General features: G+C 42.9%; 2 protein-coding genes and 4 non-coding genes across 7 annotated transcripts in view; 1 reads left to right on the top strand and 5 right to left on the bottom strand.

Moving 5' to 3' along the window:
- Trim55 (tripartite motif containing 55) overlaps positions 1-13,839 on the bottom strand; it is a 43,869-nt gene extending 30,030 nt beyond the window's left edge. Inside the window, exons 1-4 of one of the 2 annotated variants that reach the window (XM_051139643.1) lie at positions 13,409-13,839; positions 12,734-12,906; positions 5,648-5,813; positions 3,282-3,377 (exon numbers count right to left, since the gene is read on the bottom strand). In XM_051139643.1, the coding sequence (XP_050995600.1) occupies positions 3,282-3,377; positions 5,648-5,813; positions 12,734-12,906; positions 13,409-13,576 (603 nt within the window). In that variant the 5' untranslated portion in view covers positions 13,577-13,839. The remainder of the gene's footprint in view (positions 1-3,281; positions 3,378-5,647; positions 5,814-12,733; positions 12,907-13,408) is intronic. The other variant, XM_051139642.1, reaches the window with a different exon arrangement.
- A 9,643-nt stretch (positions 13,840-23,482) lies between these two features.
- On the bottom strand, positions 23,483-23,555 carry Trnaa-agc (transfer RNA alanine (anticodon AGC)). Its single transcript has one exon. It is a non-coding gene; the product is annotated as a tRNA-Ala (tRNA).
- Positions 23,556-23,679: 124 nt separating this feature from the next.
- Trnay-gua (transfer RNA tyrosine (anticodon GUA)) lies at positions 23,680-23,768 on the bottom strand. The gene is given in 2 exon segments: positions 23,680-23,715; positions 23,732-23,768. It is a non-coding gene; the product is annotated as a tRNA-Tyr (tRNA).
- A 291-nt stretch (positions 23,769-24,059) lies between these two features.
- Trnay-gua (transfer RNA tyrosine (anticodon GUA)) lies at positions 24,060-24,157 on the bottom strand. Its single transcript has 2 exons — positions 24,121-24,157; positions 24,060-24,095 (listed from the first exon to the last, which is right to left on the bottom strand). It is a non-coding gene; the product is annotated as a tRNA-Tyr (tRNA).
- Positions 24,158-24,501: 344 nt separating this feature from the next.
- Trnar-acg (transfer RNA arginine (anticodon ACG)) lies at positions 24,502-24,574 on the top strand. The gene has a single exon. It is a non-coding gene; the product is annotated as a tRNA-Arg (tRNA).
- An 18,599-nt stretch (positions 24,575-43,173) lies between these two features.
- On the bottom strand, positions 43,174-216,478 carry Dnajc5b (DnaJ heat shock protein family (Hsp40) member C5 beta). The gene is made up of 7 exons (XM_051172972.1): positions 216,317-216,478; positions 164,110-164,214; positions 93,906-94,021; positions 82,928-83,054; positions 54,888-55,101; positions 52,265-52,436; positions 43,174-43,615 (listed from the first exon to the last, which is right to left on the bottom strand). Exons 4-7 carry the CDS (start codon positions 83,044-83,046, stop codon positions 43,521-43,523), a joined length of 600 nt encoding a protein of 199 aa, XP_051028929.1. The 5' UTR covers positions 83,047-83,054; positions 93,906-94,021; positions 164,110-164,214; positions 216,317-216,478; the 3' UTR covers positions 43,174-43,520.
- Between the last annotated feature and the right edge of the window lie 37,756 nt (positions 216,479-254,234).

The following is a 254,234-nucleotide window of genomic DNA, read 5'->3' as shown; positions in this document are numbered from 1 at the left end:
GCTAATCTTACACCATGTGTGGCAGGCTCCACTAAGTGAGCTGATATCTCATGTGTATCATCCAGACAAGTCTACATGGCCCATCATGGTACAAGAAGGCATGATGTAACGCCAGCTCCTTGAATGTGTCTCTTTCCCCAGTTTTATCACCACGACAATGTGAAACAATATTATCACCCCTCTGTAAAGCTGGGGAAGTTGAAGGACAAAGAACTTGAGTTGTTCCATCTCCCACCACCCCATGGGGTCACAGGTACATATAGTATTTGCTTGCCTGAGCCCAGGCCTTCTAAAACAGAGCATAGGAATCATAGTTAGCAGCCCCCCACATCTCCACAGGAAATACTAAACTGATGGGAAAGAGCCATGCTTATCCACACACCTGCTCATCCATACCTACCACTACTAGTATTAAAAATATCAGATTCACTTTACAAAGGTGGGGATACAGGAATACATGACTAAGTCATTTAAGTCCCAGACATGATGGTTTATGTCTCCTGTCCGGTATTCAGGAGATGAGAAATGACATTGCCATGAGTTCAAGGCCAACCTGAGCTGCAGAGTGAAAACCTGTCACAAACAAATGAACAAGAAACAAAACCCCCAACCCCATCCTGCTATTTAAAGGTCTTAGCCCTTTAGTATTTTCCTCCTGACCTTTCCTCTCATGAAAGTCCTGGTTAGAAATGAATGCAGACATTCAAAGTGGCCATGTATGAATCTACATGTCCTACACAATATGAATAATCCTATTCCTGTGGCCTGTGATACTTCTTTTTAAAATCATATTTCCTTAAGAAGTCCAACATCTGAAATAAACATGTGAATGTGGGTAGAATTTTATTTTTCTTCAAAGCACTGGGGGTTGGACTAGGTATGTTTGTGTACTAGAAACCCGCTCTTTATCCTTTGCCTGTCTTTTATTTTTGTTTTATTTTTATACAGGCTAGTCCAGGACTCCTAATCACCCTGCCTCACTTTGCTGAGTAGCTGGAAATATAGATGTGCACCACCACGCCTGCTGTGGAAATGAACACTTTAAAAACCACCAATGTCTTCATGACTTGGAAGCAGTGATAACATTCCTTCTCTAGCAATCAGTGGGAATATGTACAAAAGTCTGCTGCGTTGGACAGAGTCGTTTCCAGTAAGAATGGGCATGATGATCCTGACCTTGGCTGCTTTCCGCACTGTCCCCAACTAAACCCCTTGTGCTGAACTAGCTTTAAACCTGTACTTTCTTGGCTTGTTCTCAAGTGTGATTAAAGACAGCTGCTTCCTGCTGAGACTCTGGCTAGCCTCCATGAAGGACGCCTGTTGCCCTTCGTAAACACAGCTAGAATCCAGTTGTTTCCCTTGCCCAAGACTTGAGTGGCCCACAAGACTTTTCACACATCTTCTGATGTCATTATCCCAGACAGGAAGCCAACTTCTCCGCAGAGTCTCAGGAGGTGGCTAGAGATTGCCTCGCTCAACACAAGCAACAGGCTATTTATACACATCAGACTCAACCCAGTCCATCTGAGAGTGCTGATTCATGGCTAGTGACTGACTGGTCTGCACTGTAACTAAGTAGAGGTTATAGCATCCCTTTCTTAATCTTATAGGCGCTTCACCAAGGGAAAATATTTCTTCTGTGAGTGAATCTCCGTGCACCAAAGATCTTTTCAGTAATATGAGTACGGAGAATAAAGGAAGTTGATTTTGAAGACGTGTGAATCTAAGATAAGATAATTATAACTAATTGACGTCTTGGAGCCATCTTCTAGGAAATGGCCTTGGGCTTGTAATAGACTTCGCCTTGGCAATAGAAGAGTAATAAGACCACACGCTTCATGCCAGGTACTGTGCTGGGCATCCAGGCATGCCTATAAGCAATACAGGATAAGTGTGATTGTCCCCTTTTCACAGAAGAGGAAACCAGGGCACTGGATGCGCTATATACTAACATGAATGGATCCTAAAAACATAATACTAAATTCAAAACACAAAGAAGCTACAATGAAATAGCATTTGTAAAAATTAAAAAACATGAATACTGTGCTGGTTTGAATGAGACTGGTCCACATAGGCTCGTATATTTGAATGCTTGGTCTCTAGTTGGTGGAATTGTTTTGGGAAGAATCGGGGATGTATGGCCTTATTGGAGGAAGAGTATCATTGAGGGTAGGCTTTGAAGTTTCAAAAGCCCACACCAGACTCCCTCCCCCCTGCCCACCCCTGCCTAGTCTCCAACTTGAAGATAAGATGTAGTGCCATGCCTGCCTGTTGCCATTCTCCTTACAATAATTGTCATGGACTCAACCTCTGAAACAGTTAAGCAAGCCTCAGGTAAATGCTTTCTTTCATCAGTTGCCTTGGTCATGGTGTCTCTTCATAGCAATAGAAAAGTGACTAAGACACATACATACAAAACAATATATAGTTTATGAGAATGCAGATAGAGAGACAATCCAGTGTGTTAGAACTGTTATCTTAGGGAAGGAAAGGAAGACAGAGGGAAATAATAGGTAATAAGAGAGGCCTTTACTCAAGGAGAAGAGTGTACCGAACGCTGAGTGGTTAACGTCTCAGCATGCTAGCCACAAATGGGGGGAGCTTTCTCCTCCTCACAGTCTTCATGATGACAGCCAGGAGAGCACAGGTGTGTAGCTTAGACCTTCACGAGACTTCCTGAAGCACCAATCAGCACTTCTGAAGACTGTTAGCTCTCCACCAAGAAACCTTGTTAAATAACAGCAACTGTTCTTCTCCATTTCTGTCAACTGATTTGTCTGGTTGCTAATCTTTCAAAAGAAACTGACCAAGACAGGTGGTGGTGGCGCACACCTTTAATCCCAGCACTTGGGAGGCAGAGGCAGGCAGATCGCTGTGAGTTCGAGGTCAGCCTGGTCTACAAAGCGAGTCCAGGATAGCCAAGGCTACACAGGGAAACCTTGTCTCATAAAAACAAAACCAAACAACAACAAAAAAAGAAATTGGCAAGGAAGAGCACGCAAGCACGCGCGAATACACGCAAGCACGTGCGAACACACGCAAGCACGCGCGCACACACACACAAACTGCCTGAGCAACTGTGGTAAAAATATGCCTCACCAAGCTGTGAGGTAAGTTCTCTTAAGTGCCAGGAAGTGTTTCAGAGACACATCAGGAAGGAGGCCATTCTATAGGGAAAGAATGGAACACTGCTCTGGCATATCTACCACATTACTGAGATGAGCGCTAGCCCCTAGGAGTTTCAAGTGTGGTGTTGGTTCCCAGTGAGCCAGCTGACCTACCTCAATAGTTTTACAGGTGTCCTCCAGCTGGCTGATCATGCCCTGGACCCGGTCGTTGCTCCCCACAAGTACAGCGATGCCATCACTAAGCTCCGACTGAGGATGAGAAAACAGGACTCAAAATCTTAGGAGTTTCCTAAACATGGATGACCAGGAACCGGTCTCAGCTTGGCCCTGGGGGCAGGGGCGTGGTTATCCCCTAAGGAGCAAACAAGGCGAACAAGCTCCAAGCTCATGGATTTCTCCTGAGACATAGTCTTACTGTGGGTGAGGAAGAGGAAGCTGCTTATGAGCTGCATCTCCAGTTTAGGCTGCTGGGGTTGCTCAGCACTGCCCCTCCAGCCTCTACCCCGAGAAAACAAGGCTGAGGATGAAGTTAGCCCAGGAAAGCCAGAATTTTCTGTCATTATTAATTAAGATGTTAATTACATACATGTAAGAGGTATATGTGGGGTGGGCCTCCTTATTAAAAAAAAATCTATGAAATGTAATTAATCCATCTAAGGACTGAGGCCGGTGCCTCATTGGATACCTGTGAGCCTCCTGATACTACAAGCAAATCTTAGCTTCTGCTTGGCTTTGTGTAGGACGAAGTTCCATAATTTTCACTATGTAATTGCTGGAGACCTCATTCTTCTAAAAACACCAGGAAGACCCAATTACCAGGCATCAATAATAGTATATTGAAGCTGGAGAATTCTAAACACAGTTCATAAGTGTGTGACAGACTCGAATATATGACCCTGGAGACTCCAAGTGAATTTTCTGTGTAGTGCAGCTCAGGACTAATGTTACTTGAGCAATAAGTGAAGCAAATGTTCACCTACCAGGCATATGTATAATACAGCTTACTATGCTAATATAGCGCAGACACATGTGAGTGTTCACTAGACTGCCACACCAACTTAGAACTGTAACATGTTGCTGCACTTCACAGAGACATTACAACTTTAAAATTCCTCTGTTCTTTTGGCCCAAGAAGTATTCTTCTGTCCCTATGTACCCTCCTCCCAAAGTGGACTTGGAACCCCAACGAGTGCTCAATGGAGACTCTTGAGAAATCTACCTCCTGTCTCCCTTTAGCCTGAATTTCTCCAGACTGTTGAGCAAGACACATAACCAGTTTGAACCTGTCTTTTCTCATATTTAAATGGGAGAGGTCGAGGCCAAAGCCTAGTAAACCTGGTTGTAAAGCATCGGAAAACTCATCTCCACATGTAGAGGTAAACATGGAAACCTACTAGAAAACCTGAGGCTATTCTGACCAAAGAAGAACGGGGTGGGAGCCCTACTTCCTGTCCCTCCACCCATCCTGCCCATCGAGGACTCTGAGAGTAGTCAAAAGCAGACAGCATACTGCTCTACCATGCTAGGCCTTGGGGATAGGGTGGGGCAAAAAGAAATAAATAAAAAGTAAGTTGAAAAATAACAACAGCAAATGCAAATCATGGTTCCTGGTTGTGACAGGTGTTGCTTCCAAATAGGTTTGGAATCAGTGCCTCTGAGTGGAAGAAACTGAGATGTGGCTGACTTCCGGGCACATGCATCGCCTTTATTCTCTTAGAAACATACATTCTGAGCTGCTGCTCCATGACGCAGGGCTGGGGAGCTGCGATAGCGGCTGTACTGAGTTAGAATAAAGAGACTCAAATCCAGTCCCTGGGGTAAGGCCCATGCACCGCATTCCAAGGGTGCCTTTTAGCGTCTGGCCTAGGCGACTTGAAGGCAGCGGGAGACACAGACTTCAAGCTGTGCTGCAGCTGTGTGACATGACTATGACTCTCACACACAGGAGTGGGTCAGAAAAGTCTTTGAAGAAGGCAAGAGAACATTTTACTGATTAAACAATAAAAATTATTTCTAGGACTGGAAGGGGAAAGTGAAAGACCATCCAATTCTTGTCTGTAGTTTATTTTGTTTTTGTTTTTGTTTTGTTTTTCAAGACAGGGTTTCTCTGTGTAGCCTTGGCTGTCCTGGACTCACTTTATAGACCAGGCTGGCCTTGAACTCACAGAGATCTGCCTGCCTCTGCCGCCCAAGTGCTGGGATTAAAGGCGTGTGCCACCACCACCCGGCTTGTCTGTACTTTAACTCCAAGTCACCTTTAGCAGCTGGCACTCTTAACACCAGCCCCTTAACACCATGTATCTTCCTCAGCCTCCCAAGGTCACAGAGAGTGAGCCAGCCCTTCTGTGCCTTTTTCTGAACCATAGCGTCCTCTCCCTTTCTGGCCAACCCCATGACTTTGAAAGGGACTGAATATGAGACAAACTGTAAGGCTACTTCCTGTGGGGGCCTTCCACGTACACCCTCCCTTCTGCTGTGCTCCCCTCTTTGGCGAGGAGGGGGAGAAATGAAGTTCCTACCTTCTGCCTCTGGAACACATGGGTCAGGGGAGCCACCTGGCAGTCCTTATGAGCACCGAAGACCTTGCACAGGGAGCAGGTGGGCACCTCGCAGTTCAGACAGTAGATATTGATGCGTTCATCTTCATGTTCCTCACACATGGGCTGGTCTGACTTTTTCTCCGGCCTGGGGAGGTAAAAAGATAAATACCCATTGTTATCTACCAGGACAGAGCTGGGAGGGGGATGGGGGGGTTGGCAAGCTCTGCAAATCCCACTGAGCCCTGACCTGCCAGCCCTCCCCAGAGGACCCACAGAGCCCATTCATGTCCTATTTGGTGCTAAGTGCTAACCAGTCTCTTGTCTGCTTGAGCTGGGACTTGGGACCAAAGACACTGACCTATAACATCTGTCAACTTGCGTTTGTCAAAATTTTATAAGTGTGTTTACCTCACTTCAAAATTTAAAACCTACCCCGCGTAAGTTCAACCAGTCCCTGGTCAGCCATTTCAAATCTCACTCCAGCTCTGTGCCCACAGGTGAGCTTACTGGGATTCTCATGAAATCTTACTATGGGTGAGGAAGAGGAAGCTGCATCTCCAGGTTAGGCTGGTGGGGTTGCCCAGTGCTGCCTCTCCAGCCTCTGCCCCCACCCCCAAACCATTTCCTACCTACAAATCTGAGAACTGAAGCTCTCAGGGGAAATAGAACTAGATACGTGTGGGTGTAGCCTCCTTACATAAACTCCAGAAAGTTTGATGCATCCCATATAAACACTGAACCTGACCCCAGCAAGACGGCTCCGTGGGTAAGAACACTTGCCACTGAGCCTGATGGTCTGAGTTCAGTGCCAGGGTCTACAATGGTGGAAGGAGAGAACTGATTCCTGTGAGCTGTGTTCTCCATGAACACCGGACCACCCGCGCCCCCCCACACACTATAAATAAATACATACAAATGTTTAGGCTCAGATTGTTAGAAATCCAAATTCAAAAGTTTCCTCATATTCCCAAACGCAGTTATTTATTTGACTTTTCAGCCATTATTTTTTGTTCAGTTGCTGTTGAAATCCATTTCTTAAAAAAACCACAGGATTGGATGGACAATGAGTCCATTTAGCTAGTAATAGACTATTTCTAAAAAGTATTAAGTAGAGCAGCCAAAGTGTGAATTACCCATAGTAAGAATTATAAGTACTAATATGTAACATATAAGTGTAACGTGGATTACATATGTACATGTGTAAATATACATATGTGAAACCAAATGTATATTTTATGTTGTTCAGATGTGTAAAGCTGTGTTGCATATAAAAACCATACTCTCTACTGAGGGTCATGAATCCAAGTGTTTGAATACGCTGGTGTTGGTGAGAGGGTTTATGTAGCTGCAGGGCTGGTCTCAGAAGGCAGAGGACATAATAGCATATCTCTACTCTACTACCTAGTGCTTGACACTGGCAGAAATAAGGGCTGGGCAAGCTCCAGGTCTGACAAAGAAGTTTCGAGAGGTTCCCTGTCCAAGATTTCGCAAGAGTAACTTTTGTCTTTTTCTGTAGCTGCACACATTCCTGAAATCTACAGCCTCCCGATTCACCCACGTGTCTGGGACTCAAGCAAGTAAGCACAGCCATGAATGGGACCCCTGTGCCTAGCGCGGGCCTCACAGCGAAGAGTGCTGCTGAAATATTTGCTGAACAGATGAGTGATAAAATAAAATGAAGATGAAAGTTGGAAATTCAAGATTGGTTGGGACTTTAGGTTATTGGGAGAGTGGGATTCACAAATTGGCCTCTGTCTGGGTCAAAGCCATCTGTACGTTAGGTTTGCTTAGGTTTTGCTGGAGTCCAGAGCATATCTGCTGGAAAAAAACGCGCACGGATATTGAACGTGTGGAAACAGCCAGAATGGTATATTTTTGTTAGTGACTCAATTTACTTGTTTTTTTTCATAATACATTGAGAATTGTTTCCTTAATTTATTAGTATTTTTTTTTTGTTAGTTTTGTTTTGTTTTATTTGGGTTTTTGTTTGTTTGTTTGTTTGTTTTTCCTCTCTGTTTAGGGGCAACCTGGGCTAGAGGCAGCAATCTCTTCTAAGTAAGTATGTAAAAACAACCTGTGTGTAGCTTATACCAAATAACAGGTCTGAGACAAAGTAAGCTAGAGAACTGAGGATGTGACACTTTCTATGAGGTGGAAGTGATGGAGCACACAGCTGTGGTTCAGGGCTCAATGCTGAATGCTGGGAGTGGCCTCTCACTGTTCAGTACTGTGGGGACCTATCATTTGTCCTCTCTGGTCTTTTAGGTCGCTGGGGTTATTGTAGTGTTTACTCTGGAGTGAGCAAGAAATTCTGGTGAGGAAGTTCAATTAGTCCCTTTGTAGTTAAAGTGATCTGAAAGTTTAAATCCTGCTCAGTTTCAGCATGGGCTACTGTTTGGCCTTGAATACATTGCTAAACCTCTGACATCAGTTTTCACTCATCTGGAAATAAGACTTAGAGTCTTCTAATTAAATGTGGCAGAATGGGCCGAGGCAGTTATTATGTCTCCTGTGGGAACCTCCCTAAAGACAGCAAGGAAGTAAAAATATATGAAGCAATAAACACCAAAGGTAAGATGAGAACAAATAGGAGATGCCTAGCAACTGCTGAAAACTGGGTACATCTAGATTAAAAGGAAGTGGCCTCATTCAGTTGCCTTCTGCAAACTGCCTGCTAGGCAGATGCCTATGGTCTGCGAGTCCTAGGAAGTTTCCAGAACTGCATCAGAATCTTCAGCAGGACCTCTGTGGGATACTGTGGAGGCAGAGGTATGAGGGGTGTGAGGGGTGTGAGGGGTGTGAGGGGTGTGAAGGGTGTGAGGGGTGTGAGGGGTGTGAGGGCAGCTATAACGAGGAGGACTTGGGGGACACTTTAAGAGGTTACATGTGGAAGGCAGTCCCTGAAAGCAGAGCTGTAGCCAACAGAGGAAGACAGGGGTCCAAGGGACTTAACCCAAGGGGGACTAAAAGGATCCCAAGTAGAGATGGAATCCAGCACTGAAAAGTCTCAGTGTGCAGCAGAAAGCCAATAACCAGTGACTAACATAGAAAAGCAAAAACAGGAAATTGGAGAGTAACAGTAACATGGGCATGGGGTGGGAGAGCTGGCTCAGTGGTTAAAATCGCACATTGTTCTTGCCGAGGACCAGAGTTGGGTTCTCGTGGCCATGAACAACTCTAGTTCTAGGGGACCCAGCACACACATGCACGCAGGCAAAACATTCACACAGGTAAAATAAAGTAAATAAGTCTAAAAACTTTGTAACAAAAGAACCAAACTAGCAGCACAATTAGCATCGGGGTATTAAAAGAGAAACAAAAGGTTTGTATTTGGGAAGTGAGAGCGTGAAAGAGAAAGACAGAAGCAACTCTTCTCACTGGAGGCCTCGTAGTCTTCTTTAAGATTCTTACAATTAAAATAGCTATGTATTTCACTCCCATTGGAGCATTTGAAAGGGCTTGGGAAATGTCTTAGTAAAGTACTTGCAGTGCAAGCATTGGGACCTGAATTTAAGCCTAAGCATTCTTAAAAGCAAACAAACAGTGTGGTCCTGTGTGCCTGTGGTCCTAACGCTGGAGATGCTGAGGAGAATCCCTGGAGCTGGCTGGCCAGCTGTGCTGTTTCAGTGGCAGATTCCGTCTTTAAAAAAACAAAAAAACCAAAAAACAATAAAGTGGAGAGCAACAGAGAAAGACATCTAGTCAACCACTGGCCTCCCACACATATGTGCACATACACTGGCCCACACATGAACATGCACACATGCATATAATACACACACATACACCACACACACACACCACACATCACAAACACACACACACACACCACACACACACACCACACCACACACACACACACACCACACACACACACCACACCACACACACACACACACCACACACCACACACACACACCACACATCACACACACAAGCACACAATTAAAAAACACTACACACAGACACACACCACACACTACAGACACACCACACACACACAACACCACACACACACACACACACAACACACACACACACACACCACACACTACACACATACACACACCACACACACACACCACACACTACACACATACACACACCACACACACACACCACACACACACACCACACCACACACACACACACACCACACACACCACACACACACACCACACATCACACACACACACACACACCACACACTACACACATACACACACACCACACACACACACCACACCACACACACACACACACCACACACCACACATACACAACACACATCACACACACACACACCACACACACCACACATACACACCACACACACACCACACATACACAACACACATCACACACACACACACCACACACACCACACATACACACCACACACACACCACACACACACACCACACATCACACACACACACACCACACACACCACACATACACACCACACACACACACACACACACACACACACAGAAAATTTGGTAGGGTGATAGTAGAGCTCACCTCAGAGACTCTTGGGAAAATCAAAGAAAAAGCTCTGAACAGAGTCTAACACGTAACACAGACTCATTTTGTTTACTATATTAACAAACTAATCACTATGTTCAATAATAATACTAACTAACTTAGTGCCTTCTCTTGCTCAAACTGTGGAGAGCGCATTGCTGTGCAGAACACTAGACAAAGCCAGGGTTTGTCCAGACTGCAGCTGTTCTATAAGAGGCCAGAGTTGAACAACACTTTGAAAGTCCATCACAGCTGCATTTTCCCTTTCTACTGACACGGCTAAAGTCTAGAGCTGGGGTGAGTTTCTTCTGTATGCCCAGGCTTATTCTAAGATCACCTAATATAGCCAAAGGCCTGGGGCTCGCGTTGGTCATGACTTCCCAATTTCAGGAGCAGCTTGAGTTTAATAAACAATGTAAAAATTTTTATAATCACAACACGATCCCTATTTCATTTGGCTCTTGCTTTAGTGATGGAGATTTGACTCACTGTTTTTGTACAATTTGTCCCAATCGGGCTGACTTCATGGTTAAGGAAGTTTTTCTAACACAGCAAGTTACTTGTGAGTATCATTAGCTATTGTTCTATTCATTTCATCCAGATGCTGTTATGCTCACGTTTGAAGATCTCACTAGGTGAGTGGTGAGACAGAAAAAAACATCACAATAAATAGAACACAGAAGCCTGTGGTGTGCTGGTCTGTGCTGCTAATGAACTGTATTGTGGAGCCCCTGCTCTGTGAAATGCACTGTGTATCATACTGACACCATTGGAACACAAATGCCTTTTAGTAAATGCCTGGCTATTAGTTGCCAGGGTAATCTCTTAAGGAGACAACGTGAAGTTGAGTGTTTCGAGGTTATAATATAATTATACCATTTCTCACTCCTCTTTCTGCCCAAACCCTCCCATCTATCCCTCTTGCTCTCTTTGGAATTCATGGGCTTTTTTTTTTCAATTGGCATTACATACATATATGTATATACATACATATTTCTACATAAGACCTGCTCAGTCTACCTAGTGTTACTCTAAGTGTGTTCTCAGAGATTACTGTTTGGTACTGGGTCACCCTCTGGTGCGCTCCTCCCTGGGGAAGACTGTTGCTTCCTTTCTTGGCATGTCATAGCTGCCTGCACATCTTTGTGGCTTGAAACCTCGTGGTCTTTCCCCATCCGCGTTGGCATGTCTGTTGTTGTTTTCCTTGTTCAGCTCACGTTTAGGAAGGCATGTCATGGGGGGTATAGCTTCTGAAACCAATAGGAGACAGAGTCTCACAGAAAACTTCCTGATCTGGTAGCTCTTGGGGTCCCTAACTACCCCACCACCACCACCACCACCACCACACAGTGTTCTGCAATGTTCCCTGAGCTTTAAGTGTGAGAGTTTTTGTAGATATATTCTCCGGGATGCCTACATTGAATTTTAGCACAATGAAGCACAAGGCAATCGTATCTGTACCTGGTAACGCTTTCCTTCTTGTTGAGAGATTGGAAAGCAAGGGGAACAGGTGGCCGCACTGTGTCACCAGCAGTTCCTCCCCAGTTCCATCTATAGCCTGGTGCTATCTAATTTAGTTCTGAGTCTTGAGCAGAAGCTAATGGCCATAATAATCACAATAATTACATGTTAGATTAATTGAACAACTTTCCCTGCAAAGAGCGCAAGGCGTTTATAGCCCTGCAGATGTTCTGTAAGCACAGTCACCTCGTAATAAGGATCACGATGGGTCCCTTCCTACACAATCTCCATATGGCTACCAAGGATTTAGACTCAGGTAACCTGTGTGTGTATAACTGAGGTAGGGGTCATCACACCACGCCTTCTAGGTATAAACTCTGTAGCTTTGTCTCTAGGGATGGAGCGTGTGGCTTTTGTGCTGTGACAAACAAGAAGACTTTAAAAGTGCTGTAATGAATGAATGCATATGGCACAGCCATCAATCTGCAAGTGAGTATGAGTGTATGGACAGGGAAATAGCTTGAAATGCATCTCCCCTCCCGTGTCTGTAAATGAGGTCTCTGGAGACCAGCATTATACCTTGCCTCGAACCTTACGTAGAGTCAACACGACAAATGATGATGTCAGAACGTTCTTTAACATATAAACGTTACTATTGTAGATGACTTTAAGGCAGGATAGCTAGGACCTGGGGTATTTTTGAAAGGTGATGTGTCTTAACCTCTGTACATGTCTGTCTGTACTAGAGCCCTTCTGCATCAAAGGATCTGGAGTTAACGAGGAACCAGCAACGTATCAGCGTGTCTAGAATGACCCTAACAAAAGGCCGTGAGAGTGGCCTCGCACCTCTTTCAGCATGACTCTCTTTAAATGGCACGGAAGCACGGGCACCGGCTCCCTTCTCTCCTCCACAAGCAGCTCTTTCTCAATGGGAAGAATAGACTTGGAAAAGCCTTTTAAGGAACAATTAATCTCTGACTGGTGACAAACATGCAGTGAGTACACCAGCCCGTTCATAAGATGGAAACAGAGAGCGCAGCCGGCAGGTCTGGCTTGGCTGGTCAGAGCCGCTCTCACCTGGTGGATTCCTGTTTGTAGATGTCGATGATGTTTTCCACAAGTAGGTTCCTCTGCAGTCCGTAGACCCCGTGTCTGTCCAACACCACCTCGTGTCTGCAGGAGGGACAGCGGAAACGGCCCCCTGATGCCACGGAGGTGCCTCCTCTTGTGGGTAAGTACGGGTTAGAGGCCTGTTCTTGCCAAGCAAGGGGGGAAAAAAGGAACTAAGTGATCCCATGGGGAGCTTTTTGGAGACTTACTTTCACTCTCTGACACTGCACAATGCGGATTCCTCAGGGCTTACTCCAAGCGGTCCTAAAATGCAGGGCCCTCGCTGGGCTACAGCCATCTGCAGTACCCCCTGGTCTGCAAGAGGCATTTTTTCTATCCTGTGTTTTCAGAACTCGGTTTCAGCCGGAAGCTCCCATGTGCATACCCTGGCCAGTAACTCATTTTCAATTTTTATCCAGATCCAGTGAATCCGTTTTTTTGTTTGTTTGTTTTACTAAAGACAAATGTGGCTCTTAGAATTAAAACACAATGGGGTTTGTAAGCGAGGAGGAGGTTGACGAACGAACCCAGGGAAACGGCTCACACATGCTGTTAACAGCCCTGGACCGCTCTCTAAAGGAACTGACTTTGATTTCAAACACTTGTTACAGCACAGAGCCTCTGAATTCCAAGCCAGCCTACCTGGAAGATGTCACTGGCGCATTTCCTGCACAGGTTGTGCTGGCAAGGGAGGATGACCACAGGCTTTGTGAACATCTCCAGGCAGATGGGGCAGATCAGTTGCTTTTCCAAGTTATCCATGGTCTGCTGCTCCTTGGAGAAAGACTTGTAGTTCAGAGAAGCGCTCATTTCCTGGCCGTCCCTGAGTGTCCAGCCGGGGAAGGGTGCTCCCAAACGGCTTCCGAAAGTGTTTCCTGGAAACAACTCCAAGGACTGTACGATCAAATGTCCTTTAGGTTTCTCTCTATGGAGGACATTGTTTCAGGCCCTGGCTCAGAGTGGATGATGGAGCTGTTTTTAGCAACCCAAGGTCACGTGACCCTGGACTGACTTGTCCATATAAGCCAGTGACAGGAGGATGGATTCTGACAGGTGACAGAGAGCAGGAGTCGACATTCTTGCCCTAGGGAGTAAGAGAGTGGGTAGGAAGGGGATTACAAGTCCATTTTAGCAGGGGTTACGAAGGGAGGGCGGCCTGAAGCCCAGAGCTGTCAACAACAAATGCAAATGTGCATGCCTGGTCTCTGAGCCACGCCCTGCGTGAGCACTTGGGAAGAACTTCGTGACAGGCTCCTCAGAACACAGCCCTGTAGTCTAACTGTATAAGAAGCATTGTTTCTTCAGACTTCATGAAGGAAACAAACCACCTGAAGTAATACGATAGCAACTGCTTAGGTGCAAAGCAAGCAAACTTGTTCTGCAGATCTCTATCCTGGTCCCAAAAGGCAATCGTTTAAAAAGCCATGCATGATATTAAGTATTTCATCTTTGCCAAGACTGCAGTATAGGGAAATTTTCAACTTAAAAGCTGAATTCAATATCCATTCACTGTAAACATACATTTAAAGGCCTTTTAGTCTTATGCGTATTTATATGTACGTATGTATGTTTACATATGTGTGGGTGAACATGTTGTACACATGCATGGATGACGGGGCAGGTGGCTGGCATCAGGAGTCTTCCTCCATCACTCTCTGTCTTACACACAGAGCAGGATCTCTCAATGGAAGCCAATGTTGGCTGGTAAGACCAGGGTGGCCAGCCATCTCACTTAGGGGATTCCTCTGTTTTCCCTGGGTTGACAGGTGGGCAGCCACACTCAGCCGGCATTTACATGAGTTCTGAGATCTGAACTGGAGTCCTCACCACACTGCTGTAGCAAATGCTTTATCCACTGAGCCATCTCCCAGGCCTCTGTTGAAAGAAAGAAAGAAAGAAAGAAAGAAAGAAAGAAAGAAAGAAAGAAAGAAAGAAAGAAAGAAAGAAACCAAGCTGTTGAGTGTGTTTCTCTCCTTCCCACAAAGCCATCTTTGAACCTGTACCTCCCACCCCACACACACCCTAAAACACAAAGAAAACGTGTGACAGTCCGTTAAAAATGAAGCTTACTTTTCAACAGCAGTACTCAACGGGATAGCAGCTGGCATGGGAATGAGCGCATGCGCTAGTTGCCTCTTGCCCCGTGTTGGAGGAAGATGCCTTCATAGACAGTGTGAAGAAAGAGCCCCTGCCACCTGCCCAATCTGCTTCTAAGACATCTGCTCATTCCACTCTTCTTCCAAGGTCATTTTAAAAATGAGATTATCCCAAGTAATCTCTGGTATTCTTGGTCTGCTCTTGTATCATAAACACAGATTCTGACATTTGCCAAAAATCTGTAAAATTTTTAATCAATATGTATTGCACTGTAAAACTTTCAATAAGAGAAAAAGAAAAGGGAAACTAATGTCAGTTTCTTTTTTAAAGATTTATTTATTATGTTTACAGTGCTATGCCTGCATGTACACCTGCACACCAGAAGAGGGCACCATATTTCATTACAGATGGCTGTGAGTCACCATGTGGTTGCTAGAATTGAACTCAGGGCCTTTGGAAGAGCAGCCAGTGCTCTTAACCTCTGAGCCATCTCTTCAGCCCCTTATGTGAAAAGTTTTTTACCTTATTTCTTTATGATTTCAAAAATCCCAAACAAAACACAGAAATCTCCAGTGGGCAGTTAATTACAGTAAATTATTGTGATCATTGTGATCAGGATGTGATCATTGTAACTGGTTGTGGAGTCTTGTTCTGTATGCATGGAAAGCTTATCTGCAGTCTCTACGCCCTGTTATCTAGTAATAAGTTACATGAATTCACGAGGGGAAATTTTTAGAGGATTCTCTTAAAGTTTTCAATATTTATTTAGCAACTGTAGTGAAGAAGGGAATTCATGCCACTTTCCTCATAAATTACACCCTGTCACCCCATGTTAGCAGTTAGATCTGTTCATAATTACTTTGGCTATAGAGGTCTGAGCTCAATATATCAGATAATTTCCAGGGGAGTTTCTACTGCAGAAGCAAAAGACATAGCAATCTAACGAAGAGCACTTACGGGGATAGGAGAGATGGCTCAGAGGTTAAGAGCACTGACTGCTCTTCCAGAAGTCCTGAGTTCAATTCCCAGCAACCACATGGTGGCTCACAACCATCTATAATGTGATCTAATGTGCACTGTATACATAATTAAAAAAAGAAGAAGAAGAAGAAGAGCACTTACTATTAACCCAGGGTTCCCCAGAGAAGTAGACTCCATATGTGTGTGTGTGTGTAATAACTATATATAGCTATAATATTTATAAAATAAGTATGTATACTTATATATGCATACATAATAAGGACTGGTGGTGGTAGCAGTAATAGTAGAAGAAGAAGGGTTGACCAGATTGGATCACATAACGAAAGGCTGTGTAGTCCCACAATGGCCTTCTGAAGACATCTGCAGAAACCAACAGCTTCTAAATGCAATAAGCTGTCTCTCAGAACAGGAGAGGCCAATGATGTAGTCTCCATCCAAGGCAGAAGGCCAGGAAGACCCTGACAAGCCACCAAAACAGCTCCATGTGCAAATGCTGAAGAATCTCAAGTTTGACGCCTGGGGAGGACAGCCGCAGCAAACACCAGACTACCCTAAACCTGTGAACAAATGTGGATGCACTCTTCCTTTGGTTCCTTGGCTCCAACTGCCCGTGGTTCCAACTACGTCCTGCCTATCAGTTTGAAGACTAACATGCAAATTGGCTCACAGCACACCCAGAAAGGTACTTCACAGTTTTCTAGGTCTCTTTAATCAAGTTAAAAGCCCAGATTAGCCACTGTGGTCATTAAGCTAAGAGCGCAGACATGACTCTTTCCTCAACATGGCTCCATGCTGAGAACTGCAGCCTTAGGCAAGTCTCTCAGCTTGAGACCAGCAGGCTGGAGTTGCACTAACCTAGCTGGCGTAGGTAACTATGAGCTGTAAGCAGGCGTGTTCCCGAGTCAGTGAAACACTGATATAAAGGATGGAAAGACCGGAAATGGCTCTCAGTGGGCAGTGAGTTGGTGTGAAGCCTGGGACCGGAATGCAGACTGCCGTCGCCTGCAGCAGAGCTGTGCACGGGCTGTTCGAGGTAAATGAATGAATAGATAAAGTTGCTTCCTCAAAAATCATTTGGAATTAGCTTTTTATACTCTTCTTCGCGGGTGGTTTATTTTTATTTTATGTGAATGGGCATTTTTGCATACATGTATCACTGCGAATCATGTGCATGAAATACCCTCGGAGGCCAGATGAACATGTCTGATTCCCTGGCCCTGGAGTTCAGATGGCTGTTTGCCACCACGTGGTTGCTGGGAATCAAAGCTGGATCCCATGGAAGAGCAGTCAGTGCTCTTAACTGTTGATCACCTCTCCAATTCTTACTATAACTGTTTACCTTGTAAACTTTTAATTTTGTACTTTTGCATGATAAGCATTTATTAAACCCAGCCATATGGCTGTGAGCTATTTCCTTCACACTGTCATTAGGTCAGCCTCTTCTGCGTTTATCTTTGAACCTTTTATTGAAAATTAAGACACACATACGCCACATTGGTCTAGAGTCCTCTCCACTGGCATCACAACAAACAGGTCCACAATGCACTATGCATGGCACTATGGCCACAGGGACGTCACCAAGAAGTACAATATGATGAGGCCACCAGTGGATATGCCACTGCCCCACGCACGGCTGACTGAAAAGCTGTCATTCCGTACATGAATGCACACTAAGGCAGAGCTTCTGGTGGAAACAATTCATTCCTTCTAAAAGAATTCCCTGAGCACTTACCATGTGATCCTATTGTACAGAGCTCCACAATTCCAAGACTAGAAAGAGCAGGTTACTTCCCGCAAGGAGCTCACTGTGACGGAGAGAGCACATCCACCTGAAAGAACCACAGTGAGAAAGAGCTAATGGGTTGGGCAGCTTCCATTTGCAGAGACGTGGAGGCACAGGCATACCGGGAGCCTCAGAACACTTGGTAGTTTGGCCTAGAGTGAAGAATACTCTATTGATGCGTTGGCATCCCATAAATACCAAAAGGTGGCTTCTTAAGTATTTACTGAAACCAGGGATCAGGAAGTCCTTAAAAAATTCTCATGAGAATGTTTTCCAGAGTTCATTTGTGTGGGTGTAGTAACCTTCCTGACACTGTGGCGACAGATGACAGTGCAGGTAACCTACTGAAGGCAAGGGTGGAAACTTCCAATAGTCCAGGTAAGAGGTCAGAAGGCCCTTGTGTCAGGCAGTAGCCCTGGGAAGGGCAGTAGGAAACGAGCTGCACAGAGATGACTCAGATACCTAGCATGAGGCACAGGATGCGGCTGAGTCAGCAGGCAGGCTCTCTGGGCTCTGCAGCTGCCTGCCTACCTTGGGGTCTTGGGAAAGTGCCCTCACCTCCACTGGATTTAGAGTCCATCATCTACAACTGACTGGGGTTTCATCAATAGTCTAGCAGGGTTCGTAGGAAGGAAAATACCTCAGAAACAGTGCTGCTAATTTGATTTGAAAACCTCACTTCCATTATTTGATGTATAGTCCATTCGCAGCCTTCTCCCTTCCTAGCCTCTTTTTTTTTTTTTTTTTTTTTTTTTTTTTTTTTCCCCTAGAGCTGTACCTGTAGACCATGTGGGAATCCAGCTAGAACCCTATAGGAATACAACCAAGTGTTGAGTTATCTTCAATTTGTCTTCATCCTCTTTTTGTTTCCCAATCTCTTGGTCCTGCCGTCTTTCAAAGATCAGCCATCTATGTGGCCGGTTTGTGTGCTGGGAGGGAAACACAGGGGCCGCGCTCTAGGGAGGAACTGGAACACTCAGCCCTCTCCTAAAGTTCTTCAAAGCTCAGGAGACAGAGACCACTCTGGCACTACACATATAAGGCCTTCATGGAGTTGTGAACACAGCGCAGTGGCCTGGAGGGCTCCTGGACTACGTGTGCGGTGGTCATCGCTTCCTCCTCTTCTCCCCACAGTCCCATCACACGCATTCGCAGAGCTTGAAATCCCTCAGAACAGTTACCCAGGAAAATGTGGTGGTGGGAGCCCTGGTCCTCGTCCCGCACCCATCAAGCTGGGGGGGAGGGGGTGGTTATATACTTAGAAAGCCCGAGAAGCTAAAGTAAGTCAGGGGAAATGACGACCTAAAAGCCTGGTTAAGCACCTCAAAGTGTATTTGATATTAGGAGATATCAGATACCAGGCAACAGAAAAGAATATGACATTTTTCGACCTCTAGCTGCCAGGTCAAATGGAAGCCGGCCTCAGGGGCTAGGGCAAGGCAGTTTTGACAGAAACCACCTAACGCTGAGCCCAGCTTCACAAATGAAGGGCACAGGGCCACCTTGCTGTCCTCACCTCAGAATCTATCAGCAAACTGGGTTCCAAGGTCCCTGTACATCGGACCCGCTAGCCATTGTGCTCAAGAATTCTCACTCCATCTTCAGCTTGACAAACTGCTAAAGACGCGTAACTCAGAGGAGCATTGTGGTTACGTCCTAGCTCACTGCAGATTGAACCTGAAAGGTACCGCCCGCCCCGACCGATGCCCCGACTCCGCGTCCATCCATGTGTTGGACCACTCGGCTCCTGGCTGGTGGTGAGTCTTTGGAAAGTCGCAAAACCGATAAGTCTAAGAGATGGAACCTCACTGGAGGCAGTGGGTCACAGGTTGCAGGCCCAGCTCCAGCCCCACTTCCTGTTTGTTCTTCGCTTCCTGTTCCACCAACAGTAAGTCCCGGCTGCACACCCCTGCCACGCGGAAGCTGTTGACGCGTCTCAGCCTCCACGACAAACGGTGCCTTTTGCAACAGTGAGCTTTGTCAGGAGTCCTGTCATAGCAATGAGAAAAGAGACTAATCTAAGTGTGTGTATATGTTTATTATACTATACAATTATAATATATAGTTGTATACATTATCCTTAATTTTTTTTAAGAGAAGAGAAGGGAAAGATGAAAATTAAGACCAACCTGAAGATATGTAAGGAAGGACGTGGGTGATGGTCCCCAAATGTGAACTTGCACATCCTCTCCAAGTAGAGTCAGGATGCAACACCCTGCTGGCACATAGATGCAAGACCATATATACAGACAACTGTTCTCCAAGGATGCTCACCCATGCTTCTGAGAACAGGTCTGTCACATTTGATTGTTGGTCATGTGACTCTCCGTAGTCCTGCTTCGCTCCTCAGAGGATCAGAGTGGGAGGATACAAGGGATGGGATAACCATTGAGATGTAACAAGAATAAATTAATAAAAAATTTTTAAAAATTTTTAAAAAGCTTAAGTTTTTGTGATAGAAAGCCTTTCTATTCATCCACGGTGTTCCTGGGTGTTTTGGGGGTGTATTTTGTGCTCTTTAAATACTTCTGATTTATTTGTGAACAGCCTGGTGTGTTCCTTGTCAGGCAGTTGCTCGGAGCTTAGAGAGTTTTGTCATTAATAAAGAAGGAATTGGGCTTGTTCCAGAAAGGGCTGGAGAGGGCTCTCTCTGGAAGTCCTGCCTCCCCGTGAGGCAGCAGACGCTGCAGCATCAGGAGGCCCAAGCTGGACCTGATGTGCATCTCCCTCGTGACAGTGAGTGACAAGATCCTATGAAGAATCTAGAAGCCTGTGAGGCCATAGACCAAAGCTCATTGCCCAGGATGGTCTTGTCTTTCAGCCTCGGCTGAGGGGAGCCACCTCATCTTTTCTTGTAAGTCAGTGTGCAAAGGTAACAGATTCGCCCATCGTTATGTCTTCACACATGCTTTGCTTTGGCTGGCCCTCCCCAACTCCTTTTCCTCATCGCCCGTCTATCTCCTCTTCTTCCCAAGAATTCATCTCTCCACTTTCATGTCACGTGTGTTTTATTACCTCCTGCCTCCTTCCTCGAATCCCTGTTTTCTCTCTCCCCTTGTAGGCCTGACTTCTAGTTTCATGACCAACACACACGTGTGACTAGTAGAAGCTAAGACCCACATGTGTGAGAGAACATGTGGTTTTGCCTGAACTTTGGTTATCTCACTTAATAGGCTTTCCAGTTCTATCTTACTACAAAGTCCTGTTCCTCATCCTTTTAAGGAGGGACACTCAGGGAGACTGGCTAACATTGGAAGAGGAAGCTTGTGGCCAGTCCTTCCTCACTAGTCCTTGGACCAGAGGAAGGCTTTGTCATCCCACTGAGCCTCACCTGGGGAGGGCTTTATCACTCCATGTATCTGAGGCTCTGGGGTCTTTGACTTGGACTCCGTTGTAACTATGTGCAGTCAATAGGGACTCAATCTGCTCCCCACAAAGCTCTGTATATCAGTTTCCCCAGGTATACAGGCTCTTACTTTGGTTTCCTATAGCTGAAGATACAGGGTTTTTTTGTTTGTTTGGTTGGTTTGGTTTGGTTTGGTTTTGGATTTTTGAGACAGGGTTTCTCTGTGTAGCCTTGGCTGTCCTGGACTCCCTTTGTAGACCAGGCTGGCCTTGAACTCACAGCGACCCCCTGCCTCTGCCTGGGATTAAAGGCATGCCCCATCACACCCATCATACCCACCCATCACACCGGGCTCTAAAAGGGACTTCCCAGAAAGCCACTAATGATTTGCAAATGCCTGTTTTCCCAACACTTGGAGGTGGAGCCCAAGGCCATATTCCATACATTGATTGAAAGCCAATCTGAGCTACACAAAACCACCGTCAACAATGGAAGCAGGACCCCAATCATTATTTGTCATAAGAATTTGCCTTTGTAGCCAGGTGGGAGGGAGAGGCAGGTGGATCTTTGTGAGTTCGAGGCCAGCCTGGTGTAAAAAAGGGAGTCCAGGACAGCCAAGGCTACACAGAGAAAATCTGTATCAGAGAGAGAGAGAGAGAGAGAGAGAGAGAGAGAGAGAGAGAATTTGCCTTCATATAAGAACCTTAACAGTTACTAAAAAATAAAGTCCAGCCTCTAGCTCTCCTTTCTGTAATAGGATTCCTGTTGTCGCCTACACTCAGGACCTGCCTCAGGAAATCTGCAGAACACTTGCCATTTGGCCTTTTACAGTATTTCTTGCTACCTCTAAAATGTACAATAAGGAGTTCAAACACATAATTTTTAATGTGAAATAGCATTTCATGAGAAAACTAAAATCACAAGGAAGTGACTAATTTAAACAACACTTGAACACTGCGAAATTTCTTTTATTAAGTCGATCGCAAACTCATTGGAAGCTGCGTTTTATCTTGATAATTGCTCCAGCTTCAACACTGTTCCTTATAAATTTCACTTCATCCTAAAGATCTCTGAGGAAATGTGTAAAAACTAACATAGTGTACTTTCTTCCGAACATTTCTTGGCTTGACTTATGTGCAAGAAATAACCAGTGACAGTCCAGCAGGTGGTACCCACCTGAAACTGTCACCAGAGTCCCACCAGGTCATCCCTACCACCACCCTAAGCAGACACTCCTGCCTCCGTGTCCAGGCTACGCCTGTGCGATCACAGGACAGTGCCATGCTGCGTTTGAGCTGTATTCTCACTCTTGCTCACTTCCCTCGTTCAGAGAGCCAAGCACCCCTTGGTTGCATCTGTTTATACAACACACATATGAATATTCCAAGTAAGCCCTCAGGACACCCTGCAGCTATGGGATGTTTGTCAGCCCTCTAGGTGTTGAAATCTGCCCCAGCAGGATGCCAGGCAATATGTATGGCCCTCCTTCTCCACCCACTCCCCCTTTTCCTTTCCTCCCATTTTCTCTTCCCCTCCCCTCCTCTGTCCTTTCTTAGTGATAACAGCAGTGTATCTGCTGTGCCCCAGGTTTCAGGTTTCAGTGTCATGATATTCACCCTGATCCACGCCACCGTGAGTTTCTGTGATGTCCCTGTCTGGGCTGTTGACCTCAGGAGGCGACCTGATTCTGGCCCAGATGCAGTCCTTCCTGTGTGATTTGCCCACTCCTCTCTCTTTTCCTCACACACAGCCAGAAGGGTTATTGTTACAGAGCATTGTGGGAAGAGGCCTGCTGGATGTGGTGGCCGCCCCTCTGTTACAGCACTTGGGAGGCAAAGGCAGCTCAAGGCCAGCCTGGGCTACTGAAGCCTTGTCTCAACACTAAAAATAAATAAATACTATAATTTATATGTAGGGGTATATTTAAATGACTCAAAGTTTCAATTAAAAACTTTATTGACAATAACTAAATGAGATTAAAAATGGAATAAATCGGAGCAGGTTGTGTTCACTGGAAACAAAAGCACACACATTGCCCAGGACTCTAAAATATACAAAAGAATTACGATTTATTCTAACCTTCAAAAGGGTAATGATTCTGCCCTTGCCTGGAAAATGAGTGTTCTATGCTGTAAGAACTAACAAGAAGGCTTCTGGCGTCTGTAACTTTCTTGTGACTCTAGCCTAGAAAACAGGAGACAGATAACCAATTTCCAAAAGATCTTGGAATGTTACATTGATGTCTAGATGTGTGTCACACTACGGTGTGTGTGAAATTGAACTCTTTGTTTTGCCGGGTTTTGTTTTGCTTTTTTAACTTTCAGTTTTCTCTCTGTGCGGTTCTACTCGACGCTCCCCAGCTTGTGCCAAGAGGGTACCAGCACCCCAAAGTCGTGCTGAGGACTCCCGCACAGCCCAGGAGCCTCAGCCGAGTTTTGCCAACCAATCTTTCTGCTGTACTTGAGGTAGCGATCAAAACAAACCGAAATACAGAGACCAGGAAAAAAAGTGGAGGATGCGGGCATCGATCCCGCTACCTCTCGCATGCTAAGCGAGCGCTCTACCATTTGAGCTAATCCCCCATCGGTGCTGCAAATGCTTTATCTGTTCCCCTAGAGGAGGGTAAGAGCAGTGCCAGGCGGAAAAAGTTTTATTTTGAATCTGCCACACAGATGAGGCTCAAAAAGAGCCAAAACTTGAACTCTTTCCTTCGAGCCGGAATCGAACCAGCGACCTAAGGATGCCCGCAAACACGTACCTACAGTCCTCCGCTCTACCAGCTGAGCTATCGAAGGGAGCGGAAGGGAAGTCCGCGGACGGACCCTATAACGCAGCGTCACGACGCCGCGCGGCACTCTCCATGGGACGGGCTTGCCGGGAAAGCGTCGCCCGGTGCATGGGAACCCACGGCGCAGCGGCTCTCCGGGACCTGCCTGAGCGCGCTCGCATTGGGGTTGGGGGTGCAGGAGGGGACGGGGGAGTCGCAAAAGGTTCGGCGAGCGAGACCGAAAGTCCTAGGCCTGCCCGGGAGAGCGGAGAGGGGACGCCCTGCAGTCATGGGAACCCAGGAAGGCTTTAAAAATGTCTCCTTCGAGCCGGAGTCGAACCAGCGACCTAAGGATGTCTCCTAGCCGGGGAGTTAGTTAGCTACAGTCCTCCGCTCTACCAACTGAGCTATCGAAGGGACATGGAGGATGGTTACGCCCACTGACCCTGAACACGCCCTTGGTAGGGGCGCTTAGGAACTGGGCATGCGCATTTCTCGAGATGCGGCTTTGCCACCCCCCCCCCCCAACCCCCAATCCCCCCCCCCGTCTGTGTACGCATGCGCGCAGCCAGCGTTCGGCCCCTAGTGCGCCTGGCCCGAGTAGAAGGGACCCTGGCTCGGCCCGGGAGGCGTAGGCCCGGGTTCTCCTTCGTCGCCCGACCTGCCTGTGGCACTGTTTCCTTTCCCACCCTTGTCCCGGTGACTGTGGAGGACTAACTCCTGTCGTCATCCTCAACGTCCTTGCTCTCTTCTTTATTCGCGGGCCAGTGGCGCAATGGATAACGCGTCTGACTACGGATCAGAAGATTGTAGGTTCGACTCCTGCCTGGCTCGTTGGTTTTTGTCGCCCCTGCTTTTAAAGCCAAGCATTCCTGAATAAAACCCAGTGCCAAGGAACAGGGAAACCCCAGAGACAACTATGGAGTTTGCGTTTCCAACCATTCCTGAATAAAACCCATAGCCAAGGAACACAAAAAACCCTAGAGACAACTATGGAGTTTGCACTTCTGTCCTGTGCTGTGTCATCACTAATATAATCTGTACTTGACCAGGCTGGCACTGGTTTTATGGTGAAGTCGCTGGAAACTGAACTTCCCTGTCCCTTCCCTCCACACACACTGTGCAGGAAAACTCACCAAGAGTACTAAGATTGTCCTTTTTGATATGGTTTCTAAGTTTTCAGCAAAACATTTCCTCCCAAATGAACCATTTCTTAAAACACCAAGAGAGCTTGTAAACTGTTAGGTGCTTGCCGTTTTCAATGCTACTGTGTCCCTTCTGTGGTTAAAGGTCGTTTTGGTTTGGTTTGGTTTTTAAGCCACCCAGCGATTTGGGTGTTTTCCCCAAGCAGGATGTTTGAACAAAATTAGCTATGTGGACATGACGTAGCCAAGGAGCTATGAGACAGCAGCGGGCTAAAGTCTGGTCTTAAAATCTGAAGTTAGAACAAAGAGAGAGGCCTGTTAGGTGTCGAACCAGGGACAATAGCTAAGGTGCTCATTAACATATGTCAGCGAACTCTTGGCTACCCCAGGCTTTTGCCTCTTGGTCTCTTGGTCTCTTGGCCTGTGCCCTAGGTCCCAGCTCTCCTGGCCTCTTGGCTGCTGGTTCTCCCGTCTCACCTTCCAACTCTCCTCACATGCATGGCCAGATTCAGTTTGCCAGTCATGTTCACGCATATATGATACATAACCGTGTATATGTGTGTGTATGTGTGTGTGTCTATATATACACATACGATCCCAACCCCTTAGGAGCAATCATGTCCTTATTTTATTTTATTTTTCATTCCGAACTAGTTATTTAAATTTTTTTAAATGGAAATGCAGCAGCTTGGTTAAAGGTGGCTAAAAGAACGTAAGATTTAAGAAGGTAGGCAAACATAGCCATATTTGAAAATTATGAGTTTTTCTTGTTTCCTCCTGAAGAAATTTGTCAGTTTTTACATGCAAAGGGCTGGTATACTGGTTATATAGTATTTCTCAGCGTTTAAAAATCAAAACAAAACAAAACTTAAGTTCATAGACAAACTAAATCATTTAAGAGCAAAGAGCCTCTATCTTGTTCTTTTTGTATTTTCTTAATTTGCAAGGGTGCCAAACGAGGTAATTACTTGCAGGTCATTGTCATGGCCACCAGTACAGTTTGACAGAAACCATCACCCCTAAGCAGCTTAAAGGAAGCATGGCGGATCAGAGAATGTGTGATTTCTGGTTCTTGTGACAAAATGTCATGTGAGCTACAAGCCGCAAAACCCAGGAGAGCCTTCAGAAACTGTTGCACCAAGTTTCCCCCCAACTGTTGTGGAGAGAATGGACTGCCTCTGACATGAATTCTGGTGTCCTCCCCCACCCCCAGCCCCCATTTTATCACTTCCCCTTGATAAGGAGGCCCTGTGGGCACACAGAAGAAAGGGAAGCAGGCTATGTGGATGAGACCTGATAGGTTGTGATCATATGGTGGGCGAGGAGGTCCCTTTCTGTCAGAGGTCTAGGGGAGGGGAATAGGGTGAAAGAGGGAGGGAGGGTGGAAATGGGAAAATACAAACAAGAGGATAACAATCTGGATGTAATCTGAATAAATTAAAATAAAAAATAAAGAATGTTATTTCCATTTAAAAAATTGGAGGGCATCTCTAGAAAACAAAGGACAAAGTGTCTTGAAAGTTCCTCTCTCAGTGCCCTCAGCTCCTGTTTTGCTAGTGCCATAGTGCTCCCCTAAAAGTCCCCAGCCGTATGGATACCCCAGTCTATCACATAGTGCTCCCCTAAAAGTCCCCAGCCGTATGGATACCCCAGTCTATCACATAGTGCTCCCCTAAAAGTCCCCAGCCTTATGGATACCCCAGTCTATCACATAGTGCTCCCCTAAAAGCCTGAGTCCCCCAGCCTTATGGATACCCCAGTCTATCACCGAGAGACACCATTCCTTTCTCAGGCTGATTGCAAAGTTCTCCCTTTTTCTGGCTTTTTTTTTTTTTTTTCATATGTCAGAGAACATGTATGGTTGTGCATACAGAGGTGCTTTTCCTCATAACTCATTGAAAAAATAATAAAGACACATAGCAAGAAGGACAGAAGTGGCAGGAGGAGCAGGAGGAAGAGAAAGACAGAACTGTCACCACATCAAAGCTGCAGGAGAGGAAAGGAGCCATCCATGAAGACCAGATAAAAATAGCCAAGCTCAGGCTCTATCTGTTGAAATTTAAAACCCATAGAGGCAGTCACAGATGAGGGCCCCACAGAACAAAAGACAGCAGCTCTGAAAAGGAGTAAGACTTGGATTCTGGCAGAGCTCAGCATGTTAGACAACAGCAGGGAGTGGCCTCCGAAAAAACAGTCGCCTGTGAAGGCAGAAAGCCCATTGCCTGCAAAGGCTCTGTATGCGTTTGATCCACAGTTGGTGGAAAGTTTAGGAGGTGTGGTCTTATTGGAGGAAGTGTGTCCCTGGGGGTTGGCTTTGAGGTTTCAAAAGTCCTCACCATCCCAGTTGGATCTCTTTCTCTCTCTTCTCTGTCTGTCTATCTGTCTGTCTGTTTCTCTCTTTGTGTGTGTGTGTGTGTGTCTCTGTGTATCTCTTCTCTCTCTCTCGCTCTCTCTCTCTCTCTCTCTCTCTGTCTCTCTCTCTCTCTCTCCCCTCTGTCTGTCTGTCTCTCTCTGTCTCTCTCTCTGTCTCTCTCTGTGTGTGTCTCTCTCTGCCCCCCCCCCCCCCCCCCCCCCGCATCTTTCTGTCTCTCTGCTTCTCTCTCATGGAACACTCACCCCTCCAATTAGTGGTTTACAATTCTGCTCTAATTATGCCTGACCTTGGGGTCACTGAAATGGACTAAATAATATAAGAACAAGGAGCTAGGACTCTGTAAATGTGGCTGTGGGGTATCCCTAATGCCTGCTCTGTATATGTGGCTGTGGGGTATCCCTAATGCCTGCTCCGTATATGTGGCTGTGGGGTATCCCTAATGCCTGCTCCATATATGTGGCTGTGGGGTATCCCTAATGCCTGCTCTGTATATGTGGCTGTGGGGTATCCCTAATGCCTGCTCCATATATGTGGCTGTGGGGTATCCCTAATGCCTGCTCTGTATATGTGTCTGTGTGGTATCCCTAATGCCTGCTCCGTATATGTGGCTGTGGGGTATCCCTAATGCCTGCTCCATATATGTGGCTGTGGGGTATCCCTAATGCCTGCTCTGTATATGTGGCTGTGGGGTATCCCTAACTCCTGCTCCATATATGTGGCTGTGGGGTATCCCTGACGCCTGCTCCATAAAGGCTTTCCAGGTGTGGTCTTTTGGGAAAGGAGTACCCACATCCTTGTAAGCAACCCTTCACCTATGCTCTATAAGGAAGCCCAGTACATTAATTGTTCCTCTACAGTGAATTTTAACAGAGCTGCACCCCAGTTTCTTGCTAGGACCTTAGGACAAGGGGTGGGCCATGGTTACATCTCCCCTGGAAAGAAACCCATGCTATTTGGGTTTTCAACCACTGAAACTCGGAGTCAAATCAACCTCTTTATAAAGTTACCCTGTCTCCAGAATTTCATTACAGTGGCAGAATTCTAGCTAATGTGTGTGCTATGGCAGGGGAAAAGTAAATTAGGACAGAGGTCAGGGACGAGCCAGAGGGCTCCAGGAAGAGTCACCTTTCAAGAAAGCAGATATTTTTATAATAGTAGTGTGACTAAAAATCTAGAAATATGATGCTACTTATCTTAAAAAGTAAAACAAAGATACTTAAGAATTCTAGAAAATAAAAAAGGCTTTGTAAAAAAAAAAAAAATGTGGCCCAAATATAAAACAAACTGAAATGTGGCACAATGTGATGAATTGATGTGTTATGAACTGAATTCGTCACTTTCCCACAAGCTCATCTACTGAAGACTTAGCTTCCAGAATGTGACAGTATTTACGGACAGACCTTTAAAGAGGTGTTTAAGTTAAATGTGGGCATTAGGAGTGGGTCTTAATCTGAGTGGAATCTTTACTGGACATTAGAAGATAGAGACACCCAGAGAGCAGTGTGTGAGAACGCGAACATAGCCATCCACAAGACAAGGAAAAAGAAAGGAGGATTGCTATATCTTATTCCAGGGCTTTGGGCCTCCACAAGGAAAACATCTCTGTTGTTTAAGCCATCCATTTCAGATATTATAATGGCAGTCCTTGGAAACTTCCACAGAGGTCGTGAGGAGAAATCTGCTTTTCATTCTTTGATATTGTTACACTTTTGTCTTAACACCTGCAAATTATTTTATGACATATATGGAGCAGAAATGTCCACAATTATCATTCCATAGCGAAATGAAGCACCTAGTGTGTAAAGATGTGCAATGTCATGATGTTTCCTGAGACGGGAGAGTTGACTAGCAGCACACGGGATCTTAGTAGCAAAGTGTTACATTTGTTAACAGGATGCCATTACAACCTTGAAAAACCAAGTGGCAAATGACTCAGATTTGTCAACAATGGTTCCCTAAGGAGATAAGATTCCATAAGTACCCGGGTGAGGCGAGGAGGTTCTTACATACACGAGCAGACCTTATGCACACTCAGGAGCAGCTTTTCAGTTCTTTCGGTTGAGGAAGCGATTCTACGTATTAGAAAGGCTGGGTGATTTGTCCAGGATGTTTATCCAAGCAGAGAAGCAGGACTGAGCTCAGGTTTGGACGTTCCTCATTTGTGGCTGTTCCTATATATGCACTGTCTCCAGGAAGACATTAATGGGAAACTGCGGAGATATGTCTCTAAGACCAGGAGGGAAAGTTTGGTGGGGCACTCTGGGAGCTGCCCAGCCACTTCTAATTCTTGGCGTGTAGGAAGTCACTGGGAAGGGTGAGTCACTGAGAGACACCAGCAAGGTTCTCGGTTCGCTTTTCATCAACTGATAACACAAAAACTGTTTCTTGTGTTTCTGTCAAGGGACACCTGTGGGCTGGTGACCTGGTGACACTGTAAGCATTGCCTGAGGACATTTATCTGGCATGCATGCTTACTTTCTGTGGCCTCTTATACCAAAGCGTCATATATGCATTAGACAGTACTTCTTGCAGAACATTTTAAGTGGCAAAATGAACAAATAGCACAAAACCACAAAATCCATATAGCACTCACTAGAATGCAAAGGATAGCTGTTTCCACTTGGAGAACTTGGCGTCGCCTTGCTCAGTGTCACTGCTGGCCCGCCATGTTGCTTACCAATCTGCAGATCTGCTAATGGCTGGGGTCGTGCTGTACTGCTTTCAGCTTTACAAGTAATGTTTATCATGTTGGTGAAAGAGTTGAGAAGGCGCTACCTTGACACACTGTTTGTCCTGAGCATAAAACACCTGAGAAAGTAAGGTCAGGAAAAAAGCTCTGCTTAAAAGCAAGTATAATTTCCTTAGAGAAAGGAGCGCTCATTGTACCAGGAAGAAGACAGCCTTAACACTGGAGACTTGGAGTTGACATCAGAATAAACCTATGAAAATAACTCTTACTTATCATTAGTTCCAGGTATCTTCAAGCCACTATCACACAGCTAGCCCAAGCCTCTGTAGTATGTGACATGTCCACACTCTATCAGTTTTATTTAAAGAAGTATGGAAGACTTTGGACCTAATGGCTTTTTCAGGTCTTTTTCTTCCGCAGACACGCGTGTGCACGAAGCATTAGATAAAACTTCCCTACTGCTGTGGACCAACTCCGAGATCTAGCCACGGAGCCTCAAGTTTTTCCTCTGATGTAGCCAATGTGTAAGGAAGTTGTCTCCATGAATGTGAAATCTGGCTAATGAGGATTAGCTGCATTATTATGACAAACTGAATTCTGAATTCTGTGTAAATTCTGTGTAACGTCATGACACCAAAAGATCCCAATGACAACAACTCCCAGCTCCCACGAGATTAACAAGAGTTGGACTAGCCCTGTCCGGTTCCCAGGGCCACACAGAGCCCACGTGTCCACGTGTAGTCATTAGTCAGGAAAGGTGAGGCTTTTGCCTCTGTTTCCCTCCCTCTGCATCTTCCTCAGTCAGCCTTGTGAGGAAGCTGCTGCAGCAGTCTTTTCTTCAGGGACACCTTCTCCATGTACTTATTCGACAGCCACTGGGCTATTCCAGAACAATGGGCAGGGCGACACAAATCACTCACCTGAAGGAGCAGGCTCTGGAGGGGCAGATAAACAATGGCATGCATAGTGCACTCAGCAAGCTGCGTGCCAGAAGACAGAGAGAGATAAAGCCGGCCTGTGGCAAGGGATGTGCTTATCACAATGGCATGTAAGCACAGGGGCCCAGAGGCGAAGGCAGTTGCTGTGAAATGCACACACAGAGACTCATGTGCATTCCTTCCTCTAAAGGGCAGAAACAAGCACTAAAGTTTAAAAAAAAAAATAGTAATAAAGTAAAAGTTTGCCAAGCTCCATTCCCATGGTATTATGAAAAACTAATAAAAGATTACTAACCTGGAAGTTTGACAGGAGGATGATATATTTTTTACTAATGGAAATTTCACAATTTGTACCTTATTTTGTACAATGGAGAAATTGGGTATAATTTCAGTTTTATTGTGGTTAGCATTATAGTCCTGAAAAGATTTTGCATCTCATTGTATTGGTGGCACTGTAATGTCTTGTTTTTAGATGTCACAGCAGTGTTCTCATCCCGGTTTTATGGACTCAGAATAATGGAACAGAGCACAATACACTAGGTCTATAGACCCATGGCAATCACTTCACGCTGGGGAGGTGGGAGTCAGGATGCACTGAATACAAGTTGGGTCTGCTTTGTAGGCTTCACTACCAGGGAACGTTGTAACTTATCAGATAGATCTCAATGCCTAATTACCTTAGTCCAAGTGCTGGCTTTCCTGTTACTACTATTGCTGTCTCTCTGATCCACAATTTTTTTCATCTGTGGAATGGTAACTAATTCTACTACTGAGCTCAGAAACTTGCCATAAGAATTGCATGAGTCAATTTACACAAGACCCTTACAGTAATGACTGACAGAAAGTGTGTGTGCTTGATGCTTGAAAATGTTCACAGTCTTCTCTCCACCTTCTAAACATTATGGCAAATTGTAGAAGAAAATCGATACATTAGAATTTTTTAAATAATTTGTTTCCTTTTGGTACTAGGGATGGGACCAGGACACTGTGTATGCCAGGCATACACCGAACCACACTCCCAACACCATATTTCTATATAACCAACCCCTCCAAAGTCTTCTGTTTTGAGATAGGGTCGCACTACGCTGTCTTATCTGACTTGGATGTATGTAGACCAGGCTGACTACAAACTCATACACATCTGCCTGCTTGTACGTCTTGAATGCTGGAACTAAAGGTGTGTACCACCATGGCAAGCCCCATAAATTGCTTCTGAAATAAAAATCAAACCATTTCACTCATAGATTGTTATAGCTTTTGGTTGATCAAATGGAGACTGTGACAAAGACCTAGCTATTTGGGGCCACAAAAAAGGAGTGGGAGAAAGGAGGAGGAAATAGGATAGGGGAAGTCCTCAGACCGCCTCTTAAAGAAGACACAGAAAATAAAAGTAAGAGGGATCCTAAAATGAGAGCTTCAGGGGGCAGTTGACAGTGGCAGGAAAACAGGACACCCTGGGGAGGAGTGGCCATGAGGGTAGAGTTAGTTTTCAAGGAGGGCCAATATGACTGCAGATATGAGCATCCCGGGAGAACATGTTAACATGGCAGGTAATATTGTGGCCAGGGCAGCCAGTTTTCTCCAACCCATATTATCTGGATGGGGCCAAGTTTCCTAACATTTCTGTGCTTAGTGTGAAAGGAAAAAGAGCAATGGTGGTGACAGTATCTCATCCCACAGTTTTTTGAGAGTATTGAGTTAAATCCATTAAAAATGTCAATGTCAAGTACCGAAGCTATTAGCTATTACACAGAGGATTTAATTTTTTAATATATGAATCAGTTACACTGGGATGGCTAGTCCTGGTTGTCAACTTGACTACATCTGGAATTAACTAAAAAGCCAAGCAGCTGGGCACACCTGTGATGGACTGGACCATCTGAAGTGGGAAGATCCACCCTAAATGAGGGCCTCACTGCCTACAGCCTAGACAAAGAAGGCGGAAGAAAGGCTTTTGCTTTCTGCCTGCTTGCTCACCTTCTCAGAGGTCAGTTCACATTCCTGCTGCTGAGGCACAGCATTGGAGCCTATTCTGACATGGACTGGAGACCAGCTGAGACCTCCAGCCCCATAGACTGAACAACTAAATAATCATTTGATCAGTTCTGTTCCCTCTAGAAAGCCCAAATACAGAATCATCCTTTTAAAATACAAAACAAATGCACCTATGATCCCAGAGCCAGCATTTTCAAATCCCATTTAAACGTTTTATCACATTTTATTTACTATATGGGAGAGAAGAAAGGAGAGGAGGGAAAAGAGAGACTGAGGGAGGGAGGGAGGGAGGGAGGGAGGGAGGGAGGGAGGGAGGGAGCATATGTATGCCATAACACCTGTGTAGAGGTCAGAGGTCATGCAGAAGTTAGTTCTCACAACCACATAGGTTTGGGGATCAAACTCAGGTAGTTAGTCCTGCATCTTTACCCACTGAATCACCTTGTTGCCCCCCTCCCCAATTCTCTGCTTTTTAAATGTGAAGTTAATAAATTAATCAGTATATTTTCCCCCATTGTCTGGTATCTTTTATGTATTACTTTTAAACTTAGGTTAGCTTCAAGGGCTTGCTTCTAAAATAATATTCCACATACCCAAGAAGATCACTTTTTAATCTAAGAAAATGTTACAATTTCATCCTGGGAATGAAAATTTGCATTAAGAAAAACCAATAATTACTCTTCACCAACCCAAAATGTGCTGATTAAACAAACAGCAAATGAAGTGGAGCATCCAGACACTTTTGGTGTGAAGATGCGGCATCCAAGCAGACAACCCAACAGAGGAAGGAAAGACCTTGCTAGCTTGGACCCTCTTTCTGGCCTGGGAATAAACCTGTGCCTCGTGTGTCTGAGGCCCTGGAGCAGCTGAAAGGAAGATTTTTGGCTAGTCGGGAGCTCTGCCGGCAGGCAGTGGTGAGCAGAATGTGTTAACACCCACCTTACAACTGCTGGCTTCATCCTCAGAAATGCAATTTGCCTTCTTGGGTACAGCCCTGGGCCAGCATGACAGTTCTAGAAAGTCATACCATGCTTCCCTTTTCACTTAACACCATCCTATTTAAGTCTCCTTTTAGAGAAAGGGTTTTCTCAGGAATGGCATACGCTGAGAGAAATAACCAACAGGCAAGAGTGGCTTAGGTTCCCATTGATATAGACTCTGATTTAGGATTCAGTACTACAAGTTATAGGTAGTTTAAGTCAGGTGCAATTTGACAATAACCAGGATTAGCAGATGCTAGTTATCCAGGACTATAGGTGGCATCTATAGTTGAGAACTGTAAATGTTATTTCCTCAGAAGAAGGAGTGAGATGAGAGCCATTCCTAAGCCTTTCCAGCTCTTTCTGAACTCTCTGTAGCTGGTTCAACCATGATGCTCTGACCCAAACTCTTCTCCAAGCTGGTTGACTCAAACCAGCTTCTCTTAGATTCTGACTGACTTGTTCTGCCTGGCCTCAAACTAATTCTGGCAATATGTTGTAATCTTTGGCTCCTTCTCATTCTCTGGCTTGTTCTATCTTCATTTGTTTTCAGTTTGCTCTCTTTGAAACCAGTCTCTGTAAAACTGCCCCAGTAAAAAACTCTCAATAGGGGGCTGTAGAGATGTCTCAGCAGCTAAGAGCACTGGCCATTCTTCCAGAGGACCCAGGTTCTATTCCCAGCACCTACATGGCAGCTCACAACTATCTGTGATTGTGACACCCTCACATAGACAAACATGCAGTCAAAACACCAATATGAATAAAACATTTTTAAACTTGGTTTAAAAAAAAACTTTCTTCTCTCTCCCTTGTTTCTCTTAAGTAGCCTCTCTTCCCTGTCCCTCGTTGTTCTTAAGTAGCCTCTCTTCCCTGTCCTGTTCTCATGCTGCTTTGGTGTGTCCTATCTCTGACTCACTCTGACAACATTTCTCTGATTTGTCACCTTGTCTGCCTCTCAATTATATGTCACATCCAATATGGCTGCCTCCTTCTATAAACTAAATCACCCTCATTGATTGGGATTAAAAGTGTGTATTAAGGTGTGTCTATACTTCAGCTACATCATACTGTAAAGCAGGGTGTGTCTGCACTCCAGATCAATCCCACAGACCTAGGTCGTCTTTGGATGTGATCCCTCGCCAGAGCAGCCATGCTGATGGGTTAAAACCCTCCACAGAGAACTGAATGAAGATGAATATTTTTGTTTCATTGGTTTGGGCTTTGTTTTATTTGTTTGTTTTTTGGTGCTCAGATCTCTGTACAACCTGGAAGGAAGGCTTCTGGACGGGAGAATTTGGTTCGCTCATTGGTTCTTCTCTGCCTGAAGAACGGAGTTCTTGGTGCAGATATAGCTCTTAGTACAAATGAGAAAAGAACAAAGACCTACTGCTCAAGTGTTTAAAGACATAACTCTACAAACAGATGACAAGGAATTCAGTGACTGGATATTTCTATCCTGTTTCACTTCAGAAAACTACCACAAAACATTAATATCACAAAAAAATAGCATGCGAACCTTCCCTAAGAGCCAAAGGCTACAGCAACCTTTTATTTCTGGTAGACAGATAATTCTCCATTCTTGCAATACAAGTTCAATCCCCATTTCACAAATATTCCCTGACTAGCTACTATGTGTCAGGTGTTAAAACAGACATAGTGTCCTATCTTCAAATGAGATGCTAAGGCGAAAAACAGGGGGGAGCCCCAACAATAATGTCTGAGAATGGCTTGGAGAAAAGACATTTGAGAAAAGGCCTAGAACAGTGGTTCTCAATCTGTGGGTAGTGATCTTGAATCTTTTACAGGGGTCCCGTAAGACCATCAGAAAACATATTTACATTACAACTCATAACAGTAGCAAAAGTAGAGTTGTAAAGTAGCAACAAAAAGTATTTTTACGGTTGGGGTCACCACCTCATGTGGAACTGAATTAAAGAGTCATAGCTTTAGGAATGCTGAGGACCACTGGTCAAGAAAGTTCGTCTTCATCTTCCAAACCCATCCGTGAAATGCTCTGAATCTAACTCCAGCTCACAGCAGGAGCCTAAGTGATCAGCATGACTTCACTCGGGGAAGCTCCAAGGTCTTCCTGCTAAGGTATAAGGTTGATCTGCAGAGGTTCATATCTTGGCCCTCTGGTGGCTTTACAGTCCTTTGTGTTGCTCCAGCCTGGTTACTTCTGGGGACTCAGTGTCTAAGCCTGTCTGATTCTATGAGGGTCTTTTGGCAGGACTATGGATCTGTGACTTAATCTTGCCACGCAGGCATCCAAGAGCCATCTGAACACTGGGCCTGTTTCCTGTAGGGCCACAAGTCTGGGCTACTCCTAGGAACTCCTTCCAAATACCTCAAACCACATGGAGTTTTAAGGACCCTAATGATCCAGGGCCTCCTCAAACTTCACCAGCCAGTTCCTAACATCTCAGGCTCCTAAACAGAAGCCTGGGTGGTACAGGCTGCATGTGACTGAAAACAGGCAGGCACAGGTCAGACACCACAAGGCATCTGCAGTAGGGTTGTTGGAGTTCTTTGCCAAGTATGCATGAAACCTTGGGTTCCACAATCCCTAGAGCTGTGGTATGTGTGCATACCCATAATTTAAACACTTGGGAACTAGAGGCAGGGGAGCGAGGTCAAACTAAGGAGTTCAAGGTTATTCTTGGCTAAATATTCCACTGTGGGGTTAACTGGTGTTAATTCACAACAATTCGATGTATTGGGGTAACTAGGAAGTGTGTAGGTACAGAATGAACGATGAGGGCCAGATGAAAATAAAGAGGGAAGGAAGTGGGAGGGAGGAAGACAGGCCAAGAGCTGAAATGAGAGATGGAAAAGGACGAGCGAGAAGATGAAGTTTGATACCAGGGATTGAAACGGGAGGAAATGCAGAAGGACAATGAAGAAACAAGTGCGTCGCACCAGCCGTGTTAAAGTTATACTCTATGCATGAGAGCAAAAGTGTAGTCCAGGTCCAAGTTAGATCTGTTAGATCCAGGTGGGTCTCCAGGTATTTGTCTTTGAGGGGGTCTCGCCAGGCCTCCCCCTGCAATCTCTCTTGGTTCTTGGTTCAGACGCAATGAACTGACAAGTTTCCCGTGGCTGTTAGAACACTCAGGTCTCAAGTAGGCCAGGGAATGGGAGCCCAATTTTGGGCTGCAGTTTCCTAGCTCAGCCTGATGAAACTCAAATTACAGTCTTACTCCTTAGTCTGGTACCCCAAACACCCCTTAGTATGTATAGGCCGTGCATTGTCTTCAAGTCCTTTACCCTGTAAGTACAAGAGGTATCTTTGGCCCATGGGCTGCCACTCTGCTGCTGTGGTCAGCCATTCAAAGACCCTGTACTGCAAACCTGTCTGAGTGCCCATGAAACCTACAGAAATCTCCAGCTTTTATATAACAGTGTTTCTCTCTGGGGTCTCCAAGGCACAACCAGTTTTCTTGAGCCTTTCCGATTCTGGAACTGTTTTTTTCTTTCTTTTTTTTTTTTTCTTTCCCCCATCTTCAAAGCATGCCTTTGATCACTCTGAGAGACCGTCCCCTCCCTCCACTGTATCTTTCAGAGCATTCTTCCTCAGTTTAAGGATCTCTGTCATTATTCTGGATTTGTCTAGAAAATACACATCACGACTGCCTGGACCTTTTGTTATAAAATGTCCTATGTTCACAAATGCCAGGAATCAGGATACACAGGAGGGTGGAGTGGCTTATACATATCATAGCGATCACATGCCCTTAATTGGAACCCTCTCTGTAAATAGGGGCCCAAGCAGAGCCCTTTCAGGTACATGGATTTCTAGGCTAGTCACCCCAAATGGATTTCAGCCTACATACATACTATTTGTAATGAAGACACAATACATCAATTACTCTAAGCAACGAGATATATTTTTGTAAACATGAATGTACATGTTGTGGTGCTGGTTTCGCGAGACTCCCGAAAGACCAATAGGAGACAAAACCGATGCAAGCACAAGAGGATTTTTATTTTCGCCTTGAGCTAGGATCCAACTGTCACCAACTCAGTGGTATCCGGAGAACCCTGAACTCTAAGCTGGAAGGTAATTTACAGGTTCCTTTCCCTCCCCTCCCGGAGCACCCAAAACAGGGAAGTTCCAGCCTGGCAAACGCCTATTGGTTGGGATACGAAAGGGGGATATTTTGCTTTAAAATGATTGGTTGTGAGAGGATGCAGAAATCACAAACAGTTCTGCTTTGGTTTCCTAGCAACCCTATCTGCTGCAGTGGGAAAGGAATGCAGCCAGACTGGTTCTCCTCTGAAAGCTGGCCAGATATGCCTTATCATACCTGGTCTCTCCTGCAGGCCTATTTCTTTTCTTTTCTTTTTCTTTTTGTTTCTTTCTTTTTTCTTTTCTTTTCTTTTCTTTTTTTTTTTCTTTGAAGGGATTGCTTTTCATGTAAGATTTTATTTTAATTTTTTAAAATATATTTTATTAATTTATTCATATTACATCTCAGTTGTTAAACCATCCCTTATATCCTCCCATTCCTCTCACTCCCATTTTCCCCTTACTCCCCTCCCATATGACTGTGACTGAGGGGGACCTCCTCCCCCTCTATATGCTCATAGGGTGTCAAGTCTCTTCTTGGTGGCCTGCTATCCTTCCTCTGAGTGCCACCAGGTCTCCCCATCCAGGGGACGTGGTCAAATATGGGGCACCAGAGTCCGTGTGAAAGTCAGACCCCACTCTCCACTCAACTGTGAAGGCCTATTTCTTAACCTTTGCTGTGGTGACCCTGAAATCCAATCTTAGTTCTTCTGCTCTCTTAATATATGAACGTACATATAGGTTCTACTCAATAAAAAGCTGACATCCACAAATAAGAGAAAGGATGCAGTGCTGGTCTTTCTGGGTCTGGGATGCACAACTCTGGATGATCTTTTCTACATTCCATGCTCCTTAGCTGACTAATATTCCACTATGTAGATGGACCACATTGTCATTATCTGTTCCTCAGTTAACAGGCATCTGTGCTGCTTCTAATCTCTGGCTACTATCAATAGAGCAGCAGTGATCGTGGATGAACAAGTACCAGGCCCCATGCTCAGGAGTAGCTGGCCAGCACAAACCAGACTCCACTGTTTTACTGTGACTTAGACTTGGTTTTGTTTTTCTTTTAAAAGACAGAAAGAATGTAAAGTCAGCCAGGATAGTATAGGGAAGGATCATGAGAAGCTGGAAAAAGATGATCAAAGCATGTTGTACATAACTTTCAAACAATAAATAGTTTAAAGAGTATATTCTTCTATAAAATGGAAATACGGGCTATGAAATCCCCCACTCTGGTAGCATGGCGCCAGGACTAGGCAGACGCCAATGAAAAAAGGCTGCTTCTCTGAATGACCATAGCAAAAGCTGATGGCTAGCATCTCCCTTTTCTTGGACAGCTCCCTCACAGGTGAAGAGCCATCTTTGTTTCTCTGTTGCTGAGGCACATTCTCAAGAACTCATTTCCTCCTTCAGACCCATGTGTCTCCTATCTCTACAGCCAGAAACAATCTGGGTTGAGAATATTGGCCAGAAGTCTTCTGAGAATTTGATTCTGCCCTTTGATTCTGTTCCAAATCACGCCTGGCTCTTACCTTTAGCACCTTTGGATCAAATGCCTGAGCAAACTGGAAATAGAAGTTAAAAAATCCATGTCAGAAAGGAAAAGGAGATCCAGAATACGCTTGGCCTCCCTGTAGCCAGAACACAGGAAGGAAACGTCAAGCCCAAATTATCCACAGATTGGGCTATTTAGCCTTTTGTTTCCTCCAAATGCAAAGTACTATTTATTTGTTGGCCACAGAGTTCCCAGCACTTGCCGGTTATTGAAGCTATTAATACTGGCTATCTTCGTGGGTCTTGTTGGGTGAGAGAGTTTATATGCATAAGAAGCCATATTGCATTTGCCTGTTTTGGCAATCATAGTTTGCACAAGACCAGCTCACATTTGTTCAATGCTTGACAGCTCAGAAGCTGCTTCATGACAGGAGCTTCATCTGGTCCCCAGCAATGTAGAGGAGACATGAAGTCAGAGACAGTTTCATCCCCTTGTTCTCATCTCTCTTGGTCCCAGGTGAGGCAGGATAGAAAGACAGGAAATTGTCATGTGGGGAGAAAAGGCTAGAAAAGGTAAGAGGCTCTGGCCCTGAGACTCCAACTGCTTTTGCTAGCATCTCAGGTAGGAACCCTCCTGATTCAGAGGACACTGGTAGAGGTGTCAAGTGGTCCACCAGGAAAGACGTGCATGTTCTCCAAAGAGTGTCTTATAACAAAGGCAACAAAGTAGAGCCAGGTGACACAGTCTCAAATACTCTCAATTGTCACGGTGTGTGTGTGTGTGTGTGTGTGTGTGTCCTATATATGTGTATATATGGGATTTATGAGAATGAATTACAGTCTGGGGTCATGCTAACCCAACAATGGCTGGCTGTGAATGCAAAGTCCAAGAATCTAAGAATCCAGTCGTAGCTTACCCTGCACAGGCTGGATGTCTCAACTGGTCTTCAGTATATGCTGAACCCCAAAGAAGTAGGCTCTGATGCCAGTGAAGGAACAGATGTGCTAGCGAGGTAAGGGCAAGCCGGCAAAGAACAAAAGCTCCCTTCTTCTCTGTCCTCATATATACTTCCAACAGATGGTGCAGCCCAGATATGAGGGAACACAGAGATCAGCTTTTGTATTACACATTAACTTTATGCCTATAGAAACCACCAAAACCGGAAAGCTAGTGAAGATGTAATTGAACAAGGAGGCTGTGTTGCAGCCCCAGCAAGCAGCAGAGCTTGGCAGCTTTAGCCACATAGTCTGGATTTAGAGTCAAGGATAGAAGAGAGGGGTTACAGAACCTCCCTCTCTGACCAAGGGAAGGCACTGAGGCCTGGCATGTGTTGGAAGTGTCCCTGCATGGAGGCCCAGAGAGGCTATTGTGTAAAGCTATAAAAATAAGACTTGGATTGACTTGGAGACACCAAGATGTTGGAGACAGCAGAGCTGTGGGACACCTGCCAAAGAAAGCTGCTGACAGGAAGTGGAACCAGCCCAAGAGGAGAGATGTGTGCTGTGGTGAACACAGCTGAAAACAGTTGGAGATCTGAAGAGCACTTTGACATCGGACATGGAGATGAAGAGTTTGGAGTTTGCCCAGCAGGTTTTTGGTCTTGTGTAGGTTTCCTCACTATGCCCCGTTTCCTTCCTTTTGGAATAGTAATGTATATCCTGTGCCACTGTATGGTAGAAGCATGTAATCTGCTTTTTAATTTTGACTTTACAGGGGTTACAGTTAAGAGATTGCCATGAGTCTTCCACGGGGTTGAGCCTGACAAATTATGGAGACTTCCGAAGGTGGACTGGATCTGCTTCTGCATTGTGATATGGGGTCCAGAGAGTGAAATGTGCTGATTTGAATGAAAATCCCCCCCCCCCCCCGCAGGCTCATATGGAGTAGCACTATTAGGAAGTATGACTTTTTTGGAGTAGGTGTGGCCTTCTTGGATGAAGTGTGTCACTGGGTTTTGAGGTTTCAGATACTCAAGCCAGGCCCAATGTCCCTCTCTCTTCCTGCAGCCTGCTGACCCAGATATAGAACTCTCAGCTCCTTCTCCAACAGCATGCTTGCTTGCGTGCTGCCATGCTTCTCACCATGGTAGTAATGGACTAACCTCTGAACCAGCAAGCCATGCCCAATTAAATGTTTTCCTTTATAAGAGCTGCAATGGTTGTGGTCTCTCTTCACAGCAACAGAAACTCTAGACAGAGATTTAAAAACAAAAACAAAAAAAACTTTAACTTTTAACCTTGTTACAAATTAGAGTCTTTATCCAATGTTAGAAAGAGAGGGAGTTGTTTCTTAGCAAACTTTAGAGATGTAATTTGAGAGCCACCCAAATCCCATATAAAGAAAAAAAAAACCCATTGTAAAGAAAAATCCCATATAGAGCAAATAGAGCAAAAGGCCCATTGTAAAGAAACCTAATTGCAGCTCTCCCCTAGAGAAGTCCAAGGTTTGAGCTGGGCGTGGTGGCACACACCTTTAATCCTAGCACTTGGGAGGCAGAGTCAGGCAGATCCCTGTGAGTTCGAGACCAGCCTAATCTACAAAGGGAGTCCAGGACAGCCAATGCTACACAAGGAAACCCTGTCTTGAAAAACCAAAAAAAAAAAAAAAGAAGAAGAAGAAGAAGAAGAAGAAGAAGAAGAAGAAGAAGAAGAAGAAGAAGAAGAAGCCCAAGGTGTCTCCGTTGGCAAGCCTGACTCTTTCCCAGAAGACCTTACTGGTCCAGTCAGTTTGACCAGCTTCACCCTGGCCCACCCTGAAATCCACTGTCCAATCACTGGTGCTATTTTGTCTGGTTGGAGGTTTCTGGGAAGAACTCTTCAGGAAGTTGTGAGTGGGGTGTGGATCTGTGTCCCTACTGCCAGTGACACAAGGACCAGTTACAACATAGGTTAGATTGAGGTTTCTTAACTTCCAAATCAAGTCTCTTTGTGCTTCAGTGTGTAGGGGGAGAGATTCCAGTTCCTGCACAGTTTGAGCCGTTTTAGAGACTCTGAAACTGTCAGAGATGTAACACTAGTTTTCACTTACAATATATATTTAGCAGCAATTGACTATAATTTGGTTGGGGTGCAGAAAAGAAATAAAAGAACAAGAAGATGGCATTGTACGAAATGTTATACAAAAATATAACAAGGACTCAAAAATGAAATATTACATAAGGCACTAAGAAAGGCTCAGGAGAAAGCAACAGGTCGCCTTGCTGTCACACCATTTTTAAAACTAGGGTGTGAGCCCTTCGGCATGGTGAGGTAAGGGACAAGTCAAGGCAGAGGTGACTCGGGGACTCAAGGTGCCCAGCATGCAGAGCTGTTCCACAGTGGTTTGCACCACAATGGGTGCCCTGCTTCCCAGTGTACTGCTCTAGACTGCAGAGCTGCACTCCCTACTTCCTGGGTCTGTCTTTCTCATCTGACTCACCAGGGCAGGTTACACAGACCACTTTACCAAGAAAACGCGGGTACTCTTTGGGCTGGATCAAGCTCAGGCTTAGTACCTGGCTCAGTTCTGAGAATTAACTAATGTTGAATATTTTTCTGTCATTTTAGACGCCAGCCTAAAAGCATGCACTAAACCTATCTGTTGCTGGTTTTACTCGTTGGTTTTCAGTAAATGCCATTTCTCTTCTGGATCATATGTCTGTAACCATTTTAAACACCAACCAAGAGCTCCACAAACACAAATTCCTTCTCGACTCCTTTGCATGCTCTGTGTGTGACATGCGTGGCAAGCAAGATGACTGTGGGAGATCAGTGTCCTCTCCTCTGAAATAGTACAACGTTAGTGTGTGGAGAATAGCACCTGGCTCACCTGAGGGTCAGACTCATGGCACCTGTCCGCTGCCTCCGCCTTACCTCACGAGAGAAGCATAAAACAACTCTTCAGGCCTTTATTCATCAAACTGAATACTTTTCATTGGGAATTCTACTCAAAGAGAAAGTGAGAAAATTATGTAGCAATCACCCTCCCCTTAACCTAAAAATAAAATACAAACGTGAATATGTTCACAGCGTTTCATGTTGCCACCTCCCCTGCGACCACCCAGAGACATGGCTGAACCAAGCAGAGGCGCTGCGAACCCTCCGTGGCTGAACATCAAGAGTCTGTGCAGTAGCTTCGAGATCCCTCTCTGATGAGCTGTGTCTTCTCATTTGCATTTGTAGGCTGGAGAACAACTGGAAAGTCCATTTCTGGGGGTGGGAGGGGGAGGAAACACAGAGAAGCAATAATCAAACCTATTTTCAGTAAGATCCCTTGGTAATGGGGCAAATGGTAGGTGTTTTGTTTTGTTGGAATAACAAGCATGTTCACAAACCATTGCCTGAATTCTTCAGGTTCTGTGAGTTACAGGAGTATAACTAAACGCAAGTTGGACACTGCACATTCCAGATTCCGTTTTTCATGAAAACTACATGTATGAAAAATACCGTGTATTTGGAGGATGAGCTCTGGAGCTTTGTAGTCCATAACTGCACGCACGGCTCTCATTGGAGCAGGGTTTAAATGTTCAGGGCTTGTGCTGGTGGGAAACCTAAGGGGAAGCTTAACGCAGAGCCATGATTGCTCTTACGCCCACATAAACCTTCCGCTGCTGCTGGACGAGCTGGCAAGCTGGCAGCATGTGTCTTTTCGGTCTTCTAGGAGATGCACAGATAATCATTGACCAGAAAGTTGTTCAGTGCAAGGTGTACTCTCAGGAACCTAGCAGAAACGAGTGGCTTCACATTCAACCCAGCACTAAGAAGTCCCTATACAACTGCAAGAAACTTGAGCTCATACTAAACACACACACACACACACACACACACACACACACACACACAGTAAAAGAGAGATACATACAAATAATGTGCACTGAGTGAAAGCTTATCGTAACAAAATAATGCAAAATAAGATTCAGAGATGCATCAAGTTTTACATTTATCAAACAGAATATAAAAGAATTATGTTCATAAAGTTATCAGATTTTCAAATTAATTAAAATTCTAGTGATTAGGGGGCTGGAGAGAGGGCTGAATGGTTAAGAGCACTGGCTGCTCCTCCAGAGGACCTAGGTTCAATTCCCAGCACTCACATGACAGCTCACACCTGTCTGTAACTCCAGGCAAAATACCAATGAACATAAAAAAATAAACTTAAAAATCTAGTTTAAAATATCTGAAATACACTTTAAAAAACTAAAAAACTTTAAAAATCTAAAAAGGGAACTCATGAAGTAGTAGACCTATCTGGACAAATTATTGAGAATGTAACACAGACACAAAAAGAAAATGTGATTAAACAATTAAAAACTATGAAGGACAGAGTACTAAGACTTAGCCTACGTGTAATAATATGAGGTGCAGGAAGAAATAAAGTGGGAAAGTAATATTTGAATCCCTAGGTTCAAAAACTAACTAGATTCTGTTACAAACTCATATCTCTCCCTTCTTTTGCTTGCTTCTGTCTCTCTTTGGTGTTTTTGCGCATCTGTGCGCCCCGGTGTCTGCGTGATCCTGTGGACAAGTACATGTGAAGACCAGAAGACAACCTTCGGTGCTGTTCCTCAGGAGCCGCTTACCTAAGGTCAAGCTTTGGCCTCCACACATGAGCGCATACGCATGTACTGGACCTACATACACATGTACACACACCACACATGCACACAAGTGTTCAACCTTCATAGTGAATGAAGAGGTAGAAATTAGAGCCACGGCACTATGCCATATTCCCCAAACTGGACTGACACATATTTCCAGTTGGTGTCAAGTGTTAGCAAAAACGTGTTTCTGTACTTGCATTAGCTCTTAGTAGGGATACAAATGAACTCCTTAGTTCTGCAGAATTCCATTTCTATGTACAGACACAACCGCCCCTTTAGCACTCATGCACCAAGATTTAAGTACCAGATCATCCCTATCAGCTGTTGGCAATCACAAATAACATGGAGTCTACTCAATATTCAGCCACAGGAGGATGGGTACTAAATTATGAGAGACTTTCTCAGAATATAACCATGAGAATAAATAAATGAAGTCCACAAAACGAAATCCAGACAAAACAGGACCTGTGGCTCAGACAATGAATTTTAGGGTGATCCAAATGTACAGCAAAGGGAGACTGATTGAAAATAAAAAATGTGCTTCTGGAAAGAGGAGTCAATCAGACCCACAAAGTAGATCGTAGCAATATAACTCTGAGTGGAACAAAGCAAATTACAGAAAATGTTATTGTATAAAAAAAGGCCATCCAATTAAAATTCAAAGATGTGCAAAACTCTGGTTAGGAATATAAATATAATGGTGGTACCAAAACTAACAGTAGGAAATGGCCAACAATCCAAGGCAATTCTTTCTGAAAGGAGAAAAGTGCACAGGGAACACCAAGGATAAAGGTAATGTTATTTTCTCTGACAGGAAGAGTTGGGCCATAATGTTTGCTTGTCTCTCTTTAGTAAAAACAGCAACAATTAGAAGGTCTAAGAAGTGAATTTAAAAACCCAACCACGCTTCACTGAATTGGGGCTGAGACTGACCACACACCCTCCTGCCTCAGCAGCCAGCGGTGTACCATTCCCAATTAGCCAACGAAAGGCTGGCCTAACTTTCCCATATGCCACACTTACTGCTTATTTGCCCTGCCTAGGCCTGTTGTCAGTCAATGGATGCACACATCACCATGTCTAACCAGCTGCCAAATGAGACCCTGGACCAAAAGGGGAGGCAGTGGAGCTGCCACTTGCTTACCCTTTGCCCTGGATCCTGGTGACCACCAACCTGTTTTTTCCTCCACGAACTCAACTGCCCTAAATGTTTCCACCTGACTGGAATAATTGTCCTTGTCTATGCCTAGCTTCTTTCACTTAGCATCACACCCTCACGTGTTCTCCTGCTTCTGTCTGAGGCTCTGTGGTTCTCTCTCCACTCCCTTCCCTCCCTCCTCGCTGTTCCGCTGCTCAGGCGCCCTTGCTCTTCTCAGGCAGACTGTCAAGGCATGTTGTTGCTCCTACTGTGCATATTTCTTATTTATGGGCTGAAGCCTTCCTTGGGGAGGAACACCTTAGTTCCAGGCTCTTTGGAAATCCCGCCTTCACAAAGCTGCTTCTCTAACTCAGCAATCAAACTGTTCCCCTGGAAGCCTTGCCTGCTTTATAGAACACCATTCACTATCTTAATCTGCAGGACTTACAGAAAGACCATACCAAATGTTCCATCAAGACTCAGCCCTTCTGCATTAAATGTCACTTCTGCTGGGGACGCTGTAAGGGTCTGAATTCACATCCCTTACTGTTGACTTCCACAGCCTCTGTGTTTCTCTTCTGCTAAGTCTATTGTGCCTGCAAATTGGCTAGCTCTCTGTGTGTTTCTATGTTAATATTTGCCTTTAAATCTTACTTGCTAGAATACAATGCTTAAGACTCCAGAAATCATGTCTGCTAACATACTGTCAGACAGATACCTAGTGCTCAATAAATATTTAATATAGTTAGAAACATAGTCTCCATAAACACACACACACACACACACACACTGGGACAGGCACATATTGAAGGTGCACTTTGCGCAGCCTTGCTGGGGAGTAGCTCTGGGCCGGCTCACTGGTCTCACTGCCCTGGCCTAGCGCCTTAGTGCTTGATGATGTCTTTCTAGTCACATTCTAGTGTTATATCCCTTCCATTGCTCTTAGACATTGGTGCCTCAGTGCACGGACAGGGAGACTAAGGAAGGGTACAGAAAGAGGGAGGATGAGTTTCCGTCTCCCTTGCTGCCCTTTTCCTGCAGTGCCAGACGTGATGAATGCTGCTGAGCAGCAAGTGTGATACATGTCCCTAGACCTTGGCAGAGACCACAAGCCATATGGCTGATTCTGCTTGGTAGCTGCGGATTTATACGCGTTCTGTCCAGGTGAGCGGCAATAACAATGAAGCAATCAACATGTTTCTGTGCTCTGAATCATATTTTCCAGATCCAAGGTCAGTACTACGAGGTCTGCTCTCCTTCAGATACGCGACTCACCTCTTTCCATGAAAAGGAAGCAATTGATGCACAAGAAATTTTTAGTTTTTACCTGAATAGCTTTGTTTGGTTAATTCAACCAGAAGTGCATTTTTCTAGTTAACTCCTTTTTCTGTTCCTCTTTGGCAGGGTTTCTTTCTTTCTTTCTTTTTTCTGTTTGAGACTTTCATACATGCATATAACGTGTCTTGATCAAACCCACCATTTCCTCTCTCTCACTCCCAACTTCATGTGTGCTCGCCTTTCTCTCAACACATGGAGTGAACTCAGCACTCCCACATGTACATGGAGGTAAGTGCATCGGCTAGAGCAGGGGTTTTCAACCTGTGGGGCGTGGCCTCTGGGTGCCAAATGACCCTTCCACAGGGGATGCCTAAGACCGTCCAGGAAACACAGATGTTCACATTATGATTCGTAACAGTAGCAAAGGTGCATATCTGAAGTAGCAATGGAAACAATGTTGAGGCTGGGGAGGGACTATAAGGGTCACAGCTTTAGGAAGGTGGAGAAGCGCTGTGCTGGAGCCCAGCCCCACTGCCTCAAGGCTCATGGACCATTGCTAGAGAGAGGCTGGAAAGATTCTAACAGCCAGAAGTAGGGAAGCCTTTGCAGGGAAGCGGTACTTCCGGACACGATGGAGCCATGGACTCACAGAGCCTGTGGCTGTATCCGTAAGACCTGTTCAAGATGAAGCCAACCATGGCCAACAGGGAAGGATCATAAAGTCCCAATTCTACCTAATTCCTGGTCTTGTTGTTGTTGTTGTTGTTGTTGTTGGTTTAGCAAGGTATAAAAGGAGAAAGTTCAGCAATTTGTAATTTTTGTTCTGAAGGGAGAATGGCCCCATATTAATTTTATTATATTTCATATTTCAGCATTTCTGAATGAAAAAATAACAGGAGAAAGAAATGCTGCCTTTGATTAAAATCAGCATTCATACACACACAAAAATAAATTTCCAGGTATAAAATATTCATTTGTGGATCAAATCTCTAAGCACAGGATAACCAGATGTATACACTTAGACGAACTACTAATATAAACCCTGGTTCACCTATTAATCTACATACTATTCTATTCATGCCAATTAGCTCCCTCTTCTTTCCCCTTCCTAAGGAAATATGTTTAGTACCACCATTCAGACCAGACCAAAACATAGCCCTCAGACACAGTCTGGTTTTCCCCTCCTTACCAGTCTTAATTTGCATTAAAATCGCCAGTAAGCTAAATATGTCTCCAAATTAGTGGATGTAAATCTGGACCTAACCATCTCCACTGACCACAATGAGTCACAGCTTCTCACAGCCAGGGGTTGTGAGAGCGATGGTAGACTTGGTGCACAGTTACTGAGCCTTCAGCCACAGAGACTCTTACCAGGACAGACATTTCTAGGAGTCCACTTGCATAGACTACAATCAAAAGCCATTATTTATGAAAACTAGGCAAAGCACTGTCTCTTTCTACTTTAAACTTTTCTCATGGCATCTCTTTTGACAATGGATACAAAAGATCAATTTAGAGATTTGGTCAAAGGGAAACAGAGTTACAGATAAGTTTCACTTAAGTTTAGTGGGATTTGATTTTGTGGTTTGCAACAGGTCTGGGAATATCTGGTTACTGTTAGCTATGTAGATGTAAGAATGGTTTAAAGAATGCTCCTGCAGCTTAGCATGCCAATCCATGTGCTGGGAGGACATTCAAACCCACACCAGAGACTGGGACACATCATAGGAATGTGTCCTCCGAGCTCTGCCCCACAGGAGGATTAGGTGTTATAATGCCAACACAGTGTGAGCTGTACAGAGTAAAATAGCTCTCTGAGAAAAGTCTCCCAAATCTTACATTTGTTAAGTAAACTACATAGGCTTCCCAAATTTGATGATAATCTCTAGTCTTATACAACCCTGTCAATATGAGCTGTAAAGCTAGAATAAGCTATTCTGATTCATTAACAACAACAACAACAACAATAATATATTTTGGTCAAATACAGTAGAGGAAATAGAGAGTTAATTTTTATACTATTGTATAGAAAATGATATAGCAAATTTATGTTACATGAATATACAGTCAAATAAAATGCAGCCATAGGAAAATATCACACATATGAGCTAGATCGTTAAATAACTAACTGGGTTTCCTTTTGATTTTATGAGATACATGGAATTTTCCATTTTTAAGTTCCTTAATTTGTTGTTATTACTTTCATTTTAAGCAAATACTCATGTTCCTAACTTTGCATTATTTTCTTAAACAGGCCTGTCAGCTTGCATAAATTTCAGGAACCTGGGTCTCCGAGCATAAGAAATCTCAGATATTTATAAGTAAGAGAAAGCTGTTCCTCTATGTTAAGATTCTTTAAGGTTTATATAGTGGGAGTACAGAAATTGTAGGACAGGATTACGGATCTGACCTCGGTGTGGAGCTGCTAGCTCTGGAGTGTCCGAACAGCCAGAGGAGCACAGACCCATCACCAATCACCCAGCGGGGAGGAGCCCTGGGGAGAAGCTGGCACCTCGTCTAAGTTTCTGTTCCAGAAAAGACATCTTCCACCAAGGTCTGCAGAGATGACCTCTGGATCTTTTATCCAACATAACAGAGGAAGGACAGTGAGGCTTTTCAGGTTAAGTGTGGAGATCTGGGTTCAATTCACCCAGGGTTAGGCTTTCCTACTACACATGAGAAGCTAAGGGAGAATTGGAAGTGCCACAGTGGAACTCTTTACTTTGCATTCTGACTTAAACATTATAAAGATGATGCAAGCTAGAACAAAAAATAAAGATGAAAAAGTTAAGACAAAGTCAGCAGAGTGGGACTGTCTCTCCCTGCGCTCCTTCAGTGGCTGAGCATCGGGCTAACTGATGATGTAACAGGAAGATCATGTGCTCAGCGTAGACAATCGTGCCTGACACGACATTGTGCATGCTGCACCCACAGAAACTGAATACAATACACTACACCCCACAGACTACCCCTGCACCCCGCCTCTCCCCTTGCAGGAACTGTCACTTCAGTTTCATTAAAGATTAGTTTCCTGGTTTTCCTGTTAAGTTACACCCAGAGAAAATGAACTGTAGCCTCAGAGTGAAGAGTGGCATTTTCTTCCTTTTTGTTAAACACCTGCTTCACAAGATCATATGCACCCTGTGTCTGGCCATTGTCACTCATGAGCAAGTTGTGACACAGACCCCACCTTTGCCTAATGAGAAGGCCTTTCTGTGTAACTAGCATTACTTAATTAATTTGTTAGTGATCCTGTGTGCTGTTTGTTCAGTTTCCCCTTATTTTAAAAATTAGTATTTGTTGCTTTCTATTCAACATAATGCAAAGTAAAAATACAATAACTATTTCACCGTCAGCCCACAGTTTGGTTCCAATATCAGTAACAAGAAATGGGCAGAATACTCATAGCTGCTGGCTAACCATGCCCACAGCAAGGCATTACAGTTGGCAGAAAGAGAAAAAACCAACACATAAAAACAAAACAAAGCAAAACAAAACCCTCAGCCCTCTCTGGGCTCCCAACTCCGAGTGCCTGGGACTTAGCACTATTCACATGATTAAAGACGTCATAGTGCTGGAGTCTGAGTGGTCCATTTGCACAGGATGTTACTTAGCACTCCACCCAATGGGACTAGAGAGCACATGGGAGCCTTTAGCTGGTCTCTGGTGCTGCTTCACTGTGACAGGAGAGACAAGGCAGTGCGCCATCCTGGTTCCAGCTGTTCTGAGAACTGTGCCTCTTTCAACTATCAAGTAATTCCTTCAGCTGTTTGTTGGGGCCTTGAGAGTGAGACTTAGTGATAAAGTCTGAAACCCATGATAATACTGTGCTGCACAGGAGAAAATGACAGTGAGAATTGTTTCAAGACAGCAGTACAGTGGCAGGTCTGATCCTCGTTTGCTTAAACAAAGATACTGCCCAAAGACCATAAACTATCTCTGGTATTTTGATGTTGTTTCTTGTTTGGTTGGATTTTTGTTTGTTTGGTTGGTTTGGTTTGGTTTGGTTTGGTTTGGTTTGGTTTTTTGGTTTTCTTGAGACAGGGTTTCTCTGTGTTATTTTGGCTGTCTTGGATTTGTTTGTAATCCAGGCTGGCCTCAAACTCATATCCATTCACCTGCCTCTGCCTCCCAACTGCTGAGATTAAAGGTATGCACCACCAAGCCCAGCTATCTGGTATTTTGAATTCTGTGAGGGTTTTTTTGTTTTTGATTTTTTATTTTCCCTTTCTACTTTCTGGATAGAATGAACTTAAAGAACGAAGCAATGCATTACAGGGATACAGGCACACGGACAGCAGACGTGCCTGAGCAGAGCTCAAGCTCCATGCTGCCTTAAGGCTATCTGTGCGTCCAAGTGGGCAAGAAGCTACATTCCAGAGGGCTACGAGGAGTCTAACTCTTGTTCCTCTTGCTCCTCTCCCAGAGCCACAGCCGTGTCTTGCCCTTCTGTTTCAATGGAGATCCTAAAGACTGAAGTGTATCTTGTGTGAGAAGTTTCTTCCTTAGCTCTCTGGCCCTGGGCACTCTTACCCTGACTTCTCTGAAGCCAGAACCCGTTCCTCTTACAGGGAGATGGTCAACCATACCTGTTTTATATCATCATGGGCATTTCATGATTTCCCTCTGATAATGCTAAATCTAGCCTTTCTCTCTGCCCGGTCAAGACAAATGCTCTTCACCTCCTCCCAGATGCCCACCGATGCTGGCGGATGGTGGGGGGGTGTGACTGGCGGGCAGGGAGGTGGCAACTCTGTGGTTGTTGCATCTCTTACTTTAGCAACAGCTGGTACCTAGTCAGAGGCAGTGATGCCCATGATTGCTTCTCTCATCTCACTTTACCGTTCTCCATGTCGGTCCTGATCTGCTCCTCAAGGTCCTCTGGTGACACATAGAAGTCCTCTTCTGGTGTGGATGACTTGGGCCGACAATGTCCACAACAACAGTTGCAGCAGCAGCAAAGGCAGCAGCAGAAATAGCAGCCTGTCAGGAGGCCGATGATGATGAACAGGGTCTGGGGGAAACAGAGGCCGAGTGAAGCCTGCGTCAGTGGTGGGGAGGGGAAGAGGACCCCAGACACAGCTGTGTATCTCAGAGGCTCAAAGACTCCCCGGTCTACCCTGCACGCCACACACTCATCCTATCCTTCACCTGAAATCACTCCATGACACAAACATTTGTACAAATGAGACCTAAAGGAAATTACTTTCAGCCAGAGTAATAAAGGCCAGAGCTTTTCCTGTTTTTTCCTAGGCTAAGTGAGTACTAAGAGCAAGTAAAGCAAAACAGAAAGCAGATGGGCACTGGACAGAACACTCACTGGTCAGGGGAGCTCTGCAAGCTCACTTGGTCAGTGAGAGTAAATTCTCAGCACACAGAAGAGCACTGCCTTCCCTGCCACAGGCGTGAGCTGTGAGTAACAGGACCCTGCACAGTCGACCCCTCCATCCTCCCTCTCTTCTCTGTTTGGGTCAGAGGGCTCTGCAGATCCTGGACACTTCAGTGGCCTATCGCCGGTCTCCCTCTACTCTTGCTTCCTTTCCCTCTGGCCCACTCAGGGTGGCTGGAGAGAACTCTCCTGCCAACTCTCCCAGCCCTAGCACAACCCTGTTCCTGGGACACAGCTCCACTCTCTGTGCGGATTTGCTTGTCTAGACATCCCTGCCCATTCATTTCCTACCCACCTGTTGGCTAATGTTGCCTCAAAAATCACCTTTCTGGTCCCTTTCCCATCCCAAAACAACCACTGTCTGTCCTTAGTATCCCAACTGTATGCCATACCGACTCAGATCTCTAATTCCTTCTTGCTGACGGTTTAGAACAGATTGGCTGACAGGAATGTCTTACAGGCTACAACCATAAGTCATCCTCCAGCCCCGTGTGCCAGGTGGATTAGCACCTGACATGCTGCAGACACTTAGTTCCTACTGAATTAATGAGTATACAAAACAATAGGCAAACAAATGATTTGTTTCTTCCAGGGAACAAGCACAAATAACTTGCTCATTAAAGAGCTACGCCTATAATTGCTCTATGTCACGTCTCTTTGCTACCGCATGACCAAGGCTTGTCTATAGGAATTTTGATGGGTTTCTTCAGCTTCGTGGACAAGACAATCTATTCTCACCTTTAGAAAGACAAAGCACAGTACCCGGTAACTGTGTGTGGTTAGCTGGACTGTAGGTCTTTCCTTCCATGACAGTAGCATCATATCTGGAAGTAAGGTTCCCAGGCAACTCCACAAAAGCCCATTTTGTTATACCAATGCTAGCCCACCCTCATCAATGACAGTGTCAGAATGGCTCTTCTCACTCTATATTCCAAGTTCAACACCGTCTTTCTCCAGAGTCCCCCACACAGAAGGGTCAGTGGGATCTGGGATAGTCATCAGAATGCAAGTGGGACTTTGTGGTACAGACCGTCTCTCAGTGCTTACCTATAAAAAACATATTTTCTTGCCTATGCAATTCTTTTTTTTCTTTTCTTCTCTGTGTAGCCCTGGCTGTCCTGGACTCCCTTCGTAGACCAGGCTGGCCTCGAACTCACAGAGACCTACATGCCTCTGCCTCCCCAAGAGTGGGGATCACAGGTGTGTGCCACCACATCTGGCTGCTCACCAGATTCTTAAGTGGAAAGAAACAGCAACCAAAATTCTACTCAATGTGAATCCTGCCTTTTCTGGAGAGCAGGATTTTCTAAATTAGTATTTACCACACTTACATGATTGTCAACTGCCCACAACATACACTAATGGAACATACATGTGTTCTACATAAAAAGCTATTGCTTTTATCAAAAAAGAATATTAAAATTCATAAAAATACAAAACCATCACCAAATGTACATATTTTATGGCTTCCTGGGAAAGGAAATAAAATTGGTACTAAAATTCTGATTGTACTGAGTCTTACAACATATTGTCGTTTTCTTTACCAGGTACCCATCAGTCTCTTGTCATCTACTACTTAGTCCTCACCTTTCCCCTCGTTTTTTTCTCCTACCTCAAGGCAGGCTGCAGCTGAGCCTGTGACATAACTACCACTCATTCTCCAAGGTATTGTCTTTGGTGATGTAGCCTATGCTATAGATAGTAGCGCACATGGCTAAATTTGTCTTATAATAATTTATTAAACAGTTGTCACACTAATAAATTATTTTTGGTTTTGAGAAATGAGTCAGTTCTTAATTAGTCACCAGGGGGGAAAGAGGGGAGCAGTCAGAATTAACCTGAAGCTCCAAACTCAAATATAATTAATGTCTAGAAGTCTGTTAAGTCATGTTGAATTTCATAATTAATTGATGGACTAAAGAAAAATGGTCTCCAAATAACAGCTCTCAGTGGAAATGATGTCTCATTTTATTTACAAGAGTTTAATAGAAGGAAGGTTGGCATTTCTTTGAGGTAGGGTCCAAAAAAAGTGATCTTCCAGGAAATTGTTTTTGAAGGGGGAAAAAAGTGATTTACCTTTGCCCACCAGCTTGACAGCATGAAGTATGTGTTAACGTTTTCATCTCCAAATTGCTCGGCCACATAGAGTCCCAGCGATCCATACTTGTCATATATATTTCTCTTTGATGTGTCTGTGAGGATTGTGTGGGCGTTGTTTATTTCCTTAAACTTCTCAGAGGCAGATGGGTCATCTGGATTCTTGTCTGGATGGTGTTTCAGGGCTAATTTTCTTTTAAAATTAAAAGCAAGGAGAAAAAGCATTGGCTCTTTATAAAAAAAATTACAACAACGTTTTATAATGGCAATGTTCATTTGTACATCCTTTATATGTACACATACCATGGGATGCTAAGTTTCCTAAATAATAATAATAATAATAATAATAATAATAATAATAATAATAATAATAATAATAGTCAATTCTCATTAAACGAGGTCATTTGGTCCCAGTATGTAGAAACAAGCACATTGTTTCTCCCTCCACGCCCTCAAAGGAATTCTCACTAGGGGAATAAAAACCGTGCCTGAGACACCTTACTACTGGCAAATGAAGGTGACTGTAGTTCACCCAGCACTTGGAGGTCTTTATGAATTCTGCCTTACACTAAAATTCCACTTAGAAACTGTAGAGCTACCTAGAATGGATAGAAAAATTTCATGTTACATATTCTCAAAGTTAAAATATAAAATAAAAACTCAAATTTATATTACCACAAACATACATTAGAGTCCCTTCATAGGTCTCCTATATGTCTTTATTAGATTTTATGTTTCTAAACAAACTCCTGGTTTCTCCTTTCCAACTACATATTTGATTTCTTTCCACTTCCAACAATCTGGGCATATAGAGTTGTGGGTACCAGATTACTCCTCCTCCCCATGGGGATTATGAAGGGGACCCTGCAGGGCCTGTCTGTGTCTGGGTTGGGCTCTTGGGTATACTCAGCAACCCGTATAATGGATTATTGAGTCAGCTATACAACCTTCTAGCCCGTAGCCCGTTGCCATTTCTCTCACTTCCCTCAAGAAATAATTCAAATGATTAAAGCCATATGCAAAATTGAGCCTTCACTTTCTTTTTCCACTAAAAAATCAACTGTATGACCATCAGTTAAAATTTCACATGACCATTCTCCCTCATGTGCTCATCCTGGGTGCACACAGGTACCAAACACTGCGGTGTGCTGTGTTGATTCAGACGGAACGTTTCACTTTAGTGCTGCAATAAAAGCTCATGTGCAGAACATAAAAGCATCACATATTGCAAAAAACAACCTGTAACTTAAACTGTAAAATCACACCTATTAAAGTACTCAATAAAATAATCTCAAACCAAATCCAAGAACACATCAAAAAAGATCATCCACCATGAATAGGCTTCATCCCAGAGATGCAGAAATGGTTCAACATATGAAAATCTGTCAATATAATCCAGCATATAAACAAATTGAAAGAAAAATAACATGATTATCTCATTAGATGCTGACTGAAAAAGCCTTTGACAAAATCCAACTCCCCTACGTGATAAAAAAAATTGGAGAGATCAGAGATATACCTAAACATAGTAAAAGTAATATACAGCAAGCTCATAACTAGCATAAAATTAAATGAAGAGAAACTTACAGCAATTCCACTAAAATCAGGGACAAGACAAGGCTGTCCACTCTCTCTGTATCTCTTCAATATGGTAGTTGAAGTTCTAGCTAGAGCAAAAAGACAGCTAAAGAAGATCACGGGGATACAAATTGGAAAGGAAAAGTCAAAGTTTCGTTATTTGTAGATGATATGATAGTATACACAGGGGAACCCTAAAATTCTACCAGGGAATTACTATAGCTGAAAACACCTTCACTAATGTGGCTGGACACAAAAGTAACTCAAAGAAACCAGTAGCCTTCCTTTATACAAATGATAAATGGGCTGAGAAAGCAATCGGGGACACAACACCCTTCACAATAGCCACAAATAATATAAAATATATTGGTGTAACTCTAACCAAGCAGGTAAAAGACCTGTATGACAAGAACTTCAAGTCTTTGAAAAAAAGAAATGAGAGAAGATAGCAGAAGATGGAAAGATCTCCCACACTCCCATCACATATCAGCAGGATCAACATAGTAAAAACAGCCATCTTACACAAAGCAATCTATTTCTGACACGATTCTTTACAGGCCTTGAAAGAACAATATTCAACCTCATATATAGAAAAAACAAATATACTCAGGAGAGCTAAAACAATCCTGATACATCTGGAGGTATCACCATGCCTCTGAGACATACTGCCGAATAAAAACACCCTTTGTCGGTTCTTTCCAAACTCTGGCTGGTTCAAGTTAGCTGTTCTGGCTCAAAACTCCTCTCCAACCTGACTGATTCAAAGTGGCTTCTCTCAGCTGGTGACTGAATTGCTCTGCTTGGCCTAATACTAACTTCAGCAATATATTCTAATCTTCTGTTTTCTCATTCTTTGGCTCACTCAGTCTTCGCCTATGTCTAGCTTGTTTTCTCTCTCTGCAACCCGTCTCTGTGCCATTCTCCAGGTAAAAGCGTTTCCTCACTCTTTCCCTGTGTGCTATTCCCTCTTAAGCTGCCTCTCTTTGCCCTCTCTTCTCATGAGAGCTAGGCATTTCCTATTTTGTCAAATCTTTTTTCGGATTCATCACTTTGTCTGCCACTAAATTAAACATCACTTTCAAACATGGGTGCTTCCTTCTACAAACTAACTTTACACTACATTGTTTGGGATTAAAGGGGTGTACTTAAGGGCATGTCTGCATTGCAGCTGGATCACACAGACCTAGAAGGTCTTTAGATGTGATCAGGGCAGCCATGTTGCTGGATTAAAATTCCTCTCCAAATGACTGGTGCAGCTTGAGACCCATGCCAGGAGAGGGAGCCTACTCCTAATACTGCTTGGAGGCCCTGGACTCAGAGGCTGAATAGCCCAGAGACCTAGGATAGAACCAAACAGGACTGGAAAAAAGTTAATGAAATGATCCCTAATGATATCCTGCTATAATCATAGATTGGTGCCTAGCCCAAGTGCCATCAGAGAGGCTTCACCCAGCAACAGACAGAAATAGATGCAGAGACCCACAGCAAAACATTAGATGGAGCTCGGGGAATCCTGCAGAGGATGGTAAGAGCCAGAGGGATCAAGGACAACAGAAGAAAACCCACAGACTCAATTAATGTGGACTCAGGGTGTCAACCATGGAGCCTGCATACGACAAACCTTGGCCCTTTGCATATATGTTATGTTATGCATGTTTGAACCTGCTTAAAGTTTTTTTTATATAACTATAGCTCCTCCAATCTTAGCATAACTGTAGCTCCTCTCTTAACACCTAATTTCATCTTTAGCATAACAGTAGCCGTTTTGTCTCTAAATCTCCATTTTGATCACAAGGTAAGATAAAGTTCAAGTTCTCAAGCTCTACCTACCTGACACAAGGACACCCTTTACTTACAACTCAGTAATTCGCACTTGCTGCTTAGAATAAAACAAAAGATGGTAAATTCATGTTCTGCTTGAATTACAGATAAATGTAACTTCTGTTTGAGTTAAACTGCAACACCCTGCTCTGTTCCTTTCTCCCAGAAAGCTGAAAAGCCCCCACCAGCTCCCCTATCCTAAATCCTAGCCAATTAGCTTAAAAGGCTTTGTCTACTTACCTAGATAAAATGAACTTAAACCGAAAATTAATTCTTCTTGGCTAGTTGGACACAATGTACCTGGAGTAGAAATGATTTTTTTCTGCTCGGTTGTGATTTTTCAATTAAAAAAAAAAAAAACTCACTTTGAAAATGTTTCAGAGCCACAGTCTGGCTCCTGAACATAAACTGTGTCCCTGACAGGTCAGTCTTTGTTCAGCATTCAATAAACTTCTGTCAAGCTGAGTCTGGGGTTCAAGTATCATGTAGTTTGGTCTTGTTGTGGGGCCCCTAACGGGATGGGCAGGCACTGTCTTTGACTTTGTTGCCTGCGTTTGGGACCCTTTCCTCCTATGGTATCTTTGTTCAGCCTTAGTCCTTCTACAACTTGGTAAGGCATGGCTGGTTGATATCCATGGGAGGCCTGCCCTTTTCGGAAGAGAAAGGGAGGGGGAGAGGATGAGGCAGGGGTGCAGGTGGAGGGGAGGCACTGGGAGGAGAGAAATCCTCCCCTTAGCACTAAAGAACATGCCTTTTGCTTTTAGCCCTGTAAAACCCACTTCCGTCTTCTGACCTACAAAACTGAGGATTGAACCCAGGGCCTTGTGCATGCTGATTTTTTTTTTTCCACACCAATTTAGTATGTGCACATGTGAGGGTCAGAGGACAACTTGTCAGAGTGGAGTTCTCTCTCCATTATGTGGATCCCAAGGAGGGAGCTTAGGTTATTAGGTTTGGTGGCTAATGCTTATACTTGCTAACACAACTTGCTGACCCCAGGTATGTTATTTTAGCCATGATTGTGGTAATTTGTTATACCAGAGATGGGAAATTGATACAAAGTTTTTTTTTTAATTAAAGCTGTATGTAAATTGTATTCTGGAAATTGTTGTCAACCACCTATCCTCATCCACTGTTCCCTTTGAATTCTATATAGTAAATGTTTTGTTTTTAAAAAGCACACATATTTTAGGCATTAAATTTTTCTGATTAAAAGTGGACAGATATCTACTTGAAGCTAAGTATCCAGGATGCTTAGGAAGTACCAAGATGCTTGAAATGTAAATCCAGACATAAAATCCATCCCCACACTCAACTCAGAAGAAACAGAGAACAGAATAACCAGAGTTGATGAGTTTAAATTTGGTTGACCAGAACATTTGTTTCGTTTTGTTTTGTTTTTTGCTTTCAGAGATGTGTGGAGAACCTTTAAGTTCTTACAGAGCTACTGGTGTCATGGTTTTGAAAGCAGAACTGGTCAGGATGCCTTTGCTCCTGGCCCTAAATGCTACTTTGTCATTTATTAACCTTTTCAGCGTTTGCTTCGTATCATCACTTGTGATACTGGTATAAATATTCCCACAACAAGAACGAGAAGGGAACTATAGTCCCTTTTGTTATCATCCCATTTCCCATATGAGAACATATAGATGCTGGAACGCTAAGCATCTTGCTCAGAATCACCCAGCAAAAAGTCACATCTAGGCCTGAAGCACGGGCAATTTGACTCTTAGGCCATATGCTCCTACATGCTGCTGTGTTGGTTTGACTCTTAGGCCATGTGTTCCTAAGATTAACATTTCTAGCTTTAGTCTGTGTGAAATTAGAGACCACCAGAGTATTCTGACATCATCGGTATACCCAGCTTCATTTTCAGGATGGCCAAGGCAAAAGTGGGCAATGCTTCCAGGGCCTCTTGTGGTGATACAGGCAGAAGTTCACGTGGTAGAGGAACACAGAATGAAGAGATTCTGGGTACATTGTGAGAGATGATGATTTGTATTGGGGGGGGGGGGGTAGAAGAAAGAAAGAAGAGAATAACAGCAAAGTTTAGGCCTGAGTAAACAGAGTTGGGAATTACTGTTTCATGAGACAGAAAGGGCCCTTTTGGCCCTGAGAAAGTTTTAATGGGGTCTAAAAGTTCTATTTGGAATACTCTGAGATGCCTGTTAAAATCTGAAGTGGATCCAGAGAGCTGTGAGTCCAGAGTTCAGAAAGAAGATACTATAAGAAATACACATTTGGACGTTCTTAGAGGTGACTGATATTTAAATCATGAAACTGCAAGAGAGTCCAAAGAAAGTGGTCCAAGAAGTCCAGAGACTGGGCTCTGGGACAGGATTTAAGAAAACCAGCCAAGCAGGGTGGACACACCTACAGTTCCAGCACACAAGAGGTCAGGGTAGGAGGGTGTTGAATTCAAAGCCAAAGCAAGCATCAGTGGAACAGAAGGAAAAATTTAGACAGTGCACAGACTTAGGATCCAAGAGAAGGCATTTGAAAAAGGAGCAATGCCTGAGAAGGCTGATACAGGGAAGCTGTGATGCTAAGGACTCAGAGCTGAGCACCTGATTTAGTGCCCTAGAAATCATTATCACCTGCATGTACGCGCACACGTGTGCGGACACGGACACACACACACACACACACCCCACTCTAAAAGAGGGAAAGTAAAAGTAAAGGCTTAAAACTGTAGAAAAGCAATAGGAAATAGAAAAATGAAAAGTAATAACCAAAATTAAGTGTTTATGGCTGCATAACAAGGTCATAGGCAATTCTTTTCTTTATTTTAAATTTCTTTATTATAAATATATGTATATATTACTTATATGTTTTGGTCGAAGCATCCTGAAGCTCCCGTGACAACATCTGTTCTCTTGGAACACATGGAAATTCAGGTTTTGTTGAATTATAACGACCCATTCCGGAGCCAGAGGAGGTTTTGGAAAAAAAACAAAAGAGACATCCTCGGAATATGTACAGTGCTCATTATGGTGTCATCTCCCTGAAATTCTCACCTTGTGCTACAGATCTCCCCCGATACCATGTCTTATCCAGTCAAATGGAAGGGTTATGACCTCTACACAGAAGAGGAAAATTCCCCGGAAAATGATTCTCACATGCTCTGCCTTGTTCCCAGGCTCCGGTAGAACACTGATTAACCCCCCCCCCCCGCCCCTCGCCCCTCCCCAGACTGCACCCAAAGCCTGGCTTCCTGTCATTTTTTACTCTGTTGGCTCTTTGTCAGCTCACAAGGGCAGATGCGCTCAGGCCATTCATCACATTCCTCTAACAATGGTGCTGGCTGATTTGGAGGGCTGGAACACCTCCATTTGTAGCAAATCCAAGCCCCGGTTGTCAGCAGTGTTTTGACTCCTCTTGGCAGACGCTCTTGGCTCTGAGTTTCCTTGGCACAGATGGCGAGGCAGGGGCAGCTGCCAAAATTACACAACTGCTCGAGCAGGTGAGCTCACTGAGCGTCCCACCTTCATGGGGGTTATCTACAGAGCAAGCGAGCATGTCGGGGACTCGAGTTGAGGAAGGGCTGGGACTACATTTAAATAGAACAATCACCTGTTAGTCTTAAAGGTGTTTCTCACCATTTCTAATTTTACATGTAAATGTGGCATGGTATTCAACTAGGTTGTGAGCCTTCAACTCCAAACCTCTCTGTGCTTTCCAAGAGTGGAGATGATCAGGAGGTGATAGCTAACACTTGCAGAGACACCTGCTCCCTGCCCTGCACCAGCCTCTGAGCCACCCAGGGCAGGTTCTGACCAGTTCACCCAGCTCTTCCTCCATGGGCTGGGGTGTCAGAGGAAAGCTTTTGGGGTGTACTCAGCCACATTCCACTGAGGCACGGCTGTCTCTCTAGCTGCCTTCCTTTTGCTCAAGACATTTCTGCCTCTTAACTCGGCTTCTTTCCATTGCTTACTATTCTGAACCTATCTCCATTTCTTTCTGACTTCCTTATTCAGCCAGGAAACTTGTGCCCTCTCCAGCTTCTCAGCAGACATCGACCTGCAGCTGCTGAAGAGAAGACAGAGCAGCCACCAACTTATTCCTGTATTCTAGAACCCAGTGGTAGAGTCCAGACTAACTGGGCTTCTTGCTTCGTTTGACTTCTTTTTTTTAATCTTATTGAATATTTTGTTTGCTGTGATTGTTTTTGTATTGGGGGGGCGTTGTTTATTTGGTTTTTGAGAGAAAGCATTGAATGCTGTGAGGGTAGAACACAAGCATGCAGTTAGGTGGGGAAGGAGGGGAGAATTAGGAGAGAAAACTGGGAGAAAAACTGACCAAACCAAAGTGTATGTAAACATTTTCATTAGAAAAATATAGTCATGGGTTATAATAAGAAGAGCAAAACCTGGGATCATATTGGAAATAGACCTTTTTCAAGGGGAGATTGCCCTTGATGACAATGAGACTGGTGGCGGACTCGAAGATGAACTGCCATAACCAGAGCTTGTAAAATTAGAAACCTACCAACAGTGTGACCATGGAACGTCTAAAGCTACATGTGACAGTGGAGAATCAAGACCACTATGTCCCCTTGGACCTCGGTGAGGACCAAGTGAATATGCAAGAAGTAACATCTGGAATGAACGAGCATCTTAATGTTGGTCAGTCGAACTCTGTATATGCCTATATAAACTAGTCTCTATCTATATATGTGTATGTTTTATATGTATACACATATATTCATATGTATGTAATATGATTTGTAATAAGGCTAATTATATACTATATATAATTATATAGAAAGACTTTTGGAAATAGTATGTTTCTGTTTTTTACAACTTTTAGTTTGGCCTTTAAAATTAATTTGCAGGAGCTAAGAAAATATTCTACATGTGCTGCATATGAATCTTTCATTGGTTATTTATACAAATACAACTCCCTTTATTGCACTGTTATTTGATGTTATCTTTTGGGGGACACTACATGTTATTTCAAAGTCTTTCCTCTGGATTGCTAGAATCCATTATATTCCATTGGTCACCTTAGTCGTCTCTCTGCACCTTAAGGTGTAAGTTCTTTCATGTATTTCCTTTTTTTTTTTTCAAGACATGGTTTCTCTATGTATCCTTGAGTATCCTGGACTTGCTCTGTAGACCAGGCGGGCCTCGAACTCACAGCAATCCGCCTGCCTCTGCCTCCCAAGTGCTGGGATTAAAGGCGTGCGCCACCACACCCGACTTTCATGTACTTCTTTAAAAGTGCTGATCTCTTGGGTGGCAGGGTAACTATACGTAAGCCTCAGTTCCTTAGTCAGTATCCAACACAGGGAACAGAGACTTCTGGGTAATATGTGATAGAATTAGCTTGTCAATTTATAAACGTGCATATTCACATGTAACTTGTTGGGATTTTCTGTGCAAGTTCTCAATCTTGCCTTTGATCTTTTTAATGATACTTGTTTGAATGTCCATATCTGGTAATTCTAACATCTCAAATTTCCATCGTTCTATTACCTCACTTCTAACTCTACTGTCTTGGCTTTCACTATCTCTCCATGATTAATACTGTGTTTTAAAACTTTCCCAGAAGCATCCAGGCCTGGTGGCACATGCGTGTAATCTCAGCACTTAGAGAGGCAGAGGCAGGCAGACCTCTGTGAGTTCGAGGCCAGCCTGGTCTACAAAGTGAGTCCAGGACACTAAGGCTACTCAGAGAACCCCTGTCTCAAAAAACCACCAACCAAACCAAACCAAACCAACCAAAACCTTTCCCAGAAGCAATATGAAGAAGAAGACATATCTTTACAACACAAAACATTTTGATGTCTGGGGAACCATCTTAACCCAATATAATGAACCAAGATTTTCTTCATTACCCAGAAAACTGCAAGTTTGATGGTGGCCCATAGGTGAATGACGCTTCAATCACCCACCTCTAACAGCCTACAAGAGTCTAATATTCTCAAAGCAATAGCGTTTTGTTTATTTACTTGCAATACTACAGTCAAATAAGGTCAGGCAGAAACAGCTTTTCTCAGCCGTGTTCAGTTAAGTACTCAGCTTTTCCTCCATGTGATTTCCCCCACACGACTAAAGAGAAGTCAGATTTCTTAACCAGTGTTAATTCAAACCAGCTTGCAAAGCAGAAGCAAGCAGGCAGGCCATTTCGAGATGTGAAATAGCATTATATATTATTTATTTTTAGATAGGCTGCCCTAGCCCAGGCTCACCTTGCACCCAGTAGCTTCAAGGTCAAGGCTGGCTTTGAACTCCTGATCCTCCTGCTTCTATCTCCCCAGTTCTGGGATTACAAACCTGTACCGCCACCGATTATGACACCTGAGTGCCAAAAGCTCAGAACCCAAGCCCTGGTTTGAGAAACCACCAGAAGGCCAGCTTTATTGCGGCCCACCCATGGCGTTTTCAACCACAGATGGTTTGCTTCCAGTGCTTTTGGTCCTGACTTGTGGCACTCCAGAGTCTCACCAAAATTTCAGAATTCCCATCTTTGGGCCGTTTTATAAGGTTACCCCCTACCCCCCGTGGAGTGGTTTGAAGCCTGTTCAGCCGTGCAGCCTCCTGCCTCACAGATCACGGTGCTCTTCGCCTGGAGACACTCACTTCCTGTCAGCTCTTCCTGTTTCTCACTAGCAGGGAGAACTAGTTGGAAGGATTTAGCCAGGAACTTCCAGATTCTCTTCTTTCAACTCTAAGCTAATCTCGCGGAGCTTCCCTAGCCTGTGAGACAAATGAGCCTGCCTGTTGGCCCCCAGGTTCAACCTTCACTGCAGCTGAGGCCCATTAGCTCAAAGCCTGCCAGAGCCAAAGGCAAATTTGTCCACACCCAATTATTTTAAAAATAGCACAAACAAGCAGTTTAGCCATTTGAAGCCTTCCTGTTTTACACATCCTGCAAGAACTCGGCATGCGCTGGCCATCGACACAAACCACCGCTCCTGAGCTGCAAGACCTGCAGCTTTTCCAACCAGAGACTCAGCTGCTGGCCGGGCAAGTGGCTCTCTTCCTGACCCTCTCTGCCCTTAGGGTTCCCGAGAGCCCTTGTCCTTCAGTATGGTGCCCCCTAGCTGTCAGCCTGTAGACTTCATGCAACCCTGTCCAGGTACCAAGCTGTTAACCGCTATTAATGCCTTCCCTTGCTTGGTCCTCAAACTCCCAGAAGTCACCACAACCACATCATATGCGAGGCCCAGGACAGCAACCCCCCACACAAGAAGATTTAATGCTGTGGGCTGCTGAGCCGAGGCTGGAATGAGAACAGTACTAAGTCTACCATAAGGACAAGATAGAAAAGGCCAGGACACTGTTTAGCCTCACATTGCAGATACAGATGCCAAACCCACCCCTGCTGTGTGATGGTCTTTGGAGCTCCTGCTACCGTAATGCGTGACTCGAGTGCTTTGACCGCCAAGATGCCACAGGAAAAGGCTCTAAGGCCACATCACACAGGCCCCGTGACTTCCTCACTTTTGCAGACATTATAGCTGAGCAGCTCGCCCACTACGGTTAAAGGAGTCATCCTAGTTCAGTGGGATGCACAGTCACATTTGCGATTCACCCTTTGTGGTGTGAGACAAGGACAGGAAGGAACCAAGACCATCTGCCTCCAACACTGGTCTCTTCTTGCCTGCAGAACTGCATCAAGAGTCAAGTGCTGCCCTCTAGTGACAGGTGATGCTCTGAACCGGGGATGTTCACTAATTTGACTTTTTAAAATACTTTGATTGTTTTTAAGGATAAGAGTGTTAAAAATACACCAATACTCAGGCTTTCCGAAATTCCAAATGCCTATTGGTGGCGCTGTGCTCCGGAGTTGTAGGCTCAATTTTCTTAACCAATATATTTTATTAACAACTTAGTGACCGAGCCTATGTCACTTATAACCTGACTAACCAAAACAATAGGAAATGAGGCGTAATGGACACAATAACAAAACCTTAAGGATATTAGTTTTGAAGAATGATTCTCCGGGCATGAGCTGCAGGATTTCTTCTGCTGGAACCTGGGGTAACCAGAACCCAGAACCTCAGCAGGAGCAAGAGCCCTGAAGCCTCCCCTCAAGTGGTTCTCTCTAGGAGCATCTCGAACTGCAGTGATGAACAGCCAAATCTATCCCAAGTCTCCAAAAGCCCTGCCTCCAGTTCTGGGCTCATTTATATATCTCCTCCCAGAGTCTGTTCACAGGATCTTTCCAGCAGGCAACAATTAAGCTCCTGCACGAGGTGGTAGGTCTTCTAGTGGATTAATCTCACCTGTTCTCTCACGAGACCATTCCTATTCCATACTTGGAATCCGAAAAAAACAGATTTATCTCTCCTTCAGGAGTTCTGTTTGCTACCATGTTCTTGTATGGCTCTCAGACCTAGGTCTTTACTTTCCCTGATGAAGAATACACTGCACCAGCATACTAGGTAAATGTGAGCCCAATTCCGTAAGCTTCTTTCTATGCTAGCTGTAAAACTGCTAGTCAGAGCAAGAAGTCAACACCTGAAGTTCTGAGGCCCCCTAGCTCAGTTTGTTCAGGGTCTGATGGCAGCTTAGGGTTATCCACCTCTGCATATGGAACAAGCCCCCAACAACAGTTTCTGGAGAGAAACAGTTTCATTGTTTTCCGGAGGGAAAATTCTTTTCTCAGGCCAGCAGCCTCTACTGAATTGTGACTGTCAAGGGACAGGAACACTAAGATGGAGAACTGGCCTGTCATACCTCCTCCCCAGCTTGAGAGTCCCACCACTGGTCCTGGTGAATGCTTGCAGCAGGCCAGGACGGCTGCACCCTCCTGTGTCAAGCTGCCGTGACACTGAACTGCACAGAGCTCCCCGCAGGTCCTAGTAATGCCTGCGGCTGGCCCAGCCTGCAGCCCTAGAAAACTCTCAATCGCAGCACTCAGGAAGCAGAGGCAAGTGGATCACTGTAAGTTCGAGGCCAGCCTGGTCTACAAAGCTACAGAGCGAGTACAGGACAGCCAAGGCTACACAGAAAAACCCTGTCTCGAAAAACCAAAAGAGAGAGAGAGAGAGAGAGAGAGAGAGAGAGAGAGAGAGAGAGAACTCTCAGTCTCTCCTCTTCAAGGCTGTTCCTATCATACATCTGCAGTCAAGCTCTTACTTAAAACCTTTTCCCCATAAACTCAATTTTAAAGCCTAATGGGACCTTTTCACACAGACTGGAGGTCTTGCTGATTTAATTTACTTCAAATTCAGCATGCACTTGAACCACCCTCAGGGCCCACCAGATTCCTCAGATGATTTCCTGTCACACCTGCAGGAGGATGGCTGTGGCCACCACTCCTGTCTCCAGGTTTGGCATCATCTTTGGACAAGATCTTACAAGGCTGTGAAAAATAAGCAATTTAAATAGGCAGATCTCCCCCTTCAGTGGTTTGCTGTGAGGATTGCCTGTCTCTGCTCAACCTTGGTAAACTCCTCTTTCTGTCCCCGAAGGAAGATTTCCAAAGCTCTGTCCACTCTGGATTGCTGTTCCCAATTACCTCACCTTCTCTCAACAGACATCGCCACATCTGACTCAGAAAGGATAAAACAATTATCAGAAAGAAACAACTCACACTCTCCCGCCCCTATACATCTGAATAATGACACCACCATCTCCCTCCCCTCTCATCTGCGTCCCTCTATCTACTCACCTGAGTGGACGCTGACGTACTATCAACCCCCACTCCCAACTCGAGTATTTTCTGTAATGTTTCAACCAGTCCCCTCTCCTCAGTAACCAAACTGGCCTAGGCCCCTGTTTTAAGTTCTAAGCAAGTGCGTATTGCTAAGCTGCACCCAAGAGTTGCCCTTTCATTTTTTTATTTTGAGATATGGTCTCATGAAGTTACTCTAGCTAGCCTTGAACTCGCTTTGTATCCCAGGCTAGCCTTGAACTCGCTTTGTATCTTAGGCTAGCCTTGAACTCCCTTTGTATCTTAGGCTAGCCTTGAACTCACTTTGTATCCCAGGCTAGCCTTGAACTCATTTTGTATGCTAGGCTAGCCTTGAACTCATGGTCTTGTTGCCTCAGCTTTCCAAGTAACTGTAATTGCAGAGCCATGCCACGAGGCCTGGTTTATTCACTGTTCTCTTTGTTTATAAATATTTTTTCTTCCCCTTCACTGCAACACTTCTTCAAAGAGCAGTCTGCACCAAAAGGCCATTCTCCAATGCCCATGCCCTTTTTAGCCCACGTGGCCTGACTTCTATTTTCAGTTCTCTCATGAACTTACTCTCCCTTCTATGACACTCTGGATGAAAACCCACAAGCTTATTTTTATCCCTCTTATAGGTGACCTTTTTGTAATATTTGATGACTGCTCCTTTCTCCCCTAGGCATCCTGAATGTCTTTTCAGTTCCTTTCAGGCCTTGGCTTGAACGCCTAGAACAAGCAAGGCAGGCACAAGATGTATGAGGGGCTGTTGCAGCCAAGTTTGGCAAAGACAGTGTGTTTCACGCCAAGTGGCCAGCGCGCTGCAAATGAGTGAGGCAGGAAATAGAATGGACTGTCAAAACTTCCCCGATTCCAAGAATCGTGACTGGAGAGTGGACATACCCAAAACATCTGCACTCCTTACCCTTAGCCCAGGAGAGAGCCATCTCTCACGAGGGACCAAGAAAGGACTGGCAGTCTTTGTGCCTCTCATTTCTCCTTGGTCCTGGTAGTTTTCAACATCTACTGCTAAGAGCCGAGGATGAATGCGTGCTGTGTACCAGACTCACACGTGCTGGCCCTCATGTTAAGAGTTTCTGTTTCTGCAGGCCTGGAGGTTCTCTGCGGAGGCAGACATGGCACGGCTGATTCAGCTATGCACCGACGTCAGAGAATCATTGGCTTTGTACTTTTGAAAATTTGGTTTATTGTATACAGTTTATCTTACGATTTATATATGTCACAGCTCTCCTGTGTCACAGGTCTCCTCCTGTGTCACAGCTCTCCTGTGTCACAGGTCTCCTTGTGTGTCACAGCTCTCCTCCTGTGTCACAGCTCTCCTGTGTTGGAGCTCTCCTCCTATGTCACAGCTCTCCTCTGTCACAGCTCTCCTCCTGTGTCACAGCTCTCCTCCTATGTCACAGCTCTCCTGTGTCGCAGCTCTCCTGTGTCACAGCTCTCCTCCTATGTCACAGCTCTCCTGCCACAGCTCTCCTCCCGTGTCACAGCTCTCCTGCCACAGCTCTCCTCCTGTGTCACAGCTCTCCTGCCACAGCTCTCCTCCTGTGTCACAGCTCTCCTATGTCACAGTTCTCCTCCTGTGTCACAGTTCTCCTCCTGTGTCACAGCTCTCCTGTGTCACAGCTCTCCTATGTCACAGCTCTCCTGTGTCACAGCTCTCCTGTGTCACAGGTCGCCTGTCACAGCTCTCTTGTGTCACAGCTCTCCTGTGTCACAGCTCTCCTGTGTCACAGCTCTCCTACCTACCCTCAGGATGAGTTTTCCCCTATGTACAAGCCATACTTTCTTATTTACAGCCTTATTATTTATTTTGAAAGCTGGACATTTCAAATGATATTTATAGCAACTCAACAAACCAGACTCTCTTCTTCCCTGTGAATTTTGTTGTTACTGTTGTTGATTAAGGCCACTTTTCTGACCTAATTTTAAAGTTTGCATGCACAGGCTTAATAGTCAGGTAAAAGATATGGAATTTTTTAATATACATGCTACCAGAAATTTCACAGGCCTTGCAAATGGCCTTGTGTGTGTTAGGCACACCTTTGACACTCGTCTAGGCAGTTCATGTCTCTGCCTGTCCTGCTTGCTTAGGGCTTGGAAACAGTTGCAGTAACAGCTGTTCTAGGCGTGAGCACAACACTAGGTGTGGGAATGGCTTCTGGTTACTGAGGACTAGGGCATGACATGGCTTTCCAAAGTCTCTTCCCTGACCATCTCATCCTTTACCTTCCCTCCCATGAGCCTCAGTGGACCCACCCACCTTTGGTTCCAGCTGCCCTCGTTCCTCATATACAGTAACATATCAGTTGCCTAAAATGCTTCCACAGTGCTCCAGCTTGGTAACCGCTTATCCAGATCTGGTAGGTTCTAATAAGTCCTTCAGTCACTCGACAAAGCAGCCAAGAATCCTTCTTTGAAAACAAGATTTTTTTTTCCTGATCATTCTGGTACCAAAACTGAAAGTAGGAATTGGAATGGTGTGGCGTGTTTCAAGGCTGCTGCTGACCTCAGGAGAAAGTATGGGGGAGAGGACAAGAGAAATGCTATGAAGTATATGCCACACTTATATATATATATATATTTTTTTTTTAATCCACTGCTGGGGTGGTAGCTCTGTTGGCAAAATGCTTCCTTTGCACAAGAACCTAGGTTTGCCTCCAGAACCAACACAAAACCAAACCAAAGCCTGGGTCTGGTTGAAGCCTACTTCTAATCCTAGCCCTGAGGCAGGAACAGAGAAACCCTGGAGCTGCCTCATTAGCTTACGTACCAAGTGCTAGATCAGTGAGAGACTAACCCATAAAATAAGGGACACTCAAGGCTGTCCTCTGGCCTCCTTATCCTCTACTTTGTCTCATCTCTCAGTCTGTGGTCTTCAGAACCCTAGGGAATCATGGGAGCTATGCTAAAGTCAGAGAGCACAGCAGTTGAAGACAAGCACCAGAGAGACAGGTTTGTGAGTAGCTGCGCTTGCTATGTAAGCATGAAGACATGGCTGTGGACCACCAGCACTCACATAAAAAGCTGAGGATGCCTGTCAGAGCCTCGGCTCATGTGGACTCGAGACACGAGGCTTGCTGTGGCATGACGGCCACCAGCGTTGCTCCCGTCTCAGTGATAGACTCTATCTCAAGGGATGAAGACAGTGGATGACAGATCAGGATACCTGGCACCCTCCTCTAACCTGCATGGGCAAGGGTATCTGCGCCCCCCACACACACGAGAGGGAGGGGGCAGGAATAACAGACTTAGAGTGAGACAACATTTATATGCCAGGACCTGCTTCCACAGCCCTTGAAACTTGACAGCTACTTAGCCTATCTTTCTTTTCTTTCTTTCTTTCCCTCCCTCCCTCCCTCCCTCCCTCCCTTCCATATTCTTTCCTTTCTTTTTGTTTGTTTTCTCAAGGCAGGGATTCTCTGTGTAGCCTTGGTTGTCGTGGACTCACTTTGTAGACCAGGCTGGCCTTGAACTCACGGCAATCCGCCTGCCTCTGCCTCCCCAGGTGCTGGGATGACCGATGTGTGCCAGTACACCTGACTCAGCCTTTCTAAGTCTCATACTGTTCACGTTAGCTTATAAGATAAGAAGACATAAGGACAAAACAGAACGTGAATAGAAGCCACGAAACACAGTGCTCAGCGTAGCGCGAGTGTTCCACAAATGTTGCTCGTTTTCATTGGTCTTGCAATTAATGACTGGTTGTGGCGGCGGGTATCTCTTCTGGCTTTTCTTTGACTACCCTCAATACAAACTGGTCTTTACTGTATTAAAATTAAGGTTGCAGTCATTTTTATAAGGAAGCTGTTTTCTACCTCTCGTGTAGATTTTTATCTTTGTTATATGCTCTCTCGCCTTTGAAGCTCTCGACTTAATACTAAACATCTACTCTTTTTTCCCATTGTTCACTTATGGTCATCAGTTATATTTCCTGTAGTTTTCTCTTTAGCATCTAGCCAAGTGTGTAGGGAAGCAATGAACTATGGGAAACACTCGGTTTTAGTTAATATGAACCCAGTTCTCTACTGATCGCCAGAGCCTCCCTTTTGTTTGCCATGGAGTATGGAGATCATCATGCTTAAAGAGCTTACTGTGCAAAAACAAACTTAGCAAGACACATTCCGTAATGAGCAAAATCAGGAGCAAAATCAGTGAGACCGTATGAGAGGGAACAACGACATAAGGAGTTCATCTCGATGGAAAGTAAACATGCCCCCAGGATGGCACACGTACGCCTGTGAGAGGGAATAAGTACTGAGACCGTGGAAATGCCACTGGAAATGCCACTGGAAATGCCACTGGCTGTAATGATCCCAGTGCTGAGCAAGGATGGTGGTGCTTCGTGAAGAGTCTAAGAAGATGAAGAAGATGGAGACAGCCGGGTGGTGTCACAGCCAGCCAGACAACACGGCCAGCATGGCCTTAATAGATCTTAGTGGAAGGTTTTAGAACCCAGGAAACAAATTAGTGCCTGATAGAGATTAATTTCAATTAATCTTGTGAGCTTGAATCATCATTCTGCCCTGTAAATATTTACAATTCTTCCATTAGCTATGCAGTCCCTTGACAGTAACACTTTATTCACAAGCAGCCTCCCTTTTTACCTGTAATTGCTAATAAAGATGGATAAAAACACCAAAGATTGAAGTTGCCACAGAAATGATTCTCTTCCTGCTCCTTGTGAAACCAGCAATTTCCTCCTTTTGGTCCACTCAGGAGACACACAACTTCAAAATCAGGATAATTTTTCCAGAATGTTCCATATGACAATCAATGAAATGAAAGCATTATCTGAAACAAAGACACTTGGTACCCTATTACCCAGAGGTTAAACTAGCCCACAAAGCAAGGGACTTAAGTGATATATGAAACCAATTTCCTTTACTTTGGCAGTCCACTGAGAGGCACAGAGAGCGAGCTAGATCTTTGTGCAATTTCTTAATCATTGAACCGATAGTTTCTTAGGCTCTTCCACTGAGCACACCATGGACACCTGGTATTTTGGATGGCTTAATCTTATTTCTGTATAATCTTAAACGTATAAATATTCATGTAAATAAAAAGTAATATTTATGGATGCAGAGGTGGCTCAGCAGTTAAGAGGACATACTGCTATTAAAGAAGACCTGGGTTGGGCTCCCAGCAGCCATATGATGGCTCACAACCACCTATAACCTGAGTTTCAAAATATCCAATGCTCTCTTCCGACCTCCATAATTTCCTGCGTGCAAACACTTACATAACCCAGGCACACATATATCCACATAAGCTATTTAAACATTTTAAATTAACATTTATGTAACATAGGATTTTGTTTCTGCTGTTTGAGACAGGCTCTAGAACTCACTGTGTACTTCAGGCTGCCCTTGAACTCACAGCACTCTTTCTACCTCCTTCTGACAAATACAGGATTGCAGGCATGAGCCACAGCACCAGCACAGGATATTTTGGACACTTACAGTCTCCACAGTTATGTGGAGAGCAGAGACTGACTCTGACATGAACTCTGGTGCCCCATAATTGACCATTTTCCCTTGGAGGGGAGGCCTGGTGGCACTCAGAGAAAGGATAAGCATGCTACCAAGATGAGACTTGATAGTCTATGACCATATAGTGGGGGAGGAGATCCCCCTCAGTCTTAGACCTAGAGGAAGGGAATAAGGTAAAAGTGGGAGGGAGGGAGGAACAGGAGGATACAAGTGAGGGGAAAACAATTGAGATGTAATATGAATAAATTAATAAAAAAAACCTTACAGTCTCTAAATTGACTCTATGCCTCTCATTCCTTGTTTACTTCTAGCTTGAAAGTCTGGAGGGACAGAGAATGTCCTGTGTCCCAAACAGAAAGACATGGCCTTGCCTTGTCCATCTGTCCACATCTGCATTTGCTGGGCTAGTAGATTACTTCTCATCCAGAAAGATGATTAAGTACATCATTTGAGAAAGGATTCTGAAGAGCTGAGACTGAAAACACAATCAGAGAGAGCAGGCAGCACCCACCACACAATCAAAATACACTTGCTGATGACTTCACTTTTTCATTCGGCAAGTGTTAGCACGGGGAGCACAGTGGGAGAGGCAGTGTCTGCCCTTAAGAATGCTGATGGAGTGGGAGATGCAGAGAAGAAAAAGCGGATCAGGTGCCTGATGGGACGGGCCAGCACGTCACGGAGCATTTAGAACGAGCTCTGATCATAGGAAAAAGGACATGCTGAGCGCCTCCTAGCCGCCTGGGAGAGGGTCAGTTTGCTGCTTTTCTCTTTCCTTTTTCTTTCTTTCTTTCTCTAGGTCCTTCATTTGAGTTCTAACTTCTTTTTTGCTTGGCAATCCCTTAAAATAAATTTGAGGAACTCATTATTTGGAGCTTAGTATTAAAAAACGAAGGTGAAGGTTAAACATGCAAAAGGATGTGATGTCCGCGACACTGTGAGCACTAGCATGCTAAAATAAAGCAGTTGTGATGCTTACTTATTCACTTACTCATTTATTTGGTTTGGTTTAGGGGGCCAAACCAGAGCCATGAACTTGGTAGGTCAGTGCTCCACCACTGAGTTGTGCCCTATCATCTAACTGTCACAATCTTTTAAAGATTTATGTGTGTGTTGTGCCTGCATGTATGTACCCGCACCGTGTGCATGCCTGGCATCCATAGAGGCCGGAAAAGTGTCAGAGACTTTGGAATTGGAGCTGTGGACCACTGGGACCCGCCGTGTGGATGGCTGAAGCCGAATATGGGGTCCTCTATAAGAGTAGCAAGTGCTCCTAGCCTCGGAACTGTCTTTTCCAGGCCCCACCCTTTTAGATGAGTCCAGGGGAGTCTAAATATCTCAAAATATAATATCACACACATGCTTCTGGCAGAGTTGCCTTACACCGAGTCTGTCCGATAAGGCTTTTTATCTGACTCTCTCTCCTCCCCCCCCACCCCCCGACTCTTTCTCAAACTTGAGCAATTGAGGCTAAGAAAAAGGGTTTGGATTCTCCTGACCACAACTTCATACTTAGAAGAATTCAGTGTGAAAATCCGTGTGGAACACTTTGAAGAGAACAGGCGATCCCCAGCTCACCCCTAATACCCCCACCTCCTGCCATGACTTGCTTTTCACCACTGTACTTACCACCTGTTGCATGGCACACTTATTATTAAGCTTCCACAGAATGCAGGCGCATGAGGCAAGCATTTGATTCACCTGGCTTACTGCTATTTTCTCAGTACCTCGACTACCGTCCAGCACACAGATGGTGCTCAGTAGGACTCACTGGACTATGAGCAAAACTTCCTCATATTCTTGTCAGAGACTGTATAGACCCACTTGTGACTTCTCAGTGCTCCATCCACCCTCCTGGCCTCTGTTATAATACGTGGCAGTGTGAGGCATGGAGCAACATTGTAGTGGCTTCAGAGCAAGGATCTCGTATGCTAATCAGTGTCAACAAGAGGCACTTCTAACCACATGTGCAATGTGCTTTGAGCAGCAGTGGATGGGAAATTTGCCCAACTCACGTTACTTCAAGGTGGCCTTACAGTAAACATCTTTGAGTCATTGTGCACATGCTTGTCACTCGCTGCTGGAAATTTGACACATCAGGGCACATTTGGAAGGTCAGTTGGCAACAGCCTTAAGAAAGGATTCTAAGCCACTACCAGGATTTCCATCAAGCGAATGCATGCAGAACCAGCAGGACGGCCTTGAAGACACCTGTCTGAGCATTGCACAGAACTGAAACCTGCTGGGAAAGAATCCACCTAAAAGAAGGAACCAGGCATGATGACTTGACCTAGGAACAAAGACTCATCTGCCAGACAGGCCTGGGATTCTGTGTGGAACATCGCTGCTAAAATTTAGCTCATCCTTGGGCATGCATATAGGTCCTATAGAAAACAGGACCCAGCCTTTAGGAGAGCTCCACAGAATGCAGGAGAATGAGGATGAGGAGGAGGGAGGCAGAGGAGGAGGAAGAGGAGGAGGAGGAGGGAATTCATCTTCATATCTCCCAGTGTCACAGCCCAGCATCAAAAAATAGTGGCTTAAGTCTCATCAAGAGATGAGACTCCTGGCCCAGAAGTAGTCAGAGGACCTGAAGACTGGAGGGGCCACTAGGGAGCATCTGCACTGCCTGTCATGCATGAGGGATGCAGAACCAATGCAGGGTAGCCGTGTCCAGGGTTGGATAAGGCAGTGACCACAGACATTGTCATTGAGACATCAGCAAAGTGGTGTCATCGACAGGGTGGAAACTTGGATTGAAGGAACCATCAATAGGGATGATCCAGTTCTTTGGTTCCACAGACTTTCTCAGGAGAGACCCCAAGAGTAACTTAGATAGTAGAACTTGCAACTCATGCTCTCGAGATAGTTGACAGGGTCAATTGAAAATCCCCGAGTCCAATCCCTCACTTAAACTCCCTGTTAGTTCCCCAACTGTCTAGGCACCCCACATGTCACTGCATCTCCCCCTACCCCTCTCTCACCAGCCTCATTGCAGGGCTTCCTACCAACTCTGCTGACACAGAGAAAATGAGTCAGGAAGACAAAACATGCTAGTGAAAAGTCAGAACAAATGAGGGGAAACAGATCAGCCCTTGATATTCTGGGGCATCAGCATCTTGATAGAGCCTCCTTCCAACAACACAGTCAGTAATGCTAAGCAGTGGAACAGCACAGAGACACTGCTCATCTTCTATAAACACTGGTAAGGATGAGCTGACTGCCCACCAGTAAGACGAGTGGATTAAATGAGCCTTGGACACTAAGGCCTTTGGAATGATAAAACTCCAGTGCTCAAGACAGTTTATTCCGCACTAAAGGGAACAGAAGAGACACCCTGAGTTCCCTTCTGTGATATGTCACTTGAAATACAGACTGAAAGTTCACCTTGTGTGAGCTGGATAAATGGTCTCTGATCAGCAGCACCAAGTGGCAGGCTAATTGTGGGTCCGAGACTGATGATGATGAGGATAGCTGATCTGTCACAATGGCACCGGGTGTCCCACTGTGCTTTTGCACAAAGGGTTTCACACACTTGGAATAAATGGTCTCATTTCTTTTTTAAAAAAATCTCAATGAGGTAAGAGCTCATGTAACTGATAGACTGACACAATAAAAGCCTTCCTATTGTCAACTTTTTCCCACTGTCCTTTGAGGTAGTAAGGAACTCCACTAGATCAGCTACTTAATGAAGTGCTGCTGATTTTCAGAAATTAAAAGGAAGGGACATTGTGATTTACCCGCAGGCACAGGAGGGACCTACGTGGTCTCTGAAGCAGCAACTTATGGTGATGCTCTAAAGAATAAAGGGACTAAAGGTGCCAACAGTTCCCCCAGTTCTGTACACCCCTCCTAGAAAACAGCTCTACTTTTCTTATCCACACGTGTCCTTGTTTATCGGCAGTGGAGGAGCTGTGGCTTCAAATCCCTGGTCAGCCACAACAGAACTGAATTAGCAAACGGTTTCTCTGGTTTATTTGGATCCTTGTTTCAGGAATTTGGGGTCAGAACACATAATAACTGAAAAAAAAAAAAGAATAAAAACCAGGATTATCTTATTTCTCACTCCTCTCCCTGACTTTCTATGGCAAATGGAGTTTCTCTCTATGAGAAGCTCAACTACTGTTTAAAAAGACAGCCTTGAGGTTAACATCTAACTAGAACCTTTTGGGGCTGGTCATTGCTGAGATATATTGCTAAAATGTAATGAATGAAATGATAGTATATGCAAATGTTTAAGAAAAGAAATATATGTATCGGCCATTGACAATATACATCTTACGTTAAGGATTTTATCTTTTTCTTATTTTCCTTCCTTTTGTTTTGTTTTGTTTCTGTTTGCTATTTCTTCTCCCAGATCCTACTTTCTGTCTTCCTGTAGGTTATCTGAGCATGCTTTTAGGATTACATGTTAGTCTATTTGTAGTGTTATTACATAGTTTTCTTAGTAGTTTTGGATGGGAGTCTTTAAATGGTCTATGGATAGATTTGTTTTAATTTTTTCTGATTTTAGTAAAGTGTGTCAATCTCACTGCCATCCAGGACCATCAAGTGCTAGGTGGTGATGTGACCTCTGGTCCAGTAGTTCATAATTTAGGACACTCATGGGGAGGGTGGTCTTATTTTACCCAGAATTCAACTGTCTCCACTGTCCACTGTTCCTTCTCCATGATGACATTCTGGAGTGGATTTAAACATGTCATTGTTTTAATCCCAATTGTGGGATGTGAAACAAACTTGTGTGAGGATTTTCGGTGTTTGCCTCTTGCAGGGGGCATGGTCTTTGCAAACTGATAAACACACACACACATATATATTCTCAGAGTCCATACGTATATGTACACACACACACGCACACACACACACACTCATTCCCAAAACAAGAGGCTGGACTTTTTGGTCTTGGCTGTTCATCACTCCACTTAGAGACGCTCCTAGAGAGAACTATTCCAGTGAACAGTTTGAGGTTCCGGCAGCTGTGGTTGCAGTCCCTCTTTGCTGAATTGCTGGTTTGGTGTTTAAAGGGTCTGCTGGAATCCTGCCAACTATGCCAGTGGAATTGCTCCCAGGAACCGAGTCTTAAAAGGTCTGATTTTCCTGCCCCCATTAACCTCATTTCTCTCCTATCTAGGATAGGTGGGTGAGGAGGAGCACTAAAGAAATAAAGTAGGTTTGAAAAAGGTCAAAGCCTACAACACTCATTCTGTTATTTCCTACATTTTGAAAAACATCTTGAAGTGATTATTTTTTGTCTTTTGTATGTGTGCTTGTTTATGTGGCATGGAGTGTGTATGTGTGTGTGTGTGTGTGTTTGTGTGTGTGTGTGTGTGTGTGTGTGTGTGAGAGAGAGAGAGAGAGAGAGAGAGAGAGAGAGAGAGAGTGTTCACATGTATATGGGCACACACAAGTTTATGCCATTTTCCTCTGGATGTCTTTTGTCTGAGCGTTTCTTAACTTCCGTAACTTCCCTGAGAGCTGAAAGACCGTTTTTACAAGACACTATATTTTCAGTTTTCCTTCGGCACTTGAAAAATGCTGTGCCTGCTTCCTTCTAGACTCTGTTGCTTCGGGTCTGTCCCTCAAGTTGCTGTTTCCCAGCTGAGATCGTAGTGGGTTTTTTTGGTTTTACTTTTTAAAAGTTTAATGATTCTGTGCTTGGGTTAGATTTCTTTTGTTAGCCTATTTGGATTCACCTGGGTCCTTATAGCTCTAGGTTGTATTTTTTGCCAAATTTGAGGAGATTTCAGGCGTCAGTTCTCCAAAGGCTCTGTCAGTCCACTCTCTCTTTTTTCCAACTAAGACTGCAGTGCTGCACAGCAATCTTCTGTTTCTGAGCTATGGGGCCCTAAAACTTGGTTGTTTTCCATTTATTTTTTTCTCTGCTGTTCATAGGGGCAACCTCTGCAGCTCCATCCTATACTCCAGAGACTGTTCTGAGTCATCCCACTGTTACTGAGCTCGGTTAATATCAGGGTGTCTGTTAAGAGTCAGCCATGTATTTATTCGGTTCCATAGCTATGAGCTTTCTTCCTGTGATTCTTACTGTCCCATTAGTTTCACAATAATTTGGAGATTGTTGTTGAGTCCTTTCCCACGCCCCATATGGTTACTTTGAGTCCTCGGCATACAGTTCCAGCATCTGTCTCCTGTCAGCATGGGAGTCAGGTGACAGTTCCAGCATCTGTCTCCTGTCAGTATGGGAGTCAGGTGACAACTCTTGTCATTCAAGTTGTGCCTTTCTTAGTTCTTTTATGATGGGTGATTTAAATCATGTCTGGGTATCTTGACCACAACTTTGGGAAATTATTATTATTTATTATTATTATCATCATTATTATTATTACAAATAGTCACCTGCTTGGGTTTAACATTTACATCTCCATTTACTTTAGCAGGTGATTCCAATGAGAGTCTGATTTTCAGAAGCTTTATGGTGCTGTTTTGCTTTACTAGTTTGTCTCCTATGAATTTTTCTTCTTTTAAACTTAAATATTTTATTTTGTGTGTGTAAGGGTGTTTTGCATGCATGTCTGTCTGTCTGTGTGTCCGATATATGCCTGGCCTGTGGGTGCTGAGGCCAGAAAAGGGCACTGGATCCCCTGGAACTAGAGTTACAGCCAGCTGTGAGCTCCCGTGTAGGTCCTGGAACTCGAGCCTGGATCTTCTGGAGGATCCGGCAGTGCCACGTGCCTTTCTGGATGCTTCGTAGATCGCTGAAGCTGAGAGGCAGGGAGGGACTGGGCGCTTTTAGCTGTGGGACAGGAACCTCCAACCTCCCCGGACGGACGAGGGCACGAGGGCTGCCGTAGAAGCCCTCTTACCTCATGGTGTCTCTCAGTGGAAGAGCGGAGTGTCACAAAGGCCTGAGAGTGCTTCCCCTGCCCTATTGTTCAGGGACTTTTAATGGACAAACTTTCCATTCTGCAGGGCTCCTGAAGGGGTATTGAGTGGTGTGTTGTTAAGATGGGAAAGATTGAGGTTCCCTGGGCTGACTCTGCTGGAAGAGCAGGGTTATTTCTGATGAGTGTGGAGTGGAAAAGTGGAAGATGCTCTGTGGCTATTATTCCTTTTGCCCTGAGGTCACTAGCCAGTTCACCCTCCCCTGGCAGTCAGAGCTCTCTTCAGTTGCCTTTCTGTCCTCCTCAAGAATTTCAACCAAGTGCATCAGGAAGCACAGATAAGTCTACCCCATCTTGTTCAGGCTAGACTTTCTGTGTGTTCACATAGGCACAAGCTTTCCTTAGAACAGTATGCAACGAATTAATGATTTTTTCCCCTGAGGATAGGGCCTGGAATGTGTATATTTTCATTTCAATCAAATGAATATATTACATAGTATCTATTCGAAAATTAAAATAAAGATAAGAGAAGAAACTTTCGAACTTGATCTTGTTTTCAAGAGAACAACCAAAGATCATAGCAGAGGTCACACAGCATATGGATCAACAGTTGATAATTCTATTACATCTCGCTGGCTTTCATCTCACTGTGTTGCCACGTTTCAGTGTAGACCTCTGGATATAGGAATAATAGCCTCAGTGGGTTTGCAGCCTGCTCCTGCATTCTGAGTACTTGCAGAATACAAATGTCTAATTTAGATAGAAGTAGATGCTCTGGGCAGCATGCTAGTACCCTAATCAGCGGAAAAATAATATTTGTATGACATTAAAACAAAATTAATGGCAAGACACTGATTACATGGAAAGATTTTATGTCGTGATTACTAAACTTGCAAGCAGCTCGGCATGATTAATGCCTTAATTAGGATATGACCTGAAAACTCAGCTTCCAAAATTAATAAAGGCAATTAAAAGTCATATTTGTAAACTGAGCTTTAAGAATGGAAAGGAAGTTTGATATGGTTTTTTTTTACCTCTCATTTTGGAGGACATTTTTGTAGTTGCTAAGCCTAAAATACAACTGCTCTGATTCCATACCCAAGGTCCTCATAACAGTAGTCTGGAGCCTTAAGGGGAGAGTTCAGTGATGTCCCAACTAGGTCACGCATCAGTTGTGGGCTGAGCCACCCTAGGCACACTTTCTGAAGCTCAGGTGCCACACAAGCAGAACAGTAAAGAGTCCTCTATCCCTAGCATGGCAAGTGAGATCTGCATTGGAAGATCTATTAGTGACCCTACTCAACCTCCACAATTTTCAGAAAAATGATCTAAACGGCAGTCCTCAGGACTGTCACTTGAATATGCCTCTCAAGGCCACATCAGCTCCCATAATTTAATCACATGGTGAAGCTCAAGTCCAAAGAAGGTCTCATTATTGGTAATACTGAAGAAGTCAATGAATATCAGTGGGCTAGTGAGCTGGCAAAATCAAGTCTGGAATCCTGCCTCATCCCTTATGCCAAAATAAACCCTGAAAGGATCAAAGATTTAATGTCAAAGCAAAAACATTAATGTATTAAAAGGAGAAAGGACTTGATATTATAATACTGTAATCAAGAGAGGCTTTTTAGCCATAAAACGTATGACAAAGACATAACAGAAATTATTAACAATTTGTCCATTTCAAAATTTTAAATTCCATATATATTTTTTAAAAAGCTTTGAGTTAAAAAAAAAATAGTTCAAGACAGAACCAAGAAGATACTAATTAAAATTATCATGTTTTGATTCATTTTGTCTTATAAAAATAGAGCTTTATTATTCTATTAGAAAACAATTGGAAATAGATACTGTGATTTATGTACAGGATGTTATGTAGAGAAACCAAAATAACGTCCATGTTAAATAATAGCCTGTAAAATGACTACATAAGCTGAGAATAATACCACAGGCTACAAGCATGAAAACAGGATGTTTAATAACACCAAGATGTTGTCATTACAGGACTTAGGCGAAAGAAAGATAGGTGGAAACTAGAGACAAACTCAATTTAATCTTCTACTGTCATATCTACACAGGAAAGGATGAGGGAAGCAAACTCACCATAAAATTTATTTTAAGGTAAAATTAAAGATGAATGTTATCTTCATTTTTGATAGTTTAAAATTAGCCAAGCATTTTATACTTGGTATGTATCCTTAAATTTTAAGTAAAAGATATTGCAGTTTTTCCGTACAGTAACTACTAGAAGTAAGTCATCTATGAGAGGAACAGAACTAAAGACGTCAGCAGCTGAGTTGACAGTTGACGCTGGTGGCCTTTCTACCAGCTTTAGTGATACACGTCACATGGGTTAGAGCTACTGATCTGCTTAGCTTTCCTTCTCCCTTCACCTTGATGGCAGCTTCTTCCCAGCCTAGAGTCCTAACCATCCTTTCCCCAGGCCACACATCACACAACGGTTCTCTCACAAACCACTGCTCTGTCTATCTATTCTGAACCCTTGAAATTACACAACAGGAATCATGGGTCGAAAATTCAGGTCGCCTGATCTTGGCAAGAAGCTTACGTCTTTAACTTGGTACTACTTCCAGAACCCATCAGTGGCAGCACAGGGACTGTCCTCACTGAACTTCCACGGTACCTGTAGGTTTTCTTAATCTCTTCACATGATGCTCCCTTGTGTAGACCAAGGATTTCATATAGCGTTTCTCCTGCTGTTGACATGGTCCGCTGTCTTTGGTTCGGTATGTTGCACGCCATTTCTCAATCTGCAAAACCAACAAGGGAAAAACAGCCATAAAGGCTATGCTTTCTGGATCCTTGCTCCCTGGAAGGGAAGAAAGTGCATTTTTAGCATCTGACAGAAGGGCAGTCAGTAGTGCCTTTGTGTTCTACATACAGTATGAGGGGAGAAAATCTCCAGAGCTAAAAGTGGTTTCTAGTCAAAGATCACAGGAGGGCACACAAATGGAACGTGGCTTTACATAGCTATTTCCGAGGTGTTCAGATTCAACTCTCATAGGCTAGAAACATAAGTGTTTTCTTTGTGTAAAATCCATGTGTCTTTTATTTCTGTATAGTTTCCAAGTTTATTTAGCCATGGAAAGAATACTCTGTGTGATTCCATTTTTACTGGCTGGTGAGATGGCTCAGAAGGGAACGGCACTTGTCACTAAGCCCAATGACCTGGGCTTGACTTGAGGGGCTCACGTGCTAAAAGAACAGAACCCATTCCAAAAAGTTGTCTGACCTCTATACATGTACATATACACGTGCTTTTGTGTGCATGCACGCACATGCACGCATGGGTGCACACACACACACACACACACACACACTAAACAAATAATGTTAAAAAGAAAGAAAACACTAGACCCTAAAACAAAGGTATGGACACTTCAGGAAGGCGGTGGTGTAACAGCTGAAAGGAGCTGAGACACAGAAGGGCAACTCATCATAAAGCGCCCGGCACACAGCTCCAGTACAGTGGCTCTGAAATGTGGAGCTGGGGAGGCAGAAACTTTACTGGAAAGGCAAACCTGGTGACTCTAATGAAAAGAGATTGGCAGCCCTACCCACAGTCAAGCCCACAACTATCACAAATTCAAAGCCAGCTGCAGTTTTCCATGAGACTGACTCCTCCAAAATACTGGGGATATGGAAAAGGTAGACGGAATACTACATTCAAATATCATATAAAATTAGCATGGCTACAAATTCCAAAATCTATGGAATATAAATAGGATTCCAAATATGCTATAGATCATGGAATAGAAGAAGCTGAAATATTTTTTAAAAACTAAAAACATAAAAAATTTAATGAAATCACAGAAAATTCCCCAAGTGTAGGGAGAGAAATGAAAAAGTGAAGTTTAAAAACAGTCATGACTGGAGAACCTTTCCATATGCCACTGAAACAAAGAAATAACATTAAAAGCTATAAAAGAAAATGCTAACTCAGTTATATAAGGAAACACATCCAAAGAACATCAGACCTCAAAAACAAAACAAAACAAAACAAAACACCTAAAGCCAGGAGATTATGAAAGTATATATTTAAAGTCCTGAAGGCCGAAAGTTTCCAACTAAGATTGCTATGCTCAGAAAAAAAATCTTTTAAAAATTGATGTAGAGACAAGAATCTTGTGCTTATGTTAAACACAAACTGAAGCATTGCAGAAAATCACAAGTGAATCCTAATCACACGAGAGGCAGAAAAAGTCTCAAGAAAGCACAGGAAAGCATACAATGGTTGTGTGGAATGTCTAAAGAGAGAAAGCTGGAAATGAATCACTTTCACACAGAAAACCAACAAAACGCCAATACAAATATGGGAGAAAGGAAAGAACAATCATTTAACCTCTTTTAACTACAAAAATTGGAATACCTCTATCAACAATAGCTTTAAGTTTGCACGGTATAAACTCTCCAATTAAAAGATGAAAACTAGCTTATTGTGTTAAAAAAAAAAAAAAAAAAAACGTATCCAGTGTCTCCCAGTAAAACACCACACTGGCAAAGATACAGATTCAGAATAAAACTATGATGAGGCAGGGGTGGTATTGGGAGGTGATGAGGGAGGGGCTGCAATCGAGATGTAAAGAATTCAAACTGCAGAACAAGCAGGTAACTTTGCTAATCCCACTACATGGGAATAGCTCTGAGACTGGCTGAGATACAAAGGTCTATGCATAGACAAGGCTTCATGTTGGTCACAAGAGTCACTTATAGAGACCATTCTTAGTATGGCATGAAGGAAGATTTGCAGATGTCTTACTTCTGTTCATACAATGATCAGAGAACCACCTTTAATTGTTCTGTGCATCCTGCACACCTCATACAATCACAATGTTAGAACTGTGTAACGCTTGTGAGAAATTATGTTTTCAGAACCAGACACTGACACCTGATCAGACCTGGCAGGATTCATTCCTCTCAGCAAGCTGGATGCTGACATCCTGCATCCTCCATGTTCCAGCCCCAGGCACCTCAGTTGCTGTTACCCATCAGAACAGGAGAGCTCCCAGGACAGTGTTGTAGAAAGCTTCTGATCCCAATTGGTCCAGCATTTCAGACTGTCCCACACAGGACTACTATTAAGCCTGGAATTTTGCAACATTTGGAAAATGGGCCACAAATGCTATCCCTGGTTTACTTAACCATTTCCCCCATATTTGGGCGGGAGGAGCCTTCAAAGGTATTATTCACCCTAAATCGGCCTGAAGAAACCTTAAGAGAATGATGTCCCATTCCCTCTAAGGGGGGTTGGGTAGGTTTCTGTTTACTCTCTTGATCTACAGATACTTATTTTTATTGTGAGGTGGTTATAAGTTATTATTGGTCTTTTACAGAGAGAAAACTAGGTTGGACTCAGGGATGTCTCTCTTTTCCTTTATCTTTCTTTCGTAGGTAAGGAGATAGGAACTGAAAAAAGAAAGGAAGGGAGCTATAGAAATATAGAGAGAGGATAGAACAAAAGGTAGATTATTTAATCTACTCCTCATCTCAAGGCCTTAATTGTTACACACAAATAAGATTATTTTTTAATTCAATGGTATTGAATTTTGTATATTGATGCAAATCATGGTAATGTCAAAAATAGTCTAATTTTATAACAAGGATATATATTCTAGGTCTAATAGATAGATATAATTCTATAGATATGTAAGGTAAAATAGTTAAATAAAGTCTTCAAACGCTTCAGAGACCTAAATAATATGGCATTTAAAGACGTTTTTTATTATTCTAAAGATTCTTTGAAAACAAGACAAGTTAACTCCTGGCCACACCCAGCCTACCTCAAAGAAGATGATGAGCATCAAAGAATTCCCTTATGGAGATGGCTTCAAATGTCGCAAACAAGCCTCTGGGCAAAATGTCCTCATTTCTGCCACAGAAAGAAATCTGCCTAAAAATAGGCAAGTTTAGATGCAAGCCAAGTCAACGGCCGAACTCTGCCAAGACAGGGTAAACAAGTCCTCAATAGTTCCTGCTTTGCATATATGTCTGTCAGATATATTGGGCCAGAAGACTGAAGATGATGCTCAGCGTTATAGAGGGTGTTGGGTGACTGTTTCAGGCAGTAAACTGTCTCAATCATTTTTTTTTTCCATTTTTGAAGCTGCTAACCTGAACTTCTGATTCACTCAGGTATTTAAGTTTTATTCCTTTTCAAGTCTCTGACAGGGTTGAAAACCAGATAGTTTAGTTTTTCAATTAAGCTTAGTAGGTTAGGGGTTAAGATGTTTTTAGATCAAGATGGATGTTTTAGGTTAAAAGTGATGAGATATGATAGATATTGATCTTCATTCAGAAATTTAGACCTGACAAGATATGAAAGATGTTTACTTCAAGTTTGTCAAATACAAATAGCCAAAACACTATGAATGTAACATTTATATAATCCTGATTGTCTCATGGTTCTTCCTGCTGTATGTAGTTTTTTTTACTCATGTGTAATAATATAAATGTATATGTTAAAAAAGAAACAATGAAAAAGAATAAAGCTGTGGAAAATAACTAACTTAAGTTAATTAATTAAGCAGATGGAAGTTCAAACCTTGCTGGCATAGGTATCTTGGTATGATAAAATGAACTCTAAACCAAAATTATCCAGAAGAGATAAAGAAAGTCCCATATTAATAAAGGAAACAATCCATGAGAAAAATATAATAAAGCCAGTTGTGGTGAGGAACTCCTGTAATCATCTGTAATTGTGATGCTTAGGAGGCAGAGACAATAGAATTGCTAGTTCAAAGCCAGCCTCAAGTAAAACATGAGTTTGAAGCCTGGGCTATATTAAACCATGTTGGAAAGAGAAAAAAAAGCAACACAAAAAAGGGAATATAACAAATGTAAGTATGTTTGCACCAAACACTGGGGCTCCCAGCTTTGAGAAACACTAAAAGGCACAGAACAACAACTGTATTCTGATACAATAGTACACAATGATTTCAACACTTTACTCTCTAATAGGTAGATCATGCCAATCATGCGCACACACATGTGTACATGTATGTTCATGCATGGGTACACACACACCACATGCATGGGGATGTCAGACGTCTATGTCAGGTTTTGTTTTTCAGAAGCCTTTGTTATCAGACAAGGTCTCTCCCTGACCCAAAGCTCACTGATGTGGCCTGATGGACTTGCCTGCTAGCCCAGGGTCCACTCGGCTCTGCTTGCCCTACACTAGGATTAAAAGTGTACGCCACCACACCTGGGGTTTTCTGTGGGTGCTAGGAACTTCAGTCCTCACTTCTGTGAGGGAATCACACTACTGACTATGTCATCTTCCCGACCCATTTATGTTCTCTTTATTAACTGTTTTCTGTGGTCAGCATTCAAAAACAGTTTCAACTTGAAGGAGGAAAAAAAATGTATTCACCATTTGTCATCTGTCTGAAAACGAGAGAGATGGCATGTGTTCTAGTCTCATTCTGCTGTGATAAAACACCACGACCAAAAGCAACTTAGGGACAAAGTGTTTATCTGGCTTATACTTCCAGGTCACTGTCTGTCATTGGATGAGTCGGGGCTGCAGCTCAAGCAGGAACTCAAAACAGAAACCATGGAGAAATCCTGCTGGCTCACTCACTCCATCTCATGCTTGGAGAGCTTTTAAAAGTTTATTTTCTATTTTTAAGATTATAATATAATTATATCATTTTCCCCTCCCCATAATCCTTGCTGCTCTCTTACAAACCCACGGTCCCTTTTTCACTAATTGTTATATTCGTGTAAGTATGCATGTGAATTTCTAAATACCTAAATACAACCTGCTCACTCTGTATGCTATTGGTATGTATGTGAGCTAATTTTTTATATAGCCCAGTACCAACTACCAAGGGAATGGTGCTCCCTGAAGTGGGCTGGACCCTCATACATCAACTAAGAATTAAGATAACCACCCACGGGCATGCTCACAGACCAATCTGCTCTAAGCAATTCCTCAGTTGAGTCTTTCTTCTCATATGACCCTAGGATGTATTGAGATACCAGAAGAACTAAAACTGGATTTCAGGGTCACCGGGGCAAAGGTTAAGAAATAGGCCTACAGGAGATAATCTGGCCAGCAGCACGGAAGAACCAGCAACCAGTGTTGTTGCCTTCTTTTTCACCCACAGGAAATAAGGTTGCTAAAAAATCAGCCTAGAGAAAGAGCAAAGAAAACCAAAACTGTTTGTGATTTTTGGTGCCCTCTCACAACTGATCATTTTAAAGCACAATACCCCTTTCATATTCAACCAATAGGCACTTGCCAGGTTGGAACTCCCCTGCTTTGGGTGCCCTGGGAGGGAAAGGAACCTATAAATTTACCCTCAGCTTTGAGTTTGGGGCTCTTTCCGGGTACCACTGTATTGGTGACCATCAGAGCCTGGCTCAAGTTTCAAATTAAAGATCCTCTTGTGCTTGCATCTGTATTGAGTCCTGGTGGTTTTTTTTTGGGGGGGGGGCGGGGGTTGCAATCTGGGCACAGCAATGTCAAGTTGACAATTAAAGCTAATTAGGATAGCATGGCTCTCATATATCAATGGGTAGTTCTAAAATACTTAAAACATACAAACAAAACAATCCACTCTCCCACTGTATAGCCCAGACTGGGTTTGAACCAGTAACTCTCTTACACCAGCCTCCTAAGCGCTGGGATTAGAAGCATGCATCATCAGCCTTGGCTTATAATATACAACTATCAAAGCCTAGAGATGATCATTTCTGACCACTGTGCTCCCTTCCCAGTTGTGAGTGCTCCCAACTTGGGTGCTCCGGTCACCAATCCAGAGCTGAGGTGAGGGGGAGGGAGAAGAATTAAAGGTTGCTGAAGATAATCCGCTAAATAGTTTACAGTAATACCGATATAAGACAATCCAATTAGTTATTCAAGCCTGCAAAATGTTTACAGCTGTTGCAGACAAAAACGGGATATGAAGTAAAAGGCGAAACATAAAACTAGTATTTCAGATTAGAGGCGTATCAGGAAGGTTCTGGAGGGGTGATCGTACTTGGGAGACCTGCTGTCTGAGACTGAGCATTACAACAAGAAAGAACATCAGGTCCTTGAGGAACATTGCCTCGGTGACTCAAGAACAAGTAAACGTCTGTGGGCATTTGCAGGACCCTTCACAGTAAAGATGACACCTGGGCTCTAACACTCCTCCCTCTCTCTATGGAACGTAAGTGAACTTACAGTCTCCCTCAAGCATCTTCTACCCTAATCACTGAAGGAGCTTTCTCAACGGAGCCCAGAGCCCATTCATACAGCTCGTGTTGTCCCTAAGCACCTTGCTCAGGAAGGCCCATCTCCACTTCCTGAGTCCTGGGATTACAGGCTGGCTGCCATGCCCACCTGGCATGTAATGGCTTCTCGAGTCACACCCTTATACACAAGTGCTTTAACTGCTAAGCCATCCCCAGAGCCCTAAAGACTCTTCTGATGATCTAGTTGGATAAGGCGTCATGAAGGAAAACGTTAGGGTTTGGAGGCTAAACTGTAGGGAGGGTCTACTTCAAAATGACACACAGCTCAGTGAAGATGACGTCTAGAACAGCAATGGTCACCAATCCCCTGCCTGACCCAAGGAAGCATTCCTGAGCCTCTATGTACAGAGAAGTTAGAAACAGAAGAGGTGTTTCCCAGGCATTTGTTAAGGATTTGAGGAGGACAAAGGTCTGGAAACCATGAGGCTACACCACAGGAAGAAGCAGCCTCAGGCAGATACAGGCTCGAGACTTACTCCAGGGGAAGCAGAGGCAGGGGTAGGCAGAACAGCAAGGCAACATTGCTGCTACCACCCTTGGGCCTGGTCAGAGGAGGGTAGGTCTCAGATGAGCAATATTCCCTCTAGAAGCATTTGTCACATCCCCAGGGATGCTGCAAATGTGTGGGAGCACTGAAAATCAGAAAGATGTAACACCTGACAGGGCAGGAAGGATGAGTGGGAGGAGCATCATGTTGCACTGCACATAATTTAGATATGACTGAGGAAAACACCAAGGCTATAAATATAAACTAGGGGCAGTGTGACAATGCTAATGGAGATGATGAGAGTGAAGACTGGACCTTGAAGCCCATCTTCAGGAAGAATTTTCAGGGGAGGATGATGGGGGCCTGTGGCTGTACAGACTAGGCTGCCCAGCAGAGGAGTTTACAAAACAGAAAGACCATGTTTATCACCACGGCTTGTACATCCAGGAGCGATGTTTACTGTGCTCACTCACGTGTCTCTCTTCACTGCTGTGCTCTGGGTCCTAAAGGTTTGCTGTCCTGGTTTGTGGACAGTTCTGACCAAGAAAGCTGTTAAGGCTTTTGGCATGAAGTGGGTGGAGAGCAAGGAACCAGCTTTTAGAAAACATCTTCTATGTGTCCGAAGGACATCTCTGCATGTGTCAGCTCTTTTACAACCCAGGGCTTAAAAACCTGGGGATCACATTTAACTGGTCACCTTTTGGAGCCTCTTGGACCCTTCTGGTTTTCTGGGAGAAGCAAGGACAACAACTCTGTGCTTTTTTTTTTTTTTTTTTTTTTTTTTTTTTTTAAGTAATTGCCTTAGTTTTTACTTTTTGTCACTGTGACAAAATACCCTGACAAAAGCAACGTAAGGGAGGAAGAGTTCATTTTGTCTTACAGTTTCAGAGGGCTACAGTCTCTCATGGCAAGGAAGACATGGCAACAGGCAGGGAAAGCATGCTGGTGGGAGCAGGAAGCTGGCTGCTTGTGCTACAATCCTCCTCAGAAAGTAGAGAGCAAGCAGGATGTAGGGCCAATCTACAAGCCCTCAAGGCCCATCACCTGTGACGCTGCGCCTCCTAAAGCTCCCACAACCTTCCTAAACAGCACTACAGGCTGGAGACCAAGAGTTAATCAGGCAGTGGAGGATGCTTTTCATCATTCAAACCACACAGACATGGACATGTCAGAGAGGCAAATGCGGAGGTGAAGACTTGCTGTACCATCCAGACACTACCGAGAGGAAGAGCCAAAGAACTCAAGGCCCATTGGCCCACATGACGATTCTCAGGCTCTGAAATATTTGGTTCAACTCACTCCTTGCTCCTCATACCTTCTGACTCGGATGTGGCTCCTCTGTTGGTCTTCTCTGAGGAAGAGAATTCACGGTAAACAAATTAGCATCCTAGTGAGGAACTCTTTCTCTGAGGTGATGACATTGATCCAGTACAACCTTACACCTGACCAGGGCCATGAGGGCCCTGCAGCGGGGTCCAGGATGAGAGGCCCCAGGAAGGGACAGCAGGACAGAGCTATTATGATAGGCTTACACCTCAGCTCATACAATGAACCTGTTTGTAGACTAAGAGGTAATTCCAGGAGGAAGATAGGGGAGGAGACGCTTAAAAGTAGAGAAATGCATGAGTCAAGCAAACATTTAGAAACTTCTGCCTGTGGGCCAGTTTGTAAGCATAACAAGTTGGAAAGAAGACTCTGTGCCAAAACTCCTTGATGCATCTCCAAATAGTCCCATGGCTGCTTTCAGGGTGCTGGCAGACACATCCCTCCCAGGCCTTCTGGTCTTTGTTAAACCTGCCTCTGCCAGTATGAAGAAGCGGTCTTCTCCTTCCATCCCAAACTCCGGAGTCTCAATGCTGACCCCTGCCACAGTTCGTGATAGGATGTGAAGTGTGTTAGATTTGGCAACAGACATCATTTTACCAGGCATACTGACATCTGCAAGCAAGGTATCCTAGTGAATAGCATTCACACATTTTATAGGGGACCCCCAAGTTCTGAGGGCTGTGTGTGTGTGTGTGTGTGTGTGTGTGTGTGTGTGTGTGTGTGTGTGTGAGAGAGAGAGAGAGAGAGAGAGAGAGAGAGAGAGAGAGAGAGAGAGAGAGAGAGAGAGAGCGCTTGCATACTGATTCAATATACTTTCCAGTGTGGGTAAGCAAGGCCAAGGATCCTGCGTTCAAAATTGTCCCTGGTGTGAAACAGGGAGATTGGGCTGTGCCTAAGCCTCCTGGAGAAAAGTCTTAGAAATGCTATCATGGGATGTTTCCCTGCCCTCACCCTGAGCATTCCCATATTCCTCTTCCTAATGGAAAAACAAAGACAGAAACACTACTCAGTTTCCAACATGGAAATCTATATCTAGGTTGGTATGGTAATCCTTCAGCTTATGTGATTTTTCAAATCACCATTTTCTTTAGAAAAATAATATAATTTAGTGTTGCTAGGTTAAATCCAGTCATGCACTGCTGCTGGACTATTGCATTAGGGTCTAGGTTGATCAATACTCACAACGGGCCGAATGGAGTTTGTGGTATTTTATGCCTTCTTTGCCTCTTTTCAAAAAGATTTCTCTTTAGACATGTAGTATCTCTCAATTAAAGTACTTTTAAAACGCCCTGGGGCATTTGCACTACAGTGAATGCAATGAAAAGCTGGCTGGTGCTGCAGGCTGAAAGGCGAAGGCAAACTACAAGCCTGCTCTATGCGTGAGCAGCGACCACACAGACTTCATCTCGCTGGGCTCAAAACCAGACTCTTCATATATTATTGATTCACATTTCATTTCATCTCAGACAGAGTAACACACAGGAACACTTATAGGAAAGCGAAGATACTATGTCCCACAAAATACCAACTAGGTAACAGTAGCCAAAATTACCTATAAAACCTCTTCCTAAACAAACAAGTAAATAATGGGCCAATAATATCATTTAACCCTGCACATAGCTTAATTTTCACAAATTGTTTTGCAATACTTTTACTTTCTTATACCTCTTTGCAAAAGTCACACTCTTAGAATTTATTCACAACCCTTCAGCTACACGCCATCCGACGGGCAACGGTTGCCTTGCAAAGGCACCAAGGAAGTGACGCTTGGTCATCCAGTACATGCTACTCAGTCTTCTGAGTACAACGGGGCTGCGTTATAATTCCCGTAGCACCATGATATCTTAGGGCATTGGCCACTGTCATCAGACTGCATGCTGCCTGCCTGCTTCTGGGTCACGGCTAAAACTGAACGAAGGTCCGGTGCTGTACTGGAGATGGGCCCTGCGTCACCATAAAAGCAACATTCTAAAAGCTCTAATTACATGCATCTAGGAGGATTTTTCCATGTTGAAATGAAATTTTCTCCTCAAAGCAGAAGCTTCCCCTATGACCAGTATGTGAATTATGAAACAAATAAAATTAAACTATGCCTTTCTTAGCAGGAATCTTTCATAACTGAAGAAATTAGTGTGGGCTGACAGATCAGCTAAACGCGGAAAACTCCTACAGTGGCTGTCACTGGGGAAGCCACCTGGCCTTGCCGTTTTGTTGTGACTTCTATTTCTTCATTTGAATTCAATTTAGTAGAGCCAAATCCTCACAACCCAAAAACACACTATGATTTTAGAATGAGCACTGTCCCTGGCTTAACCACCTAATCACTACTTGGACATAGATGCTTCTAAATAGAATTAGTATTTATATAAACAGCAACCTGAAAGTGAGGCAGTTCAGGCACGTTTTCAGTCCCTCACAGTACCTGTTCCTAGGACTCCACTCCTGTCCTGCGACGGGAAGAACTTACTGTTTTCACCACTTCTGGAAACAAATGTGGAGACAGACAGAAGGCAGAGGTAGGAGGGAAAGGAGCACTACTCCATACCTGTCCCACTGCGACAAGCTAGCGGCCTCTCTTTTCCATCCTTCCCGCTGGGTTGTGCAGGTCAGTGGATTCGGGTTACTTTTCATTTGTTACTTTATCAGCCAATGGTTATCTCTCTGGAAAACATAACAAAGGCCGAATAAAACATACATGACCACACAGTCTGCTATTACAGAGCACTGTGGCTCTGAATCGACGCAGCGGGATCTACCTTTTAGCGGGAGCGTGGCTCACCTAGCTCAACTGTGGAGCAGCCTTGTGCTGAAGCCCAGCACGATTTCTCTGCTCTCTGCACCTGCTGACTGGCTTCTTCCTGATTTCACTGACTTCCTGGTCTAAGGTTTGGCCTAAGGTCGAGTTAAAATTGCCGGGGAGTAATAAAGAGGTATCTTAATGGTTTACTGTACTGATACAACTCTCTCCACAGTGCCACAGCCTTTTGCCAAGGGGCACCCGGTTCACAGCCATTTAATCTCTAGTCCAAACAGTCTCAAATGCTCACACAAGAAAGTCCTGTGAGAAAACAGCATACTGATGACAGTCTCAGGTGGAGCAGGTGTGATCCTGAACGTGGTCCCTGAGGCTTAGGGTGGAGTGGCCTCCCTGTACCACAGCGGAGGAGACCTAAAGCCATGCGATACACTCACTGCAGAACGCTTTCCGCCTCTAGGGGGCGTTTGTATTTTAGATACCAAAGAACAGAAAAATCTTATCCTAATTTCTAGTCAGTTTAGGAGGAAACTCGTCACACAAAGAAATGGAAGTGAGGTTCCAGCATCACTTCAGCCTAAGGACAGTGTCCTTTAAAGAAATGAAAATGGTTGCTACGTGAACAAGTTATGTATATTTTAAAAAAAATTACAGCATGCGTTCCAAATTCAACTTAACAGCAAATATTTCAGTACAATTCAAAACTTTTCAAACTTCGTTATTCTTTTTAAGTCACTAATATTTTAGTATTGCTTAATTCATTAGCTTTAAAAATGTATTGTAAAACTCTCATGTGAAATTGAGCTGTAGCTATGTTTAATCAAGAAAGCATTTTTAAAAAAAGAACAACAGCAGCAAAAATAGTAGAATAAACTAGAAATCACCAGTTCTTATTGTCCTACTCTTTCATACTAGTCACAGGTCTAAGCGCTAGAAAATCACTGATTTAAAAGGAGGAGAAAGAGAAGAGCGTGGACTTTGGGGTTGTGGGGTCTCAGCATTACAGACATCCCAAAGAGACCAAAAGCAAAAGTTCAAAAGGAAGATTGTTGGATAGATGCTCCAAGGTCATCTCATGCAGTGAACAGACCTGGCACTGCTTCCCTGAACAAAGCAACGGAGTATGTCAGAGAGAAGGCACATGATGCCGTTGCTGGCAGATGCCAAACAGGTGGGTGAGAATCCAGCCGGGCCCTGGCTGCTTCCTCTGCACAAGTAGAAGCGCATCCTGATGTGTACGGGTACACTGCACATAAGATGCGATCACACACCTACACACAGAGTGCTTCTGAGCACACACCACCAAGGCTCATAGCCAGCGCCTGGTGAGACCTTCTAGGAGGACAGAATTTTGAACAGCGTTAGTAGACAGGAGAACCACTGCACAGCCCGTAAGCAACTGATCTAAGAAGCATTAAACTGAAAGCATTGTGGTGCGAACGGTTCACATTCTTAAAAGGGGGGCTTAGAAAAGACAGGGAGGAACTAAAGAGACCTTTCCTGAGGTGGCGGGAGGGGTGCGAAGTGCTAATTGCCATGGTTTGAATCCAAAATGTCCATAGATTCATGTTTGAGCACTTGCTCCCCCCCCCCCTTCCCCCCCCCCCCCCGCCCAAGCTGGTAGTGTCATTTGGGAGATTCTGGAAACTTCATTAGGTAGGGATAAGTGGTGGGAGTAGCCACTACAGACAAGCCTGTGAAAGTTAGGACCCAATGCCTGGTCCTACCCTGGTCTACCTCTTGGCCTGGCATGCTGTGAACAGGCTCTGCCATACTTTCTTGCTGCCCCACCCTCCTGAGCACAGTGAGCTGAAGCCGTTAGTCACAGTAAGCCCTTCCCCGGGCCGTCTCCGCTACGCACCCGGGTCACTGTGATACAAAGCAAGCTAATACACGGTCGTTTCTCCTAAGTTCTACAGACGGAGCCATCACTATTCCCTTAGAGGCTCATCAGAATCTTTTCTATATCATTTTCAATTAAAGCATATGGTTAGGACTATTCAAAGAAATAACTAATATGTTAACACAGAATCTTACAGTGCTGCCCATCAGACAAAGTCCTTGAATACACAACCAAAACAATTCACACGAGTATGAGGGCACACATTCTCATTTAAATTTCATTAGATTCTCATTAAGTATCTTTCATTAAAAATATCTCAGAAGAATGCTAAACATGGGACGGGCAGTGACACAGGGCTTTAACAAACACCAACCACATAAAGGCTTCTGAACAGCAGGAGCAAAGGCAATATTTCTGTCCCTGTGACCCATCTGTGTTACCTTTAAACATCACTGCTCTAGTGTGCCTATGAAATATCTCCCACAGTTCCGTGGGTTGAACCCTTCATCTCCAGGTGTTTCTGTAACTTTGAGAGGGGACCCTGCCAGAAGAAAGTGGTCACTGGAGATGTGGCTCTAGAGGCCATGAGTGATGCCTAGTGTCTTTCCCTCTCTGTGAGGTGAGCAGTCTCCTTCTCCACATAGTGCTGCTTCCACAATGTTCTGCCAAAGTACACGGAGACAGAAAACCATGGACAGACACTGCCAAGGCCATGAGCCAAAGTAAACCTTTCCCTCTTCAGGTTCTTCTGTCCGGTATGATGTCACAGAGATGACAAGTCTGATTAGCAACCCCTCTATTTATCATCATCATCATCATTATCACCGTCACAATTATCATCATGTCATCATTATCATCATATCAACATCATTATCATCATCATCATCACTATTATCATTATCATCATCATCACTATCATCATCATCATCATCACTATTATCATCATCATCATTATCATCATCATCACTATTATCATCATCATCATTATTATCATCATCATCATCATAATTATCATCATCATCATCACTATTATCATCATCATCATCACTATCATCATCATCATCACTATCATCATCATCATCACTATTATTATCATCATCATCACTATTATTATCATCATCATCACTATTATTATCATCATCATCACTATTATTATCATATCAACATCATTATCATCATATCAACATCATTATCATCATATCATCATAATTATCATCATCATCACTATTATCATCATCATCATAATTATCATCATCATCATCACTATTATCATCATCATCACTATTATCATCATCATCACTATCATCATCATCATCACTATCATCATCATCATCACTATTATTATCATCATCATCACTATTATTATCATCATCATCACTATTATCATCATGTCATCATTATCATCATCATCATCACTATTATCATCATCATCATCACTATTATCATCATCATCATCACTATTATCATCATCACTATTATCATCATCATCATCACTATTATCATCATCATCACTATTATCATCATCATCATCACTATCATCATCATCATCACTATTATCATCATCATCATCATCACTATTATCATCATTATCACCATCATTATTTTCGGTAGAACTCAAGCCACCATTGTTCTCTTTGGTTTTGCTGCTGTTCTGTTGGTTTGGAATTTGGGTTTTGTCTACAATGCCAGAATGGAACCCAGGATCTCAGATGTGCCAGGCAGATGCTTTGTCACTGGGCTACATAGCCAGCCTCAGGCCATCGCATGCAAGTTTCATAGGAATCAACAATCTGGTCAGAATTCATTACATTAAGTGAATTTGGAAAGGAAAATATTGGTCATTTATTTGATTCTGTAAGATGAGGGTGCTGTCAGTTGCCACTGTGAATGTCTCAGTCATAACTGAAGAGTGACTCTGTGGAAGACAAGTCCTACATGTCACAGGAGAGTAAACAGGTTAAAGTTCCCAGTATGCTTTGTCATTTTTATAAGTTGTATATGTTTACAAGTTTTTTAAACCTGTTTTTCCTCGTAGTGTCATCTGAAAAGCCCACCAGCGTGGTTTCCATGCTGAGGCCCCCTTTGTTTCCCACCTGGAGACCTTAAATAATATTTTAATATAATTTTAAAGTTACATGGGGGCTGAGATTTTAATTCGGCCAAATCTACAAATATGTAGAAAGTATAGAACCTTAGGAGGCTAAAGAGGAAGAGCTAGATCAGGACGCTCAAGAACGGCTGGCAACCGTCCTGAGCTGACGCCTTGGGCCACACAAGCTAATCCAATGCAAAATCCGGCAGTGTGGTTGGGCTTGGGCATTTTTTAAGAGCTCTCCAAGTGGTTCTAGGGAGCTGCCCAGTTGAGAACTGCTGTTGACCTCACATCAGAGACAGCAGACTCAGAGAGCTCTTCAGCTAAGTACTGTGGAAAACAGCCGGGTGCTCTCTGGAAGAATTTTCCACAGCTCATGTTTCCTAAGGAAACATTTGCTGATGATAATGGCATCCATGTGATTAAACACAAAGTTTGGTTTCACAGAAATTAGCTCAAGCTCCAGTAGGTGGAAAATACCTCCTCTTACACTCACACAAGCTGCTCCTTACGTGTTTCCTCTGTAAAAGAGGAACAGCACAAGGCAGTCAACTACCAAGTGCCAACAGTCACACTACAGACTTACAGCCCATTGCTTTCTTGGGTTAGTATGGGCTGTTTAAAGTGTGTGTGTGTGTGTGTGTGTGCGCGCGCGCGCGCGCACATGCTCACCTGCACATTTCTTGTGTCTTTCCCTTTTTATTCTATCTTTGTTGGTTGGTTGGTTGGTTCACTCATAAAGAAAGAAAGGCAGGATTGGAGTTGTGTGCATGAAGAAGTAGGAGGGGTGACCTGGGTGGAGCTGAGGGAGGGCAACTGTGATCAGAATATATTATATAAAAATTTCAAAAGTAATAATAACGTCAGGTGTAATGGTGCACATCTTTGATCCCAGCACTCAGGAAGCAGAGGCAGGTGGACCTCTAGCCTGGTCTAAATAGTGAGTTCCAGGGACCACCAAGGCTATGTAGAGAAATCCTGTGTGAAGAGGAGAGAGGAAGGGGAGAGGGAGGAGGAGGAGGGACAGAGAGGAAAGGGGAGGAGCAGGGACAGGAGGAAGAAGGAAGGGCGTTATTTTCCTCCCTACTCAAATCAGAACCTAGCACGTTGGAAGTGCTTTAAGAGTTCGAACATGCAACCCTGACAAATTTTGTCCCAAAGCTATAATTCATCACTAAATTGAATAATTCATACAACAAATGGAAACTACTTCCTGTTGTTTCATATGAGGCACTTTACCCAATGCTTGGTGTGTCAAAGATGGTTTGCATGAAGATGGTGGTGATGAGAAGATGGTGGTAACACTACTGCTGTCGATGGGAGTAGCTGATCCTAACGAGACTATCTTGCTTAAGTCGTAAGAATGTATAAAGTAGTAAAAGAAAATAGAGAATTTCTTATTCTAAAGCTCAGTGTTTTCTCAGTCAATCAGTGTTATTGCCTGGGTGATCATATTGGCACTCCCTCTGAACTTCCGTCAGGCCTCTCCCCTCAGAACTAGTGTGCCCTCGTAACTGGCCCACACCATAGCATTATAGGATGAGTCATGAGAACTCAGTCTGTTTATTCTTTTTATTACATTTATTTTGTTTACTTTTTAGCAGGGCAGCCATGCGATTTGGTGTGAATGTGGAGGTCAGAGGACAACTTTGGGAGTAGCTTCTCTTTTCCTCCAACCTCAAGCTGTGAGGTAGCAGGTGCATTTACCTACGGAGCCAGCCGTAAGCCTAGAAAAGACTCTCTCATCTCATTGACTAACACTTCTCAATATCTTGTCAAAGTCCCCATTCCTCACACTTGGTACCCTGAGCTACCTTCAATAAGAACACTAAAGTCTCCTTCACCAGAATCTGTCCCGTCCCTGACGTTTCCTTTCTAGTATTTTCTCATCTGCTGATCCAAACTTTGACCCTGGGCTACGAATCTTCACTGGCTCCTCTTGGACTCAGAATGGAGTCCAGTCCCATGCATGAGAATCCCTTTCCCTGTTGTAATTGTTACTGAATACAGCAAGCTTATGCTACTTTTAAAAAGAAAATATTCATTGAGCCCTTTTATATTACTATATTTTATATTATTATATTATTATCATTTTATTAAAAAGACTAAGATTAGAGCAGTTAAGAAAATGACCCAAGGTCTCCAGATAGGACACAGTGTAGCTTGGCTTTGAAAACAGGCTTGCTGGCTCTGAGACAACGTTTTAACTCGTTGAAGAATTTTGCTTCAAGATCTTATAATAATTGGAGAAGTAATTTAGGCTTGCTGTTTCCTTCCTTACCAGCCCATGATGGAGGTGGGTGGCAAATGTGTTGGAGCTCAAAAGGGCAGGAGGTAATGGCGGTAAGCACGGGACTGCTCACGGGCCCACTTCGCGATCTCATGTCAAGGACAATGTCTATTTACTTAAGTAAATCTCTAATCTGAGAGCTGCGTTACTGAGAAAATATTGACAATCTTGTCACCTGCTAGGAAACACACCATGTATTTCACGTGTGTGAAATTTAAACACCTTGTTGCTTGCTTATGATAAGAAATTGCTGCAATAAACCAAGAAGGTTTGAGTCCAACAGATGTGCTTCTTTAACAGAGTGTGTGTAAACAGAACCTTGACCGGTGACTCCACAGCGGTCCTTGTCACCTGTGCAGATTAGTCCAAGTGATTCTGTGCTAATAAACTTAAAACAAAACAAAACAAAACAAAAAACAAGTGAAGAACTACATGACCAGAGCAAAAGTCACTTTTAACAGGATTTTAATTATAAAGGACATTCTGCAAATTGTCATCTGAGTGTGGTCAACCCGCCTACAAAAGGAAGATGCACAGAAACCAAGATACAGTGTTGGTAGTGGTGTCTTCCGGGGAGTACCCTGAAGCTGTATCTTAGCCCCCTTACAAATGGAGCTAGGTAACAGGTGTGCCCTGGAAAGAGAAGGAAATGCTAAGGACAAAGCACACATATGCCACACTTGGTAATTCCCTAAATGTTTCCTCTCACAAGTCACAGGCAGCTCAGGACTCCCTATCCATTTAAGGAAGAGATCTTGTTACTTGTGGTCACGCGATATCTCCCAAGGACAACCGTCAGTATCGGAAGGCTAAGAGATGGACCTGGACCGGCAGTGCTGAGCTGTCAGACCGCACTTCTGTACTTTTGTTAAAATTCAAAGAAGAGAAACTGGGCTGGACAAGAGAGCTCTGAATGACAACACGTGTCCCTTCTTTTGGTACACATCTGCCTCCCTGTGTCCCACGGTCGCTAGCCTGGGAAGCTGAGCGGTTCTCTGTCTCCTGGCCCACTGCACTAGTCCATCAGGGCTTGCATAAATCTCTAGTGTCCCCAGTGGACCCTAAGAGCAATACATTTCCACCCGCTCATGGAAGTAGTCAGACCTTGCTGAGTTGCAAGCAGCCTACGGCCGCAGTGCTGGTATGCAGAGTTAAGTGACTCCTGTTGCTTACTTACAGCATTGTCTTATTGAATGTCAGTTGAAGGTGCCTGGTACTGTACAACCACAGCTGAATGCCAGCCTCTCCCAGGGGGTGGGAGTGGAAAAGCCCCTCTCAGAATAGGTGTGGTGGTATTTTGCAGATTCTTCCACAGTGACACCCACACCCTTGGGTTCCAAACATGCACAATCAGATGGGATCTGATGCTGGTGCTACCTCCCCCTGGTGCCCCCCTCTGCCTCCCTTACATGCGTTCTTTCTTATAGGTCTCCATCCACCGGAGGACAAACCCACTGTGCCTCAGCACCACCAAGCCACATGCTACCCATTACAGCCCTGCTCCTCCTCCTCCCGGAGTCTTAGGGAGATGTTATGAAGTTTTCTGGATTGTTCCACAGTGTAGACACAGACTGCCCGGCTGTCTCTGGCATCACAAGGCCACGGATGTAGGAGCAACAGAACATCAGTCCCTCAGCTTTTCTCCCAGGGCTACTCTTATAAGACCTTATTTTTAGATATTACATCACAGCCAAGTCAGTGTGAAGGTGTAGCCGTGGAGGTTAAACCCCGGACGCTTGGACTATTGTAGCTTTTATGTGGGGCCAGGAACTGACAAGCATGATGTCCTGGCTAGTTTTGTTCTATCTAGACACAGCTAGAGTCACGTGAAAAGACGAACCTCAATTGAGCTCCAACTGTAAAGCTATTTCTTAATTAGTGGTTATCAGGGAAGTGTCCAGCCCTTGGTGGGCGGTGCCATGCCTCTGCTGGTGGGCCTGGGATCTATAAGAAAGCAATTTGAGCAAGTCATGGAAGTAAGCCAGTAAACAGCACTCCTCCATGGTTTCTGCATCGCCTCCTGCCTCTGGAATCCTGCCCTGTTTGAGTTCCCATCCTGACTTCTTTCGATGTCAAACAGTGCTGTGTAAGTGTAAGCTTGAATAAACCCTTTCCTCCCCAAGCTGCCTTGTTCATGGTGTTTCATCACCACAGTATTTTCAAGTATTTACTAGCTGTCTCTCTGCCTTGGGCCCCTGAGGGCCCCGCTGCCTGCACATCTGTCAAAATGCCTTCTTTGTAACTTTCCTTAAAACTCAAGCAAGATATTCAAATGAATAACTCCATTCAGTCCTAACACAAAGTAGATCTGCCATTCTGTGTGGCCATGTTGCCCTCTAGTGTTAAAAAAGAGAACAAATTGTAAACAGTTATTTTCTTTCTCTTTTTCTTTTTTAACAATTTATTTTTATTTTTTTTTTTAAATGTTCACTTTACATCCCAATTGTGGCCCAGTCCCTCATCGCCTCCCAATGCCATCTGCCCTCCCTACCCCCTCCCGTAGTCCTCAGAAAGGGGGAGCTCTCCTCCCCTGATAGCTGACCTCAGCCTATCAAGGGTCATCTGGACTGCTTGCATCCTCTTCCGCTGTGGCCTGCCAAGGCCACCTCGCCAGGGAGAAGTGATCAATGAGTGGGCACCAGAGCCCATGTCAGAAGTAGCCCCCTACTCCCCATATTATGGGACCCACAAGGAGACTGTGCTGTCTATCTACTAAATCTGAGCAGAGTGTCTAGGTCCTCACCATGCATGGCCTTTGGTTGGTGCATCAGTCTCTGCAGCACCCCTCTCCTCACCTGGATTTGGTGGATCCATTAGTCTCCTTGTGGATCTGCTGTTCCCCAAAGGTCGTTCTGTCTCCCAACTCTTCCATAAGACTCCCTGCACTCCACCCCCAAGTTTAGCTGTGAGTCTCAGCATCTGTTTCAATCCCCTGCTTGGTGGAGTCTTTCAGGGGACCTCTATGGTCGACTCCCTTCCTGTTCCCTCTCTTCAACAGCTTCTGGTGTCTACTCTATTTGCTCTTCTGGCTGAGAATTGAGCGTCCTCCCTAGGGCCCTCCTTGTTATTTAGCTTCTTAGGTCTGTGGGTTGTAGTGTGGGTATCCTGTATCATGTGGCTAATATTTGCTTATAAGTGAGTGTATATCATGTGTGTTTTTCTGGTCTGGGTTGATAGCTCAGAGGTTAAGAGCACTGTCTGTTCTCCCAGAGGTCCTGAGTTCAATTCCCATCAACCACATGGTGGCTCCTAACCATCTCTAATGAGATCTGATACCCTATTCTGGTATGCAGGCACATACACAGACAGAATACTATATACATAGTAAGTAAAGTTATGTTCAACTTCAAAATATTACTCACTCCAAACCATCTGTTTCCACATCTTGCAGCCACAATGGTGACCATATGTGTACTGACTAGTTTAAATGTAATTCACATCAAATTTTAAATCTGAGTGTGTATCCATGCCTCTATATTTTCTGGGCATCCCGTCTTTCCTCTTCAGCTCTTCGAGAGACTTTGCCCTGACCCTCGGTGTCCCTGCTATGTACAGACGCTCATCCTGGCACAGCCAGCCTCGGTCTGGCTCTTCATCTCCCCAAGGTGACCTTGGAACAGAGCTCACTCTCTACATCCCATTCATCAGGCTGGGGGCCTTCCTGACCATGTGTCCCTCCCAGTCAGCACCTTCATCCTCCTTACAGCCCCTTATCCTACATGGTCCCTGATGTCTCCAGTCTCTTCAGCCTTCAGCTCAAGCCTCGCATATGCTTACCTTGACCTTCCTTGCCAGCCAACTCCCCTCTAACACGTCATTGCATTTCTAACTCATGGCCACTTTCAAGTTCCCCAAATCTGCCAGCTGTGCCCCTCTCCTCAACGACTTTACTGCTGTTCAGCTAAGATTCTCAGATCAGGTGTAGCTAACTACGCCTTTTTTAGCATCCTTAACTCTTCACACTTTATGTTACCCACAGGAAGCCATGGCTACTTGCTCTAGGAAGACCTCATACTCTTCCATTGATGCAATGGCGGCTCTCACCACTCTGCCCCACTCTCCTCACCATCCCTGCCTTGCTTCTAGCAAAAGATGCTACCTTTTATCTTGGCAGGGAAAGACTGTATTCTATTGTCAACAAAGCATTTTCATGTGGATACATTTGACCCACACAATAATTAAGACAAATTTTTCACAAGCCAACAAACCAGGCCCAGAACACTTTCATACAGAAATCACAGTTGCTAACAGAGCCTGGGTAGGAATATGCCTCCTAACTCTGAGAATCCCTGTCATGTCATGTATGAAGAGGGTTCTCCGCCCAGGGGCCCTTGGGAGACTTCAGTTGGCAGAGAGCAGGTTCTGCCCAGAGTTTTTACCAACCTCTAGGAGGTGCTGCTTCTCCACTTTGCCTCCACAGTAGGCAAAGCACCTGCACTCCATTTATTCATGTCTAAAAGAAAAAGTGGAACAGTCTTGAAAGCAAGATTCCTATCTTCCCTTCTTTGGGAAATTGTTACTACTAAGGACTGGGATTCCTTGTATGTCTGTTGGTCTGCCACTTTCAGGGGCCTTGCTGAGACCTGACTGTCCACTCTCAATAATGTGGGTCACAGCTTTGGGACCAATCCCATCAGGAAAGTCAAACCAAGCTCTCACAGTGGCATCATTCCACAGGACCAGGACACATGCGCACAGGTTGCGACGGTGCCATGGACAACTTCCTGGCTTAAGTACCATGCACATAAAAGACTAGCTGATCTATAAATGCACGATATTTGTGGAAGAATCTGGAGCCACATCTGCTGGCATTAGAGGACCTGACTGAGTCTCCTATAGAGGAGCTGACTGAGTCCCCTATAGAGGAGCTGACTGAGTCCCCATAGAGGACCTGACTGAGTCCCCTATAGAGGACCTGACTGAGTCCCCATAGAGGACCTGACTGAGTCCTCATAGAGGACCTGACTGAGTCCCCTATAGAGGAGCTGACTGAGTCCCCTATAGAGGAGCTGACTGAGTCCCCATAGAAGACCTGAGTCCCCTATAGAGGAGCTGACTGAGTTCCCATAGAGGAGCTGAATGAGTCCCCTATAGAGGAGCTGACTGAGTCCCCATAGAGGACCTGAGTCCCCTATAGAGGACCTGACCAGATCTCCTATAGAGGAGCTGACTGAGTCCCCATAGAGGACCTGACTGAGTCCCCCATCACAGTCCCTGACAGAAGTCTCAGCTCTTCCCTATGCCTTCCACTGACACATGAAGACCATAGAGCTCGCCTTCTGTCAGTAAAATGAGTCCTGCTCTGTCCCCATTTTCCTCTAATGCATCTTCCTTTTCTCTGCACCTCCTTCACTGCGCATGATGCTGACCTCCAACCCAAGGCTTCCCACAAGCGCTGTCCTACATGTGGCCTGCTCTACGATCTGTTCACATGGGGTGGGTCCAGGAGGATCCTCTCACTCCATCAGAGCTGATATCTGCAGGCTGCACCAGAAGCTTGGACAAGGAGCTCACTCTCTTCAGTCTCAGTGTTTCCCTATGTAAATACGAGGTATTTGCTGTTTTCAACAAAACAAGCCAGGCGCTGCAGCACATGCCTGGAATCCCAGGGTAATCTGCACTCAGGGAGGCAGAGGCAAGCGGATCTCTGTGAATTCGAGGCCACCCTGGTCTACAAAGTGAGTCCAGGACAGCCAAGGCTACATAGAGAAACCCTGTCTCAAAAACCCCAAACAACAACAACAGCAAAAAAACAAAAACAAGCAAAAAAAAAAAAAAAACAACTAAAACGGCATGTCAGGGACTAATTTCGTTATCATGATGAAAGAAATTCCAGGAGCATCTAGAGAGGGCTCCAAGGAAACGGACAGAGGCGTCTGTATAGAAGATGGATTTGGGGGCTTGTAGTTAAGCCTGCCACTAGACCCTGTTTTCTTGAAGGTTCGAGTGGGAGGGGCTGGACAATGGGGAGGAGCAACAGCCTATCAGCCCACAGACCAGACCCATCTCCATAGAAGAAGGCCCAACCCCTACTGAGTGAATCAGCAGGCAGCGTGTAGCCACACAACGATTGATTGATTCATGAACATTTTAAGCTGTTCAGAAAAGATTTTGGTGAGGAATGGGACAGGATTGGACTGGCCCATGGGGACAGTAGTTTGGAAGGGATGCCTCAGAATCTTACCCTATAGCTTGTGGCAGGCCTGGCATGCTGCCCCTCCATGGCAGAGTGAGTGGTGGAAGAGCACAGGGTTGGGGTAAACACTCAACAGTGGGTGTCCCAACAAAGCACAGGGGTGTGGCTCTCGGTAAATAGTAACTGTTAATGTTCCGTGGAGCTCTTTCAAAGGCAAGCAAAGTGGGACCCTTCTTGTAGCTGCACACTGCACACAGTCCAGCATGCTCACACATGAAGATAGGACACTGCTTTCCCTGAGCTTTAATAGCTAATGTCTTCTTAGGGAGGGAGGAACCCCGGGGCCCATGGGAAACTGCCCACACCCAGCTGAGGCATGTGTGAGGCTTGGGATCCCAGCTCTGCCGTTTACCAGGGAAGCTGCTTAGATAAACTTACTCAACTCTTGGAGGCTGTTTCGTCATTTCTAAACTATACAAACATGGTATGGTACGCAGTGCTGATCAGATGCAGACGGGGTGGCTTTCCACTCAGACCACTGTTACAGTTAATTGTTCTCTGGTGTAATGGCTAATTCTATGCGCCAACTTGCCTGGCTACAAGGTACCCAGATATTTGGTCCAACATTACTCTTTGTGGGTGAATGAGTTTAGGATAAGGTAAATATTTCAACCAATAAACTCCCAAAAAGCAGATGCACCTCATCTTCAGTTAGAGGCCCGAAGAGAACAAAAATTTAACCTCCCTAAGATTAAATATTCTCCCTCCCTCCCGACAGACAACTAACTATGGAGACTTTGTTTTCTCTATTCTACAGCTCACACCACAGCACCTTCTGTCCTTGGGGCTCAGGACTGCTCGTTCTGGGCCCTAGGACTTATCAAATCCAAATTATAAGAAGCAATGCCTTACTTTATAAATATATCCTATTGGCTCTGAGGAACCCTAACCAATATAGTATGTGCTTTAAATAAACGTTTTTATGATTGCTTGTTTTTATCTAAGAATCAAGGAGACAGTGAGATATCTGCAAATAAGAAGCAGGAGAAATGGCCATAGTGTTCAGTGGGCAGAGCTCATCCTCCGAACCCAAATGCACAGTGAGGACGGTGACGGGAGCCTGACTCTGAGTAAGACACTTTAGATTTCCTTTGTTAATTTCTTCCTCTTCGTATAGTTCTCTGAATCTTAAGGATAGTAGTTTTGTGCTACCATTTTTACCATTCATTTGTCATGATGAAATCACCAAAATGCGAGCCTGGTTGTGCTATGGAGTTGAAGAAACTCCTCTAGCTGACTCTTGCTGCAGTGTGGGGAGACAAGCGCAGGCCCATGGAGGCAGTCACAGGATCCCACCAGGAAGAGCATGAAGGGGAGAAGGGCAGAGGAAGGAAAGAGTAGGTGCAGACAGTCCCCACTGGCAGGGCTCATCCACCTATCAGCAGCGGCAGGGCCAGGGGTGGCAGGGAGAGGGAGAGCAAGTGCATCCTTGGTATCGGTGAGGAGATGCACTGTATCTGGAGGATACAGCTTCATCCTTCGGAAGGAAGGAAGAGAAAGATGTGCAGGACATGGCTCCAGCAGTGCTCTCTTTTCCTGGATGTCCAGGCACAACTTTGACAAAGAAAGGAAGACGTAGGGAATGGAGTGTGGACTGCCAATGCTGTTAAAGAACGCGACTGATTTCCTACGGATGGCTTTGGCTCCCACAACACAGAGCCCCTGCAAGGAGCATTAAGAAGTCTTCAAAGACCATCAGCTAACTGGGACAGTCAGAGAGTCATCTCCCAGTGAAGACTTCCAGCTGAAATCTGAGTTGGACGGGGAAGAAGATGGTCTTTTACAACTTATGTACTATCAAAGGCAACACGGACCAGCACCAACATGTCAAAGGAAAGAGCAGAAAGACTATGCAAAAACAACTTCAGATGTGCAGTCATCTATCCATCCAGGTTCATCAGATGACGGTTCTAAAAAGCAAGGTATCTCAGGAGATCCTCATCAGCAGTGCTGAAGTTTTTACCTCTAAAAAAGGAAGAAAAACCCTTCTCTGGAGTTTAATTCCTATTCACAAAGAACGAGCCATTGATTGCTAGGGCAGGCTTAGAGGAAGGGGGTGGGGGGGCTGTGACAGTTTTTAGTTTATAATCGCGCCCTTGATGTGACTGGATACATACAGACATTCTTGGCGGTTATCACATATTTGGAGATTAAAACAACAACCACCACCACCTTATTCCTTGCGTGAAGCGCCTTGATCTAGTAAGACAATTTTGCGTGGCCATGATGCGCGGATCAAGGAGGGAAGCCTGAGCTCCGGTAGCTGAAGAGACACGGCCTTTCTTGTGGCTGAAGATGAAGGTGGAAAAGGAAGAAAGAGAATCTAAGTAGCAAGAAGACAAGTGAGCGCTTCGAAGCCGTGGGCCCTCCAAGAGTTCGGATAAAGACAAGAGGACTTTTGAAAACCATACTTTGGTTACCCATTCATGCCCGAGGGAATCTGTGAAGTAAATATAGATATGTCCATTATCGACGCTAAGTGTAAATCAGACCTGTGTAAGTTAGTATAAAAACGGTTCGATACAAACATACTCATGGTTTCTAAAAAAAATAGATCATCGGGTCCTAAACACAGAAACCTGTCTAGATCAGACAGTGCCAGGTTCCAAGAGCCTTGGTAAAGGCAAGTGCCAGAAGCATCCTCAAGGACTCACTCAGAACTGGAAGGTTTGAAGGTCTTGTTCATTGAAAACGCAAACCCAGCCTTCAGGAAAAGAACAGCTGCAGAGACGGACGCACATCGATGGTACAGTGCTTGCTTCAGGGGCCACAGAACACAGCAACAAACACATTCAGAAATGTACCCCTTAAAAATACTCAGAGAAATAAAAGCACAGCCACAGCAGTTACTGTGGGAGGCACCACCCAGTCCTCAGGAAAATGTGCACAAGTCACTCAGAGTCCTAGTGCAGGGAGCCCAGATTACTACAGATGGTCTGCTGCCCTCGTTCCAGTGCAGAATTTGCCATTTTGCTGCTCACAAAATAGTCCCTTTTTGATTGCTGTTAATATCTTTATAAAAATATATTTATCTTGGGCTGGAGAGATGGCTCAGTGATTAAGAGCACCGTCTGCTCTTCCAAAGGTCCTGAGTTCAATTCCCGGCAACCACATGGTGGCTCACAACCATCAATAATGTAACCTAATGCCCTCTTCTGGCCTGCAGGTGTACAAGCACATAACACTGTATACATAATAATAAATAAATCTTAAAATATATATATTTATCTTTTTTAAGATAATATATTTTATTTTTTGAAATTATAATTATATAATTCCTCCTTCCTTTTTTCCTTCCTCGAAGCCTTTCCAAGTACCTTCCCTTGCTCTCTCTCAAATTCATGGCTTCTATTTCTTTGTCATACACACACACACACACACACACACACACACACACTGCATCTGTATAACCTGCTCAGCCCATATAAGGTTACCTGATTGTGTATCTCAGGGCTGACCACTAGTATTGGACAACCACTGGCGGCTCTTCCCTGAGGAACACTGTCTCTTCCACTCTCAAGATTTCCCAGTTGCTGTAGCTGCTTGCCTAGGGCTGAGGCTGCACAAGATTTCCCCCTCTCATATTAGTACGTCCACTACGTTCTGTGTATCTGCGCTTTGCCTGCATGTTTATATGTGCACTGTGTGCATGTGCCCGTGGAGTTCAGAAGAGGGCACTGAGTATGCTGAGGCTAAGGATGGCTGTGAACCAGCATTTGTGTGCTAGGAACTGAACAAGTGCTCATAACCAATGAACCATCTTTTAGCCTCATGCTGCCGATATCTGAATATGTAGCACTTCTGTTCCATTGTGGCATCTCAAGTTTGCTCCTCAAGTTTCTATTTTATTTCTTCTGTTTCCTCATCTTTACAGAGTAGAAAGAGAGGCTAGATACAAAAAGTCACATGCTATCATGACGTCTAATGATTTCCACACAAGGGATGTCTTCCACCAAGAAGGGACTAGAGATACACACAGCAACAAAGATTGCAAGAAATATCTTGTGTAAGGGGAAAAAGAAAGTGTAGTTTATTTTATTCATATATATGTATATATACATGGAATAAACTAAACTATACATGTATGTGAACCCACACATATATACATACATATATATTTCCCCCGTGGGTGAGAAAAAAATTAACCTAGAGAGGTTGAATGATTGATAACTACTCATAAAATCCTAGATAATCAAATAGGAGGAGACAGACCAAATTTACTGGGTGATAGAAATGTTTTATGTCTTAATTAGGGTAGCAGCTACCACAGTACACAAATTAATCAAAGCATACATTGGCGAACATCTAAAATAAGTGCCTTTTATTTTATATAAGTTGTACCTCAATAAAAAAATGAACACATAGAAGAATTAGGTTTTTTTTAAAACTAATCACATGAGAGTATATATAGTAGTTTCACATGAAAAGAAAACTGGTCCCTATGTATGTGCAGCATGTGGAGACCGCAAGCATACCTACATTATTTGTGTATGTATAGAGCATTTCTGGGGCATATGCAAAGTGTGAAGTTTCATAGAGGTGGATTGGGACGTGGGGATGGGGGATAGCTTTTCATTAGAATAATGCTGTTTTAAAAAATATGTACACATGTAGAGAGAGTATCTTCTCTATTGTATGGATGCATTGCCTGTCAATTAAAAAAAAAACAAACCTATGGCCCATAAGCAAGGGTAGAATGGAAGGTGGAACATCCAGCAGACAGAAAGGATTCTAGAATAGAACCAGGTGCAGGAGATTCAACCAGGAAGACATGAGAGAAAGAGAGAGGACAGGTGCATGGTACCTGGGCAGAGGTAGTCAGCCACGTGGCAGAACTTAGATTAGAATAAATAGGCTATTAAATTATAAGCTAATCAGAGAATGAGCCTAGCTTTTGGCCTAGGTATTTGTAAATATATTTTGAGTCTTGTGAATGATTATTCTGGGAGCTTGGGGCTGGGAGAAAAAAAAACATGCAGCATACACATAGACTTTTCAACAAAACCACATAGCTTTCTATTCCCCAATGAAAATAACTCCATAGCTGTGCTGGACCTACTGCTTTAAAAGCAGAGTATTTTCAGCAATGACTATCCCACCTCAATAGCCATGACCAGCCCCTCCAGTACCCTCCACAACACTTTCAGTGTTTTCTTTAAACATTGTAGTTTTGTAGCACAGCGTGATGGTGCAGACCTCTAATTCTGGTACTAGGACAGCTATGACTTAGAGGCCAACCTTTGCTACACAGCAAGACTGTGTCTCAAAAAAAAAAAGTTTTTTCACAAAATTTAAGTTTGCCTAATCCAAAAACAAAAACCTTGTTGATTTCTGTAACGTAACATAAAAGCCAGTGTCCACAGTGGTACTAGGTACCATGCCTTACATGCCTTTTACATGCCTTACATGCCTTTTACATACCTTGCATGCCTTTTACATGCCTTACATGCCTTACATGCCTTACATGCCTTACATGCCTTACATGTTACTAATTTCTGGTCACTTATTGGCCTCATCTTAATTTGTTCCTTACTTGATCATTTGACTAGGCCTGATCATTTCTTCCGATGGTCCCTAAGTTCATTGCCCCACACTGCCTTTCCCCCTGTCACGGCCACAGACCAGACGCTTCTCTCAGGTTCACCCTTCCAGACTCTAACTGGAGCCCTCTCCCATATTTCTCCATTGCTGTTTTAAATGTAAATATATTCTCATCACTCTGCTCACAACCCTTTAAACCTTCGCATTAAACTTAAGCAAATACCGCAGGCCCTTGGCACCACCCAGCGTTCAGGCGTGGCTCCTGCCTCCTGCCAATTTTTTCCTGTCCCCTCAGATCCTGTCAGTTCCTTAAACACAGGCTCCTGCCCATTGAATCTCAGCACATGCTGTTCCCTGTCTTCAAACATTCTTCTCTATGTTCTGTGTCTTCCAAACCACTCGGCTCAGTTGCCCACATCAAGAACATCATAAACAACGGAGGTAAAAGCAGAGAGAAGAAGTCAGAGACAGGGTATGAGTTGAGAGTTCAGCTTCAAAAATGCTGAAGAAACTATGGGGAGATCACGGAGATGAGTGCTGGGATGGCAGGAAGGTGAAAGAAGCTAGATCCATCTGGGTTTAAAAAAAATACATTTATTTTATTACACATGTATAAAACAAACTACATACAGCAGGGGAATCATGTGACAATCATGAATTCTATAAATGTTACATTCATAGTGGTTTGGCTATTTGTATTTGTCCAGATTGAAGTAAACATCTTTCCTGTCTTGTTGGGTCTAAATTTCTGAATGAAATTCAATATCTATCCTATCTCAACTCTAATAACTTAACTTCTTTACCTTGATCTAAAATGATCTTATCCCCTAACCAACTAAAGTTGATTGTAAAAACTATACTATCTTGTCTTCAATGCCCCTCAGAGACTTGAGAAGGAATAAAACTTAAAATTCCTGAGTGAACCAGCAGTGTGGTTAGCAGCTTCCAAAATGAACAAACTGACTTAGCCGGTTTACTGCCTGACCAGTCAAGAGATGGGGAGAAGAAATGAGGGACTGGGTGGCTGAACAAGGCTGGAAGGATAAAGGCCCTTGAATAGCCAGCAAATGGAACCCTTGTTTTGCAAGCATCTATTTTTAAACTGGGGGTAACAATCTCTTCGTTTTGGGAAGCAGTACCCAGTGGGTTGCAGACAAGTGCAGTAAGGGAGATGTGGCACCTTTAGAAAAAGATGACCAGAACTGGACCAGCCAGCACAGGTAGGTGTTACTGGAAATGATAAATTTGAAGATGTGGAGCTGTGAGCTTATGGGGAAGATGGGTGAAGGCAGAGAGACAAGTAGCTCTAGGTATCCAGGAATATTCCAGATACCCAGCAGGGCTTCCAGTACGGTTGCTCTACAAGGGGAGTCGTTTGATGGACGAGGAGGAGTCAGATCTGGAGCATGCTGACTTTGAGGTATTTGCTTCCAATACAGCATGCGAGATATAGTTCAGCCCTAGCTACAGTACGCAGAGCCTTACACACTGACACCTGCTCAGACTCTTTTCCTTCTTCCCTGTGTGTTTCTATAGCTCCTATTTTCTATGTCCCAATCAAGGGAGGCAAATTGTGTCCTGTGCTTGTGGAGTTGTGAAAAGGAAAGGAGAGTGAGTAGGAGTGAGTCCTGCCCTGCTTAACATTTTCATTGGAAGACAGTTTTCTTCCCCGAGCATGGGTCAATCAGTCTTATTGTTCCTCTTCCTCAAGATTCCTCCCATGGCCCAGTGCTCCCTAAACACTCCAGAGCACTTCACCTCTTCTTTCCTGAGTGCCAGGGGCACTTTGAAGTTCACAGTAAACACACTTTTCACATAGAGTTTCTCCTCTGTCTTTGAACTCTTTGCAGGTGTACAAATCATACAAACTAAATCCTTGAACTTTGAAAGTAAAACAGTATTTTGCTTTCTAATTGTCCCTGAGCTTGTTACAGTTCCAGGCACACATTAAAAAAAATGAATTGGATTAAAACTGATATTGAATTTTTTAGGATGATAATAACCACCTTGAAAGGATGTGACACAATGGGACACATTGGTTAGGACCGTAAAACATACCAGCTCCTCACACATAACCCAACAGAACAAGGAGCCTCTTAAAAATGACGTTGCACTGTTAACATTCCCCCAAAGAGGAGAATAGTTGATGTGAGGTGTAGCCCGCGATCAGCTCAGCAAGAAGTTAGTCAGCTAATTAAAAGTTCATTTCCTGGGATCGCCCTTAGTTCGTGAACAGCTCATAAAATGCAGAACTTGTCATTTACAGTAAACGATACCCAACAGCACAAATGACAAAACTTGGCATAAATAACTTCCTTTTGGTTAGAGTTCTGATGGGAATATTTGGACAACTTAAAGGAAGGGCACTCGTGACTCAGCTTGTAACACCATTCTCCGCCTGTGGTGGACAGACTATGCCTGTCAAGATGGAGGCCCTGTGAGCCCTGGCCAGCCAGCCTTTTAGCTTCTGGCCCTCTACCATTGGCGCCACTGTTTCCTACAGATTCTGCACTGGCAACATCCTTCTCTCTCTGCAGGGCACATGAGACCTCCAACACATAGCTTATAGCAGGGCACAGCTGGGATAGGAAGAGTGTGTCCAAGGTGAGTGGCTCAGGTTTTCTAGGAAGCAACTGCCGCGGACCATTTTAGTCGGGTATAGGTGTTTGGGGTCGGGAGAAATGCTTCTGGAGGTGGCAAGGCTGGGGGCTGGTGGTGGGGACGGGTGATGTGTAGCCACTAGAGCAGTTGCCTCATAGCTCTGCTGAGGGCTTGCTTTAGAGCATACCTTTCCCCTCACAAGGTTCCCAGGAGCCACAAGGTAAACAGCAGGAGAGCTCCTTGTGCCCTTGGTGGCACCAACACCCAGTCACTCTGGGTCACATTCCTTTCCACACGTCTCAGGCTTCAGGTTACAAAGGCCTTGTTGCACAATCCTTAAGGGGAGTAAGTACGATGGGGGCTGGTTTGGGTTGAAGGGCTGCGCCCTGCATGTATCAGGGATCTATGTGCGGCTAGGTACCAAGGCACCAATGTCTCAGGATCTTTGGAGTGTTATCTTTCTTTTCTTTCCCCTCCTGAGGTTTTTAAAGTCAAGCTGCAATTTTGGGGTAATTCTAAGGGAAACATTCCAGAAGTTTCCAGGCATATCTGCATTTCAGCTTACTAGAGAGAGCTGAAGTACCACATTGCAGAAGCTGAATCTAAACCCCTTTCTTCCTGTTTTCCACAGTCAGCTTCCTCCTGCCAGGAAAAACCCAAGACAAGTGTATGCAAATTACTCAATATATTACACAGATTTTGAAGTTAATATGGAAGCGGAAAGAGACCACAGCTCTGTTCAAATCCTATGTCACAATGGACTGGTTTTTCCTGAAGGAACATTCATAATTCTCTCTACCACAGAAAAGTCTGTATGGAAAGCCAAGAATATATTGAAGAATTTTTTTTTTTTTTTAGGAGTTAGAGGCTTCAATTGGCTATAAACCAATATAAATCTATAATATAAAGGATCATCTGCATTAACCAATAGCAACAAAAGTACTTATCACATATTTTCAATGATAAAGCAAATCTGACAACCATGAAAATTAGGGTTTATTTATCTTAAAAAAATTACTGGTTTCACTTCATTTCCTTTTAGAATTTATCTCTTTGGATAGACATGAATATGAATTCAGTTAGAAACTTGGAGTAGCTGTGTCCAGAGCGTGCACAGGCATAAACTTACAAACTAACTGCAGCTGTAAGACATACACAGAGCTACAGAAAAACCCAGGACAAGGCTGAAGAATCACCTAAACTACCAAGATAATTCCAAAGAAAATCTGAAGTCATAGGAATGTTCCAGAAGCCTCACTTAGCAAATATATTGGGTAATAAAGATGAGTCGCTTACCACCTGTGTATGAGATATTCTCAGCCACCATACAAAATATTTACTTATACATATACGGTATTACATATATACATTCATAATGAACACGGTGTGCCTACGCTGTAAAAGGCAAAGACACAGGAAGTGAAAGTGCTATAAATTATATAAATGCTTAATAGTGTGTATACGTGCAGTGTGTGCCTGGGTACATGATTGTGTGTGTAGGTACATTTATGTGCATGAAGATATGGAGGCCAGACGTCAAATATGATTCCCTCTATCACTCCTCCACATCATCATCATCATCATCATCATCATCATCATCCAGACAGCATCTTTTGAGGAATATAAAGACCACTGGCTAAGCTAGCTAGTAAGCACCAGAGATCCTCCTGCCTCCACATCCCCAGCTCTGTGCTTACAGGCACGTATCAACATGTCCAATTTTTCACCTGAGTGCCGGGGATCCAAACTCTGTCCTTCATGTTTGCATAGTGAGCATGTTAGGACTGAGGCATTTCCCCATCTTTTGTTTGTTTTCTTTTTAATGGGCTGTATCTAACCAGTTTTCAAGACAAGGCAGCTTGCTACCTTCCCTGTGTTTATTTTCATTATTGTCTCAACCTCTTTGATGGGCTTGGGGCGTTTTGGGACCAAGACTACAGGTCTATGAGTCTGGGGGTAGTGCAGAAAGGAGCAGGAAGATAGACAGTGGTACCTCCACAGGGCGACTGCATGTACCAACAGCCGGTGAGGGAAATGAGATATTCTCAGTTTTAGAATATTTTAAGTTGGAAATGCAAAGGGTCAATTCCAACATAAACTAGCTCAACATGAATCAAGGACAGAATGCACTAGGCCAGCCTCCTAGCTGAGAAGAGTGGAGCTGTTGTTCCAGCCAAGACACAACTTCTCTGTGCTCATCTTCTCAGGACACTTTTCTACATGATCTCCCCTACAACTCTTAAAACCCAGGCCACGGGTCAAAGTTCATAGAACATTACTGTCAGTAAATGTAAATACAGATGAATTAGGAAATTATGTTTTCTGCTTATTAGTTTAGGTAAAGCCTAAGCCTGGTTTTCCCCTGTTGATATAATGAAAGAAGTCTAAAAACTGACCAATGAAGATTTAATTTTCAGAGTCTTAAGACATTGGAGTATAATTTAATTGTGAAAAATCACAGTAACTTTCCAGATGGAAGCTGAAGGTGTGCTATCCAGCGAACAGGCAAGCGTATCTGCTTTGATGTGGGGCTTTCCTGGAGCATCACGGAACTGTTCTTAGAGCTGTGATGCACTTATTCCTGATGTCTTGGAGGCTGAGGAATGTTATAACTGTGGCCTGGGTGTGCTTGGTCTCTTTCTCCTTTTCCATTGCCCCTGGTGTGTCCTGTGGGTAAACTGATCCTCACCAGAGCCCCCGCTGCAGTGTTACAACAAGGATCTTGCAGAGCATGCTCAGAAAAGCCTGCCTGAGCAGTCCTGGGTTCTAAATGTGGGGTTGCTGTGTTAAGACGCAAGGCAGTCCAGAGACGAGCCAGGGGCTGGAGCTCCGGCCCTGTTGCTAAACAGAACAGCTATTTGCTGTCACTTGGAATCTCTCTGGGCCTCCAGGAAGAAATAAATACTTTAGAAGCTAAAACCCTAAGGCAAGGTAAAGAAAATACAACTGTTTACATGTCCAGCAACTATTTCACTGGAGGATCCCTAGACGTGGGCAGAGCCGGGTGCAGGCTCCAGCTGATCTGTAGCTCGAATGCTCTCTGTTTCACTGTTCCTCAGGGTGGCCTTTTATCTTTGACGTCTTGGGATTTCAAAACTAGACTTGGGAGTTAATCTCTTTTGTTAACCCATAATACACCTTTATTCGCCTTATATTTTTATGGCATTTAAAATGATTCTTTCACTTAAATGTTTGAAATATTTACTTTTTCCTGTCATTCTGGAAGAAGCCATTAAAAAGAAAAGCAGTTATGCAGAAGAATATCATCAAAGGAGTAAATTCCTTTAGAGTAACTATGAAATGACCACTAGAAATACCTATAATGAGAATTTTGGATTCTTAAAAAGAAAACACGGAACTATTGTATGTTTTTGTTTTAATACCAGGTGTGAAGATATGGGGTTGCTTTACAGCAAGCTAACTATGATTTGCCTCATGCTCTTGCCAGGTTGTGGTTTTTCCAGCTGCAGATTGTTTCTGCAATTGTGTTTGGAATCCTGCAGAGTTCTCAGAGGGTATATAAATGCTAGGGTCCCACGAGGTGGCATGGAGCTATTGGTTGTTGTTGGCTGCAGTATTAAGTAGTTGTGTACGAAGAAGAAATTAGATATCCTGACAGCGAAGATCAAACTTCCCCCAGGGAACTTGACGCCACAAATCAGCAGGAAGTAGCCTGACTACACTGTCGCCCTCTTTTCGCTCCCTGACTTTATTCAGTGATCTCTTTCCTTTCCTCTCTATCCCTTTTTCCTCTCTTATCTAGGGTTAGGGGGGCCGAAAGGGTGGAATAAAGGGGTGGAAAAAAAGAAAAACCCACAAAGTAGCAAAGACAAGCTACAGATACTAGTAGTGCCCTCTGCATTTTCCCGGTAACTGGGGAGAGGCCAGTGGGAGTCCGGAAACTTTGGGGTGCCTTTGTGTTGTGACTTCATGACCTCCTGGATGACTGTAGCTCTGTTTCTGCTGGGAGCCCCTCTGGATTCCCACCTCTCCTCAGAAATGGTATGGACCTTGGTTACTGCCTCTGTGGTGTACTGTTCTTCCTAAGCCCGGGGACATGGTCACCTGTGAGTGTCTCCTTTTCCTTTGGACGCAAGCAGGTTCTACGATTGGCTTAGCCAAAGTCATGTACCTTGTGCCTGAACTGGAGGCATGGCTGGCTGATCCTCCTGGGTCCTTCCAGTAGCGTTCTACCTCTACTCTGCCAGTAACTGAACCTCCGTGGCTTTTCCTTCTCAGATGCTGGGTATTGTGATGTCATAAAGTAGACCCCTCCACACACACACATGCACACATGCACACACACAGCCCAGCAGAGACCTTCCTGCCCACATTAATGACAACCTCTCAATTTCCACTTACTATCACTCTGAACCTTTCTGGAAGCCTCAGCGAAGAGACTGTGAAGACCATCCATCTCACCTGCTCTATGCATAACGACATTGAGATCTTGGATGGTGAAGTGTCTGAGCTAATTAGAGCCCAGAGGCACTCGGTGCTGACCTCTAGCCCTACTGAACACACTGCATTCACACCTGCTCTCATTGGTCACAAGAACTAAGCGGGCAGCTCAAGAGACGGCCTGTATCCACCATGACAAGAAGCCACCCAAATAAAGTACATCGCAGCAAGAGAGCAGTCTCAGCACTGGTGGAGAACACCGGCTTTTCTGACAACCTATAGGTCCCAGGAAGAGCTTGTCCCTTAACCTGGAACCCACCAAACCAAGTCCAGAGTAGCAAGTCGTGTGACTATTGAGGAATGTTTTCACAGATTTGGTGACGAATAACAAAGTAAAAGCTACTAATCATATTTACTGCAATGGCATATCAGTTTCTAGTATTGACTGGAAAATGATTATCAGTAAAGAAAAAATTTTGCTGCAGTGTAGTTCTTGTCTCCATCTTTTTGTAGCCGTTACCCCGTGATGCTAAGGGATTCTCTTCACTGCATGAGATGACTTGTACACCTGAGGTCATAGGATTGTTCTTGCAGAGTGTCTCGGGGGTGGGGAACATATATCACACTTGTGTAATAGCAACAACTAACACTTTATGTCATGCTCCAACATTTACAAGGCTTCTCACATATATCGTTTCGTGTAATCACATCTCAGTGAGGCAGTATATTATTTTTAGTACAATTTTATGGATGAGAAAATTATAGCTTAAAGTGGTTATGACTTGCACAAGATCACAAAGCTAATTAAGCACAAAGGTTAACATTAACTGTAAGCCAGATCTTCCAGGCAAGCATTCTCTCCAGCATAGCACTGCCCTGGGTCACAACTGTCATTTGGTCCCAGAAAATAGTTAAAGGAAACTGCATTAAATGACCTGCAAATAATAAAGAAGAAATCATTCCCATGGGTTAAAAGTGCTGTTTTACTAGCCTCCTAAATGCATCCATTAAAAACTCAAAGAAATGGCTGATGGATACTAATTCCAAACTTTAATCTGATATAATTACTGCCCTTCCACTCAATTCCACACCTGTGAATTCTCCTAAGGGATCCATTATGTACATGAACACTATGTCAGTGGAAGAGTTCTCTGAAGCACTGTTCATAACAAGAAAAACTAAAAGCTCCACAGTAGAAAAGTGGTAAAAAACAAATATGCTAAACTCGTAAGAATGTGATTTTGAACAAAGTTTCTTGAACTTTAGCAACTTGCTTGCCATTTTTGAAATGTTGCCAGGAGCAATGTTTACTTTATAGTTTCCTTTAATTCATATATTTCGGTAAGAAAACAATGATTGAAAATACTTTATATAACAGAACTAGAGCATCAGTGACTGGTGATGACGACTTTTTTAGAAATCCAAGTACAATGACATAAAGGGAATGTTTATTATTAATGCCTTAGTTGTGTCCTGGTACCTAACTGAAAATGTGCACCTGACTTAGCCAAATCTCAACTAATACCTTTCATTTTCATCAAAATTAACCTGTTTTAAAACAAAAACGCAGGACAACTTTCATCACTCATCTATATGAGGCTCAATGCAGAGGAAGTATGTGCCTCGTTCTATAGTTATGTTTATGCACACCTTGCACTAACTCAGCAATTCATTCAACCTTGTTTTAAGACTCATCTTACTTAGACAAGGAGTACTCATAGCCATGTGTACGACAATCAAGGCCCCTTTCCCAAATTAACCAGCTGTTACCTCTGGGTGAAAACATGATCCTCAGTTGTATCTCACCTTGACTAAGCACCTAACAAATTATACATACATACATACATACATACATACATACATACATACATACATACGTATAGATAGATAGATATCACATTTATATCATTACACACATATACAATAAACTATACCAAGAAGAACCATGAAACAATCAGAAATTATATAAATGTTACATTCATAGTGTTTTCGTTATTTGTATTTGGAAACCTTGAAGAAAACATCTTACCTATCATGGTGAGTCTAAACTTCTGAATGGAAATCCATGTCCATCATATCTCATCTCCACCAACTTAAAACATCTATCTAGACCTAAAAACATTTTAACCCCTAAACAACTATGCTTAATTGTAAGACTAAACTATCTGGTCTTCAACCCTATCAGAGACTTGAGAAGGAATAAAATTAATTACCTGAGTAGACAGACAGACTATATTCTATGAAGTGGGAATCTCACTTTCCCTCTTTAGCATGTGTCACCATAATGCAACTCAGACATCTCCTGTCTCGAACGTGGGCACAGCCTCACCCAGAACATATGTAGCCCTAAGTCCCTGTTAGCTTCCTGCCTGCCTGCCTGCCTGCCTGTCTGTCTGTCTGTCTGTCTGTCTGTCTGTCTGTCTCTCTCTCTCTCTCTCTCTCTCTCTCTCTCTCTCTCTCTCTCTCTCTCTCTCTCTCTCCCTCTCTCTCTCTCTCTCAGTAAATGAGGAATGACAGCAAAGGATTTTGCTCAACTTGAAGCAGATTTTGTGGAGAAAAATCCACTAAATTCTAATTCCAGTAAGTACTTCTCATGTTGGTATATAGACCACCAAGATGAAAACCACCTACTTTATTTGTGTGTGTGTGTATGTGTGTGTATCTGCTTGTGTGTGTGTGTGTGTGTGTGTGTGTGTGTGTGTGTGTGTGTTTTACGGGTAAATAAAGGACTATGGCCACCAAGGATTTAGGATGTTGGGAGCAGTCCCTGGCAGATGTAAAGGGTAACTGTGTACCTTGCAAAGCTCTCCAGTGAATTCTCATTACACAAATGCTTAAGAACTAGACATAGATTCCCAAGAGTTTGAGCAAAACTTAAAGAGGGCTGAAACACTTAAAAGAGGCCACCAACATGTCTGGTTTGGGAGGAAGGCAGTCCAAGACAGGACTGTGTAGTCTGTGTAGACTTGACTGTCCTGTAACTCACTGTGTAGACCAGGCTGGCCTGAAACTCACAGAGATCTGCCTGCCTCTGCCTTCTAAGCACTAGGATTAAAGTCATGTGTCCCTACACCTGGCTAAGGTCTATTTGCGTTAAATTTTTAAGTATGTGAGTGTTCCTATACATGGGGTTGGATCACACTGGAACTCTAGTTACTGACTCACAGATGTGCTGGGAATTGAACTCAGCTCTTTTCACAGGCAGTAAGTAGTGTGTTCTTAACCTCTGAGCCATCTCTTCAGCTCTAGGACATCTTTTCAATGTTTATCAAGTCCTTGAAATTTTTACAGATGTATATAATGTATTCTTCTTTTATCCATGCCACACCTTCCTCCAACTTCTCCATGGGTCCCACCAACATTCTCTCTCTAGACTTGATGACATCCTTTATGGTGGTGGTGGTGATGGTGATGATGATGACGATGACGGTAATGATTATGATGATGATTAATGCGCCCTTTAGTCCAATTATTGCTGGCCATGTGGGCATGGGTGTGGGGCTATCCACTGTGGCTTGAGCAACCCACCAGCAACCACATACCCAAAGAAAAGTAACCCTCCCTCCCCCAGTAGCTATTAAATGCCAACAGCTCCTCAGCTAAAGGGTGGGGTCTCAGAAGCCCCTTTCCAAGATGGTACATTTTTACCAAAAATGTTGGTTGGTAATATATAATCACACTTTGAACACCACTGTACTTCACCCAAGATACTAAAGGCATGTGTGGGAAACGAAATCTTTATCTACTAGAGACTTAAAAACAATTTGGTCTTTAATGAATTTTACTCTTAGTTATTTTTTTAGGTCTCATTTTCATTCTTTTTTCTTCCTCCCCCTCTCCCTCATTCTCTCCCTCCCTTCCTCTTTCTGCTCATCCTGCTCTCCCTTCTCCTACTTCTGTGGCATTAAGGACTGAACCTAGGCCTTCATATTTTAAGTAAATACTATATCACTGAGCTATATCTCCAGCCCACTCATGTTCTAATTGTTTTTTTTTTCTTGCAAATTGTTTTTATTTTCCTGATAAGATAGTAGTCTATGTCTATCCATTCAGGGTTCTCTAAAGTTAAACAGAATACTTGTCATTTGTTTTGCACTGTTTTCAGTGTTATGTAGAGACAAAAAGTGAATAAATAAATATAAAAAATTAAAACAGCAAAACCCTCACTTTCTAGCAATCAGACTCTAGTTGCTTGAAGCCTGAACAAATGACACGATGCCTAATATTGTAGAGTGATGCTTAATAAATCCTGGTGACTTACCCCAAATGGCCGTTCTCAAGGAGGCCAAGCATATGACAACCTTACTACGTCACAAGACAGTGAGTGTCCCACCTCCTACCTACACTGATAGGATTGAGAGACAAGACCAGGAAACAATTTTGAACTGCAGGAAAACTACCCATTCCTTATCAGACAGAGATTCTCTGAAAGTTTTGCCAGTGTTTCTGCCAACGCTGTGTACTCTTTACTATAACTTTCACGTCAATATTTGTCTGAAAAATGCTTTTCCTCCCATACTTTTGGCTTGTTCCGGCCTGATGTGTTTAAAACTTAATAAACAAACACAACTGGTGCCTGAGTCCTAGGTGCTTATATTAATTTTACTTCAGTGACCCACTGAAGAGTACAGCAACAGTTACCAGGGCTCAGCTTACAAAACGGGTTGTGGATAGGAACAAACTGTGTGCTTGAGATTTTAATCAAGCCTTGGTGATACTAACGCTGGATTCTCTTTTAAACCATGCTATGAAAATCCAGCATCCCAGGCCATTTTCCAAACTAAAGTACTTATGCTTAATAGAAATGTAAGCATGCTTGTACAACTCAAAACATATTGGTCAGTATGTGAGACCCACCTTATACACTCAGAAAAATCACACACTACTTCCTTAACAAAAAATACAGCATTAATACTCAGACGGAATTCAATATGTATGTATGTCGGGGGTTGGTGGTGCATATGGAGGCCAGGGGCTGCCTTATTCCCTTGAGACAGGATTTCTCAGTAAACCTTAAGCTCACCATTTCCACTAGGTTGGCTAAACCAATGAACTCCCAGAATCCACCTGTCCCTGGCCCCCCAGTGTCTGGGTTCTATTCATACCCAAAGAACCATGGATCTTTTTGTTCTTGTTTCTAACACAGGTACTAGAGATTCTTGATACCTGCACAGCCAGTGCTTTTACCCACTGATCTATCTCTTTGTCCCTAGAATTCATTTTTAACAGTGTAATGACATTATTAAGAAATAATGTCAGCTGTGCTACAATAAATATTTTGGAAACCAAAGTATTTGAGTTAAGTGTTTTTAAATTATTGTCATTGACAGGTTAAAATAGTAAGTGGTCACAGAAATACAATGTCCAGGCTATCGCTGAGAGAAAGATACTTTCTGCTAGGTTATCATTAGGGATAAATGACCCCTAGACTCTGTAACATGACTACATCAAGCCTGGCTGGTCTCTAAAGAACAGAAAGTGACATGTGCAATAAAGAACTCTAACACTACAGGAATGGAGAGAGATTACTGCTTAACTCTGTAGTGCATCTGTGACATTCCATTTGAAACAGGGTTGCACTGGTCTTTTGGAAATGCTTTAAACCAAACATGGGACATACACTGAGAAAATCTACCTTCCCCAAAACTGGGATTCATGCTGGCCTAACCCTTCCACCAAATTCTCCCAAAATCTCCTACTTCTTACCTTTGCTATAAAATAGGCAATCCTTTTTGAGGTGTTGCAATATTCATAAAATAGTCAAAGAATAAAAAATTATATTTTTAAATAAGTGTTATTGTGAAATGCTTTCAAGAGCATGTACTTGCCATTAACAACAGGCAGTGTGTGATGTGCTTCTCGGCCTGTCATCCTGTCTCTGAAGCACATGTTGTAAAGGAAGAAAAGTGGGTAATTATATTTCACATGAACATCAAATTGAGTGTTCCTTCCTGGTAGTTTTGTAAAGTAGAACTGTGGCATGCTTTTCACCAGTTAATGCCAGGAAAAGTGAAAAATAAGTGTCTTTTTACAAAAATGTCTCAGAAAAATAAGTTAAACCTGTTAAAGTGGTTTACAGTCACTGAACACAGACCGAGCCCCGTTTAAATTAACTCCACAGATAATTCTGAATCATTTTGTTATTTTGATAATTTATTCTATCATATATTTCTTAGCATGAAATTAAATATATAGTTTAAATCTAAGTAAAATAAATATCAAAGCTAGTGTTAGTTAAGCCGTTACTGGCAGATTCAAACAATTTTGCTATAAAAGCAGTTTTAACTCCATCGCTGGTTGTGTAAACAGGTCCAATCTTATTGTTCCAAAGATGAATGAGTAGGCTCATCTGTAGGCTCAATTTTCTTAACTAATATATTTTATTACGATCTTATTAACTGAGCATACATCACTGATAGCCTGGCTAACTGAAACCACAGGAAAAGAAGATTAAAGAATACAATAAGAAAACCGTAAGGATATCAGTTCCAAGGAACGATTCTCCTGGTGTTATCAGCAGGATTTCTTCTGCTGGAACCTGAAATAACCAGAACCCGGAACCTCAGCAGTAGCCCGGAGCCCTGAGGCCTTCCCTTTAGTGGTTCTCTCTAGGAGCGTCTCAAAGTGGAGCGATGAACAGCCAAAACTATCCCAAGTCTCCAAAATCCCCCGCCTCCAGTTCCGGGCTCAATTATATATCTCCTCCCAGAGTCCGTTCATGGATCCTTTCAGCTGGCAACAATCAAGCTCCCACACAAGGTGGTTGGTCTTCTAGCGGATAAATGTCACCTGTTCTCACAAGACCGTTCACCATCCCACACTTGGGATGATAACAAAAACCTCTCAACCTTGTCCAGGAAGAACGGAGACTAATCTTTGTCTCCATTGTCTACTCAGTCACTGCCTCCGAGTTTTTATCAGAAAGACACAGTTATGAGCGTGTCATTAAAACTTGCATGTTCTTCATAAATATATTTCTCTAGAACATAAAAACTTCTAAAACTTATTGCATTATATTACTGGACTTTGTCTAGGACTATAATCTCTGCCTGGGTTTAATACTAGATACCAAGTGTCATATAAAGGGTTACTTTACTAGATTCTAGTCACGGGAGTGCTATTTGAAGTACTCTAATTTTATTTTCAGATAAAGCAAATCATTATCCAGAGGACCTTCAACTTTGTCTCCTACCTGTCTGTGGGTCCACGCTCTGTTTCCTCAAGGCGTCCAGGCCCAGTTGCATACCTGGCTGGGAAGCATAGCGTGGAGCCAGAACAAGTGAGCCTGAGGGACTCCAGTCTGTGGGGCGGCAGGCGGAAGGGGGGGGGAGGGAGGCAAGGGGGGACAGAGTGAGGGGCAGAGGGGGGAGGGGGATAGGTGATGTGTGGGTAGGGGATGAAGAATACGGGGCAGGGGTGGGGGTAACTGGGTTTTAGGGTTACAGATCATTTGAGCAATAGCGCTAGGGAATGCCTGCACCTGAGCAAGGCATCAGAGGAAGCCTAGGAGCCTAGCTGGGCTGCAGTCCAAGGGTCCCAGTCTGGTGGCAAATGCTGTCCAGAGGCAGCAAGCATTCTTCAAGGCAGCTCTTCAAGTGTTACAGCCTTTGGCTTGGTGCTCTCCGAGTGAAACAGCAACTCTTAGGTGATACTCGGTGAAACAGTTTGTGCTAGTTTATTGGGGTAACAAAGGCTATAAGAACCTTGGAGGAGTTGGGAAGGGATTCCCAGGGTGAAATCATATTACTGGTTGGGGCCAGTATGCTGGTGATGTTTTATTTACATGGAGAGACATTCCAGGTGCCAGGCTACGTGACTACTTTGAGAATTGCGGGGGTTGGGGTCAAAACTACATGAACCAGGACAAACTGGCACAGAACAGGGAGGGAGCAAGCCTGACTCCTGCCAATAGGAAGATTTGAGGTTTCCTGGGTTTGAAGAGGTCTCCACCTGGCTCTGTTTCCATGCCAATTGCCTTGCTAGCACGGTCCACCTGCCCCACATCAGTCCCCTCAACTTCAGTTCCTTGAAAGCCGTTGATAGCTGTATTAATCATCTCTTGTTGTGCTAATTTTATATAATAAAGTGTCAATAGTCTGCGGTAACAGAACATTTCCCATCCTATCCACAAGCTACAGCAATGTTGCTCTGAGGTATCTTACAGGATGACAACTGTCCCATGAGTCTCTCATCTTGGGACCAGCTCTTTGGAACGTAACTGGAGTCTAATTCCCCTTAACACCAGGAGAAGGGGATCAGCAAAGGCAAAGACGTTACGTACAGTCAAGTAAACACATGTGAAGCCTCTTCTCACAGTCACTTTCTACTTCCGTGCATCACCCCATCTTCTCCATGCCTCACCCCATCTTCTCCGTGCATCAACCCATCTTCCCAAGAGGAATCACTAGCAGAAATGAAGGGACCTACCGAATGCACAGTGCCCGTGCCACAGATGGTGAGACTTGAGTCCTGTGCCCACTTATTCTTTTACATTTGTTGTACAAGAATTTTAATTTTTAAAGAAGTTACTACAAATCTCTAGAATAGTAAAAAATGAATGAATTCAAGAAATTAAGGTCAGATTATATATTTTTTAAGAATCCAAGAAACTAGAAAAAAAAACCCTACGTTTTTGGCTGATCTAGGAGCAGCTGACTTCTGGGATTCTTAAGACTTTGTAGCTGAGTTAAAACCAGAGGCATTGTTCTTGAAACAACGTAGATATCGCTCAACCAAAGAATGCATAAAGAAACTGTAGTACATTTACACAATGGAATACTACCCAGCTATTAAAAACAAGGAAATCTTGAAATTTGCAGGCAAATGGATGGAACTAGAAATGATCATCCTAAGATAGATAACCAAGAACCCAAAAGACATGCATGGTATATACACTCACTTAGAAGTGGATTTTAGCCCAACATAGATGTCTTCTCAGAGACTCCACCCAGTGGGGGATAGGAACAGTTACTAAGACTCAAAGCTAGACACTGGGCAGAGTATTGAGAGTTGTAGGGTAGCCTTCCAGGCCACAGAGGAAGAGGTTACATGTAGTACAGAGGACACTCGATAAGCTGAGGTCAGACTTTAGGGGAGGAAGGCTTCCCTTTCTAAGGACTAGGGGAGGGAGGGGAAGGAGGTGAGGGAGGGGGTGGTATCAGGAGGTGATGAGGGAGGGGGCTGCAACTGGGACGTAAATAATTCAAACTGCAGAGCAAGCAGGTAGCTAATGTTGCTAATCCCACTACATGGGAATAGCTCTAAGACTGGCTGAGATACGAATGTCTATGGATAGACAAGGCTTCATGTTGGTCACAGATTCCCTGTGACTTATTATTCAAGGCCATTCTTAGTATGACATGAAGGAAGATTTGCAGATGTTTTACTTCTGCTCATACAATGAGCAGAGAACCAGCCTTCATTGCTCTATGCATCCCGCACACTTCATACAGTTATGTTAGATCTGTGTAATGCTTGTGAGGAATTATGTTTTCAGAACAGAAGAACCAGACACTGACCCTGAATCAGACCTGGCAGGATTCGTTCCTCTCAGCAAGCTGAATGCTGACATCCTGCATCTTCCATGTTCCAGCCCTCAATCGCTATCAACCATCAGAATTGGTCAGCTTCCAGGACAGCACTGTAGAAAACATCTTATCCCAATTGGTCCAGCATTTCAGACTGTTCCACACAGGACTCCTATTAAGCCTGGAATTTCTCAAAATTTAGAAACTGGACCACAAATGCTATCCCTGGCTTACTTAACCATTTCCCCCCAATTTTTTGGAGCCATTCAAAGGTATTATTCACCCTAAAACAGCCGAAGAAACCTTAAGAGACCGACATCCCACTTCCTCTAAGGGGGGTTGAGTAGGTTTCTGTTTGCTCTCTTGGTATACGGATGCTTATTTTCATTGGGAGGTGGTTATAAGTTATCATTGGTCTTAGACAGAGAGAAAACCAGGTTGGACTCAGGGACATCTTTCTTTTCCTTTTTCTTTCTTTCATAGGTAAGGAAATAGGAGCTGAAAAGAAAGAAAGGGGGATATAGAAATATTGAGGGAGGATAGAACAAAAGGTAGATCATTGAATCTATTCCTCAACTAAAGGCCTTAATTGTTATTCACAAATAAGGTTATTTTTTTAATTCATTGGTACAGAATTTTGTATATTGATGTAAATCATGGTCATGTCAAAAACTAGTCTAATTTTATCACAAGAATATATATTCTAGGTCTAACAGATAGATACAATTCTATAGATATATAAGGTAAGATAGTTAAATAAGGTCTTCAAAAGCTTCAGAGACTCACAGAATATGGCATTTAAAGATGTTTTTATTATTCTAAAGATTCTTTGACAACAAGACAAGTTAACTCCTGGCCACACCCAGCTTACCTCAAAGAAGATGTTCAACATCAAAGAATCTCCTTATGGAGATGGCTTCGAATGTGGCAAAGAAGCCACTGGGCAAAATGTCCTTGTTTCTGCCACAGACAGAATTCTGTCTAAAAATGGGCAAGTTTAGATGCAGGTAGAGTCGACAGCCAAACTCTGCCAAGACAGAGTAAGCGAGTCCTCAGTAGTTCCTGCCTTGCAAATATGTCTGTCAGAGACATTGGGCTAGAAGGCTGATGATAATGCTCCAATGCAACAGAGAGTGTTGGGTGACTATTCTGGCAGTAAACTGTCTCAGTCATTTTTTCATTTTGGAAATTGCTAACCTGCACTTCTGGTTCACTCAGGTATTTAAATTTTATTCCTTCTCAAGTCTCTTGATGGGGTTGAAGACCAGATAGTTTAGTCTTTCAATTAAGCTTAATAGGTTAGGATTTAAGATGTTTTTAGATCAAGATAGATGTTTTAAGCTAAAAGTGATGAGATATTGATAGATATTGATCTTCATTCAGAAATTCAGACCTGACAAGATAGGAAAGATGTTTACTTCATGTTTGCCAAATACAAATAGCCAAATCACTACAAATGTAACATTTATATAACTCGTGATTATCTTGTGGTTCTTCCTGCTGTATGTAGTTTATTTTACTCATGTGTAATACTATAAATGTATAAGTTAAAAAAGAAACATAATACATTAAAATTCAAAAATTAATCAATTAATAAAAAAAAGACATTGCTCTTTAGTGCTTCTGTTTAATCCACGGCAGGAATGAGTTGAATGCTGAACATAACTGTTGTTGATGTTTCACACTCTGCGCTCGAGAGTTAAACATAATCATCATTGATGTTTCACACACTGCACATGAGGAACTGGATGTAGTCATCACTGGAGACACTGCCAGAAACAAGCTATACAAATGGTATCCACTCAATTGCTTTTTAAAAAATGGAATAAAGCTGATCAAGAAAATGAAAGACCTCTACTATGAAAACTTTAAAACTCTGAAGAAAGAAACTGAGGGAGACATTAAAAGATGGATAGTCCCCTGGATGTTCCTGGGTTGGAAGAGTTAATATTTTGAAAATGATTTTACTAACTAAGAGAAATCTATAGGGTCAATTTAATCCCCATAAAAACTCCAATGCCATTCTTCATAAAAATAGAAAAAAATCCTAAAATTCATATAAAAATAAAATACCCCTGATAGACAAAGCAAGGTGTCCATCACGATATCTGCCTTTCAAATTGTTCTACAGTGATAGTAAAAAAATCAATATGGTACTGGCACAAAACAGATGTGTAAATCGATATAAGGGAATAGGTGTAAACCCACAGGGTTCTAACCATCAGATTATTTAACAAATTGCAAAAAAAATGCACTGGAGAAAAGATAGCCTCTTCATCAAATGATGCTGGATCTCTGGATACCCACATGCATAGTAGACGAATGAACCTGGATCTCTGGATACCCACATGCATAGTAGACGAATGAACCTGGATCTCTGGATACCCACATGCATAGTAGACGAATGAACCTGGATCTCTGGATACCCACATGCATAGTAGACGAATGAACCTGGATCTCTGGATACCCACATGCATAGTAGACGAATGAACCTGGATCTCTGGATACCCACATGTATAGTAGACAAATGAACCTGGATCTCTGGATACCCACATGCATAGTAGACGAATGAACCTGGATCTCTGGATACCCACATGTATAGTAGACGAATGAACCTGGATCTCTGGATACCCACATGCATAGTAGACGAATGAACCTGGATCTCTGGATACCCACATGCATAGTAGACGAATGAACCTGGATCTCTGGATACCCACATGTATAGTAGACGAATGAACCTGGATCTCTGGATACCCACATGCATAGTAGACGAATGAACCTGGATCTCTGGATACCCACATGCATAGTAGACAAATGAACCTGGATCTCTGGATACCCACATGCATAGTAGACAAATGAACCTGGATCTCTGGATACCCACATGCATAGTAGACAAATGAACCTGGATCTCTGGATACCCACATGCATAGTAGATGAATGAACCTGGATCTCTGAATACCCACATGTATAGTAGACAAGTGAACCTGGATCTCTGGATACCCACATGCATAGTAGACGAATGAACCTGGATCTCTGGATACCCACATGCATAGTAGACAAATGAACCTGGATCTCTGGATACCCACATGCATAGTAGACGAATGAACCTGGATCTCTGGATACCCACATGCATAGTAGACAAATGAACCTGGATCTCTGGATACCCACATGCATAGTAGACAAATGAACCTGGATCTCTGGATACCCACATGCATAGTAGACAAGTGAACCTGGATCTCTGGATACCCACATGTATAGTAGACAAATGAACCTGGATCTCTGGATACCCACATGCATAGTAGACAAATGAACCTGGATCTCTGGATACCCACATGCATAGTAGACAAATGAACCTGGATCTCTGGATACCCACATGCATAGTAGACAAGTGAACCTGGATCTCTGGATACCCACATGCATAGTAGACGAATGAACCTGGATCTCTGGATACCCACATGTATAGTAGACAAGTGAACCTGGATCTCTGGATACCCACATGCATAGTAGACGAATGAACCTGGATCTCTGGATACCCACATGTATAGTAGACAAGTGAACCTGGATCTCTGGATACCCACATGTATAGTAGACAAATGAACCTGGATCTCTGGATACCCACATGCATAGTAGACGAATGAACCTGGATCTCTGGATACCCACATGCATAGTAGATGAATGAACCTGGATCTCTGGATACCCACATGTATAGTAGACAAGTGAACCTGGATCTCTGGATACCTACATGCATAGTAGACGAATGAACCTGGATCTCTGGATACCCACATGCATAGTAGACGAATGAACCTGGATCTCTGGATACCCACATGCATAGTAGACAAATGAACCTGGATCTCTGGATACCCACATGCATAGTAGACGAATGAACCTGGATCTCTGGATACCCACATGCATAGTAGACAAATGAACCTGGATCTCTGGATACCCACATGCATAGTACACAAATGAACCTGGATCTCTGGATACCCACATGCATAGTAGACAAGTGAACCTGGATCTTTGGATACCCACATGTATAGTAGACAAATGAACCTGGATCTCTGGATACCCACATGCATAGTAGACAAATGAACCTGGATCTCTGGATACCCACATGTATAGTAGACAAATGAACCTGGATCTCTGGATACCCACATGCATAGTAGACAAGTGAACCTGGATCTCTGGATACCCACATGCATAGTAGACAAATGAACCTGGATCTCTGGATACCCACATGTATAGTAGACAAGTGAACCTGGATCTCTGGATACCCACATGTATAGTAGACAAATGAACCTGGATCTCTGGATACCCACATGCATAGTAGATGAATGAACCTGGATCTCTGGATACCCACATGTATAGTAGACGAATGAACCTGGATCTCTGGATACCCACATGCATTGTAGACGAATGAACCTGGATCTCTGGATACCCACATGCATAGTAGACGAATGAACCTGGATCTCTGGATACCCACATGCATAGTAGACGAATGAACCTGGATCTCTGGATACCCACATGCATAGTAGACAATTAACCTGGATCTCTGGATACCCACATGTATAGTAGACAAATGAACCTGGATCTCCGGATACCCACATGCATAGTAGACGAATGAACCTGGATCTCCGGATACCCACATGTATAGTAGACAAATGAACCTGGATCTCTGGATACCCACATGCATAGTAGATGAATGACCTGGATCTCTGGATACCCACATGTATAGTAGACAAGTGAACCTGGATCTCTGGATACCCACATGCATAGTAGACGAATGAACCTGGATCTCTGGATACCCACTTGCATAGTAGACAAATGAACCTGCATCTCTGGATACCCACATGCATAGTAGACAAATGAACCTGGATCTCTGGATACCCACATGCATAGTAGACGAATGAACCTGGATCTCTGGATACCCACATGCATAGTAGACAAATGAACCTGGATCTCTGGATACCCACATGCATAGTAGACAAATGAACCTGGATCTCTGGATACCCACATGCATAGTAGACAAGTGAACCTGGATCTCTGGATACCCACATGTACAGTAGACAAATGAACCTGGATCTCTGGATACCCACATGCATAGTAGACAAATGAACCTGGATCTCTGGATACCCACATGTATAGTAGACAAATGAACCTGGATCTCTGGATACCCACATGCATAGTAGACAAGTGAACCTGGATCTCTGGATACCCACATGCATAGTAGACAAATGAACCTGGATCTCTGGATACCCACATGTATAGTAGACAAGTGAACCTGGATCTCTGGATACCCACATGTATAGTAGACAAATGAACCTGGATCTCTGGATACCCACATGTATAGTAGACAAATGAACCTGGATCTCTGGATACCCACATGTATAGTAGACAAATGAACCTGGATCTCTGGATACCCACATGTATAGTAGACAAATGAACCTGGATCTCTGGATACCCACATGTATAGTAGACAAATGAACCTGGATCTCTGGATACACACATGTATAGTAGACAAGTGAACCTGGATCTCTGGATATCCACATGCATAGTAGACAAATGAACCTGGATCTCTGGATACCCACATGCATAGTAGACGAATGAACCTGGATCTCTATCTCTCATCCTGCATAAAAAAATGAACTCCAAATGTGCCAGAGAGCCAAATATAAGATATGAAATTTTAGAGGGAAAAGTGGGCAAATAGTTTAAGAAATAAGCACAGGCAAGTACTTTCTATGTAGGAATGTAGTTACTCGGGTGATTATGCCAACAATTGATGAATGAGACCTCATAATATGAAAACCTCTATACCGCAAAGGAAACAGCTAATCAAGCGAGGAGACAACCAACAAAATGACAGAATATCTTTGCTAGCTATACATCTGACAGAGGACTAATTTTTACAGCATTCAAAGAACTCACAAAGCTAAATACAAAACCAAGCAGCCCCATCAAAAAATGAGATAATGAAATGAAAAGTATTCTCAAAAGAAGACACATGAATGGTCAACAAACATTTTAAAATGTTCAACCTCACAAACCATCAAAAATAAAAATTATGCCAGTTGAAATGGTACATGCCTTTAATCCAGACTGGAGAAACAGAGACAGGTGGATCTCTGTGAGTTCAAGGCCAGTCCAGACTACAAAGCAGGTTCCAGAACAAATAATGGTGCTTGCAGGAAAATAGAGGTAACCGGAAATAACAGTATTATGTGAATTAAGCCAGTCTCAAGGCAAATATGTTTTCTCTCATATATGAATCCTACATTTTATATAAATATATAAAACCATAATATGTGATATGAAAATTAAAGCTAAACTGTAAAATTCAGACAGACTAGTAGGCAGAGTAAGGGTAGAAAGTACAGAGGTGAATGATGAAAAAGTAAATAGAAATATTCTGGAAAATATGCTCAATTTTCAATACACACTTGTATAAAAATGTCCTTACGTAACATGCTAGCATATATAATGAATATATGCAATGAATTTTAATTGAAAATAAATTATTTCTCTTATAACATATTCTGAGCACTTTCACTTCCCTCATCTCTTTCCAGATCCTCCCTACCTCCCCATCCACCCAAATCCATACTTTCTTTCTCTTTAAAAAACAAATAGGCAAAAATTTTTAAAAAGCACAAGAAACACACACACACACACACACACACCAAAACACCTCCCACAAAATCTGAAACCATAGTATACAATCAAAAGAACAGCCAAATAAAAAATATTCAAACAAAGCAATATGAGACAAACAAAAATAAAAACAAAACCACTGAGTTGGTTTTTGTGTTCACTATCTACTGCTGGGGATGAGACCTGTCCTTAAGTGTGGAGAAAACTGATTTTTCCTTTGCAAGCAGTTGTCAATTAGAGATAGGTTCTGGGTTAGGGGTGGAGCACATGTCCACCTCTCTCATCCCTGTCCTGGGACCCCACTTGGCTTGAACCTATGTCAGAACATCATCCAAGAATACAGTCATGAGAATTCTGGATGCTTGTGAGAAAACCCCACGAAAACAAGAGTCCTGTGAGTTCAGTTGCTCCAGAACACAGAGTTGACCTTGGGCTGTGTTTGCATGCTCCTCCTGGGTAAAGCTGGTAGTAGGGAGTTCACTCCAGACTATTCGTTACAACTGGGTACTGTTGTTTGTTAACAGGCCTCTACAGAAAACCCCTTTTGCACTTTCCCTATGTGACTCTTTTTAACCCTCACTGTGTAGATTGTGTGGTGCTCTAAATGAAGTTGGCTGTTGCATGAGAACCTTAGTGCCCCTTGTTTCTAGACTCTTCTCTCTCAGACACACCACCTCTAGACCAGTAAACAAATCTGTGCAGACCCTGTGCATATGGTCACAATCTCCATGAGCTCGTGAGTGCATTAGTCTGGTTGTATCTGGAAGGCACTCTTTTCTTGTTGTCATCTATCCTCTCTGGCTTTTATATTTTTACTGCCTTGTCTTCCGCATAGTTCACTGAGATCCTTGATGAGGACATTCCACTCTGGAGTGAGTGTTCCACGGTCTCACTCTCTGCGTATTGTTCGGTTCTGGGTCTCTGTATTAGTTCCCATCCACTGCAGAGGAGTCTTTTCTAATACTGGCTTGATAGGACATCACTTTATGGGCACAGCAGAATATCATTGGGAGTTATTTAATTGCTGTATTCTGTTATCAGAACAATAGTATTTCATTTTTCCATAAACTCATGGTCTATCTAGTCTCAGGTTCCTGGCCACCTGAGCAGTGTCAGGCATGGGTTCCATGTAATGGAGTGGGCTTTAAGTCTAATCAGATATTGGTTGGTTACTCCCACAACATCTGTGCCACTACTGCAAAAACATAACATGCAGTCAGTCGCCCTTTTATAACTGCTGCATTTATAGCTGGGTTGGTGTCTATCTTTCTCCCCTGGTAACATGCATAGTACCTTCTAGCAACATGAATACTAATCAGTAAGGGTGAAGGCTCTAGGTGGGCACCAGCTTAGTCTCCCTGTGTTCAATGAGAGATACAGGTGTTGTCTTCAGCAATAGGGTCTTACCATCAGTTTGGGGAGAGCAACCAATAGCTTTGGCAAAAAGTACAAGTTGCTTTGGAAGTTTGTATGAGGTCCCTTTGACCAACAGCTTAACTAGACTTGTCAATGGAGTTTCCATTTTGTGGTAAGAGGTATCTAGCTGTGGCTTTGTCTCTTCCATTATTTGTTGACTCCATTTAGATTTCTTTCATATGTGTATATATATTTTAAGAAGTTTCTACTATAGTAGGCTTCCATGCAACCTCTCAAATGGCCCTCAATTTTAATCGTCCCTCCTATATTCCCTCTTCTGTCCTTCTCATCCCTCCCCATCTCTATTTAATCCTCCTCCTGTTCCCCTTTCCTTAGGGTACCATCCTCCCTCTGGTCCCTTACTCTATACCTGACTTCGGTGGTTATACGGACTTTAGCATTTCTACTGAAAGCTTAGAAGCTAAGAGCCACAGGTAAGCAAATAATACTCTATTTATCCTTTGGTGTCCGAGTTACTTTTTCTAGTTCTGTGCATTTATTTGTGAATTTCTGTTTTAAAAAATCTGTTGATGGGCATTTGGGTTGTTTCCAACTTCTGAATATTATGGACAGAGCAGCAATGAACATGGATAAATGTCTTGGTGGTGAGACATAGAGTCCTTGGGTATATTCCCTATAGTGGTATAGCTGGACCTTGAGGTAGATCTAGTACCAGCTTCTGGAGGAACTGCAACACTAATTTTTATAGTGGCTGAAATTTTTGCACACCCATCAGCCATATGTGAGTGTTCCCCTCACTCCACATCTTCGCCAGCATGAGCTGTCGTTAGTTTTATTGTTCTTGGCTCTCCTAACTGGTATAAGATGAATATCAGAGTAATTTTTGTTTGCATTGCTCCATTGACTGAGAATGTAGAACATTTCTTTATCTATTTTTGAACTCTGTTTAGATCTGCACCAAATTTTTTAATTTGATTATTTCTTTTCTTGATATCCATGGTTTTGTTGTTGATGATGATGATGTTGTTCTTTATATATTTTAGATATTAACTCTCTATTGAATATATAACTGATAAAGATCTTTCCCCCATTCTGTAGGCTGCTGTTTGTTTGAATGATGGTGTCCTTTGTTATACAGAAGCTTTTCAGTTTCATGAGATTCCATTTATTAATTGTTATTTTTGGTGCCTGTGTTTTTGGTGTTCTGTTCAGAAAGCCCTTTCCTGTGTCAATGAGTTCAAGGTTATTACTCACTTTCTGAGTTCAAGGTTATTACTCACTTTCTATTCTCTCAGGTTCAGTGTATCTGGTTTCATGTTGAGGTCTTTGATTCATTTGGAGTTGAGTTTTGTGCAGGTGATAAGTATGGATTGTTACATTTTCCATTCTTCTACATGAAGACGTCAGTTTGACCAATACCATTTGTTGAAAATGCTGCCTTTTTTCCAGTGTATATTTCTGGCTACTTTGTTAAAAATCAGGTGTCCATAGGTATATGGACTTGTGTCTGGGTCTTTAATTTGTTTCCATTAATAAAAGTGTCCATTTTTATAAAATACTATGTTGTTTTTATTACTATAGCTCTGTAGTCCATCTTTAAATTGGGGATGGTGATATCTCCAGCAGTTCCTTTATTATTTAGGATTGGTTTACCCATCCTCGGTGTGTGTGTGTGTGTGTGTGTGTGTGTGTGTGTGTGTGTGTGTGTGTGTGTTTCCATTTAAAGTTGATAACTGTCCTTTCAGTTTCTGTGAAGAATTGTGCTGGAATTTCAGTAGGAATTATCCAAGGATAATTTTGAAAAAATAACAAAAAATAAAATACACCTCTGCTTCCTCCTGCAAATGGTCTTTATTCATGAACAAATTTTAAAGTCCCTTTCACTAATAAAATTGCTATTCTCTTTTGAAACCATTTCAATAAATACCTTATGGGATTTCCCCCAAGCAATATAAATTCACCTCAAACTAATGCAAGAAAATCTCGGTGACTATAGTTAAGTTTCTAGAATATGTCACAAAAGTCAAGATCCAGAAAACAGGCTGTATGGTGAGCTTGAACCACGCATGCCAACTGTAGGACATGTACTGCCATCCGTTTTTATGTGTCTCCACCGCTCCATGACCTTGCCTAAATGTTTTTCTCATTAATTTATTTTACTTTACAGCCTCTTTGAAGCCCGCTGCTTCATCTTCTCCCAGCCCCATGCTCACACCCTCTCCCCTCATCTCCCCTTCTCCTCAGAGACAGGGAGGGCCCCAATGGATACCAATCCACCCTGGCATATCAAGTCACAGCAGAACTAAGTGGTTCTTCTCCCATTGAGGCCAGACAAGGCAGTCCAGTTATGGGAAAGGGAACTAAATGCAGACAACAGAGTCAGAGATATCCCCTGATCCAATTGTTAGTGGACCCACACAAAGAACAAGCTGCACATCTGCTACATATATGTCTAGGGGCCTGGTCCATCCCATGCATGACATTTAGTTGGTTCAGGTTCTGTGAGTCCCTGTGGACCCAGGTTAGCTTACTCTGTGGGTATTCTTGTGGTGTCCTTGACCTCAGACCTTCCTCCTACTCTTCCACATGACCCCTCATGTTCTGCCTGTGTGTCTCTGCATCTGTTTTTATCAGATGCTGATGAAGCCTCTCAGAAGACAGTTATGCTAGGCTCCTGTCTGCAAGAATAGCATAGCAGAGTATCATTACTAGTGTCAGAGGTTGGCTCTCTCCCACAGAATAGGTCTCAAGTTGGGTTAGGCATTGGTTGGCCATTCCCTCAAACTCTGCTCCATCTTTATCCTTACCCATCTTGTAGGCAGGAACAATATGGGGCCGAAGGTTTTGTGGATGGGTTGGTGTCCCCTTCCTAAATATTAATATCTTTCCTTAAGAATGAATAAAAGTAAAGTAGGCCTTATGAACAAGTAGAAAGTGGAACTGGCCCCAGTAGTAAAACTGCAGCCAAATGCATGCACAATGTGCTGGTGTACTGGTTATTTTCTTGATTCTGTGGCCAAATATTCACCCAAATCAACTTAAGGATAAGAAGGGTTTATTTTATCTAATACTTTGTGAACTGCCAAGTAGTTTCTAGGAATTAAGCTTAGGTCTTCTGGAAGAGCAGCTAGTGCTCTTAACCTCTGAGTTGTCTGTCCAGGCCCTTATCTCATATTTGAAGGGATATGGTTTATTATAGTGTGGAAAACGTAGCAGCAGGAGCACCAGGCAGCAGCACTGCAGCTACAGTCAGGAAGCTAAGAGCAGAAGGGAAGTAGAGATGAGTTACAAAACCCCAAGGCCCTTCCCCAGTGACCTACTTTCTCCAGTGAGACTCCGCCTCCACAGCCTTCCAAAACAGCTCCACCTGGGGACCAAGTGTTCAAGCAGACGGATCTGTAGTGGCCATTGAACAGTCAAACCACCACACTTGGTAGTGGTGCTTTCATGAAATTACTAATGCCATTGACCCCAGAGACCAAGTAGCTGTACTTGTCAAATTCCAGTTATATGCCATCTTTTTCATATTGAAACTGAGACTCTGTTGCATGCCACACAGGAAGCTCATGTGGAATCTGAGCTCTAAATTCGATGAAATATTTGATGGAATAAAAATGTCAATAATCATCCCATTGGAAGTCTGTGGACAAAATCATTTTGCAATTGGCTGGCAAGGCTTTCTGAATCTAGAGGATACGGCCTCTTTCCCAGTCTTACAGTGATCCTCATGAACGTTGACTTATGATTATTAGCTTCTTGTTTGGAGAGGTCTATATTTACACCTCAAACACTGCCTCTTTCAGAGTTCTGAGTTATTTTGTAAACTCTGTTTATTTGCATTCATTAGACCACAGTCTTAAGAATTTCTGGCTTGTTTGCCCATATCACCAATTATTTTTTAGACTAATTCAGTGAAATATCGTAAAGAGGCAATAAGCTATGTAAGATGAGAGAATGGTTTATATTTAAATTCTAATAAGTCTTTATTTAAAAAAAACTTCTGTCCATTAAAAGATGACTATCAATGTTGCCAAGAGCTGTTTATTAAACTGCTAAACATGAATATTATCTTTTAAAAGTCAAACTGCCTTTATCTGGTCTCAAAGGCAGCTTGTAGGATTAATCCTTCTGGTGTTTGCTTGTCACCCAAGCATAACTTACCTCTACCCACACCGCTGGCTCTTTGTTCAGCTCCAGCAAGTTTCAGTAGTGGCTCTGTCACCGGCTTTGAATGAGAAAGAACTGCCAGTGGCACTTAAACAATGCTTTTCAGAGTTGGGGCAGAAGGTTGGATTGGACTAACATTTTTTATAGCTTATAAATTTATTAATATTCAATAAATTGTGATGCCATGGAAAAACACAAACCTCTATGGTGCTGATTCAGCATAATTGTGACAGAAGCCTTGTCTTATGTATTTCCTTTCTTTTTCTTTCTTTCTTTCTTTTTTTTTTTTTTTTTTTTTTCTGGTTCATTTCCAAGCTCATGCTTAAGGAGCTCTCTCTCTCTCTCTCTCTCTCTCTCTCTCTCTCTCTCTCTCTCTCTCTCTCTCTCTCTCTCTCTCTCTCTTTTTAAGAAAATAATTATTTAGATTATATCCCGATTGTTATCCCCTCACTTGTATTTTCCCATTCCCCCGCCTCCCTCTTTCACCCTGCTCTCCTCCCGTAGACCTGTGACAGAAGGGGACCTCCTCCCCCACCATATGGTCACATGGGCTCACATTTAAATAAAACAAAATTCAGAAGTAGAAGGGTCCCAATTGCTACAGTTTTAACACCACTGAAAGCTTCAGATAAGGAAAGCTCCCCAATGTGCTGTGCGTGTGTTAGAGGGGGACGAACCTTCCTCTGTCTTCCCACAAACACTCACTGGAAGCTTGTTTTCCAGGAGGCTGTACACACACAACATGTGAGAGAGTCAGAGGCCTCTGCCTTCAGGAAATGCAGTCTAGCATGGAGTCCTCAAGTGCACTGTGGGCGGCGTCTGCAGGCACACGGATGGAAATGCAGCAACTCTCTGTGTGTGCATGTCCTTGCACTAAGCAACGACAGCGAGAACTGGGAAATGAGAGAGAATGCCTAGAATTGCCAGGCCCCAAGCGTATGCAATGGTGAAGACAGCAGCAATGTAAAGATCTCCTCGAATCCCGCTCTTGGCTCTTAGAATACATGAGGCGTGTTGGGAGTAAACTATTGACTGTCTCTTACCTCTTAAACAAGCATCCTTTGTATTTAAACTCCTGACTCTTGTATTGTGCCTTTCTGGTTATTCCAGCTCAGAATGGTTTGATTGTTTCCTTAATCCCAACTCTTGTGTTTGAACTTAATTATATTCTCTCTCATAGTAGTATCAGATTTTTCTATGTCTTCTTATGATTCCTGAGGGAAGGGACTACAGCTAATGTTTCTTTATCTGTTCCCTCGCCCGTCCTCTGGGGTAGACAGCAGCTCTATAACCACTGGCTAAATTGGCATGGTTGCTTTGCCCAGGTTAATATTAAGCTTAGTTTGTATTCTTAAGCCATAAACCACCCAGTAATTAGAGGGCCTGTTATTAAGAGCAGCCCTGCTTGTAGCAATAATGGGATAGAGCTTGTCTGCTTGCTGGAGGAAGTAGAAAAGACATAATAAAAATCTGATAAATTATATCAAAACTGGCCTAGAGGATATCAGAGTTGGAAGTTTATACAGAAGTCATTTGGTGCATAACTCCCTTGTGTAGCTAAAAGTGAGCTGGTGTTGAAGCTTGTTCTAGGTCATACTGAATTAGTAATAGAGTTGGGAGCTCCAGTTGAGAACTTCAATTATTAACGAAGTATCTGTTGGGTCAAGAGTTAAGCTTAGAAGCCAACTCGATGAAGCTTCAACCTGGTGCTTGCTAAGTCCTCATAAGAACAAACATTGGAGGTTAAAGTGTTTTCTGTGCTTCCAGCACTGAGCAAGATGGTTCCTATGTGATTTCATCTAACATTTATAATGCATAGCAGGGAAGATAAAAGATCAACCCAAGAAGCAGAACATGATACATACATATGTGTGCTGGTGTGCCTGTGTGTGCATGTGCATGTGCGTGTGTGTGTGCACGTGTGTGTACTTGCCTTCATGAGAACGCGTGCATGTATGTGCATGTGTGCATTGTGCCGTTGTTTTTAGGCAGTAGGTTCATGAGACATACAGTGCAGCTAGGAAAGTCTGAGACCTATAACCAATGTTGTTGGGAATGACAAAGGAGGATTTGGGGCACTGGTGAATCCTTTGTTCACAGATGGAATTTCTTCTTCAACCATGCTTTTAAGTCCTTTTGCCCAGATTTTATCTAGAATACCCTCTTAAAGTCAACTGGTTGAGGGAGATCCAAGATGGCTGCATATAGCACACACACTATCTGAGAACCAGGAGAAGAGAGACTGAAGACCAAACATGTAGATTGGCTGAAGACACCTAAATGCCAATGTCTGTGTTTCCTGGACAAAAAGAGGCATCCTGGGAGCTAGCGATGCACAGTCCCAGACTCCCTGTGAATAGCTCCAAGACCCAAGGGACACACAGTTAACCAGTGACTTCTGCCCATCTGAACACAACTCTCGAGTACCAGGGACGCACAACTACAGCCGCCATTCACTCCTCCTCCTTCCCAGAGGACAGCACACCCTCAGGACACCAGGGATACAGTCCTGAGCCTCTGGACCACAGTTCTACCAGCCTGTCTGTGGAGATCTGGCAGATGATAGGTGCATATAAAGTCTGGTTACAAGACAGTAGAGCTCAATGTGCTTGGAATCTGAGTACCTAACAGGAGAACAGGAACTGCAAATGAGCAAGTGGCCTTGCTGCTGACTCCAAAGCACCAGCATCCGTGTTTCCATGGAGAGAGGAGGAGATCCCAACAGCCAGACACTCATGGTTCCAAGCTAACCCCACCGCCCTAGGGCAATTCCAGATTCAAGAGAATTGTAGATCCTAGGGTTCACAGATCTACTAGCTGTCCTGAGTAGACCTGCTGGACCACAGGGATGCACAAGGGAAACATCCACACTCTAATTCGCCTGCCTATAGGAACAACTGAGACACAACCAGAAGAGGCTTCTCCCAGAGATCAATCCCTCCACCTCCACCCCACCCCGCCACCACCCGCTCTGCACACAACACAGGCAGGGCTTCTCCTGCAGTGTCAGAAAGTCTCAGCCAGGAACAACCAGCCAATGTCTGTGTAAAAAGGCTGAAGGACAGTGTAAGAACACTATCAACAATAACTAGGGCACTGTGGCTCTACCAGAACCCCCAGCAAACACTGGATATCCTAATACAACTAAAAAACAGGAAAATGACCTTAAATATATGCTTACAGAGATGTTAGAGGCCTTTAAAGAGGAAATGAATAAATCCCTCAAAGAAATACAGGAAAATAAAATCAAACAGGGGAAGGAAATGAATAAAATGGTTCAAGACTTGAAAATGGAATAGAATCAATAAAGAAAAACAAATTAAAGAAATCCTGAAGATGGAAAGATTAGGAAGAAAACAGGAACCACAGAGATAAGCATCATCAAGAGAATACAAGAGATGGAGGAGAAGATCTCAGGCACAGAAGATACAATTGAAGAATTGATACATCTGTCAAAGAAAATGTTAAAACAAAACAAAATTCCTGACTAAAAACAGTCAAGAAATCTAGGACACTATGAAAAGACAAAACCTAAGAATAATAGGACTAGAAGAAAAAGAAGATTCCCCCTCCAAGGACCAGAAAATATTTTCAATAAAATCATAGAAGAAAATTTCCCCAACCTAAAGAAAGAAATGCCTTTAAACATATATAAGGTTACAGAATAACAAGTAGATTAGACAAAAAATGAAATTCCTCCCATCACATAATAAGTAAAACCCTAAGTGTACAGAGCAAAGAAAAATATTAAAATCTGAAAGAGGAAAAGGTCAAGTAACATATAAAGGCAGACTGACCAGAATCACACCTGACTTCTCAACAGAGACTATGAGAGCCAGAAGAGGCCTGGGCAAGTGTCATGCAGACACTAACATACCACAGATGTCATCCAAGACTACTATATCCAGCAAAGCTTTCAATAACAATAGATGGAGAAAACAAGATATTCCATGACAAAACTAAATTTAAACAATATCTATGTACAAACCCATCCCTACAGAAGATACAAGAAAGAAACCCCAACCCAAGGAAGGTAACTACACTGAAGAAAACACAGGATATAAATAACTTCACTGTGACAAAACTAATAGAAGACAAGTAAACAAACACCACCATATCACCAACATTAAAATAAAAAGAACTAACAATCATTGGATATTAATATCTCTCAACATCAATGGACTCAGCTCTCCAATAAAAAGACACAGACTAACAGAATGGATGTGTAAACAGGACCCAACATTCTGTTGCATACAAGAAACACACCTTAGCAACAAAGATAGACTTTACCTCAGAGTAAAAGGCTGGAACAAGGTTTTCCAAGCAAATGGACCTGAGAAGCAAGCTGAGCATTAGATATTAGGAATAATCATCCTAATATCTAAGAAAATGGACTTCCAAACAAAATTGATAAAAAGAGACAGGGAAGGCCACTTCTTTCTCATCAAAGAAAAAATTCACCAACAGGACATACCACATCTGTAAAAGAAGCATCGTTAAAGCTTAGCTAACACATCAATCAGCATTAGCAGTGGAGACTTCAAAATCCCTCCCTCACCAATGACAGATCACTGAGACAGAAACTAAATAGAAAAATAATAAAACTAACACTGGTCAGGAACCAAATGGACCTAATAGATATCTACAGAACTTTTCACCCAAGCACAAAAGAATATATATTCTTTTCAACACCTCATTGAACCTTCTGCAAAATCAACAATATAATCAGTCATAAAGCAAGCCTCAACCAATGCAAGAAAATTGATTTAACCCATTGAATCTTATTGTATCACCAGGGATTGAGCCTGGATTTCAACAACAATATAAATAACAACAACAACAAAATAATAATAATAATAAAACCTACACACACATAGAAACTGAACAACTCCCTACTCAATGAACACTGGGTCAGGGATGGAGTGGAGAAGGAAATTGAAGACTTTCTAAAATTCAATGAAAATGAAGACACAACATACCCAAACTCATTGAACACAATGAAAGCAGTACTAAGGAGAAAGTTCACAGCACTAAGTGCCTTCATAAGGAAATTGGAGAGAGCTCATATTAGCAAATTAAAATCTCACCTGAAAGCTCTAGAAAAAAAAAGAAGCAAACACATCTGCCGAGTAGTTGGCAGGAAATAATCAAACTCAAGGCTGAGATCAATAAGCTAAAAACAAAGAGAATGATACAGAGAATCAATGAAACCAAGAGATGGTTCTTTGAGAAAATCAACAAGATAGACAAACCCTTAGCCGAACTAACTAAAAGGCAGAGAGAGAGAGAGAGAGAGAGAGTATCCAAATTAACAAAATATGAAATGAAAACAGGGACACAAGAACAGATACTGACGAAATCCAAAGAATCATTATGTCTTACTTTAAAAGCCTGTACTCCATAAAATTGGATAATCTAAATGAAATGGACAATTTTCTTGATAGATTTCACTTACCAAAGGTAAGTCAAGATCAAGTAAACAAGTCAAATAGTCCTATAACCCCTAAGGAAATAGAAGCAGTCATTAAAAATCTCCCATTCAAAAAAAGCCCAGAGCCAGACAGTTTCAGCACAAAATTCTTCCAGACTTTCAAAGAAGAGATAATTCCAACATTCCTCAAATTATTCCATAAAATAGAAACAGAAGGAACATTGCCAAACTCATTCCATGATGCCACAATCGCCCTGATAACTAAACCACACACAAAGACCCAACAAAGAAAGAAAATTTCAGTCCAATTTCCTTATAAACACTGATGCAAAAATACTCAAGGAAACAGTTGCAAACTGAATCCAAGAACACATCAAAAATATCATCCACCGTGATCAAGTAGGGTTCATTCCAGGCATGCAGGAGTGAGTGGTTCAATATATGAAAATCCATCAATTAATCCACAATATAAACAAAACGAAAGAAAAAAATATGTTCATCTCATTAGACGCTGAAAAACATTTAGCAAAAATCCAACACCTCTTCACGGTAAAAGTCTTGGAAAGATCAGGGATAAAAGGCCCATATCTAAACATAGTAAAGGCAATATAAAGCAAGCTATACCAATATCAAAATAAATACAGATAAACTTAAGCAAATTCCACTGAAATTAGGGATACAACAAGGCTTCCCACTCTCTCCATATCTCCTCAATATACCTGAAGTCCTAGCTAGAGCAGTAAAACAACAAAGGAGATCAAGAGGATACAAATCGAAAAGAAAGAAGTCAAAGTATCACTATTTGCAGATGATATGATATTATACATAAGTGACCCAAAAAATTTACAGGAGAACTCTTATAGCTGACAAACACCTTCGTCAATGTGGCTGAACACAAATTAACTAAAACAAAAGAAAACAAAACAAAAACCCAGCAGCCCTCCTGTATACAAATGACAAGTGAGCCAAGAAAGAAATTAGGGAAACAATACCCTTCACAATAGCTACAAAAAAACCATAAAATATTCTGGTGTAACTATAACCAAGCAAATGAAAGACTTGTATGACAAGAACTTCAAGTCTCTGAAGAAATAAACTGAATAAGATATCAGAAGATGGAAAGGTGTCCCATGCTCATGCATCAGCAGGATTAACATAGTAAAAATGGCCATCTTACCAAAAGCAATCTACAGATTCAATCCCCATCAAAATACCAACACATTCTTTATATACTTTGAAAGAACCATTCTCAACTTCATATAGAAAAACAAAGCAAAACAAAACAAAACAAAACAACAAACAAACAAACAAAACTGAGGCTTGCTAAAACAATCCTATACAATATAAGAACTTTCTGGAGGTATTTCCATTCCTGATTTCAAGCTGTACTAAAAAGCAATAGTGAAAAAAACTACATGATACTGGTATAGAAACACACTGGTGGATCAATGGAATTGAATTAAAGACCCAGAAATAAATCCATACACCTATGGACACTTGATTTTTTACAAAGAAGCCATACAATGGGGAGAAAAAGAAAGCATCTTCAACAAATGGGGCTGATCTAACTGGATGGCTATATGTAAAGAAACAAAAAAACAAAACAAAAACAAAAACAAAAAAACCAAATAGATCCATATTTATTACCCTGCATAATGCCCAAGTCCAAGTGGATGAAAGATCTCAACATAAAACCAGAAACATTGGGGGCTGGAGAGATGGCTCAATGGTTAAGAGCACTGAATGCTCCTCCAGAGGTCCTGAGTTCAAGTCCCAGCAACCACATGGTGGATCACAATCATCTACAATGTTATCTGATGCCCTCTTCTGGCCTGCAGGTGTACATGCAGGCAGAGCACTGTATATATAATAATAAATAAACATTTTAAAAAACAGAAACATTAAATCTATTAGAAGAAAAAGTGGGGAAGAACCTTGGACTCATTGCACAGGTGACAACTTCCTGAACAGAACACCAACAGCTCAGGCTCTAAAATCAACAATTAATAAATGGGACCTCATGAAACTGAAAAACTTCTATAAGGCCAAGGATACTGTCTATAGAACAAAACAGGAGCCTATCTATTGGAAAAAGATCTTCACCAACCCTACATTTGACAAAGGGCTAATATCCCAAATACATAAAGAACTCAATGAATTATACACCAACCAACTGAATGATCCAATTTAAAAATGTGGTACATAGCTAAACAGAGAATTCGCAACAGAGGAATCTCGAATGGCTGAGAAGCACTTAAAGAAATGCTCAACATCCACAGTCATAAGGGAAATGCAAACAAAACAACTCTGAGATTCCATCTTACACCTGTGAGAATGGCATCACACACTAGTGAGGATGTAGAGAAAGGGGAGCACTACTCCATTGATAGTGGGATTGCAAACTTGTACAACCACTTTGGAAAGCAATCTGGTGCTTCCTCAAGAGATTGGGAATAGCTCTACCTCAAGACCCACTCATGGACATAAACCCAAAAGATGCTCCATCATACAAGGACATTCGCTCAACTATATTCCTAATAGCTTTATTCATAATAGCCAGAAACTGAAAACAACCCAGATGTCCCTCAACTGAAAAATGGATAAAGAAACTGTGGTACATTTACATAATGGAATACTACTCACCTATTAAAAACAAGGAAATCATGAAATTTGGAGGCAAATGGAACTATGAAAGATCATCCTGAGTGAGGTATCCCAGAAAGACACACATGGTATACACTGACTTATAAGCAGATTTTAGCCATATAGCACAGGACAAACATACTACAATTTACAGGCCCACAGAAGATATGTAATAAGAAGGATGCCTAAATATCACTCTGAAGTGGAAACAGAACAGACAGAGGAAGCAGATAAAGAAAAGGGACACGATAAGAGAGGGAAAATGGAGAGAAATTAGGGTCTATATCAGACCTGGGGAAAGTGGGTGCGGGAGGACTGGGGGGAAGAAAAGGGAGGAGGGAAGAGAAACCTTGGGCAGGGGCTTCTGTGTGATAAGCTGGAGACCTATGACAGAGTAGGCTCCAGGGAAGAGATGAACATGACTCTACTGAGACTCCTGGTAGCAGGGATCATGGAGACTGGAGAAGACACCTTCTAACTACACAAGATTCCTAGTGGGTGGAGTGGAACGCCAGCCCTTCTAAAACGTCAACCCAAAACTTACCCTGCCTATAAGTTATGCAGGGACAAAAATAAGTAGAGATGAAGAGAATGCCCAGCCAATGCCTGGCCCCACCTGAGCCCCACCCCATGGGAGAGAGCCAGTCCCTGGCACTATTTAAAAATACTCTGCTATATTTGCAGATGGGAGCCTGGCATAGCTGTCCTCTGAGTGGCTACACACAGCAGGTGATGGAAACAGATGCAGAGACCCACAGGCAAACATTATGAGGAGTGCACGGAGTCTTGTGGAAGAGCAGGGGGAAGGATAGAAGGACTTAGAGGGGACAGGAGTTCTCCAAGACCAGCAGGATCCAGTAGGGACCAGAGGGACCTGTAGAGACTGAAGCTCCAACCAAGGACCACGAATAGGCTGAATCTATACAGACATAGCTGATGGGCAGCTCAGTCCTCAGATGGGTCTTCTACTAGGGGAAATGAGGGCTGACTCTGACATGGACTCTATTGTCTGCTTTTTGATCATTTCTCCCTGGTGGGGCTGCCTCGCCAAGTCAAAGGGGAAGAGGATGCACTCAGTCCTGATGTGACTTAATATGCTGGGGTGGGTAGGGGGGTGGCTCCCATCTTGGAGGAGTAGGGAAGGGGGGATAGGGGAAACTGGGAGGGAGGGTAGGACTAGGACAGGAGGAAGGAGGGAGTTATAACTGAGATTTAAAGTGAGTAATTTTTTTTAAAAAGTTAACTGGCTGAGGACATAATTGCATCTACAAAACATGTTTACAACACTGAAAACAGCATTCTCATTGAACTATGAACTAGGTACCACTGCTCTACAGTAGTTCTCCAAGGCTTAGGGGGGTAAACAGCAGAGCTGAACACCGAGACTGGATTGCCGCTTATTTCTGCAGCCCATGTATGAGCTACCCGGCATGATCTCTGTGTGCAAACTCGGGCATGATCTGATGTTCGTCCCGTATAAGACACCATGCTGACGTGTGAACGCAAACTAGAAAAGGTGAGCTGTTAGTTCATACTAGGAATTCAAGAAACGTTAGCTCTCTTCCCTTCCCTTTCGGGCTCCTCACACTTACAAAGTCACATAGGGGTTGTCTCGAGCACCTAGGCTCACATGTGGGCTTCCTTCTGAGATCTTACACAACCGTTGCAAGTGTAAGGGGTAGCAACCCATATTCTCTTCATAGATGCCTTCCTGTGTACCCCATAGCCCTCCGGCCTTGACACCGCCGCTGCGGCTGGAAGTGTCACTCTCCAGGAGAGAGGACAAACTGTCTCATTTAGCTCTTGTCTCTGACTCTTGCTTCTGTTGTATCTGAACTCAGATTTCCTTTCTAAGAGAAGAAGGGAAAAAGAAGAAAAGTAAAGAAACTCCTTCTGTTGTTGTACAGTATGTGAAAGAACACTGTACTGCTGTTGGCTATCCCATGAACATGTGCCAAGAACTTACTAACGTAGTACTTTTTAGGACACCAGAGGATGTGTACAAGCACAAATAGAATGGATCTGCTGAATGGTCTCATGTGTCCGTGGACTTGAGTTGGACAAAAAGTTAGCTACTCCTGACTAGTTCTCAGAACAAAAGGCATTCCAGCCTTGATCCACTAATCAAATGGTGCCATCTGTCCAATCTCAAAATCAGCAATTTTATGTCTTTGACATTAACTCCTCCCATTGAAAGCACTCATTACCGGAAAGTCATATTTGCACATTGTCCATGCTACAGATCTTTGTCTCCTAATGGGCAAATTGCTATTGTTGAGTGCCACCCCTGCTTCTGTCTGCTGTTCCCAAGTCCACCCAATGACAGCATCTCTACAGGTGATGTAGGTGAATTTCAAAGACATCAGAGTTTCAAATATGTCTCATGAATGTGGTCCCTCTGGACGATTTATGCTGCTCCCCACTAGCATTCTCTTCTGTAATTATTCCAAATGCTTTTCTGGGTCCCCCAAACGGAGCCCTGCCCAGAGAACTGGGAGGTTACCAGACAGAACCCCTCTCATTTCCCTAGGTAGTCCGTTCCTTCTTTATCAAAGCTTCCTGTGCCTGCCACTCCCTTTGTTTCTTTCACTAAGTTCTCACTGCAGGGCGAGCCTTTGTCTGTGGCCTCTCCACTCTGGATGGACTCTTCATCCTCAGATCCACTTCTAGCCCTTTACAGAGGCCTTAGTATTGTCTGTCAGGAAGCAAGGAGGGAGGAAGAAAAGAAGGGAGGAGGAGGATGAACTCCTTGCTGTTGTCTGGTGCCACTCTTCCCCCTACACAGCTTTCTTGGGAGTGTGCACCTGTGCCAACAGTTTTTCCATCTGTATTCTGTGAATACTCTGGTCAAATTTGGGCCCCACTGGTTCCACCAAAGAGTGTCAGGCCCAATGAAGTCTCTCACAGGCTTTGTTAGTATACGATGTTTGATGCTATCTCCTGTAAACATGTTCCCTAAACTCAAGGACACCACAAACTCCTCATTCTCCTTTAACTCCCCATAATTCCTGGGTTTTGCACATTTGATGTCATCTCCATTAAATGGTTTTCACATTTCTCTTCCTCAAAGCCCCTGGCTGTCTGAATATCATTTTCTTTTTTATATCTTACTTCCCCCATCTTTCTGTTGTTTTATTAAAAGACAAGCTTTGGCTGAAATATCTTTTTAAGCTTAAGTAAATTTCAAACTGAGTAAGAGCAAAAAGTGTCTTCCCAAATAGAATAAATGGAAATGTTTTCAAGTATGAGGATACCATATTAAACTTAATAGTATCGAGACAGTTTTATTGTCCATTGCATTATGTATAAATTATATTTTTTAATCACTAGGCTTTGCCTCAAGATGATGTAGCCCACAAGGGAGAGCATAACACCCAGAAAGACATCTGACTGATAACAATTGCTCAATAGGCACATTTTGAAATTACTGAATACATACTACATTAAGGAGGTAGTTAGAAGTCCAAATTTAAACTAAGAGACATAATATGGGCCAAGGTATGCAGTTACTCAACAACAACAACAAAGCAGGAATTGAAGATGGTCTATTTGTTACTATGCTCATATATAATTTTATGCTCTTTAGAAAAAATTTTTAAAATGGAAAATGCATATAATATATTCTGATCGCAGGTTCCTCTCCCCATTTCCTCTCCAACCCTCCCCACCTTCCCACCCATCTGACTCCAACCTTTTTCCTTTTCCTCTCTCTTTAAAAAACAAGCAGACAATAAAAAAAAAAAATAAACAATTTTAAATGACCCAAAAAGTACAAGAAACATGCACATACAATCAAAACCATAAAAGCACGTAATTGGAAACATAACATGCCAGCAAAAAACCAGTCAAATAAAAAATGTTCAACCAAAGCAATATGGGACAAAAAAAATCCATAAAAAACATAAACGAGTTCATTTTGTGCTGACTCTCTATTGCTGGGAATGAGCCTTGTTCTTAAGTATGGTTTGTATACCCAGTAGAGATGCTATTGGAGGAAACTAATTTTTCTTTGAATACAATTGTCAAGTAGAGACAGCTTCTGTGACAGAAGCTCATGCCCACTTTCCCCTCTCTGTGCTTGGATTCCATCTGGCTTGGGCCTGTGTGGACCCTGTGCATATGGTCACAGTCTCTGTGAGTTCCTATGTGTGGCATTCTGTTGTGTCTGGAAGACACTATATTCTTGTTGTCATCCATCCTTCTGGATCTTACGATCTTTCTGACTCTTCTTCTGCATAGTTCACTGAACCCTGAGGGGAGAGGTTTGATGATGGCATCCCATTCCGGACTGAACATTCCAAGGTCTTTCACTCTTTGCCTATTTAGTTGTGGGTCTCTGTATTAATGCCCATCCACTGCAGAGAAAAATTATCTGATGATGGCTGGGTAGGACACTGCTCTTCGGGTATAGTAGAGTGCCACTAGGAGTCATGTAATTGCTGTGTTCTTTAGCAGAACAATAGTATTTGTCTTTCCCCTGAGCCCATGGCCTACCTTGTCTCCAGTTCTTGCCCACCCAAGCAGTAGACCGTAGACTTCTATGCTGGATAGCTTTATGTTGACTTGATTCAAGCTAGAGTCAACAGAGAGGATGAAGCCTCAATTGAAAAACTGCCTCCGTAAGATTGGGCTGTAGACAACCCTGCAGTGGATGTAAACATGTTTTTGCTTTGATCCCAAATGTGGGATGTGAAACAGATTTGTGGGAGGACAGGTGGTGTCTGTCTTCCAGAAGAGAAACTGCCTCTTGTGAGGTCATGGTCTTTGCCAGCTGAGAAACATCCTGGTATGAACTCTGAGAGGTGATTTATATATGAGCCTCAAACCAGAGGCTTGGCTTCTTGGTTTTGGCATAGCTTCCTATTGTTTGGCTGTCCATCGCTTCACTTTGAGACATTCCTAGAGAGAAATTCTCGAGAGCAGGCTCTGGGGCTCCTGGTTCTGGCTTCTGTGGTTGCAGTTGCCTTTGCTGAATTGCTGGACTGCTGTTTAATGAGTCTGCTGGAATCCTGATGATGAAGAGTGGAATTTCTCCAAGGAACTGAGTCTAAGAAGGTCTACTTCTCCTATCCCCATTAATCTCTTTTCTCTCCTATCTAGGGTAGGTGTGTTGGAAGGGAGGTATAAGCATTAAAGGACCCCAAAAGAAAGTAGGTTTGTAAAGCCTACACAAACCTGTACAGCATTTTCTTAATTAGTAATCGATGGGGCAGGCCTCAGATCTTTATGCATGGTGCCATCCCTGGGTTCTACAAGAAAGCAGGCTGAGTAAGCCATGGAGAGCGAACCTGTAAGCAGTGTCCCTCCATGGCCTCTGCATCAGCATTTTCCACCTGGTTCCTGCAGTATCTGAATTCCTGTTCTGACTTCCTTTAATGGTGGACCATGATGTGAAAGAATATGCCAAATGAAATCGTTGCTCCTCTACTTGCTCTTTCTCATGTGTTTCGTCATAACAATAGTAACCCTGTCTAAGACAGAATCCTTCTCACAGAGTGGGGGCCGTAAGTCTACTCATAAAGTGGTTGGTTACTCCCACACTTGTGCCATTACTGAACCAGTGTGTCCTCAGGCAGGTCACCGCTGTAGATCACAGGGTTTGTAACAATTGGTGGCTGCTTTTGTCCTCTGCCAGCATGCAGAGTATCTTCTATGCCCTCATCAGTGGAGGCAAGAGCTTTAGTTAGGCACTGGCTTGTCTGGAGATACATAAGTGTTGTCTCCAGCAATAGAGCCTCACCATTTATTGTGAAAAGAAACCAATAAACTCCTTTTTTAAAATATTTATATTTATGTGAAAGAGAGCATGCAAGGCCACATATGTAGATGTCAGAGGAAAACTAGTCAAGTATACAAAATAAGTAAACTAATGCCTGTTGTGTTTCTGCTACGGTTATGGAGTGGTACATATGTATATGTTTTGTTATTGTTGTTTTTAAAAAAAAAAGTGCCACTTTCCTAAATGGTAACATGAACCTGTAATCTCTATAAGCAAAGAATAAAAGATGTGTTAATGACCATATATAGGGTATATTATTACATTATAAAATATGAATTTGGCTCTATCGACATTTTTTTTTCTAGCACCTAGTGGAAAGAACAAATGTACACGGTTTAACTCTGTTTTATTTACCTGTTTGGAGAGAGCCAACAACAACTCGCCTGCTGGTGGAGTTTTTATGGCAGGAAGTAATGGCGATTCTTTCAAATTTGTTCCCTAAATATCCACTAAGCACTTCTTATTTCCTCCTCTTTTCATTTTCAAGACAGTTTTTTCTGTGTGGTATGTGTCTCTTGCCTTGGCTTTCTGTGCTACCGGGACTATACTATGTGTTAAGGACCCTGAAAACAAATATGGTCTTTACCCTTAGCAAACTGACTTGGGAGCAGGAGGTCAGGTGTACAGATGTATATGAGAACCCAGTGAGGGCCACAGTGTTCACAAGCCCCGTGACCATAGAACTCACTGGACAACCAGCGGAGGGAATGAAGGAAGGCTGCACACAGGTGGCGCCTGGACGGGGTCTTGCAGACAGGTAGGAGACAAGCTAATTTGAGTCTTAAGGAAGAAGCTGTCCTGTTCTCAGTTAATGGAGCAGGAAAAAAAAGCTGTTAGGAGACTGGAAGGGCTTTAGTGCTTAGAGTAGAAACTACAGGCATGGAGAGTTGGTCTCATGCAGACCATGGTAAGATGAGACAAGGGTCTGGGCAGGTAACCAGAACAGAAGGGGTTCCCAAGATAGCCCCCTGGGTCATTTACTACTGAGAATGTGTCCAAACTACGATGGAGATCAAGGCTCCTTTCTAAGTTTGCTTTCCTCTCAACAACCCTGAGAGAACTGTTGCCTCACAGTCTACAGAGGCTGCTGCTCTCTACCCAGAGACTGAGGCATGGAAGGTTGCTCCCTCCCACCTTTGCTTAAGAACTTGTCCCCAGCCTCTTGATCCCAGATAAGAGCACCTGTTCTGAGAGTGCACACACCTCCGGCCTTTACTGTCTCTCCACCCCTCTAAGAACAGCCCTCAGAAGCAACCCAGTGTTGCCTCAAGCCGTGGAACAACAACACCTTGTACCTCTGTGTGGCTGTGTATGTACTCGGTGACCAGGGACTAGACACCCAGACTCTGACCTATAGCTCACGGTCCACCACTTTAGATATTTGCTTAGTAAACCCTCCCATACATTTTAACTTCCCCTGTGCTATTATTTTGTGATATCGGTTAGGTGCTTAATAACCATTTACAAATAATTGTTACAATGGGGTTTTATGGCCGGGGAAAGGCAAAGGCAAGAATAAACAGCACAGAGTGAGTGTTTAATGCAAGATATGGCAAGTCCACACAGTTAGTGTGTGCTTTCCCACAGCACAGACTTCACACTTCCTGTAAGCGATGAGAATTCTTTTCTTTTTCAATGGGGTTGTTCACAGGTGAGTATTTGGTATCTTTAAAAAGCATTGATTTGTTAATATAGTTTGGCTATCATGTTTTCAGAATATAATATTTTCAGAGGCTCCATGAATGCGGCCGAAAAGCTTTGTGTTTGTTACACCAGACCTGGGCACAAACTTCTGTAATTCGTTATGTGTAATGTGGAGGCAGGTGTTCTGTTTTATTTAGCCTGTGGATAAAATTATTGCTAAGTAGCTTCTCACATTTTCAAAGAGGTTAAATGAAGAACAAAATGGTGAATTTAAAACTGAGGAAAATGTGCCCTCCCCTTCTTGTGTCATGCTGTTTACAAACATAGCACTTTGTAGTAAAATGTAATAAACTTAAATACACTTGGCTCCTTCCTTTTGTGGTGTCATTATTCACCCACTAACGATGGTTGAAACAAAATCCAGGCATTTTGACAGGGTCATAGGGCAAGAGCTCCATCAGCCCATGAGTAGAAAGAGTAAAGGCTGGGATTTAACTGTAGTGTTTAGCAAAGAGTTTGAGTCTGCTCACATGTGAGGAGTTGACACTCCTAGGGGCTCATCCGATGCCCCCTGTTTCCCATCAGTGTCCTGAAGTGCAGGCTTTTTGAGCCACAGTCAGTGACATCTATGATGACATCTGCGATGACGTCTGTGATGCCAGCTGCCACTGGTACCCACCTTCTAGGCCTTTCCTCCCCAGACCCCTGAGCAAAATGCAAAGGTGTCAGAGCACAAAACAACACCATCGTCAACAAACCCAGTATCAGATAGACTTTTACATATCTCTCCACATAGAAAAGTGCCTAAAAGCTGGGAGAGGTGGTGCACACCTGTAATCCCAGCGCTTGGGGAGGCAGAAGCAGTTAGGTCACTGTGAGTTCAAGGCCAGCCTGGTCTACAAAGTAAGTCCAGGACAGCCAAAGCTACACAGAAAAACCCTGTCTAAAAAAACCAAACCCAACCACCACCACCACCACCAACACCAACAACAACAACAACAAAAAAAAAAAAAAAAAAAAAAAGGGAAGGAAAAAGAAAGAAAGGTACCTAGAAAATCCAGAAAATGTGTCCTTGAATTTTAATCTCCAATCTGGATAATTAGGACTTTAGTGTTATTGTTTTGGGGATCTACTCTCCTTAGGAGTTGTTTCCTCGACAGACACAGAAAGACATTATTCCTCACACAGATAATACGTCTTACATCATTGACTTTCCATCTCCCTCCCCTTCCTTCCTTTGTTTTTCCAGTGCTGGGATCAATACTTTGCACAGCTTTACTAGACAGTGGATCACGTACCATCCTAAAGGATCATATGCAACATACAGTAATAGACACCAACATCTGCAGAATGAAAACTATTCAAAATAGAAACAGAACAAGAGGTAAGGTCTCTGCTTGGAACATCATATGATATGTGGTGAAAGAAATCTGATCACTGGCATTCACAAAATCATTATTGTTTGACTGTGTAAAATGGAGTAGCTAGCAATGCTATGTACAGATAACACACTGAGAAGCTAAAACTGTAGGAAAGCCATTTAGAGGCTGACATCGCAAATCATACTGTTATAAGTAAGAGTGCAATAACCATGTGGGACCCCCTTACTTTTTCAATTTTTAAGGATATTTTATGAGCTCATAAGTCTTTATTGCTAAGAAAAGTTTTCTTAGCTGGGTGGCAGTGGTACACACCTTTAAATCCCAGGACTCAGAAAGCAGAAGCAAGTGGGTTTCTGTGAGTTTGAGGCAGCCTGGTCTACAGAGAAAATTTCAGGACAGCCAGGGTTACACAGAGATACGCTGTCTTAAAACAAACAAACAAACAAACAAACAAAATTTCCCTAGGTAAAAGTGTATTATATTCTATGAAGAAATGTTCATAGAAATATATATGTAGGCTCAATTTTCTTAACAAATATATTTTATTACAAACTTATTAACCAAGTGTCACTTATAACCCAGCTACTCCACCCACTTCCACACACTGGCGCTCTGACCACCTGGCCTGTAGAGCAGGGCAAGATGGCAATTGTGGGAAACACTCAGTCTCAGTCACCAGGTTTTTTCTCCTTTATCGACGGTGCCATTTGTTTTCTATTTGCTTCAACCTCTGTCTTTAAATTTTCTAGTTGTATTGCCAACTCTGCCATCTTTTCCAGAAGGATAGAATTTACTGGCCCTTCTGGTTCTTGGGTCTTATCAGTCTTTCTTCCAAACCCTTTATATAAGTAAAGGGAATGGTTATCTTACCAGGTTCCTCTACTATGTCCCAAGCTCTTAAGGCTGCAGCACGACATTGTTCGATCACTGTGTCATCATATTGGACTTGTTGTCTTAAGTCAGCACATATATGCCTTTTTTTTTCTTTTAAGATTGCGATCTCACACCCTCATGCTGGATGAACACATGTACGGAGATCACCTTAGCTTAGTCCAAGATGCACACAGCCTTGGCTCTCAGCTCTGTGGTGCAGACATGTCTGTGCTAAAGCTGACCTCGTAAACCAAGTGCAGCATCCGTGTTAGCTGGTCAGCACAGGAGAAGCCTCTTCACTGTGCTGGTTAGTTCCCGGCTAACCAGATTAGCTGTGTTTGGCAATTTGTGTGGAAGATTGTTAATCAAGGGACCTGGCAAAGAACCGCAAGGAAGGATGGGTTGTTTAGAAGAAGAACTGTATTGAGTTAACTACACATGTAACTTGGCTATGAGCAGGACGGTGACTCTGGATAGTTGGCAATGAATATGCAGGTGATTCCCAATCTCTGGTTGCTTCCATTAAGAATCTAGTGGTGCTGGGTGTGGTGGCACACGCCTTTAATCCCAGCACTTGGGAGGCAGAGGCAGGTGGATAGATGTGAGTTCAAGGCCAGCCTGGTCTACAAGTGAGTCCAGGACAGCCAAGGCTACACAGAGAAACCTTGTCTCAAAAAAAAAAATCTAGTGGCAGAGTCAGTCCCCGCTCTCCACATAACTGTGGAGAATGTCCTGTCCATTGGCTAGATCAGAGTAGGGGTTTGATGTTTACCACTTGTATTGTCCTTGGCTAGTATAATAGTTTGAGCAGACCTCCTGAGCCCTGAACCACCCGTCACGCTGTTCCTCTTGTAGGTTTCTAGGAGCCTCTGGATCCTTCTATTTCCCCTTCTCCTATGTTTGACTCTGACATGAACTCTGGTGCCCCATATTTGACCATCTCCCCTTGGTAGGGAGGCCTGGTGGCACTCAGAGAAAGGATAGCAGGCCACCAAGATGAAACTTGATAGCCTATGACCATATAGTGGGGGAGGAGGTCCCCCTCGGTCATAGACCTAGGGGAGGGGAATAGGGTGAAAGCGGGAGGGAGAGAGGAATGGGAGTATACAAGTGATGGGATAACAATTGAGTTGTAATCTGAATAAATAAAAGAAAGAAAGAAAGAAAGAAAGAAAGAAAGAAAGAAAGAAAGAAGGAAAGAAAGAAAACCTAGCGGCAACGACTGGTGTGGCTGTGCGACTGTCTCCACTGCTTCCACTCCAGCCTGGGTTCTCACCTTCTCAGGGTGAGTTACACTGCTGCGTGTTTCACCTTGCTTCCTTGGAATGGTCGTCAATCCTTGTTTAGGGGTTAGGATGAAATCCTCAATCCTCCCTTCTCCCAGTCCTCCCTTAGCGGAGGACTGTTGCACTGTCTGTGCTGAATATACGGGGAATCGCACCTGAGGAACCGCGGATCCCCTAAAGGCTCGGGGGTCCTGCACCTGCTATCTATCCATGCTGCGCATTCCTCAGCCGTCCCACTGCCTCTGCCTCTGCCTCTGCCTCTGCCTCTGCCTCTGCCTCTGCCTCTGCCTCAACGCGTAGATGCGCACAGAAAAGAGAAAGGGTAGAGGAGGATAGACTGTGATCGATGATCAGAAAACCTTCAGCTGTCTTCTTTACGTCTCCTGAGAAGTCACTGCGGCTCTGCTGAGCTCTGGGAAGCTGCCTGGTAGTTTGAGTGGAACGGCCCGGAACAAAAGCACCATAAAGGAGACATCATAAAACTCCAAACTTCCTGCTCACATGGATTTTTGTCAATCCACTTGACAGAGACGCTCTGCTGTGTCACATTTTTTTTTTCTAGAATGTGCTTAGGGAGTTACCAAGTCAAATTGTTCAACCCACGAACTATTGACTTCAGAACCCAGAATAGTAGTTATAGAAACTGTAAAGGTTGCTTAGAAAAGTCATGTGCTTAACAAAAAAGAAAGAAAGAAAGAAAGAAAGAAAGAAAGAAAGAAAGAAAGAAAGAAAGAAAGAAGAGCCACTGCCCCTCAGTCTATCTTGTGGCAGTTTTACTTCTGTCCTGAACAGCAGAGTATAAGCCCGCTTCTCAGTAAAGTGACTCTGAGCAAAGATGTTATCACACTAATGCCTGAGACAGGCCTATCAAACCCTCCCTGTAGGCAGGCAAGTGATAGCTGAGGTCTTTGCATATTTGAGCAACTTGGGTTCATTACTAGTAATTTTCTAAAAGTTCTTATAAAAACAAAATCTCCCTCCCTGGGAGATAATTAATTCTGACATTTATGAAGAAATATTGGTTTCTAAAAGAAAATATAGTCACATTTGCTTTACAGTTAGGCTTGCTAGAGCCATTCATTCACTCCTAGGTACATGCTATTAAAATCTGAAATCCAGTATTAAATAACCCAGTGAAGGTAAGAAGAGCAGCAGCCACAGTTATAGCCAACTCATAGAAAACAGGAATAGGAAGGAGAAGGCAAATGAGGGTGTTTGAGGTGGGGAGGGAGGCCATAAGAGAGTGAGTCTTCATTCATTCTATGAGTTCTTTGAATTCAAAGGCCAGCATAGCCTAGAACCAGGCACAAGTGTAGGTTTGAGTGTGTGCACGTGCGGGTACAAAGTGCCCAGAATACATGACAGTTTTGCTTTAGTATCTCATGGTCTGGTGAGGAAGGCTGGTGGCCAATAAGTTTGGTGGAAAGAAAACTTGATAAAGAGTTCTCTGATGCCATAAAGAGTCCGCAGACAGAACACTTCCTTCCCCTAGTACCAGCTGGACTCTTCTCATGGAAATGCTGAGACTGAACAGGGTCTTAAATTATTCATAGGACAGACGCAGACAGGACATTCCAGGAAAGGAGTGGTCGCTACTACTGATAAACACAATTAAGAGAATCAGTGATGAGAAGAGACACATGAGGTGTTCTGAGGGACAGCAAACTGACTGCAAGCTGAGAACACAGTTTGCATGAAGAGGAACCGTGACACAGAGGGAAAGCCAGGCACCAATAACTAACAAGAAAAGCTCCAAGCTGACATCTCCAAGGCCCCAAACTAGCTTCCAAGAGAGAAACTTGGTGCTTCTGTCTCTGGTTTCTCGTATTTAGGACACTGGATGAACACCTAGCTTGCTTACATTAGAACATATGAGATAATGAATAAGATTAAGGGAAATTAAGCACTCAGTAAGCTGCAGCATAATACTGGGCAGCCGCTTACCTCTGTGGACATGAACTGTTCATTGCTCATGATGAATTCCTTAGGGATAAGAAGGAACCAGTGGCCACAGTAACTCTGTGTGTTCCTAAGTCTAAAACGTACACATGGGCCATTAGAAACAAAGACATTATCAACAGCATTTTCTTTGAAATTATAAAAAGCCTAGTTATGAAGAGTGGAATTACTCCAAGGAACTGAGTCTAAGAAGGTCAACTTCTCCTGTCTCAGTAGCCTCTCTTCTCTCTATCTAGGGTAGGTGGGTTAGAAAGGAGGTGTAAGCATTAAAGAACCCCAAATAAAATAGCTTTGAGGAAGTTCAAAGTCTACATGCCATATCAAGGGAAAACTACAAATAAGCCACACAACCACATACATGTTAGTAAACTGGACCAGCATAGCTGACCTAGACGTATCAACTGTAGCTGGGCAATGGGTGATCATTTACTCTCTGCATTTTGGACAGTTGTAAATTGCTGTAGTAGCCCCCATCTACTGGTGGGGAAATTGGCTCTTTGGTGAGGGATAAGAGCTATCTGTATTTGTGGGTATGTGGATAAGTATTTAGAAGACAAGTGCTTTTTGCAAGGCTGGGAATATGGCTCAGCATCTCAGAGCACTAGCCCAGCATACACAATAGTTTACAACCATGTATAATGCCAGTTTCAGGACATCCGATGCCCTCTTTTGACATCCATGGGCACCAGGCATGTACCTGGTGCACACAAATACATACAGGCAAAAAAAAAAAAAAAAAAAAAAAATGCCGCATAAACTAAAATAAAACTAATTTAAATTTTTAAATACTTTTTATGAACACATGCTTGAAAATCAATACAATTTAATAACAGTTTTAATAACAAAAAATTAAAGCTATACTCTAAAAAGCCATGTAAAAAATTTAGATTTTTCAATTACATGCCCAAAACTTATATAAATTATGAGTTATCTTGTTGCAGCCAGACGGCCAGCTCTGTGAAGCAAAGAGGTTTTGCATTTAGTCAGAAACTAAAAGGGATCATCACTAAACAAAGACTTATTAAGGGTTACTATGCTTTTGGATTAAATTACCATGTATCGGACAGTCCTTACCTACCCACAACACACACCAGGAGACTGCCAACCACATCAGGAATTAGTTTCTGTTACCTGCTATGATTCAGATAAGTGTCTCCCAAAGCCCCTCCCATCCAGTAGAGCTGAGAGATGGGGGAGCCATGAAGAAGCCAGGTCTACTGGATGGTAGACAGTTAGGCTACTGGGCACATACTCTCAAAAAATAGGAACCTCCTCCCCGTCTTCCCTCTTTACTCCTGAGATGCTATGCAATGAACAGACCTCTATCTTGGTCCCTACCATGGTGCACACAACCACAGGCCCAAAGCAACAAAGCCCAGTGACCACACTCCGAAACCTAAGAATCCATGAGCCAGGTTAGATCTTTTCTCCTTTAAGTTGGTGCTCCCTGGTACTTTGTACAGTGGTATAAAGTGGATGATCACAAAGCCCAATACAGTATGTATTCATTTTTGATACTTTCAACAAATTCTCACACCTTATGGATTCTATTGTAGATAGAGTTAGGAATTCATCCCATCCCTATTGTCTGTAAGCTAGCCCAACTACACCTCCCTCTCACAGGACCCACTCCGTCATCCTAGGACATGCTTCCAATGTTATGCTTGCCTATCCATTATCTATAAGGCAGCCATAAGACAGAGGGCACACATGACTCTTATTTTCCCAGGAACCTGAATATTTTGATCTGAACTCAGAAGAAAGCCCTTCGTTGTCTGCCTGCGCTACCACTACTCTGCTGTTAGTCCTCCTTCCTCACCTACAGAGTCACCTCAGCCGTACAAGAAATAGCAAACCACCCCACCCACCAATAACAATGGCTTCTGAGTGGAAGTAAAGTCTCAGACTTAATGTTTACTAAGTGAGGCCTCTCAGCCAGATCTGATTACCTCTCATCCACATCCCAACGACAGAATGCTATAGGCTTTGTAGTTTGTAGTTGCTATTATTCATAATAATTAATCTATTTTATTTTAAAATAAAATTGTATAAAATTGAATTCCATAAGTAATTTACAGATCATTCTCAAAACTTCTGGTCCCCAAAGTACACTAGAGGAGGAAACCACTCACTTTTATTCTTCGTAGAGAGAAGGAGGAGCATCTCTGGTCCTGGTCTAGGCCCAGATTTCCACGTTCTTCAATAGGATACATTATGGATAATTATAGCCAAGGCAGAGGCAATGTGAGAAAAGGTGTATAATTGTTAGAGGCCAAAATGATGACATTTCTTCATGAATTTAATTAGTACTTACCCAGAACTTATCACAAGAAATAAAACACTTCAAGGAGTTAATGTCCTTTGGCAAGGGCCAGCTCCAGAAAGTTCTCTGTTTGCTGTCATGAGTCATTCCTCAGACCTGCCATTAAAAAAACCATTTTTCCTCATAAGAATGGGTGGGACCCTGGCCTGCCTGCTGCAGCATACTTCTTCCCCACCCACTTGCTTCCAAGGGGGAAAATGATAAGAAAAGAAAGAAGAAACTACCTCCTTTCATAGTTAGGGCAAAATTTTTCTTGGTGTGATTTAACCCATCCCAGGAAATTGGGAATTGGGTACGAGGTGTACCCAGCAATTTCTAATTTGTGCCACCCTGACCCTTTTTCTGTTTCTTCTCAATGAACAAATTCCCACCAGCAGAGAACTGTACTGTCTGAACACTCCCTTGATATGATTTCTACTGGCCATGGTGCAGCCTTGCTTGCTTGTTTGCACTTGTCTCAGGGACTTAGGTAGAGGAAATTGGACACAATAATTAATTCATATTTAATACCCAGAGGTGCGTCAAGAAACCTGAACTTGGATCTCAAGTTGCAAAAGATACAATTCAGAGAAAACATGATATCCTTTCTCTTCTGGCATTTTAATGATAGGATTACAAAACTAAATGGAAGAATACTCGCTGCTCTGTTGCATTCACTTCAAACACCTTCTGGCACAAGAAGCAGCAACACTGTAGGTAAAAAGATATTACTGATGCACTTCTGGGACTGGCAATAATACCAGCCCAGGGCTGGAGAGGTGGCTCAGCAGTTAAGAGCACTGGCTGCTCTTCCAAAGGTCCTGAGTTCAATTCCCAGCACCCACATGGTGGCTCACAACCATCTATAATGAGATCTGGTGCCCTCTCCTGGCCTGCACATAGAGTGTTTATATACATAATAAAGAAATAAATCTTTTTTTAAAAATACCAGCCCAAAAGCATTGTGAACATTCAAAATGGCCTTCCTAGAGGAAAAAAAAAAAAAAGGCTCAAACTTTTATCAGTACATTTCCATGTAGCTTGGTATGCCTGTGGGACTCCTAACAGTGGGAGTGAGGGCTGCCTCTAACTCCTTTGCCTTTTCCTCCCGCTGGTTGCTCCCTCTTATTGTAACTTAATGCTGTTTGCTGAGATCTCTGGGAGGCCTGCTCTGAAATGGAAGAGTTGTGCTTTTGGAGCATACAGTCACTCACATGTGGATGACCACTTCATGAACTTCAGGTGACATTTATTAAATCTTTGTATGGAAAAGGCTTCCAACTACAAGGTTGATAGCATCTTTTTAAAAATTATAACGTCAATGTAGTATTTAAATTTGGGGGGAAAAAAGGGAGTTTTCTGTAAAGAGTCTCTCGTTCCTTATCCCTTACATCCCGTTACTGCCCTGATGAGCACTCCCGTGGCTTGTGTGCTTATGTTGCTTCTTCTATGAAATGACCTGTAGCCACACAAGGTGCACTATGTGCTCTCCTTGTTGAAGCTCCTCCCTTGTTCTCTCCTCCCCTTTCTTCACCTGTGACCCATTTTCACGTCTGCCTGCTACTACATAAAGTGCTGTTGCTATAGCTTAACCATTGGCTACAGTAACACAGACGCTGTTTCTGTTGTTATAAACATTTTTGTAATGATTGCCTTTGCATAGAAGGACTATTTATAAGTCTTCTCTCATCATTTCTCTCCTATTTGTATCTCTTATCTTATAAGCTATATTTTTCTTCTTCCATATTATTTTTCATCTTGGTATGTCTGAACTCACTTTGTCTCACTTTATCACTCTGTCTCTGATTTGCTATATGTTTTAAGTTCACACACACACACACACACACACACACACACACACAAACAGAATTTTATGTTTTTACTGTATCTACGTTTGTATGTTTGCTCCATATTAACTTATATATCTAACCTTAAAAAACTTTCCCATAAAATTAATAAAAATACAATCCTCTTTCTTCTATATTTTCTTTTTTAAATTTATAAGTTGTCTAAAATTATTATTCATAGCAATGTATGTATCCAACTGTTATCCTCTTTGCTGATAAATAATCTTGCTGTTTTGCTGAACATCTGTAACATTACATAATATAGATATAATTGTGTAGAGACAATTGTAGGACAACAAATCATCTTACTAAGCTACCTTTTAGCTATAAAGACTTAATAATTAAAATTATTATAGCTTTGTATAACTGTAGTATAGAGGCACAATCCACATGTCTTCATAATTTACATTTATTAGAATGCCTCTTGTATTTTACCACACAAACCTCATTACATATTCTTAATTTTTTCAGTATAATTATCTTGCCATTTTTCCTATAGACAGTCTTTTATTTTCCCCGAAACTCAGTAACACACATAAAACTCACCTAAGATAAGGTATTAGTTATAAAGGATAATGAATAAGTCACAAATAGAATAAAGTTACTAGAATTTCACAATTGCCATGTGCAGCCTATTCTGAAATAAAGAACCACAACAAAATGAGTTATACCTGGCCTGCTGCATGAAAACAGTTTCTTAATTATCATATGACTTGTTTGGTTGTCATAGCACAATGACTGAACACTTTATATACTCCCTGTCTACCTGTGTGTAGGGTGTTTCTGACATGTAGGCATTTTATTGTGTCTTGGTTCCACATTAGGAAAGCTGCCTAAGTGCTGTGGGTTGACACAACAAATAGAATGCTTGACATTCTTGAACAAGGAAGAGAGCCTGGCTCCAACCTGCCATCCCAGTACCCATAAGGGGGCTTCATCCAGCCTGGCGCAGTGTAGAACACTGTCTCCAAAAAAAAAGAAGGCAAAAGCATAACAAAACCAATAAGATTAAAAAAAAATAAGGAGGAAAATGGTAGAAAATAGGATCTTAGGCAACATTTATAGCCATTAAGTCTATAAACGAAAACAAATCACCAAAGTAAAGAAGTCTGATTTTTTTTTTTTTTAACTACCTTATGGAACTGTAATTGCCCTGGCATTTTTATCCATTGTTTTAAAGTTTTATTCTTACTTTTAATTTTTCTTAGTTGGATTATTGAGAAAAAAATCGTGAGTGCGTAAAAACCACCAAACATAAACAAAATTCCCCATTTATACAAAAACATTTCTTACATAATCACAATACAACCACACAAACTGGCAAATGAAAATTCATGCCTATAGGCTTAGGACTTTTACAAACCTACTTTATTTGGGGTTCTTTAATGCCTATACCTCCCTTCCTACCCACCTACCCTAGAAGGAGAGAAGAGAAGTTAATGGGGACAAGAAAGGCAGACCTTTTTAGGCACGGTTCCTTGGAGCGATTCCATTCTTCCTTGTCAGGATGCTAGCAGACCTGTTAAACAGCAAACCAGCAATGCAGCAAAGGTGACTGCAACTGCAGCAGCTGGAATCTGGAGCCTCGAAACCTCTGAAGTGTTTCTTTCCAGGAGCGTCTCGAAGCAAGAGTGATGAACAGCCAAATGATGCAAAACCAAAAAGGCCAAGCCTCTGACCTTGGGCATATATAAATGATCTCCTCTGACCTTGGGCATATATAAATGATCTCCTCTGACCTTGGGCATATATAAATGATCTCCTCTCCGACTCCATACTAGGAATGTTTGTCAGTGGGCAGAGACCATGGCCCCGCAAGAGGCAGTTCCTCTTCCAGTGGACAAACACCACACACCCTCACATCAATCTGTTTCACATCCCACTCTTGGAATCAAAACAAAAACAGACATCCACTACACATGTCCTACTGCCAATAATCATGAACTGCCAATAATCATGGGGACACATGTCCCCATGGCCTTAAAATATTCTTTATAGAAAAAGGGATCTAGCCAGGAGTCATGTGTCACATTTTGTTATCACAGGTCCTCGGTTTGGTTCTGGCCTCTCCCCACTGTCTCTATAACCTCGACCCTTTTAAAGAATTTTCTTCAATTTGGGTTTGTTTATTTTCTAAATTTTGTTACACTTATTTATTTTTTGCGAATGTGTGTGTGTACATGTGAGTGTGTGCATGTGAGTGTGTGAGTGTGTGTGTGTGTGTGTGTGTGTGTGTGTGTGTGTGTCTTACACAACAGCTTGCATTTGGAGGTCAGAGGACAACTTACAGGATTCAGTCCTTTGGAATCCAGGGATTAAATTTGGGTTCTCAGATTTAGCAGCAAATGACTCTACCCATGGAGCTACCTTCAGGCCTTGGATTCATCTATTTTCTCATAATTGAATTTAGGATTTAAATTTACAATAGGAATGCCACAAACGTATTATATGTTATCATGGCATTTTTTTCTCACAAAGAAAAATAAGCAGTTGTCCTATTGGTTTCATTCTCAGAATTATAAAATATAAAAAATTAATAATCTTGGTCTCTACAACTAGTCAAAACAACCAATATTTCTTAATTTTGCTTTTGGTTGGCAGTAACTATTGCTGTTTAACAAACGATTTCAAAACACTAGACCAAGAACAATTTTCTAGAGCAGGACTCTCTAGGTTGGCAGTGCAGGCTGGGGCCGGCTGGGCAAGTCTTCTGGGATGGGTGGTGGCTGGTGTCAGCTGGGCTGCTCAGGCCTGTGGTCGGCTGTGGGGCCAGCAGGGATGAGTCATGTCTTCACAAACACCAGAGTCTTGAGGCGGAGGCTCAAAATGAAGACATCATCACTTCTGCTATATTCTATTGGCTGGAAGTCAAAAGGTCAGGCGGGTTCAAACTTTGTATAACTGACAGTTTCCACAGGAGAAAGGCAAGTGCTTGTGATTAAGTCATTAATTCAAAGAAATGGCTGTTCTGTACACTGCCGCTGAGCAAGAAACCAGCCCCGCCTTAGCAGCTCAAAAGAGCAGATTTCTCTCATGATTGTTTTCATATCATGAGTTGTGATGCAGAAATTAAACCCATACTTTATAATTTTATAACTACTCTACAAAATAAATGAGGTTATCGGGTAACAAATAGAAAAACAACTTAGATGTATGCACCATTATAACATTAATTTCAGATAGCATATAAAATTAAACACTTAAAAAAGAAAACCTAGAATATGGAATTGGATTTATCCCACTTATCAATGAGGAAAGTTTCTGAGCTTTCCATAAGTAGTTTTCCAGTATAAAATGACTCTTGGGGAAAAAAATTCAGCAGTCCTACCTTCCCATGTGTTTTAAAATGTTTGCATCAATTCTTTGAGAATTTTATTAAATGCATTTTGAACACATTCACCCATCTCACCTCCTGTTCTTATCACACTCTCAACTTCCCATTCCTTCCTTCATAGCTGTGATGTTTCTTCCTCCTCTCCTTTTCCTCTTCCTCTTCTTGTCCCATCAAGCCCAGTTTCCACTGCCTAGCTAGTGTTGGGACTGGGGCCTGCCTTTCCTATGGCTCACCTACCGGAGGTCATATCAGTAAAATAAACAAGCAAGCAAACAAACAAACAAACGTCCAATTCTCCTTTCTCCCAACAAATATCAAGTGCTAACAGCTCCTTGCTTAGTGATGGAATTATATGCCACCCAGCACCTTCCCCCTACCCTCCTACCCCTGCACAGCCCCTCACCCCTGCCCCACCCACTGGGATTTTTATCTGGCTAGAGCTTGCAAGGCTCTTTATAAGTGTATCTACCCTGTTGTGTCTGGAAAAGTTTCCTAAAGGTTAACCACCACCTCTGACTTATAATCTGAGCTCTGGGGTGAGGTCTATGGCGAGAATGCCTGAGTTAGTTCTGAGCATTCCCCAGGCTTGGTCACTGCACACTGACCTTGAGAGCCTCAGAGTTAACTGCCACCTACTGCCAGGAGAAGCTTCTGAGGGCTGAGCGATGACCTCACCTATGGGTATAGTTAGCAGGAAGGCACTTCCAATGTGTTATTTGAAGTTTTTTTCTTTTATTTTTGATATTACAATTGCATCATGTCTCTCTTCCTTATCCTCCTTCCAAATCTTGCCTTATATGCCTCCTTGCTCTCTTTCAAATTTATGCTATGAATTCATTCATAGCTTTTTCTGCATTAATTGTTGTTATTATATGCATATATATTGCATATATATTCCTAAAGATTATCCGCAAATCTGTATCATGTATGTTTTCAGGGCTAACCAATGTATGAGTCTGGTTTTTTAATATTAATAGGCGAAAGGCTATGGAATATTTTCCCAGACAATTTAAGACCCAAGCCTAGTGTCTTTCCCTGAGGAGTTTATTATTAGTGTGTCACTTTGCTTCTTTGATTCTGTTTTGTTTTGTATTTTTTTATAATCTGTAAACAGAGCAGGCTTTGGTACTTGTGGCTTTCAAGGTTCGCGGCTACATTTACACTGGAATCCTCCTGAAGGGCTGTGATATGAACTAAGCCATTGTCTAGAGCCAAGAAGGTCATGCCAAACCCAAGGCTTCTCTTCCAGGTTGTCTTACTAGCAGCTGTGTACAGCTACCTGAATTCTTCCAAGAAGTTCTCCAGGTCTTTCATTGCATAACTTTCAACTTTTCTTTTTATCAAATGAACAGTTTGGATTTTATTCGTCAGTTTTCAGTTAGGTGATAATCTCTGTTCAAGTACATATGATTTAGAATTAAGGAGTTTGTTATTGATCTAATCGAGATTCATTTTTGATTTACAAACCAAACACTATGTCCAGGGGTCACATGAAGGCACAGTAGGACTCCTGGTGGTCCAGAGGTAAGAAACAATACAATCCCAGAGAACATAGCTCCATAAATGTTCAGGAACCTTGGCATTTAATAAAAGTTACTCAACTGTGCCAAGGTCCACTAAGGCCTTAGCCATGGTTGCACAATCACACACATTGCATAATCAGTAACATAACATTATCGCAGTTGCCACATAACTAGCTCCCTCCACCTCAGGAACCCTGGGCTGCTAATCCACAGCTGGAAATGATGGCAAGCTATGGTAAAGGTCAGGTGCTGGGGACTGTTCTCCAATACGAGGCAAGACAATGCTGACTAACTTATGTATACGGATCTAGAGTATTACTTATAAAAATGAAATAAGGATGAGGAAAGTATATCCCATGGTCGGTATACAAATACTCCTGCGATGCTTAGGCATCTGGGCTGTATTATTAGAGCCAGACTCCACACTTCTGTGTTAATTGCCACTTGTTCATAGATTATTTGTTAAGTATCTACAAATCATTCTTTCCAGGAAGAGTTTGCCAGTATTCTTTGCAGTGGTCATTGGCTTTGCTTTCTAGAAACATTATTTAAGATACGCAGGTGGGTTGATGGTGCACATCTGCAATCCCCGTACTTGAGAAATGGAGAAAGAGGATCAGTAACTGAAGGTCATCTTCTGCTACATAGCGAGCTCTAGGCCAGCATGGCTATATGAGACCCCGTGTTTAAAAAACAAAACAAAACAGCTTGATCCTGCTTACACATCTGCAACAGCCCAGTCTGCTCAGCACACCGACATCAACCCACCAGTTGAAATCCCAACCTGTAGATCTTGCCTGAGTCACTTATTCTATGCACCAGTCCAGTTTGACGAGTTCCCTGGACCTTAAGCTGCCTGCATTGTATCCAACCTGTAGACCTAGCCCAGGAAACACATCAATGTGCCAATCCAACCTGGTGAGTTGTGGAACCTCTCCTGCCTGCCCTATTCCCAGTCCTCAAGGCCTTCCTGGCCTAGCCTGGTGAATGTTAGAAACTCTAGCCCACCCACACCATCCTCCCACTCTCAACATAGCTTGATTGGCAAAGCTTGCACCAAACCCAAGTAGGTTCAGCTATTTATCCCATTCATACACTTTGTTGTATACCACTGAATTGAGTTGCTCTTGTTCTCTGTCTGAAGGATTTACCAACTCCTATCTGATCTCAAACCAACAAAGCTTGGACAGCAATAAGAACCCTAAGCCTAAGCCTAACCCTAAGCCTAAGCCTAACCCTAAACCCTCCCTCCCCTCCCTCTCTCTGCTGCTTAGATAACAGTAAAAGTTAGCTGAGAGGAGAGTGAAGATGGGAAAGATGGAAGCGCCGATCCTGCACAGTATGGCATCAGCAGAACACCAGTGATTATAGAACAACCAACATACTGACAGACTGTGGCTGTGGACCCCAAATCTCCAGCATCTGTGTTTCCCAGGTAAGAGGAAAGCTCACGGTGAGGGAAACAGTGGGTCCAACCTCAGAACACCTGGCTAATCCTGGGAAAAGTCCCAGGTTCCACTGGAGCCCCATCGCAACCTCAGGCCATCTGCACCCACATATTCCCACTGTGAACATTTCTGGATTCCAAGGAGCAAGACTCAAACCTTGGGCCCACCGATCCCTGGGATCCACACAACAGCCCCAGCCCCTGCTACAAAGTGCAACCTGCCTCACCAAGGAAAACAATCAGACCTCTGAGCTCACAGGTTCTCCAAAATGGCTATGCCCATTGAATACAGTGTCTGAGCACAGTGTCCGGACACCTGAAGCTCATTAATCTCAAAACTAGAAAGCTGGTAGTGCTGCAGCTGGGCCTCTGGGCCTTCCCCTGGTAAGAAGAGGGCCCCCAGACTCCTGGGGAGCCCAGTCTGTCATAAGGATCATACATTAAAGGAGAGGTTAAGGCAATTCCCTGAGAGCCACCTGCCAGTCAGAGACCAGACCCTGCAATCTGAATAGGGCTCCTGCAGCAACATTCAGCTTCCTGCCCAGGGCTTTGCCTGCATTCCTGGGAACTCCAGTGGGCACCAGGAACCATCATCCAGAGCCAGAGACAACCAGATAGCTAAAAGTCATTGTAAAAACACACACTCACACACACACACACACACACACACACACACACACACACACACAAAACTATAGCAATATGGGATCACCAGAAATTGGTTTTCCACCAGCAAGCAGCCATGGATACCATAGCACAACTGAAACAGAAGAGAAGGAAGTAAAGATGTGCCCCTGAAAATGACAACGGCCTTTAAAGAGGACGCTCTTAAAGAAATGCAAAACAATACAGTCAAATTGATAAAGGCTTTAAAAGAGGAAATTATTAAATCACTCAAAGAAATATACAAAAATACAAACAAACAGGTGAAGGAAATCAGTAAAACAGTTCAAGATCTGAAGAAGAAAATGGAAACCATAAAGCACAGAGTGAGGAAACCCTGGACAGGGAGAACTTAGGGAAGAAAACAGGAACCACAGAGGTAAACATCACAAACAGAATGATGTAGGAAACCTGGCAGGATACTGATTAGGGAGAACATTCCCTTTAGGTGTACATTAGAAACGTTTGGGAGAACGAACAGAGACAGACGTTTTGTAGTAAAGAAGAGAAGAGCTTGAACATAGGGAAGTTACTTCCATTTTACCTTAGGTGCATATTTGAAACTTTTGGGGAGAGCAAAGGAGAAAAAAAGGATTGAAAATAAGGACCCTCCTTCCATTTTCACCTTTGGAAAGGCTTGAACATGAGGAACTTCCTTCCATTTTATCAGATTACTGTCAGTAATTAAAAGGTCTCATTTTGGATCTGTCCAGGTTTGGTTGTAGAAGCATGTAAGCGTAGCAGCTCTTAATGTGGCTGTAGGGATCTGGAATTTTCCAGAAGGCATCCCAGAGGCGCCTGGAGAAGCAGCAACTGGACTACTTCTCATGGGGAGAGAGTAGAAGTCAGTGACCTGTCAGGGCATCCCCTGAGCAAGGCATAACTTGACAAGATTGGTACGACTCACGCAGCAGCTCATCGGGCTGGTCGGAGGCCAAGCGAATGGCCCTAGAGGAGACATGGTACCGAGCCCTAGGGTTTCAAACATGAACAATAGGGAGGGAGACAGAGCCATGCTGACCGAGGGACATCTCACCCAAGGGAGAAGGTCCTAGATGAAGGGTTTGGAAGGAGGTTGGCAAGACCGGCAGCTTTTATGTCAACCAGAAGAGGAGACTCAGCAATCAGTCAGTGTTGGGTGTAAGAATGTAGCAGTAGGGTAATTAGGGGAGTCCCGAAACCAGGGAAAGGGGGAAGAATCCCACCCTCAGAGACAACTTAGGTTGCTGATTGGCAGTATTTATCTGGATTCCATTTGGCCTGAGATGGATTTCTTGTAGCTTACAAGAATTCTTTTTCTTTTCAACAAGAATTCTTTTAAGTTTACAAAAGGAGATAAATTTTAGACATGTTAGCATCATCATTGTTTGTAATCTGCAGTGAAACATGCATTGTAGGAAAAGCCAGTAGATATATAGCATATCATAGGCTTGGGGAAAAAATGTGTTAAAAGCATGACTACTCTTTGAGGTGAGCTTAGGAAAGGCGGAAGCCTTATGGAACTTTCTGACATGTGTGGAACATGAGACAGAAGCCTCCTGTAGAGCAGAAGTGCAGAGGCTCACTAGATCTTGATTTTCAGCATCAATGCACATCATGAAAGAGTGGTTTCTTCCCTATGTTCAGAAGACTGGATATATAATTCTAGCACAATGAGAGACATTTCAAGAAAAAGACAAACCAAAAGAAATTTAAAATCTTGAGGATCATATATGGTAGAATGCTTTACCGTCGTTAGACTAATAAATCAGAGCTCCTGTGATTAGTGTCAACACTCTGAACAGGTAATATAACAATAGCACAGCAACAGGACAGCAGCGGGAAGAAATAAAACATCCTTTTGGACATGTTGACCTTCATAACTTGCATTTACCAACCTTAAAACACCTTCTTAGACCTTCTAACATGCATAAAACACCTTCTTGGAAGCTTTTAGGCACAGGTGAAATTGCTGTGAGCATTCACTGTCCTTTAGCTAAAAGTGGTAAAAGGAAGCCGGCTAACAAAGTAGACCGTATCTACTGTATGTAATTGTAGGAATGAGACTTAAGGCCTGGTTTTCTGTGGATGAAGGGGACTGGGAAGGCATCTGGAGCCTGTTTATATTTAACATGAGGTCTGTGAGGCAAACCTGCTTGTCCTTTTAAATAAGAGATGTAGTGTCTAGTAGATTTAACTAGCTAAGGTTGACCAATGCACTAACAGGGCAGGACTCTGGGCTCAGGAGCTAATTGTCTGTTCTCTAGCTGTCAAGGTAACATCTTGGCCATTAGTGTGATCAGAGACCTGAGGAGGATAAACTGTACCTAAGTGAATCTATGTATTAACAAAATTGACAAGGATGATTGGTTAGTTATATCCTAGTAAACAGACAAGTGTCCCAGTTGTCTCCTGTGGCAGCATGACACCATGGGCAGAGACAGTCTGGCGAACACGGGAGAGACTGACCTCGCCTCGTATTCAGCAACATGAGACAATAACTCTCTGGGCATCCAGTTTGTTCACAGCTTAGGCCTGGCCCTAGCAGAGGAAAACATTGGGACCTGTTTTCCCAGTGGTCAGCATGCCCTGTGTGATGTATTTACTTAACAAAGCTCTACTCTCCACCCATCAAAGGATTAAGAATGCTATCAGATACCATCTGCTGCTCATCTGCCTGCATGTGACTTGCTTCTCTGATGTACCCACCAATGCATTTTACAATTGCCTTGATCATGATTTTCTTTGTCCTACTACAAACAACTTCTTGGGATGGCTTCCATGGAAGAATGTAGAGCCATGGTAATCAAGATCAATGTTCCTGAGCCATGGTCACTCACAATTTTTGCTCCAGAATAACTTATCTCTTATTTAAAAAAAAGAAAAAAGAAAAATGGGGCCACCCATTTATGTAACTGTATTTAATCTTAATTGCATCTTTAAAAGCCCTATGTCCAAATACCCCCACTTCCTAAGGTACTAGGTGTTAGCATTCTGCCTTAATCTGCCTAACAACTCATGACATCATTACCTACCTGGCACCGGGCATGGCCCTACCCAGGATTATAACAGGATAAACCCACCTTATCTCTTTCTCGGTCCTCTTGTTTCTCTCTTCCTCTCTTCCACTTTTCCTCTGTCTCTGTCTCTCTCGGGGCGCCCCCGCCCCCCGATTCCTTCTCTCCCAATGCTCATGTAACAAACCTCTCATATCACATCTGTTGTATGGTGCATATTTCATATTTCATACATTTCATTGGTATTTAAAATTGGTGTCCCATACGCAGAGTGTAGCGACCAGTCGCCTGGTCCAGAGGCAGGAAGCTGGTCACTGAGCAGAGGACTTCCCTGTGGGCAGGCAGGACGCAGGGATTAGGGATGGGCGCGTGCACCTCTGGCTGACCTGCTGTGGGAAACGGATGCCTTCTAGAGAATTTCAAATCCCTGCGCCCACATTAAGGGCTGCTAAGCTTACACACCTCTGCAAAGAAACCCTGGACAGATCCAAAATGAGATTTTCTTAACTACCACCAGCATTTGGGTAAAATGAAAGAAAGTGCCCCATGTTCAAGCCTCTTCTAAGGTAAAAATGAAAGGAGGCTCCTGATTTTTTTATTTAATTAATTTATCCAGATTACATCTCAATTGTCATCCCATCCCTTGTATGGGGCTCCTTATTTTTAAGCATTGCCTCTTTGCTTATCTAATTTTCAAGGATTTTCTCTTCTTTGCTCTCCCAAAAGTTTCAAATGTACATGTAAAGGGAGTTTATCCCTAACCTACTAACTTTGTCTTCTGCCCACATTTATGTTCCAGCATCCTGTCAGACTCCCTACATGCAGGACAGTACCAAAGCAGCTACCCACAGGTGCCCCAGCCCAGCCTCCCAGGTCAAGTCAGCTGGACCTGCACTGTTCATCACAGCTGGACCTGCATTGCCCCTCCCAGGCGCAGATGTTCTCAGACCCTGAACAGCAAGCATAGCAGTCTGTTCTTCCTGGACCTGGCCAACATTTCAGCCTTTTACCTGTTGCCACCCTAGTGTTAGCAGGAAGAAATCAAAGATGACTGATACCTTATTCATTTACAAAAGTCTGAGATGGTGTGCTCCAGACCCGGGACAAACAGCTCCAGATTCTCCCAGCACTCCTCAGTCCCTATCTATTTCAGGATATGGCTGACACACCCTGCCCTCTTCCCTGAATTTTCCAAGGCAGAGTTTTTCCTTCCCCTTCATCATGTAGCCCAAACATTATTTTGTTCTCTTGTCTGTATGTTTGTCCGTCTCTCTCTCTCTCTCTCTCTCTCTCTCTCTCTCTCTCTCTCTCTTTCTCTTTCTCTCTCTCTCTCTCTCTCCCTCTTTCTCTCTCTCCCTTTACATGGCAGACAATGGCTGCTTCCAGTGAACCTACATTTATATTACATGAAAAACAATCCAATGGCCTCATTATTTAATTACAGGGAAAGGGAGGGGTGCTAGCATTCTGCCTCAATCTGCTTAGCAACCTATGATGTCACTACCTAGCTGCCACTGGGTGTGCCCCTGCCCAGGAGTATATAAAGAGACAAACCTTATCTTTCCTTCTCTCTCTATCTCCTCTTTCCCTCTCTCCTCTCTCTCCTCTCTCTCTCTCTCTCTCTCTCTCTCTCTCTCTCTCTCTCTCTCTCTCTCTCTCCTCATCCTCTCTTGATGTCTCTATCTCTCTGTCTCTCCCTGGGGCGCTTCTCTCTTTTTTCTCCCCCGCCCATGCTCATATAATAAACTTTTCTATATCCTATCTGTTGCCTGGCATCTTATTTTTTAATCATTACACTAGAGGCTAGGGTTTCAATTCATGAATTTGTAGAAAAGGATATAAATCACCCACATAATACCATATAACTTTTAATATGAAAGGAAGAAAGGAAACTGAATAAGGAAGGCCGCTAAAACCAAAACCAAAAACACCAGCCGACAATCATACTGTCAAAGGAGTATTTGGATTCTAGAACAAAGGCTCTGTTCTTTTGTATCAGTTTAAGATCCTTGGAATGGAGATTACAGAGTATTTACAGTTCTTTATAATGCCATCATCAAAGGTATTTCTATGAAACCAACAAATGACACAAAAAGGAAGAAATTCTGGGTGACTGTTAGGATTTCAAAATAAAATGCCCCATAGGCTCGTGTTGTGAGCATCTGATCCCCCGGTGGTGGCACCATCTGGGGAAGTTGTAGAAGCACAGGAGGTGTGGCCTACCTGGAGGAAGGAGAAGGGTGGAGGCCGTGACTTGGCGTCATCCCGCACTCCCCGTCTACTTCCTGCCCACCAAGAGGAAGAAGCTTCTCCACACCATACATTCCCAACGGTCACAATGTTCCCCAGTCAAGTGATCGCAGACTGGGAGCTCTGAAACTGTCACCAAAGTAAATCCTTTCTCCCTTTAGTTGTTATCTTAAATATAGTTGCAACTGCCCTGCTGAAGGAATTTGGAAGAATTCAAAGATGCTGGCGAGAGAAACCATGGTATTATCTTTCTCATTTGCGGCTTAATAGAAAGCTAATAAGTCTCTGCCATACAACTGACACAGTTAGACAGCTCTATTTTCTATTGTTTTACTTTTAAAAAAGCAATTATCCTTGGAGCTGATTTTCTCCTAGTAATACTTCAGCAAGACAGACACCAGCAGCTCATACATGTTACTAAATCCTCTGACACCCAATCCTGTTTCTGAAACTGCACACACTGTGAATGCTATCTCAGTTGGGGTTTCTACTGCTGTGAAAGACACTCCATGACCACAGCAACTTTTATAAGTCAAAACATTTCATTAAGGCTGGCTTACAGTTCAGAGGTTTAGCCCACAACGTCATGGCACGAGGCACCATGTTGTGTAGGCAGACATGACGCTGGAGAGGTAGCTGAGTTCTGCATCTGGATCCCCAGGCAGTGGGAAAAGAAAGCAAACCATTAGGCCTGGTTTGAGCTCCTGAAACCGCAAAGTCTACTTCCTCCAGCAAGGCCACACCTCCAATAACACCATTCCCTGTGAGTCTATTCGGCCATTTTTATTTAGACCACCACAAATACCTTGTAAATTTTCCAAAGAAAAGTAAGAGATTTACCAAGTGTTTTGTCACTACATAAAGTGCATTGTTATCCTTCCAGTTGCTAAAAATGTCTTTGTTAACCTCTTTTATTTTTTTGACACAGGGTTTCTCTGTGTAGCCTTGGCTGTCCTGGACTTGCTTTGTAGACCAGGCCAGCATTGAACTCACAGCGATCCACCTGCCTCCACCTTCTGAGTGCTGGAATTAAAGGCATGCACCACTACCACCCAGCTAATTAACGTCTTGCTTGGGCTCTGAGATAGGACAATTTGAGTATCTTTTATCCAAAGTGCTCAGGAATGGAGTACATCAGATTTTAGAGGGTTTTACTGTTGTTCACTTCTTTGTCTTTGGAATATGGAAACACTTGTGTATGTTTCAATTATTAATCACCTTTAATCTAAAATTCTGAAATCTGAAGTATACCAAACCAGGCTTTAAGCTTCAGATTTCAAGATGGATGTTCAACTTACCCCACACATTTCAGCTTAGTGTTAGATCAACAGTTAACCTTCCACTAATATTTCATCTATTAGTTAAATTACACTGCTACAAGACAAGCCCAAAGTCAGTTGACAGCCAACTTCAAACTCACTTTGTACAGCCAATGGCGGTCTGTGTGGTCTTTGCTCAAAGTTGCTCTCTCTGGAAATCCTGGTGGAAATGAGTTCTGTCTGTGCTTAACAACCTAGAACACACATAAGTTCCAGCCTAGATTGTATTACAGAGCAAGGGCCCATCTTGAACTTTTTTTTTTTTTTGAGGCAGAGTCTCTCTACATATCCCTGGCTGTTCTGGAACTCATTACGTAGACCAGGCTGGCCTCAAATTCAGAGTCCTGCTTGCTTCTGCCTTCTAAGTGTTGGGACTAATGGTGTGTACTCCCACACCCAGCTAAAAAAGTTTTTTTTTAAGCCAAAACAAACTACAAGAAAATATAAAGGCACAGTGACATGTGCCCACTATCCCAGTACTCAAGAAGCTGAGGTGGGGATTGTGAATTTGGGGTCAATCTTTGCTACATATTAAGATTCTGTCTCAAAGCCAATTATTTAAATGCAGTATGTAGTATAAAAACTACTTGCCCTACATTTAACTGTGTTAGGTACTTAAAGTCCTCTGGAGATGATTAAATATATGGGAGGGTAGCTTGGCATATGTATATGTGAACACTATGCCACAGTTACATGAGGGACTTGGACATTTGCAGATTTTATGCCATGGTCTTTCTGGAACTAGCTATCAATGAGCATCAAAGGCAACTGTAGTCATTAGCCATATACACCTACTGAGACCAGAATGTGGCTCATCTGGCCAGAGAAACAATTGTGAAATGCATTAAATCTCATATTTAACATGAAAAAGTAAAATGTATTGAATAACTTAATTTCCTGTTGCATGATTGTTTCTTTTTACTTAATTAGGTTAAATTAATTTTGTCTTTTGCTTTTGGACTGTAACTATTGAAATGGTTAGATTTTTGGTGGATGGCCCTAGCCATGAAAGGAAAGAGAAAGTATGCCAAAATATGCAGTGATTCTTCAAGTCTCCACTCACTGCTAACAATATCACTAAAGTTTGTTTCTTTGTCCAAAACAGGTCACATGACCATGGGTAACTTTTTAGAGATAGGAAGTATTCTTGAACCATATATACCCAAGAGACCCAGCCAAAATGTCACAAAATATATAAAAACGTATGAGGAAGTAGAACTACATCAACTGAGCACCAGAAGCAGCCAAACCAGAAGAAACGGTTTATGCATAAACACATCACACCGCAGCAGAAGGTCTGTGGGGGGTGGGGCTCAGCGTACAGACAGGCAGGGCAGCGCCCAGAGCACACAGCGAGCCCTGAGGGTTGTGCTGCACAGGAGGTCTACTGTCTCAGCCTGCTCAAACCGCTCATGCACAGGGGCAAAGCTGTGGATTTTCTAGCAATGTAGCGTGTCACCTTAGGGAAAGTCACAGGCAGATTAAAAGCAAAAATAACTTAGGCGCTGTAGAAAGAGGCTAAAAAAGGGGCCTCACACTGCACCAGAAGAGGCGGGATAAATGAACCAGAAGAAGAGATGCACAAGATTGCAGAGCCCTGATGAGACCTCTGTGTTGGGGGTAACCTACAGCCATGGTGAAGATCCTTCCTGTTCACTCCTCTCTGCAGCAGGATGTGACTCCTGGCTTAGTCAGGGGGCTATGGGTCGGAGAGGTATGAGGATGAGTCTGCCGGAACTGCTTACCATAAGGAAAAGCAGATACAGTTTTTGAGTCTCATGGACCACACCAACGGAGACCTGATGTTGCAAGGCGCACCTCGACCTCACAACCCATTGTCAGTGGAGCATTCACTGGTCGAGAAGTCACTGTATCGGACCCAGAACCAGGCAGTTCTCTTGTTTCTGCCTTCCGCAGACTATGCCACACACTGACTGGCAAGAGTTAGCAAAGGAGGCTTGGCGCATGAGTCATTGCAACACTCACTAGTCAGGAAAGACAATTAGTCTCCCAAGTCATGGTCAGAAGGGTAGTTTTTCTGAATGTTCACACTATTGTTGTGTTTTGTTGATATTAACTTGGGGTCAATGCTTGAAGTTTACTCCTTCCTTTTATCTTACAGATAATGTGTTGACCTTACATGGGGGAAGGAAAGCTCATCAGAAAGAAGAGGGAGGCACGGGAAACCAGCTTTGTTGTTTTGCTTGTTTTGTTTTAGGGTGCCTGGTTTTGCTTTGGTTTTGAGACAAGGGCTCACTATGTGGCTCTGGCTCACCTGGAGCTCACTTTGTAGACCAGGCTAGCCTCAAACCCTCAAAGATCCACCTCCATCTGCCTCCTGAGTTCTGAGGTTAGAAGCATGCACCACCACACCTGTCTTGAGCCCAGCTTTCTAATAGGAAGGAGGCAGAGCTGAGTCACCTGCTCAGGGTCACTAGGCTCCTATGTCAAAGAGAAGCAGAAAAAAATGTGTATTTTTTCACATGAGGCCTTAAGAAAGGAGGGGGGGTGGGGGAAGGCAGGGGGCCGCTTAAGGAAAAGGCTGAAGGAAAAGAGCTGGGGTGAAGGGCCTCTGACCTTCCTTTCCTCTCCCACACTCCCTAAAAGTAATGCTACTCATTCCATGGATTTATTGTCTTTCTTCTTTTGTGTGTGTGGTGTGTATACATGTATATTCACAGGTGCATGCACATATGTGTGCACATGTCAGGAATCCTCCTCCATCACTGTTCCACCTCATTATGTGAAGTGGGCTCTCTCAGTCAGGTCAGAGCTCTTCCTTGTTAGCCTGCTCAGTCCTGAAATCTCCTGGCCCTGCTCTCTGAGGCTGGAGTGACTGGTTGCCTGCTATGTCTACCAAGAATTCACATGGTTCTCGAGATCTGTGTTGGAGGTTGGTCTGATGTATTTTGATGCTAATTCGTGCTTGCTGTCTCGGTGACCCACCTTGCCTAGAGCCTAACCTATTTAACCAATAAAAGGCCATTGCTGCTGGGCAGGGCAAATGAGATAGGCAAGGCTAGGCTTCCAGGCCTGGAAAGAGAGAGAGAATCTGGGGAAGAGAGAGACTGGAGGAGAGGAGAGGAAGAAGGAAGGCTGCCACGGATTAGCTGGAGGAGAAGCACATGGCCAGCATGGATGGAGATTTAATCCAGATGCAGAACATTAGCAAGTATTTGGGACTATGGATGGGAGGCAGCTTGATAGAAATTATTAGCACCAGATGGCATGGGATTGGGGCAGAATCTGCCCCACTATGGGAAGTAGTTTAGAGGATTAATATCTGCCCTTCCCCAGGTTAACTAAGGCTATTTTAAAATATAACAGGTGTCTGTGTTTGATTGATTGCTAGTGGGTTAGAAAATACTGCTGTAATAATATAGTCCTAATAATAAACATTATTAGGCCATACTGGTAATTTAGCCGCAAGAGATCCAAAATCTGGTCCTTTAGTGTGCAAGGCAAGTGGTTTGACTCCTGAGACTTCTCTCAGCCCCGATTCCATCACCTTAAATGTCATTCTTACGTTTATCCTTATCCTGAATGCCTCAGGTCTGGACCTCCCCTCCAGCTTCCCACTGGATGTCTCTCCAGATGGCTGCCTTACAAATATCTGAAAGGAAGTTCCCAACTAAACAGATTTTTACTCATGCTGACATATATTCTCCCTCTCAGACTCACTTAGTGGAATGCCGTAGCCCAGCCTCTCAAGCCAGAAAACTGAGTCTTACTTGCTTCCTCTGTTTCTTACCTGTCACGTGGGTTCTAATAAGAAATCCAAATGAATCACCCTCCAGGTGAATGGAAGACCACGTCAATCCTTCTGCACCAGGGCTACCCTCAGCCACATCTTGTGAACGACTTCAGCAACCCCCTCTCTGTACTCTTAGAAGTAGAAGTGACATAAGGATTTCACATTTTTCCTGTAGTTCTCTGGCCTCAATGGCTTCATCTGCCACATGGATTTACACCCAAACTCTCCAAGGTCTCAGCTCTCATGCCCTCATTGCTTCTACCTCAAGCTCCACTGGTTTTCTTTTTATTTCCATGGCGTGCCTTAGAGATTCTTCACAAATGGATCTTGGTTTGTTGTTGTTATTGTTGTTGTTGTTGTGTTAGCCATTGCTCTTTGAGGTTTCCTTCCTATTCCCTGGCCAGAGGCTTGCCTACAGAAGACACTTTATTATCTCCTGAGTGTCAATACACAATTTATTGTTTGGTCTACCAGAATTCTACCATCTAGTTGTCTAAAGTTAAATGGCTGCCTAAGAAGCTTCTCAGCTGTAGACTGGGGGGGGGGGGGGGTGTGTGGCTTCTGCAGGAGGCACCATACAGGTCTAGAAATGGCTCAGGTGACTGGAGCTAACTTGTCAAACAGAAGTTGCCTCATTGCATGAGCAGGAATCTATTTCGGCTTGTGTTTCATGGCCTAACCCAGATGCTGGTCACTCATTCTCCTCAGCAGGAGTCCCTTTGGTGGCTTTAGATCACAACTAAGGGTGTTCTTCTGAGAACAGGGCAGGACAGACAGCCTCTAGAGCACAGGTTCTAGTGCTCTAGTTCCTAGTACTGAGACCCTTTAATACACATCCTCATGTTGTGCTGACCTCAGCCATAAAATTATTTCATTACTACTTCGTAACTGTAAGTTTGCCTCTGTTATGAGTCATACTGAAAATATCTGCTATGTAGGATATCTGATGTGACCCCCGTGAAAGAGTCATTTGACCCTCTCCTAAAAGGGACATTACCCACACTAACCACTGCTCTAGAGGTTTGCTGGAGACCTGGCAGGAAGGGCAAAGAGCTTCCACTGTTTCCTCAGTGCTGACCAGCACACACTAGGACCCCATGGATCACATCAGAATAAACAACTATTTTACAATACAGTCATGCACCACATAGAAACACTGCAGTCAGGGACACCATCGATTATAAAGGAGGGGGAAATTGTTATCCCCTAGTGATATTACAGCCATCTTGACTACCTGTCACAGTGCACTGCTTACTTACTTGTGGTGATGCAGAATAATCAAACACACTGTGCTGCCCGTTACATAACGTACAGCATAGGGGCCCTTACTGTGCAAAGCACAGGGACCAGAGTTTGGATCCCAGCACTCATGAAAAGGCCAGGCATGATCTTCTGAGGCCCCCATTACTCCAGAGCTGCAGAAAGCAAAGACAAGAGAACCACTAAAGTTTGCTGGCTTCCAACCTAGCCAAAGAACTCAAGCCCCATGTTCAGCAAGAGACCTTTCCTCAAAGAAACAAGGTGGACTATGACAGAGAAGAAGAAGCAATGCCTTCCTCTGGTCTCCATGCATACACAAGTGCACACACATGCATAAACATACACAGGTCCACATATAACACATATACATATATATAAACATATAAGTGAAATAAAATAATAAAAATTGAAAAAAGCACAGTACATAGTTATGTATAGTACATAGTATTTTTATAATAAATGACTATATTATTGATGTGTATTTACTCAGCTATACTTTTTAATCATTATTTTAAGGTCTACCTCTTATATGAAAAGGTTTACTATAAACCAATAAGCACCATGTTACACACTCAAACAGCTTCCTGTGTCTTATTCCCGCACTCCCTGGATACATCAGGATGCCATATGAAGTGACTCCTACACCATCTAAGCGTGTAACAGTACACTGAGTTCTTAAGACAATCACCCAACCTCAAGGTTGCCAGAACATCTTCTACTGTACGTGCCTGAATGCCCACAAAATTTCCCTACAATGTGAAGAATCTGAGAAATTGCATCATATTGTTGGCAACACACCCAGACAGGAACACAGGTCAAGAGGCAAGGTGTGATAAGACAGGCCGGGCTGTGCCAAGGCTAGCTGAGTTGCAGGTGTAGAGTGAGTCTGCCTGTGGTGCCGGTGCCAGTAACCTGAGCCCTGGCTCCAACAAATGACTCAAGGAGCTCCTGGAGCAACGCAGGAGGTAAAAGGCTGAGTGTTCCAGGGAGCCTTTCTATATACTGTGCAGAGTGCCTGGTTTTGATATTAATGCTCATGGCACAGAGAAAGGCAAAACCAGACATTGCCTGTGGAAACAGAATATGAAACTAGCAGGAAACTGGCTCCTGGTAAGAAAAGGGCCCAGGAAGCTAGTGGAGCCAAGAAAATACAGGCTGGAACATAGAATGTGCCCACCATTGGAATCATGTTTTTGACTGGGACTTTATTCTAAAGAACTAGTAGCCTAGTGCTCAGCACATTATAGGACTTTGGAAAATATTGATAAATAAGTGAAATATGTGCAAGGCATTCTATAATGAGCAAAGGCTATATTTGTATCTATATAATGTGACATGAAATTTCACTCACACTTAATGTTTATCTTATAAATTGTCATATATTTATAGATTGCCATATCATGTTTCAATATGTATATATGCTATATGATATTCAAGTCGGGGAAGGTAGAGCTCCTCAAACAGTAACCATCTCTTTGCACTTAAAACACTCACAGCTCCGTTCCTAACTTTACTGTAATAAGCCATACATTACCATGATCTATAGTCACCTTACCATCAATTGTAATTTTATAATATAGTTATTAAAATGTTAAACCATAGAATTTATCCATACAACAATTAAACTAATAATTACACACTGCCAATACCCAGAACCCTGAATGTTTTGCTTATATTAACTCATTTAATTGTCATAATGCTAAAAGATAATGAATGGCCAGAAAGAAGTCTTTGTAAGCTCAATCCAATGCATGGACTCAGAGTGACCGCAGGCCACCAGCCTAGGCATGGACTCAGAGTGACCGCAGGCCACCAGCCTATGCATGGACTCAGAGTGACCGCAGGCCACCAGCCTATGCATGGACTCAGAGTGACCGCAGGCCACCAGCCTATGCATGGACTCAGAGTGACCGCAGGCCACCAGCCTATGCATGGACTCTGAGTGACCGCAGGCCACCAGCCTATGCATGGACTCAGAGTGACCGCAGGCCACCAGCCTAGGCATGGACTCAGAGTGACCGCAGGCCACTAGCCTAGGCATGGACTCTGAGTGACCGCAGGCCACCAGCCTAGGCATGGACTCAGAGTGACCGCAGGCCACCAGCCTATGCATGGACTCAGAGTGACCGCAGGCCACCAGCCTATGCATGGACTCAGAGTGACCGCAGGCCACCAGCCTATGCATGGACTCAGAGTGACCGCAGGCCACCAGCCTATGCATGGACTCTGAGTGACCGCAGGCCACCAGCCTATGCATGGACTCAGAGTGACCGCAGGCCACTAGCCTAGGCATGGACTCTGAGTGACCGCAGGCCACCAGCCTAGGCATGGACTCAGAGTGACCGCAGGCCACCAGCCTATGCATGGACTCAGAGTGACCGCAGGCCACCAGCCTATGCATGGACTCAGAGTGACCGCAGGCCACCAGCCTAGGCATGGACTCAGAGTGACCGCAGTCCACCAGCCTAGGCATGGACTCAGAGTGACCGCAGGCCACCAGCCTATGCAGAGGGACAAGGAATCGGAGCCAGACCTCTGTCGCCGTCGTCGAGCGGCTGCAGGCCTTATTTTCTTTTGAGACAGAGTCTCACTATGTAACTCTGGCTCTCTAAAACTCATTATGACTATTCGGTTCTTGAAGCAAACTGGTAGGACCGTGGACATGCGCTCTGCATATAAGCACAGCATTCACCCCGGCTTAGTCCAGTGTATCACTCTACACCAAAGAGTGTTTCCATACGCCCCAAGCCTCTGTGGGCACACAGCTCCCTTATTATTACTATCTGGCCACAGTGTGGTTCAGTTGTTACACTCGGTCAGACAATATTGTTAATACAAGTCTTTGTGGTGTGCATTCTGCACATCCTGATAGGTGTGTAAATATACGAGTGGGTGTCCACTAGGACACATAGCATCATGTGATATAGTTTTAGTGTATTAAGAGTTCTCTCTGTGCCACTTTCACCACCTGGCACCCACTAATCTCTGCAATGTCTCTGTAGTCTTTCCTTCCCCCAGAATGCCATACACAGGCACATCCTGTGCTTAGCCCCAGAACGGCTTCTTTCAATTAGCGACCTGCACTTAGCCTTGTGTCATACCTCCTTGTGGTTTAATAGGTCACCTCTTTGTAGTGCTGGGCAATGTTCCACTGTGTGGATCCACTCTCAGTTTATCAACTCATTTGTCACATGATGTATTGACTGCTTCTTCCATGTTTGGTCCATTCGGAACAAAGCTTCTGTAAACATCCATACACAAAGTTTTGTGTGGATATGCATTTTTAAATTCATTTTTGTAAAATATCCAAGGCTGTGATTGTTTAACAATATGTTAATATCCTCTGTAGGATTTTTTTCTTTTCCTACTTACTTACTTCAAGTTTAAAGTAGTTTACCAGAAACAAACAAAAAGGAGGCTTTTATAGACATGCTTTCAAGGGTAACGTAAGGAGAACAGCTGGTTGCTGAGGTCACCACACTCACAAAAGCCTCAGGTAATGCGCCACACCACTTTTCTTTTGGCTTACTTCTTCCTCCCAGCCCAGATACGGTTTACTAACCAAGGCTCATTTTTACAACAAATATATGGCAGTAACACACTTGATATTTTTACATATTCCAAGTTACTAGGAGAAAAGATTGTCAAGTGTGTTTGGGTTTCTCAGAGGATTAACAAATTTTGTCAAGTCCTTTACTCACAGTTTTTATCATTTATGGTTTTAAAATGAGAAGCATAAGCATCAGGTATCATCAGACAACTCGCTATGGCCACAGAGCTCACACACACTGGAACCAAGATGCAGACTCAGGCGTTTAGCCACAGAGTCCATCTAGCCATGTTATATCCCACTGCCCTTCACAGCGCCCTCCTCTAACAATGGATATACTACTGATGTAAATAGCTCCTTGGCCAATATGCCTGAAATATTAGACAGTGAGCCTGAAGCCATTAAACTAGCTGTACTGGTGATTCTATTTAAAAGGCCTGTTTCTATGCTCTGGGGGGAATTTTTCAAGGCCCTGATTAGAGTGGGAAGGTCCCTAGGACTTGTGGGAATTCTCAGGGGCTTACAGGTGGCCTCTGACTCAGGCCCCTGTGCCATGGCTTACTTTATTTCCCATAGAAACTCTTATGCAGGATTTTTACTGTCTTGCTGAATGCCACAAGGAACCAATCACTTCAAACCTTTTTTGTGACCTCTGTAAAATTTTCTGAATGTGGATGGTGTCACGGGAGAGTTATCTTGCACAGTTCCTAGTATGATACTAGACATGGCATTCACTCACGTCCCTGTCACTTTCCTCCCTCGTCACAAGAAGCATGTGATGTGGCTAAGACCCTTGCTGCATGTTTGCGTCTGAGTCTTCCTTCTGCTACAGCTGGCCAAGTGGACAGAAAGGGTGGCATCCGCTTTCCGTTTAACAGCAATTGTGTTTTCCCCATAAGCCCCAAATCTGCCATCCAGAAATCACTTTACCCTTTTGTTCCACAGTATCGCCAAATGTTCATTAAGTTTGGGTCTGAAAAGCACTTTGTTTACAATGCTTTTGCTAGTGACTGGCCAATGCTGTGGCTGGCAAAAACCAAACCAAACCGAAACAAAACACCTTAAAATGGCACATTTCTTTTCTTATCCTTCAACTAATATTTTCAGATATGTCATGAGATAAAATTTAGGTCAGATCTGAAGTTCCCTGGACTCACTGGATCTTAGTTCAATCAAGCATTCTGACTGTCTCTTATATGAGGCACCAACTGGGTAATAGAAGAGACCCCAAGGTAAGTATGATTCTGCCACTGGCACGGCGACTAGAGCCGAGACAAACAGAAGATAGTTTCACACGAGACGGGAGAAGACCCTGAGGGATAGAATTGTGAGCTTTCTGCTGCTTTGACAGCACATTCAAGTTTAAAAGAAAATGCTCTTTGGGTCATGGCCTTAGAAGTTCCAGTCCATGTTTACTTGGTATCATGGCCCTCAGCCTACGGTGAAAAGTGTGTCAGTGCAGGAAACTTGTTCATTTCATGGAAGCCTGACAGTAGAGGTAAGAATGGGGAGATGGGGCTGGCAACCCTACAAGGGCATGCTCTCCTACCACCTCCCAACAGCACAACCTTCTAGGGATCAAACCTTCCACCATAACCTTTGGGGGACATCTACTATCTAGACCATAACATGAACTGAAGAGGGAGAAGCCATTGTATCCAGCTGTGAATATTATGAGATGGCATTAGGATTTTGTCCTCGAAGACTAAATTGAACATTGATAAGCAGAGATGGTATAGAGAATATTCAACATGGGATGGCCATAAAAAAGGCAAATGAGAAAGAAAGAAGTGTAATCAGAAGTCAGCAGTGTGTTCTGCTTGGCAGAAGCGTAACATGCTAAGGTTAGGTTTTTGGTCAGGACTGTGGAGAGGGCATGTTAGAAGGATGCAGTCTCTAACCTCCTGTGGTGCAGAAAATCTACCACAAAACAGAAAAGCAAAATATAAGTTGAGGCTGGAAAACCTTCTGGTCTTAAAACTATAAGCAGCTTTACATCCTGGGACAGAGGATAGAACTCACATTTGGATCTAAATTGCTCATAAACATCATTTTAACAGGCCTTTTAATTGTGTAGGCTTAAGGGCAAAAACTTACTATTTTTCTTTTTTGCTTGTTTGTTTGTTTGTTTTCTTTTTTAATTTTTCTTTTTTACATATACATTTATATTATTACACCTATATAAAATAAACTACATACAGCAAGAAGAGCAACAGAATATTCAGGAATTACATTCATGTTACATTCATAGAGTTTTAGCTGTTTGTATTTGGCAACCTTGAAGAAAACATTTTCCTATCTTGGTGAGTCTAAAATTCTGAATGTAAATCAACATCTATCATATCTCATCTCTATTAACTTAAAACATCTATGTAGACCTAAAAACATCTTAACACCTAAACAACTAAGCTTAATTGTGAAACTAAACTATTTTGTCTCTAACCCCATCAGAGACTTGAGAAGGAGTAAAATTAATTACCTTAGTAAACATTATTTTTCTTAAAGAAAGCCAGAAGGCAATAAAGTATGCCAAATACAAATGCTTTGGATGATCTATTCAGTAGTTTAAATTGGGTACATCTTAAGCTCAATTGTGCTCCTGGAAAGCTATAATTCTTTTCCTCAATTTGTATTTAAAAATTATGTATGAAAATTACTAGTTGTTGATGAGATAGCTGTTTATAGGTTCATGCCCAAGTATATGTTTACAGATCAGGAGTAAAACCCTGTCTGTAGGAGGGTATTTAGCTTGGTTCAGTACATCCTGGCTAGATTCTTGTCTCTCACACACAGTGCCATCCACACCTGCACAGCCTAACACTAGTAAGTGTGTTCTGAGGGTAGGCGTGTGTTTAAACTCCTCAGGCATGGAAACCACATTAGTTGCAAGCAGTGGGATACCAGGCAGAGGGACGGATGGCCACCAGTCTACTCATCAAGAGAAGACAGGGAGAAGATAAAGCAGTGGCACCCACATGAAAATCCCGGACAGCAGCCAGACAGGAGAACTCAGGCTTCTCCTCCACGTCGTAACTTAGCCCTGGGTGCCTGAAGAAGCAGCCTGGAGAACTAGCCACATGAATCCAGATAAAGCGTGGAGACGAACAGGAATGTGATGAGCTTCATCACTGACACAGAAAAGGGCTGCTTCAGGGTCAAAGACACATGGGAGTAGCAAGTAGTAGAAGTGGTGACTTCTGAGTTTGAAAAGAAGTGCCACCTAGGGCACTAATTATGGAAGGAACTGGGGAAATTTGAATACAGAGTAGATGCTATTACATACATACAGTGTTTCCCACACCTGCACAGCCTAACGTTAGTAAGCATGGTCTGCAGGTGGGAGTCTGGGCTTAAATCCTACATAAAGAGGAATGTAGATTGCTACTAAAATTCTTGCATCTTACTCTTTAGTTATAGTTACATAAAAAGAATGCTTTTGCCTTTAAGAGGTGCTTAGGAAGTACGACCAGGGATTAAGGAGTGAAGGGCCAAGGTATTCACACAACGCATCCTTCAAATGCTGTGTCTGTAGAGATAATGTGAGCATGGAAATTAGAAATGGAAATTTCATTGGTAAGGAGTCAGTGCACAACAGTTTATCAACACAGTGTGATTTGAAGATGATACCACTATGAAAGCAGATATTGGCACATATCAAACAGTTTATTTTGAGAAGGCCTGGGATAGACACACCATGTGTTTTCCTACTTAATGCTGCGCTCAGGGGCATGTTTATTAGCATGCATTAATATTTCCTGTGTCTTGTGATGGTGACCTAGAGGTAAAGCTTCTGTTGTTTTAAAGGTTATGATGAGCAGCTATGCTACTTGGCATTCCCACTTCTCCTGCTCCTCTGAGAACTTACTGACTTAAGTCATTGTGTGTGTGTGTGTGTGTGTGTGTGTGTGTGTGTGTGTGTGTGTGTTCCTAACATGTAGCCGTGTAATGAAGGATCATGATAAAATAAAAGAAATGAATCAGAATATCTGTATAAAATAGTACTTAACAGGAAGGACCATCACTTTCAGAGATATGGGCTGGGCTTCACAGTATTGGAAGAGAACTGTTAGCAGCAGTCTCCTTCGGCTATGGATCCTCCATGCAGCATTATCAACAAGCCAAGCAAGCTGTGGCCACAGGGACAAGAACAGCAATGTCAGAGATCAAAGGGATACAAATTAAAAGGAAGACGTCAAAGGATCGCTTTTCACAGATGACGTGATAGTGTACATAAGTGACCCCCCAAATTCTACCAGAGAACTCCTACAGCTGATAAACACCTTCAGCAAAGTGGCTGGATACAGAATTAACTTTTTAAAAAATCAGTAGCCCTGTTTTATACAACTGATGCTCCACCATATGACATGGACATTTGCTCAAATATGTTTATAGAACATATAGCCAGAATATAATAGCCAGAAACTAGGGGGAAAAAAACAGATGCCCCTCAACTGAAGAATGGATAAAGAAAATGTGGTACATTTACACAATGGAATACTACTCAGCTATTAAAACAAGGACATATTTAAAGTTGCAGGAAAATGGATGGAACTAGAAAAAAAAAATCATCCTGAGTGAAGTAACCCAAGTCCCAAAAGACATGCATGGTATATACTCACTTATAAGTGGATATTGCCATAAAGAACAGGATAACCATGATACAATCCACAGACCCAAAGAATAGAAGTTACAAGGAGGACTCAAGGGAGGACGCTTGAATCTCACGCGGAAAGGGAATTAAAATGGGCACTGGAGGTGGATGGATAAAGGGAACTGATAGGAGAGGGGCTGGACAGGGGACCAGGAGTGGGGTTATGCGTAGGGCAAGCAGGAGAGAGAGGGCTGTGTGATAGAACGGAAATCAGAGGTGGGCATCTCTAGGATTTGCCAGAGACCTGGGATAGGGGAGGACACAGGAAGTCTATGAGAGTCACCCTAGCTGAGACTTCTAGCAGCAGAGAATTTGGAGCCTGAATTGGCAACCACCTATAGCCAGGCAGAATTTCCAGTGGAGGGATAAGGACACCAACCCATCCACAAAATCTTTGACACAAAGTTTGTCCTGCCTACAAGATATGCAGGACAAGGATGGAGCAAAGATAGAAGGAATGGCAAACCAAAGACTGGCCCTAATTGAGACCCATCCCATGGGGAAGAATGAGTCCCTGGCACTATTAATGATACTCTGCTGTGCTTGTAGACAGAAGCCTAGCATAACTCCTCTGAGAGGCTTCACATGGCAGCTGATTGAAACAGATGCAGAGGCTCACATCCAAACATCAGGCAGAGCTCAGAGAGTGCTATGAAAGAGTTAGGGAAGTGGTGTGTGTGTGTGTGTGTGTGTGTGTGTGTGTTAATACAATGTATATTTTAAAAAGAAATAATTTAAGAATTTAAAATTTTTTAAAAAGAGAGAGACATATACAAAGTACACCATTTTTTAAGGAGATTGTCCTCATAATAATAGGGCAACTTGAACGATTTCAGCTAGAATCCTCTCTTTCTAATATATTTTTAGTGCCTTCTTCAATCCAGATCTGGTCCTCTAGACCCTCACTGTGGCCAGCCTGGATCTGCTCCAGCTCGTCCCTTCCTAGCGGGCATCTAGGCAGCAGGTTCCCCTTCGGAGTTCAACCTCATTTCTTGCACCTTTTAGTGCATCAATTTTATCTAGCTGCAGTCCAGTCCTCTCCTTAGGAGCTAATAACTCAAAAGGACACCTTAGGTCAAATATCAAATCCATTTCAAATTTTCAACAAAAACTTAAGATTCTTGGCTGGAAAGAGACAATTCTAAACTATACTATCTGGGAATGTATCAAGGGAGTGTGTGTGTGTGTGTGTGTGTGTGTGTGTGTGTGTGTACTGGAAGCAAAGTAAGCAAAGAATATAATTTGTATATACTAGCCAAAGCCTAAGTAAATTATCTGTCCATTTTAAAAACTAAAATTATCTTTTTACATTTTTCTTCCATTTTTGAGGTTGCCATCGATACAACTCAAAATTCTTCGAGGATCAGGAAAGCCTTTTGGGAGGGTAGGATTGGCTTTTGCTTTTCAAGACAGTATTTCCCTGTGTTAGCCTTGGCTGTCCTGGACTCAGTTTGCAGGCCTTGAACTCACAGAGATCCACTTGCCTTTGCCTCCCCGAATGCTAGAATTACAGGCGTGAGCCACCACACCTTGTATAGGGAACCCTTTTAATTTTATTATCATCCCAGCATTTTGACATGATAAAAATTACACTTTAACTATGACTTCATGAATAAATAAACAAATGAGATCCAAGGCCAAGAAGTGCTCCATACATTATTGATTTAAATATGGCCACCACCTAAAGGAAAAGGACATGGGCAATAAGTATATTATGGAAATCATTATGGCAGTTCCTCAGAAAGATGGGAATCAATCAACCTCAAGATCCACTTATACTACTCCTGGGCATATCCCCAAAGGATGCTTTATCCTAATGCAGGGACACTTGCTCAACAATGTTCACTGCTGCTCTATTCAAAACAGGCAGGAATTGAAAACATCTTGATGCCCCTCAGAGAAAATATGGTACATTTACACATGGAGTATTACTTAGCTCTTTAAAAAAATGAAATCATGTAAAAATAAATAAATAAATAAATAAATAAAAAATAAATAAATAAAAATGAAATCATGAAATTTTCAGGCAAATGGATAGAACTAGAAAAAAATCATTCTGAGTGAGGTAACCCAGACCCAGAAAAATAAATGTGGTATGTATTTGCTTATATATCTGGCTATTGGCCATTAAATAAATGATAAGCAAGACCCAGAGAGGTCAGGGATAGAGGAAGGGACTAGGGAGAGACATGTTGATCACACTGAGAAGAAGAAATAGAACAGATTTTATGGGTAAACTGAAGGGTGGTGGGATACGAATAGGAGGAAGAAAGGAATGATAAAGACAGCTGGAACTGAAGGGCACTTGAGGGGCAGTATAGAGGGGCAGTATGGAGGGGTAGTATGGAGGGGCAGTATGGAGGGGCAGTATGGAGGGGCAGTATGGAAACCTGGTGCAGAGAAAATGTCCTGTAATATATGAAGGCAGTTGTAATAAAGGTCCTAAACAATGAGGGAGATGCAGTGCTTCATCCAAGTGAGTTGTTGGCCGAAAGGTTCCCATCTAGATCCCCAAACAACACAGGCTGTTGCCAAGACAACAGGCTGCCCTCCGCAAACTGACCCACTGCGGAAGACAACACCCACACAACTCATTGAACATGAAGAGGTTGAGCTGGTGCCTACACAGAGCCTTAACCCTCGTGTTCTGGCATCTTTGACACACAAAGGGAGTACTCAGGCTACCAGGAAAGAAATGAAAACACCAGTCCAACCACAAAATTTCTGATCTACAATCTGTCCTGACTGCAAAATATGCTAAGGCAATGGTGGTGCAAAGTTTACAGTAATAACCAACCAACATCTGATTTGACTTAACACACACTCCATGAGATGGAGCCCACACTTGACACTGCTGAGTGACCGAGAGCCACAGACTAGATAGCCCAGATACCTAGGGAAAACCCAAATATTACTGGCCTAAAAAAAAAAAAAAGGTAACAAAATGAATCCTAACGATGTTCAACTATACTCATAGATCCAGTGCCTTGCTAAACAGGCATCAGAGCCTTCCTCCTGCAGCATTTGAGACCAGAGACCTTGGAATACATAGCTCTAGACAAGATGCTGACTCAAACCCCTCCCCTCACAGTTTAGGAAACCCTGAGAAAGAGGGGGCAGCGGGAGTAGGGGAGACAGAGAAGATGAAGGTCACCAAGAGAACAAGGCCTTTTAAATCAACTGAGTAAAGATCTTATGAACTCACAGATATTGAAGCAGCAAGCACAGGGCCTACATGGGTCTGCACCGGGTCCTCTGTATATATATTATAGCATTTAGCTTAGTATTTTTAGGGGGACTCCTAAGTGTGAGAACTAGTGAATCACTGATTCTTGGTGTGTTCTTTTGTGGCTCTTTTATTTTGTTGTTGTTGGCTTGTTTTGTCCAACCTGGATATGATGTTTGATTTTTTTTGTTTTGTTTTTGTTTTTTAATCTTACAATGGTTTTTTTTTTTTTTTAATGTTTTGCTGTTATCTCGTAGAATCCTGTTCTTTTCTAATGAGAGACAGAAAAGAAGTGGATCCAGATAGGAGAAAATGTAGGAAGGAACTGGGAGGAGGAGAAAAGGGGAAAGTATTCAGATTATACTGTGTGAGAAAAAGAATCTATGTTTGATAAAAGGGAAAATGTTATATGAAATTGAAAAAAATAAAAGAACACTAACTTTCCACAAAAAAGTACTAATTTGTGTTTAAAGATTAAAATATAAGGTAAAGTCAACCAAGAAGACATCACGATTTTGAACATATATGCTCCGAATACAAGGGCTCCCACATTTGTAAAACAGTTATTAACAAAGATTGCCCCACTCATTGATACCCACACATTAATAGTGGGAGATTTCAACACCCCACTTTCACTCAAGGATAGGTCTTTGATTCAAAAACTAAGCCAGGAAATAACCTCATTAACCAATGTCATGAAGCAAATAGATCTAACAGATATCTACAGAACTTTCCACCCAAACGCTAAGGAGTATACCTTTTTCTCAGCACCCCATGGAACGTTCTCTAAAATTGATCACATACTTGGTCATGAAGCAAACCTCGACAGATTCAAGAACATTGAAATAATACCTTGTATCTTATCAGATCACCATGGTCTAAGGTTGGACTTCAACAGCAGCAGAAATAACAAAAGGCATTCTAACACGTGGAAACTAAACAACTCTCTACTTAATGACACATGGGTCACTGAAGAAATAAAGGAAAAACTAAAAGACTTTCTGAAATTCAATGAAAATGATGGAACAACATACCCAAATTTGTGGGACACATTGAAAGCAGTGCTAAGAGGAAAATTCATAGCATTAAGCGCCTTTAAAAAGAAAATGGAATCATCCCACATAAACAACTTAACAACACATCTGGAAGCTCTAGAAAAAAAAGAAGCAGAAACACCCAACAGGAGTAGATGCCTAGAAATAATCAAACTCAGGGCTGAAATCAATAAATTAGAAACAAAGAAAACAATCCAAAGAATCAACAAAACCAAGAGCTGGTTCTTTGAGAAAATTAACAAGATAGACAAACCGTTAGCCAATCTAACTAAAAGACAGAGAAACACTATCCAAATTAACAAAATCAGAAATGAAAAGGGAGACATAACAACAGACACCGAAGAAATACAAAGAATCGTAAGAACCTACTTTAAAGGCATTTATGCCACAAAATTTGAAAATTCAAGGGAAATGGACAAATTTCTCGACCGATTCCATTTGCTGAAATTGAACCAAAACCAGATAAACAAATTAAATAGCCCTATTTCGCCTATAGAAATAGAAGCAACCACCGATAGTCTCCCAACCAAAAAAAGCCCAGGGCCAGATGGTTTCAGTGAAGAATTCTACCAGACCTTCAAAGAGGAGCTAATACCGATACTATTCAAGCTATTCCAAAAGATAGAAATGGACGGAATGTTACCAAATTCCTTCTATGAGGCCACAGTCACATTGATACCTAAACCTCACAAAGATCCAACAAAAAAAAAAAGAATTTCAGACCAATTTCTCTTATGAACATTGATGCAAAAATACTCAACAAAATTCTCGCAAAGTGAATACAACAGCATATCAAAGACATCATTCACCATGACCAGGTAGGCTTCATTCCAGGCATGCAGGGATGGTTTAACATACAGAAATCCATCAATGTAATCCACCATATAAACAAACTGAAAGAGAAAAACCACATGATCATCTCTTTAGATGCAGAAAAAGCATTTGACAAAATCCAACACCCATTTATGTTCAAAGTTCTGGAGAGATCGGGAATACAAGGCACTTATCTAAACATAATTAAGGCTATATACAGCAAACCAACAGCCAACATTAAATTAAATGGAGAGATACTCAAGGAAATCCCTCTAAAATCGGGAACCAGACAAGGCTGCCCTCTGTCCCCATATCTCTTCAATATAGTTCTTGAAATTCTAGCCAGAGCAATAAGACAGCAAAAGGAGATCAAGGGGATCCAAATGGGAAAGGAAGAAATCAAATTATCTTTATTTGCAGATGATATGATAGTGTATATAAGTGACCTGCAAAATTCCACCAGAGAACTCCTACAGCTAATAAATACCTTCAGCAAATTGGCAGGATACAAAATAAACTCAAAAAAGTCGGTAGCTTTCCTGTATACAAATGACAAACAGGCAGAGGAAGAAATTAGGAAAACTACTCCCTTCACGATAGCCACAAACAATATAAAATATCTAGGAGTAACTCTAACCAAGCAAGTGAAGGACTTATTCGAAAAAAACTTCAAACCTCTGAAGAAAGAGATTGAAGATGACATGAGAAGATGGAGGGATTTACCTTGTTCTTGGATCGGGAGAATCAACATAGTAAAAATGGCCATCTTACCAAAAGCAATTTACAGATTCAATGCAATCCCTATCAAAATACCTACAAAATATTTTGAAGATATTGAAAGATCAATTCTCAAATTCATATGGAGAAATAAAAAACCCAGAATAGCAAAAACAATCCTATACAACAAAAGATCCTCTGGAGGAATCTCCATACCTGATCTCAAGCTGTACTACAGAGCAACAGTAATTAAAACAGCATGGTACTGGCAAAGCAATAGACTGGTGGATCAATGGAATCGAATTGAAGACCCAGAGATGAATCCACACACATTTGCTCACTTGATTTTTGACAAAGAAGCCAAATCTATTCAATGGAAAAAGGATAGCATCTTCATCAAATGGTGCTGGTCTAACTAGATGTCTACATGTAGAAAAATGCAAATAGACCCTTATTTGTCACCATGCACAAAACTCAAGTCCAAGTGGATTAAAGACCTCAACTTAAAACCAGAGACATTAATTCAGTTAGAGGAAAAAGTGGGGAAGAGCCTGGGACACATAGGCACAGGAAACAACTTCCTGAACAGTACACCAATAGCCCAGGCCTTAATGTCAACAAATAATAAATGGGACCTCATGAGGCTGAGAAGCTTCTGTAAGGCAGGAGACACTGCCAAGAGAACAAAGCGACAGCCTACAGAATGGGAAAAGATCTTCACCAACCCTACATCTGACAAAGGTTTAGTATCCAAAATATATAAAGAACTCAAGAAATTAAACACCACAAAACCAAACAACCCAATTGCGAAATGGGGCTTGGAACTTAACAGAATTTCAACAGAGGAATATCAAATGGCCGAGAAACACCTAAAGAAATGCTCATCCTCGTTAGTCATCAGAGAAATGCAAATCAAAACGACACTGAGATTCCATCTTACACCCATCAGAATGGCTAAGATCAAAAATTCAAATGACACCACATGTTGGCGAGGATGTGGAGAGAGAGGAACACTCCTTCATTGCTGGTGGGAATGCAAACTAGTACAACCACTTTGGAAAGCTATCTGGCGCTTTCTCAGAAAAATGGGAATAGGGCTTCCTCAAGACCCAGCCATCCCACTCCTTGGAATATACCCAGAAAATGCCCTACCACATAACAGGGACATATGCTCAACCATGTTCATAGCTGCTCTATACATAATAGCCAGAACATGGAAACAGCCTAAGTGTCGCTCAGTAGAAGAATGGACTAAGAAACTGTGGTATATCTACACGATGGAATACTACTCAGCTATTAAAAACGAGGAATTCCCAAAATTTGTGGACAAATGGATTGATCTAGAAATTATCATAATGAGTGAGTTCACCCAGAAGCAAAAAGAGACAAACGGTATATACTCACTTATATCAAAACACTAGTCCAAGGGATATGTACCATGAAAATCTTTACTTACCAAGAAAGTGGGTCAGAGGAGAGGACATCCTATTGAGACTTTAGGAAAGAGTAGCATGGAAGAAAGGGGAAATAGTAGGACCCACAGGGTCCTGGAAACCTACAAGAAGAACTTTATGACAGGCAGATCTGGATCCTGGCATCCTCCTCAAACTAAGGCACCAGCCAAGGAGAATATAGGCAGTAAGCTTCGAACCCCTACCAAGACCTAGCCGACGAACAGGATATTCTCCACCATTGAGTGGAGAGTGAGATTTGACTCTCACACGAACTCTGGTGCCCATTTTTTGACCACGTCCCCTGGATGGGGAGGCCTGGCGGCACTCAGAGGAAGGATAGCTAGTTACCAAGAAGAGACTCGATATTCTAAGAGCATATATAGGGGGAGGAGGTCTCCCTCAGTCACAGACATAGGGGAGGGGAAAAGGGGGGAAGTGGGAGGGAGGGAAGAATGGGAGGAAACAGGGAAAGGGCTAACAATCAAGATGTAATATGAATAAATTAATAAAAATTTTTTAAAAAAGATTAAAATATAGAGATCTTAAGTTTGTGTTTGGCAGTTGATAAAAGATTAATTGGTAAAAGCAAAAAGAGGGCTAATCATTTCCCATTGGGCCTTGTGTTCCTGGCCTTTGAGATAGTTATGAGATTGGAAAAGCTAAAATCGAGACTTTCCTGGAATCACATATGAGAGGGAATATTCTAAGGACCCACTGCTTCTGGAAACATTGGCATCACAGATGACTACATGTAACTGTTATGCGCAAGGAGACAGGTGTTGGGGAAAATGGTTAAAACAGTCTCCTAACCCTACAAACAGGAAAGAAGAAGGTATTGTAAATCTGCTTATTCATGAACTTGTGGAGAGCCTTCCACTGGTAGAAGACTGAGTACAGGATTTTATTACATAAAAATAAAAATAAGGCACAGTTCTTAGAGAAGGCAAGCACATATAGTAAAATCCGGGCAAGCACAAGGATGTGATTTTGTGTAAGGTTTTATCAGAGCTGACATTAGGAGCATGACTAATGGATCAGACAGGCTGAGGTGGATGCTGGCTCAGCGCCCACAGGCCACGTGGATATGGGAAGAAGAAACCATGGCCCTCATTCTCCATGTGGGAGTAAAACTGACCTTTCAGGCTAGTGGGACCACATGGAGAAGCTGGTAGCATGATTCCAGTATAGAGCAGACAACTGAAAAAAGAGCAGTGTGTGGGGTTTTACTATTAAAACATAACATAAATCCTAGACAAAATTCTAAAATTACCAAATAGTCTTTCTCTAATACCTAAAAGGAAAAGATGTGGCAGTGTATTCCAAGTGGATCCTATAATAGATTTGTCAACAAACTAGGCACAATGAACCTCCCGCTATTTTTGACATGGTTCCCTCCACATTCAGTTACTAACAGGTGAAGCACCAAGAAGAAAGTAAACGAATTGCCCACGGCTCCCTAAGGCCTGCAGGAAAGCAGCTGGCCACACGACAGACAGACAGACAGGGGGATTTGCCTCTGCTTGGGCGCTAGTGCTAAATGGTGATATAAGTCAGACATAAGGGTCATCGTTCCCTCATTCTAATTCAATAGTTCTATAAGAAAATAATCAAAGGGCACCGATGGCAATCTAAGAAAGTATGAAATCTAATTACAGAAGCTGTGATAGATTCAAGACCCAGAAGAGCCCCCTTGGAAACAGGCCTGAGTCCTTCAATGAACTCCTTTCTAAGTGTAACCTCTAAAAGAGGAATGGTTATAAAAGACTGCAAGGTCAAAATTCATAGAGTGAACAATAAAACACACATTCTACTTCAAACTAAATACAAGGAAAATGTTAAGCTGCTCATCAGATTATACACATAAAGATGTGTTGCTTTTATAGATAGTGGGACATAACATTGTAAATCATGTAGGAAGGGGCTATGCTATAGTAAGCAAGCACACAATTCAAGAATGGAACTGGTTTCCTAATGTCTTAGTTTTATACTTTTGGTCAGCATTTAAAACTATCTTTTAGTAATATAAATAAAACTTTTTTCTTTCAATTTTCAGATAAACTTCTAAATTATAAACAAATTCTGGCTTCAAAATTAAAGTAAAAGTATTTTCTCTACCTAGAATAATTGAACATTCAAACTGCAAATTTAGAATTTACTAAAGTTGGCATGGATATTTGTCTAGTGTTATTACTTAAGAGACTAACAGTTTGTGTCACAGCAGCAATAAATGCTATCTCAATGGAGAATGCGGCAAGTGTTTAGTGAAAATACATGCATTGCAAACTTTCTATTCCTGGGACTTGACAGAAGCTTTTCCAGATGTGAGAAAGTTTGAAGTTCAGATGCTGGAGAGCCAGACATGTCTGCCTATGGCTGATGCTCTCCAGGCAATGTGGACCTAAAGGGACGTGGTCATTTTTCTGCCAATGGCTTTATGAGTAAATTGTAAAAGCACTGATGACAGTCTGACAAAATACGACTTCTTGTCAAACTGCTACACGACTCACAGGAGAATGCTTCTAGAGTAGTTAGCTCTATTTGCACAGCAATGACATAGCAAGGGCAACTCCTGATGAGGCCGATAACTGGTGTCCCTGCGTCCACGGCTATTCCTGGTGCCCTTACATGGGTTGGCATATTTTTTTAGCTATTTTATTTGGGTTCTCATATCTCTACCTCCTTTCCAACCCTTATTCCATCCCAATCACTTCCAACCCCTCAACAGTATGTAGGAGAGAAAGAAAGAGCAGAAAGGGGGCGCAGACCTGTGTGGGCTACTTCCTGCTGGTTCCTTGGGGCAAGTCTAACCTTCATCACCATGAGAATATGCAGCGGCTGCTTCTCCTCAAACCACAGCAACAGCAGCAACCAGAAGAAGCAGGGGAGTAGCAGCAGCAGCAGGGGAGTAGCAGCAGCAGCAGGGGAGTAGCAGCAGCAGGGGAGTAGCAGCCTTCTTCTCTGTGGAGCATCCAGGGCCTCACTTGGGGCTCTGGCATTTATCCCCTCTGAAAAGCTCCCAGAATTTCAACCACCAACTATCCTCAGCCAGTAAAATCACAGCCCTGCTAGTGCACAAGGCAAGTCAGAATGACCTACTACGAAGCAGCCTCTTACCCCACAGCTGGGATTAAAACAAAAACATATTCTCATAACATAACTGGATTTTTAAAGAAACCAAAATTCTCGCTACATACATGAAATGTTTTCCACATAGAATACTGCCCCCAGCCCCATTCATGTCTTTCCGAAAATCTGAGAACATAACTATTTAAGGGAAAGAGTTTTTTATAGATACAGCTAGTTAAGATGAAGCCACCGAGAGCAGGAACACCTAAATCTAATCTGTCATGGGCTTCATAACAAGATGCAAAGAGAGAGACCGGCACACGGGAATGCTGTGGAGATATAAGACACAAAAAGAAGACTGTGTGATGACAAAGGAAAAGGCTGTGTGGTGCATCAGCCAGCAGGCTGTCACGAGGATCGCTGGTGCACCAGAGGCTAAGGGAAAGACACACAACAGTCTCTCTTGGAGCTGTACAGAGAACATAGTTCTCCCACCTCTGAGAGTCCTGCCTCCCTTCAGCTGCCAAGTCATCAGACAGAGCCTCTCTTCTTGTCACCTTGGGAGCCTCAGTGGCCTTTCCAACCCCTAGCTCTTGTCCTGTCACTCATTTCCATTAAACACACATTTCCCTCCACTGCCGTCAGGATGAACCCCCAACTTACTCTGTAAGTCCTTGCCCACTCATTCTAGGTTTCCGTTGGCACCTTTTCAACTGCTGGGCCTCTTGGGCCTGTGTACTGTTAGTTCCCCGTGTCTGGAACATTCTTCCTCTTCTGCTTTCCCAACACCCTTCTTGATAGTGCTGCTTGTTGTTGACTTTTCTTCCCACGACAGGTATGCACTCTGTCTGTCTGTCTGTCTGTCTGTCTGTCTGTCTGTCTCTGTCCCTGTCTCTCTGTCTCCCCAACCACCCCTGGCCCCCGGCCTCTCCTAAAAGCTCTCTGTGAACCTAATGCCTCCCCAAACATTTCTTAACACTCTGTTGCAATTGCTTGTTTATTTGTATAACATGAAGGAATTTTATCCTTCATTACTCAGGCGCAAAAAAAAAAAAAAAAAAAAAGCCACATTCCATTATTTCTAAAATTAAAACTAAATGTACTCCTCCGTCTCACCCTCTTGACTCAAAAGAATTTATCCCGTGGCCTCCTTCCTTGACTTACCTTTGTTGAGATCACCCAAAAATTCTGAACTCAGAAAGTACCAGAAATCAACAATGGCAGTATAGGTACATGCTAAAATGCTGAGTTCTAGTTATGGGGTTCAATCAGGTACCACACCACAGCACAGCAATACCCTCCACCATCAGCAGGAGACCCACAGGAACCACAGCACAGCAATACCCTCCACCATCAGCAGGAGACCCACAGGAACCACAGCACAGCAATACCCTCCACCATCAGCAGGTGACCCACAGGTACCACAGCACAGCAATACCCTCCACCATCAGCAGGAGACCCACAGGAACCACAGCACAGCAATACCCTCCACCATCAGCAGGTGACCCACAGGAACCACAGCACAGCAATACCCTCCACCATCAGCAGGTGACCCACAGGTACCACAGCACAGCAATACTCTCCACCATCAGCAGGAGACCCACAGGTACCACAGCACAGCAATACCCTCCACCATCAGTAGGTGACCCACAGGTACCACAGCAATACCCTCCACCATCAGCAGGTGACCCACAGGTACCACAGCACAGCAATACCCTCCATCATCAGCAGGTGACCCACAGGTACCACAGCGATACCCTCCACCATCAGCAGGTGACCCACAGGAACCACAGCGATACCCTCCACCATCAGCAGGTGACCCACAGGAACCACAGCGATACCCTCCACCATCAGTAGGTGACTGTAGAAACCATAACCCTTCCTTGGTAATGGTATAAGACCAGCCACTGATATAAAAGTCAGAAAGAAAAAAATAAAAAACACAAGATCAGAAATCTTTCTGATTAGAATCAAGATTAGAAACTTAGTATTATTTTCATTCTGTTACATTTATTAGCTATTAAAAACAACTTTTTCCTATTCCATGTAACAGGGAAATTATTTAAAACTTCAATTCTATTTTAAATGACAAGAGTCCTTACCATTCAATAGTGGTAATGTCACCAGAAATTCATAGTTAATTTTTTTTTCTAAAAGGTTAATTTATTATTTAAAATGAACTAAAGGGCTAAGTACATAATAGCTAGTAGTAAAGTACCTGGCTAGTATAAAAGGCCCCTGGTTTGAACCAAATAAATAAATAAACATTTAAGTTAAGTTAAAAGGAAGTAAAGGTAAGTTATATAAAGAAAATCATATCCCATCTCACGCGACACATCACAGCAAGTGACCCACAGTGACCCTGGTCTAAAGGGTTTATTTTATTTGAATTTTTTTTTCAGCTGGAATTCAGTTTAAAAGGCTGTGAATTGAATGACAAAATATTTTTTTCAGCTTCTCCACTACAACTTCAGACATTTCCACAGAGACCCTGACACAGATAGTGAATATGGGGAATTTTTAAGTATAAATTTTTAAAAAATCATAAGCATTCTAACAGAAGAGAAAAAAAGGCAGGCAGGAGAACGGAAACCTGAAACACCTTTCGATCCTTATTCTTCAGATTTCCTCTCCGAACTGCAACACAGAACCTCAGGGAGCTTTGCAAGCCTGGACCTCCCCACCCAACACCTGAGGATTCAACCATGTGATGCGTAGAACACTCAAATGGCAGCATCCCTGTTCCCCACATGGAACTGGTGCCCCAGTTGAAAGGAGAGGTGACAGAGGGGCTGGATGCCAGATTCAGGAGGGGATATAGTTGACATAATTGAGATGGGGCCTTGGGGGTTATTGTGGAATACAGCCATGCAGACTACACTCCGTGACCAGACAAGTGGCTGGCAAATAAGCCCAGTGACTGATGGCTCTAAGGACTCGGATTTTTTTTTCTTTTGGTGTTTCGAGACAGGGTTTCTCTTGTAGTCCTGGCTGTTCTAGAAGTACTTTGTGGACCAGGCTGGCCTTGAACTCACAACGGCCCGCCTGCCTCTACCTCCAATTAAAGAGGATTAAAGGTGTACGCCACTATGTCCAGCCAAGGGGTCAGATTTAAAGTCACCCCTGGATACTAATAACACTATTTTTTGTATGTTCTGTAGTCTTCCAAAGATGCCAGTTTTACTGTAAATTTTGTCACTCTCTGTCACAGAGAGATTTGGACCTGAGGTTACTTTTGAAAATGGCATGCAATATTGAATTATAATCAAGTCAGTTGAGGGATTAGGGCTCAGGATTCATCCCTTGTATCACAAAGTTCATAATGAATAAAATCAAGTTTAAAAAAAAAAGGGTAGAGGGGCTGGAGAGATGGCTCAGAGGTTAAGAGCACTGACTACTCTTCAAAAGGTCCTGAGTTCAATTCCCAGCACCCACATGGTGACTCACAACCATCCATAATGAGATCTGGTGACATCTTCTAGCCTGCAGACAGAATACTGTATATATAATAAATAGATTTTTTTAAAGGGTAGACAGATGAATCTACAGTGAAGACCACTTGCTGCTCTTCCAAAGGACCCAGGTTTGAGTCCCAGCACCCACATGGCGACCCACAGCCGTCTCTAACTCCAGTTCCAGGGGATCTGACATCTCTTCTGGCCTCAGGTGGTACATGCAGCAAGACTCCCATGCACATAAAATACAAACTTTAAAAGCAAAACTAAGTAACTAAAACCCACTGACCAAGCAAGCAGTACCTAAAGTAATTTAGGAAACTTGCATCCCGAATGGATGTGGTTTTAGGAAGGGGTGCACCGTGGCAGAGGCATCCGCAGAGCTTAGCAAAGAGCGGTCTTCTGCTAGCTGCCTCAAGGGCACATACTGAAAATCTTGAACTCACAAAACCTACTGGCTGAACTAGTAGCATCACATGGAAAACGGCTCCTCCACGCACACGCACACACACTGTAAGAATGGCATATCATTCCCCGGGCCATACATCTAGACCAGACGCATGAAAAGCAGGATGCTGTCTGTGGACAACAAACACTACAGGGCTTCGCAGGTGAGTGTTCAGCCCAGTAGCTTCAGCAGAACCACCACAAACAAAATGACACTATTCCGGACAAGGAAGGATGTCAACATTGCCTTGCAGAAAAACAGAAAACTCTCTCTTCTCAGAAGGCGTCTAAAAGCGCATCCCTGGGCTGCTCAGCAGTCAGGAATCCCGTGAGCAATGCTTCTTGGCTTCGTTGTCAGATAAGCAGCGCTGTTAGTCGGAACGCCCTCTGTCTGCCCTGACCCAGTGGCAGATTGCACTTTTTAGTTAGAAAAAAAAAAAAAAAACCAAAAACATGGTTTTAGAAAAGACTGTTATGCAAGGGACGGAGTGGGGGGAGGGCTTAGTGGAAGGCGGCTTCCAATAACCACAGCACCGCACAAGTTCTCGGAACCTGCTGCTCCCCTCGTATTTGGCACTAAGTGGCTCATTGTCCCTGTCTAGACAAGTGCTGCAGGCTGAGTAAACAGCGCGAGGCTGTACAAAGCCTCTATTCATCCAGAGTGGAAACGTGTTAATGTGCTGCCTTTTCAAGCCCCGGGGACTTGCAGAGAAAGAGCAGTTTACAGCTACATTGGTTCTAAGTTAGTATTTGCTTAATGCTGGAAATTTTAAATCTAGCATCCTCACATTTTAAGCGCAATTAATAAACAATGCTCTTATATGTAAGGTTCTAATGCAGTGTGAGTCACTAGCTACTCTCTTACTAACGGTTGGCTAATTCACACTAAGCAGACTAAATGCTTTGCAATAATCATTCCTACTTACAAACAATTAAATCCTCTCCAAGTTATTTAGTCATTTCTTCCTTTTTTTTTTTTTTTTTTTTTTTTTTTTTTTTGGTTTGGTTTTTCGAGACAGGGTTTCTCTGTGTTAGCCTTAGCTGTCCTGGACTTGCTTTGTAGACCAGGCTGGCCTCAAACTCACAGCGATCCACCTGCCTCTGCCTGCCGAGTGCTCGGATTAAAGGCATGCACCATCACACCTGGCCCAGTATTTTAAATACACTTGCAAACTTCATATATTTAACATTTTAGGATCCAAATGTTTTCAGGGTATGGTAGAGTACTTAAAAGCAAAATGATTTGATTACTGATTGATTGGATATGTAGCAAGGTACAGACTCAGATATGAGCTGTATATATATATATATAAAGCCACTCTGAGCTGTGTGACATGAGATAAAATGTGAAAACAAAAAGAAATAAAAAATTCTGAAAACAACAGCAAATCTTAAATTTCTTAACTAATGTTCAGGTTTCCTCTCCAGGTCTCTAAACACAATTAAATCAGGAAAATGTGAATACAATATAATATAATATAATATAATATAATATAATATAATAAATATAATATATATTTTACTAAATTTAGGGTCTATCACTTAGAGAAAAATGGTCTGAGTCACTATAAGTACTCAGAATTGCCAATCACCATCTTTGTAATAGTCAAGTTACATAAAAACCAGGCACATGTCAGTTCATCCCTGGAACCCCCGCACCCAGGGACAAAGACAGAGAACCATGAGTTTAGTTTGAGGCCAGGCTACGATACATAGCAAGTTCAAGACCACCCCAGGCTATCAGCCAGACAGAAACAAAGGAGCGAGCGAGAAACGGGAAGAGACAGAACTGGAGTAAACTCTCAGTAGCCCCTCGATGTTTAGAGTAGGCCAAATCTGAATCTCTGCCATTAGATCCGTAAAGACGTGCTGCCGTCTACTGAGACTACTGTCATTGCCGTGCACTGGAGCGCCTGCCGGTGCGCGCCTGAAACGCGCAAACCCTGCTGCAGCACCACTGTTCTCTGACACGGCTGCGGCTCACCAGCAAGGCGTGTCAATGAAAGCATGCTTGTGCTAAAGGCAGCAAGGCACGATCTCTCATTTAATCTTTTAAATTATACTAATAATATATACTCATTAAAGGAAACTTGTGGGCTGGCAAGATGGCTCAGGTGGTAAAGACTCTTTGCTGCCTGATGCAAGCCTGGCAACATGAGTTTGAGACCCAGAACCTATGTAAAAGTGATGGAGTTGTCCTCTTGCCTCCACGCCCACACCATGGCCCACCCCCCAAAAATCAATAAGAAAGGAAATAAATAACTGATATTTTCTAAGTTAAAAAGGAACTTTCAGAAATAAAAAAAAAAAATCAATGTTAAGACTATGTTTTCTAATCTCTCTCAATATACAAAACATGTTTATTTGAATATATATATGGAACTACATTGAAGATAATTTAAAATTTTCTTCTGTCCATTGTTACATCACAATCATTCCTCCAAACATCTAAATATTTTACAAAGCTGATGACTAATGAGGCTTCTGTTTGTAGAGCAGAAAATTGTACATCATCCCAGGGAAACAACCATATCTGGTTAAAATGAAAAGAAACAAGGTTATTTACGTTTTTGCAAATCATCCTATGTATGTTTGCATGCATGTCTGACAAATTAAGAAGCACACATGTTTTAAATCTTCTAAGTCTCCATAAGAACTGCAACGAGTCAAGTCACTAGCGTAATGATCCATGTCCTCCTTCCTTAGCCCAGCCCAGCTTGCAGAATGATGTGCGTTTCCCTTAGGTGGGTACAGACGGGAAGATGGGGCCCCTATTACTTTCCGCTCTTGTACAGGGTCCAGTCCTCAAGGGCCTTCCCGGCAGAGGCAGGCCCACCAGCGTTTCCCATCACCTCCTGCGGTGCACACAAACTCGATTCCTGAGGAGCACAGGCGTGGTTGGCTGAGGATACCGGGACCTCATTCGTCCTCATGGGAGCACGCTAATCCCCGACCCCATGCCCAACTCACAAATCAGAGGCATCATTTTGAGAGAAGTAGACCCTTTTCCTGTCCCCAAATCTAAAACAGTCATCAAAGATTTTGCCTATAGTAAAGAGAATTCTGAGATTGTCCCCAAATGTGGCAAGGTTTCTGCATAAAAGCGCTTTTGAGAAGAATGCAATTCAGTCATAAACAACTGGACAATTAAGGAGGGACCATTAGTGCAAGGAGAACCAAGTTGGGCCCTTGCCAGCTACTTAATTAGAGAAAACTAAAGCAAAAAATAAAATAAAATAAAAAATAAAGAAAACGCAAAGCTAGTTTGATGTAAAGTGCTTACCTTGCAAGCCTGAGGGTCTGACTTTGACACCCAAAACTCGTAAACATAGTAGAACTGCTTTCAAGTCTAGTGCCAGGGAGGTGGACACAGGTGGCTTGTTGTGTCAGCCACCCTAGACCAACGGATAGCCACCTGGAGCAACAGGCTCCAGGCCAAACAGAGACCATACCTCAAAAGACAAGGTAGACAGTACCTAAGAATAACACTCAAGCATCTCACACACACACACACACACACACACACACACACACACACACACACACACAAATAAGTGAACGCACACAAACAACTACCAGGTTTCAGAAGAAACCCAATAAAGTACTCCCAAAATAATGCCAATAAAGTGACTTGTATTTAAGTAAGTCCGACTATAGAGCAATTTTTCTGTGATGACATGGCCCAAAACAATAGTCAGACAGCATTTGATGATATCTAACAGATGCCACCTGAGGCAGATGGTAAGAAAGACAGATTAAGGAAGAAGAAGCCAAAGAAATCCTGTTAAGCCCACTCTTCTGGGGTGATGTGCATTTGGAGGAACAGCACCACAGCCTGTATTACAGGAATATGGGCTTCATGAACATAAACCAGCCAAGTCACTAAGCAAACAAACAAACAAACAAAAAAAAAACAATAAAACAAATCATGTGGAGAGAGAGACAACACTATTCAGAATTGTCATATTCCCTAAAATCTCCAATTCTCAGCAATTATCACAAGAAAGAGGCATGCAAAACAAAATAGGAAATTGTGACAAGTACATAGAATAGAAAAAATTATCCAGAAACTACTTATGACAATACCCTGGTGTTTTTAAATAGATAAAGAGGGTAAAAGTTCCCTTTAACCTAGACATGGTGATGTACAGCTCTCATCCCAACATTCAGGAGACAGAGATAGGTGGATCTCTTTGAGGCTGGTCTAATCTATTCAATGAGTTCCAAGCTAGCTAGAGCGACATAGTAAGATCCTATCTCAAACAAGCAAACAGAAAATCCTTACGCGCAAACCCTAAAGAACAGTTTGATTAGAGAAGGATAGCAATGTGTTATAAAGACTATCAAAGGCAAATTATTAACAAAACCAAATAAAAATTATACATTTGAAAAGAATAGCAATTGAAATTAATTAAATTCACCGAAGGAACACAGTAGAACATCTGAAATAGTAGAAGGTGGAGTCAACAAATTGGAATATAAACCAATATATATATATATATATATATATATATATATATATATATAATATAAGTAAAGAATAGATGGGGAGCTGGGCATGGTGGCACATGTCTTTAATCCCAGCATTTGGGGAGGCAGAGGCAGGTAGAGTTTTTTGAAGTGAAGGCCAGCCTGACATACAAAGTGTGTTTAGAACAGCTAAGGCTACACAGAGAAACCCTGTCTCAAAAAAGGGGGTGTAGGCAAAGAAAAACGAATGGGGGACAATAAAATAAATGAAGAGTCACAGAGATGTGGGATATAATAATACATAGCGATATAATAACCTGCACTACAGGAACACCAGGAAGAAAGGAAGTAGAGATGACAAAAAGCATTCTCAAAAAGACGGCAACCTGAATTGCTAAAGACCCTCATCTACACACACAGACACACCAGAAAACCCTCAATGAATACCATTCTTAACAAAACAGAAAGATCTATAAGTAGAAAAATCATTAAAATGCTGAAAGTAAAAAAAAAAAAAAAAAAAAAAAGAAACACTGAAAGCTAGGGCATGACGTAAAATGAACCCTAAGAGCAACAGCTGACACCTCAGAAACAACAAAGGACAGGAAGCAGTGGGAAAATATATTCAAAGATGTGACATTTTTAACAACTTGGCTAAGAATTTTATACCAAGCAAAACTAGTTTTCAGTAAAAAGAGCAAAGATAAATATTCTCAAAAAAATAATAAGTAAAAACAATTTATTAGTAGACACACTAATTAAGGAATACTAGGGAAATTATTCAGGATGAGAGCAAGTACCCCAAAACACTGAATTGTATGAACACAAGAAACAAAGAGCAGATTCTGGATGATGATTCTGTGGGTAAAGGCTACACTAGCTACCCTTGTGGGTCTCTGTAACCCGTGGTGGAAGAAGAGAACTGATCCAGCAAGTTGTCCTCAGAACTCCATACATGTGCCAGAACACACACATTCTAGTAAGCAAATAAATGTTCTTAAAAATCATAAAAATAAACATGATAAAAATTAATAAAACAAAAAAAATTGATTCTTTCAAAAGCTGTACAATATTGCCACAAGATTGACTAGAGGGCCAAGTGAAAAGATTCAAAATACGAGACTCAAAATATAAAAAAAAATACTGTAAATCTTATAGAAGTAAAAAGATTTATAAAGGAACAATATAAATTGTTCTACATAAACAAATTACCCAACTTAGATGCAATGAATGAGTAAAGACTCAAACTAGCAAGAGTGACTCAAGAAGTAAAACACCAGCTGGCATAGCCTCAGTGGTATAACCCCAGTACTTAGGAAGTCGAGGCAGGAGGACTCACAGCAGTTTGAGGCCAGCCTAGTCTGTACGGGGAGTTCCAAGTCAACCACAGCTAAAGAGTGAGCCCTGTCTAAAAAGAGAAAGGAAGTAAGAGACTGTTTGAAAGGGCCTATAACGAGTGAAGAAACTAAATCAATAGCCAAAACTACCCAGAAATAAAGCAAGAAGAACCTGGGCCTTTTCTGGCTTCATTGCTGAATTTACTAAACTCTTCACAAACTTTTACCAAAAAGAAAAATAAAAAATAAAGTAACATTTCTTAGTCCATTTTATGAGACCAGCTTTATTCTACTAGCCCAACTATAGGAAGATATCACAACAAACTATAGACAATCACGGATATAAAGATTTTCAACAAAATACTAGCAAGTAGAACTCAGAACTTATAAAAAAAATTTAAATACCTTCAGAAGTATAATTTATCCCAGGAAAGCAAGACTGGTTCAGTATGTTAAAACCACTGTATATACCAATAACATAAAACACAAAAAAACAAATAATCAAAAATCATATAATCTCACTTGGGAGAACACATTTTTCATGATAAAAAGCACTCCATAAACTACAAATAAAGGGAGATTTTTTTTAAAGCCTGATAACAGGATATTGATGAAAACTATAGAGTTATAGTCTACGAAATGGATAAGAAACAAAATAAAGATGTCCCTGAGCACTGCAGAGAGATTCTAGTCAGAACATTAAGCAAGAAAAAGAACAAGCAAAACCCAGGTGCTGAAGGAAGACATAGAACTACATTAGAAGATGACACAATGTTATGTGTCACGTAGTCTCAGCACCCCAGACTATATTAGAAGATAATACAATGTTACTTGTCATATAATCTCAGCACTCCAGAGGCTAAGGCAGGAAGACAGCAAGTTTTAGGTCAGACTGGGCAGTAAAAATTCACATAAAAAATCAAAGTGTTAGTACATAAATTCAGCAAAACTGAAAGATATTAGACCAGCATACAAAAATCTTTACTTGGTTTTCTTTGTTGCTTGTTTGTTTATTTTGGGGGACTGTTGTTGTTGTTGTTGTTTTTCAAGAGATGGTGCAGCTTTGGTTGTCTTGAAACTATCTCTGTAGACCAGGCTGGCCTGGAATTAACAGAAAGTTGCCTGTCTTTGCCTCCCTACAGGCATGGGCCAGCACTGCCCAGCAAATGCTTGTGATTCTATAAGTCTGGGACGAACAATACAGAAATGAAATGAAATGCACTTATAATTCTATCAGAACAGTAACATTTCAGGAATAAATTCAAACAAGAATAGGAACTAGAGAGGTGGCTTCATGGCTTGGAGCACCTGTTGGTTGCTCTTCCAAAGAGCCTAGGCTCAGTTCCCAGCACCCACATGGCAGCTCATATCCACCAAAACTCTAGGCCTAGAGTGCCCAACACCATCTTTGTCCTAACCAGATATCAGGCATGCACATGTGTACACAGAAATAGATCCAGGCAAAAACCCACACATATAAAATGTTTTAAATTTAAAATTCAAATGATGGTAAACTATTAACTTTATTTAAATAAAATTGGAAAGATCTAATTTTTGAACAGCAATACCTCAAAACTGACCTACGGATTCAATAGAGCTCCATATAGTTCCTTTGTGGAGACTGACAAGCTGATTCTAAAATTAATATGAAATTAGAATGGGTTAGACTAGCCAGAACAAGCTTAGTGGGATGAATGCTTCTTGAGTCTGAAAAACTCTTGTTGTGCATCAGGAGAAATAATCACAATAGTGTGGTACTGTCTCCAGGACAAACATATGAATGGAACAGAACTGAGTGCAAAAATAAACCATCTGGGGCCAACTGACTTTCAACAATTGTGTCATGAGCATCTGATGAAAGAAAAGACTGTGCAATAAATAATACTGGGACAGCAGACTATGGTTCTTCTAAGTGACAATTGGAGAAGTGCGGTCAGAGGCTCATCTATGGGTAGATCTGTCACCCATCTGCACCCGTTGTGCGGCTGAGTGGTAGAAGCCATGATACCTCAAAGGTGTCCCAGTAGAGAAATGGCTGAGGACAGTATGAGAGACAACTTAAGACACACTGCAGAAAAGAGTAGCAGTAAGGCCTTCTCATTGACCAATGGGAACTATTAATCAAAAGGACTTAGCAATGAGATCCATAAGATGATAAATCCCAGAAATGCAAGAAATTTAACAAAACGCAAACCCTTCAATCTCTCTCAAGACCTTTCAACAAACTGGCTCTAAAATCCTCACTGGCCCTACCCCCTAGCATTCACTACCCTTGTAGTGAATTCCTCTTGAAGACACACCCACATGAGATTATGAGACTGGAGTCCACTTGAGCCTCCCTTCCTGCTCAGAGACTTAATAGACAAAGGACCTTGAGTAAGCTGTTAAATATTTCTTTGCCTAAGTTTCTTCAAAGGTACTTTGAGGAACATGAGAATAATCATTCCATCTTCTATACAGACATAACGTAAAGGTTAGAAGGTCTTGTTAGCCAAGTGCAATAATGGCCATTATTATTCACCCTAACAGCCTTTTTACATCTCTGTATCTATTTAACCTGTATTGTCTCTGCCCAGAATTCCCTCCTCCTTACCCTCTCTCCCTTTCCTCCACTCTTTGGTAAGCAAATTCCAACCTAACTTTTAAGTTTCAACTAGTCTCATTCCTTACAAACCCACTTCCAGTCCCCCAAAGGTTTGCATTTCTTCTGTGCACTTCCAAATCATTAATTCATTATGTTTCCTTTTTTTCCATTGGCAAAAAGGAAAATGTGAGCTGGCAGGTGTAGTTCAGTGGCAGAGCACTGGCTTGCTATGCATGAGGCCTTGGGTTCAGAGGCTGGCAGGTGTAGTTCAATGGCAGAGCACTGGCTGGCTATGCATGAGGCCTTGGGGTTCAGAGCTCAGAACCACAAAATGAAACAAAACAAAACAGGAAGATTACGCACGGTGCAGCCATGACAAGGAGGCAGGGGCTCCATGTGTTGCTATTGGGACACTGGGGAGAGCACTAATTATGCTGACACTTAGAACTTGATACAACTGAAGAGACAGCATGGGTCTTTGTACTTTGCCATAAAAGTCCTGGCTACCTCCTTTTACAGAGTTTCTAACATTTTCATCACAGTAAGAATAAGAAAGAGAAACTTAAATCCTATCTCTTCTGAGCCCAGGAAACACCCATCTCTAACCCCAAACCACACTGCACCAGGAAGGCAGTAACGTGGAAGAGGAAGAATGTTTATAGGGCTGAGTAAGGAAGCAAGGTCAGGGCTAAGTGTCTGCAGGTACTATATGACCCAGAAGCAAACTAATTACAGCCACTGGACTCCAGGGTGGCTCAGAGCAACGGAGAGCTCAGTAGTCTGAAACAGGGGGAACAAGGTGAGTAGATGACAACCAGCAGGTGACTTGAATATCTAAGAACATAACGTAGGTCCACAGATCTTCATTTTCGCCTTTTCCAACTCGGTGACGACTTCTTCAGAAATACTTGGAGCAGAGAGCGTATAAATGAAAAGTAGAGTATATAAAAGACTACATGAAAACAAGACTTCAAAGCAAGAGTCTGTGTACTAACACCCACCTTTGTCCAGCGTGAAACAGCAGCACCCAGGCTATGTTCCTCCAGAAAGGCGCTGGAGCCTCCTTCCCTGGAGAAACTGGCCACACCCCAGAGAAATGACCTTCTACTGACTATGGCATTCTCAGCGAGAACACAAGCTGGCCACTCACCTGGGACAGGGTTTTTTCACCACAGGTGACATTCTGTCTCAGACCATTCTTTGCTGTGAGAGGCTGTTCTGTTCATCAAAATATCTTTAACAGTATCTTTTACTTCTGCCACCTAGATACCAAGAGTCTTTAGAATCAAAAATATCTCTAGTGGGTGTAGACCTGTCACATGAGTTCGAGAGTTGGAGCCCGACATTGAGGCTTATCACAAGCCACTTCCTTGGAACAGCTCTGGAGGGTTCCATCGGCCTTTTGAGCGCTCCCCAACCCAACAGACACAAGAACATACACAAGAAAACCCCGTAGCCAACAGCCAACTAGATTAGAAAAGAGGTTGTATATTGAAACACAGGCAGCATGCTACATAAAATACAAACACCGAAGAACTTGACAGTAAGAATTTCATCAAAATAAATCTGAATTCATCAGAATAATGATGGAGGACGTGACACAAATTTCAGAAAAGTGAAAGACAAGGAGGGAACACAAACCACAAGAATATTAGAACCCCAGTCCCAGAAGATGGATATCTAACTAAATCATGTTCAAGGAGGAAATGAAGTTTCTCATACATTGTACAGGGAAGTGAGAAAGAATTTTCATTTTGGGGAATAAGATGGTTGCACAACTGAAAACAACGGAAAGTCATGGATAAAGTTATAACATGTAAGAGCATTAGTGAACTGAGAAAGAAGAAAGGCGTTCTCAGGTCCAGATTTCAGCAAAGGATGGACTTCAAGCCATCACCAAAGCAGCTGGTTTTGGCTTCAGGGTTCGTTGCTGAATCTTGTGAGCTTGACATACAGTTTTCAAAGACTTCTGGGATACAGGGATTAAGAAATAAAGCCCAGGTTCTAACCAAGGTGAGTCTAACTAGCATTCCTCCTCCATAAAGTTAAGATTTCAAAACAGCATGCTCTAAAGAGAGCTTGAAGTGTAATAAATGCGGAGTCACCTTACACGCCTTCTCTCTAAGGAGGGCCCTCTGTTCTGAACGTTCACAATGAACACAGTGGGTGTAGCCCTGAGATCTCAAAAGGGAACAGCACCGCTCAGCTGGGGGCACCGAGCCAAGTTTGATGGGTGGATTTGCAAAGGAATGAGCAGGGTTTGTAGAAAGCATCAAAGGACAGGGGAAACCCTGTGCTGGCAATATTAGGCAGCTACAATCAGCTATGGTGGGGCATGATGGGCGCCAAGAAATATCTTTTTGAAGGGGCTTTCTCAAGAGCAGGGTCACTCCATGGTCATTTTTAAAGAGAAAGGCCAGGAGCTGAGTCTGCCCTGCTCTTTCTCTGTCTAACCCTGAGCCGCCCTCATTGAGCACTTCCAAACTTGAGGAAGTGAATCCCCAAGCTCAGTGCCATCTGTATTCCCAGAAGGCCACATACAGCAGCCTCTTCCTGGGCCCAGAACTACATAGGTGCTTGTTTTAACTCCAATGTTATGCTAGCTTCTGGGAAACTTCTGTCTGATGCCAGATTCCGGCAGGCAGTTCTCTCCAGCAGCTGAGGTCAGTGGGATCTTAAAACAAAAAGCCCTGGTTGCAGGCTTGTCTTCCCACTATGAACTTCCCTGGCGACAGGGAAGGGACTTCCTCCATCACCTGCCACCCAGCAAAGATCTGCTTACAAATGTCTGCTGGCTATAATCACTATAACTTTAGTAAAGAAATGCAAAGTTCCACAAAGACAGTTGAACAATAGACATTTTCCCAGGAAAGGAAAAGTAGAGTCATTTCCTCCAAGATTTACCTGTATTCTATCTGTTGCTTCATTTCCCTTGCATGACCTCTCTATCTGAAAGCTGAATGGCTTAACACTAAAAGAAAATCCTCCACAAACAAGTAAACACATTAAGGCAAATATAAATACAAATGTATGGATGCATGGATGTACTTAGATCACTAACATACACCACACACACACACACACACACACACACATACACACACACACACACCCATGTGTGTACACAATGACCTAATTGACTAAAGTTATTTTAAAACTTATTTGTTCTAATGGGTGGTGGTGGCACATGCCTTTAATTCCAGCACTTGGGAGGCAGAGGCAGGCAGATCTCTATAAGTTCAAGGCCAGCTTGGTCTACACAGTGAGTTCTAGGGCAGCTATGGCTACACGGAGAAACCCTGTCTTGAAAAAACCAAACCAAACAAACAAATAAACAAAAAAACTGACTTGTTTGTTGTGAGGCAAGTTTTCACTATGTAGCACAGTCTGACAAGTACAGATGCCACCACAATGGCTCCTGGCTACAAAATAACTGTATAAGCCTCAAATGACAGAGGAATTCTTGAATGAAGGAGGAAAAAACAGAATCCAGGTACCATGCAAATGTTAGCCACTCGGCATTATTGGCAAGGAACTTGGAACTGTAACATTTTAGGGGCCTATGGCATATTAAATGGACAGTACGAGCTGGAGAAGAGACAGCTCAGCAGCTAAGAGGACTGACTGCTCTTTCTGAGGACCAGGGTTCAATTCACTCACGTGACAGCTCACAACTGTCTATAACTCCAAGATCTGACACTCTCACATGGACATACATGAAGGCAAAACACCAATGCACATAAAATAAAAATAAATTCTTTTTTAAATGAATAATAATAATACCACCTTTAATTTTAAAAAATGTATCCAAGCCAGGTACAGTGGTACACATTTGTAATCCCAGCACTCTGGGAGGCAGAGGCAGGTGGATCTCTCAGTTTGAGACCAGCCTGGTCTACAAAGTGAGTCCAAGACAGCCAAGGCCACACAGAGAAACCCTGTCTTGAAAAACCAAACCAAGCAAAGAAACAAACAAAACATGTCCAAATATATATCACCTTTTCAGCTCTAATAAGACTGAGATTCTGTGTAATTATCTATTAAAGCATAACTCAATTTATATTATAAGACTGTAAAGTAATCTCTACCTAGTGAACTTGGAAGTTGCAAAAGTATTTAAATTTTAAAGCAATTAAAAATAATATATTTTGGGGAGGACATGGGAGTTTAATAAGACTGGTAGCATATGGGGACAAAATGGGTCTTGATTTGGTTCAGGGCCGCTGACCTTCCAAATGTACTGCTGCCAACAGCCAGCTGCACTTGGTCCTCACCGTGTTCCTATTTGCAGGTGTCACTCACAATGCTATACAAACAGGGAACAGAGGGCATCTATAGTACAACACAACACGATGTGTGGGGATGAGAGTCCAGGTGCAGATCAGATCTAACGGTATTGTGTAGTGTAAAAACCTTTGAAGGACTGGAGAGTCAAGCAGACCATCCCATGCTAGCCTGAAGCGCCAATAGCAATCAATCAGGTTGGTGTAGCTATGATTGGCAAGGAGACATCCGTAAGGAAGGGGGGAAGCAGTCACCTCAGATCCATTTTGAGACTTTACGAGTGTGCTAGGAGTCCCTAGTCGATCAACACTGTGTGCAGTGGTCAGGACCGTTGGAGGAGCCACAGGAGCCTCTGACGCTTCGCTCGCCCGTCTCTGCAGGCCTCTGAAAGGCTTATCTCCACACTCCCCACAATAGTACAGTATAGAAAGGCATTTTCAGATATGGAACTTAAATCTTCTTCCAAAACAGCATTCTTTTTCCTCTCAGGGTAAACTGACTCACATTGTACAATTTCCTGCAACATCCATACTCAGGAAAAGACAGTAAAGTCCAAATAAAATAATCGTCATTTTCTCCATCCCGGTACAATTTCCCCCTAATAATTTTCTATGGAAGCTACATCAGATTTTATGACATTCTCCTGCCAATGATCTTAATGGCTCCTTATAAAAGCCATTTATCAAGATCTGTAACTGACAGCACCAACTAGTCACACTTTGGCTTTTAATCGCCACATTCACATTGGTGTCACCTCCCCAGTCATTCTGCAGGAAGAAAGAAAAAATGGGGATGAATGAACAAAGGCTAGCGTGTCAGTAATCCTCCTGTAAACACAGCAGCTAAAGAGACGCTTCAGGAGGCGGCGCACACTTTAATCCCAGCACTCGGGAGGCAGAGGCAGGAGGATTGCTGTGAGTTCGAGGCCAGCCTGGTCTACAGAGTGAGTCTAGGACAGACAAGGCTACACAGAGAGACCCTGTCTCGAAAACAAAAACAAAAACAAACAAACAAACAGAAAAGAGAGTTCACAGCCCTGAAAGAGTCAGTGGTGTGTCCTCTCCACTTAGACTTCATATATATAAGCGGCTGCTTGAGATTTTGGATGTATGATATCACACTGAAGATTCCCTATCTGTGCTTGTCTTGGAGTGTGCTTCATGCGGAACTGCAATTAACTTTTTTTCCCCTGTAATTGCCTCTTTTGTGATGAATTTCCTAAGGAGCTCTCATTTATTTCTGTCTCCCTAGAAGTAACATGTTTCTAATTCCTAATGATTTAGTACATGTTTTTTTAGGTAACTGATTTACATACTCATGTTAAAATTTATATAGAAATTATTTATATGTAATTAATTGGCATCAAATAAAATATTGCCATTTACAGTATATTTCAAGGCCACTAACTCCATCTTTAGAAATCCTATTTTCAGTGTATTATAGCTGTCTTTTTTAAATATTAAAATTATGACAGAGGCAGGTAGATCTCTGTGAGTTCAAGGTCAGCCAGGACTACAAAGTGAGACCAGACAGCTACATAGAGAAATCCTAGCTTGGAAAACAACAACAGGAAGCAAAAAAACAAAACAACAACAACAACAACAAAAACCCTGTGTGTGTGTGTGTGTGTGTGTGTGTGTGTCTGTCTGTCTGTCTGTCTGTTCTTGGAATTCAGGATTCATAGCAAATATGTTACCCATTGAATCTTTTCAATAGTCCCAATATCATAACTTATTTCATTTGGATTTTTCATCATTTCCATCAGCATACTGATTTTTTTCTTTTTTAATTTTTTAATTTATTATAATTTATTCACATTACATACTGAGTGTTATTCCCCTCCCACCACCGTCTGTCCACAGCCTATCAGGTCTCATCAATATAGCTTGCATCACCCCCTTCCGCTGTGTGCCCTAAAGACTCCCCAACCCCACCCAACCCATCCCACCCCAACCTCCCCGCCAAGAGGAAGTGATCCAATCTCAGGCACCAGAGTTCCTGTCAGAGGCAGTCCCCCCACCTCCACCCCCGGCTACATCTGAGCAGGCATCAAGGTTCTCTGCATGCATTGTCCTTGGCTGGTGCATCAGTTTTTGCAGGCACCCTTGGGTCGATCCACCAGCCTTGATGGTCTCCCCAGGAGCTACCTCCTTACCCTTTCCGGTCTTTCCTGTCCTCCCATCATGCTCTTCCTTCCATATAACTCTTAGCACTCTACCCAGAGTCCAGCTGGGAGTCCTAGCATCTGTCCCAATGCCCCGCTGGATGGAGTCTCTCGGAGGACTCTATGTTGGGCTAATATCCACTTATAATTGTATATATACTATGTGTGTCTTTCTGGGTCTGGGTTACCTCGCTCAGGATGATTTTCTTTTTAGTTCCATCCATTTGCCTGAAAGTTTCAAGCTTTCCTTGTTTTTAATAACTAAGAAGTATTCCATTGTATAAATGTGCCACAGTTTTTTTTATCCATTCTTCAGTTGAGGGACATCTAGGTTGTTTCTAGATTCTAGCTATTACAAATAAAGCTGTTATGATCATAGCTGAGCAAATGTCCTTTTTGCATGGTGGAGTAGATTTCGGGTATATGCCCAGGAGTGGTATGGCTGGGTTTTGCCATAGCACAATTCCCCATTTTCTGAGAAAGCATCAGATTGATTTCCAAAGGGGTTACACAGGTTTGCATTGCTACCAGCAATGGAGAAGTGTCCCCCTTCTCCACGTCCTTGCTAGTATGTGCTGTCACTTGCGTTTTTTTATCTTAACCATTATGATAGGATAGGTGTAAGGTGGAATCTCAGAGTCATTTGGATTTGCATTTCCGTGATAACTAAGGACTTCCTGTCTCAATGAGCTTCCCTACAGGAAGGACTGTTTCGATCTTAGAAGGAACTGCTGCATAACACACACCAATCACGAATCAAGAAAATGCTCCCCATCCCCCGCCACTTGCCTCCAAGGCAACCTGTTAGGGGCATTTTCTCAACTGAGATTCTGTCCTCTTAGACGACTCAATCTTGGGTCAAATTGACCAAAAAAAAAAAAAAAAAAAAAAAAAAAAAAAAAACCCTAACTAATAATGCAGCAACTACACCTGCAATTGTCCTGCTCTACCGACATAGGACTCCAGATTCTTTGCCTTCCGATGAGAACTCTCCAGGCAGTTACAGGCCTTCCATGTGGGACTGGGACCACTAAGACACTCAACTCTGTGGGCTGAGAGAGCACTGTGTTCCCTGTTTCTCCAGCATACAGATGGCCAATGTTGGGATATTCACCCCTATCATGTAAGCTGTGCTTTTAAGCCAATATTATAAAGACATCGGTTCTATTACTCTAGAGCCCTGCCTAACACATCCGGGGAAGGTGGATTTAAGTAGACTTTGACGAACATGCACGAGGATGGATCAATTTGCTGTGTCTAAATACATACACTCCCATCCAAAAACAGAACCACCCATGCAGAAGTGGTACTCGAAGACCAGGTGGACGTTGTGACTCTTACCTGTCCCAGTGCTTGCACAAGTACTACACGCAGTGGAATTCTGGCAGCACAGTTGGATGCTGTACATGGGGCTCAGTATGGCCGACCCAGCTGCTCCTACCACAGACACAACAGGGCCCACATCTACACTCACAGTATAGTACTCCTTGAAAGAGCAACTACTATCTGAAATCAATGGATTACATTAGATCTTCTCAATGCTGAAGGAGTATAGTCACTGCATTTACCGTAAATAAACTGCAACTACCCAAGAGCTTATAACATGTGCTTTACCAACATGGACTCCTCAGAACAAAGAAACTACTGTAAAGCAAAGCAGTATGCGACAACAGACATATGCCCATGAAATTCTCCACTCTTCCCACATGCTATGCTCCTGAAAGCACCAACATGGCTGGACCTGAGCAAGGTGCTTTTGAGTTGACACTCTGTGGGTTTGCTACTCAGGATTTTGTACTTGCCTTCCACAACATATGGAACACAGTGCCTCTTCCTGATAAGTGCACTGCACAGGCAAAGGAAGAGGGCAGAGATAAAATAGCTTCTTTTCAGTGACTCCCATGAGTCCCGTGCCCAACTTAGATATCCAAGCCCTGCAGTTCCAAGATATAAGTATCTGGGTCGGATGCTTCGGCTCTCAGCGGGGAAGAATACTCTCCCCAGGGACATAGTAATGCGTCACTGAACCCAGAACAACCAACGCTGGGTCATACTAGACTCAAGTTCGTTAGCGACAAGTGGAGAATGTTACTCTGTTGGAGGATGCTTGACTCTGATTGAAATAAGTGCTGAGGTTGGTGCTGTTTTCTGGGTCAGATAAGGAAATGCAGCTTGAAGAACTCACTGTAGCAGCCCTTGGTGCTTCCATTCCCACCGAAGAACAGCCAACAGGTGAAGGGAGTAACTAGGACCTGGTGGTGCAAAGCCAGTGTCCAGATAATTCTTGGCTGAAGTACCCACAGGAATGTTAACCCAGCAACATGGCCGCACTGGCAAGGGATCAGATCTGAAGACCTAGGTCTGTGCACAGGTCTGTGCAGACATGCCACATACTTTTAATCCCTCTGGCCGGAATAGAGACACACCCTTAGCACACACCTGTGAGCCAAAAAAATGTAGGTAGGGTTAGTTTGGAGAAGAAAGCTCCCATGTTTGAAAGTGATGTCTAATTGAGATGCAGACAAAGTGACAAATCAGAGAAAGATTTGACAGAATAGGATATGCCCAACTCTCACGAGAAAAGAGAAGAAGCAGAAGTGACTTAAGGGGGAGCAGCACAGACAATGAGAAGGAACCAGAAGATCAGAACATACTGCCAAAGTTAGTGTGAGGCCAAGCAGAGCAATTCAGTCAGAAGCTGAGAGGAGCCAGTTTGAAGCAGTCAGCTTGGAGAGAAGTTTGAGCCAGAACAGCTGAGTTGAACTAGCTAGCCAGAGTCCAGAAAGCGCTGGAAACTGTGAGCTTATTCAGCAGTAAGTCTCAGAGGCTGAAAGCATTCTAGGCCTACTTTAGATTGTAGGGAGGCTAGAAGCTTCCAGGACTAGGCCTAGGTTAGCAAACAGAGGCAGTGAGCCTCCAAGATGACAATTGCATTAGGTGAATAAGTTACATTTACAAGCAGCACGAAGATGAAAAATATCTTTAGAACAGCCGGAAAAAGGGAGAAAGGAAGACAGGGGGACTGTGGTTTGTTCTTCTTCCCTTAGAGATTATGTCTCCATGCTTATCCATAATTAAACAGTTTGGGGCCCCTTAAGTATTTTGGGTATTGTTTTTTAAGAATAATACCTCAGGCTGGAGAGATGGCTCAGAGGTTAAGAGCACTGTCTATTCTTCCAAAGGTCCTGAGTTCCATTCCCAGCAACCACATGGTGGCTCACAACAGTCATCTATAATGAGATCTGGTGCCCTCTTCTGGTGTGCAGGTGTACACGCAAGCAGAACACTGTATAAATAATAAATACGTCTTTAAAATAAAAAGAAAAAATATTTTTAAAAAAGAATAATACCTCTACAAACATTCTTGTAAAATGTTTTGTATGGGTATATGTTTCCAAATCTCTTGAAATAGAAATTCTGATTTAGTGCTGAAAAGTATTTTTAGATATGTGCCTATGTGTTGATTATTTCTTTGTTTGAGACAGGGTCTCACTATGTAGTCCAGTCTGGTCTTAAATTTTTAATGACCTGTATGCTTTAGTCTCTCTAGTGTAGGGATTCCTAGCATCCATTGCCACACCTGGATTTTCTATGTTCACTCTGTTTAGCAATTACTAGACATTTCCCAAAGTGGATTAACTACTTTACATTCCCACAGGCATCATACATGATCCCTTTTCATGTCTTTGCCAACACTTGCTATTGTGTGACTATTATTAGCACTACAGTAGACATGGAGTGGTGCCTCATGCTCTTTTGACTTCACCTAGTATCTGACAGTCATTGAGCATCTTCTCTGGCACTGATTGGCTATCTGAATAACTTTAGAGGAAACACTAGTTATTGCATGTGGTGTAAGGGTCTAGTCCTGATGTTGCTCTTTTCTATTGCTGCTATAATAAGTTATACCACCACGTTGGTAGCTCAAAACAGCACAAATGTACTCCATGATATGTGTCAGAAGACATGCATTGGTATCACTAGGCCATCAAGGTGTTCTTTCCGATATATCCTCAGTAGGATTTGTTTCATTTCCTGTTCCAGATTCTAAAGGGCATCTACATTCCACTGCTCCTTGGACCCCTTTAATCGCCCTGAACCTGCCAAGGAAGTCCTCACCTCTGTCTCTCTGACATCACCACCTTGCCTACTCCCAGTGTTAAAGAAGCCCTGTCATCACATTGTATCTATTCAGATAGTCTAAAAATAGATGACCAGCAACCTTAGCACAAACCTGATTTTCTTTACCATATAATGTAGCATATTAGCAGGTTCCAGGGATTGCACTCAGAACACTTTGGGGATCTGATGTCATTTAGATAAAAATATATGATTCAACTGGGGAAACGTGCTTCCAGAGTGAACTGGGCAGAGATGATAGACATCTTGTCATGGACAAGACATTCTTCACTGCAAAGAAGCACCTGCTCCAAATGTCAGCACTGCTTTTCTTGAGAACCTTATCTTTTAAAAATCCAAGTTTGCAGAAGATAAGTTTCCTTGACCACAGTCCCAGCCCATAAGTTCAAGGCCCATGGTCTATATGAGGATGGACTGTTTACCCCTCTACTTGGTGGTATGCACCTGGGAGAACAGGGACTAAAATGAGGTGAAATAAAGTCTCATGTAATAGCCAAATTTATTCAGAGCATCCAACAATTTACACTCTGAGGGCCAACAAGATTCGCCTGAGTAAAGTGTACAAACACAAGGACAAGCCACATGTGCCAAAACATGTTTTTCCATAGACGCATCAAAATAACAACAGCTGTAATCACAGCACTCAGGAGGCAGAGGCAGGTGGATCACTGTGAGTTCGAGGCCAGCCTCGTCAACAAAGCAAGTCTAGGACAGCAAGGGCTACACAGAGAAACCCAGTCTCGAAAAACCAACCAATCAAACAAACCAAAAAAAAAAAAAAAAAATTCACCACAGAAGTCTGGGGAAAAAAAAAAAACAAAAAACAAACAAAAAAACCAAGAGCTGAAAGAGTTGCCCCTCAGTTGAAGAATGGATAAAGAAACTGTGGAGCCGGGCGTGGTTGCACACGCCTTTAATCCCAGCACTCGGGATGCAGAGGCAGGCGGATCACTGTGAGTTCGAGGCCATCCTGGTCTACAAAGTGAGTCCAGGATGGCCAAGGCTACACAGAGAAACCCTGTCTCGAAAAGCCAAAAAAAAAAAAAAAAAAAAGAAAGAAAGAAAGAAAGAAAGAAACTGTGGTACATTTACACTATGGAATACTACTCACCTATTAAAAACAAGGAAATCCCGAAATTTGTGGACAAATGGATGGGACTAGAGATGATCATACTGAGTCAGTTAACCCAGAAGCAGAAAGATTCATGTGGTATATACTCACTTATAATTGGGCACAAAAGGCATGGCCCACGAAAGTCTTCACTTACCAGGAGATTGAGACAGATGTGAGGACATCCTACTGAGACTCTAAGTAAGAGAAGTATAGGAGATGGGGAAATAGAAGGACGCAGAGGGTCCTAGAAACCTACACAAAGAACATCATGATGGGTGGATTGGGGCCCAAGGGGCTCTGCTCAAACTATTGCACTAACCAAGGACAACACAATAGTAAACATCGAACCCCTACTCTGATCTATCCAATGGACAGGACATTCTCCACAGTTATGTGGAGAGCAGGGACTGACTTTGACATGAACTCTGGTGCTCCATATTTGACCACCTCCCCTTGGTGGGAAGGCCTGGTGGCACTCAAAGAAAGAATAAGCAGGCTACCAAGATGAGACTTGATAGCCTATGACCAGATAGTGGGGGAGGAGGTCCCCCTCGGTCATAGACCTAGGGAAGGGGAATAGAGTGAAAGCGGGGAGGAGGGAAGAATGGGAGGATACAAGTGATGGGATGGCAATTGAGTTGTAATCTGAATAAATTAATAAAATTTAAAAAATAAAATAGAATAAATAATTTTAAAAAAAAAGAAAGAAAGAGTTCAACTCCTACCTGCTACACCAAGGAGGAGCACAAAACACATTCCAAGAACAATTCTGTGTTTTCTTAGATAATGAGGTCACAAGACTCTTACCTTGCTTTCTTGGAGTTTTCTCTCAAGAACTTAGAATTCCCCTCACACGACCCCATTTTTGGACTGTGTCCCAACAATGGATTGTGGCATCTTCCAACTTGACCTCCACGCAGCACTATATATTGAATCATCCTATAGCAAGCCAAACACAAATATCCTCTGTAGTGCAGTTAAATGAGAGCCTTTTAGTTTGAAAATTAGTAGCCTAGTTCCAGGGAGCCATACCTTGGGGACTTGGCCAAAGCCATTTTGTTTGGTGGGTTAAGGAGCTGTAGTTGTTCCACAGGAGTTTTCAGAACAGCTTACTTAGCAAAAACGTGAAAGAGGCAGTGTGTAGACCAGTGCGCTCTCCCTGTGCTGCAGGTAAATGAAAGAACCCAGGAAGGTGTCACGGCATGTCTTGCTTCTGTTTACCTCCCTCCCTAGTCCTTGCTCCTCAGCTTACCAGAATGTCAGTTGTTGGAGGGGGGAGGAATCCCCCAAAGTATGTGTTATCTACAAAGGCAAATGAAGACCAGGGTCTGCCTTATAATACTCACTAAAAGCACAAGCCTCGGACACCCAGACAATTACCCAGTGGGTGGACCATGAGCCAAAACTAAACATGATACTTACCACCCAACTTGTGAAAACACATTTCTTCAGAAAAATGTAGCAAAAACGGTTCTTCCACTCACAGAACCGTTTTATGGTTTAGTTTACATTTTCAGTGACTGTATCAACAGCCCATTTTATCTGAGCATTAACACTGCCTAAATTCTTGTATCAAAATTAATGGGAAAAATCAATACAGAAGCAGTAGTAACTCCTGCAGCCATGTGTTCCCCCCAAGATCAATAAATTCAAGTCAATATAATTACAGCATCATGATTATACAGATATCAGCACGAATTTTGAAATACTTTGATGGGGGACACCCTTAGCTTTCACTGGGTGAGCAGTTAGATTCCAAGAGCAATAGCAGCAATTCACCTGATTACATATGTGTGTACGGGGTTTGCTCAGCCTGCATTATTTAATAGTTCGATACCATTTATTACCCTGTAAAGTTTCACATTTCAGACCCACCAGGCCACTAGAGTGAAAACAAGGACAACTCAGTGAGACAGGAAGTTGTGTCTCTTTTAGGAGTGGTTCCTAGCAACCTAAAGCTCCTTCAAAATCAATTACCTGCTACCTTCCTGAATTCTACTGAAGAGAAATTGAGTTTAGCAAGAAGTTCTAAGAAGATAAGGGACTCGATCAGGCTCACTAAACTAAAATCAGAACCCAAACCAAATCTCTGCTGATGCCAGGCTCCTTATGAAGAGACACTGCATCACACTTGTTCTGAGTCAAGGCTTTAACCATAAGTCTGGCTTATAGATAATATACCTCAAACTTGACTTAGTGAATTCTCTTCTCATCTTTGTGGTGTGCATGTATTTGTGGTAGATGGACATGCATGTGTGCATGAGTGTGTGCTCATGTACACACATGCACATGCGTGCACACACACACACACACACACACACACACACACACACACACACACACACACACACACACACACACACACACACAGAGGCCAGGGAAGGCCATCAGTGCCTTAATCTATTACTTCTAGTCTTACGTTGTCACAAGGTTTCTCACTGAACCTGAGACTCATGGTTTTTACTAGACTGGCCAGCCAGCAGTCTCTCAAGATCCAAATATCTACATCCTCTGATGCTGGAATAAAGGTGCACGCAGAAAGGCTGAACTTTTAGGTGTGTGCTAGGGATTTGAGCTGAAGACCTCTTGCTTTCATATCAAGCATTTTTATCCACTGAGACACCCTCCTAGACTCTCTTCTCATTTTAAAATGAGAATGGACTAAAAAAATAAAAAATAAAAAACAAAGAGAGAGAATGAATGGAAAATTAACATCTCCTGTTCATAGGACAAGAATTGTTTGAAATAATTTGCAAAAGGTTCTGAACACAGTACCTAGGCTACCATAAGTTCTCAATAAAGTAATATGATAGTTAATTACTACTACTAATAATAATAACTATTATTTTGTTAGAATGTAGGTTCTGAAAGAAGGTACTAAGTCTGTTTTATAGACTACTGTACTTAAACCAAAGTACTAGTTTAATGGCCTGGATTTTTAAATATGCTCAATTAATATGTGTTTGGTAAGAGAGCAATATACAAGCAAACTCTTCATTGATTATAAAGACAGGCTTTCTTTGCCGGTAGACTTTGACTCTATAAGTAGTATTTGATTAAATTTGCAACATGAGTTTAGATTCCCACAGCTATTTGAGATGCTCAAAACACACAAATTTAAGACTCAACACACTTCCAGTTTAAAATTATTTTTACATAATTGCAGTAAGGAAAAGTATACCCATAATATTCATTGCTGGACGGAACATCTACTAAGTACTATAAGGCGTTTACCATGAACATTCTACACATCACTGTGACAAAATAAAAAAAAAAATCATCCGATGAACTGAGAAATAGTAGCTTGATTCTGTAGTGGAAAGAGTTTTAATCAGAAGGGAAGTTATATATGATTTTAATTTAAGAAAGACTAAATAAAACTGAATACATCTTTGCCCACTCCAATGCCACTGTGTTGAATTCTACCCCTGACTTAAAGTAGCACCTTCATTTCCGCTCTTTCTCTATAGCTGAGGTCACTTCCAATTTCTGATATCTGTGGCAAGAGGTGCACACCATCTTTAAAAGACATGTATCATGTCCCCAAATCATCTGAAACTGCCTAATATAACATAAAACAGGAAAATAAAGATAAAAATGGAACACAAAAGTTTATACACACAGGTCTAGGCTGGTCTCTCCAACCTTGGTCAGAGCAGCTTGGGGTCAGCATCCAGCAGTCAGCAAACAGATGCTGAGGGTAAGTATTTCACGTCAACTTGACACAAGCTGCAGTCATCTCAGAGGAAGGATCTTTGGTTGAGACGATGCCTCCATAAGATGGGGTTGTATGCGGGCTGTATGTGCACCACAGAACACTTTCTTAATTAGGGATTGATGTGGGTAGAGGGCGCTGTGGATGGTCCTTCTCTGGGCTGGTGTTCCTAGGTTCTGAGCCATCCATGAGTGGCAAGCCAGGAGCCAGCACCCCTCCATGGCCTCTGTATCGGCTCCTACTTCCAGGTTCCTGCCCTGTGTGAGCTGTTGGCAGTGAGTGTTTGCTGGGGGAAGGAAGACGAGTCTTTATTGAGGGTGTGGCCACTGTAGGCTTCCTGTGCTGCAGTGGATGACCCCTCACCATGGTTGGGCAGCACTCACAGGACTTTTATGTCAAAAGAATTTTAAAAAGACATGAAGTGAGACTGAATATGCTGGATGGGTAAATGCAGTCATGCTTCATTATACACGAGTGCAATTTTCAAAAATAAAGGAAAATAATTTAAAACAAGAAAGGTCTAAAAGAAGATACCCAGTTTGAAGGAGCTAAAATGAAATGCAGGGTTTACAGTAGCATCTTGCTTAATGGTTCACAGACCCCTGTTGAGTTCATTCGCCTACTACAAGGTCCATAGTAGGTGGGTGCAATAATATAGGTCTTACAGTAGATAAAGCTTAGTAAATTTTTAAAGCAACAGTTAACGCTACAAGCGCTTGTGTGTGTGCATGTGTATGTGCATGCGCCTGCACGTGAACACGCACCTGAAGCATACAGGGGCAGAAAATACTGCACACACTCCTTTGTGTACATGCGAAAGATGGAGAAGGGCTGTGACTGTGCCGCTCCATCATTCTCTGCCGTATTCGATGACACAGCGTCTATCACGGCTGGCCAGCAAGCCCCAGCAATCTTCTGTCTCTCCCCTGCACAGCACTGCGGGGACAGACTTGATTGCGGGACTTTTCCCAAGGGCTCTGGGCATCCCAGCTTGGTTCTTATCCACTGAGCCATCTCTCCAGTACCATCTACACTCATGTAGATGACATTTTACATGTATATCATATACATATATGTGTATATATACATACATATATATATCATGAAATAAGGATATGTAGGAAAGAGGGTACATACTATTGCTTTCCATAAGAACCCAAGTAAAGATGTGAGGGACAATAGGTAGAAGAGCATAGTTATTATAACTACTCAACTATAAATTACCTACAAAAGTTATGTTGGAGAAAGCAAATTGGTCATAAATACTCCAGGAAAAGAGTCAAACTCTCGGGTGAAAGCTTCATGCACTTATAAAATGACAGACAGACACTGTCACTGGAGCCCATGACTGCATTGTGAAAAGTCAGTCCAGAGGAGACATGGTAAGGAGCACTTTGTGAGTCAGGGTAGAAGGAAAGGAGGGTACCTGATCTCAAAAGATAACAAGGAATGCAAATTCCAGAGACGAGATTCCGCAACCAGTGATGTGTCTCTGCTTGCCCCGAGTGCCCCAGCTTCAGGCCTTTGGAATGAAGAGCAGGGATTAACTGTTTATTACAACCAAACTTTACAGACAACCCCCCTAAGGAAACTGGTTGTTGATTGATTTGGTGCAGCAGATGCCTGAGATCACCTTAACCTACCTCATCTCATTCAGAGGCAAACTGCAGTGGTGTGTGTGTAACATGCTATGTCCTCATCACTAACCACCACGTATACACTTGGAATGAAAAAAAAAATCTTCCTATAGACAGAGCTCTAGTAAGTCAGGGAGGCTATCTGATGCAGCAAAACGAATCTTACCATGTACATTTTTAGGATCTCATAGTTATAAAGAAAATTCCTTTAATATGCATGGGGAATCTATTTTAAAATCAAGGAGAAAAAATTAGCTGAGTGTGGTAGCATGTTTTAGAACTTGGGAGGCAGAGACAGAAGGACAGAAGCAAATTAAAAGCAAGCTTAATCTCTGTAGAAGTTCCAGAACAGCCAAGACTACATAGTGAGACCCTGTCTCAAAAAACAAAACAAATTAAAATGAAATGCAAACCATACCTCAGCTTTAGAAAACATGCTTAGCTTTAGTATTCCTCCATTGCTAACCTACTAAGATACTTCAGAATGAGAGGGAGGAAGCAGAGCCAATGAGACTGGAAAGTTCCTTTCCAGAAAGGAACTCTACGCCTATGCCAGCAGTATCTGCTATCACAAAATGCTATCGCTACTTTAGTTACCTGTTTTGTTCCACGTGTAAGACTGTTTTTCCTGAATGTATGTCTGTGTACTGAATACATGATACACTCACATTTGGTGCTGAGGGTAAGCTGCCCTGTGGGTGCTGAGAATCAAAATACAGCCAGTTCTCTGGAAGAGGAGCCACGTCTCTCCCCAGCGCTGCGGCTGGCACTTTAACCTCACATTTGGCTTTTTGCCTGGCTTGTAATACTTTGATTATCTCGAGCTTCTCTCACTCACTTCGATTCTTATTGATTGATTTGGTGCAGCAGATGCCTGAGGTCGCCTTAACTTACCTCATCTCATTCAGGGGCAAATTCAACCCACTATGGCCTCAATTCAAATCCTCAGCACCCCGTGTAAAAATCTAGGTGTGACTGCACACTCGTAGACCCACTGGAGAGTGTGGTGAGGGCCAGACAGGATCCTCAGGACTTGCTGACTGCCAGACTATTGCAAGGCCAGTGAGAGACCCTGTGTCGGAAGGAATAAGACACTGGCATCTTCCCTGGCCTACACACCCCTCCATGTGTACACACACCTTCTCATTCTCTCTCTCTCCCCTCTCTCTTTCCTCTCCTCTGTCCTCTCTCCCCGCCCCCCCCCACACACTTTAAAATTGAGAATGATTATAGAAATCCTAATAATCTAGGAAAAAGATATGTGTTGATATATTCCACAAAGATTATGAACTGGGGACTTACCTGATGTTATTAACTGCCTAATAAGCCCTGCACTGCGTTGCCTTAGGTGCAGACTTTAAGCACACAGGAGTATGCAGATAGGTCGGTACAGATACTGCATCACCTTGTATAAGGGTCTTGGGCATTAGAGTCCTGCATCGACGTGGTTCGCAGATACCAAGGGGTGACTACACATCCCATGAAGGCTAAACTAAATAAACTGCCAAGTTAACTTCTACTTTTTTCTTTCCCGAAATACCACATCTTCTCCATCACCTCCAAACACACGGGCAAGTGCTGCAGATAAGAGGGCAACAAGGCAAGGGCCCTGATAACCGACAGAGGCCCAAATCTTTCTATAGAGAAGTTTATAAACACTTCCTGGACGGAAGCACACTATCCCAGACTCTCTTGAAGCCTCTGAAGGACCTGTGGAAAGAGGGAACTCAAACGTCTGCATTACCAGCTCCCACAAACCTGCTCTTCGTCTCCCCTGGTGCCACTAACTAGAAGGCTGTGGTGTGAACAGCACACGGCAAGGCAGGGCATGCTGAGCGATCTGGGAGGAGTCTGCTGGCCACTCCAGAAGAAGCCTTCAGCCTCCGCTAACAGCAAATGAACTTTACAGCTGGATGGATCTTCCTGCATCTTCAGAAATCCTCTCAATCAAATGGCTGTGGAATGTAGAGGTGTGTTAACTCAGAACATGGCTGTTCTGGCAAGAGATCGCATCCAAAGATCGCCTAGGTCCGTGTGATCTGCCTGAACACAAACATGCCCTTAATCCAGGAGACAGAACCAAACAGATCTGAGTTCAAGGCCAGCCTGGTATAGAGCAGATATCAGGTAAAGATAAGCTTAGGTCCAGCCATGGTGGTACATGCCTTTAATCCCAAATGTATGTAAAGTTAATTTGTAGAAGGAAGTACCCATGTTTGAAAATAATGTCTAATTTAGTGGCAGAAAAGGTAAGGAAAGAAAGAAGATTTAACAGAATAGGATCTGTTCAACTCTCATGAAAAGAGAGAGGAAAGGGAAGCTACTTAAGAGGCAGCTTTTCAGAGAGAGGAGGCAGTTTTACCAGGACAGTAATAGCGAGATAAGTTGCTGAGAGGGACTCAAGTGAAGACTAAACAAGCCAGAAAATGAGAGGAAGCCGGAAGGTTAGAGCAGATTGCTGACCTGGTTTGAAGCCAATGAGAGCAACTCAGAGGCCAAGAGAGAAGCCACATTGAATCAATCAGCTGGGAGAGGAGTTTGAGCCAGAACAGCCGAGCTGAACCAGCCAGCCCAGAAATCAGTAAGAACAAGTGAGGGTGAGCTTATTAAGCAGTAAGACTCAGAGGCTGAAAACATTCCAGGCCTAGGTTAGATTGTATAGAGGCTAAAAGCTTCCAGGACTAGGCCTAGCAGAAGACAGTAATCCTCCGAAACAACGACTGAAATAGGAGAATAAACGTTACTTTTACAGTGGGCTACTTAAGAGAACTTAACCTGTGATAAAAATGGTACAAAAGCTACAGAAATAAAACTAGGCTCCATCAATCAGCAAGAGTGATCAATGTGCCAGCTGGCCATCCTCCATTCAGCATGAGCCAGGCCTGTTGTCACCGGTATGCAGCAGACAGGACAGGTGAGGTCTGAAGCAAGAGGCCCCAAAACGGAAAAGGAAAACATCAAAGACCAGCTGCTATCTCAACAGAGAGTGCTATGACTTACCTCACCAGGTACCTAACAGAGCCTGGAGTCAGACCAGCAAGTTAGATGTGACAACTAGAAAAAAGCCAGCACTCAAGAGCAGAGGCAGGCAGATCTCATGAGTTGAAGCCAGCCTGGTCCACAGAGTGTGTTCCAGGCCAGGCAAGGATACGTAGTAAGACTCTCACTCAAAAAATAAAAACAACACCCACCAAACAGTATTTGTCCTTCCAAGAAGATCTATATGAACCTAGAACTAGAGATCTGATTCCATGGTCTCTTGGGCATTATTTACCAACTGTGATAGCATATGAAAGATGAAAATGCACTTTCAAAGAAAGGTGAATCACCAATATTGTAGATCACAGGACTATCTTGTTCTTCTGTGTTGTTGTTGTTGGTGTTGTTGTTGTTGTTGTTGTGGTTTTCCACGATGAGGTCTTCCTGTGTCGCCCAGGCCCAGCCTCCCTGGCCTCCCAAGTGTTGGCATTACAGGTGTGTGCCACCACATTCATGTTTAGCATTATTCTTTCAGTGTTCCTCACTGATATAAAAGTTGTAACGTTTTTTTCCACTCACCCAAGAAAACAGAAAAGATTCCGTGAAAAAAAATTAATGAGTCATGAAAGAGAAAACAGACAAATCCTCAAAATATTATCCAAATATTCCTAAGTGGCTCTTCTTGAGTCATGTTTCCATTCTTATGTGAATAGCAATAAATAGGGCTTTGCAAATGTAAGTAATAAAAATGTGAATTACTAACAGGCAATTAAGCTAAGAAAAACGCAACCTTCTTTCACATCCTTCTCTCCAGATCCTTAAAGCCATAAATGAGAAAAAATAAACAAGCGAGCCACAAAACTTGGACTGCACCTGCTACTTCCTGGGCTGGCGAATAAAGCTGCCTTTCCTTTTGCCTTTGCAAGTGTGCCCCTCCCGTCCTCTCATGTTCACTGTCCTGGTGATGGCTCATCTTCCACTAAACTCTACTGCAAATATGCTAAACCGACTTTGGCTGACTTTTACTGTGGAGCTTACTAACCAGCCAAGTGCAGCAGCATCTGGTCACACTGGGACAGATTTGGGATTATACAGGGAACAGTCAGGCAGCCCCTAAAGAATCTGAGAAGGACTCAGCATACTCTTCATGAATGTTCCTAGAACATCTTACAGTCTGATGTACATATCCTGCATCGGCTTCGGGAATATTTCTTAGCAGGGGCAGTAAAATGACACTGGACACACAGTCTTCAGATACCTAGGAAGGGAACTGGGAGAATAAGTTAGACAGCTCATGTCCAGTTCACGCAGCCTTTGGATTCTTCTCCCCCAGTTTCTTCAACACCACCTCAATCTGCGTGTCTTCCTCAGCACATCCCAGCTTGGCCTCCATTTCCACCTCTGCTTCTCTTTATTGGCTTCCATTCTGTGGCTCATTTCTCCTATGCTGTCTTGCTGAAGGTTTTTCTCTCTGTGGATTACACACACACACACACACACACACACACACACACACACACACACACACACACACAATCTTATTCTTCTGTGTTGTTGCTGTTGCTGTTGTTTTCCACTACAAGGTTATGTTGTCCAGGCCCAGCCTCCCTGGCCTCCCAAGTGCTGGCATTATAGGTGTGTGCCACCACACTCAGGTTTAGGAGCACACACACACACACACACACACACACACACACACACACACACAGCTTTAAGACTTCAGCTTTGTGAAGTTTGTGTCAGGCAGTCTGTCTGGGCGGATTTTAACTGAGGGCTGAGGATCAGCTCAAAGGCCAGCCTGAAGCAGCTCTTTACCCAGAAATCATAAGAAGCCACCATGAGAGCCAGGAGTGGTGGCGCACACCTGTAAACGGGAGGCAGAGGTAGGAGGATCACTGGGAGTTCGAGGCCAGCCTGGTCTACAAAGCGAGTCCAGGACAGCAAAGATAACATAGAGAAACCCTGTCTCAAAAAACCAAAAAAGAAGCCATTGTGAACTGAAGAGGCTTAGAAGTGTGTTCATCTGTCCACGGGTGAGGAAAGCCCTGCTCCACCAGATCCACCTGTCCACAGGCTCACCTTAAAAAAGTTTAAAACATGTATTCATATGCTATTTACACTCACACATACTGAATGGAATATCAGAGATTATTTCCTCCATAACTGTGTGCTGTTTGTTGCAGTGCTGGGGAATGAACCAAGGGCCTAACATGCTAAGCAAACGCTCTAACTGACTAGCCCAGGGTACTGATAGCTTAATGCACGAGGTACAATGAAAATTAGCTCAGTCTGATGAGGCTGAATAAGAGGGAATGGGTGACAAGGTTATGCAAGGGTGTGTACTTGTTTCCAGCCCCTCGTGAAGTATACGCCCAGACTTAGTTAAGAAGTCACCTAGTGAGGTAAACAGCCATAGGGGGCTTGGAAAGAAACAGCTTTCAAATGTTATTATTTTAAGAAAGAGGATCTGAAAGTGCAGCATAAAAATATGCTTACCTGTTGACAGGAAATTATATGCAAAACAGACCCTCACAGATGACATCACATACACCTTTGATGGTCACTATTCTAGTCTTAGCTGTTTGCATTAGTTGTACTGTACTAATACTGTGACAAAGTCACCTTAAGAAGGAGAAGGCTTTCCATAGTGTCTACTGCTGTGTGGTACACGGTGACAGGAGCATGGGGTCCTGGGCACATGGAATGCACAGGAAGCAGTGAGGTGTCTGCTTGCCTTTTCTTTTTTTTGTTTAGTCTAGGACCTGGATAGCGGCATTCTCACAGAGTGTCTTTCCTTCTTAGTCAAACATCTCTGAAAATGCCTTCACAGGCCCTCCCATAGGAAGTCTCCTGGCTGATTCCAACACCCAGGCAAGGCGACAATGAAGATCAGCCATCACAGTACCTATTTGCTCTGCTAAGTAAAAGGCTAAAAAGTCCAAAGGCTCTCATTTTGCAGCCCCCTAACACTGTCTCACTATTCTCTAATTTTAAATATCAATTACTTTTACTTTTTTTGTGTGTGTGTGATGGAGGAGCCCACAAGATGGAAGAACTAAGCTGTCCATTCTCCAAGGTCTAAGTTAAAGAACGAAACCAGCCAAAGAACAAGGAATTTTTGACATTGGAAACTGAAACTCTGAGGGAAATTTTAGGGAAAAATTATTTTTTAAAAAGCCTTGGGAAAAATTAAGTAACAAAATAAATGAAAGCCGGGCGCGGTGGCTCATGTATGTAAGCCCAGCACTCGGGAGGCAGAGGCAGGCAGTTCTCTGTGAGTTCAAGGCCAGCCTGGTCTACAAAGCAAATCCAGGACAGCCAGGGCTACAAGAGCAACCCTGTCTGCAAAAAACAAAACAAAACAAAAAAGAAAAAAGAAAGAAAGAAATGAAACATAGAATGAGTTTTAAAAAGAGAGATAGAGAGTGAGTTGGAAAAGAGAAGGCCTTGAAAAGAAGTCAGTATTGGTACAATCCTGAGAAGGCAAATGTCAGGCAACACATTCTCCTGCTAGAATTATCTTGTAACATGAAGTATACTAACACCAGGGAAGTGAGAAATTCCCAGGTTCCAACCATGCCACCACACAAAACAGGCTATGTGGTACATGCAAGGCTCCCTGAAATCCTGTCTCAAATGAGTAAACAGATGATAATGATGATAGACAGACAGAGAGAGAGTAGATAGAGAGACAGAAAGATGAAAGAAAAAATGGAACCAGAGAGACAGCTCCGTGGTTAAGAGTCTTTGCTGCTCCTCCAGAGGACCAGTGCTAGCCCCTACACCTAGCAGCTTACAATCACTTGTAACTCCAGCTCCAGGGGATTTCATACTCTGTTGGGGCTTACACACACACACACACACACACACACAAACACACATACACACACACACATACACACACGCGCGCACACACACATACACACACATACACACACACACAAATACACACACACACACACACACACACACACACACACACACACACACACACACACGGGAGGGGAGGAGACAAAACCAAATCCTTTTAAAGTTGAAGTGGAGATCAGAAGGTGGTTATTTTTTCCTACAGCAACTAAACCCTGTCTGAAAGAGCTGAAGTCCACTAAGAAATACATCCAGGAAGTCAGCCACCACAACGAACTTCTTAAGGGTAAAAAGATTACTCTTGAATGTGTCACTCAGTCTAGAAGGTTCCATTTTAAGACAGACTCTCTGGTCTTTGGAGATTTGTTAGAACTTAGTTTTAAAGGTGTTCTGCTGAAAATAGATGCCCTAACCTGCCACTCTCATCCAAATGACCATTAGCAATAATACTACAAATATTTCCTTGAGGAAAAGAGGAGCTAGCTTTGTTTGTAATATAAGCCTTAAGGATGGACATGCATCAGTGAACACTGAAGTGTTAAACACAGTAGCCAGAAAAACTGGAAGCAAATCCTGCTAGCAGCCTACCTTTGAAAGATGGCCTCTGTTCTCAGTCTTTTATATCCATTCTATAGAGTACTGGAGGAAGCCAACCTGTGTGGTCTTGAGCAATTTGCTGCACCTTTGAGGCTTGTTTTCTCAACTATAAAATGCTAATTAAATACCTACATCATTAAGTGGTTGTGAGAAATTAATGAGATGTTTACAACACACTTAACAAAATGCCTACAACAGGAGACGTGGCTTCAGCAAATGGGTAATAATAGAATTAACAACTTAGCTCTGATTTGTGGAGGCTGTTGCCTGAGAATACTTCCAGAGTGGAGGCCTGACATGAGCTAAGAAGAGAGTTCCAGAAAGCAGCAGTTCTGACAGAACAGCACAAAAAGGGGGAAAGAGGCAGCGACCAGTCTAACCTCAGAGCTCAGCGCTACTTTCTGCTAAGGTTTGCTAGACAGAGCCTGTCTTTTGACTGTAGACTTCATGGACTTTTTAAGTCTGGAAGGAAACTAACAGATAACTTATCCAATCTTATGTTATACACAGCAAACAAAGGGCTGGAGAGATTACATTTCTTTCTCTCAGTTACATGATTTCTCAGTGACAGGATGAAGGAATCAGAATCTTTCATTTTTTCCTCTTCTTTTTATTGTTGGTTTTTTTTTGTTTGTTTGTTTGTGTTTGTTTTGACACAGGCTTTCTCAGTGTAACAACCTGGGCTGTCCTGGAACTCGTTCTATAGGCCAGGCTGGCCTTGAACTCACAGATCTGCCTGCCTCTGCCTACAAAGTGCTGGGATTAAAGGTGTGCACCATCACCTGCCGGCTCAGAATTGCTCTTTTGATTCTGTTCTTCTGTGTTTCTGTCTTTCCATGAATTCACATACTGTGTCATACAAAAGCGAAAAACTCTCCATGAAGTGTTCAGAAATGTCCAAGTTAAGAAGGGACAAGGACGGGCAGAGCTCAGTACTAGATGCTCCTAACGCGGAACTGCCTGCAGAGTCCACTTCAGTGGATTTTCTACCTTTTCCTGGTCCCTCCATGTACCCACGCTCTCTTTTACATACCTACACACAGACGCACATAATTTTAAAATAAGTTTAAGAGAAGAAGAAGAAGGAAGAGGAGCAGAAGACTGGACTGAAGAGTCCATGCTGTTCTCAGTTCATTTCTTTAGTTGCTCTTATGTTGATGAAAACTCAAGACCATGGCAAGAGTGCTCAGAGTGCTCGAAGAGTTAGAGAGAGTGCACACCTGGCCCGTGTGACGGAATTAAAGGGGTAACCCTAGAAATATCAATGAATTTCTCTTGGGCTCAAATTATGGTGTCCGGAGAAAGCACCAAGTACACAGGACAGGGAGCTAGCTCCAGCCCTTACTTTGCTGGAAACAGTTCAAAATAGCTTCAAAACACTAAATAATAAGTAACTTTTCATTTTTTAAAAATTATTAAAAAGCAACTGCAATGATGATAAAGCTAATACATCTGTGAGTCTCTGATCCTTGAAAGAAGCTCATCTTTGTCAACACACAGCATTCATATACTGTATTCACTATATAATGTTTAATGTAATTTTTCTTAACCTTTCCCATGTGTTGATTTTCATGAATCAGTCTTCATATTTCAATGATAGTGATTATAGTACCATTATATTATTACATCTTAATATATTTAGCTTATCTCTTGTTTTCTGACTCCTACTAGCATTTGGAGAACAAATACAAAAACTTTATTTAAGTATCTTTTACCATCTCTGGCGTTTTTCCAAAGTCTATTCTCCATTGTAGAGTTACTAGGTCAAACAATATTAAAAACAGTAGTTTTGTTTTGTTTTACTTATTATGTCAAAGAATATGAAGTTTTTACTGTGTTTCCTATTTGTGTGAGATGATGCATTGGCTGCCCTAGACATCATCATTGTTACCTTAGACATCTCTGTGAGGTAGTTATTACTTCAACCTATTTTTCTATAGGCAGACTGGAATTAAGAGGCATTGAACTATTTCCCAACTGATGTTGAAAACAGCTATTATAACTAGCCTCAAAAGCTAGTTCTGCCTGGCTCCAAAGTCTGTGCTCAATAGAAAATTGTAGTAGTTCTTAAGTATTGAAATCCCAGTGCCTCCTTCATATTTAAAAACTATTGAAAGGGAATCTAGAGAGATGCCTCAGTGTTTAAGAACACATATGCTCTTGTAGAAGACTTGAGTTCAGTTTCCCAGCAGCCACTTGGGCAGCTCAGAACTGCCTCTACTCCAGCTCCTGGGAATCTGGGTGACCTCTGTCCTCTAAGAGCTGCTGCACTTATTTGCACACCCACATATATAAAAATAAAAATACATATTGAAGGGGGAAATCTTTAAAGCATACAAACGAAAAGTTACATATAAAACATTCAATTACTAATAACAAACAATTAGAATTGGAACAATGAGAGACCTTTGCATAAATGTGATACAATATGTGAAAAATTCATATGAGGAAAATTACAAAACCCTGACAAGACATCCAAGAAGACCCAAATAAACAGATGGATGGTCTATATCCATGAATAGGAAGATTCAATACTGCCGCAGTATCAGTGCCTCATAGCTTCATCGGGAGCTTCGGTGAGAAAGCTCAGCAATGGGTTTTTTCAGGTCAACAGTTGATTCCTGCTTGATACAGGAAAACAGAGACAGAATATCCAAGGTGGTGTTACAGAACACACTTGAGGGACAGATGTTACCTGACTTCAGGACCTATTTCAAGCCTATACTAATTAAGACAGTGGAGTTGGTCAAAGACTAGATCCATCATGGAACAGGATAGAGAGCCTTGGAATAGACTCATAGGAAACAGACAAAAGGACCGGTGGGGAAAATACACTCATTTCAACAAATGATGTTCATCCATATGAGAAAAATGTGAGTCTAACCTAAATCTTATATAATTCACAGAAATTAACTCAAAATTGAATATAGATCTGGTATAAATGCAAAACTATAAAACTCCTAGGAGCTACAAAGGAGAAAACATCAGTGACTTTCAGTCCGGTAGTAACTTTTTAGCTACAATTCCAAATACATGATACCTGAAAGAAAAGCAGGCAAGCTGTGTTTCGTGACAATTAAAAGCTATTCTGTATTCACAAAGACTGTGACAGCACGCAAAGGTCCAAAGTGGACACAAGCCTTCATTCTTAAGCCAGAAGCTCTCTCCATTCGACAACCACACTGGGTATACAAAACACACTTACGGGCAGTAGATGACCAACATGAAACTAACTGAATGGTATTTTTGGAGGATGTTTGTTTCATAATGCTTTTTTTAGACATTTTTTTCACCTTACTAGTCTTTTGCTTATATATTGTACTTTCAAGTTTTGTGCTTTTAATCATGTGTGCATGCATGTGCGTGCGTGTGTGTGTGTGTGTGTGTGTGTGTGTGTGTGTGTATGCGTGCATGTGTGTGCGTGTGTGCGTGTTTCTTCTGCTTTTTCTCTGTTTTTTGGATTTTTAAAGTTTTGTTTTATTTTTATTCAGTTTTGGTTTTTGTTTTTGCCTTTTTGCTTTCTAAAAAGAAAATCGAGGGCATGGAGGTGAATGGGTGGAAAGGTGGAGAAGATCTCGAAGGAGATGAAGGAAAGAAAACTGTGATCAGAACATTATGAAAAAACAGGTACAAAGTCGGCATTCCATTCCAAAAGGGAAATAAGGGAGCAGAAGGAAGACAGAAACCACAAAAAGCAAACAAATCCTAACCTTCACACATAGTATACAAATCCTAGCCCTTCACACGTAGCATCCAGGACACACTGCTTTGCAGCTCCTGCTGGTCAAAGCTCCTATGGCCACTGTGTCTTGTGCGTGCTACCCGCAGTTTCGCTCAGCAGCTGTTGCATCCTGCCAGCATCTCCACCTGCCTCCGCTGTAGTCACAGCTCCACTGTGCACTGCCCTGCCATACACACAGGCCTACCAAGATTTCCTTCGAACTCTAAGACTCTCATCAGCTCTGCATGCCTGCAAAACCGAAATCACACCGGACAGTGACAAGGTCTTTGGTCACTATGAGCTTTAACAAAGCCACCTGAATCCACGACTACAACATCCTCAGGGTATTGTGTCTTCTTGAACAAAGAAAGCCCAGAGAAGGACCTCCCAGGCAGTGCCGGGGGAGCTGGGCATCCTGAGGTTCTGAAATGTTTCTGAGTTGCAAAGTCTTTGACACAGACTTGTACGAGGTGACTGAGTGGTGGCTGTGGCCTGGCAGATGTTTTAGTTGCCCTTCAGGTCTCCTTTCCTTTGTCGCAGCAGGCACCAGCATGTGCACCCTCCTTGGCCACACCCTCATGTGCACTCACTTTCTGGCCAAGTTGGAAAGTGTTTCTCTCTTTCTACAGTGCTCCCTTGTACTTCTGACTCTCACTGAAGGGTTAGCTGAACGCAGACAATAACACACATGTCTCTGCTTGTCCGCTTTGCTGCCTTGAGCTTTGCCAAACAGCACATCATCTTCAAACTCAGCCTCTCACTGAGTGTCAGGTCATTGTACCATGTAGCCAAATATTCTGTCATGACGAAACAAGATAGGTCCAGTTCACTTCATTCTCGTTTCCATCTTAAACCTTTAACACAGCATCACCTTTTCGGCCCACACTTCTAACATTATTTGGCCTTTGAATCACCTATCAAGTCCTTGTGAAACATTTTAAGTTTTCTCCAGACCATTACACGGAACCAGATATCGCTCATAAACCAACTACAAAGGTTCCTCTACATGGTCTGAAGTACAGCTATGACTAATCTCCCTACTCCTTAGTACCAATCTTTGTTTTGGCCAGTATTATGTTGCTATAGCAAAAAAAAGAAAACCTGAGAAAACCAACTCATAAAGACAAACTATTATTGTTGAGATCAGGCTGCACCATTTTCTAAGTTGCTCAATTTTATATAAAACAGTGGTTTTTCAGACTTTGCCTTCCCTTGAGACTCCCATTTTAAAAACAGCTTTTAACTTTATTTTTACCAATGAGGATAACTCTACCTTGGGTAGACATAGGAATGACACCATCTGTCCATCACCAGCAATACGGTACACAGATTGATAAGGGGTTTGTTCCTAAGAGTACACCCTATGAACGAACCTGAACGGGGGAGTATATGGACATATTAAAATCCAACTGAGAGATCAGGGAAATGGTTTGTTGTCCTTGCAGGGGGCGCAGCGTAGATCCTAGTCCGACATGCCAGTTCACAGCCATCCACACCCCCATTTTCAGGGTGATCTGATGCCCTCTTCTGACCTCTGTGGGTACCAGGCCATGCATGTGGTGCCTGAGCACAAAAGCTGGCAAAACACTCAGACATGTAAAACGAAACAAATCTTAAAAAAAAAAAAAAAAATCCTATCAGGAAACCAGGCCAGAAAACCTATCAGTCACACACACGAGCAAGGACCATGTGCAATTTTCTCACCTAACTTGTTGATACTGTGATAGTAAGGTTCACCCTTGCCAAACTTGTCATCTCATCAGTGTGTGTGTGTGTGTGTGTGTGTGTGTGTGTGTGTGTGTGTGTTTGACCAGTGGCCAATCAGCAGTTCTCTTGGTGAAACGGGGCCTACTGAGAGGTATTGTGTCGCTGGGGAACATGCTTCTGAAGGGGATATTGGGATACCCACTCCCTTCTCTTCCCTTTTTTCACTTTCTGGCTGGGAGGTACACAGTTTGCTGCCCTACCTTTAGCTTTGTTCCCTATTGCTGCTGCAGCCAGCTGGAACTGCTCTTTGCTTATCCTCCTGTGGGCTGAGGTAGACCTGCCCTGCACCCCTTTGCTCATTGGGACCTGGTCCTGACCTTCACCTTGTCCCTGTAACTTAGCTCTGGCCCTGAAGCCTACAGCAGCAGCCCAGGACCTCAGCTAGTAACCTTGGTGATTAAGATTTGCATGAAAGAACCCACTTTCCTTTGGCGCGGGCTGTCAGAAAAAGAGAAGCAGGCATCTAGCACACTGCTGCCACTGGGCCTCTCCTACCTTGTGAATTTATTGCTATTTAATAAATCTGACATTGTGTAAAGACACAGATGTGTTAGTCTGACACAGTGCACTCACAAGTCTCTAATTTTAAAGGTCTAGTCTGTGACAAGTCCACTCTCTTACTTTGGGCCTGTGGTAAAGCAGGACCTCACAGTAGGGGTCCATGCAGAGGAAAACGTCAAAACCAGAAAGTGAAAAACAAGGAAGGAAGAGTGGTCTTGTAGTCCCCTACAAAAGCATGTCCCCAGGGCCCTACAGTAACTAAGCCTGCCTCTCACAGTCTCTACTTCCTTTCAGTAGAGTGATCCTGGAGACCATCATTTAGCATAGGGTGCTTTGAGAGACATTCAAAATCCAGCTAACGTAACGTAAATTATCTAATCCACGTTAAAAAATATGATCAGTAAATGTTTTCTACCACCGCACTTAATAAAGTCATGAGAGTATTTAAAATTAATAAAATTCCTAGTTCTTTCTCTAAAAAGATGTGTTCAGCTTTCCCATTAACTATAAACATTTTATCTGTCATCACAGTCACAGACTGATAACAAAAAGTATCGGATTAGCCTGGGGAGGTGGCTCAGTGGTTAAAGCACCTGTCACACCATATTTTCTGGAGCAGAGTTTGGATTCCCAGAGCCCATGTAAATGTTGGATGGGTCTGGCGATCCTCATAGATTCCAAGGTGAAAAGGAGTCAAGGAAAATTTCCGATGTCAATTTGGGGCTACTATATACACATGGACATGTATGGGCCCACACATATGTGAACACACATACACATGCCACATACATACGTAATCAGCCTATTTCTTCACTTGGAAGTTTTTATGTTTATGATTCACAAATTTCATAAACATAATGTGCTTCATTTAGTTTCCCGTTTCTTCATGTGCGAAGTATGTCTTTCTAATTACCCTGTTGTACTTGCCTTGCATTGTGTTTTGTACTTGCAGCTATGCCATCCACCTTATTTATCAAGTGTCTCACGTCTCCCTTGACAATTCAGTCTTTTTAATAATGCTCATGTTCCTTACAGCCAGTGTCCATTTTCTGGGTTTTTCAGATGCCCAGCACACCCAGCCAATTTGTTGAACAAATTGGCTAACGATGAACAAGCAGTGGCATATCTTTGGAATCTGGAGCTGGCCTGAATTAAGCTTTTAATTGGGAGCAATTACACTCAAGCAATCATTTTTGATATGAGGTGACTCAGGGCTCACAAAATGTGACGCACAGTCTCCCTTTCAAGAGAAGAGGCCTTAATAAGATCTGTTACCTTCCTGATGACACAAAGACACCTAGCTTCTTCTATGCTGATGGCCAGTGAATCTGTGGTGCCTTTGCTGTGGTCCAGCCATCCCACCAGGCACAGTATGCTTCACTGCTGTGTACACAAATTTCCAAAAGCCGGTTTCAGCTTGGGCACGTCTTTGAAGCAAAAATACTATTTTTTTTTTCATTACGTGTCTACTCTTGAGTCCACTTCTTAATATGCTGTGTGACAGAACTGTCTGTGTGTACAAAGCCCTTTGCTGCTCAATGGTTGGCTCAAGGAAACACTATGCCATTGTTTGCACTGGGAACTGAGAAAGCTGTTTTGTGCATGAAATGCCATTTTACTAGAAAGACTGACTGGCAGAAAATCGGTGGTTAAGTCTTGAGTGCTTGGTAGATTTTCTTAGGAAGGAACCCAATGAGCCTGTCACTTTAAGGTAAACACACAGCAATATTTGTTGTCTGTAATACATGCAAACACTCATGTTTAAATTAGACTTTTGAAAAGTGTGATCCAGCACCATAAACTTAATCTGTATGGAGTTCTTGGATAGAGTGGAGGAATGAACTATGACACTGTGAATACACTGTAAGGCACAAATTGTCTTTCATTAAGCCAAACATTAAAGAGACTTGAAAACATGTAAAGCAATAAGACGTTCCACCATTTTTGATTCTGGAAAATTTCCAGAATGAAATGTTATTTGTTTAACCTATAGCAGACTTACTATAACTAATTTAAAGTATCCCCCCTTTTAAAAAACAAACAAACAAACAAAATAGAAAAAAATTACAAAATTCAGTAAAAATAAGAAAATTCTCATGTCCCTAGCCACCAGGAACCAGTTCCACTTTGAACAGTGGGAACTTAAAATTTTGAATACATTTGGGGAAAGGAAAAATTGGCTTTCTGCTTAATTGGCAGATGATCCAGTGTGTGTGGGAGATGTGTTTTTGTTGGGATGTGTTACACTGTATGTACATGTCTATGGATCTGAGTCTTTATGGAGTTTATACTAGGTCTAGAAAAGATCATTGGTTAAATTTTGATTTTTTTTGTTAATATATCTCAATAAAAGCCCATTAGAGCTCTAAAAACAATAATGTCAGTTTTTGATATAATAAATATCACAGAAACAAAATGCTCTTAGAGTATCCACAGTAACTTTTATTATTCAATAAAATTTATCTTCTTAAAACTAACAAACATCTTATCCTAATAAGTTTATATGTGTAAAATCATTGAGGCAAACCCTGGCAAAGGCTCCTGCCTGGAATCCTAGCACAGGGGAAGTAAAGGCAAGTGGAAGGCGCAGTACAGGCCAGGTAAGGGACACAGCGAGGCCCTGTCTCAGAAGGAAGCAACCAAGAAAGCACAGAGCACTCTCACAGCCCTGCTTCGTTTCCTCACAGGGGTGCACAGCACACGTGTGAGCACTAGCACAGCTTTCTGCATGTCCCTCATGTTGGCTCACTAGAGCACCTTTGCTGCAGCCAATGAACCAGCACGGACACAGTAGGCTTAGCCAGATGCCACAGGTCAAGATGGCAGGATTCACCCAGTGTTTACACATTTTGGTTTTGGTTTTGTTTTGAGACGGAGTCTTGTTGAGCAGAACACAGGCCTCGCTGGCCTCAAACTCGCGACAGGTCCTCTGAGTCAGCCTCAGTTTGTGCTTGACAAACATGTTTTAACATGTAGCCACCACTGTAGAACCATCTCCTTATAAAATCGTCCCTCCTCCTGACCTTCTGGCAGTCTCCAGTGCTTTTACTGCCTCCCTAGTTGTGCCTTTTCCATAGAGCTGGAGGCATAGAGTAGTCATTGTTTTAGGTTTAGCTTCTTTCACTTTTACATTTAAATTTCTTGAATGTTCATGAGTACATAGCTCATTTCTTGTTTCTCTTTGCAATTGATATTATATTTTATAGACATTCTATGTGTTTATTTATTTAATATTTACTTTTATGTGTGTGTACAAGCTTGCGTGTGTGTGTGTGTGTGTGTGTGTGTGTGTGTGTGTGTGTCTGTGTGTGTGTGTCTGTGTGTGAATATGTACCACATGTGTGCAGTGCCCATGAAGGCCAAGAGAGGTTAATGGATCTTCTACCACTAGAGTTATAAACTGCTTAGTGGAGTGCTTGGAACTGAACTGAGGTCCTCTGGAAGTGATTATACCCATCCGGCCATCTTTCCAGCAATCTATGTTTATTTATTCACCTTTTAAAGGATACCTTTCAGTACCTATGAATAAAGTTACTATAGTCATGAAAACCATTTATTTGGACCTGCATTTTCCTCTCTCTCATGCCTTAGGCCCTTTTCCTTCCTTCCTCCCACAATCCTCTATCCCCTGTCTCCCATTTTTAATAGATTTGTTTACTTTTACTTTTATGTATGTAAATGTTTGTCTGCATGTATGTCTATATAACATGTGTACTTGGTGCTGACACAAGCCAGATGAAGGCATTGAGTACTCAGGAACTGTAGTTACAGACAACATTGAGCCACCATGTGGGTGCTGGGAATGGAACTCTGATCCCTTGCAAAAGAAGCAAGTACTATTAACCCCTTAGCCATTTCTCTTCCAGCCTCCATTTTGATTTTTAAAGGAAAGCTTTAAATAGCTCAAGTGGTGTCAATTATCTTTCCTTCTGCTTCAGATTCCCAGGATTGCCAGGGTGGCAGGGACGTGTCTCCACACCTGGCTATGCTTTTTCATATCACTTCAGGAAACACCAAGAGCATCATTGCTGAGTTAGAGTAAGGATGCATTTAATTTTGTCAGAAACTACTGTGTTCATTGACGCTCCCGGTGCCTATGACCAAACACCTGACAAGAAGCAACCTAATGGAGGAAGCATTTACGCCCTGTACAGTTTGTGGCCACAGCCCATCATGGAGGGAAAAGCATGGTGGCAGGTGCTCCATGTTGGCAGGTGTACATCTGGGACTAGAAGAGGCCAAGCACAGGCAGGAAGCAGTGATGGAGTGAATGTGTTTTGCATTCTAGATGGAAACGAAGCTTTTGGTGCCAAGAATGGTGTTCTGTAGTTTAGATTGCGACTGTCCTTCAGTGAGCCATGTGTCAGTTCTTGGTTCTCAACGCTGTGCTAAAGCGTGTGATGGTGAAGCTTTTCATAGGCAGGGCCAAGCCATTGTGATGTGTCCTTGAGAGGATTGCAGGACCCTGACCCCTTCTCCTTCTTTCTGTTTCTTGACCATGAAGTCAACAAATCTCCTCAGCCAGAACGTGATGGATGACAATGAGCACAAACCAACAGGGCCAAGCACTCATATACCATAACCGCCAAAGCTGTGAGTCTAACCCCTTCCTCTTTAAATGTTGGCTGCTCCGAGTAGGCTATGGCAGTAACAAAGCTGCCTGACACATACACACAAGACACTGTGGCTTCTTGGCCTCAAGAGGAGGTGCTGTCTGTTCTCTTTGATAACTATTTATGAAACACTAAAAGAATATATCAGACATTTTAAAACTCTTAATACTTTGAAACAGTGTGCAGTAGCTAAAACAAGAGACTTTCAAATGAGATAGATATTATGATATCATTTTATTTCTCAACTTTGAGAAATAAAAGGTGTTTTTCTAGGAACTGCTGTGAAAACAAGAATGAGTCAAGGAGAGTTGGGCACCATGGGACTTAAAGTCTCACACGGCTGCCGATTCATCTTCGCCGCCTAGTACAGGAGTCCTGCTGTAGATGGGAGATTCTCCTACTGAGACTTCGGGATGGTCAGAGCTCCTCCTCCACTGCGAAAGTGAACAGGCGAATGGTTCGCGTCCCTGAGCCAACTCAGCTGTAGGCTAACCTAGGCTCAGGCAAATGCACCCATCTTTGAACCCCGAACAACTGAGCAGGCTAATCTAGGCTCAGGCAAATGCACCCATCTCTGAACCCCGAACAACTGAGCAGGCTAACCCAGGCTCAGGCAAATGCACCCATCTCTGAACCCCGAACAACTGAGCAGGCTAACCTAGGCTCAGGCAAATGCACCCGTCTCTGAACCCCGAACAACTGAGCAGGCTAACCTAGGCTCAGGCAAATGCACCCGTCTATGAACCCCGAACAACTGAGCAGGCTAACCTAGGCTCAGGCAAATGCACCCGTCTTTGAACAACTGATTAAAAAGAATGGTGAGAAGTTGTAGCCGCTCCTTGTGAGAAGCAGTGGTCACAGGGATGGCAGAGGCTGGCCCTTCGCTGATGTTCCACGGTGCCGCAGGCTGCCCTGACTCCGACACTCTACAATGTGCGTTCCATAAATCGGTCCTCTTATTATTTTGCTGTAAATGTCAGGTTTAGGGGAGGGGAGGTGGATTAGAAGCAAAGCACCATCTTCTATCTTGCTCACAACTGAGAAAACCTGGGAATATTTTCAACACAAAGGTGTGATGCTAGGAGCTGGAGAGTTGGCTCGGTTGGTAAAGGGTTTGCCATGCAAGCACAAGGATGTGAATTAAGTCTTTAGAACCCACATTGAGAAAAAGAAAAATTCAGACAAATGCTTAGAATCCAGTCCAGGGGAAGCAGAAACAGAAGATCTCAGGGTGTTCTGGCTAGCCAGCCTAAGTTGTAAGCTGCAGACCAGTGAGAAGCCGTGTCAAAGAAAACAAACAGAGTCAAGCACTCTGGCTGTTCTTTCAGACATGAGTTAATTCCCTGTAGCTGCTGTTAGCTACCTGTGGGTCCTTATTTCTTCCAACACCTAACACTAGAGAAGAGGGGGAAAAGGACAGAGAGAAAAGAGAAGAGATCCTTGAATAAAGTCGGGGGTAGGAAAAGGAGCGACAATACGTTAGACTACTTTCTGCTGATTAGAAGTGTTGCGTTCCTTGGTGCAAGTTCGATCATTGCCATCAGGACATCTAACTAAGAAATTATATATTGTTGTTGTTGTTTCTTGGTGCACAATTACATAACAAACCACGTCCACCAACAACCAGCCAATAAACAACCATCAACTTGCCTCTCAGGGGGCCTTAGCATTTATATATCCTCTGAAAAGTCCCCAGAATTTCAAATGTTGCACAAATGCAGAAACTATCTGCCCCTGGCAAAATCATGCCTCTGCTAGAGCATGAGGCAAATCATAGTCAGCTGCTGAGAAGCAGCCCCATAGCCCCACACATGGGATAAAAATGAAAACATATTCTTATATTTCTGTGGGGTTTTTTAATTAAAAATGCTCACTACAATTCCCTGACCCTTAAAGTAGCTCACAACTATCTGTAACTCCAGTTCCACAGAGTCCAACGTCACCAGGCACCTACATGGTGCACGGACAGAAATGCAGACAAAACACTCATACATATAAAATGAAGCCAGAAAGGATGTCGGGACCCAAGGAATGATACCTGACACTTGCGGTCTCGCTTCCACATGTGTAATGCACACAAATTGATCCATAGACATATTCTTGCACATATTCATAAATACACAAGCATACATATACACGCAGAAAAGTATGTGAGACCTTTTTGGGTCACACCTATGTTTTCTGCTTTGAAAACTCAAGTCCCCCCAAAAAATAAATAAATAAAAATAATAAATAAATAAATAATAAAAAATTTAAGTTTAAAATGTAAAAACCCTCAAGTCCCTGCATTGCATTCCTTAGAAGTCACAAGTGCTGCCCCAGTTGCCATCTGTCTTGTAGCCAAGAAAAGCATCATGGAAGCAAACTCACTGATGGGTGAAGAAACTGTGATTGGACAGGAGACAGGGACCTCTCTTTCCCCACAGCTTCCGCAGCCAGCTGAAGAGACTTAAGGAGATGGAGCAGGCCCTTCTCCTTGGCTACAAGAACTGAGCCTCAGAAGCCAGATGCTTGGGTGGTGGAAAACATAAGAATACTGAGCCCTTCTCCATTCAGTAGCATTTGCTGCACCACCCTTCCCATGAGCACCATGGCACCTGTAAAGCCCAGGTGTGTATCAGAGCACTGTGCAGTTTTTTTAAATCTTTTTTTAATATTTTTTTGTTTATTTATCATGTATACCGTGCACATCATATCACATTATAGATGGTTGTGAGCCACCATGTGGTTGCTGGGAATTGAACTCAGGACCTCTGGAAGAGCAGTCAGTGCTCTTAACCGCTGAGCCATCTCTCCAGCCCCACCGTGCAGTTTTGATCTGAAGAAAAGTGGCACTAACCTGACAAGTGTAACTGCTGGCGGAGGTGTTTTTGAGTCCATGATACTTTGTACTAGTGTACAGAGAAACTAAAAACAGCCACCACCAGATTTGAATCTGAATTACTCCCACTGAAAAATGGCTAGTAACAAACAAAAGAAGAAAAGGGGTGCCAAGCATGGTGGCACAGGCCTTTACTTTTAGCGTTCAGGGGCCAGAAGGCGGCAAACCTCTGTGAGTTCCAGACCCACCTGATCTACATAGTTCCAGACTTGCCAGAGATATACAGTGAGACCCAGCCTCAAAACCAACTACCCACCCAAAGACAGAGGTGACCATCTTCCAGCCTTTGCTGTCTCTATGGGACACATGGTCCTAGAGAACACAGAAATTACAGGTGGACAGGGGTAGGAAATATGCACTTTTATCTGCACAGCCATGCTGGTGAGGACAATTTTCTTTTCATTAAAACGAATCCTCTCTCTCCCTCTTTCCTTCCCTTCTCTTCTTTCCTCCTCCTCCTCTTCTTCCTCCCCCTCTTCCTCCTCTTCCTCCTCCCCGTCTTCCTCCTCCTCCTCTTCCTCATCCTCCTCCTCCAAGCGGGCTGGCTATTTCATGTACACACATTTTTAAATTCTTCTGTATGTGTACTCTCTTTTTTAACATGTTACATGTTATTTATTTGTGAGTGCATACATGCCTTAATGCACATGTGGAGGTCGTAGAACAGCATGCAGGAGTCAGTTCTTCCCTTCTACCATGTGAGGCCCAGAAATCAAACTAAGGTCCTAAAGCTTGGTGGCTATTGCCTTTACCTGCTGAGCCATCTCGCTGGCCCTTGTGGTCTGTGTGCTGCTGACACATTGTTTGGAGGTCAGCTAGGAGTCACAGGTACTCTGTATACATGGCTGAAGAGTGGGCTCCCGTATCCATGACGGTCATCCCCTTCCACCAGGTATACATCTTGGGAAGGGCTGATATGGAACAGCTAAGAAGGAAGAG

The sequence above is a fragment of the Acomys russatus genome, chromosome 31 (assembly GCF_903995435.1).
Source record: "Acomys russatus chromosome 31, mAcoRus1.1, whole genome shotgun sequence".
Taxonomy (NCBI): domain Eukaryota; kingdom Metazoa; phylum Chordata; class Mammalia; order Rodentia; family Muridae; genus Acomys; species Acomys russatus.
Note: the sequence above shows the minus strand (reverse complement) of the source record. Positions and strands in the feature narration are given on the sequence as shown.

What these genes read in the sequence shown, in the direction of transcription:
- Dnajc5b (XM_051172972.1), bottom strand. Translation starts at nt 83,046, where the DNA reads ATGGCGTGCAACATACCGAACCAAAGACAGCGGACCATGTCAACAGCA. An exon ending in GAGATTAAGAAAACCTACAG is followed by an intron (nt 55,102 to 82,927) that starts GTACCGTGGAAG and finishes TAATTTTAAAAG; the next exon opens with AAAATTAGCCCTGAAACACC. An exon ending in CAGGACCGACATGGAGAACG is followed by an intron (nt 43,616 to 52,264) that starts GTAAAGTGAGAT and finishes TCCCACCCCCAG; the next exon opens with AAATGGACTTTCCAGTTGTT.